Source organism: Prionailurus viverrinus, chromosome D3, assembly GCF_022837055.1.
Source record: "Prionailurus viverrinus isolate Anna chromosome D3, UM_Priviv_1.0, whole genome shotgun sequence".
NCBI classification, from domain to species: domain Eukaryota; kingdom Metazoa; phylum Chordata; class Mammalia; order Carnivora; family Felidae; genus Prionailurus; species Prionailurus viverrinus.
Genome location: NC_062572.1, coordinates 44,428,154 through 44,663,235, shown reverse-complemented (window position 1 = coordinate 44,663,235; position 235,082 = coordinate 44,428,154). Strand labels below are relative to the sequence as shown.

Here is a 235,082-nt window from a genome sequence, read left to right as displayed (position 1 = left end):
GCTGGACTCTAGGTTCTAGGATCCAGCTTCTGGTCTCCAGGTTCCAGGTTGATTTCAGGTCTGGTTTGTGTGTCTCTTATCCCTCTGAGACCAAATGCTACCTAAGGCATGTGGTTGGCTTCACATTTCCCATTCAGGGGCCTTGGCTGAGGGACAGCAGGTACCTGGTTCATGTTTCTCTCATAATAGATCATCAGAGAGCAGGAGGGCAAGTCCACCAGCACAGGTAGACCTCAAGTTACTTCAAATATGGCCAAAGCCAGTCATACTGATGAGCCTATATCTGGTCATTTAGTCAGAGGGTGGCTTGGCCCAGGTACTGGTTGTAAGCTGCATTTGCATCTTCCTGTCTCTCTAGGTATAAAACTCATATCAGATGGCTCTAGTGGCAAGGTAGTTGGATCTATTCTTAGTTTCCATTCATGCAGGAGTTAAAACCAGCCCCTGGTTTCTAGGGCTGAGCCTGGCTCACTTCTTCTATCTTGCCTGAATTCTTTTACCCCACAAGACATAAACTCCACCTCTACCTGCTTCCAGACCTTGAGCCCAGCAGACCACAGCTTCAGTCCTGCTTATCATTTTGTATGTATTTCTCTTCTAAACCTAGTCCAATGTTGTATTTATCTTACTTTTGAGATACCAATGTCTTTTTAAGTTTCACACTGCTCTGTGTTTGAAGTGGGGAAAGGGTGCTTTGAAACATGAACTCACAATGCTATCTTGACTACAATTTTCCTGGACATTTCTACCTACGTGCTCACCAAGCATTTATACCTTTTCCACTCAAAACAGATTCCATTCACCACTTTCCCACAAAACCACTACTTCTGTATTCCCACTTCTGGTTAATGTTACACTATCTCTCCATTTGCTCAAGTCAAAATCCTCATTCATTCTTTTCTTCCCACCTTCTGCATCTGCTTCCAGTCTGACTATCAACTCCTCCCCCATGCCAACCCTCAGTCCCATCTGTGAAGTAAAATGCACACCTTATTCTATTACTCCATAGCCTGAGAGTTCTCAGCTTGAGAATAAAGTCCAGACTCCTTAGTGCAACATAGGCCTGATCCCACAGGTCTGATTCTCTCTGAGCCTCAGTTCCCGCTACTAATGTATCGACAATTCCTTGACTCAGGCACCCTGTTTCTGGCTCCATGTTTCTTTTCATGCCCTTTGCGATAACAGAAATTCCTTTTCCTGAACCACCAGCCCAAGCCCTACATCTACCACTCCTCTTCTCTCCCCTCTCCACAGCTCATCTGGGGAATCCTCAAGACCCAAGAACCTCTTGCTCTGAAAACAACTTCCACAATCCCCTCACCCCCAGAGTTAACTGATCTTTTGCACGTTTGAAGAACCTGATATTACACCTCCATTAGAGAACCTATCACACCAACTAGTGTGTGCTTGCATACACTTGTTTTCCCATCTAGGCTTTAACCTTTGTAAGAGCATTTTCTTTTTCAATACGGAGCATGCACCCAATGAATGCTTGCTGAAGCCTTAGGATTAAACACAGGTGAGCCTTTTTCTCACTAGGTCTTTGGTTTTCTCATTAGTAGGTGAAGAAATAGACTGCATGGCCTCCAAGAGTTCTCCAAGCCTCATCACACTGCCATTGGGGTGCCTCAAATGTACATTTTAAGTATAACTCACATGAAAATTTTTATAGATAGCATCAGTAAATCTTTGATGTTTCAGGCCTCAAAAGATGATGGCAGTGAAATTGATGGTTGTTTTAATAAATGTTTCTAGTTTACCCTCGGTTTTGGGGTGGTTTTTTTGATGTTATTGTTTTAGACTAAAAACGTAAAGGAAGACTGTCAAGTAAAAGGTATTCTACTCCAAGTATATATTGCACACAGTTACATTTGAGTCTTTAATGTAGTATTTATGTTTTTATTTAAAGTACTTGTTTACTGTTTTATTTCAATGGGAATCTCTTATTTGCAGTTGTTTGGATTTTGTGTTCTTGTTTTAAGGATTTAAAAATATATTCAGTGGAGACCTTAGCTAATGTGGTACAACTGAGCCATATTGGAAATCAGAAATTTCATTTCAATTTCTGCCTGGCTTGGCTGCTCAGAACTTTTCAAGTCCTTGTTGAAAATCTCAAGCAACTGAAAGTTTGGTTCAGGTCACACATGACGAAAATTTGCCATTCATTCATTTCATTCATTCAGGAAACATTCATGCAGCGTCTGTTAGGAATTGAGCACTGGGAACACAATAGTGACAAGATAGAGTAGTCTCTATCCTCAAGGATCTTAGCATTTGTTGGGGGAAAGAAGAAATTAAATAAGCAAGAAAAATATGATGTGTAGTGCTGATGAGTTAAACAGCTTTCCAGGGCAAGTAACATAACCCTACTGTAACTGGGTTAACCACAAAGAAAATTTATATATGCCTGTGTCTTCAGAGGTAGGCTGGCTTCAGCAAAGCTTGATCTAGGCAGTTCAAAGCATGTGGCCAGACCTAACACTCCTTTCTCTTTATTTCTCAGCATTGCCTCCATGATATGGGCTCCTTTGTCATCAGAACTCTTATGATTCCAAGATGGCTTCAAGCAACTCCTGAAGCTGGAGGCTACGTATATCATTCACTATGGTGGGGAACAGGGAATCTGTGTCCCAGCATTCTCTGCATTTGAGCAAAAGTCTCAAGATTTCTTCTTATTGGAGCAGCCTAGCATCTGTGTCGGCCCTGAACCAATCACTGTGAGCAACTGGAAGGGATGTGTTGATTGGGTTAGTCTGCATCATGTGGTTCACCCCAGGGACCAGGGATGGAAACTGAAATAGAAATTGTTGGGACGCCTGGGTGGCTCAGTTAAGTGTCTGACTTTGGCTCAGGTCATGATCTCGTGGTCAGCAGATTTGAGCCCCATGTCAGGCTCTGTGCTAACAGCTGAGAGCCTGGAGCCTGCTTCAGATTCTGTGTCTCCCTCTATCGCTGCCTTTCCCCCACCATGCTCACTCTCTCTCTCTCTCTCTCTCTCTCTCTCTCAAAAATAAATAAACACTTAAAAAAAAGAAAGCTGTTGTGAAGGAAAGAGGGGGTGGGTGCTGGGCAAGCAATCTATTAATGTTCACTAGAAGTGCTGTGATAGGAAAAGTACAGAGTGTTTTGGGAGGCAGGATAACACAGTAGTTAGGAACATATGTCCTGCCTTGTTGCTCAGATGTTGAATTTGGAGCACCCTTGGAAATAGAAATCTTCATAGTTGGAGCCACCACATACCAAAGAGACAAAACATGCATCGTATTGTGAAAAGTACCAAATGCAAGACTGGAAATACTGATACTGACTTTTTGGATTTAAGAAATTTCAATACTTGAACTATAATTGGATAAAGGAGAGAGATGATGAGTGATCATGTTTATTAAATATTTGGCTTTGGTTCAACAGGATGAAATCTTGATTATCAGAAAAAAGGTATGTCTAAGCATAACTTCAAATGATGTCATTATTTTATTCATTGGTCTTAGATCAAGCTAGAGATAACATAGTCTGCTAGACAAAATCCATAGTGGAGTAAGTTTCCTCAGATAATAGCCACTCATTGTCAGGAGTTAGTCATTTATTCAACATACTAGCACATTTTTCTTGACTGTCCATCTTGTGACTGACAATGATCTAGATGCTGAGAGTACCTACAAAGCATCTGGGGGATTTGACTGTCAGGTGTGAAGACAGATGGAACAAACAGTCTCAATGTAGTCCATGCTACAGGGAGATTTGTAAGCAATACTGAGGAGTGAAGGAAGGAGGGTGACAGTCTCCCTGGGGAGTTCAGAAGTGTCCCATGAGAATCAGAAACCTATAAAGCAGTCACATTTCCACTAACAATAGCATTAAAAAGAATGTGATTACCAACAATGCAAAGTTTATTACAAAACTAAAATGAACTCCATCCTAAATATTTAAAACTGTTCGGAGCAAATAATGCAGATAAGGAAAACACTGACAAACTGAAGTGACAAACTCTTCACTTCAAATAAACAGCTTTCCTTTCTTCTCCTCTCCTCTCCTCTCCTCTCCTCTCCTCTCCTCCCCTCCCCTCCCCTCCCCTCCCCTCCCTTCCCTTCCCTCCCCTTCCCTTCCCTTTCACCTTTCTCTGCCCCTCCATCTCTCTCTGTCTCTGTCTCTCTCTGTCTCTCTCTCTCTCTCTCCTTTCCTCCCTCCCTCCCCCCCTCTCTTTTTGGTGAATACTTCTTTTTCTTGGTGTAGCTGTTTGATGGTTAAAATGAACCAAATTACAGTTCTGTGTGGTTGATTCTTGAATGGTCAATCCAAAGATAGGAACACGTCACCTATAGGATATATTTTAACATGGCAACTTCCTTTAATCTATACATTTACTAAAACTATGAAACATAATTCATTGAAACTAATTTTTCAAAATATATATTAAAAGAACCATCAATAGGCAGGGTGGGACTCAGTAGTTACCCCCAGTTTTCTGTCTTTCACACTTATCTATCACCCTCTAGCCCTGACCCCTTCCCACCATTTTCTACCCCACTCACTTCCCACAACCTTTAAGTAGCTAACCTCTACTTATTCAGACCTCACCTTCTCCAGAAAAGATATCCTTCAACCCTCCCAGAACAGCCAAGTACCCCTCCTTGGGGGTCCAACTTAGCCCTTTCACTGCCTTATGACTCTTTTATACATTTTTTTTATTTGTTATTTTTAGAGAGAGAGAGAGAGAGAGAGAGAGAGAGAGAGAGAGCATGAGCAGGGGAGAGGGGCAGAGGGAGAGAGAGAGAGAGAGAGAGAGAGAGAGAGCATGAGCAGGGGAGAGGGGCAGAGGGAGAGAGAGAGAGAGAGAGAGAGAGAGAGAGAGAGCATGAGCAGGGGAGAGGGGCAGAGGGAGAGAGAGAGAGAGAGAGAGAGACAGAGAGAGACAGAGAGAGAAAACCCCAAGCAGGCTCCAAGCCCAGTACAGAGCCCAACGCAGGACTTGATCCCATGACCCTGGGACCATGAGCTGAGCCAAAATAAGAGTCCATGCTCAACCAACTGAGCCACCCAGGTGTCCCAATCTGTTTCTATTTTTAAATAAAACACTGCATCATGTGCACTCTTTTATCCTCTGTGCCTCATGAAGAGAAGCTCAAAACACATTTGAGAAATGAATGAAAGAATTTGGTCACCATATAAATCAATAGCTAGAATTATAGTGATAGTGAATGTCTATTAGGCATGTGTAATGTATCAGGCACTGTGCTAAGCATTTTATGTGTATTTCATTCCATCCAATCTTCACAACAGCCATAAGAAGTAGAGACTATGAGTCTCCTCATTGTACAGATGTAGGCACTGAGGCTTGAGGGATTAGGTAACTTGCTCAAAGGTAGAATGAGACAGGGTCAGAACTGACTCCAAGTCTGATCTCACTCCAGAGTTCATGCTCTTAGTCACTCAATTTTTCACTCTTCAACAGATGTCCTTACAGAGGGAAGTTATAACCAGCCCATTCTTAGACGTTCTACTGTCTTGAAACAGGTATCTTTTAGATTATCTCTTTTTTAAAAAAAGAGAGAAAGAAAATGTGTGCAGGGAGGAGGAGGAGGAGGAGGAGGAAGAAGAAGAAGAAGAAGAAGAAGAAGAAGAAGAATCTTTTTAAAAAATTTTTTTAGTGTTTATTTATTTTTGACAGAGAGAGAGACAGAGCATGAGCGGGGGAGGGTCAGAGAGAGAGGGAGACACAGAATCTGAAGCAAGCTCCAGGCTCTGAGCTGTCAGCACAGAGCCTGATGTGGGGCTCGAACTCACAGAGTGCGAGATCATGACCTGAGCTGAAGTCGGACGCTCAACTGACTGAGCCACCCAGGTGCCCTGAGAGAGAGAGAGAATCTTAAGCAGGCTCCATGCTCAGTGCAGAGCCTGATGCATGGCTTGATCCCTCATCCCTGGGATCATGACCTGAGCCAAAATCAAGAGACACTCAACCAACTGAGCCATCCAGGTGCTCCAAGATGATCTCTTTTTGCACTTGGTTCTTCAAACTTCACAATGAAAGTTTATATAGACACCAGTCAAGTTGACTGATGATGTCATTCTATAACACTACCTCTGAAATGGCATATTTCAGGCTCAGAATTCTTTTTAACTCAACAGGCCCTGTGATATGGAAAAGGGAAGAAAAAGAAAGAAAGAAAGAAAGAAAGAAAGAAAGAAAGAGAAAGAAAGAAAGAAAGAAAAAGAATGGCCTGAGTCACAACTCTTGATGACTCCATCTTGAGCAAGCTGAGGGTTTTAGGCAAATCACTCAATCGCTCTGGATCTCTGAATCCTTGCTTGTAAAGTGAGAGTCATCTCTAGCACTCATATTCTGTGATCCTTCCAGGATCTCCAGCTGTCTCCATATTATATCTTGAAACCTTATACAGTGACATGTTTTGTGAATTTAACTTTGGCACTTTCTTTCTCAGAATGTGTGTCTAGAAAGGCAGGATAAAGTAAAGTTACAGACTGCATTAACCTTCCAGAATAATTGCTAATTCTGGCCAAAAAGAATTGCCTTTGCCTGAATGCACAGGTTTGTCTGAACCTCCCTAACCAAACTGCACAGTCTCTGAGGGCCTGCTGTCTTTCTTGGGAGGACCCAGCTAAATGCAATTGGGCTTTTTGTTGTCCAGATACTAATTGTAAACATGACCTTTCTGGCATTCACGAGGAGAATATGCAACTTTTGAAGCTGAATCCCAGAAGACAGAATCTTAATTGGGAACAGAAGAAAGACATCTATTTCAATAGAAAATTATCCATAGTTCAATGTGGATTTGTCTGTAATTATTCCCAAGTGGTTCTTTGTTCATCAGAGCCACTGTATCTAAAATAGATAAAAGTTTTTCTCAGAGAAACAAGTTGAGGAAGCAAAATACCACACCAAAAGCAGATCTGGGGAACACTTGGTTTGGCAAAGGCAACTCTTGGCAGAGCTGCCGGTGGAAGGGGGTAAGTCTGATGGATTCACCCACAGCCAGAGCAGGGCTTGTCAAGGCATCAACATCCGCCCCATAAGTGGGGTTCCTGTTTCCTCTGAACAGGTAATCAGGGGCCTTCAAGTCTGGGTGGTCTGTTTTTCCAATTTGTGACGCTTGGTTGTATTATCTTATCACTTTTCCCCTTTCCAGTTTCCTCTCCTCATCCTCCCAACCCTCCCCTCCTTCTCCTTCACACTCTCCACACCCCTCCCCTACTTACAGACTCTCTCTCACATATAGCCCATAAAGTCATACTCAAGACCCATTCTCTCATTTAAAAATGAGAGTGAAACACAAAGGTTATTTTCTAACATAATAGAATTTGCATGTCGGAAGTACCATTAGCAAGCATGTAGGCAAACTCCGCATTGGACTGCAAGCCTGCAGGCTGGAGCAGTTTATGGGAGTGCCTCCAGTTGCTATATACCTAGAGCAAGGATTAAAATCCAAGTCTCCCAACACCCAGCCGTTTTCAGCATCATCTGATTACAGCCAAACCTTCGACATTTATAAAGTTCTGCACTTTACAAAGCACTTTCCCACATGGGTCTTAGCCTAGGTGTTAGACCAAGAGGCTCTTTATAACCCTCGTTATTATTTACACATAAAACAAGGCTGAAAGAGCAAGTATCCTTTACTGGATCACCTGGCTATTAAATGGCAGGGGCAGGGTTTGAACTCTGGACCCTTAGGCCATGTGCTTGCCATATTGTCTTCATATGCCCTCTCATGCTTGCATTTTAAGGCCAATTTTGTACACGAATTTATAATTGTGTTAACAGAAATGATCTAGTTGCAGTGACAAGCTCTTAAGTATGAGATTAGCACTATAAAATGATTCCAGAAAAGTCTATTTGCTCAGATGGTGCTTTTTGGCTCAACATGTAAACACCATGGCCAATCTGGACACATTTACCCAAAGTCTTCTCTTCAGTATAATGCTCTGGATTTAAGGCCTTATCTACTGTATCATCAATCTTGTTCTGAAATTCAGGATAGAAGGTACATGCTAAAGTAGGAGCAACAACAGTAATTACATGAAAAATACAAGTCAGAACCAGCAGTCCTTGGAATTAGGCCCAGTGGGCCACCTGCAGACCCCTCCCTGGAGATCTACAATTGTGGTGACATCAAGTGACACTAAGGCTATTTGGGGGCCTATGTTTTGGTCTATTTTTTTTTTCAGTTAGTGCTATATCAAAAACGTTTTCCATGCCCACAAATACATTTCTATAACAGGATTTGTGATAGCGACATAGAATTCTGCTTTATATATGCACCATATCTCTTCTAGACAATCCTGGATTGTTGAATTAAGTTTGCCTCTGATTTTTCATGTTACTAACTGAAAACGTTAGTAACATCTAAATCATTTGTTATGACTCCTTTCCTATTTAAAGATAATATGAGGGACACCTGAGTGGCTCAGTTGGTTAAGCATGAGACTTTGGCTCAGGTCATGACCTCACAGTTCATGGGTTCAAGCCCCGCATCAGGCTCTGTGCTGACAGCTCAGAGCCTGAAGCCTGCTTTGGATTCTGTGTCTCCCTGTCTCTCTGGCCCTCCCCCACTTACACTCTGTCCCTCTCTCTCTCTAAAAAATAAATTAAAATATTAAAAAAAATAAAGACAATGTGAAAAACCTAAGACTATAGAAGGTCAGGTTGATGTAGCCTTATTTACAGACCCTACATTTTCTCCCTAAAAGGTATTTGTTCAATGGTTTACTTGGTGCCACCTAAAAGAAGCTGGTATTGGGGCGCCTGGGTGACTCAGTCAGTTAAGTGTCCGACTTTGGCTCAGGTCATGATCTCGCAGTCCGTGAGTTCGAGCCCCACCACGGCTTGGTGCTGACGGCTCAGAGCCTGGAGCCTGTTTCAGATTCTGTGTCTCCCTCTCTCTCTGACCCTCCCCCGTTCATGCTCTGTCTCTCCCTGTCTCAAAAATAAATAAACGTTAAAAGAAGCTGGTATTTATGAGGAAGAGAAAAGTATTAGTAATTATTAATGAGTATTCATTAGTAATACTAATAATAATTAGTAATTATTCATGAGTATTCATTCATTCATTCAGCCAGTCAGTCAGTAATGAAATATTTCCTGTGCTCTTAAATATTCCGGGCACTGTGCTAGACATGTACTAGGTAGAGATGATTTAAGACAGATTCACAACTTGGCCAAAACTCACAGTCTGGAGGCATGGGGGTGTTAGTGTATGTGTCAGTTTTCCCACCTAGAGAATGAGCTCCTTGAAGGCAAGAATGAAACTCATCCTTTCATGCCCACATGGCACCTACCTCAGTGATTTGTGCTGAGAGGTCCATGATCAACATTTACTACGGGAACGAGGACACTTGACATAATGTGAGTGACTGAAACCACTGTACTTTCCAAAAATGAGGAAAGGACCCATGGTTATATGAAAGAAAGGAACTCAATTATTTTCCTGAATTCAAAGAGCCTGAATTTGAGATTCATGGGGAGTTGTATAAGAGCATCTTATCTTTCGTGTTGGCTTCTTTTTATGTTTTTTTGTTTCTTACCTGTTATTATTTGTTTTGGGTCTTGTCCACTCAAGACATTAGTTACTAGTTACCCAGTTTCTTTTTACTGAATATTATTAAAGTTAAACTCAATTAACAAAAACCTTAATAAATACTAAATGACTATTAAAATATTAACCAGATACTGTTAATAATAAAATTGCCTATTTATTCTTATACCCAATAACTTGGGCATATCCAATAGCTTTCTTTCATCCATGAAGTTTGCCCAAATGCTAATTCTTAGAAGAAAATTGTTATCATTGGCCAACTGAAATGTAAAGAGCTACCAGGTTTTTTAATTCATTTTTTATTATAGAGAGAGAGAAAGAGAGAGTGTGTGCAAGTAGGGAGAGGATCAGAGAGAGAGTGTGTGAGAGAGAGAAAATCCTAAGCAGGCTCCATGCTCAGTGCAGAACCCTATGAGGGGCTTAATCCCATGACCCTGGGATCATGACCTGAGCTGAAATCAGGAGTGGGATGCTCAACTGGCTGAGTTACCCAGGTGCCCCTATATATCTTTTACAAAAAGGTTTTAAACAATCTTACATTCTGAAACAACTTTACAAGACATTTTTATTTTCATTTTTAGTGACAGAAATCTGTCTCTCAGCTTTGTGAAAGTAATTTTGAGGAGTTGATATAATTAACCTGGTTACAAAATTAATCAGCATCCAAGCAAGAAGAAAATTAGAATCATAGAAACTTAGATCCAGGAAATGCTTAGAAAGAATATTTAGGGGCACTATATAGATATATGTTTGCAATGAGGTTCTGAGTCCTAATAAAGCTGGGCATTGATAAGGGAGAAAATAATGTTGTGGTCTAATGACAATCAATACATAATTTGGTAGGCATAGATGGGAAACAAGAATGAATAGAACATAGTCCTTTTCATCTAGCTTAGAGAAGGAACTATATATGGAAGTTATGGGGTGAGGGAGGAGCAGTGGCAGGACTATCTACCTGATTTATGGGGCCCAGTGCAAAATGAAATGTGAGACTCATTTAAAAAATTATTAAGAATGCCAAGACAGCAACAGCAGAGCATTAAATCAGGCACAGTCTGCATACTCATGAAGCCAGCCTAGGACAGTGTATTAATCATGGCCTTGCCCCTCCAAATACAGGTGCTGGGACTCTTTCTTCCATACCAACACCACGTCTTTGGATATCAAAAAGCTCACCCTCTGTTTCCCGGTACTTACATATTTCAGGCTTAAAAGACCCATAAAGGACTATGTCCACACTGGGAGGGTGTCAGGACATGGGTGATCCCAAGCAGCATGAGGGCAGCTTTGTATGGCATCCCATGCCATCTTGAAGAGAAGTCTGCCTTTTATATAGTTCCTTTCCCTGAGTGGTTTGCTGTGTTTCTTTGAATAGCAATAGTTTCGAAGGACCTTAAGGCAATGGGAATAAAGAAAAACTCTTTTTTTTTTTTGGTCACATCCCTGCCAGATCCTCCATAGCAAAATGTTTGCATAGCTTAGCAATTCTGGGCCCTGCCTTAGAATCCCCACCCAGCCCACCCACCCTCATAATTTTGCCTCTACAATTCTCTCTTTGATATGTTTAGGCTACAATGTTGTCCCTTAAAACACCCTTGGAAGAGGGATGCCACACACCAATGAACAGCTTTGAAGCCAAGGCTTTGGGAAAATGCCTTGGTTTAGGAGTACTCGCTGCAGAATAAGGAACATACATGCAGCATTTGGGCCATGAAACAAACCACCCAAGACAACTGCACCTGGACCTCCCCTATGGTGTGTGTCACTTGAAAAATGAAAACAGAACATACCCTCTGCTTTGGGAAGACACAATCTGACATCAAATCGACAAGGAGTTGGGATGGGTGTGAATCAGTGGCCAGTGGTACAGGATGGTGAAAACGACATTGACCTAGAACCTAAGGAAGAGTCCTACCCTCTTGATTTGACTCAGCCTCTTTCTAGCTATGTGAGTTTGGGTTAATCACATTATCTCTCCGGTCTCAATGACTTCATCTACTTAAGAACTATCTTAAGTTTTGGGCCTCTTCTTGAAAGAAGAGTTCTATGCACATTTTTTATTTTTTTTTGAAAAGGTGTTGAGGGACGATAGGGCAAAGAAAGAAGAAAGAGTCTGTTTAAGGGACAAAGAGTTTGTTCATTGACATAAACAATGAAATACCCAGGGAGGGTGAATCATGTGCAGGAAACCAGAGAAGACAACAGAAAGGACTAATATTTAGGGATTGAGATAATTAGCTACAGAGCATGTCAGAGTGGTGGGCCAGGGAGTTGAAGTATGTTCAAGGGCAAGTTCTTGGCTTTGTGTAATATAAGAGGCGGGAAAAGGCCTGGATGGGATACAGATTTTAATTTCAAACTTCCAAGAGGTTATTATAAACAACTGCAGAGAAGGTTGTTTTAAATCGTGTTTAATGTGAGTATTCACTTGTTGGCAGTGATCAGCATTTCCTATAAATACCACTTACATCGTATGGAATGAAGCTGTAACATGTAATGTGTAAGGAGAAGAGGTGAAGAAAGAGCAGTGAGGGAAACTTGGAGCCTGAGCACTTGGCATGAAAAATTGGGGAAATTGAACTCTCCTCTTTTTATTCTTTTTGGAACTGATGGTGAACAATTGCCTTTTGAATGGCTGTGTTCTTATTAATATACATTTTTGCTTTGCTTTTGGGCATTTAATGTGCTCTCCAGAGAATTGTTCAAAGCATTTAAAATAGCATTTGCCAATTTCTCCTTCTTCTAATTAATACCAAGTGGTTTCATTCAAACCGAAGTTTCAGGCTGAGTCTACACAAGCAAAACTAAATGTAGAGTCAGAGCCAGCATGACCTAAATTCAGATCCCTGCCCCACCACTTGTTAGTTTTGTGACCTTAGGAAAATGATTTAACCTATCAGAATTTCAAACACATCTTTTTTATAATGAGGATTGTTATGATTATTAAATGTAGTAGACAAGGTATGTGAAACATCTGACATTGTTCTTGACACACGGTAGGAACACAGTAAACATGAACTATTACTCATTCCCCACCTACAACTCTCTCTCCCCAAGAGGAGAAGCATGTGATTTTGGAGATCTGAGTTATTCTTCCAGATGCTTACATTTGTCACATTACCAAGGATGACCACTGACCCTGCTCCACTTCGTGCCTGCGGAGGAAGGCCTAGGTAGGGGTATCTGTTTCTAAAATAATCTTGGCTTCTTACTTGACTGATGTGAGTACCTCATGCCCAGTGCTCATTCTTCCTTCCCACGCAGCCCTGCTTTCTCAGGCTCATCCCAGTAGGTACTCATGCAGAAACCTTCCGTGATCTCTTCAATTTGAGTCCTCTCACAATATAGATGGCCCCTGACTAATGATTCCACTTACAATTTTTTGACTCTGCAATCACGCAAAAGCAATATGCACTCAGTAGAAACAACACTTCAAATTTTGAATTCTGACCTTTTCCTGGGCTAGTGATATGGAATATGATACTCTTTTATAATGCTATACAGTGCCAGCTACAGCTTCCAGTCAGCCATGCGATCACCAGAATAAACAACTGATACACTGGCAACCATTCTGTACCCATATGGTCATTCTGTTTTACACTTGCAATATAGTAGTCAATAAATTACATGAGCTATTCAACACTTTATTATAAAACAGGCTTCGTGTTAGATGATTTTGCCCAACTGTAGGCTAATGTAGCTATTCTGAGCATGCTTATGGCTCTAAGGCACATACCTATTTTAGGTGGGTGGATATTTATTTAGGTATGTATTCATTCATTCATTCATTCATTCTTTATTTTATAGGGGGAGGGGCAGAAGGAGATAGGGAGAAAGAGAGAGAGAGAGAGAGAGAGAGAGAGAGAGAGAATCTTAAGCAGGCTCCACACTGAGGTCCACACTGACACAGGGCTGGATCCCATGACCCTGGAATCATGACCTGAGCCGAAATCAAGAGTCATATGCTCAACCAACTGAGTGGCTGGGTGGATATTTAAATTAACATTGGAATAGTACCAAGAAAAGGGAGAATGGATGTTTACAAGACATCATGATATCCAGCATACCAATGGATAGAGCTAACTGGTGTCAGTGCATGTTCAATTTTGTCTTAAAATGTTGTTGCTTTCATATTTCCCTATTTGATATGGATTATTTAAGTTATTTTAGTTGGATTCTGACCTACTGAAGCTGAAATTGGGGGAAAACATGTATGAACCTAAGTAATGGCGTTGGTCCTGAGATGTTGGAGGCACTTGATTCCAAACTAGATTGGGCAGTGTTCGCATGGTGAAAATGTGAAGCCAAGCACCCCAGGAATTAAACATTACTGAATACTACTTACAAAGATGAGTGTCTCCTCACTGGGGAAAAGATCATGCTGACAGGCTTGCTTCTCTTATCTCTCTTGACAGTGCTCCTGCGACTTTTCATAGTGATGGGCAGATGAACTAAGAACAGATTTTCAAATGTACATTTAGGAAAACATGATGATATTATATATGATGCTCTTTCAAAACGCACTTTACTTACAGTTAAACTTGGAATGTTCCCTTGCCTCTGCCTGACTCCATGAAAGCAATATAAAGTTTCCTGAGGTTCTTTGTGTCAGTCTGGCTTTCCCTCTTCAACCTCCGAGCAGCCATAATACTAGGACCCTCATCCTAGTAGTAGAAATGTGTTTTCACTCCACTACTGAAAAAAACCTACAATGGACCCCCCACAATTCCCTCGCCTCACACTCCAGGGCAGCTGCATTCTGGTTCCAACAGTCCTTATCAGTCCTTATCAGGGTTTTTTATACGCCTAACATTCCCCATGACTTTTTTACATGTCTCACGTTCCCCATGACTGCCCAAACCATTTCTTCAGCATTGAATGCCCTCCTTCCACCATTCTTTCTTTCAAATCCCACTTCATGTATTCTCTCTTCCCCCAAACCATTCCTTCTCCCCCAGCCTGGAATGATCTGTCCTCTAGCTCTTTACTTATACGTATTTTGTGTCCAGTGCTGAATGTATGAGTGGAAGGATGTAGGTCTGTGCTTGTGATATCTTCCTTGCATTGGTAAAGGTTAGTTTTATCAGAAAAAAAAATGGGGAAGTTATCTGTACATAGGTAATAACAGTTTTGAAAATTCTTTCTATTATTAATAAAAGTTCTTTTTTAGAATCTTTTTGTTTTAAAGTTTATCTATTTATTTTGGGGGGTGGGGCAGAGAGAGAGGGAGAGAATCCCAAGCAGGCTCCACATGTCAGTACAGAGCTTGATGTGGGGCTTGATCTCACAAAACATGAGATCATGACCTGAGTTGAAATCAAGAGTCAGATGCTTAATCACCTGAGCCACCCAGATGCCCCAGAAAAGTTCCTGACAAGAAAGATGTTTGTAACTGGTGGTTGCCAGCTGGGAAGGGGGATGGGCAAAATGGGTGAAGGGGAGTGGGAGGTACAGGATTCTAGTTATGGAATGAATAAATCATGGGGACGAATGATACAGCATATGGAATATAGTCAATGGTATTTTGATAGCACTGTATAGTGACAGATGGTAGCTACATTTGTGGTGAGCATAGCACAAGGTATAGAGGGGTCAAACTACTATGCTGTGCACCTGAAACTAATGTAACATTGTGTGTCAACTATACTTCAATAAAAAAATGCAAAACAAAAAAAATATGCTTGTGACTCAGTATAGTATTTAATCCATAAGAACATATTCATAGTAGAGAGCAATGATTAGGCTCTCCATTTATTTTGCACTTTCTTTTACATCAACTTATTTTTCTTTCCTGATATAGAAAGGCTTATGTTGTCAGTTGCAGCCCAAAGTGTCAGTTTGTGAGGCACAGTGCTCTTTAGAGGTAAAAAATGAAGTGCTGATATGTACATCTTGATTAATTAGAAAATAGTTCTCCCCCTCCCCTTTTCATATACCCCCCCCCCTCCTTCTCTCTTCTCTATTTGAATTGGCAGGTAGATATGGTGGTTCTGCCAAATGAGTAAGCTGAAATGAGAAAATTCACTTTTTTAAGCCAGAAGAGTGTCAGCATTGATCTGGGGGGTAAAAGGTGCTGATATGTATCCTGGCAGACCCTATTGCAAGACAAACACCAAGAGTGTTTGAGGAAAATCCAGCATGAAAAAATGGACTGACAGTTTCAATAAGCAGATTTGTACTAAACTATCTAAAAATGGCTGTCTTTTTACATGTCAGGCTAGATGCACGACAATAAAATAATTTCAAGCTTGTTCCAATTCTAAATTCTATTTGAACACATATCCATAGTAATATACACAGTAGTCATCCTTTCGACTGCACTCTTTTCTGCATGGCCTACTTCTAATGAGCTCCATTAAGAAAGTAGTGACAATGGCTTGTAACTCTTCTGTCATATGTACGGACAGCCAAAGTCCTATATGTAGGTCCCAGCAGGAGCTTTTCTACCTGCATCAATTAACCCCAAAATCTTCTAACAATTGTTGAATGTTTATCAACAGTGACCAAAGGTGCCAAACCCAGGGGCTATTTCACTGAGCAATTTCCTACTCTAAGTCCTGACACAGGTACCCCAGAAACTCAGTCTTCTGCTATTTTTGTTTATGAGAAAATTAAGAAAAGGGATGAACTCTTGGCAAGCTGTTTGGGCTGAGGATCTGGGATGCCCAGGGGTTAATGGGACCTTGGTGATTAATGGGAACACGTGGTGATGCCAGCTGGGAGGGCAGTAGCACACACGGAGGAGAGAGGCTTGCGACTGAAACCCTCGTTTTCCACTCCAGTTAGTGACAACTTTCCAAGGTAGAGAAGGCAGGACAGACAAATAAAAAATCATACTCAGAACATCACCCAGATCCCCAACCGCTCCCCCTCCCCCTCCCATCTGGAACTGTGGTCCATTGGTATATGAGAAGAAAAAAATTAAGATTTTGGACTATGTTAAAATTCTGTTTTAAAAATAAGAAAAATTAAGATTTCCTAATATTTAACATATAATATAATTAGAACACATATTCCAACAGTTATTAGATTTACACACACTGTTTACTCAGAATAGTGCCCTCATCTTCATATTCATTTTTGGTATATTTCAAGGTTTTTGAAATATCTTTGTCAGGATGGAGTTTATAAAAGTGAGATTGTAGGGAGATGGAACATGACTAAGAAAATCTCAAAAAATTAAACATAAAGCTACCATTTCATCCAGCAATTCCACTTCTGGGTATATACCCAAAAGAAGTGAAACCATGACCTTGAACAGATATTTGTACCCTCATGTTCACAGCAGCATTATTTATAATAGCCAAACCAGTGGAAACAAGCAAGTGTCCATCAACATTTGAATGGATAAACAAGATGTGATACATACATACAATGGACCAGTATTCAGCCTTAAAAAGGAGGGAAGTTCTGGCACATGGATAAACCTTGAGGACACTATGCTAAGTGAAACAAACCAGTTACAAAAGGAAAAATATTGTATTCTAGAAAGTGGACTCTGGTCAAATGCAGAGAGAAAGAAAGTAGAATGGTAGTTGCCAGGGGCTGGAAGGAAGAGGAGATGGAGTTATTATTTTTGGGGGGGGGGAGTTATTATTTAATGAGTACAGATTTTTAGGTTTACATGATGAAATGTTTTGGAGATAGATGATGGTGATGATTGTACAACAATATATTACCACTGCATGGTACCCTTAAAATGGCTAAAATAATAACTTTTATGTTAAACCACAATAAAATATATATATATATATATATACATATAAATAAATAATTAACACTCTCACTCTGTCATTTCACAATAAAGCTGATATGTTCACAATGAATAAGAAAGTAAACACTGTCTAAATAAAATTTGTGTTATGGAAAAAATATTGAGAAACTGGTGTCTGGAAATGTTTCCATGATTATGGAATTCTGTTGCCCAAAATAGTATGTGTCATCTATAAAAACTCTGATATCTGCACTTTTTAAAAACTTGGAAAGAGAATTTGCAAGTTATGAATCTACTTGTGAACGCACAATACAGAAAAGCAACACTTTTTGGTTTGTATGAACCAACTGATTAACAACAAGGAATATTTAGCCTTAGTAGATGAATTTGAACAAAAAATCTTTTTATAACTGATGGATACAACTAAAAATTAGGTAACATGTTTTAGAAAGTTTAGTCAGTGATGCAATTCTTCTATGTGGGTCTATTTATTTTTGTAAGAAATCTTTTTCCATGCTGTCTCTTAAAAACCAAGTATCAGGTATGTAAATATGAGTTAGTACACACCTGTGTTTGTGTGTATGCCCTAGTTCTGTCTACTGAATTGGCCTATAATTAATGATACACTAACAGTAACGAGCACCCAATGATTTCTAAATAGCATTCTACAATTAAAAAAACAAAAAACAAAACAAACAAACAGGACACCTAGGAGAAATGACTATTTTCAGGGCTGAGGCAGGGAAAATACAGGATGAACCTGGAGCATGAACTGGGACACAAGAGCCAACCTAAAAAAACTCCAATGACCAAAGCTGGAAAAACTTGAGCAACAAAATAGATAACATCGTATTGGATTATAACCCAAACTATAAAATAAATATCCATGAGTCAATGCCAATATAAATGATTGAATGTACAAATAAATGAGAGGAGAAGAGACAAATCTTCACAGAGAGATCGTAAACAGTATATGCAGATACTACCCCTCCAGGATGTACAGCTTACTTCCCAACTCCATTTCTCCCTGCTATGAAATTGGGCTAGACATAGTGACTTGCTTCCAAAGAACAGAGTAGGGACATGACTAAGTAGTATCCCTACAGTGGAGAACCTTGGCAAACACTGCTTTAACCAAGGGAAGGCTAACATCCCCGTGATGTCATATGGCTATCATGTACCCCCAATATGATGCAATGAAAAGGGCACTTTCCCTCTCTAGTATTCATTCCCAAAAACCATTACCCCAACCCAATCATGAGAAAAACATCAGAAACACAGATTGAGAAGCCATTCTACAGGCTAGTTGGTTGATACTTCTAGAGACCACCAAGGTCATAAAAAAAAAAACAAAAACAAAAAAAAAAAACAAAAAAAAAACCACAAAAAAACAAGGAAAGCCTGAGAAGCTGTCACAGGCCAGAGAAGACTAGGAGATATGATTATCATAAGCAAGGTGGGACCCTACATTGGATCCTGGAGCAGAAAGAGGACATGAATGGAAAACCTAGTGAAATCCAAATATGTCTGGAGTTTAGTTAACAAAACTGTATCAATGCCTGTTCCTGAGTCCAATGTACCAAAGTAAGATGTCACAACTTAAGATGTTTATAGTGTGGGAACTGGTGAGGGGTATACACAACTCTGTACTATCTTTTCAACTTTTTGTAAATCTAAAATTATTCCAAAATAAAAAGTGTCAAACATATGAAAAAAATTTTAAGCGTCAAAATATACTGAATTGAGGACCAAAGTTGAAAATCACTATATCACAAAATGTTAAACCAAGGTTGTCATAAATACTGAAGCTTTGACTGTCACATCTCCAGAAAAATTAACATTGTTAATAATTGAGGTCAGAAAAAAGTTTGGTTTTACTTAGTTAATAAACAAAATGAATTATTTTTTAAAACATCATTTTATTTCATTTCTTTATCCTTTCAAAATGTCTCATTTTTTGAACGTTCTATAATGTACTCAACATATTGGCATTGTCACACATTTTATAATATATAGATAAGTAAACATACAAGTATTTTCACAGGTCTATGAGGCTAAAAAAAGTTTGCCTGCCAGCGGTTTCAGGACACAATCAATGTGTCATAACAGAAATCAAAGAGAACATCTGGGTTCAGATGCCAGCTGTGCTGCCCTATCAACTGAGTGACTATGTGCAAGTCACCTCCTCTCCATGAAGTGAGGATAGCGCTACCGCCTACTTTTCATGGTCATTATGTTGGCCAGATAAGAAAATGAATGTACAAGGCTTTACAAACAGTGAAGTTCCCCATAAAGGTGACCTGGAAATCAGACTAAAAGAAGGTGGGGTGTCCGTGGTACTGATGAGAGAGTGTGAGGCAGGCTGAGGGCAAAATACAAGCTAGCACACACCCCCTCCCCCCAAGTGGAATATGTGTCATATTCCTCAGGCACTCCTGGCTGCCCAAGGACACAGGAAATGACCGAAAACAAATGGTTAAACTGATAAGAGTCTCCACCAGTTTACCAGAAACAGGCAATTTCATCAATAGCCTAATCTCTAGTAACCTGTAGACTGTTTCCTGGAGCCCCAACATCACTCTTCCATAGTGATAAAGGAAACAAAAGCAAGAAGGAAATGACAGGTAAAACTAAATTTCCTTATAACCTGCAGCCCATTGACAAATACTTGTGGCAAATACAGAGTGTAACATTTCTCCAGCAACTCCCTACTCTTAAGTTAATGCTTTGCTAGAGGGAAAAACAACCTTAACTTGAGAGTAGCTAGGCCTCCAGTAATCTGTGAGCCTTTAGCATATGAAAGTCTCTTTGGAAACCTCCCTTTTGATTTTACCTCCCCCAAGTCCACAATATACAACCAGTATACTTCACTACTTCAGTGCAGTCTTCCTGCCCACGGGTCCTGTCCCCCTGCTTTACTAAAATCACCTTTTTGCACCAAAGATGTCTTCAAGAATTCTCTCTTGGTCGTCAGCTCTGGACGCCATGAACTCCCCATCACCTCAAAACTTCATCAGTACTAATGCCAAAAGCTGAAATCCAAGGTCAGAAAAGGCACAAAGTGGAGAATTAATTGCTAACTGAAGTAATCTACACAACTTTAAACGTGGCCCGCTAGTTCTTTCCTGGGCACTTGAGGTGGCTGCAGTCATATGAAGTCATGAGGTCACAGAGACCAGGAGGCTGGACTTCAGATTTTATCTTTTGACTCAAAATCTTCCTCTAATCAGTTCATTGAGAGGTATTGGAGCCTGGGGAATGAATGTTCACCCTAACCACAATTGAGAAAATTGATTAATGAACCATTAACACATCTCTCAATTACGATAGCTAAATGTGTTTGCCAGTGGAAAGTGTCATACTTGGCCCACGGGTGGGCCTGACTTTTCTTGTAAGTTTGCTTGGAGAATAGAGAATTATAATGCAAAGAATGAGATCTTCATCTAGCTGGCTGTTCTGCTCTGTCACAGGAACAACCTGCCACACAAATCAGGACTCCTAGGTGTATGGACAGAAGCTTCCTTTTGCCAGGTTCTTTGATGACCATCTCTATGTTGCCATGACAATGCCCTTCTCCATATTATCCAGTTTTCACTATGGGTGACAATCCAGGGACAAAATGTTACAGAGATGTTGCCTGCTCCATCTGATATCTACAGGGGCTTGTGAATCCCTATCAGCTGTGTCTCAAAACACCACAGCAGGGCCCTTTCATTCTGAGAGGCCTTCAGACCATCTGGACCTATCTGGGTGAATTTCAATAGCTTCAATTTTGGAAGCTGTTTCTGTTATAATGGTTGTCATTAAAAAAAAATGCTCAGAGGGTGGTATTTCCCTCACTTGGGTGTCGTCATATCCTCCTCTTGACCTCCTCCTCCAGATGCATCCCGTCTTAAATCTCAGGGCCTTTCTCAAGGCTGTTTGTATTTCCTCCACAATGAGTAAGACATGATGACTCTGTGTGTGTGTGTGTGTGTGTGTGTGTGTGTGTGTGTGAGTGTGCACGCGCACGCATTCAGGCACTTCTGTTTCTCTTCTCACTGATCTTCAGAGATTTCAGCCTGAAACCTACTGCTGAGATTTCCTGCCCAGTGACTTCCTGTGTAAACAAAAACAGCTCTTCAAGATCCATACAAGGAAATAGAAACATCTCCTTATGTAGGGCAGTTATACCATTCATGCCTCTTAGAGGAAGACAGTAAGAAGCTGAGTGCCCCAACCTATGGTTATTAAGATTTTCATTTCTAGACATTTTGAACAAAGTTTGGCCTCATTTAAAAAAAAAAAAAAGTCATGCTGCACAAAACACAACTATCTCTTTCATCTAAGTGTTTTGAGAAGAAAGGCTACAGAAGTCATGGATTCCACTGTCAGAAGGAGACTCCTTTGATAGAGGAATGTTTTTAATTATTTAAATACTTTCACAGCAAGAGCTCACGGTGGGTTGGTTTCCAAAAGTATTACTAGAATCTCACTGCAGGTAACCATGTAACTTTGTCAGAGCATTGATTAAACATCCTGGCATGAGGCAAAGTATCCCTGTGAGAAGGTGCATCCCACATGTAAACATGCAGTGCTGAATATTAGCAGCCATTTATTCACTATGCTTTATTGACTTTTGCTTCTGAGTAACTCCAAGTATTTCTATATCCTATCCTGCCAAGACTTCCAGGGCTGAGATGGGAGGAGCATAATCCAATTACAAACCTCTGCTAGCTTTTTATCTTTCAAAAGACAGTGAAAGAATAACATCAAAGACAAAGGAGTATTTTCCAATCCATAGGCAATTAGGAGTGGCCTTGAGACTATAAAAATAGGATTCACTAGTTCCTCTATTCCCTGGGAAAACATTTTCACTTATAGAGAGGTAGTTGCTATCCTAGGAATCTTTTTTTCAACTGTTCTCTTTAAAAATAAGCACTGAAACAGCTGTAAATAAAAATTGAATTGGTCAAACCTACTACTAAGCACTCCTTTTAACTGAGACATCCAGATAAGAATATACACAATTTTTCTCTTCTCCTTTTCTCCTTTTCTTCCTTCCTGTTTGTGTCTTCCTTTCTTTCTAAAAATATTTAGCACTGGGGTGCCTGGGTGGCTCAGCCAACTGGGCATCTGACTTTGGCTCTGGTCATGACCTCGCGGTTGGTGAGTTTGAGCCCCTCATCAGGCTTGCTGCTCTCAGCGCAGAGCCAACTTTGGATCCTCAGTCTTCCTCTCTCTCTGCCTCTGTCTCTCTCTCTCTCTCTCTCTCTCTCTCAAAAGTAAAATAAAATAAACATTAAAAAAGTAAAAAAATAAAAAATAAAAATATTCAGCACCTACTATATATAAGCATTGTGTTAGATACTTGGGATACAAAGGTAAATAAGAAGTAGTCTGGAGTGCCTGGGTGGCTTAGTCAGTTAAGCGTCTGACTTTTGATTTTGGCTTAGGTCACGATATCATGGTTCCTGAGATGAGCTCTGAGTGTCGGGCTCTGTGCTGACAGGGTGGAGCCTGCTTGGGATGCTCTCTCTCCCTCTCTCTCTGCCCCTCCCCTGCTCATACTCTTTCTCTCTCTCTGAAATAAATAAATCAACTTAAAAAAAAATGTAGCCCTTCCTTTCAGATCACAGTCTATGGAGAAAGCTAATTAGGTCATTTGTTCATTCATTCATCTATGCATTCACCCAGCCACTACCTATTGAGTGCCTACTTTGTGTACCCTGCATTACAATGAAAATCTCAGTTATCCAGGGATGTAACTGAATGCTAAGGGCACCTGGGTCAAAAATATAAAGAGATGGTGGACATTTATGTTCTCAATTTTTCTACCTGCCTGTTTGAAATATATAATAATAACATAAAAATAAGTGTTTTTAAATAACCCACTGTCTAGGTCTTTGACATCAAAAGTTATGAATAAGATAAGATGTAATGAAATACCCATAAAGCAGTAGGGGGCTTCAACTGAAATGAAACTTAGTAAAATGTTTTATGTCAAACATTAAAAAAAAAAGCAAGGGAAAAGATAGTCTCTGCAAAATATGTTTAGAAATCTTTCGATTATTATGTAACTTTCTTGCTGAAAAGATGTTTCACTTCTTAAAACTCTTTTATCTGACTACTTAGACTTGGAAAAAAATTATTTTTTTTAACTCTTCCAAATGAAGAATATCAGTGGTTTTTGAACCATCTGCCAAATATAGGGAAAAGCAACATCCTCAGACAGTGAAGATGGAAATTTCTGAACCAAATACTAAGAAATATCTTGCACAACTGGTGCTGGGAACTATTAAAAAAAAGGATACTATTTTTAAAAAAGGGAAAAAAGATATTTAAAAACAGAAACTATTAAAAAAAGTTCACTAACAATGCACACCTTTCATTTTTGTATTTACTTATTATTATATACTTATTTTGTATTTACTTATTATCTTTTTCAGCTATGATCATAATTAAAGTCAAGTATAGAGATAAACTGATCTTAGAACCAGACTTTCAAGTAGTTGCATCATAAACCATTAAACCAAAATTTTAAAACATGATGAAATGTATTTCATCTCAGTAAAGTCATTGCAAAGACTGCTTAACATTAACAATTTTTAAGAATCTCATGTTAATAATTATTAATAATTATTAAACATTAAGATATTCTAAAGGGATATAGAGAGATTTTTAGCCTTAAATGCTTATAATATTAAAAAATAACAGTTGAAAATTAGTGAGCTAAGCATGCTGCTTAAGGAGCTAAAAAGAGGAGCAGGGGAGGAAAAACAAAAGAAAGTATAGGAAGAAAATAATAACGATAGCAAAGATACACTTGTGCTGAGCATAGCATAACAGAGAGAGGTGTTGAATTACTATGTTGAATGCATGCCTGAAACTCATGTAACATAGTGTCAACTACACTCCAATAAAAATAAATAAAATAAATACATAAATACACAAAACAATGAATTTAGAAAGGTAGATTTTTAAAAAAGATGGCAAAATTAATGGGGGATACAAAACGAAAAACAAAGCCAAAAATTGGTTATTTGAAAAGACTAATAAAATTGCCAAACATCTGGCAAGCCTGGGCAAGAAAAAAAGATTAGGCATTCATAAATAATGTTAGGAACAGAAAAGGAGACATAACTATAGTTGCAGAAGAGATTTAAAATACTATATAATATTACCATGTACAACTTCATGCCACCAAATTTCAGAGTCATAAGTGAAATACACAAATTACTAGAAAAATTTTCAAGATCAAAGTTGACTCAAGAAGAAATAGAAAATCATAATGGTTTTACATACATTAAAGAAATTGAATTCACAAAGGAAGTGAGGGAATTCAAAGTCTTTCCTCAGAGAAAACAGCAGACCCATTATTTTACTGTTGAGTTCTAACATTCAAGGATTAAACAATTATTTTCAGATTATAGAAATATTTTCATATTATAGAAAAAGAGAGACTAATTCCAAATTCATATCACAATGCCAGCTTAATCTTAATGCCCAAACTTGACCAGGACAATAGGAGAAAGGAAGAAAATTGGACACAGATGCAAAAACCCCAAACAAAATATTAGCAAACTTGTAGCCAGTAATGTATGAAAAATATAATATGTTATGACTAAGTTAGATTTATTATAAGAATATAACATTGCCTCAATGTTAAAAAGTCAAGTAATATATGAGAACTTAAAATAGGAAACCATGTTTTCTTAGAATATGCAGAAAAAGAATTCTGTAAAATCCAGTTACCATAGTGTCAAATTATGGAAAGAGCCCAAATGTCCATCTATTGATGAATGGATAAAGAAGATGTGGTTTATACATTCAATGGACTATTACTCAGCCATAAAAAGAATGAAATCTTGCCATTGGCAATGACATGGATGGAGCTAGAGAGTATAATGCTGAGCAACATAAGTTAATCAGAGAAAGACAATACCACATAATCATACCACTCATATGTGGAATTTAAGAAACAAAACAAATGAACAAAGAAAAAAGAGACAGAAAACAAGACTCTTAATTATAGAGAACAAACTAATGGTTACCAGAGGGGAGGTGAACAAGGGGATGGGTTAAATGGGTGATGGGTATTAAGGAGGGCACTCGTTGTGATAAGCACTTGGTGTTGTATATAAGTGATGAATCATTAAATTCTATACCCGAAACTTTAAATAAATAAATAAATATATATATATATATATATATATATATATATATATATAGCTTGTTTAAGGGAGAAAAAAGCCCACTAACACTCAGAATCATAAAACAAACACCTGAACTACTAGCAATAGAAAAGAATATTTTTAATCTGTTTTAAAGTATATATCCATGGATGAACATTAAAAAAAATGTTAAAGTAAAAAAAGTCACAGAACAGTATTTCAGTGATTCTATTTAAATGATTTTTACTTCCATATGATTTTATTTTTATATGACTGTATTTATATGATTCAGTGATTCCATTTCCATGAAAAGTTCACAAATAGGCAAAGCTAAACAATATATTGTTTAGAGGTCCCAACTTACATACAGCGAATTCACACACAGCTACACGTGGGGGAAATGATTAGCTTAAATTTTAGGACACAGGGTAACTGGAGGGAAGAAAATGAGGAAGCAAACAAAGGACTTCAAAAATACTGGAAATGCGCCTCTGTCTCCAGCTCAATCGTTTTTTTTTTTGTTTTTTTTTTTTTTTCAACGCCTTTTTTAAAATTTATTTTTGGGACAGAGAGACACAGAGCATGAACGGGGGAGGGGCAGAGAGAGAGGGAGACACAGAATCGGAAACAGGCTCCAGGCTTCGAGCCATCAGCCCAGAGCCTGACGCGGGGCTCAAACTCACAGACCGCGAGATCGTGACCTGGCTGAAGTCGGACGCTCAACCGACTGCGCCACCCAGGCGCCCCTCTAGCTCAATCATTGTTATACTGGTGTTTGCTCTAATATTATTCTATTATTTTAGTTCTAACATTACACATTCTAGAAACTTTTTGCATATATAATGTATTTTCAAGTGATGAATGGCTTTTCAATAACTGCTAATTGAGAACAAACACCCTGATGACAATGAACAGAAAAATAATACTTTTATATATGGCTAAAGTGGGGAACATCAGATTGGCAAGGGAATCAAATTTTTCTTAGCTCACACTGAACTATTTATAGGTGACCTGTCTGGGAATTGCTTCAAAATAACCTAGGGATAGGGTAATGATGAAAATATTAACCATGAGTTGGTAATCGTTGAAGCTGGGTGATGAGTGCATGAGGGTTCATTTATACTATTCCCCCTCAGTTGTGTGTACATGAAGAGGAGGAGGAGGAAAGGGAGGGAGAAAGAAGTGGAGAAATTTCACAGAAGGGAACTGACACAAGTGAGGATATTTACTGGTTATCTCAATGTTCAACATTCCCTACTATAAAGAATAAAACAGAATAGATTTAAAAGGAAGAGGAACAAAATAAAGGGGGACCTGCCAATTCCTTACACATGAAGAGTCTAGTTGGCTAGAACACATAAAATGTGTAGGCATGAAGGCATAAAAGGTCCACCAGGCTGTCAGGGCAGGTGTGGGCGGAGGTGAGATCCTGAAAGGCAGCCATGGACAATCCGACCCGCTGTGCAAGAGGCCACCCCTTCTCCTGCTGCCGCTGAGGACCTTCATGATCTTACAGCAGACCTGAGTCTTTAAGGGCTGGCCAAAGGAGACATACAACAGATGAAATACTGTGGTCATCCTGATGTGCTATACTGGCCATAGGCCACCCGGCCTGGATGGTCTACAACGATCACATTCCAGGACTCTGACTCCCATTCTCAGGACTTCCATGGCTCATGCCTTTCCCTGCCCATCCCCCCCCCCCCCGCCCCCGCCACTGCCTTCCATGTACAAGTACCCAGTAGACCTCCACAGGGCCTAGGCTGTCCCCAAGTATACCTCCTCCTCACATTCATGCACACACATCCGATACTCAACTGATAGTGAACTGGCTATTCACTTTCTTGCTTCTACTCTTTAGTACTGTAGGTGTTATTCCCTTGACCTAAGAAATCTTCTGCTCTTCTGCCCTCCTGGAGAATTCATAAGCACCCTGCCAGAATGCTGGAGTGGGACCTCCTCTAAGGAGGCTCTCCCTGACCCACAGGGAGGGAGTCCCCCCCAACCTCCTGTCCCCATTTTCAATCCTGCTACGACTATTTGCAACACTTCTGGCTCTTTCCACCTTGTTGAACTGCCCTCTGCTGAATTTTCCACATTTGTGGAAGAACTCTCTTATCCTGTCTCTATGACCATCATTCTACATATGGAAATCATGTCAAAAAAAGCACACGTTTGCTATTTAAAAGATTGTAGAAGGTATCAAAGGAAGGTTATTATGTGCATAGAGGGATGTTGTAGTTTAATCCTAGCTTTGTTCTTGATTTTCTGTAATTATATGTTGCTGTGATTTAGATGGAGTTAGCAGAGAGAAGTTCCTGCTGAAATCAAGGACTGTAGTTGATGCCTTCCTCACCTGAGCATTTGTTCCCACTCCACATTAAATGACTGCTCTTGCCAACACCCAAAGCTGGACCAGCTCCCAAATGAGCCAGCCGTGGGGAGATAGAGACGGCGGAGAAGGTACTGGTTTTTGGAAAGTTACAATACTAATACCCTTCTTACAAGGAAAGACATACCTGGCTCATTAAATATTAAACTACTTTTTAAGAAGGCAACCTAAATTACATCTCAAATCTATGCTAAACCAAAGCAGAATGCTGTTGAACTGAAGTTAGTTTTTCTGCTCTACCTTCAGAGCTCTCACGTTATTAATCCTGGGAAAAGTATGGCGTTAGCTGTAGCCAAACTTGGCAATTTAAACGTCATATCCATGGTATCTGTTTTTATTTAGTAACGTTATATATTTTTATCCAGCACTGTTCTATCTCTCATGTGACATTTTAGTGCATGCACAATATTTTGGACCATATCTAGGTACAGAGGGCAGTTGCTTTAATTTATGGGTGATCCCAATTGTCACTTCCCCCAAACAGCAATGGAATTTTTCAATATCCTCAGAATAAATCCCTCCTCTGGAGCAGTAAACATAATATGACAGTGTGTCAACCACGGATTTGTTTCAAGATTATTTACTTACAATTCAACAACACTGCTGGCCCAGGGAGTGCTTCGTCAGCAAAAGCTGCATTGTTTGAAGTAGCTCAGGGAAACAGCCAGGGTTTCAGAATCCAAAGAATGTAGTTTTCCTAAATACCTCAGGATTACGAGATGCTATAGAACTAATAAATTTGCTCCTTAAAATAGTCCAGAAGGAATCCTTAACTATTCCTACATGTTTGAAAGTTTAGGTTATTGATGGAGAGAGAGAATGTAGTTTTGTCCCGCAGGCTCACATAACAAGTGTCATGGGTCATTTTAACCTCCCTCTTTTCTCCTTGTGATTATTTTTAAAAGGATAAATTCCAAAGGTGGATAATCTTTTGGAAGAGAAGGAAATAATGATGAAATGAGGAGATTATCTGCAAGAGCCCACTTCAGGGCAACGTTTTAAGCAGCAAATGTTTACCCAGTGCTGATCGCTGTTTCCCAGGGTAGTGGGCTGGGTGAGCTCACCCACCTATGGCGTGAACTGGATCACACTCTGTGCAATGCAAACATTACCTGTTTGGTAATGTCGTCACAGAATGAGAGGAGTTATTACTATCACCATTTTACAAATGAAGAAATTTAGGCACAGAAGATTCAAGAAACCTACTTAAGTTCACATAGAAAATGAGTTGAAGAGAGGCACCTGAGTGGCTCAGTTGGTTAAGCATCTGACTCTTGGTTTCGGTTCAGGTCATGATCTCATAGTTCATGAGATTGAGCCCTGCATTGGGATCTGCACTGACAGTGTGGATCTTGCTTGGGACTCTCTCTCTCCCTCTCTCTCTCTCTCTGTCCCTCCCTCACTTGTATTGTCTCTCTCTCAAAATAAATAAATAAACATTTTTTTAAGTGAAAAAAAAATGAGTCAAAGAATGTGGACAACAAAATCTTAGATCTCTTAGTTCGGTGGTCATAACCCCTGGTCTATCCAGGCTGTATTTTTAACCATGCAAAGTCACATTTGTCTCACTGAAAGAAATATGCACACAAATTATGTGCAGACTTCCCCCACAGTAATGGACATTTTAACTGGGATCATGGTGGGGCACCTGGGTGGTTCAGTCGGTTGGGCAGCCGGCTTCAGCTCAGGTTATGATCTTGTGGTTTCTGAGTTCCAGCCCTACGTCAGGCTCTATGCTGACAGCTCAGAGCCTGGAGCCTACTTTGGATCCTGTATCTCCCTTTCTCTCTCTGTGCCCCTCCCCTGCTTGTGCTCTGTCTCTGTCTCTCAAAAATGAATAAACGGGGGCGCCTGGGTGGCTCAGTCGGTTGGGCATCCAACTTCAGCTCAGGTCACGATCTCACTGTCCGTGGGTTCGAGCCCCGCGTCAGGCTCTGTGCTGACTGCTCAGAGCCTGGAGCCTGTTTCAGATTCTGTGTCTCCCTCTCTCTCTGACCCTCCCCCGTTCATGCTCTGTCCCTCTCTGTCTCAAAAATAAATAAATGTTAAAAAAAAAAATTTTTTTTTTAAAATAAAAGCACCATTTTCTTAAAAAAAAATGAATAAACGTTAAAAAAAATTTAACTGGGGGCATGGCAGCCCACAATAAACTCACTTCTTAGTCTCCCTGGCAGCAGCTACATGTGGCCAATGGAGTGTGAGCAGAAGGGATGTAGGCAACTTTTGGTTCATGGAAGTCTTGCAGGCTCCCCTCTCTTGGCCTGGGCTCCCCTGAGAGTAAAACCTGAAGCTAAAGCTTGACTACAGGTTTATTTGGGAAGTGATCCCAGGGAGCAGAAGTGAAGATGACAAGGGAGAGTATGACAATGAAGAAGGGAGAGCCAACGCAAGAATGTGTTACAGAGTTGGTCCTCACTAGCACAGGTGACCAGCACTTGATCCCACAGTACTTTCTGACGGTGAGACACAAGGAGGGAGATATCCACTGATACTTGTCCACCACTGGTCAAGGTGTTAACTCTCCCACACCACTGGGTTGTAGTTGCTGTGATGTCCGAGAAACTCCAGAATAGAAAGTGAGAGGCTCGAGTTGAGGTGAGGCACCACCAGGTTTCAAGTGTGCAAAGTGGCAAAGTCTGTATAGATAGCTATGGGCATCAGAGGAGTAGGTTAGTAGGGTGGAGAGGATTTGTTTCTCAAGAGGAGCCTAACCCAGCTCCCTTCCTGCTGGCTAAGGCGCTGGTGATGGGAAGCCATCTTGGACTGTGTAACAAGGGCAAACTGCCTGGGAGGGCTGGAGCAATAACACTGAAGGGTCTTGGCGCCCTGGAAATATCTGAGTAGCCAGGTGAGCTGGGACCATACAAAAGTCAGAAATAAATCTCTTTGATTTAAGCGACTATTATTTTAGAAACTAGTAAAAGGTAAGTCTGACAATCATAAGTTGTAAACGTGAAACAGGAGAGATTTGTTGAGACAATGAGTAAAACATAGGCGTGCTAGTAAACAGGTGACAGAGCCAGGGGTTACATGACAATCTCACCATGAAAATCTCACGATCATGTGACTGAGTCCACGACACCAAAAAACAGTTCAATATTTTGCTGCTGAATTATTTAACTAACTGGGTGATGTTGCCATCCAAGCTCAGCCCCTCCAAATATTTTATTAAATATACGTATTCTGGCCTTGGCAACACAGATTTTAAGGTGGAGCAATACAAATATGGTGATATTTTTTACAAATATGGTTATTTTACATCATGGTATCATACCAATTCTTAAGGAGAATTGAAATAGCCTATAAAACACCAAATACATCCCCACTAAATAATTAAACTATGTATCTAATTGAATACATTTCATCTAATTGAATAGGATGTTCCTTTAAACTGTGTCTAGTGACAGAAAGAGAAGATTGTGTCGCATCGTGAAGGAGGAGCTAGGTACTGAGAGGTTGGGCAACTTTGTATTCAAACCGTCCTATGTTTGGCTCAAAAGCCCATGCTTTACCCATTCTGCTAAACCTGATTGAATAAAGCTTCAAGCTTTGATATTCTCTTAGATTTAAGAAGATCTAAAATAAGTAGTCTATGGAGCGCTTGGGTGGCTCAGTTTGTTAAACGTCCAACTCTTGATTTCAGCTCAGGTCCTGATCTCAGGGTTGGTGGGATAGAGCCCCTGATCAGGCTCTGTGCTGATAGTGAGGAGCTTGCTTGGGATTCTCTCTCTCTCCCTCTCTCTGCCCCTCCCCCGTGCTCACTTACTCTCTCTCTCAAAATAAATAAACATTAAAAAAAAAATCTTTGGGGCGCCTGGGTGGCGCAGTCGGTTAAGCGTCCGACTTCAGCCAGGTCACGATCTCGCGGTCCGTGAGTTCGAGCCCCGCGTCGGGCTCTGGGCTGATGGCTCGGAGCCTGGAGCCTGTTTCCGATTCTGTGTCTCCCTCTCTCTCTGCCCCTCCCCCATTCATGCTTTGTCTCCTTCTGTCCCAAAAATAAATAAACGTTGAAAAAAAAAAAATTAAAAAAAAAAAAAAATCTTTAAAGGGGTGCCTGGGTGGCTCAGTCAGTTAAGCATCTCCCTCTCTCTTTGCCCCTCCCTCCCTTCTCAAAATAAATAAAAAAATAAACTTTAAAATAAGTAGTCCATCTGTGTTGTGCTTAAAAGGGGGCATTGTAGGGGCTCCTGGGTGGCCCAGTTAGTTAAGCATCCAACTTTGAGTCAGGTCACGAGCTCATGGTTTGTGAGTTCGAGTCCTGCGTTGGGTTCTGCCCTGACAGCTCAGAGCGTGGAGCCTGCTTTGGATTCTGTGTCTCCCTCTCTCTCTGACCTTACCCCCATTCATGCTCTGTCTCTCTCTGTCTCAAAAATAAATAAATATAAAAAAAAATTTTTTTAATAAATAAAAAATAAAAAACTTAAAAGGGGGCATCATAGAGAAGGAGCACTGGAGTTGAGGTGGGGAGGGGGGCTGAGTCATAATGTTGCTGCTTGCTTTGTGAATGCGAAAATGGGGCTGGATTTCAGACATCAGGTTCTTTATTGATAACATGGCAATAATAAAATGTACATTGTAGGCTTTTTGAGATGTTAAATGAGATAGTATGTGTATATAGAAATGCTTTGTAAATCCGAAAGCACTACAATAACTGAGCATTTACCGTGGGCCAGGTACAGTATTAAACACTTCACATGGATTAGCTCGCTTAATCACCACTGCAATCCTATGAGCTAACTGCTTTCCCACCCCATTTTATAGGAGCTTGGAGCTTAGCTTGCCCGGGGTCATGTACCTAGTAGCGGGTGGGGCTGGTATTCAAGGGCAGGCACCCAGGACTCTGAGCCCACCACCTTACTGCCCTGTGCACATCAGCCATGTAGTTACCACCTATGCATTAACATACCACCGACACAATTTAGACAACTAATCTCAGATTACAATGTAGCATATAGATGCAGTGTCTCTGGCGTCCCCTCATTGGGGCTGCCATAGGATCCTGCAGAGGCGAATGACCACAGTCATTAGGAGGAGAGATTTCTCTCTGCTGGTGAGTTACTTTTCACTAAACTAAAAAAATACAATTCCTGAACATTCCATTTATCTAGACATTAATCCTAGCCTTGTAAATTTCTGGAGTTCCCCATGCTAAATTCAAATGTATTTGTTTTTATGTATTCTAAATTAATCCCTATGAACCAGGAATTCTAAGGTGCCCTTTCTTTTGTTTTGAACAATATGTAAGATAAAATGTATAGGTTATGCCTCAGTGTCTAAAAGTTGACTGCTGGGAAATCAGGATGTTCACACTTTCTAAGCAGAAAGAAAGGCTAAATAATTACCACGTCCTTAGGATTCACTAAATACTCACGATTTTGTAAAGTTCACATAGATGGATCTGTGGTAAGATATGTAACCTCCCCAACCTTTTCCAACCCAACTGGTAGATGAGTCTGAAGTGTAAGTTTATATCTGAGAGCTCATGTACTTCCTCTCTCTCCCCTTGAAATTCCCCTGTGTTATCCTTAAGTTATTTTTCAAAGTGCCTGCACGAAACTGTTCTTGGAGGATGCAGGGAGCTTTAAAAGTAACCAACTGTGGGCTCACACCAATGCAATGGGGACTGAAATCACCCTGACAGACAAACACTTTGTATGAGGTGCAACTGAAAACAATACCACAAGTAAATGACCCAGTTTCCATTCTAAGCTTTATCCCATGCACAGCATTCAGAGCAAAAGGAACCCTGGCTAGTGCCGAGGGAAAAAAACAAAAACCAAAAACAAAACAAAAGAACATGGATTTCAGATAAGAATGATCCAGAAACCAGAGGAATTCGGAAAGGACTTTTTAGATGCAAAGTAGCAAATGCAGAACCTGAAGGAAAAAAGAGGAACAGCAATTCCCTCTGAGTTTCAAAAGATGTTTAACCAACATCTCAATGAAAAGCCTATGTGAGGATGGTCAGCTGCCAACTGGAAAGGATGAGGAGACATCCTCTCCTCCCACCCTAATTTGTAGCCCCTTTCCCATTTAGAGGCTTAGTAGGAGGTAGCTGTAATATGACTACTTGTTGATGAAGGGATTTCTAACATGACCTACTGGTTTCCTTTGATGCTTTGTTTGCTGACACACTGCGAAATTTTGAAACGCAGAACTATAATTTAGTTCACAAGCTTATTTTAAAATGTATATTGCAGTCATGGAACTGATTTTTATGATCTACCTCTCAGAATTTTTTGTTAATGCTAGTCCCTTCACAAAAGGCATTAAGTTTCCCCTACCATATACTGTCACTTATAGTTTCCCCAGTTCCCAAGGAGTTGGGGAGCAGCCTTCTGAAAACAGGGCTGTTGTGGCATCTGTGGGAAAGGGTCACAGTCCCAGCTCTTCTGTTCCCTCACTGTGCCTTGCATGGGACCTCAGGGGTGACCTCTAAGAGTATACCTGGATCCGTCTCACTGGCAATCACAGAGGCCTCTAGGTCAAAGGGGTACTGGCGGATAAGGGCACAGGGACATGGCAGGCAGAGCGGGCTCCTTTCTCCTTCTCTCCCAAGCTGATTCAGGGGACAAAATCAAACAGATCAGTGCTGTATCTATAATAGTTCACTTTCCCCTGTAGGGCTGGCTCTTGCATGGTCTGTCCTTCAGGAAAGATCTTTATGCTGCACTTCAGGAACTAGGCATGAATGGGCTTTGAGCTAGAATTCAATTTTCCCTCTGTCTCCATCCTTTTCTCTGAGAAGCATCCTTAGTAGGTAAACACCAGCAGAAGGAGTGACCAATACAAGGACTGGATGAACAACATGCAGCCCATAGGCCAACTTCCGCCTGACCTGTTTTCCACAAGACCTGTTTTCTTGGGCCTGTGCAGTTATTTTGTATGTTTTGTTTTTAAATTTGAATTTCAATGTCTTTTTAAAGGGCACAATCTCTCCAGGTCACCACTAATCCCTAAATACACCCCGAGCAGGCAGCCCCACTTGGCTCATCTGGTGTTACTCACACCCCTGTGGGCTTTTGACCTTTCCATCCCTGGTAAGCAGAAAACTCTCCTCAATTTTCAGCCTCAGAGCCAGTTTAGATGCTGATGTCTCAGGGGCCTTGGAGAATAGAAGAAGGTGGATCAAAGGGTAAATCAATAGCTTAGTCTAGGAGGTATTTTAAAAATCCAAGCAAGCCACTTCCAGACCCCTTGGTTCTGCATTTTTGGTTGCATGCCTGCACTTGTGGGCCCTCTGCAGACGACAGGATAGTACAACTCCTGAATCATAAATCCCGAGAGGTTGTGCTTTGAGTTCATATCAACGCAGATTGTATCTTTTCTGTTTGTTTCCATCAAAGAAGTGCTTAATTTGGACTGATCCGGACTCTGAGAAGACAACGATTCTTTTGTTGGTTGCATTTAATTTCACTCCACCTTGCAAGTTCAAAGTGCTCTGGACATTCATTTATCTTCCTTCCTCTCCTCCTCCCACTTTTCCTTCCTCCTCCTTCTATTTTAACTCCCAAATCCAAATGATGTATAAGTGGAGTGGATCTTGGTTGGGAGGGAAAGGGAAACATTTATTTTTTCCACCTCAAGCTCTACATTAGATCCTACATCTGAGTTTGCTAAAACACATAAGGTTCCCTAGCCCCTGGTCACATCCTTGGGGTGTACTTAAAGTCACAAAATAAGCACAGTACATTTTCTGCAAGGGAATCAAATTTGCTTGATGGTCAATCATTTAAAACTGTAATAGAACTGGCAAATATGCTATGAAGCAGAAAGCAATTTTTTTTTTAAATAAAACACAGGATTATAAAGACATTTCATGCTTGGTGAAGACTTCTTCGGAATGTTTCCCTGGTTCCCAAAGGAGTGCTTTATATCTCCGTTGCTATTAGGAGTATTTGGATGCAAGTTTGATAAGCGGTGTGAGATTCTGGTAAATTCTTTTCTAAAACACAGTCTGATTTTGTATCTGAGAGGAGTATTTCTTTATTTCTGGGGTTCATGAAATGAGAAATTATGTAGCCTTTGGCTGGACACTGAAGTCTATTCCTGGGCTTGCCAAAAACGCTTGGGTTGAGTCACTGGACTGGACTTCATAGTCTCATTCAAAGACCACCGGGATTGTAAAACTCTTACTGCTGAGGCCATTTCTTGTAAATGGCTCCACGCATTCAAGAATAAATAGCGTAGTTCTGTTATTGTTGGTTTGGGAATCACCCATCCACCACGCTGGCACAGTTGTCCTGCTTATGCACAAGTGTCAAACATTTGCATTTTCTCTGTTCTGCATTTGTTGAAAGTAAACAGGCAGCAATAAAGAAACTTTATTATGCATGTTTTCTGCCTTGGGTGGCACCTGGAATTTGCTGAATTTGCTGAGTGCAACTTAAATTTTAAAAGACTCCTGAGCCTCACCTTTTTCATGCCATGCAGGTCAAATGGAAAACCGAATAATTAGAATAAGCAAGCTGCATGGGTCCTTTCTCTTGGTCTTGACTGACTCCAGACCCCGTTGTGGAATTCCAGCACCTCTTTTTTCCCCCTTCCAGCCGTTAAGCTTCCATGACCAAATTTAAACAAGCATCTCCTTTCCCCCTCTCAGAAAATCAACAACTGATTTAGCATATTACCTAGGACATTAGGGCACAAAAGTTTTACGTGCAAAAACAAAACAAAACCACTCATATCCATTGCTTTTCTGGACATCTCATTTACTTTATGTCAGTCTTATTAGAACTTAAAAAAAAAGGGACTTTAAAGCAACGAAGTTGATTTTCATAAGCACTAGATAGAGTCTTGCTAACGTCAACTGAAAGCACTTGGCCCAGACTGCTTCTCACTAACTTGTACCAGGAGCTGAAAACAGGGAATGGAATGAGGCAGAATTGAAGAACAAATGTAAATGCCAAGGATATTGCTCTTTTTCTCACTGGCTTGCCCTAGAAAGGGACCCTGTCTGAGATCCTACAAAATCCTGTTAAATCTTTCTAGGCAAGATGCTTAATTATTGTTACATTTAAGGAAGAAAATCAGAATCATATCTTCCCAGTGAAACTACATCTTGGTAATAATTTCAATCTTTAGAGAAGGCAGATGCTGTGGTGAACAAAGCCTCAGCCTTGGACTCAGACGGGCCAAGGTTTAAATCCCAGAACCACCATTTATTGGCTATGTGCCATCGGATATGTTACCGACCTCTCTTGGGTCTCATTTTTCTTCATCTGCAAAATGGGGAAATGATGGCAAGGATTTAATGAGGCCAAATGCAAGGAGCAAGCCCAATACTAGGCACACAATCCATGTAAGTTTCTCTTCCCTTTTTAAAATCAGATTACAGATTATGAACATAAAGTAACTCCTCACAACAGCTGACTCTGGCTGGGGGCACTGTTTTCGATGAAAGGTGCTCTTGGTGGCCCCGAGTTGTGACTGCTGATTGCATACATCTGGAAACTATGACAACCGTTTTGCTTTGAGCTCAGCTTGGCCCAAATGTAGCTCTATATAAGGCAGCTTCTATCCTTCAGTTTTTCCCAACACATCATAGCCTGGCTTGAATTTGGGCAGAGGAGTGGGTGTCAAAAGAAATGCACAATGTCTAGGAAAATTTCAGATTCAACTAACAATTACCCAGCACTCTTTGGCCTCACTAGGGAACCGTTCCTGGAGTAGCTCACTGAACATGCACAGGAGCCCTATTAGAAAGCTACACTATTATGTCTACTTTGTAGATGTCTCAACTGAGTTTGGGAGGTTAAGTGACTTTCTCAAGTCACAGAAATAATAAGGCACAGGGTTGGGATAAGATCCCAGGCTTTTTGATCTAGTTAAAAAAGCAGGAGGATTTACAGTGTTAGAAGATGGGCAATGGCAGTGTCTACTGGCCAAAGTCTACTTTGGGCTGACACTGTGTCAACTGCTGGGAGGCAATGGGTAGGAGATGTTGCAGGTAAGTTTCCTTGACCTTTAAAAACCCTGTGGTCAGGCCCTCTGTCCATCATGTCATATATCAACTGGCACAGGTAGTACAATTTGGCTAATACACATGTCACGTAAATAACATCTGATCACTAACTTAAAAAAACTGAATTTATAAAACACTCCCAGCATAATCCTTTGGGGAGTTTGTTTGTTTTATTTGGATGATTCAGAAGTATTTTATTTTGTTTTTAATGTTTATTTATTTTTGAAATGGGGTGAGGGGCAGGGAGACAGAGGATCCAAAGCAGGGGCTCGAACTCATGAACTGTGAGACCATGACCCAAGGCCCAAGTCAGACGCTTAATGACCGAGCCTCCCAGGTGCCCTTAGAAGTATTAAAAAAAAATTTTTTTTACGTTTATTTATTTTTGATAGAGAGAGACAGAGCACAAGTGGGGAAGGGGCAGAGAGAGAAGGAGACACAGAATTGAAAGCACGCTCCAGGCTCCAAGCTGTCAGCACAGAGCCCAACACAGGGCTCGAACCCACAAACCGGGAGATCATGACCTGAGCCGAAGTCGGTTGCTTAACCGACTGAGCCACCCAGGCGCCCCGCCCCTAAAAGTATTTTAAAACCAATATGAACTCTCATTCTGTTATTCAACAAATTATTTGTTAATCTACCCACTAGGGTCAAGCATTGTTTTAGATGCTGGGGTTACAAAACCTTCAATGAAAACTTTTGAAAGTTCTCTTTTTGTAACTGATCAAGTAGTAATAAGTTAAGATTCGAGGGGGAAAGAATACTAAAAAAATGTCAGATTAAGAAAACATTTAAAGAAATATACAGCAATTCTAAAGGCAATTCTTTTATGGGCTTACTTGATGACCCTTTTCTTTGTTTTCACTTAAAATGCTCCCATTTTTCTCTTGCCCCTTTGTTCTCAGGAGGCGATTTTTAGTTCCAACGTGTACTGCATTATACACTCCTGTTCTCACTGCCAAAGCAGGAAAGTCAGAGTGGGGGTTTCAGCATCGCTCGGACTAGATGATAAACAGTAAGAGCAAATTTGCTGCTAGAGTTTTTAAAAAATACCAAAAAGTAGTATTTCAAACCCCCTCCAAATGAAAAGTGGAGTGAATGAAATTAAGACTGTTATTCAAGTGCAATTACACAGCACATGTAAAATTGAAATGCTGAAAGTAAATCATACGTTTGGATATTACATTTCATATATCAGTGTATGCTGAATAAGCTAGTGAAGTTTTATTATTGTTGAGTGTAATGTCAGGAGACAAACTTCTACAAATTTTATACATAACTTTTTCCATTTTATCTGTTTTCCATTTATGTCAAGTTGAACACATGGTGTGACTTAATATTCTCTCTCCTTCTTCCCCACATTTAATGCCAAGGAATCAAGCTCTCTCTTGATTATACTAAATTTAGCCTTAGGTAACCTCAGACTGAGGGGGTTTTTGTTTGGGTTTGGCTTTTTAATTCCAAGAAGGCTTTTTTTTTTTTTTGCTTGCTTGCTTGTTTGTTTTATGTTGTATGGAAAAGGAGAGAGGAAGGACTTCCAACCCTATATACCTATATACCTTTATAACCCTATAAACCTGGTCCTCTGGATGCTGACATATGGCCTGGGCAGGAGGGTGTGCATTATGGAAGACAATGTGCCTACAGGCACTTCTTGCCAGCCCCAGACTCAGCTCATTGAAACAAGGTGATAACTGAAGGAGCTGTTTATAAAGTCGGTAAGATTTCACAGACGTGGCAGGCTTAGGCACCCAGGTCTCACTGGGAGAACACAAGGGTAAACTTGGGAAAGAGGTGGGGAGAGGCCCTGCGCCTGCGCTCTGGGTGGAGTCACCCCTGCGCAAGCGCGGTGACTCTGCGGTGGCACCGTTAAAGGTAACAACCGTCGCAGGAGGATGGCTTCCAGCTTTAAGAAGCCAAATGTGGCCTCTACCAGCCAGAAAAGAAAAGTGGGTCCTAAGCCTGAACTCACTGAAGATCAGAAGCAAGAAGTTCGTGAAGCATTTGACCTCTTCGATGCTGACGGAAGTGGGACCATCGATGTGAAGGAGCTGAAGGTGGCCATGAGAGCCCTGGGTTTTGAGCCCAGGAAGGAGGAGATGAAGAAGATGATCTCCGAAGTGGACAAGGAAGGCACAGGGAAAATCAGTTTCAATGACTTTTTGGCCGTGATGACTCAGAAGATGGCCGAGAAAGACACCAAAGAAGAAATCCTGAAGGCTTTCAGGCTCTTTGATGACGATGAAACTGGGAAGATCTCTTTCAAAAACCTAAAGCGCGTGGCCAACGAGTTAGGGGAAAATCTCACCGACGAGGAGCTGCAGGAAATGATAGACGAAGCCGATCGGGATGGAGATGGCGAAGTGAACGAGGAAGAGTTTCTTCGGATCATGAAGAAGACCAACCTATATTAAAGTGGGTTTCTCCCGCAAGCATAGTTAGAGACATTGAGTGGCTCATTGAGTTCCCTGCATCCTTCCATTTTGCGAAACCTTGAGTTAGAGGACAGCGCTATCTTCAACCCCAATTTGTCTATATACTTCTATTTCCAAATCTCTGGCTCAATTATAGAATTTTAAAGATGCTTTTCATGTGAGTTTTAGTTTTTAATTCTCAAAAGCAGACCTGAAGTGCTTTAAAGAGCCCTGATGCTTCAGTCCTCTTGCTCACCTTTTCCCCTGCATTGGTAACAACCATTGAACGGAAGGCAGGCCGGCTGGCTTCTTGGGGATAAACAGCCATGCAATTTGCTTGTCATTTCCTTGATGGTCTTATATTATGTTGCTTCACATATTATTTCTTAAATTCAAGTCATTCTTCTAGCATGATGAGGTAGAGTTGGCCAGTAGGTCCTCCTCCTAGCCATTATTTTTCATTTAACTGAATATTGGTTTAAAGGAAAATAGTGCAGCAACTTAATTGGCCTCAGAAAAGATACTGTTCTAAAGTACAAGCTTGTCTTTGGGTGGTGGTAAATTATGCAATTTTGACTATTCTCCTCACATACAAATGATCCTTCATTTGTATGTAAATCACTGTGGATTATCTAGCACCAGATGTATACCTGGGCTACAGAATAAATTTTAATATTGGCCCAAGCAAAGTATAATTTGTTTAAGAGATTAAGCTAACTAATGATTTTGAGTAAATATTTACAAATGTAAGATCTTAGCTTAGGAAATTTAAAAAAATTATAATACATTTTGAGCTACTTAACTGTCCTTGAAAAGATCAACTAGTATTTTAGTTATACTATAACCTTCATTTTATCACTGCTTTATTACAAGCCAGTGTCTATGTGCTAATTCTTAGAACATCTTAGTTCTTGATACTTGATTTTCCTCCTCCGGTATATAGTTGATGCCAGAGCATTTGACATGTAAGTAGTTCTCTATTTTATAATCCTAAGACAGTATTTCACTGTGGCTTTTGAATGTGTTAATACTACTTGTTCTCTGTTCTAAATTAAGCCTTTCTTGTTTTGAAATAAGCGACCTTTTTGAATATCTATAAATCTGAAACTAGAGAAAATTTAAATAATATAATTGTGGGAAGATAATATAATCTATCTGCTAAGATGGAGGCCTACCCTAATGTTTTGATAGTAGACAACAAAACTATTAAACAGGCAAGATATTTTAGTTATAACTAAACCTAAATTAAATATTCATACAAAGTCCCATTAAGATAAATGCTGAAATTCTGGAAAATTTTTCATTTGCTTTGTCAGAGATTTTACCCTTCAGAGGGTGATGGATCTAATCAGGGAAACTACTACTCTGAGCTTAATTCTCATTAACAGGGTCTAATTTGTCAAAGCAGTAGTACTAGCTGAAGTGATGGGTATGTGGGCATTCACTGTGAGAAAGAATTTTGCTGAGGTGGCTGGCACAGAACAGGGGAACTCACCCAGGCTGCAAATACTAACAGTTCAGGTTCAGGGTCTTAGTGTAGATTCAGATGCAGTGGTGTGGGATACAGGTGCAATTTGAGCCAGGATCAGTCTGAAGGGCCTAATGTGAGGAGGGCAAAGGGAGGAGTGTGGTATTCTGGGAAGCAAGAGTTCCTGGCATCATGTTAAACCAGAATCTTGGCCCAAGGATCTACATGTGGATCAAGGTAGAAATACCAGAAACAAAGAAAGTTGGCAGAAACTAAGAGAAAGGGTCAGAGCTACAGCCAACTGGACTAGGTTCAGTCTTGGCTCCTGTCCCAGCAGAGGATAGAAGTGAAAACCAGGAACCTAGGCTGAAGCCCAGCAGTCAGGCTGCCCAAATGCCATGGGGTCAACTGTGGAGGCTGTGCCCAGTACTTAAAGGGTTGCCCTGAGAGCACAATCCATCCCACAGGAAGGGAGCTCCAGATCTGCAGATAAAGCAGATGACAGGGAATTAAGGTCAGAACTACTTCCACCCTTGGTTTATTGGATCCTTGGGTGCTGCTTAAAAGATACCACACCATATAATGGGTCATTTATTTAGAGCATATGCTGCATCTTGGAAGATGGTACCCCATCCTCACCGGTTATTATGCCCAAGCTGGGCCCTCAAAGGCATCTACAACAGTCTTTTCCATTGTTCCACCAGCATTGAAAGCTTGTAGAAGCTTTCAACCACTAGATTCTATACCACTAGATTCTGTGGCTATATGGCTACTCCGGCACTACTGATCCTCACTGGTCATCACTGTACTTCCTTTCCTGTAGAGTCAGTCCCTTGGTCCAATGTAATATGTGGGATCCCATGTCAGTATTATAAATACCCAGATAAGTGTGAGCTCTACAAGGAGGAAAGGCAAACTCATAACTGAAATATGTGTCAGGTCCAATCAAAATGAGTCACTGATCTTTCCAGAGTAGAAGAGATCCAATTAGACTACTTGACACCAAGAGGCCAATTGATCTTGAAAGACTGTGATATTCTGCATTTATCAGCAGCTATACTACTAGGCTTGTGAGTGGTTTCCATCTCTGCCACAATGACTGCTCCATTCATGTGCCTGTTGCACCAGCACTCAGGCAGGCAATGACAGAGGCAGACTGATGTCAACTGACCAAGTCATCCTGTCTTCTTAGTTGTTTGGTGTCTCTTTTATGATAGGCACTCTCAGGTGAGTGATGTTTATTCCTGATGTTTCCTTTTCCAGGGCACCAAAAATTCAGCCCACTGGTTGGTCACCACTGTTTGAGTCCACATATATTCTAAAAAATTTTTATTTTAATGTTTGTTTATTTTTGAGAGAGAGACAGAGTGTGAGTGGGGGAGGGGCAGAAAGAGACAGAGACACAGAATTGGAAGTGGGCTGTAGGCTCTGAACTGTCAGCACAGAGCCCAATGTGGGTCTTGAACCCCACATGAGACATGAGATCATGAACTGAGCTGAAGTTGGGAGCTTAACTGACTGAGCCACCCGGTGCCCCAGAGTCTAATCCCAGGCCACTTCTCTTTCTGCACAAAGTGGAAGGCCAAGTGCACTACAAGAAATTCTGCCCTTGGGGAGGATTTCCCCTGTCACTGCCGTCTTTCTGATCCACATTTGAGCAGTGTTGTATTGCATCATAGTTCATCATACCAAGCTGACATATCCTTGAACCAAGTTCAGCTTTTTAATTCTTCCAACAGCTGGTCGTAAGGGACCCTGTTTCTTGTGTGCTCATAGGTAGGAGCTGAGGGAGAGGCTGTGGTGCAACTTGGCGGATGACACAGAGGGCTTCCTTCTCAGGCAACTTACTTGGGTCCTTTGGCCCTGCTTGTGTCTGATCCCAGATATACCACTTCTTTTTCTAGTTTCCTAAGGTAACAGGTTATATTATTGATTTTAAATCTTCTTTTCTGGGGCACCTGGGTGGCTCAGTCGGTTAAGCGTCCAACTTCAGTTCAGGTCATGACCTCATGGTTCATGGGTTTGAGCCCTGCATTTGGCTCTGTGCCAATGGCTCAGAGCCTGGAGCCTGCTTGGGATTCTGTGTCCCCCTCTCACTCTGCCCCTCCTCTACTCATGCTCTGTGTGTGTGTCTCTCTCAAAAATAAACATTAAAAAATTTTTAATAAAATAATAAATAAAATAAATCTTCTAATATATGCATTTGATACTATCAGTTGCTGTCTAAGCATTGCTCTGGTCTTATACTCATTTTGATATGTGCATTTGCATTTTATTTTGTTCCAAATATGTTATAATTTTTCTTGAGAATTCTCTGATCCATCTACTATTTGGAAGTATGTTGTTTAATCTCAAATATTTTGTTATTTTCCAGCTATGCTTCTGTTCTCTTTTCTAATTTAATTCCTTGCAGTATGAGAGCATACTTTATATGAGATCTATTATTTTAAATGTGCTAAATTGTGTTTTATGGTCCATAATGTAATCTTGTATGTTCTGTTTGAGTTTGAGAAGAATGTGTAATTTCCTACTGTCAGGTGAATATTCTATAGATGTCAATTACACACAGTAGGTTGATGGTGCTGTTGAGTTCAACTATATCCTTACTGATTTTCTGCCTGCTTGATCTATCCATTTCCAATAGAGGGGTATCAGTCTCCAGCTATAATTGTGGATTCACCTATTTCTCCTTGCAGCTCTATCAGTTTTTGCCTCACATTATTTTGATGCTCTATTTTTAAGCAAATACATATTAAGAATTTTTATGCCTTCTCAGAGAATTGACGTTTTATGATTATGTAATGTCCCTCTTTATCCTCGATAATTTTCCTTGTCTTGTCTGAAATTAATATAGCTACTCCTGCTTTCTTTTGACTAGTGTTAGCATGGTGTATATTTCCACATTCTTTTACTTTTAATCTATCTGTGTATTTTTGAAGTTTTTTTTTATAGACAATATATAGTTGGATATTGTTTTTCTATCCACTCTTGCCATTCTCTTTTAATTGGTTTCTTTAGGCCACTCATTTAAAAAGTGATTGTTAGTATAGTCAGATTAATATCTCCTACGTTTATGGGGTTCCTGGTTGGCTCATTCGGTTGAGCATCTGACTTGCGCTCAGGTCATGAATTCATGGTTGGTGAGTTTGAGCCCCATGTCAGGCTCTGTGCTGACAGCTCAGAGCCTGAAGCCTGCTTCAGATTCTGTGTCTCTCTCTCTCTCTCTGTCCCTCCCTGCTCGCATTCTGTCTCTCTCTCAAAAATAAACATTAAAAAAGTAATCAAAATTTAAAAAAAATCTAACATTCATTACTGTCTTCTGTTCATTGACCTTTTTGCTCATTAATTCTTTATTTTTTCCCTTCTTTTTCTGCCTTCGCTGGTTTTAATTGAGAATTTTATATGATTCCATTTTACCTTCTCTTATTAGTGTATCAATTATACTTATGTTTTTTTCTAAATTTAGTGATTACCCTAGACTTTGCAATATACATTTATGACTGATTCAAGACCATTTTCAGATATCCGCTTCACAGATAGTGTAAATACTTTATTCCCAACTTGTCCTTCTCTTCCCTTACAACATTTCTGTCATCCTTAACATCTCACTTATCTGTATAATACAATCACTGAATACATTGTTGCTATTGTTATTTTAAAGAAGTTATTATCTATTAGATCAATTAAGATAAGAAAAATAAAATATTTTATTTACCTTCATTATTCTTTCTCTGATGCTCTTTTCTTTATGTAGATCTGACTTTCTGACCTAAATCATTTTCCTTCTCTCCTAAAAAACTTCTTTCTTACAAGACAGGTATACTGGTGGCAGGTCTGCTAATTCCCTAAATTTTTGCTTGTCTAAGAAAGTCTTTATTTCTTCTTTACTTTTGAAGGATGGTTTCACTGAATCCAGAAATCTAGGTTAGTGGGTTTTTATTAATAATTAAAACATTTTTATTAATATTTTTTCAAAATATTAAGATTTTTAAAAAATGTTTATTTTTGAGAGAGAGAGAGAGAGAGAGAGAGAGAGCATGCACAAGTGGGGGAGGGGCAAAGAGAGTGGGAGACACAGAATCCAAAGCAGGCTCCAGGCTCTGAGCTGCCAGTCCAGAGCCAGAAGCAGGGCTCAAACCCATGAACCATGGGTTCATGACCTGAGCCAAAGTTGGATGCTTAACTGACTGAGCCACCCAGATGCCCTAGTGGTTTTGTTCTTTCAACACTTTAAATATTTCACTCCACTTTCTTGTTTGCTTGCTATCTGAAGAGAAGTCAGTATAACTCTTATCCTTTTTTTCTCTACATGTAAGGTGTTTTCCACACCACTGGCTCCTTTCGGGAATTTCTCTGTGATTTTTTGCATTTTGAATGTGATAATTACATGTAGATTTTTGATGTTGTCTGAATTTCTTAAATCTGTGGTCTGTGATACATTTTGTTTTTTGTGGAGTTTTTTGGCTTTACATGCAACATGGGGCTTGAGCTCATGACCCTGAGCTCAAGAGTCACATGCTTTACTGCCTGGGCCAGCCAAGCAGTCCCTGAATCTGTGGTTTGTATCTGTCATTAATTTTGGAAAATTCTCACCCATTATTACTTCCAATATTTCTTTTTTTCCTTTCTCTCTTTTTTCTCCTGGTATTCCCCTTATACATGTTATACCTTTTGTAATTGTCCCACAGTTCTTACACATTCTGTTCTATTTTTTCAATATTTTTTTATATTTCAGTTTTGGAAGTTTCTATTGACATATCTTCAAGCTCGCTCACTCTTTCCTTGGCTACCAGTCTATTAATGAGCCCATGAAAGCCAATGAAAGGCATTCTTCACTTCTGCTCCAGTGTTTTTGATTTCTAGTATTTCTTTTCAATTCTTTCCTAGAGTTTCAATTTCTGTCTTTACATACACATCATTCCTTTATATTGTCCACTTTTTCCATTAGCATTCTTAGTAAATCTATTATTTAAATAATGATTAGATCCTGTTGATTGTTGGTGATGATGAGTTTCTCTATAACATTGATGGTTTTCTTTTTAGTTATTCTATCAGTTGTTGAGAGAGGGATGTTGATGTATCCAATTTTTATTGTGTATTTCTCCTTTCAGTTTTATTAGTTTTTGCTTCACATATTTTGCAGCTCTGTTGTTTGGTACACAGACATGTAGGATTGCTATAACTCCTTGGTGGAATGACCCTTTTATTATAATATAATGTTTCTCTCAGTGTCTGGTAATTTTATTTGCTCTGTAGTCTATGTTATCTGATACAAATATAGCACTTCTGCTTCCTTTCATTAATGTTTGCATGATGCATCCTTTTCCATCCATTTTCATTTTAACTTGCCTATATTGTATTTGGATTGGATTGCTTGTGGACAGCATATATTTGGTCATGTTTTTGATCCACTCTGCCAATATCTGTCTTTTAATTGGTATATTCAGGAAATTCATATTTAATATAAATATTGAAATGTGAAGGCTTAATCTACTATTTTATTTTTTGTTTTCTCTTTGTTCTCTCTGTATTTTGTTTCTCTGTTTTCTTTTTCCTGCCGTAATATTGGCTACATAAACATTTTTTATCACTCCCTTTTGATTTATGTATAGTGTTTTAAAGTATATTTCTTTCTGGACTTTTATAGTGGTTGCTATATATATATATATGTATATATATATATATATATATATATATATACATATATATATATATAGGATCACAGTACACTGCTGTCGTCATTTTACTGGCTCGAGCAAAGTATGAAAACCTTTTCTCTCTTTACATCTCTTTACTTTATCCCATGTATAAAATAATTGTCTTAAATATTTTTTCTACATACATTTAGAATCAGATCAGTGTTGTAATTTTTGCTTTAGCCATCAAATAATGTAGAAGACTCAAGAAGAGAAAAAAAAGTTTTTACCATATATGTGCTTACTTATACTCTTCCTTCTTGATGTTTCACGGTTCCTTCTTTGAGAATCTCCCTAGCCATTCTTTTAGTGTACATCTGCTAATGCAAATTCTCTTAGTTTTTTTGCCTCTAAGAATACTTCATTTCTCCCTTCAATCCCAAAGAATATCTTCACTGTATATAGGAATCTGGGTTAACAGTTCTTTACCTTTGGCACTTTAGTAAATGTATAATATGCTGTCAAAATAAGAACTAAATTAAGATAAAAATTAATATACTCCAAGATTGCATTTATAAAAGTGCAATTACTTGTTGGGATTAGCACTGGGTGTTGCATGGAAATCAATTTGCCAATAAATTTTTTTTTTTAAGTGCAGTTCATTAACAAGGACAGAGACCCATTTCTATGACCTAAAGGACTATGCTCACTTCTGGGTGTTACATCTTAAAAGTAATTGGAGAGATCCAGGCCTGTTGAAAACAGATAAATAGGATGAGGGGATACAAAACCATTTCTTAAGATAAATGGTCCAGGGGTGCCTGGGTGGCTCAGTCAGTTAAGTGTCTGACTTTGGCTCAGGTCATGACCTGACGGTTCATGGGTTCAAGCCATACATTGGGCTCTGCTGACAGCTCAGAGCCTGGAGCCAGCTTTGGATTCTGTGTCTCCCTCTCTTTCTGCTTCTCTCCTGCCTATGTTCTGTCTCTCTCTCTCTCTCTCTCTCTCTCTCTCTCTCTGAAAAATAAACATTAAAAAAATTTTTTTAAAAGAACATTTTATTACCACAGTTGATGATGACTACTTATAGAAAACATGTCTGCCTTCTTATTGATCTGCCTAACATGTTGATAATTCAGGGTGGTGCTATAAAGTGATGTGTGTGATTTCAAGATTAGCCAGCACTTAAATAGCACTTACTCCATACCACTATTCTAGGAGCCCCTACATATTCAATTATCACTTTCATTTTACAAAAGAGGAAACTGAGACATGAAGAGATTAAGTAATTTGTGCAAGTTTACATACCTAGTAAGTGGCAAAGAGATGATTTGAACCCAGTCTGTCTAGTTCCAGACAGACTCAAAACTTATATGGAGTCTACCACCTTAAGTCTTTAATCAACTTGTCAAGGCCTTTCCAGTCCAATGCATGGTGTCCCTTTTAAAGGTCATATACCTACCTAACCAATGCTCTGCTGCACTCAAAATAATTTTGGAACCCCTATTTTTGAGACAATCTAAAAATATTCAGCATATTCTTATGAACATTCTCAAGAGGCAAATCTAACTCCATTGAGACTGGGCTTCATTTTTAGAAATAGCTTCAAGTTACTTGTACTTAAATCTGATAACAGAGTGGCTGGAAAGGCTGGATATTATCATTTAAGGATTAAAACAGTAAATACAACTGAAATGATAAGCCTAATTTCTTTGAATGGTGTGTGAACTGGCTTTGAAGGTACTTCCAAAAGAGAAGCATTGGAAAGGTGATGACTGATGAACGCATCATTGGAATAAGTCTCTAATCACCAAGGCAACCCAGTATTTTGAAGGAACAACATTCATTGGGATGTGTACATCTGGTGATACTCTTCCTTCCAGAGTTATACATCACACAAATTCATTCTTTGCTTTGTAAAAGAGCTGTCCTTGAATTTATTAAGAAATAGAGGGAGGGAGAAAGCACCAAATAAAAGATCTCCATGCATTATAGCCTTAAATAACAGAGATCTTCCTTGGATGACTTTCAGGAGAAAAGACAAAGCTATACCACCCCAAGTGGAAATAATAGTCATCGTATCATCTTAGGGCAGCAACAGCTTCCTAGTGAGACAGACCCAGGTTTGAAGCCCACCACATAGCTGTTTCCTAGCTGGTTTCAGGGACAATCACCTCTCTAACCCTTAGTATGTTTATCTATGAAAGGAGGGGAATTATATTACCTTGTCAGGATATTGTCAGAAATAATTTACATAAAGTGCTCTGACACATAGCAGACCAATAAAGGGAAGATATTAAAAATAACAATAGATGGGGGCGCCTGGGTGGCTCAGTCGGTTGAGCGTCCAACTTCAGCTCGGATCACGATCTCGCGGTCTGTGAGTTCGAGCCCCGCGTCGGGCTCTGGGCTGATGGCTTGGAGCCTGGAGCCTGCTTCCGATTCTGTGTCTCCCTCTCTCTCTGCCCCTCCCCCATTCATGCTCTGTCTCTCTCTGTCTCAAAAATAAATAAACATTAAAAAAATTTTTTTAAAATATAACAATAGATGAAGTGTACCAAAAAAGATACAGTAGACAAATAAATGAATCCTTCTCACATACAAAGTGCATTAACCTTAGAAAACTGCCATCTAAAATAACTGTCTCCTGATCCAACGCTCACCATCCAGGACAACTGAGACGGGTTTGGGGGACCCAGTTAGGGGGAAAATATTTTTAAATTTTATGGCCCCTTAGCAAGGGTAGACTTGCAATTTCTGTTGGCTTCCCTGCTCTCTAGCTACCTCTTCCATTATCCAGAGTATGTAAACCTGAGGCCCAGGGGCAGAATCTGGCGTGTACGGACCCACTTGGCGGGTGCATTAGAGCTGCCTGCAGCTGTACAGGGTGCACGTCCATGAAGCTCCCAGCCAGCAGGCAAGTGGAGGCTGAAATCCAGCCAGGACTCACTCATTAAGCCCAGCAGCACAGGGAGCAACCGCTCAGAGGGACCTTTTACTTGGCACCCTGGCACCAACTGTTTTATTTTTCCTGCTTTATCTGCCCAGAGGTGTGTGTGTGTGTGTGTGTGTGTGTGTGTGTGTGTGTGTTTTCTGCTTTGCACAAGACATTGTATACACTACTTTTGGTCCTGCCATTACAATGTTTTTCTGTTTTGTTTTTTGTTTTTTTAGCCAAGTGAGTCTGCCAAGTTTGGAAAGTCAGGAATTTCAGGGAAGAATCTGTATTTCTAGCTTCTTTTGGAAAACTGGATGTTCTTTCTATAGTAGGTCCACATTCCTTCTTGACAACAATTTCACTGGACCCAAAGGACCACTGCTCCTTTCAGATCTGCAGTGCCTGGTTCTCTGAAGACCTGAGAGCCTGTTGGGTTTCCCTGCTCCAGGTGGATTCTGTCTCTGGACTAACAGGTCTGACTTCCCGCTTGTGGCACAGGTGCCTCCAGAGGGCAGCACTTGAGCGCATATGAGTGACAAGTGAGGGATGATACTGTTAGGACAGAGACAGTCCTCTCCTTGCTGCTCCTGCCGCCCACTTCTCTGGAGAACCAGAGAAAGCAAGTCCCTCTCAGGTCAGGCAGTGGATGTCCAGCCTCTCCGCAGGCAGAACAAAACCACTCCCTGTGCTTGCCAAGGAATGAGGAAATGCGGCTGGTACTTCAGAGGCTGCCAGCAAAACTCAGGTGACCTCCTGGGCTATACCAACCCATTTCTTGTCTTGATCAAAACAATCAGGAGATAAATGCAGGGAGACAGCCCATCCCTACAAAACCATGGGGGAAAAAGAAAATAAATCACTGTGACATGGATGCATGTATGAATGCTCGGGCAGTTCATGGAATTGTCCGCGCAGCTTTCAGAATTCAGGATTGGTGGAAGCCATGGTGGAGCCCACTGATTTCAATCCATGCTCCCGATGGGCCCTGGTTACCTGATGTTAAAGAAACCAAGAGCTGTGTACACTATTTACGGCTAGATTAAGCCGATTACTCTAGCTTAGCCTACTTCCAATGTACAGATCTTACCAGTGCTCTGTTACCTGCTTTTCTCTCCCAGGGACTTCTCTTTGGACATTGAAAACAGAGATCCTGATGAGACCATTTTTTACCTGTCTCATTCGAGAACAAGATTTTCAGACTCTCCCATCAACACTGATGAAACCCCTCAGTCCCAGACTGTGACCGGTAGAAGTCTCCAAAAATATGCAGCAGCACAATTACTCAGAGAGATGAGATGCTGTTACCTAATAAAAATGCCATAAATACAGAATGATGAACTACCATGGGAAATGAATCGATAGAGAAGGACACATTGGAATGTGGGATAGTAAAAATCACTTAAACTTTGCATGACCTTGAGGAAAGTCATTGCGGTATGTTTTCCAGGTCCCTCAGATAGCGTTTTGAGATGTGGCTGCTTTCCAAGTCTTACTATCTAGTCAGCTGAACTTAGACCCTTTCTGAGCCTTCTTCCTTGGACAGCCTGGAGTCCCTCTTGAGTCCAAAGGGTTGTCAACTTTCTGTACTCGGTAGCGTTTAGGCTGGATCAGTTAATGAAACAACGAATTCCATGGAAGAATCTTGTTTGTAGCAATGGGGGCAGAGGTGCCTCTCTTTGATAATTTAGAACAGTGGTGAGTGGAGGGTCAGATCACCCTGGGGTGGTGTCACAAGCTGAGAAAGTGGCTGTGGCACTGCGCTCCTCTATGGTTTTCTACAGCTGTTCCAGATTTTCCATGGGCTCACCTTTAAATTAAAAGAATTTCTGCACTTTCAAGAATTTGAAAACAAAGCCATGTGTGAGAATATGAGATCCACTCATATGCCCTTGCAAGAAATAGGTTGCATTCCTTTTTCCGCACTTAAAAAAAAAAAAAAAAAAACTCTTTTTTTTTTCCAGAATGCCATTTATGTAAATGATCCCAAATTAATCTTTAGCATGTGCCCATGTTGTTTTGATTTACTAAACTTTAAAAATATGCCCATTGTTCCCCTTTAACAGCTTTGGCAACTATTTCAGAAATTGAAATATATGAGCAAATTAGCAAAATGAGTAGAATTACCAAGTACCATTCAGTAAGCACTAAAGGTACATAAAAAGCATCATTATAGATCTTATGATGCTATATCAGGTTTCTTGTTTAACTTCACTTTTAATTAACAAAATACAATGAAATTATAGAGAGAAGCAAAATAATATCATTAACAGAGTGGTATTTTTACATGTCTTTAAGTGATTTTCTTTTTGTTTCTAAGGTAATTACGTGATGCAGTAGAAAGAACAAAGAGGATTTTTGTGACATTGGGCAAATCACTTCTGCGATCCTAGTGTTGTTTATAAAATGGGGATGGTAATACTCATATCACAAGGTTGAAAGGATTAAATGAGACTCTATATAAAATGTCTAATGGAGTGCCTGGAACAGTGTACCCAGCCTAGGTAGCTCCTACGTGCTTTCTCAGGTGATGGTGACATACAATGCTTAAGTAAATTTTTTAAAACATTCAAAAAAGTTGACTTTAAAATTATTTAAATTATTTAAATTATTTCTTTTTGGCACCAGAAATGTCAGTGACTGCCATAATAATAAAAATTAATAGTGATTTAAATCCTAAGTATCAATCAAACTATTTCCCTTAATATCACATCACATAGGCAAATCTTAATTTTGGTGACTGTTTCCTATTAGCAAACTGTTGTTTGGCCTATTATCACTTGCATGCTGTTATTATACTCAGCAGTTGGATCTTTATTTTTTTATTTGCTTCGGAAGCATTTGCCTTTCCCACCAAAATTCAAAGCAATCCATTTGCCAATTTTTTCCCCTAAAATCTCTCATAAATTATAAATATTATATATTGGCTAAATATTTCCTGTACTTAAAGGATACATAAATCAGTACCTATATGATGTTTCTCACTAATAAAAGGAGATTATCTGGTTCAAGAACCAACCAGGCAGTTTTATGGCATATCGTGTTTCTATAGTTCAGCCAAAAGTTTGAGCAAGTTAGACTTGCTGCAAAAAGTCTTAAATTATTCTCAACCATTTCCTCACTTAGCATATACAAAGATCAGAGATGGCCATTGGTACAACAGTTATATGTGCCGATTCCTGTAGACAGCTAGAACAAGGGGCTTGCAGTTTATAGAGGGGAAGGCTGGCAAAGTGTTTGGAAGTACACCCAGATACCTGAGGAAACTGGTGGAAAGGCTTGTTATTTCTACAAATATGCTATATATAGTACATGATTTTACACCCAAGGAACCGATTAGATTAAACAGTTTTACAAAGTTTGGGGTTAAGAGAATATTGGCAATGAAGGATTTTTATTAGGACTTCTGGACTGGTTCATCAGGGAAGTTACTACATGCCAGAGAAGGTTCTAAGTTTTACGAAACTCAAGATAACTGTCAAAATGCTATAATAGTTTGAATCACCTTTGAATAACACCTCTTAATGAAGTTCTGTCATGAGAAATCAAAATCTGTATCTTCAATTGACCCTAATTGTAGGGTGACCAACTGTCCTAGTTGATGTGGGACTGAAGGCTTCTCAGGCTGAAAGATTTCAGGGCTAAAACCAGGATAGTCCCAGGCAAACCAGGAAAGTTGGTCACCCTACCTGATGGCCTCGGGTGCATCATCAGAGTATTTGGATTACTCCATGCCTCAAAAAGTCACCTGGCTTGCCTGACTCTAGATGGTGAATAAGATTTTATTCATTGCCTCCTGGTGCCAGGATCCAGAGATGATTCTTGATGGACAAGCATCACTAGCTGAAATATTTTATAATTCTCATGCTTTGTATCTTAGGCTGATAGTCCCACATGGGTACCCTTATTCCAGGTTTATGTTGCTTTTGGGGAAATTAGATTCAACTCAGCAGAGCAGGATGACCAAAATTAATTCTTACAGTAGATTCTGTTCTGGTTGTGCTATTCTTATCTAAGTTAGATATGATATCAAGAAACTTTAAAAAAAAATTGTGTGGAGAGGCACCTGGGTAGCTCAGTCTGTTAAGTGTCTGACTTCAGCTCAGGTCATGATCTCATGGTTCATGGGTTTGAGCCCCACGTCAGGCTCTGTGCTGACAAGCTAGGAGCCTGGAGCCTGCTTCAGATTCTGTGTCTCCCTCTCTCTCTGCCCCTTCCCTGCTCTGTCTCTGTCTCTGTGAAAAATGAATAAACATTAAAAATTTTTTTAAAAATTCTGTGTGGAAATGAATTAAAATGGGTCAAAGATAGAAAGTAAAGAGCTTACCTGCCTTCCTGCTTACCTTCCCCCAAATATTCAGTTATAAATGTAGTATGCACCTTAACATTATAGTTTAGTTCCACGAAGATTTATTACATGATCACTCTGAGCCAACCCCTGTCTAGGTGCTGGGGATATGAGGATGAATGAGAAATGGTCCTACCCTCTCATTCATAGTATGAATGTATTTATTTATTTATTTATTTATTATAGTAGTAGTACCCTCTCTACTCATAGTATGAATGTATTTATTTATTTATTTATTTATTTATTATAGTAGTAGTACCCTCTCTACTCATAGTAGATGCTTAACTACCCTCTGAAATTGCCCATCCATTGGGGTTGGCCTTTGTTTGCCATCCTCTCCCCCAGATCCATTCTCTACGTTTCTCTGCCCTCCTCTGTGCCCCCAGAATTCAATCTCTATGAACTACATCTTTGAGGCACCCTGGAACTTTGTGGATTCTGGCTGAATTCAGCAAATGGGAGGCATTGTTTTGGCCTGTCTACTAGTCCAATTCCTTCCTCCTAGGTCCTAGTACTCACTGAGCTCCCATACCCCATAACAGATTTCCTTTCCTTTGCCTACTTCTGCAAATGGCCTCTTCATAAATTACTTTTACAATTTCATTTGAGTGTACATTCTGTTTCCTGTGCAGACCTTGACTGGTCTTATATGTAAACTCTCGAAATAAAGGAGGGAATGTGCAATAATAGAGGTATATACAAGTAGAATGGTGTGACAAAGCAGGATCAAAAATGTTCTGAGAATGGAAATAAATAAATGCATCTTTATCTGAACATTGAAGGATAAGTAACAAGTGGGAGAAACACCTGGAAGGAGCAATGTGTAGCATGGAGAGAAAATAAACCATGATGTATTCATGCAACTATTACCAGTTTGAGACAGCTGGTCCACTAAGTATAGGGAAGGAAGAAGTTAAAGATAGTCTGAAGAGATAGGCCAGGGTCAGGCCATACAAGTATGCTATGCAGTTCTGTTCACTTTACACACACACACACACACACACACACACACACACACAATGTACCAAACTCTATTCTAGGCACTTGAGATTCATTAGACTATAAAACAAAGGTATCTCAAAAGAATACAAATAAGCAATAAATATAATACACACATAAATTATATAATCTGTTAGAAGGTGCTAAGTGTTACGGCAAAAGAAAAAGAAGAAGGAATAAGGGAGACGAGGAATGAGGTGAAGGGGGTAGGCTGTGATTTTAAAGAGGAGAATAGACCTCACGTCATTGGATAGGCCACCTTGAGAGGGTAATTTGTGCACAGAGTTGAAATAACTGAGGGAGTTATAGAGTGGCTATCTGGAGGAAGAGCATTCTCAGCACAGGGATCAGCTGTGAAAAGGCTCCCTAGTAAGATCATGTTTGGCATACTCCAGGAACATCAATAAGAACAGGGAAGCTAGAGCTGAATTGGAAATGAAGATAGTAATGGGGAATGAGATCAGAGAGTTTCAGAGTGGAGAAGGTCTTGAGGAGGCTTGTAGGCCATTGTAAATCCTTTGGATTTTTGCTCTTAGGAAGATGGGGATTCACTGGAGACTTTTGAGCAAGGAGTTACATGCTCTGATTGAACTTTAGTCTGTGGACAATGAGAAATAACTGAAGGGATTTCAAAATGGGAATGCCATGGGGGAAAAATGTACTTAAGATCCTTGTTTCTCAAAGAGTGGTCCAGGACTAGCAGGCATCACCTGGGAGCTTGTTTAAAATGCAGAATCCCAGGCCCCACCTCGACATAATGAATCAGATTCTGCATTTTAATAAGATCTCATGTGGCTCATTTGCACAGTAGAGTTTAAGAAGCACTGGTTTAAAAGGCTCCTTGACCGTCTACCTAAAGTAGCCCCTCCCCTTCCAAATTACTTATATTACCCCCATTTTATTTCCTTTGTAGCAGCTTTCATTCTCTGATATATTCTTGCTTATGTGATTATTTGTGTATTGTCCTCTTTCTTCCCATTAGAATGCAACATGAGCTCCCAGACCTCAGAGAGCATCTGTTTTCTTCCTGTCTTACCCTCCACATGTGGGACATGATAGGTGCCCAATATATATTTGCTGAATATGCTATTCCAAGGGCTGAGCTCACTGGATCCAAGGGAAGTACTATGCTAGGTGTAATGGAAATTTTAGAATGCATTTGGTATTTATATGCATCCTCATCAATAAATAAATTTATGTGGTGCTTGCCTATACAGATAAATTCCGACTTTATTTTATTTTTTGTTTTTTCAAAATTGAAAAAAGTTTAACTTTATTTTATTGTAGCTTTTAAAAAATTACAAAATAATATTTTTGTGCTACTAAAATCCAGACAATAAAAGATACAGGCTGGGACTGCCTGGGTGGCTCAGTTGGAAAAGCATCCGACTTGATTTCCGCTCAGGTCATGATCTCATGGTTCATGACCTTGAGCTCTGTATTGGGCTCTGCGCTGACTGCGCAGAGCCTGCCTGGGATTCTGTCTCCCTCCCTCTCTGCCTCTCCTCCTTTCTCTCTCCCCCCCCAAACACATTTTCTTTTATTTATTTATTTATTTATTTATTTATTTATTTATTTATTTATTGAGATAAAGCACACACATATGAGCAGGGGAGGGGCAGAGAGAGAGGGAGAGAGAGAATTCCAAGCAGGCTTTGCACTGAGAGTGGGGAGCCTGATGTGGGGCTTAAACTCACGAACTGGTGAGATCATGACCTGAGCCAAGATCAAGAGTCAGATGCTTAACCAACTGAGCCACCCAGGTGCCCTAACACGCATTTTCAATGTATCATTTGGCTTAGTTGATTTTCTTTTTAGCCTCTTGCAAGTTATGCTTTTACAACTTGTGAGGAAGGGTCTTTCTAAGCACAACAGGAAACTAGATACTAAACTGGAAAAGGGTTAACAGATTTTAGCTACTTTAAAAACTAAAAACTGGTTATCTTGATGGCAATGGAAAGCCCTTGAAGGCTTTTTTATTTTAAATACATTTATTTATTTACTATTATTTCTTAACGTTTTATTTTTGAAAGACAGAGTGCAAGCTGGGGAGGGGCAGAGAGAGAGGGAGACACACAATCCGAAGCAGGCTCTGGATAGCTGAGCTGTCAGCACAGAGCCCTACGTGGGGCTCCAACCCACTGACCATGTGCGATCATGACCTGAGCCAAAGTTGGATGCTTAACCGACCGAACCACCCAGGCACTCTTAAATACATTTTTTAAAAGGTTTATTTATTTTGAGGGAGAGAGAGCCAGGGAGGTGCAGAGAGAGAAGAGAGAATCCCAAGCAGGCTCCGCACTACCAGGGCAGAGCCCAATGTGGGGCTTGAGCTCACGAACTAGTGAGATCATGACCTGAAGTGAAACCAAGATTTGGATGCTTAACTGACTGAGCCACCCAGGAGCACCTAGCCCTTGAAAACTTTTTAAACTACGTTTACGTGATCTCAGTTTGTCTTTTCCCTCTGGGATCACCTAGCTCCCAGTTAATTTTTCATATTGGCCACAACTTTTTTTTCTTTTTTTCTTTTTTTTACTATTTGCTCTTCCCTGTGATGTTGGTCTCCTTCCATTGGCTGTCGCCAAGTCTTCTAGTATTTTGGCTGCTGGTGATGCATCTGGAATGGCATGTATGCTGTGTAAGACAGGAGGATGTGGGAAGACAAGTGATGCGACCTCCTAGGTGCCATGCACCAGGAATTTAAAATCTCTTCCACTCCCAATGAGAAAGAATGAAATATGGCCCTTTGTAGCAACGTGGATGGAACTGGAGAGTGTGATGCTAAGTGAAATAAGCCATACAGAGAAAGACAGATACCATATGTTTTCACTCTTATGTGGATCCTGAGAAACTTAACAGAAACCCATGGGGGAGGGGAAGGAAAAAAAAAAAAGAGGTTAGAGTGGAAGAGAGCCAAAGCATAAGAGACTCTTAAAAACTGAGAACAAACTGAGGGTTGATAGGGGGTGGGAGGGAGGGGAGGGTGGGTGATGGGTATTGAGGAGGGCACCTTTTGGGATGAGCACTGGGTGTTGTATGGAAACCAATTTGGCAATAAATTTCATATATTGAAATAAATAAATAAATAAATAGATAGATAGATAGATAGATAGATAAATAAATAAATAAAATCTCTTCCACCCCTGAGAGATGGAGATTTCTCTGGGGAGAAATTGTAATGGAGAGGATCGGAGGTGCCTGTGCCCAAACAGCTAGAATGTATCAGAGCAGGGATGTAAAATTCTGTTTCTCCTCTTTCCTGCTACAGACAGGAAACCTGAAGGTCAGATAAGGGAAGTGACCTGCCAAAAGCCACATAAGCTAGTGGATTTTGGAGTGAGGGCTCAATCCAGGTCTGGCTCTAGTTTTAAATTTCTCACTGGGCCAAGCTGCCTCTTCCTAACAGAGTTTACAATATATAGTTAGAGAAACTAGACCTGCGCCACGCTCAGGGGACATTTAACAAATGAGGTGACCTTTGAGTAGGCCCCGTACTGATTATTACGTGCTGAGCACAACATGTCACCTAAGGACAACGCACCCGCCAAGGGAGGCACTACCGACAACGCCAAGCGCACAGACATGTTAGCTGAGTAGCAGAGGGGACCGGACCCCGGGACCTAATCACCACAGGGCTCTGCCTCCCACTGTCAGGCTCCATCCACCTCGCGCCCCGACCCTTCTCAACCTCGTTTCTGGGTCCTGAAGGCTACGAGGTTCCTAGGGATGGAGGGCCGGCTCTTCTAGGATCTCCGCCGGGCGCGCGGCGGGCCGGGGGCCTAGGGACCGCCCGGGAAAATGTCAAATTCTGACTTTATAATGAGGTTTAGTGGGATATACTTCTTCATGCTGTATTCAAGCTTGATCTTTTTCATGAAAGATTTAGAAGTCTGGATTCAGTGCCTACTTTTGCTCCCTATATTTTATGAGCCTAAAATAATAATTTTAGTTCAGTCTGAATTGTTTTTTAAGAAATTGTTGGTCTACCTTTTAGTTACATGTGCTCTATGGCTCAACACAATATTTTCATTTGTATTAACTAAAGTGACATGTTCAGCAACTCCATAAGAAAGATAAGGTGGCTGTAATGTTTTATTTTACAGATTGATTCAACTCGTTCATTATACTCAAACAATGATGAAGCTTGGCGAGAATAAGAAAATAATAATCACAGAACCTTAGAATTGGGAGGAGTAATAGTTGAGATTATTTCTTCCAATTATTTCTAATTTTTGGTTGAGGACACAGAGGTCTGGATGGTACAGAGTGGCACAGATTTTGATGAAAACTGACCTCTTAAATCAGTGATCTTTATACTATACCACTGGTTCTTTCTATCAGTGAGTTAGCCAACCTTTGCCTACAAAGGGAGCAATTTGTAAAAGAGAATTTCTATTCTATTTCTAAAATTTAGCTTTGTAATATGAATCATGTCCTTTAAATTTGTTAAATAAATAGCTAAATTAATGAAGACAAAGAAAGAAGAAAGAACAGAAACAAGGAACAAAAAAAGAAGGAGGAAGGAAGGAAGGAAGGAAGGGAAGGAAGGAAATAAATCTACTGAAATTAATTACTATTATAATCTACATAAATAATTTGGATTTTAAATTTTTGAACTTTTTCATTTTATTTCTTTTATACAGTCCCTCCTTGGGGTGTGTGTGTGTGTGTGTGTGTGTGTGTGTGTGTGTAGAATGTCCTCTTGTTACTGTGGAGGATTACTTCTACCAGGATAACACTCCTGCCTCTCACCCTTCCAAAGAAGAGTAGGTTGTTTGAATCATGGAGAATCCACTAGCCCATATCTCATCAGTTGTGAGAACGCATTAGAGATTCACTCACTTTCCTTCCCTTTCTGACCTTACTGGTGCAAGTCAGCAACTCCAGCTGTGTACAGAACACATGCAAGGCTCCCAGTTTGCAAAACTGCAGGGGACTGTTGACATTGTATCTTGGAGTTGGGCTGCACGTAGGAAACAGCACAAATGGCACAGGCTTCCTCATCTGCTCTCTGCCAAGTAAGTATCCCAATAGGAAGTGCTGAGGTTGTCTGGCTATGCCAGTGGCAGAATGGGTAAATCTAATCAGGGGTGACTTAGTAACAAGTCCATTATGGTCACATATATAAGACACGCTGTCCAAGCCTGACCTTAGCAACGTAGCCTGACATTTTGAAGTCCTTCTGTCTGACTCCTCAGCCTATTTCTCGGTTGATACTCCACATACCTTCTTTCTGTCTTTCTTACCTAAGATGACCTTGCTTCTAGGTCTCCTTGGTTACCAAATAGCTATTTGGAATATTTTATAATCCACTTAAATCTTAAACATAATGATGTCATAATTATGAAAATAATGGGGTTTGTATGAAATATTGCTTAATCTTAAGAACAAAATGGCAGCTGTAAAAACAGATGAAATAATTAGAGGAAGAAACTTTTTGGAAGCTTCAGGATATTTAAAAGGTAATTAGTACTAGTTAGTAATAAACTTATGTTTTCAGAAATTACACTTAAAGGAGGAACATGGATTACAGAAAAAAATCTGCCGCTACAGGATAAAGCACTGGTATTCCTAAACAACAGGTTCCTTTTTCAAAAAAATTTGGGCTTGTTGAAAGAGTACGGAGATGTCAGCCATGACTTCAAAAGGTCCCTAACTTAGGCAACAGCAAACTAATGAGCAAGAGTTCTCAGGGTTGAAGTAGCACTGGTTAATTTACTATGACTAACTTTTCCAGAACTGTGCTCTTCTCTTCCTAAGAAAAATACCCAAAGCCCTGCTTTTTCCATGGGCCGACTAGTCACCTCTCAGGATAGGACACATCTGTTTTCAGGTGTGGACTATAATTGCTCAACAGTGACATTAAGCTACTTAAAATACTAATAGTTCAAGTTTTGCTTTGAGATGATCTGTTTGCCAATAGAGCTAAGAGGTTTCCAACTAAAACAGATAATTAGTGGGTAATCAAGACAGCTGAAATGGGGTGTGGGCTGGACTTTGAGTGTGTCCTGTAATTGCCCATCCCGGTGCCCAAGTGGAGCACAGATAAAGTCTAAACAGCAGTTTGCTCAAATACGGAGACTAAGGGCCCTCAAAAGGCAGGTGGGCTAGTTCAGAGCAGTCAGTGTGACCCACTTAGAAAGTACTAAGCACATAATAAGTATTGACTGGCTAATTCCTCAAAATTTTAAAGGGGACCATGATGATTCTGAAATGTCAGTAGCCAGAGAGACCCAGGCTACAACAGGCTATGGTGACTAAGGGTTCTCTAAATTGTTTTTAAACAAATCATTAGCTGGATTTTCAGTTCAGCTAATCAATTATTAAATTATAGTGGGCCTGAAATACTCATCTATTGCATTATTTATATGCTGGGTTTTTATAATTTATCTACTTAGAATGTGTTTGCATATATTCAAAAAAATGCCAGCTATATAAATAATCTTCAAAATGTTTTATCTAAGAGCTTATTTACTCTATTTTGTATTGTGGCTTATATTTCCAAAGAAATTTGTTTGGCCTATATAGGAATATATGTATCATAAATTTCAAATTAAAAAAAAATGCTTAAGGTTGTAACGGGTCCTATCAAAACAAGATGGCAGAGCAGGAAGATCCTAAGCTCACTACCTCCCACAGACACACCAAAACTACAACTACATATAGAACAACTCTCTGAAAACAACCTGCAGGCCAGTAGGAAAGGCCCAACAGCCTTTCCACACCTGAAGATATAAACAAAAAGCCACATTGAGACAGGTAGGAAGGACAGAAATGTGGTCTAGTCAGGAACTACAGCCCTGGTACAGTGAAACACACGGGAGAAATGTCATGAATGTGGAGGTCCTTCCTGAAAAGCAAGGAATTCAAGTCTGACATCAGGCACCCCAGCCCTGGGTCCCTCCAAGGGAAGAGGAGCCTCCATAACACCTAGCTTTGAAAATCAACAGGGCTTAACTCCAGGAGAGCTGAGACTCTACTTTCAAAAGGCTCATACACAAATTCACTCACTCTGAGACCCAACACAAAGGCAGGAGTTTGAAAAACTCCCGGGCCATGTATGAAGGAGATTTATTTACTAGTTTTAGGGAATGTGCCAAAGGAGCAGGAAGTTGTAAGAACCTTCTCTAGGGAGAGGACGGCTGACAGGCCCCGTTTTCCTTAATCTCCTTTTAACTAGCATCTACCTTGATGAGTGACATTTCTGATACTTCCCATCTACCTTGCTACCACCATTCACCCTACCCAGGTGGACCTGCCCTGCCCAATCCACCTACTCTGGCAGGCACTCCTCCAAAGTGACTCCCACCCTACCACACACCATGGATAGCTCAGCCAGGACCAGAGTCCCTCTCCAAAGATACTTCCACCCTGCCACACCCAGAGAACATCCTCCCCACCAAAGCAACTCCCACCCCTGGAAGGGGGCAGCCCTGCCTACCAATGCACCTGCAATAGTCAGGGCTGGGCTTTACAACCAACCACATCAAGGACCAGCCCCACCCACCAGTCCCCCCTCAGCATCAATAAATGAAACAGAACAATAAATAATAGAAAATTATAATGAGACTAAAAGTTAGTTCTTTGGAAAGATAAATAAAATTGATAAACCTTTAGCCAGACTCATCAAGAAAAAAAAAAAGAGAGAGAGAGAGGACCCAAATAAATAAAATCAGAAATGAAAGAGAAGAGGTTATAATCAACACCACAGAAATACAAAGGATTATAAGAAACTACTACAGGGGCACTTGGGTGACTCAGCTGGTTAAGCATTGGACTCTTGATTTAGGCTCAGGTCATGATCTCATGGTTCATGAGTTCAAGACCCACATTGGGCTCTGTGCTGACAGTGCAGAGCCTGCTTAGGATTCTCTATTTCTCTCTCTGCCTCTCTCTCAAAAATAAATACATAAAAATAAACACTTAAAAAAACAGGTATTATTCTGCCATAAAAAAGAATTAAATCTTGCCAATTGTGACAACATGAATGAATCTAGAAGGTATTATGCTAAATGAAATAAGTCAGACAGAGAAAGACAAATGCATATAATTTCACTTACATGTGGAATCTGAAAAACAAAACAAATTATCAAACAAAAAATCAGATTCTTTTTTTTTTTTTAACGTTTATTTATTTTTGAGACAGAGAGAGACAGAGCATGAACGGGGGAGGGTCAGAGAGAGGGAGACACAGAATCAGAAACAGGCTCTAGGCTCTGAGCTGTCAGCACAGAGCCCAACGCAGGGCTTGAACTCACGAACTGTGAGATCGTGACCTGAGCCGAAGTCGGATGCTTAACCGACTGAGCCACCCAGGCACCCCAAAAAACCAGATTCTTAAATGCAGAGAACAAACTGGTGGTTGCCAGAGGGGAGGTAGCTGGGGGGATGGGAGGAATAGGTGAATGGGATTAAGAGGTACAAATTTCCAGTTATAAAATAAATAAGTCATGGTGATGAAAAGTACAGCATAGGGAATTATAGTCAATACTATTGTAATAATGTTATATGGGGACAGATGGTGACTACACTGATCGTGAGGAATAGTGAGTAATGTTCAGAACTGTTAAATCACTATGTTGTGCACATGAAACTAATATAGCACTGTATGTCAACTAAACTTCAATCATAAATTAAAAAGAAAAAAAAAACATTAAAAGGATCACATATCACAATCAAGTGGGATTTATTCCAGGCATGCAAGGATGGTTCAATATCTGCAAATTATACCACATTAACAAAATTAAGGATAAAAATCATATAATCATCTTAATATATGCAGGAAAGCACTGGGCAAAATTTAACATCCATTTATGATGAAAACTCTCAACAAAGTGGGTACAGAGGGAACATACCTTAACATAATAAAGGCCATATATGACAAACCCACAGCTAACATCATACTCAATGGTGAAAAGCTGAAAGTTTTTCCTCTAAGATCAGAAAAAGACAAGGATGCCCACTTTTACCACTTTTATTGAACATAACTCTGGAAGTCCTGGCCATAGCAATCAGACAAGAAAAAGAAATAAAAGTCATCCAAATTAGTAAGGAAGAAATAAAACTGTCACTATTTGAAGATAACATATGATACTAGAAAACCCTAAAGACTCCACCAAAAACCACCAGAACTAATAAATGAATTAAGTAAGGTTACAGGATACAAAATCAATATACAACAATCTGTTGCATTTCTATATATTAATACTGAACTAGCAGAAAATGAAACTTAAAAAATCTTATTTACAACTGCATCAAAAAGAACCAAATACAAAGGAATAAATTTAATCAAGGAGATGAAAGACCTATACTCTGAAAATTATAAGACATTGATGAAAGAAATTGAAAATGACACAAATAAATGGAAAGCTATACCGTGCTCATGGGTTGGAAGAATTAACATTGTTAAAATGTCCATACTACTCAAAGCAATCTACAGTTTCAATGCACTTCCTACCAAAATACCAATAGCATCTTTCACAGAACTAGAATAAATAATACCACAAATGATCCTGAATGGAATCACAAAGACCCTAAAGAACCAAAGCAATCTTGAGAAAGAAGAACAAAGCTGGAAGTATCACACTCCTTAATATCAAACTATACTATGAAGCTAAAGTAATAAAAATAGTATGGTACTGGCACAAAAACAGACACATATTTCATGTGAGAAATAAACTCACATGTATATGATCAACTAATTTACAACAAAAAAGGCAAGAATAGGCAATGGAGAAAAAACAGTCTCTTCAACAAATGGTGTTGGAAAAACTAGACAGCTATATGCAAAAGAGTAAAACTGGACCACTTCCTTCCACCATATACAAAATAAACTCAAAATGGACTAAAGACCTAAATCTAAGACCTGAAACCATAAAACTCCTAAAAGAAAATATAGGTAGTAAACTCTTGGACATTGGTCTTAGCAATATTTTTTTGGATCTGTCTCCTCAGGCAAAGTGCAACAAGCAAAAATAAACATGTAGAACTATACCAAACTAAAAAGCTTTTGCACAATGAAGGAAAGTATCAACAAAACTAAAAGGCAACCCACTGAATGGGAGAAGATATTTGTAATGATATATTCAATAAGGAGTTAATATCCAAACTATGCAAAGCACTCCTACAACTCAACACCAAACAAAACAAAACACAAAAACAAAACAAAACCCACAAACAGTCTAATTAAAAAATGGACAGAGAGGGGTGCCTGAGTCAGTTAAGCCTGCCTCAGTCAGTTAAGCATTTGACTCTTGATTTTGACTCAGGTCATGATCTCACGGTTCGTGGGTTTAAGCCCTGTGTCAGGGCTCTGTGCTGACAATGCAGAGCCTCCTTGAGATTCTCTCTCTCCCTCTCTTTTTGCCCCTACCCCACTCATGTGCACTCTCTCTCTCTCTCTCTCGAAAGAAATAAACATTTTTTTAAATGGGCAGAAAGTAAACATTTTTCCAAAGAAGACATGCAGATGGTCAACAGACACATGAAAAGATGTTCAACATCACTAATCATCAGGGAAATGCAAATCAAAACCACAGTGAGGTATCACCTCACACCCATCAGAATGGCTAGTATCTAAAAAACAAGAAATAACAAGTGTTGGTGAGGATGCGGAGAAAAGGGAATCCTCATGCACTATTGGTGGGAATGTAAACTGGTTCAGCCACTGTAGAAAACAATATGAAAGTTCTTCAAAACATTAAAAATAGAACTACCCTATGATCCAGTAATTACACTTCTGGGTATTTATCTGAAGAAAATTAAAACACTAATTCAAAAAGATATATGTACCCCTATGTTTATTGCAGCATTATATACATTTACATTTATTATAGCATAGGTAATATAGTCAATAATATTACAATTACTTTGTATGATGACAGATGGTAACTAGACTTATCATGGTGATATTTCATAATGTATATAAATGTCAAATCACTATGTTATACATCTGAAACTAATAGAATATTGTATGTCAACTATACTTCAATTACAAAATATTTGTGTATAATAACGTTACTCAAGGTCATTGTTCCTGATCATGTGCACAGCCCGCCCTCTAGTGTTTCTTTCTAAAACCTACCAAATTTTAAACCATACTCTTAATCTCAAAATATTAGGCTAATAGGATTAAGAACTGTGTCATCAAATTAAAAGAACCAGGCTAAATCCCTGACAGAGATGAAAATTAAATCAGAGAAAATTGAAGGCCTTTTAAGAAGCCGGTGGTAACCTCACTGGAGAAAAACTGCAAAGTTAGTGGTAAATATATATTAAAAAGTTTCATTTGGTAAAATAAGGTCTTAATAGAAAGAAGAGTTAGTTCAAATGATAGGTGTAGATATGTAAAATGGGATAGTTTTGTAACTACTAGTACCAGTGTTATTTTATTAAAAAGACAATCTAGATGTTGATTAAATAATGAAATTATTTCTTCCCAAAATAACAAATATACATAAAGCAGGTAAATATCTCTTTGGGAAGAGTTAAAATAATCTAACCTATTTGTATCTGGAATTTGTATAACAAAAGTATATCAAATTAAATTTAGAAGAACATTCATTATCTGAAAAGAAAAAAATAATTGTACATTATTCATGTATCTTGATGGGTTTCATAAGACATATAAGAAAAATCTGTGAGGTTATTTTTGCTTTCGTGAAAGAATAAGTCATAAACTACCCACGGTAAAAACTTACTTGAGCATTCAGAATTTTGGAGGAAAAAAATATCCTTCTGACATATTTTAACTAATTCTGTATTTCAGGCTGTTTCTGTTGACAAGAACATACAATGAAGTATGGATTCTATGGGGCTGTGATCCATACTATTCGATGTCTTGAAGTTCAAATACTTCAAATGATGACCTTATTTAACTGTCATAAAGAATGTAAACAAAATAGGGACTTGGGTTGTCTTTTTTTTTTTAAAATTTATATTCCAGGTCTCCTTATGTCTCAGGCATATTAGCATAACTTGTCTAAAATCATAAAGAAAAATTGACAGAAAACTGCTTGAGATCGCCATGTGTTTTCAATTGATGCTGGCAAAAACTAACCTAATGGAAGGCATTTGGTACAGGTTTATTTTTCCTTTGCAGTAACAGCAGGAACATGAAGCCATCACTCTTGGTGTTTATTGTGTATCTGCTATGGTTGGAAGGACGTCACTGCGCACCTACTTGGAAGGACAAAGCCGGTATCCATGGAAACCTGAAGGGTATGTTTGGTTTCTTTATCTGCTCTGTGTCCTGTTTGCATGTTTGCATGTGTTGCTGGCATATACAAGTGATTTACGGTTGAGAGATAACCGTATTCATTACGGCCCTCCAGTTTCACGGTAGGATGTTCTCTCAGCACTTAAACCAAGTAGACATGATGCCAAACATCTGGAATAAAAGTAGAGAATTCCAGCCGAGTATCTGAGAACGTTCACATATCCAGATGTTTGCTATCACACAGATAAAACTTGCCAACTTTCGGGCTGCATTTCTTGGTATCATCCAGATGTTTGGTGTCCTCTCGGCACAGTTTTAACGAACAGTGAAATTCTTTTCTAGCATTTGAAAAATTTAAACAATTAAAGTTATCTGTGCAGTTATTCCTGAAATAGTGAAAGAATGGGTTATAGTGACATTGAATCTGGTTAGTCTATGTTCATGAACTTGTGACCTTTGCTTGACGATATATGCTTTGGGTACTGAATACTTAGAAAAATAAATTAGTTAAAATGCTGCTTTAGGAAGGTCTATGATTAAACTCAGAAACAAAAATAAGTTCCTTTGGAAGCCACACTGACTACTGCAAAGAGAGAATGACAATGAATTTTATACCCACCAAAAGCTTATTAAAGATGTAGAAAAGAGGTGTCTGGGTGGCTCAGTCGATTGAGTGTCAGACTCTTGATTTCATCTCAGGTCATGACACCAGGGTTGCGGGATTGAACCTTGCATCGGGCTCCATGCTGAGTACGGAGCCTGTTTAGAATTCTCTCTCTCTCTCTCTCTCTCTCTCTCTCTCTCTCTCACTCTCTCACTCTCTCACTCTCTCTCTGTCTGTGCCTGGGCACCTGGCTGGTTCAGTCAGTTAAGTGTCTTGATTTTGGCTTAGGTCATGATCTCATGAGTTCGTGAGATTGAGGCCTGCATCGGGCTCTATGCTGACAGCACAGAGCCTGCTTGAGATCCTCTCTCTGCCCTTTCCCTACTTGTGCTCTTTCTCTCTCAAATTAAACAAATAAACTCAAAAAAAAAAAAAAAGGTATTCTGTCTCTCCCTGTCTCCCTCTGCTCCTCTCTCCTGCTTGCATGCTCTCTCTCCCTCTCTCTAAAATAAAAAAGTAAATACAATTTTTAAAAGGGTATGTAAGAGATGTCCAGCAGGTTATTAAAGAATCTTGTATTATATGAGATACTTTCTAGTTTTAATGCCTCCTGGGAAGGCAATTGAAGCTGAAAGAAAGGGCAATTGTTCGCTGTGTTTGAGGTTCCCATTTGGCATTTAATATAAATTGTCTGTGAAGAAAATCTGAATTTTTTTCTAATATAAACACACTTGAGTTTTAAGTGAAAGACAAAAAAAAATGGATAACTGGAAACAGGCCCTGAGTGAAAGGACAAGAATGAGGTTAAATGAACTCTGACTTGTCTAGGAGCTCAGACACGAGGAATAGAAGGTATCATCTACATGGTAGCTGTGTCCGTGGGGCAGCTAACAGCCAATCCATTGTGATCTGCTTCCAGAATTTGATGCTGCAAAAGAACAGCTAAGTCTCTATTTAAGGGACATAATGAAAACTGGTGAACTTATTGTATTCTGATACACTGCAATTTGATCAGCTCTCAAAGGGAAAAAACTGCAATGCTTCTTTTAGGTTTTCCTGAGGCTGGAGACATAGATGGAGATGAAGAAGTGAAGAAGGCTTTGATTGGCATGAAGCAGATGAAAATCATGATGGAAAGAAGAGAGGAGGAACATACCAATCTAATGAAAACCCTGAAGAAATGCAAAGAAGAAAAGCAGGTACAGTAATTGGGAATAACACCTGCTCTTAAATATAGCTAGACCATAAATACTGCATCTGTTAGTGCAGTTGATGACTTACTTATTTTCCCTAACAGTAGATTTTCTGGAGAGCAGCTCTTAGTGGATGAAAACTTCAAAGGCAGAGTGGGCCTGTGCAGGACTCCAAATCCAGGAATTTGAGGGATTCATCTCTGTTGGGGAAGTGCTACTTTCTTAAAAATACTTTATCTTTAGTCCATTCTGACTTCAGATATGGAGTCAAAAGTGTTCATGGAGTTTTTGGCTAGATCTGTGGTCTCCAAAGGTTTTTATCCCTATTACTAATATTATTCTTAGTGTTCACTCCTAAATTTATGCATATTAGTTTATTTGTAAATTAGACACACGAATTGCTACCATTAATATCTCAAGGCACAAAATAGATGTAGGATGAGGTTCATCACTAGCTAGGGTGGATGTTAAATCCATATTTCAAATAATCTGGAAAATATTTTGAAACTTTTTAGCTGATGGCCAGGTCTGATTAGATCATAGTTTTACTTTGTCATGTGACAAACAAAGAGCTTATAATGAAGACGTTTCAGCTCTGCCGCTTGCTTCTTGTCTACCTGAGCTTAAATTATTCATATTTTTTTTTAATTTTTTTTTCAACGTTTATTTAATTTTGGGACAGAGAGAGACAGAGCATGAAAGGGCAAGGGGCAGAGAGAGGGAGACACAGAATCGGAAACAGGCTCCAGGCTCTGAGCCATCAGCCCAGAGCCCGACGCGGGGCTCGAACTCACGGACCGCGAGATCGTGACCTGGCTGAAGTCGGACGCTTAACCGACTGCGCCACCCAGGCGCCCCTATTCATATTTTTTAATCTCATGGGTATTGTTTGGTTTTTATCAAGAATCTTTTGAAGACTCTTGCCCATTTGGTGAGGGCTAGCTTAGTTAAAACTAAATAATAAAACCATCTTTCACTTGAGCCCTCTAAATGGCAATTCATTGCAATCGGCTCCAAGGGAACAAAGAGAGAGGGAACCAGTGTGGATGCTCCTGGAATGTGGAGGACCCACTTCCCCATGGTCCTCTCGAGCAGTTGGTGACACGCAGTGGTCTGACATAAGCACCACAAGAGAGCACCAATGTATATAAAATAGTACATCAGCCTAATAAGTTTCTTTATTCAAATGCCTTTGCTTAATAGTTACAGTTCAAACTATATATCTTACCAATGGGAAATACACATTACAGTTGGCCTTTGAACAATGTGGGAGTAAGGGGTGCTGACCTCCAGTCGAAAATCTGCATGTAACTGTTGACTCCCCCAAAACAATTTCTAATAGCCTACTGTTGACCAGAAGCCTTACCAATTGTATAAACTCGATTAACTCATATTCTGTGTGTCGTATGCATTGTGTACTGTACTCCTACAATAAAGCTAGAGGAAAAAAAATATTAAGAATATCATAAGGAAAAGACAATACATTTATAGTACCGTCCTGTATTTATTGAAAAAAATCCACCTGTAAGTGGACCCATGCAATTCAAACCCATGTTTTTAAAGGTCAACTATATATCCAAATATCCAGAGAAGATGTTAAAAATTGTTCATATGTTACAGAATTAAGCTTAATATGTTTCTAAGTTATGAACATTGCATGGCTCACAGTTTAATAACATTAACAATGAACATAACATTCAAAACAATTCAATTATTTTTTTAAATTATTTTCAACATTACCCTTAAATCAAAGAGGAAATCAAAACTGTAACAAAATAATTTGGAAAGTATTCTAAATTTTAACATTGAGAGTAAATTACTTTAAAATTTTATTTTTAAAAATGTATAAATGTGGTAAAATACACATAACATAAAATTTACCATCTTAATTGTTTTTATGTGTATGGTAAATAGTGCTGAATACCTTCACAATTCTGTGCAATCAAGCTCCAGAATTCTTTCCATCTTGCAAAATTGAAACTTTGTACCCATTAAACAACTCCCTACTTCTCCTACCCCGCCACCTACTTCTCCTTCCCCGCCATAAATTTTTTTAATTATTATTTTTTTAAATGTTTATTTACTATCGATAGAAACAGTGAGAGCTGGGCACAGGGCGGGGAGGTTGCAGAGAGAGAGGGAGACACAAAATCCGAGGCAGGCTCCAGGCTCTGAGCTATCAGCACAGAACCCAACATGGGGCTCAAACCCACAAACCGTGAGATCATGACCTGAGCCAAAGTTGGGCGCTCAACCGACTGAGCCACCCAGGTGCCCCCTTTTTTTAAAATGTTTATGTACTTTTGATAGAGATAGGGGATCAGTTTTTAAATTAAAACTTAAAAATAAAAGTTTTAATATTTCCTCCCTACACCTATACCTATAAACATGTAAAGTTGGAGGCCACCAACTGCAGATAGCTGCTGGAATTCTTTATTTCTGAGTACAGTGGCCTCTGGGTGTCCATTGAGCCACTGGAGCAGGTCTGTGTGACAGGCTGACCCCAAAGTTATCTGTGAACCTGTCACCAGATTGGTTGATGTTACAGCCACACCTATACCCCTTGTGGCACAGGGTCCCTAGCAAGGAAAGGAGATCACTTGACTAGCAGCTGCAAACCCTCCTCCCTTTGGACAGCAAGCAAAAGATTTGAGGAAGTCAAAAATAGCTCCTTATAAGGATAATGTGAAAGCCTCTGGAGCTGGATTCTTCTGTGATGGGCTTGTGAGCTGGCCCCTGGGAATAATGACACTAGATATCATTTGCAGGCCCTTTATAAAACACATTATCATGTGTAGTAATCCTTCCAACATCTGCATAAACCATTACTTTCCCTTTACAGCTAAGGAAACTGAGGCTCATGATGTCCATGAGCGTGTTAACCCAGCGCAGTTATAAATGACCCCAGAGAAAATCAGCTGTCGGCACTGTGCCTCTGGGACCCAGTGACTTTCTGTTTTTGTCCCTTTCTCTGGCCTCCCCACAAGTTAAGGGTGTAATACTAAGAAAAGAATGCTTCAGTTAGGGGTGGGTCAAGTAAACAGATGTCAGTTTCAGTTTGCCCTCAGGAATCCCAAGAACTAGTAGGATTTTTTTCTTAAAAACCTTCTTACTATATAAACATTCATTAAATTATACTCTTAAGGTTTGAAGCCTCAAAAACTTAATTTAAAAAAAGAAAAACCAGTTTAACTCTGAGTCCCCCTCCCTAAAATTACTTTGTTTTTTTTATTTTTAAAGAAAAAAATTTTGTAACGTGTATTCATTTTTGAGAGAGACAGAGTGTGAGTGGGGGAGGGGCAGAGAGAGAGGGAGACACAGAATCCGAAGCAGGATCCAGGCTCTGAGCTGTCAACACAGAGCCTGATGCGGAGCTCAAACTTATGAACCATAGGATCATGACCTGAGCTGAAGTCACACGCCCAACTGACTGAGCCACGCAGGTACGCCCCTAAATTTAAACTGAGGATAAAGGATACTTTAGGCAAATGATGACTTAGCAAATATGGGGTTGGTGCCCCCAGTCTACCCATCCTCAGGTGACCTAGGGTCATCACAAACCCCTTCACAGCCCCTCCTTATTAATATTGAATATTATCATACCAATATAATATATAACATATAACATATAATATATAATATACAATATATAATATATATAATATATATGATATACATAATATATATAATATATATATAATTATATATAATTATATATATTATATAATAATTATATATTATAATATATAATTATATTATTATATAATTATATATAATTATATATTATATAATATAATATTAATTATATTATATATTATATAATTATATATTATATTATATAACATATAATTAATATTATATTAATATATTAATATTCAGAGAGCATCAATATATTATTTAATATAATATTAATATATTAATACAAATATTAATGATTAACAATTAATTATTAATGGTTAATAATTAATATTATATTAATATATTAATTATATATTATATAATTAACATTATAATATAATATTAATATTCATAGAGTATCAATATATTATTTAATATAATATTAATATATTAATACAAATATTAATGATTAACAATTAATTATTAATGGTTAATAATTAATATTATATTAATATATTAATATAATATTAATATTCAGAGAGCATCTGAAATTAACTGAAAGTGAGAAACTCCAGGGTGGCTTAAAGTGATTTGACCCCCACACCAAGTTTATATAGGACTTTGAAAATCTGTAAACTACAGGAATAGTCAGCAGGTAGGACATTTTAGGGGGAAACAGAAGGAATGGGCAGGGCATTTCTCCCCAGAGATCTTCCTCCATGGCAACATTACACTACCAAAACTTGGGACATGTGATTTGGTAACTGGTTTTTGTTGTGCTCTCAGAAGGAAGTGGAAGGAAATTGAGGCACACTATGTGCCTTTCTTGTTTATCTCAATACAAAACCTTAAGAGGTAAATCCTATTGCTATTCTTATTTGCTAAGAAAGATACTAAAGCTCAGAGATGTTAAGCCATTTGCACAAAGGTACACGGTGAGTGTAGTTTGGAATTGGAAATATTGGGATTTCGGTTTATGGTGACAGTGAACAAGACATTTAAAATTGGTACTGACTGGAACGCCTGGGTGGCTCAGTTGGTTGAGTGTCCAACTTCTGTCTAGGTCACGATCTCACGCTGTGAGTTCGAGCCCTGGGTCAGGCTCTGTGCTGACAGCTCTCAGCCTGGAGTCTGCTTTGGATTCTGTGTCTGCCTCTCTCTCTGCTCCTCCCCTGCTCATGCTCTGTCGTGCTCTCTCTCTCTCAAAATAAACATTTAAAAAATAAAAATAAAATAAAATAAAATAAAATAAAAATGGTACTGACTGAGGAAATGTGGGCAGTATTGTTTCCAGCCATGGTGGGGTAACTTTCTTGAGAAGTTGTAGGAACCCAAATTGATCTACAATGCCCAAGGAGACAAGGAAATCCTCAAAAGATTCTCAGTGCCCAACTAGTTCTTTGGGCTTAACATGACAGGGAAAGGTGATTTCTTTTTCTTTTCCATTAGGTAAAAATCAATACTAAATTGGTTTTAATTACAGAAACTTTGCCTCCACTGTGTGGTTTTCACTTAAGGGAGTCACTGTTAGCTCTGAGACTGTTTTATGGAGGAGTCCATTATATCCAGTCACTCCCCTGAACTAGGTCTCAGGCTTGGAGGGAGCTTGTCTTTAGAAGTCCACACTAGCAAGGAGACCAGGGGTCTAGGCAAGGGTGCTGGCCTTGGGGGAGGTCCTGGGGGCAGGGCTGAGATTCTCAGGGACAGGCTCCTTACCACCCGGCGTGGGACCTGACCACATACAGCAAGGCACCACGAGGGGGAGCACTCGGAATATAGACAAGAAGAAAGACAACCTCAAAACACTGGCATGTCTGCAATTAGAGTGTAACTGGCTGGGCAGATCTGATTTGATATACAAGAATTGCCCTTTCTTGCAATGTTTAAGAACATACAAAAATTAAAGGCAACATAAATGATGGAAATAAATTTGTCAGCTTTATAAACCTTAAAGCCCACTTTCCACATCTTCCAAGAACTATATGTGAAGACAGACAAGTAAACAGGTAAATTATAGTCATCCCCCAGAGTAGAGACCACTTCCTAATTCACCCACATCTAGTGTAATGTCTGTCCCATCACAAGTACCCAATAAATAGCTGTTGAAAGAAGGAATAAATGAATGAACAGATGGATAAGACTTTCAGTCTTCAGTAAGGATCAACCAGTGTCTTTTCGTTAAACAAATAGAAAGCATTCAGGTAGACCTGTTAACAGCTAGGGGCACAAAGAAAGAGTAAAGAAGTACATCAGAATACGCATATTTTAAAAATCAGCTAAGGTACACATAGAGTTATGAAATGGAAATAGGACGTTTGTTTCTTTTTTTAATTTTTAATTTAATTTTTTTTTAAATTTACATCCAAATTAGCATATAGTGCAACAATGATTTCAGGAGTAGATTCCTTAGTGCCCCTTACCCATTTAGCCCATCCCCCCTCCCACAACCCCTCCAGCAACCCTCAGTTTGTTCTCCATATTTATGGGTCTCTTCTGTTGTGTCCCCCTCCCTGTTTTTATATTATTTTTGTTTCCCTTCCCTTATGTTCATCTGTTTTGTCTCTTAAAGTCCTCATGTGAGTGAAGTCATATGATATTTGTCTTTCTCTGACTAATTCCACTTAACATAATACCCTCTAGTTCCATCCACGTAGTTGCAAATGGCAATATTTCATTCTTTTTGATTGCCACGTAATACTCCATTGTATATATATATTACATCTTCTTTATCTAGTCATAGGATGTGTGTTTCTACTTTTTAATTAGGAAGCCCTGAAACTCATGAATGAAGTTCAGGAACATCTGGAAGAAGAACAAAGTCTATGCCAGGTGTCTTTGACAGATTCCTGGGACGAATGCAAGTCTTGCCTGGAGAGTAACTGCATGAGATTTTACACAACCTGCCAATCTAGCTGGTCCTCTATGAAAAATACGGTAAGGGAAAAATAGAGCTCAAGGTTTCAGAATACTTAAGGTACATACTCCAGCTTAATTTTAAAAAATTAATTTATTTTACTATTTAGAATAGAAATGCCTGACCTGATATTGGCCTTTTGTGACCTAGAATCTAACATTCATGCTATGTACAAATCACCTGTGTATATTCAAATTACAAGATAAAACAGTCATTCAGTGTTCATCTCTCCCTTTAATGACACGGTGTATATCCCTCTTGGAAATATCCTGAATCTTTCTGTCTTGTATTTGTCCTTTGCGAATATGTTCCCACTAGATTGTAAGCTCTTTGAGGGCAGGGACCACATGTTAGCTGTCTTCATTTAAGCATTAGGTATCTAATAAATGTTTGCTGAATTGCATTCTAAATAATAGTATTATAGTCTCTGATTTCAACCTGCTTTAATTTTTTCCCTGGAGGCCAAACATTTGAAGACATCCTCTGCCTCCTGAATCTCTCCTTCAATAGGCTTGCCCTCTTACAGCAACACACACATATGCACACATTCATGCCCTCTTTAACCATATCTATGCATTCCCTATAGGACTGGCATGTTTGTTTGTTTTGTCCCCTTTGGCTATCTGTCTGGGCAGAGGGAATCACAGAGGGTGGTGACCTGAATAGGATAAGCTCTGCCCCATAAAAGTCTCCTATTCTATTGGCCTGAATTTCTCTTCCCATTTGAGACGTGAGCTGAATATGAAATGCAATGAAATTTCCCTCTCTATATTACAGCATGCACTACTTACAGTAGGCTCCTGGCTTGGCAATGCCATACCCAGTTATAGAGGGAGCAACCCCTAGGACAATTCATTTGCCAAGTTAATTTGCCTCCACTGTTAATTGCATCTGCTCTATTTTCATAGCCATTGTCACTCTCCAATATACCGGAAAACAGTGGAATGAGCACTGGCTGGAAGTCAGAGATTTGGGAACCATTCCTGTCTGTGCCAGTTGTGTGACTTTATGAAAATTTCTTGGGGCTTTGAAGTTTGTTTTTGTGGATGGATTCAGGCAAATACAAGCTGGCAGAGAGAGGGACAGACAATCCACCCAGATTACTTTTTTTTTTCAAGTTTATTCATTTTGAGAGAGAAAGAGAAAGAAAGAGAGAGAGACAGAATCCCAAGGAGGTTCCATGTGGTCAGCATGGAACCTGACACGGGACTTGATCTCACAAGCTATGAGATCATGATCTGAGCCAAAATCAAGAACTGGACACTTTACTGATTGAGCCACCCAGGGGTCCCAACTCCCACCCAGGCCCCCACCCAGATTACTTTTTGAGAAAGGCAAGAATAATATAAGAATTTCTGGGGATTTCTTTGAACAGCATTGGGATGCTACATCTGTGATGTCTGATAGTTGGTATGCTCCATAGCTTTCAACATGGCCACAGTGCTACCATATAAGGACAATTGTGTTCTAGCACAAACCTGGAAGTCATATGGATGTAGGGCATGGTGTGACTGCTGGAAAATATTCTCCCACTGAGTGTAAAATTCTACAATTAGAGATTCATTTCTTTGACGCTAGCCAAAGAGGGCTTTGATCACTACTAATATGTAACCATCCCTAAGTAGCCTATTTAACTCTATCAGGCATCTATAATTCAGTATGAATATGTTTATCTTTTCCTTTCCATGGACTAATTTATGAGACAAGAAAGAGAAGACCATAAAGTCACTAACAACATTATGCTAAAGGAAACAAACAAACAAACAAAAAAACCCAAAAAACGAAAAAAACCCCAAACCAAAAAACCCTAAGACAGAGATGAAAGGCAAGAGCTTTTTTCACAGTTTTGGGGCAACCTACATAGTACCCTTTAAACCTTGACATGCCAGCCTCTGCCGCTACATCAGGCTGTGGCTTGCCAACAATATTAAAAACTTGGCCTTTGGTAGGCAAACATAAACAAGGAAGAATTTCAGATCCTATTTCCACAAACAAAGTCAAAGTTATAAGAGTGTTAATAAATTATCTTAAAAAATGAGTCACCTTTTCCTACCTTGCCCAGAATTATTTTTGATTTGGAATGACCACAGCAAGTTGACTTTAAAATGTACAATAAGAAATGGTCCATGTCAATTGTCCTTCCATTTAAAAAAAATAATAAAGTTGATTTTTAAAAAAGAAACAGTCTAGAAAGAAAATTAATCTCTTATTCCATTTCTATCCTCCACCTCACCCCACAGGTCGAACAGTTTTTCAGGAAGATGTATCAATACTTGTTTCCTTTCCATGAAGATAATCAAAAAGATCTCCCTGTCAGTGAAAAATTCATTGAGGAGGACGCACAAGTGGCCCAAATAGAGAATGTATTCAGCCAGCTGACCGTGGATGTGAGATTTCTCTTTAACAGGAGTCTTAACGTCTTCAAACAGATGCAGCAAGAATTTGACCAGGCTTTTCAATCATATTTCATGTCAGATACAAACTCCACGCAGCCTAGCTTTCTTCCGGTTTTATCCAAAGAACCAGAGAAAAAAATGGATCCTGTGCAAAGTTGGGACATTCCCAGCTTCTTCCAGCTGTTTTGTAATTTCAGCCTCTCTGTTTATCACAGTATCAGCACGGCAGTCACCGAGACGCTGAATGCAATAGCAGATTTACCAAAGCAAGACAAAGGCAAGTATTAAAAGATGATTTTTACTTAGATGTCAATACTAAGGTCAAGCTTTGTTTATCTTTGGAAATGGTAGACATTTCTAAGTCATTGTACAATGTTTCTTAGAGTGACAATTTATGGATAATTGACGTTTCAGAGCCTCTTAGAGAAAGCTTCGAAGTCTGCCAAACACCATCCCTCTTCCGTCATTGTCAATAGCCCCGTGGGGCTGTTCTGTCTTTTTAAAGCAAGTTTTCAAAGCTGATAAGGAAAATGCTAGCAGGGTGAGAAAGTTGAACAAAATGGTTGCCCCCTTTATCAAAACTTGTGTATATATGCTCTGCTCTATTCTGCCTGAACATCACGGGGCTTCTTTAAAATCAGTCTAGACTCCTCAACTCACAGTTTGGGAAGAAGCCTAGTGTCACATATAACCAGTGCCCTCCATAGTGCCCTCCATAGCCTCCTCTGCATCACTGCTGTAATCCTTTAAATCATAACATTTATGCACAAAGCCATAGAAGATGCTTATAGAGAAACCCAAAGCTACATAATCAGAATTTCTGTAAAGGATAAGAATTGCCTTCTACCAATACCAAACATGCCCCAAGATAGACCATGTTGGAAACAAAATGCTGCAGTGTGTCTTCAGACAGAAGGAGGTGCCTTCCTTGGGTTTCTGTGGAGTGGCTGGGACACAGCATCTTAGAAATGAGAGCTGCTGGGTGGGCCAAGGTAGGGTTTACATTCCCTTAGATTTATGTCTTATGGACCACAGAGCCACATGAAAGAATGCACCCCTCTGGCATGAAAAATAAAGCGAGCTCCTTCTAGAGGCTCCTTCTGCCATTTGTGACAACATGGATGAACCTGGAGGACATTACGCTAAGTGAAACAAGCCACACACAGAAGGACAAATAGTACATGATACTGCTTAGATGAGGAATCTAAAACAGTCAAAGTCATGGAAGCAAAGAGTAGAATGATGTTCCTGGGAGCTGAGTGGAGGGGGACATGGGGAGATGTCAGTCAGAGAGCAAAAAACTTCTGTTACATAAGATGAGTGAGTCCTAAACATACAAGTCCAACTGTGCAGAATAGTGCCTATTGTTAAACACACTGCACTGTATACTTGAAAATTGGCTAAGAGGGTAGATCTTATGTTAAGCATCGTTAATAATAATAATGACAATAATAATAAATAAATAAGAGGGCAGGAGGACATTTTTGGAAGTGATGGATAGGTTTATGGCATAGATTGTGGTGCCAGTTTCATGAGTTTATACTTCTCTCCAGACTCTTCAAGTTGTATGTGTTAATCACGCAGAGCTTTTTGTATGTAGAAAGAAATGGGCTCCTTCTAGCTATTTTCCAGTTATATCAGCTGTAGCTGGCAACATCTGAATCAAATTCTCAAAATTGCCATGACATGGCATCACTGGTCTCTATACAGAAGAGTATAGAGCTACCTCACAGTACCAGAAACCAAAGCCAAAAAACAATACATGACATCCTTCCCGTCCCATTGTTCCATGAGTAGAGAACAGCCATCATTACTGGAATCATTGCTGGGTTCTATTTCAGGGTCTGGAGGACTTTTCTTGTAAGTCAGGTGTTTTCTCTGGTATTCTATTCTGAGGTCCCAAATTCACCAATATTCAGGAAAAGCATCAAGGCAGTAGACTAAATATATCAATGCTAGAGTGATATTAAGTAATTTTTGCCTGAACTTTTAAATAGATATCATTGTTTGTGTTCATTAGAACAAAATAGTGCCCCTCCCCCATCTTTCACATTGTGTGCATCCTTATATGTGGATGCACATCCTTATACATGTGCAGAGGAGTATATAGTGATTCATTTGCACTGAAATCTAAATAACTTTCCAATCACTACAACCCCTTCCCACCCCACCAAGTAAGAATATAGGTTTCCACCAGTTCTGCCCCAGCTTCCACTCCATTCACACATACCCTGCTCAGCTGGCCCTCTGCACAACCCCCACCTTGGTGATAACCGGCATATCCAGAGCCTCCTGTAATGCAAACGTAACATAAATGCAAGTATGAAAAACAAAAACAAAAGGGCCTGTGATACACCTTTCAACTCTTCTTTCTCTGCTATCCCTACCCTACCTGACAGCACAGAGCTAGCTCAACAGAAGAGACATTCTCTTCTCGGATAAGCACATGCAGACTATCTATCAAAAATAGTCAGAGAGGGGCCATAGGGTATTTGCAAGTGATTTCCATCACTTTTCTGGACAGGTGGTAGGTGAGGAATAAACCTAATGTGCCTGCACAGTCTGCCTAATGAGAAGACATTTTGAGCTTTGTCCCTGTGTAGACAGAATAATAGCTGCCCAAAGATATCTACACCCTAATCTGCAGGACCTGTGAATATGTTGTGTTATGTGGCAAGGGGAAAGTAAGGTTGTAGATGGAATTGAGGTGCTGGTCAGCTGATCTTAAAACGGGGAGATTATCCTGAATTATCCACGTGGCTACGAGGGTTCTTCAAAGTGGGAAAGAGGGGCACCTGGGTGGCTCAGTCGGCTAAGCGTCTCTTAATTTCAGCTCAGGTCATGAACCCATGGTTCACGAGAGCCAGCCCCACGTCAGGCTCCACGCTGAGCATAGAGCCTGTTTGGGATGGTCTCTCTCCCCCTCTGTCTGCCCCTCCCTGCTCACATGCAAGTTTTTTTTCTCTCTCAAAAAAACTAATAAACATTTTTTAAAAAGGGGAAGAGGGAGGCAGAACAAAACCCATAGAGATGGTACTATGAGAAGGCCCCTACTTTGCTGCCTTTGAAGGTAGAGAAAGAGGGCCATGAAGTAAGGACTATAGTTGGCCTCTAGAAATTGGAAAGGCAAGGAAATAGATTCTCCCCTAGAGCCTCCAGAAAAAAAAAATCCCCTGCCAGCACCTTGATTTTAGGCCAGTGAGACCCATTTCAAACTTCTGACCCACAGAACCAGAACATTTGTACTATTTCAAGCCACTACATTTGTGGTATTCTGTTACAACAGCAACAGGAAATGAATACAAGCCTCTTGTCAATTACCATGGCCAACATTGCCTGAGTGAGCACTGTGTATCTGGCAACCTTCATGGATGGGTTTTATTTGTCATGATTGTCCTAAGTGCTAAAATTAGAAAAGTAGCTAAAATTGAATAATGAACACCATTAAAAGGAAAGAGGCAGCAATAAAAATTCTGAAATATTTTGGTTATTAGTATTTTTTTCTTTGATTGAGTATGATTTCATTTTTGTCTCCATATGAGAGAATTTCTTTCCTACCTCAATCTTTCTAGACCTAAGTTCCTACTGAAAGAGAATAAAATAGCTCTTGCAGTTGTCCTCACTTGCCTCATGAATCCCTGGCAAGGATAGATGGCATTGAATGAAACTGTGTGGTGCAGTAGCCTGATGCAATGCTGGTTGCTGGGAGATATGAGCTCTAATCCCACATTGGAGAGTGTTGCTGCCTTTAATTTTCCCTCTGACTGGGGTGGGGAGACAGGCAAGTGGGGAGAGGAGATGGTTGCTATGAGTGACAGCACTGGAAGTAGCTGCCTAGAAGGGTCTAGAGCTCAGTGATGGGTTACTGTCATGCCATGGCACAGAATGAGGAACTGGTATCACATGGACCTGGAATTTGCCATCCCCAATCTACACACCAGGTGTTCAACTAGATGCTGGGAATAAGACCATGATTATGACACAGCTCCCTGACTCTTAGGAGCTCAGTCCAGAGAAAGGAAAACAGATCAGTGGACAACTACAAGACCATTGTAACTGAAATGACAGAAAAAGGTATGGAAGAATGACATGATTCAAATGATAAGACCAAATCCCTTCCCTCAACGGGCTCAGGGTCTAACAGAGAAGGTAAAAAAGCAAACAGTACATGAAGCAGAGACAAGCTCTACAGTAGAACTCCTCAGTGACTACAGGGGACCGTTCAGGAAGGCAGCTGAGAAGAAATGACTTCCTATTCAACAAAAGGAGATGGTTGCCTTATACACCACATGATGTAACCAATGCCTCAGAGGTTTTTAAGCAACAGATTTCACAATTTATCTTAAAATGAAATGTTTTGTTTTAAAATGTTGATGATTCAATATAGGAGAAAATCATTGGGTTGTAAATTAGTAATAAATGTTTCCTAATGTGAAACATTCAGTTGAGAACTGTCAATTTTCTGTTGGATTTACTTCTTTTTCACGTCATCATTTTCATATGGATTATTAGTTCTTCCAGAAAAAAAAAGGGTTTCTCAAAAGTTGACCTGATTTAGATGTTTTCCTAAATTCTTGATCCATTGTTTATAACATCATATATATGAAATGCAAAAGGAATAGTAATAAAGTAAATGCCTACCACCCAGTATTAGAAATAGATATTCCCAGTGCCTTTGAAACTCCAATGTATTTCCCAATTTTGGCTTTAAAAGATTAAAATAATTATTAGAAAATTTTTAAAAATGTGTAATATTTATTTATTTCTGAGACAGAGAAAGACGTACAGACAGATGGACAGACAGAGTGTGAGTTGGGGAGGGGCAGAGAGCAAGGAGACACAGAATCCGAAGTAGGCTCCAGGCTCTGAGCTGTTGACAGAGTCTGACGCAGGGCTCGAATTCACAAACCGTGAGATCATGACCTGAGTCAAAGTTGGACACTTAACTGACCAAGTCACCTAGGAGCCCCCAGAAAAATTTTTAAATAGAAAGAAATCCAAAGAGAAAAGCAGCTTACAACTCCCTATTTAGTTAATCCATCGACATCAGAAATAAAAATAATAAAAGTAAGACACACTAAATTTAAAATAATTCAAATATAGGGGTGCCTGGGTGGCTCAGTCGGTTAAGTGTCTGACTCTTGATTTTGGCTCAGGTCATGATCTCACAGGTTTGTGAAATGGAGCCCCACATCAGGCTCTGTGCTGACAGCGCAAAGCCTGCTTAGGATTCTGTCTCTCCCTTTCTCTCTCTGCCCTTCCCCCGCTTACACTCTCTCTTTCTCTAAAAAATAAATCAACATTTTTTTAAAAATTAAAAAATAATTCAAATATATAAAAGAACAAAACAAATGAAAGCTGCCCTCTCACATCCCATCAAGTATGTCTTCCCAAAGATTCCTCATAATTCCCTCCAGAAAATAAAACCATATGCATTAACCTTTCTGAAGGAGGAGTGTACAAATAATAATGAATAATAATAATAGTAATGTGATTGTTGGATTAAAGAATATGTGCAATTTTAAATAGATGTCAAATTGTCCTAGCAAATGGTTGCAACAATGGACCTTCCTATGATTGAATATGGAAAGATTTTGAAAGAACTGGTAAGACAAAGAAATGACATCTAGTCCATGCCTTTAAAATGCAGACTCTAATGACATTAATGTGTAAACACTATGTTACCTGCAGACTCTAACCATGGAAGCCTGAGTTCAGAGATGTTGCCTGTGCAGAACAGGGGACCGTGTGCAGAACTTGGCCAGAATTTGTCAGAATGTTTCCAGTTTCATGCAAGATGCCAAAAATGTCAGGATTACCTGTGGGAAGGTAAATAATCATTATTTTCTCAAGGTTTCAATAGTATCCTGGTCAGAGGTCAAAATCACACTTTTGCAAGCATCATGGATTCATTTATTTTCCTTCAAGCACTTTTTATGCATGTTTATTTCCATCTAGGGGTGCTCAGCATAGTTTTATAAGCTTTTATTATTCAAAAGTAGGTCAACTCGCTTTTTTCCTTATTTAAAATTCCCTCCTGTTCCTGTGAAACTTTTTGGGGTTAAAGACAGAGAAACACTAATGTGTGCAAAAGAGAAGTAGGAGCAAATTAAGGCACTCTTTCCTTTTTACCACAAGGAAAAAAAATCCCACCACGGAAGCAATCTTCCCATTGTGTAAGCAAATTGTTAGCCACGTGAGTTTTTGTTTTTACATTTTTTTTCTTAAGTTTATTTATTTATTTATTTAGAGAGAGCTCAAGCAGGGGAGGAGCAGAGAGAGAGAATCCCAGGCATGCTCCATGCTGTCAGCAGGAAGAGCCCCATATGGGTTCCATCTCATGGAGAGAGAGATCATGACCTGAGCTGAGATCAAGGGTCAGGTGCTTAACAGACTGAGCCACCCAGGCGCCCCAACTGAGTTTTATTTTTAAGTGGCATTAACTCTTTCCAGCTGGTGGGTAAATCACTAATTAGAATTTAAATATGTAAAGTGGCTCCTCATACAGTCTTTCCCCTCCCAGACCTAGCAAAGAGTGACCTTCGGTTCCTTCCCCAGGTGAGAAATCCTTCTCTTGCCTGGCAGCCCCCCTTCTCCCACCCTTCCCTTAGCTAAAGTCACTCCTCCCACCTGCTAGGGCCCCAACACATTTTCTTACAAAAGCCACGAGATTTCAATTCCTGTGTTTCTGCATTTCACCTCGCTAAAGGAAGGAAATTCTAAAAAGCAAGGTTGAATAGAAACTGGACCTTTCTGTTATTTCTCCTGAATTGTGAATTGAGTGACTCTGCATCTCTGTTTCATCATTTGGAGAATGGCAATAATATATCTATTTTATACGGGTGTTTTGCAGATTAAATAAAATGGCTGACATACTAATGATTTTCATTATTCAAGTCTTTGCTTTTTAAGTCACAGTTATAAGGTTGCATACAGAAACAGAAGTTTTTTTATAACAGAAAAATTTACACAAATACACTGCCTGCCTACAAAAATAGTCTCACGCAAACATCCCATCTATGTATCATTAACTTCCTTTCAACCAGTTAAGAACTTTTATGAATAATCTCTCTCTATCATAAAATAATACAGAAGATGGGAGGGGGGATTGGAGGAAGGTGGCCAATAGATACAAACTTCCAGTTATGACATAAATAGGTGCTAAGCATGTAACCTTCAACATGATGACTACAGCTAACATTGCTGTGTGATGTATAGGAAAGTTGGTAAGAGAGGAGATCCTAACAGTTCTCATCACAAGGAGAAATTTTGTTTTCTTTTTGTTGTATCTATATGATATGATGGATGTTAACTCAACCTATTACAATAAGTATTTCACAACATATGTAAATCAGACCATCATACTTTACACCTTATACTTCTATCTGTCAGTTACTTCTCAATAAAACTGGAAAAAATACAGAAGAAATCAGATTATATAATACAAATGTCTCAGATATCAATATACATCAGACAATGCATCAGATATGGTACAAATCAGGTAATATAGAATACATGCAATGTGTTTGAAAAAATTTGTTTTTAATTTTAAGTAGACTCCACACCCAGTGTGGAGCTTGAACTCAAGACTCTGAGATTAAGAGTTGTGTGTTCTACCAACTGAGCCAGACAGGTACCCTGAATACATGCCATGTTAATCGACTGCTGCATAGGTAAAACATCAAGGAAAGAATGTTCTAATGTGCTCCCATGTAACTTAAAACTTTTATTATAAAATGCATTCTGTTATAAATGTACAAAGAGTAAAAGAACAAAAACCCAAGTGCCTACATCCTGGATTAAGAAATAAAACATCACCAAAATAGATGAAACTCCCTCTGTGATCTTCCAAATCACATCCTCTTTATCTCCTCAAAAGGAAACTATTTTGAATTTAGTGTTTATTATTTCTTTTCTCTTCTTTATACTCTTATCACATGTATATATATATAATACACACAGCATATTTGGCAATGAGTTACATGTTTTTAACTTATATTGTCAAAGTATCATTTTTAACTTTAAAACTATGACTCGTACAAATATAAAATGAGCACATGTCAAGATTAATTTATCCCATTAATGAGGGAATCAGCAAAGTATTAAAGCTGTTACAAAGGAGTACAGGACAGACTGAAGTATTTACAGTCAAAGATAGAATGTTGAAGTCAGATTGCAAAATTAGATATAATTTTGCCCTAAACTATGCCCTAAAGGGCATAAAACTATGCCCTAAAGGGCAATAAAACTATAAGTTTTGCAGTTATGTTTTCTATCAGACCAAAATAATTTATATCTCTACTGGACAAAAACATTTGCAACTTTCAATCTAGGATGTTCTCTGGCCCTGAGCAACACTAAGTAGTAAATCCAACAAAAGATCATTTCTTTAGAGAATCAAAGAATCTGTAGGTAGGCAGGCCTTTTAGGCAATGTTTTACATGACATTAAAAAGGTATGCAGCCATTTTTTTTTTTTTTCTTTTTAATTTGAGAGAGGACGCAAACATGAGCCGGGGAGAGGGACAGAGGGAGAGAGAGGGAGAGAATATGAGAGAGAGAGAGAGAGAGAGAGAGAGAGAGAATCTTAAGCAGGCTTTATGACCTGAGCTGAAATCAAGAGTCAGATGCTCAACCGACTGAGCCATCCAGGTGCCCCAACATGCAGCCATTCTTCTGCCTTGTTTCCAAATTTTGGATACTTTTTCTTAACAGTGTAAATATATTGCTTATGTATTCTTTTGCAGCTTGGTTATACAGTATAGTTTGGGACAGTTAGCCATATGAATACATGTTCTGATTCATTAATTCACTGATGTGTTGGTCTCTGTAGGCATATCACAATTTACCCATTCTCCTTAAGTGTATTTAAGTTGCTTCCATGTTTTTCTATTACAAACAACCCTTCTACATTTTGTCAAACAATAATTTTGCCTCTTTAATCAATATTTGATTCTTTCCTTGTTCTAAGACTATGTACATAGCTATAATTATAGATATAAGATCTTATAAATCTTATAATAAATAAATCTTATATTTGATAAATATTTTCCAAGAGATCATAAATCTTTTTGTTTTTCCACTATTTACCATACATTTTTGTCCTGATTTTAATTTTTTATTTTTACAATAGATGATCCTTTTTTAATATTTATTTATTTTTGAGAAAGAGAGAGAGCATGAGCGGGTTAGGGGCAGAGAGAGAGGGAGAGAGAGAATCCCAAACGAGTTCCGTGCTATCAGTGCAGAGTCCTACACGGGGCTTGAACTCACAAACCGTGAGATCCTGACCCCAGCCAAAATCAAGAGTTGGCTGCTTAACCAACTGAGCCACCCTGGTGCCCCTGGCCTTGATTGTAAACAGATTTTCTGTAAGTGACTATTTTCCTCTTTTTCCATATCAATTACTGGTACTGTATATAACAATTCAAAATAGTAGTTTCCTTTTGAGAGAACAGAGAGGTTTTAATGTGGAAGGGGCACAATGGGAGTTTCACGTATTTAGGTAATATTTTATTTCTTAATATAGTTGGTAGCCACATGGGAATTATACCAAAGAACTTCTGTGTCCTGCCCACTTTGTTAAATGACCATATAACTATCAATTAAATTAGATCTCCTTTGAATGTGACATAGGCAGTATTAATGATTACTTAAGAACAATAGGCATAAATTGAGACCTCTCCTAGGCAGAAGGGAATGTATGTATCGTAGATTAAAAACAAAAAGGCCACAGCATTTTGTGGTTTCTGCCATCAAGAGATAGTCTGCTTTTCTAGTCCATGAATCTGGGCTTGGCCATGGGTCTGTCCTTAGTGAATGAGACATTGGCAAATGTGACCAAAGTGCAGACTTGAAACATGCTTGTAAATTAAAGCTTGTCCTTCCTCTCTTGCAGTTGGAAACCTATCTACCATATGAACATTTGTGTATCTCCTTTGGAGAAATGCCTATTCAAATCCTTTGCCCATATTTTAATTTTATTATTTTTTTAATGTTTATTTATTTGAGAGAGAAAGAGGAAAAGAGAGGAAGAGAGAGAGAGAGAGAGAGAGAGAGAGAGAGAACATGATTGGGGGAAGGGCAGAGAGAAAGGGAGAGACAGAATCCCAAGCAGGCTCCATGCTGTCAGTGCAGAGCTGGATGCAAACTGTGAGATCATGAGCTGAACCGAAATCAAGAGTTGGCTACTTAACCAACAGAGCCACCCAGTTGCCCCATGTTATTATTTTTTTTTATTGTTGAGTTGTAAGAGTTCTTAATATATTCTAGATACTAAACCCACATCAGATATATTATTCACAAATATTTTCTCCCATGTGCTGCCTTTTTACTTTTGGAATGGTGCCCTTTGAAATATGATAATATTCCATTTTGATAAAGTCTAATTTGTCTATTTCTTTTTTTCTATTTTTGTATTTTGATGCCATATCTAAGAAACCATTGCCTAATCCAAGATCCCATAGATTTATACTTACGTTTCACCTAACAGACTTACATATTTAGTTCATATGTTTAGGTCTCTGATACTTTTTTTTTTTTAACGTTTATTCATTTTTGAGAGTCAGAGAGAGACAGAGCATGAGCAGGGAAGGGGCAGAGAGAGAGGGAGACACAGAATCCGAAGCAGGCTCCAGGCTCTGAGCTGTCAGCACAGAGCCCCATGCGGGACTCAAACTCACAAACTGTGAGATCATGACCTGAGCTGAAGTCGGACGCTTAACCAACTGAGCCACCCAGGCGCCCCCTGATACATTTTGAGTTCGTTTTTGTATATGGTGTGAGGGAGGAGTCTAACTTCTTTCTTTCATAGTTGGATATCCAGTTATCTCAGTTCTACTTCTTGAAAAGACTGTTCTTTTCCCCATAGAATTATCTTGGCATCTTTGTTGAAAATCCATTGACAGCAAATGTAGGGTTTATTTCTGGACTCTCAATTCTATTCCATTGATCCGTATGTCTGTCCGAAGCCAATACCACACTGTTTTGACAGTTGTACTGTGTAAGCCAATACCACACTGTTTTGACAGTTGTACTGTGTAGTTTTGAAATTAGGAAGTGTGATGGTCCAACTTTGTTCTTCGTTTTCAAGATTCTTTTGGTTATCCTGGGCCCTTTGCCTTTCTATATAAATTTTGGGATCAGCTTGCCAATTTCTGCAGAAAGGAAATTTGGCAATCTATAGATCAATTTGTGGAGTATTGCCGTTCTAACAATATTAAGTCTTCCAATCCATCAGCGTGTCTTTCCATTTATTTAAATCTTCTCTAATTTCTTTCAAAGATGTTTTTTAGTTTTCAGTTACAAGTCCTCCACTTAAAATTTTTTTCATGAGCATTCCCTCTCTCTCTGGCCTCCCCCGCTCATCCTCTGTGTGTGTGTCTCTTAAAAAGGGTGGGGGGGGGGGTGCCTGGGTGGCTCAGTGGGTTACGTGTCCGACTTGGGCTCAGGTCATGATCTCACCGTTCATGAGTTTGAGCCCCACATCAGGCTCTGAGCTGCCAGCTCAGCCTGAAGCCTACTTCAGATTCTGTGTCTCCCTTTCTGCCCTCCCCTGCTCATGCTCTGTCTCTCTCTGTCTTTCTCTCTCAAAAATAAACATTAAAAAATTAAAAAAAATTTTTTTTCATAAGCAATTTGTTCTTTTTGATGCTATTGTGAATGCAGTTGTTTTCTTAATTTCAGTTTTGGTTTGTTCATAGTATATAGAATACAACTGATTTTTATATATTGATCTTGTATTCTGCAACCTTGCTGAACTGTTTATTAGTTTTTATAGTTTTCTGTGTGTATGTATTCCTAGGACTTTCTACATACAAGATCATGTCATCTGTGAATATAGTTTTACTTTTTCCTTTCCTGTGTGATTGTATTTTGCATGAAGTTTCACCTTTGTTCCATGAGAATCTTCTTTCCTGGTGATCTCTTAAAGAGGAAATGAGTGTCCCTTTGTAGAATTCTGCTTGCCTAAATCATGAGGAAAATCACCACCTTCTTCCCCCATAATTAAAATCTATATATTTATATTACTATTCTAAAAGTTAACAACTCTGAAGTTGCACATTAAGACATTTTAAAAGAATATCTGAATCTCCTTTGAAATGTATACTATATCTTAACTGTAACTCCCTTTGTTTTCAAAATGTTTTCGTGAATCACTTTTCAAAAGTATGCTGTTAAAAGTTGGTTTCCTTATAAGTACAAGGGTCTCCCCCTCCTAAAGATCTCAAAATGATTTCTGAAAAAGTATGAGATGCCAGGGAATCTCGTGTTATATTTTAAGTATCAAAAAGAAACCTACAAATTGATGTATAAGACCTCAGATGAGGTAATCACCCAGCTCTGGTTGGTGAATTCTCTCCTACCCCTATTTGCCTGAAGGCATGGCTTTTTAGTAAACAGGAAAAGACACAGTGTAGAAAGTCTGTGGTCTTTTTCCATAACAACAACCTCTTACGGTCCCAAATGCCCTAACACAGACTCATCCATAGTCTGCAGATAATCTTTACACAATATCAAACAAGTTGCTCATCAGCACAGCTATGTTAATTCCTATAATCCTGTTTCAGTTCAGATGGGCTGTTGTGCAATATAGCACAGAGCTGCAGAATCTCAGTGGCTTGTAAGCACAAAGGTTTATTTCTCACTCTGTGCTGTGTCAATTACAGTTTGAGTGGAAGGCCTGATACCTCCACTATATGGAAGAGAACTAGTTCTGCCATCAGGGGAAGGGGAACATGATAAATCCTTAACTGTTCTTTAGGCTTCCTCCAGAAGTGAGACACATCACTTTGAAGATGGCCACACTCAACTTCAAGGTGGCAGGGAGGCCCAGTCTCCCATGTGTCCCAATCAGAATATCAGTGAGTCGTCCAAATGACCTTCAGAGACATTACAAAAAAGGAGGAAAAGGAAAAGGAACATTTGCTAAATCACCAATATGTGACTGTCTTGTGATCAAGCACTTTACAGTGTTATTTCATTCAGAACCATTTTACCTAATTGAAAACTCACTCAAGATCAAAAGCCTGGAAATAGAAAGCTTAAGGGCTGGGATTTAAACCCACACCACCCAACTCCAAATTTCATGGGCATTTTCCTTTACCATGTTACATTCTTCTTTGCTAGATTGTCCCGATGTACCTGAACTGCACACAAAAGTAGATGAGGCCCTCAGATTGGTCAACGTGTCCCATGAGCAATATGCCCAGATTCTCCAGATGACCCAGCATCACCTGGAGGACACCACATATCTGATGGAGAAGATGAGAGAGCAATTTGGCTGGGTGACTGAACTGGCAAACCAGACCCCAGGAACTGAGAGCACCTTCAACTCCATAAAGGTAATGGAGAGACCCAAGAACAGATATGGAGATTACATGTGCATACATTGATATTTTTTTCTGTTAATTCACTTATTAAGTACATCTGCATTTGAAAACAAGCTGTAGGAGGATATTCATATTTCCATCATGATTGTATTCAGGCTGACCTGCTACAATGTAGTGCATGGTCCTTAGAAATAAGAAATTCCTTGGGAATGCAAGCTGGTGCAGCCACTCTGGAAAACAGTATGGAGGTTCCTCAAAAAACTAAAAATAGAACTACCCTACGACCCAGCAATTGCACTACTAGGCATTTGTCCACGGGATACAGGTGTGCTGTTTCGAAGGGACACATGCATCCTAATGTTTATAGCAGCACTATCAACGATAGCCAAAGTATGCAAAGAGAATGTCCATCGATGGATGAATGAATAAAGAAGATGTGGTATATGTATACACACACACACACACACACACACACACACACACACACACAGTGGAGTATTACTCAGCAATCAAAAAGAATGAAATCTTGCCATTTGCAACTACGTGGATGGAACTGGAGGGTATTATGCTAAGTGAAATTAGTCAGAGAAAGACAAAAATTATATGACTTCATTCATATGAGGACTTTAAGAGACAAAACAGATTAACATAAGGGAAGGGAAACAAAAATATAAAAACAGGGAGGAGGACAAAACGGAAGAGATTCATAAATACGGAGAACAAACTGAGGGTTACTGGAGGGGTTGTGTGAGGGGGGATGGGCTAAATGGGTAAGAGGCACTAAGGCATCTACTCCTGAAATCATTGTTGCACTATATGCTAACTAATTTGGATGTAAATTTTTAAAAATAAAAAAATAAAACAAGTTAAAAAACAAACAAACAAACAAAAAGAAATAAGAAATTCTATAAAGAAAACCAATTTAAAATGCAAAATATCTTCTAATCCAGACATGGCCAATTCTGCTTAAAGCTATAGGAATATAATTAACTTATGCAAGTAACCTTGAAGAAACCTGATCAGTGCAGTTTTTGAGAGACAAGACTTACAGGTAAAGCAACGAGTTCAAATGCTGACCCTGATACTCAGCAGCTGAGTAAGTTTGGGAAAGTTCCATACCCTTTCTAGGTCTGTTTTTCCACTTGAAAAAATGGAAATAATAACAGCTAACTCAAAACTGATGTTTGTAAAGCAGTTAGTAGAGGTTCCTTACTCAAAGCAAGGGCTTTGTAAATTTAGCTCTCAATAGTTTTTGAAACAAAAAGCTGCTGACTTACCTTGAGAGTTATGTTTACATCAAAACGTAGTGCCATCTGAAGTTGCACTTTATGCCATGTTTCCCACATTCAGTCAATAGCTCCTGTTGCATAACATAAAACAGTGACTGAATTTCTCTTCTGACCAACTCCTCCTACCCTCACTCCCACAACACACACTAGGTTAACAAACAAGGCTAGTGACTCCCGAAGAGGTTAGTATCTGTGGATTCCTAAAAAGACCTGGATACAAAAATCACTGGGCAGAGCAACTGAAGAAGCAATATTTTGTGCAGTGTGTAATGTCAGTGAGTTACTCAGATTGCCACGGATCCTCTTACCAACTTTGGCTGGTGCTGCTGCTAACTGTTCACCCTCTCCCCAACCCTTCTCCAAAGGGTTGCCCTTGGGGCCATTTAAGAGCTCCCTGCTGCATCAGGCTGAGGCTAGAGGTCACCTGAAGCCACATACTAGATTAGCTTCTCCCTCTTGCCTATGTTGCTTGCCTAATCCCCCAAAAAGTTTCACCTGAAGGCACCCTTAATAAATTGCTTTTGTCAGAGTCTCAGGCTCCGTTTCCAGAGAATCTGACATATGTGACATTCTGTGTCCTAATATATCTGTCTCTTTCAAACTGAAAGTTTGAGACATAGGTTTAGAGAGTCACATCCAGTACATTAAACAAACAAAACAAAACAGAATAGGGCAGACTAAGGAGAAAGAGTGCAGTGTACTTAACAAATCATATGCATATATCATGGAACTTTCATTTCCATTACATGTGTGTGTATGTGTGTGTGTAAATATGAGTGTATGCATATATATATACATATATATATACACATATATATACATATATATACATATATACACACACATATATATATATACATATATATATACACATATATATACATGTATATATACACATATATATACATATATATATGTATGTGTGTGTATATATATATATATATATATATATATATAGTGCGTATTTTTGAGTCATGATGTAAAAATGTATTTGTAACTGTTGACCACAGTCAAACAGTTCTGAAAGTCACTCTCCCAACCCGGCTGATTCTCTGACTTATTTCCTTCATCAGCTAGTTTATACTCTACAGGAGTAAAATAATTCAGTATACTTGATCATTCTTATAAACACACACTTTCAGCTAATGAGGAAGAGGTCTTGTCTTGAAGAATAAAATCTGAAGACAATGTTGAGTAGTGCTTTCAGTCTTTAGAAAGTTACAGCCAAGAGTTAATTGCTTTCATATTCGTCAGTATTTTCCATTCTATGCTGCAGTTTGTTTCCATTCTAGTGTCTCTGGGTAGCACTAATAGGTTTACCTAAAATTCTTTATATTGACAACAAAAGCAGTTCTATATAAAAATCTCCATATAAAATAAAATTATGGTTTTCAGTGATAATTCTTCTAATAGTCATGGTCACTAACGAGCACTTACTATGTGTCAGGCAATGTTCTAAGGACTTTTTCCATACACCAGATTGTTTAATACTCTCAGTGATCCTATAAGGTATTGTTTTTCACATTTTTCAGATGAGGTACAGAGAAGTTAAGCAACTTGTCTGAGGTCACACTGCTAGCAAGTGGTAGAACAGGGAGTTAAACCCAAGCAGCATTTCTCCAGAATTTCTGGACTTAACCACTTTGCTGAACTACCCGTAAAAGTTATTTTTATCAAAACAACTCTTATTTCATCATGTAACAGAAAGTGCAAAGCCATAACACAGCAAGTACTGAAGAGGCATATACAAGTATGTAAACTTTCTGGCAAGTAAAAACAGTTATGCCCTTTAGGTTGTAATTACATGGTGTTAGCTTTATAATTATTTATTAAACTAGACAAAAATGCTTTATGCAGTTTTTATGTGGGTTATATTCACCAAAAGGAAAAGAGCTGGGAGAAATCATGTTAGCTATTTTTTTACATACTAGAATTAACAAATTGTCAGTTTTATTTGGCTTCTCAAGATTTTGCTTTAGTTTTTTTTTTTTGATAAGGTTATTTGAAAACGTTTTAAAAATAGTTCTCTTAAGTTTACATCAACTTGCATGTCAGTACAGTTTCATTTAAATTATTAAAATCAAAGTGTGTGCACTTGAGAATTCATTGAGAGTAACCGCCATGACTTTCAGATGACTGGTTCTCACCAAAATCACATAACAACCATAAATTGTAAATTTCCTAGGAAAATACAGTATAAAACTTGGTGCATCACATAAATAGTTGTGACTCTGATGGTAGCGCTCACCAAATATTCTGTCTGCTCACTCATATTTTCTAGCTCCTCCTGCTGTTAAATGGTGCCATGTGGCAAGTCCCGGCCAGTGAAATATGAAGAAAACTGACAAGGGTTATTTCTAGACTGAGATAGTGCAGGGCTTATACACTCTCCATGTCTGCCAGGGGCACAAAGAAAGCCATGCATTCCTCATGCTACAGCCATGAGATGACCTGCCAGTGTCAACCAGGGTCCTGAATGTTGGAGGCTATACAGAGCCCCTGAAATGGACATGTAACATGAGCAAGAAGTAAATGTTTGTTGTATGAAGCCACTGGGATGTTGGGGCTACTCTGTTACCTCAGCATAACCTAGCCTATCCTGACTAATGTGGTATTAAGTTAATCCTGAATGTGCATTGGGGTTTAGTAATCTTTTACTGTATAATCCTTCTTCTTAGGTGGTTCCAGATGTTCATGAAGGGAATTTCCCCAAACAAGATGAAACAATGATAGACTTGAGCATTCTGCCTTCTCCCAATTTCACACTCAAGATCCCTCCTGAAGACAGTGATGACAGTTCTAACTTCATTAGCTACGTGCTGGTGAAAGCTGTGCAGCATTTTAAGAAACACTTTTAAAATTGGTAAGCAGAGTGCCAGGTTAAACATGCCTTGTTGATAGGAATAGATGATTCATAAAAGAGAAAAACAACAAAACTAGTTTTAAAATACTTGGAAAATATGTTCAACCTCATCAGTAATCAAAGACATAAAAATTAAGACACGATAGCATCATATGCCTATCAAACGTGTAAATTTTTAAAAAAATACAAAATCGTGATAGGAGTGTGATGAAATGGGAATTCTTATATGTTATTAGCAGGAACACAAACTGTTGTTGCCTTTTTGAAAATAGCTTTTGGAAAAGCTATTTGAGGGGCACCTGGGTGGCTCAGTTGGTTGAACAGCTGACTCTTGATTTCGGCTCCACCATCTCCTGGTTTTGTGAGTTCAAGCCCGAGTTGGGCTAGCAGCACAGAGACTGCTTGGGATTCTCTCTCTCCCTTTCTCTCTGCCCCTCTCCTGCTTGTTCTCTCTAAATACATACACACATACATACATACATACTTAAAAAAATAGCAATGAAAAGTCCCCTGCCCATCCTCCAAATCTGTATTTGCAAAATTATTTAAAATAGTAAAAATTTTAAAACAATCTTAATGGTTAAAAACAAGAGAATGGTTAGGTAGGTTGTAGCTTAATATCTTCTAAATTAGTGGCACAATTAAAACTGCATGGAACATTCTCTTTGGGTAATATGATCAATCTTAAAGAATAATTAAATTTTAATTCTAAGTTATCATTCATAAGGGACATTGTTGGCAGGTCAGTGTATAATTAAGCTTGATATTACAGGATTTGCTGACTGTCCCTTTAAGTTTTGGAGAACTTTTTTTCAAGTTATAATAGTCAAACAATCAATATCTTTTTAGCATCTACTAAGTGAAGGCACAGACCCAGGTACTGTGGAGGAGAAAATGATGAATTTGACAAGATTCTTTCCCAAATGAGCTCTCTATCCAGCAGGGGATGGAGTGGGAGTTTACAAAACATACATATAACAATGACACAAGGTGGCATGTAGCCAGTCCCAAGATGGGGGCCTTTGGGAACTGAGGAGAGGACACTTTACTTTCCAGAAAAGGAGAAACTTCTTGGCTGGATATATTTCCTTTTTCACCTTCCTTTCCCACTGGCCTTCTATCCCCTTTCCTTTGCTCTTTCCCTCCCCTCATTCCTTCCCACCCTCTCTTCTCTCTTCTTTTCTTTAAAAAAAAAATGGTTTTCCATTATTTTATTACACATTAATTTTTTCAAAAGCCAAGAGCATTTATTGTATTCCACATTCTGAACCTTTATTCCAAGAAAAAAATACACTGTCCAAAATTATTTACTAATATTTTGATTCTTGCTGCTTTTTTTTAAAGGTAAGAAGACCTAACTCATCGTACACCTGGCAAGTAGAATTACCTCTTCAGGTACCTCTGAGACCTGAAAATCCCAAATGTATAAAACAATGTAATAAACGTAATACCAGGAAAACATGTCAGTTTTATATTATGAAGTACTATTAATTTTACATTGAATGACAGATTAATAGCTATTCAAATTGATTTAAAGTAGAATACCTTTTTAAAAAATCACATGTACATATTACTAAATTCTATGGTACATTAGTAGTTCCTTGTATATTAAATAAATATTAAATTGCCAAGATGTCTCTGTTCTATCATTTCTACTACAAATACACCACTTTCTAATTAACGGAGGATACTTCTTTCAATTTGCTCTTGAATTTATAATATAATAATTGGCTTTTTGAAAAAAAATCTATAATTCATTTCTTTGTTTAGTAAAAACCTGTAACTTATGTATAGATATTTTTCTGTTGAATACACTTCTGCATGAATAAATTTATTAACTGCTAATGAAAATTATAACTTTCCTGGGATCTTCTAACAAGACTTTTATCTTAAAATGCTTTGTCTTCAGTGAAGCCACCTTTGGAGTTAGTCATTACTCCCACCATCTCTGTCATCTCAACTCCAGGCTAATATTTCTCTTCTTTTGGTCAAGATCCTGAATTTTTTTTTTTGTTTATGTATTTATTTTGAGAGAGAGAGAGTGTGCGTGTGTCCATTTGCACGTGAGCCAAGGAGGGGCAGAGAGAGGAGAGAGAATCCCAGGCAGGCTCTGTGCTAAATGCACCTTGCAAGCATCATTCTACTTTCTGTGTCTATGAATTTGCCTCCTCTAGGCACCTCACATAAGTGGAATCATACAGCCTTTGTCCTTGCATGACTGGCTTATTTTACTTAGCATGATGTCCTTAAGTTTCATCCATTTTGTAAAGCAGGGCTCGATCCCATGACCATGAGATCATGACCTGAGCCGAAATCAAAAGTCAGACACTCAACCGACTGAGCCACCCAGGTGCCCCCAGACCCTCACATTTTAAAAGGAACTTCCACTTAAGGAAAGGTCATTTTTCCACAGCTCAGTTCTCTGAAAAACTTCCATCTCCCACTGAAGGTCATAGTCCAGGGGTGAAGCAATCACACATTAGAACTTCAGAATTCTGGAAAGTCATTACAAACACTCGCATTGGTCAATCTTATTTATCACAAGCCTGAAAATGCACAGTCCTGGAAAAGGTGGCATCTCTGTGCACACATGTAATTTTTAAAAAGGAGAGGGCAATATGAAAGGGGCTGAGGTTTGATCACCAAAAATCAGCACAATGAAAACAAGGGATAATGAATAATGGGCACTAGAATTCAAAATTAATGTTTTAAAGAGATGGGGTGTCAGTTTTCAATTCCGTTTTGAACATCACATTACTAATGAATTATTTTTAAAAATAAAAAAGGATTGAGGGCAAAGAAAAAAATAAAAAGAATATCTAAATCCTGGAATGACCCCGTTTGTTCCTGATAAACTTCAATCACATTTTCTTCCTCCATCTCCAGTTCTTTCGGAGTGTGATTATCCGCAATTCTCTCACCTTCAAAGAGGAACCTGAGCAAATTCATCGAACCCCCTGTCGTTAACAGTATGATTCTTTGAGTTTCTTGAGATGCATTGTCATTTTCACTTTGAAGTGAATCTCACTGCTATCCTGTCCAATGACTTTGAGTTTAACGTATTCTCCTTCCTTTTTATCCCCCCAAGTCCTTAGTCGAAGGTTTTGCTTCCTGGTCAGACATGGTGGCTATGGCTTCATCCAGGATCTCCACACAACCCTGGCCTTGGTAGACAGAACCATGCTCTGGGGTTTATAGAAATCTAGACTTTTTTTATTGTGAATATATATTATATATGTATATATAAAACAAACTGTATTATTTTAACCATTTTTAAGTGTAAGGTTCAGTAGCATTAAGTAAATGCACATTACTGTGCAGTCATCACCCCCATCCATCACCAGAACTTTTTTCATCTTCCCCAAATTAAACTCTATACCCATTAAACACTAACTCCCCGTTTCTCTCTTCTACCAGTGCCTTGCAAGCACCATTCTACTTTCTGTGTCTATGAATTTGCCTCCTCTAGGCACCTCACATAAGTGGAATCATGCAGTCTTTGTCCGTTTGTGACTGGCTTTTTTTGCTTAGCATGATGTCCTTAAGTTTTATCCATTTTGTAGCGGGTGTCGGAATTTCTTTTTAAGGCTGAAGACTATTCCTTTGTGTGGGTGTCACGTTTTTGTTTATTCACTCATTCATCCATGGACACCTGGGTTGCCTCCACTTTTTGGCCGCTGTGAATAAGGTTGCTATAGGCATGAGTGTACTTCATTGTTTCTTTGTAAAATTACCATAACAGGGTTCTCTTTGAACAAGGCCATACATATTTTATGGAAAATCCAAGATGTCACTTACTTAACCTCATAATTTGAACCTTGGCGCAATATAATAATCAGAGAGTCATTTGCTAGTATATGTCACTAAAGATTACATTGGAAATATATTTGTAGTCAGTCTTTCAAGTTATAAAGAGGAATATAATGAAAGAGAGGACTCAAAACCTTTAAAGCATTTCCCACACAGTCTTGATATTCTACTTGATGGGAACTCTTGTCAGAGAAAGTTAGACGAGTCAGAGGCAGCCAGTTGAAAATAATTCACTCCAGATGACTATAAAGTTTCTCCTATCAAAAGTGAGGGCTATTAAAAAAGATAGGACACTATTGATAGAATCTTGGGTTCCTTAATGTACTGAAGTCTCAAATAAATAGAGCCTTTTCAACCACATATTTGATATATTTGTCAGACAAGGTGCCAAAAATTAAGTTAAAAAGGGAAACTTTCTAAGTGCCTTTCTAAAGGGCCAATGAACTATGGGAAACTTGTAGACTGAGGAGTAGGAAGAGGGGTTGGTAAGTGGAAAGCACAGGTCTCGAAAACCTTCTGTGACAAGGCTGACCCAGATTCCAATCCCCACTGCTGTATTTCCTAGGTGTGTGACTTCAGGCAAGATGCTTAATGTCTCTAAACCTCAGTATCTTTACCTTAAAGTAATAGAAGGAATAGTTCTTGTTTTATAGCATAGTTGTGAGAACTACAGGAATTAATCCATAATGATAAGCATTAATAAATGGTAGCATTGATTATCAAGTAATATTATTATCAAGTGCCTGACTCACAGTTGGCTCTCAAAAATGTTCGTTTCCTGCTTCTTTACCTAATTATACCAACATTTTTGAGTTTGCTGTGTAAAGAAAAGAAGGTTTCTTCAGACCAGTAATATTCAAATGTTTTTGCTCTCAAACTTCCTAAAAGGAACATGAAAAAGTTATACTTGCTCTTGTATGTGATTTTTCAACATAAGTTGAAAGAATAGCAAAATTTTATTTTCCCATGTATTGTAAATATTAGCATTTCAAACATAAAATGGTTTCATCTCTCTTTAAAATATATCCAATGGAATCTAAATATCATGGAAATTTGATACCCAGAATCATCCACTTAAACAAATACACAAACAAGTTATTCTTTAACAATGAGAAATTTTCTTTCCATTTTCTCCTTAAACTCTGCTTTTCATTCTTTTTTCAAAGAATTTTATCCTAATGTAATATATTTTTATGTTTAAGCATCTTTTATTGATCAATAAAATGTAAGCATTTTTAGGTTTTTTTAAGTTTTTTTCTTTCTTTCTTATTTCTTTCTTTCTTTCTTTCTTTCTTTCTTTCTTTCTTTCTTTCTTCCTTTCTTTCTTTCTTCCTTTCTTTCAGAGAGAGACAGAGCACAAGCAGGGGCAGAGCAGAGAGACAGGGAGATGAGGCCTGTGCAGGGCTCGAACACACGAACCATGAGATGAACCATGGTTCATGAACCATGACTTCAGACATGAGCTGAAGTCAGATGCTTAACCCAGGAGCCCCAAATTTATTTATTTATTTTGAGAGAGACAGAGACAGCATGCATGGGGGAGGGAGAGAGAGAGAGCAAGAATCCCAAACAGACTGCACTGTCAGTGCAGAGCTCCATGAGGGGCTCTAACTCACAAAACTGCAAGATCATGACCTGATCCGAAATCAAGAGTCAGTTACTTAACTGACTGAGCCACCCAGGTGCGATTTAGATTTTAAAAATCAAAAATCTGCCCAGAGGAGCACCTGGGCGGCTCACTTGGCTAAGCGTCCAACCCTAGATATCAGCTCAGGTCTTGATCTCAGGGTCGTGAGTTCAGGCCCTGCATTGGGCTCCATGCTGGGCATGGAGTCTACTTAAAAAAAAAAAAAAAAAAAAAAAAAAAATCTGCCCAGGCACAAAAATCTAGGTATCAAATATTTATTCTCAGTTATCATTTGTAATTATTTGTATATATTGATTAAAGTAACAAATATACATATCTATGACCATTAAAATATAAAATAGAGGTACCTAGGTGGCTCAGTCAATTGAATGTCTGACTCTTGATTTTGGCTCAGGTCATGAACCCAGGGTCATGGGATGTGGGGTTGAGTCCTGCATTGGGCTCTGTGCTGACAGTGGAGCCTGCCTGAGATTCTCTTCTCTCTCTCCCTCTACCCTCTATATAATTATATATATTATAAATATTTAACAATATTTAACAGAAATAGATCTCTTAATGAGAAGGAAGAGCTTTCCCCCCAATAAGTTAATGTATCCATTGATACAGTTCTTTCCTAGAGTAAGATAGGATTCAGCACCCATACTACCCCTATTTTTTATTTTTATAGATAAAAGTGCTAGGAAACATACTGGCCTAAATGCAGTGGGGGTTGGAATGTTCCTTCTCTCAAGGAGGTCTTGCCTGGTGGTAGGACCTAAAGTAGTTCCTCTGTACAATTATCATGATGAGTGCTGGAGTAATGAATAGGATTGTTGAATCACTGTATTGTATACCAAAACCTAATATAACATGGTATGTTAACTATACTGGAATTAAAATTAAAACTAAAACTAATTAAATAAAGTAATTTCTCTGTACCTGCAGTAGCCCTTTACTGAGTTATGCCATCATCATATCATGATGATCGTTCATTTATGGAGCAGCCACTGGGAAAGGAACCATTCTCTATTATCATCAAACCAAGATCCTCCAAGTACCACAGTGGAAAAGGAATCTCCACACAGGCAGGGGAGCCTATGCTCTTTACCTTGAGATTCTCTTTGTGGTATAACTGATATTCGGCTAGAATAATAAACTCAGCTCAAACTGACAAAAGGAAACTAAACACAGAGGATAACATACAACTGGAAAATCTAGGCTATTTTCTGCCTGGGATCCGCCCCGCGGTTGGAAATGTGTGGAGACACTTTTCAGTTGGGGTGAAGTTGGAGGAATATGTACGTTTAGTTGGCTTTCCACAGGCATGCTAAAGCCCTGCAGTATGCTGGACGATCCTGCCCAGTGAAGAACTCTGCAGTTCTGGCCCACCCAGAACATGCTTCCACATGGCATCTTAGCTTCTTATACCCAGGACAATGCTCAAGCCGAACAGACAACATGGGTCCCCATTCCTGCCTGAAGTCTGTTTTCTGAGTTAAGGTTTTCTGACCCAGCATGTCTCCTCCCAAATGACCACCAAAAAGAATGCCCACTGCATCTGGTGCTACCCGCCCTGTCCAAATAGTACAACACAATACAGGAGGGCTATCATTCCTAATAGGAGACCGATGACTCTTTAAAACTATTACTATGCTGGGGTTGGGGCACCTGGGTGGCTCAATTGGTTAAGTGTCCTACTCTTGATTTCAGCTCAGGTCATGATCTCAGTTTGAAAGATGGAGCCCTGCATCGGGCTCCATGCTGACAGCTCAGAGCCTGCTTGGGATTCTCTCGCTCTCTGTCTCTCAAAATAAATAAATAAACTTTTTTTTTTTTTTCAAATATCGGTATGGGATGGGGTGGGGAATGTGCTGTAGGAGGGGAAAATGAATCTATGCAGACCTAGGAAAGGCCAGCCTAGTACTGTGATGGATGAAATAGATTTAAAATATCTGCTGTTCTGTAACCCAATGCATTTCTGTTTATTGTGGCCTTTGTGAGCACTCATAAAACCAAACGGCAAGAACAGAGACTTTCCAGCTAGAAGTCTTGTGAAATGTTCCCTGAAGCACTTCTTGTCTGTTCATAGTATTATCCTTCTTCCAATTAACCCAAATGGCCAGGTATTTTTTAAATTGTCTTTGAGATTTGATTTATTCTTTATAGGCTTTGTGCCACATAAAGGGATGCAAGATTGTTTTCACTGAGCGGATTAGGCAGAGCTGCACATGAAAGATATTCACCTCTTGCTAGAACTTGTGTTTCAATTACAAAAATTTTAACCTTGAGTTTGAGAGGCATATGTTAGCAGAAAGATGTGAGAATCTTGCACAGCCAATCCATTTGAGATAACCCGGGGAGAAAAAAAAAGAAAAAAAGTTGACTTTATTGAACGGAAAGAAATAGTGTTTGGTATGTTTCATTCAGTGCCAACATCTTACTCTTCATAACCCCAGACCCAGCAACAAAAAATACATTCAGCATCTACTATGTGCTAAAAAAAACAGTTGTTGATTCAAAAGACTGCTTGTTGAAATTAGTCAGAGAAAGACAAATATCGTATGACTTCACTCATATGAGGACTTTAAGATACAAAACAGATGAACATAAGGGAATGGGAACAAAAATAACATAAAAACAGGGAGGGGGACAAAAATATAAGAGACTTAAATATGGAGAACAAACAGAGTTACTGGAGGGGTTATGGGAGGGGGGATCGGCTAAATGGGTAAGGGGCATTAAGGAATCTACTCCTGAAATCGTTGTTGCACTATATGCTAACTAACCTGGATGTAAATTAAAAAAATAAATAAATTTTTTTAAAGACTGCTTATTGCATGTCCATGTATTAGTACATTTTATTTTTTTTAAAGATTTTCTTTTTAAGTAATTTCCACACCCAACATGGGGCTGTAACCCACAACCCTAAGACCAAGAGTCCCATCCATGGTCTGCTGACTGAGCCAGCCAGGCACCCCTCCTACATTTTACACTAATTATCAAATTGCTCTTACCCAACAGTGTTTACATTAGAAACATTTCACAATAAGTGAAATTTTGCTGTCAAAAACTTGAGAATGGCTGGCTGTCATTAATCAAGTAAAAAAATGGGCCTATTCCACTTCCTCCAGCTACTGGCCTTCGGTGAGGATAGGGAAAAACGGGAAGGCACAGCGCCTGACAGCCTGGTCAAATAACAGGGTTTTGTTTGTTTTTGATTTCATGAATACGTGAGGACTGTTCCAGGCTCCTCTTAGTATTAAATGGTGCGGTGGGGGCTCCTGGGTGGCTCAGTCGGTTGGGCGACTGACTTCACCTGGGTCACGATCTCACGGTTCGTGGGTTCGAGCCCCGCATCCAGCTCTGTGCTGACAGTTCAGAGCCTGGAGCCTGCTTCCGATTCTGTGTCTCCTTCTCTCTGCACCTCCCCTGCTCGTGCTCAGTCTCTCTCTGACTCTCAAAAACTAAATAAATGTTAATTAAAAATTTTTTTTTAATAAAAATAAATGGCGCGGTGAACGCGAAACTTTCTAACCAGAGTGGCCTTTTTCAGCCAATGCACCAAGATACAGGACTTAGGTTGTTAGCATTTAAAGGCGCTAAACACCACAGCTTCAGGTTTCTGGCACGTTTCCCAGAGCGCGCGCTCTGGGCAACTTGTGGCTCGGCGCGCCCTTGGGACGCCGGGAGCCCCAGGGCCTGCCAACGTCACGAGGCAGGAAGGGGCGGAGTCACCGCAGCGGCGGCGGGAAAAAAAGCGCGCAGAACGGTCTGGACCTACTAGCCAGTCGCTCGCTGCTCGCCGCCGTCCGCGTCTTAGACCCCGCAGCCTGCGCCCGCGCCATGCCCGCTCCCGGCTCCGAGCTGCAGCGCCCGCCGGCACAGCCCGCCGAGCAGAAGCGGGGCGCCGAACCGCAGCCGCAGCCGCAGCCGCCACCCCACGGGGAGCTGCAGTACCTGGGGCAGGTGGAGCACATCCTGCGCTGCGGGTTCCAGAAGGATGACCGCACCGGCACCGGCACGTTGTCGGTGTTCGGCATGCAGGCGCGCTACAGCCTGAGAGGTGACCGCTGCGCGCGCCGGGCGAGTGGGCGTGCGCACGGGTGGGCTCCGAGCGGCCTCTGGAGGAGCGCCCGGGAGAGGCTGGGTCCCGCCACCAGCTTTTAGTCCTAACCTCGATCCTGTGAGCTCCTTAACCCCTGTGCTTTGCAGACGCCAAAACTGAGGTTCGGGTTAGAGAAATGATTTGCGTAAAGTCACGCGGACAGGAGTGACAGAATTGGGAGATAAAACCACGTCCTTTGGCGCCAAGGCCTGCGCATCCCGGTCACGCTTTCTGCCCCAGAGCGGACACGGGCTGGTAGTGCTGACCTCATACCAGAAAATGGGAGAGGATTTGCCTGGGCTTGACCACGGACTTGGCTTAGAGGTTGCCCTTTTTGACTCCTCCTTTCTACCCTCCCCGCCCCCACCCCCTGTGTTGGCCCTTTGGTTTTGCAGTTTTAAAAAATTGGAGCGAAGGAATATGGGCGGGTCAAAGGCGGCCGGAGGAGAGAGTGAATACAGAAGCTGGGCGGGAACTTGTGGTTCCTGACCATTTTTCCGGTCTGGTCCTAACGAACCAGCTTTCCTCTTAAACGTTGAAACAGGAAAGCGAAGAGTTCGAGTAGAAGTTCTTATTCCTGTTTTCCTTCAAAACAGGATGGCCCCTGGGGAGTGTCTCTTGGGGGTTGTTAGAGTCAGGCTTTCAGGGGACAAAGGGGTGGGGTGGGGGTGGGCACAAGACAGGTATCCTTGACACGGGTATGGAGATGGTTTTAAGTAGGGAGACCTACTATTAGTGAAGCACTGTGGTGGGCAGGGGAGGACCCACACTTAACCCCACACCCATTTTAGAGACTGGAAAATACCCAGGCTGCAGTGGCAGAGGAATCCACCCTCCTGCCGCTCCGCACAGTGGCCTCCAGTGACCCAAAGACCTAGCTTTTACTCCAGCCCTTCTCCAAGTTCCTTCAGCTTCCTCCTATACTTAAAATGGAGGAAATCGTGCTCAGTAGGCAGTACTGATAAAAGTACTTGAAAAAAAATCTGTGCTTTTTACATGTATAGCAACTATACAATTGATAAGGTGAACTGAATAGGTACCAAATTTAGAGATAAGCTTTTATATTTTGATCTGTTGCTTGATGCAAGCTTGTATATTCCCTCCTGGTGCCTATAAAATGGTGATCTTAAGGATGCTTCAAACAAGGTTTTGTCATGCATATCAAGTGTTTAAACAGTTATTATTTTTGGTACACTTAAATAATAGAGGTTAATTTGCTTTGCAGATAATTAATAACTATTCTTTAGCTTTGGCCAGTGTGATATCTACTGTCTCCTGGACCTGAGTAAGTTTTCCCTGGCAGGATAATCACGGAATAGCCCTGGGAGCCTTCAGCCTTTGTCCTAGGGCACATTTTGTGTGTTGTCTTCACACTTCTCTGAAGGATTCACACTAGCTGGCAAGTGGATGTAGTTCTTTCCCTGTCCACATGGGCATCCTGCCTGGCCAGTGTTCCATCTCAGTGTGGAATTCCTGTGGTGGTCAAAGGATTCAGGAGGGCAGTCTCCTCTGAATTGGGTCACTGACTTCGCTGTATCCTGTGAGCTCCACCCTGGTCTGGGGTACCCACGTGACTAGAGTCAAAGTTTCCTGCTTGCTCCTGTGGTCACTCAAAGGCCTGTGTCCTGGGGCAGTTTTCCTCTACAGAGAAAGTTGGATGGTGTCTTCTTTTTTCCCATCTTGAAATTATCTGGCAAACTGTTTTTCAGATGAATTTCCTCTACTGACAACCAAGCGTGTATTCTGGAAGGGTGTTTTGGAGGAGTTGCTGTGGTTTATCAAGGTAAAGAAGCTGCTGCTATTGGGAATCAACAGTCTGTTCTCAACCCAGCACCAGCGAGATCCTTTAAAAAGTCAAATCATGTCATTCTTCACCTATAGCCCTTAGTGGCTCCCATTTCACACAGTAAGAGCCAGGGGCCCCTGTCCCAGCTCTGGCTTCAGCTGGCTTGCTGCTCACTCTGCTCCACCCACCTGGCCTCTTTACTAAACTTTGAGCACATCAGAACATTGCCACCTAGGGCTCTGGAACTTGCCAGTCCTGTTCCCTGGAGCCTTCCCCTACATGCAGCATGACTCACTCCCTCACCTCCTTCAAGTCTCTGCTCAGTGGGCCTTCCCTAACCTTCCCATCTAAGACTGATTATCCCCCTCTCCCTCCCCAACATACACACACCCTCCTCCTACCCTCCTTTGTTTTTTCTGCAGAGAAACATCATCAGCTGATGTATGAAGTGTGTTCTCCCCTTTCCCCCCTGGAAGGGGGAAAGTAGACAACAAATGAACAAGTAAAATGTATTAGAAGCTCCATGAGGGCAGAGAATTTGTTTTTTCCTGTTCACTTTTTATCCCCTGGGCCTAGAACATAGCCTGCCATATAGTAGATACTCAACATAGATTGATCACTGAATATGGATCCCAACCATGTTCTCATATTTGTATAAGCTAGAATAATCTCTTGAGTAACAAGCTATACCTCTTCTGAAGAGCCAGGTAGGTACCTTGGGTAAGGGCTAAGGTGCTGTGATGATGGACAGCTTCCTCTTGCTCTGTCTCCTGGTCCAGGCTGGTAATATTCTGGCCAGTGCTGGTTAGAGGGTGCCTGAGGAGATGGGCTCAGTTCTGGGCTGTGTAGAAACCGGGATCCCTTCTACAGAGCACTCTGTGTGGCTTGTATGATCTTGGGCCAAACCAAACTGAAGACTTCCTACTGCATTTTAGAAAGGGTTTAGAATTCAATCCAGTCTTCCTTAGTTCCATGTTCTTTTTTTTAATTTTTAAAAATTTTTTTTAACATTTATTTATTTTTGAGAGACAGAGCACAAGCAGGGAAAGGGCAGACACACACACACATACACACAGAATCCAAAGCGGGCTCCAGGCTCTGAGCTGTCAGCACAGAGCCCGATGCGGGGCTCGAACCCACGAATTGTGAGATCATGACCTCTGAGCCGAGGTCAGATGCTTAATCGACTGAGCCACCCAGGGGCCCCTGCTTAGTTCTATATTCTCGAGGCATTTTCTTCCATGTTGTCTTCTCACAGCTGACAGTGAGTGTCTAGTTCCAGGCACGTCATCAGAAATCTCAGAAGATGACATTTATAAACCATCTAGTGCCCAGTCGGAATGGATATAAAAGGGAGACATTTGAAATAATATGGGAAAGATAGAAAAATGACGTCTTGGAGGTGGAAAAAGTATAAACAAAAACAGAAGGGAGGAAACGAGATGCTCAGAAATAAATGCAGTCACTTGTTTTAATTTAGCTTGAATTCAGGATTCTAAGAACCCTTTACCAGGAACGTGTCAGGCTCCCCTCTGATAGAGTTGCTCCCTGAGTGACTGGATGAAACACAGGAGTCAGAATGAACCTGCACTGCTGCTGGCATCCGTGGGCAGGATGGAGAGACGGGGCCTGTGCTGAAGTTAGGATCTGTGGTGCACTGAGCACTTTGTGTCCTCTACCCTCACACTACTGTGTGTGGGGAATACTGAGCTCTTCTGTGGATGGAGATAGCAAGGCCAGGGGGTCAGGGAGCTGTCAGAGAAGGGTCGTGAAGGGCAGGCACAGAGCCCCGGTGTGTGTGTGTGTGGCACCACAGCCTTGTTTGTCCCCATTACAGCATGTCCTACCCAGAGGCCGTTGAGATCTGTCTGTGACCTGGAGGCACAATCAGGACATAGGTTAGGATGATATGGGCCACATCTGATGAGATTAAATATAAGAAATAAACATGGGCTCGTACTTGGGAAAAAACAAAACACCACCTTAACTGCATATATAGGTTGGGGTAAACATAACTCGACAGTGGCACATATAATGTGGATGATAGATTTGCAAGAAAAGCTGATACCGATTACACCAATTAGTGAAATAGCCTATGTACCAACCAGGTCTAAGATACACTGAACAGACTGCAGGTGAGGCATTAAGTGCATTTTGGGGGATTACACTTAGACACACATTTTGTTAAAAAGCACAAGACTGTTAGGCGAGGTGGGAATAATGAAAGGATTTGGAGGTGTTTAATCTAGAACATTTAGTTGAGAAGAATAGGAGAAAAGATTTGAAAGGGTAATAATTCCAAGAATCACCTGTCCTGGAAGTGATACCAGAAAACTGCCCTAGAGGCCCTCAAAAAGTCAGCTGGGACTGGCCTTTAAAGATGGGATGTCCAGCTGTGCAGGACGTGTGAGTGCCTGTCCCTGGTGTGTTAGCACGGGCCAGAGGCCTAATTGGTGGGAAGCTCTTGGGCTATCAACTCCTTATGGCTCAGTTCACTTGGATGCCTTCTCTGTTGTCCTGTCTCTTCCAGGGATCTACAAACGCTAAGGAACTGTCATCCAAGGGAGTGAAAATCTGGGATGCCAATGGGTCCCGAAACTTCTTGGACAGCCTAGGATTCTCCAACAGAGAAGAAGGGGATTTAGGCCCAGTTTATGGCTTTCAGTGGAGGCATTTTGGGGCAGAATACAAAGATAAGGATTCAGGTGAGAAAACAGAGCAAAGCCTTAAGTTCCTGAGCATCTGGTATAGCATGAGTTTGCTCCATTGTTTCTAGTGAAGTTGGGGTTGTAAGAAGCCAGTCTGAGGAGCTGATATATATACAACTTTGACCTTGTGAGAGGCTATTTCAGATTCAGGTAGATCACACTCTTGGTTGTTAGTTTTTATTGGGTGCTTGGTACTTTCTGTAGCTTGTTTCGCTAGCAGATAGTTGGTCTGCTGGTTGGTCAGTTGGTTGCTGTGTTGGGGAATAAGGTAGGAGTTCATCTGGGGGACAAAAAGAACAAGGATCACCTTGTGGTGGCTTGATCTCCCTTTTTTTTTTTTTTTTTAAATTTTTTTTCAACGTTTATTTATTTTTGGGACACAGAGAGACAGAGCATGAACAGGGGAGGGGCAGAGAGAGAGGGAGACACAGAATCGGAAACAGGCTCCAGGCTCTGAGCCATCAGCCCAGAGCCCGACGCGGGGCTCAAACTCACGGACTGTGAGATCATGACCTGGCTGAAGTCGGACGCTTAACCGACTGCGCCACCCAGGCGCCCCTTGATCTCCCTTTTTGATACTGAGCCACCCCGCACCCTTTAGGTGGAGCTTATGTAATAGCAGTTGTTGGGTTACCCTCTTCTCCCTGCCCTCCTGGGGTGGACAAGAAAATGAAACATCTTACTTCTGGATGGTGACCTTCCTCAGTCATTTGGTGGCACCACCTGCCCCAGTCCTTTGACCCTTCCTGTCCTGCTTGTCCATAGGCCAGGCATTGCAAAAGCAAATGCCTACCTCCTCAGGGTGCGTGTGTGTGTGTGTACACATACATAGGAAGTAATAGTTTGCTAGCTGGACAGAAACCACTGACAGCACCTGTAGATTTATGTAAGTACCACAACCAAAATCTAGAACTGTGCCATCATGGTGCATCTTTTTTTTTTTTTTTTTTAATCTTTTATTTATTTTTGAGAGAGAGTATGTGAGCAGGGGAAGGAACAGAGAGAGGGAGACACAGAATCCAAAGCAGGCTCCAGGCTCTGAGCTGTCAGCACAGAGCCCAATGTGGGGCTCGAGCCCACTAACCATGAGATCATAACCTGAGCCAGAGTCAGATGCTCAACCAACGGAGCCACCTAGGCGCCCCTTTTTAATCTTTGTTATTACTTTTTCTGAAGCTGTGATTGTGACAGAACTTTCTTCTCTCCAAAATTAAGAGCTGCTAGACCAGAACCTAGTCTAACACCAATAAGTGGAAGTTTAACCAGAGTGAATATAAAGCTCCACATTCCTCAGACTTCTCAGCTTCCAGTTCCATTTCAGGAAGAAGGCAAGGAATTAAAGTCCAGAGACCAGAAATGGGAGAAAAGTACAAGGTGGTGTAATAGTTAAAGAGGTTTCCTGATGTTTATGGATCAGCAGGGGTTTGGCTGCTAAATTTTAATTTTAGATGTAAATAATGCTAGATCACAGAGGGGAATCCACCCACAGTCTTGTGTTAGTCTGTTCCACAGCAGTAAAGTGTGACAAGAATGGTTGATGGGTATAGAGACAGTCCGTGGGACCACTGGAAGAAACCGATTGCTGGGATTGGAGAAGGTTAGGAAGGGGAGGGGTTGCACCATGACAGACCGAATATTTAAAAAAGACTCATAGAAAAGAAAATAGACTTTGTTATGGCTCCAGAGAATAGACCTAGGAGCCCTGAACTCAACATCACCCCACGAGAGCTGAGCAATTTGTAGAGTGGATTAGATACCTTGTAGTGTGGCCACAGGGGGGCTGTGGTAGGACAGTGGTGGATGGCCTCTAAGGTCATCTCATAAGATCCTGTGATTGATATGTGGACATGTCTTCTCTTTTTTGACGATTCTACAGATTATTCAGGTCAAGGAGTAGATCAACTGCAAAAGGTGATTGACACAATCAAAACCAACCCCAATGACAGAAGAATCATCCTGTGTGGTTGGAATCCAAAAGGTTGGAAGCATCCCAATTATTGTCTTGTGTCCTAACTGTAACATTAGCCCAAAGGGAAGCCATGTAGCTTTGCATGGAGGCTACCGAGAGGAGGCTGGATCCTGGGAACCACCACCCTCAGCTGCATGGCTGATATGACCCTGGGCAGGTCACACTTGGTCCCATTTTCACCTTCAGATGATGGGGTTGGATGCAGATGATTTTAATGTGTGTATTTATACTTATTCTTACTCCAAAGAGGGCTTTAAATTACCTATAAAAATACACCAAGGATTTTAACAGTTTAAATTGGGGCAGATGAAGTTTCATGTCCCTGCCACCTGGCTGTTAACATTTTAACAGTTATATTATAAAATTAAACTGACCAAGATGTAATAAATATTACCCAGAGTCAGATATTTGCTTTTATAGTAGAGACTTTGAATATAGGAGGGTGTGCCTGAGATGCACACCTGTGGTCCTTGTAAATGAATGAATTCCTCCTGTACTTGTAGTTTGGTGCCATGAAGGTAGCACAAGTAATTTCTGCTTGGATCAAAGAGTGTTGCTTCAGTTGTAAATGGACATCTGCAGAAGTCTTCTGTTGATGGATGGGTCACCGTAGGCGTTGTCCCATCCTCAGGATTGGAATGGTCTGCTCTTGACATAGGGGGAGGTGTGGGTCATGGGGGGTGGGGTCACTGGCCCAGTGGCTTTTTCTCATGATCTCCCCCATGTGAGTTGTCTTCTGTTTCTCTCCTGTTTTACTCTGTGTATAGCTGCATTCTTTAAAACCACCAACTCCTCATTTTCCTTTGTGCTGGCTCCTCAGATCTTCCTCTGATGGCCCTGCCTCCGTGCCATGCTCTTTGCCAGTTCTACGTGGTGAATGGTGAACTGTCCTGCCAGCTGTACCAGAGGTCAGGAGACATGGGCCTGGGTGTACCCTTCAACATCGCCAGCTACTCCCTGCTCACCTACATGATCGCACACATCACAGGCCTGAAGGTGAGCTGCTCTCTGGAACGAATGATTGCTATCAGCCTAAAGCACTGAGCTCTTAGATTCTTCAACGTGGAAAAATTAATTGCAGAGTATTCAGTGTCTGATTACTTTTAAAATGTGCTCTAGGTAATTAAGAAATGAACTTGCTCACCTTGCAGCTTCCCATGGAGCTTTTCTGTCTTTGTGGTCTGTATACACAAGCAGGTTTATATAATTTATAATATAAGACAACTCTTATGAATACCACCTTTTCTCAAAAGCTACACTGGTGAAATTCTTTTCTAAAAAGCCTGGGAATGTCTGCATAGTCTACGTAATGTGCTTTCAAATGATGTGTTTTAAAGGAATTGAAACTAAAAACATTTACCATTTTGCTTGCTCCTGTGCGATTTAGCCAGGTGACTTCATACATACTTTGGGAGATGCGCATATTTACCTGAATCACATTGAACCGCTAAAAATGCAGGTAAGAATGATTCCGGTCATGCTTTGGAGTTTGGTAACCTCTCTTGATAAAAGGCTGCCTTCTAGAACATCCCTCATATAACAGCCCTTCTGCTCTGTGCTGTGGCAGATAAGATGGCCTGTTCCAACTACAGGGCTTCAGCTTAAGGATGGTGGTGGGCAGGGACAAGGCGGACACATTTTAGCACCCACAGACACTTAACAGTGCTGGGAGGTACTAGATAGCGGGACCAGAGAGGGAGAGCCCATATTTGGACCAGTGGGTTTGGGACCTTCCCAGAGGTAGCATTTTCAACTCATATTTTTACTTGAAGGAAAATTTAAATGCAGATGTTTTCCCGTCATATGAAATACCATACTTAGGTATTAACTTTCAAAAGTCTGTTCAAATCCTGAGTTATAGCAGCCAACAAATGATTTTAAATGGCAATTAAAAAATGAGTGTCTAGGGGTACCCGGGTGGCTTGGTTGGCTGAGCATCTGACTCTTGATTTCGGCTAACAGGTTGTAATCTCATGGTCATGGGATTGAGCCCTGAGTGGGGCTCTGCGCGGGGCATGGAGCCTGCTAGGGATTCTTCCTCCCTCTCTCTGCCCCTCTCCTGCATCCACACATGCTCTAAGAAAATAAAATTAAATAAGTCTAATGCTTAATGATCCCCAAGAAAAAAATTTTGAACCGAAACCCTTTTAGCCCCTTCCAGGTGAGATCCAGGTTTTGAAAGTTCCTCCTTTGAGGGAGTTTAGCTGCTTTTGTTTAGAGGGTAACTTCAGGGTTTACCCAGTTGCCTCTCTGGCTGTCTGCTCCAGTCTGGACAGAATAACGTGAGGTTGTAACCCGTATGCCTGCCCTCAGTGCCACCATCTGTTCATGCCAGGAACACCAGCTTGCATCCCTTTCTGTTGTCAGATGTCACATCTTACATTGCCCTCACTGCAAAGGACAGTTGGGATAGGGATTTGGGGACTCATACTCCCATACTGAGCACTGTAACTTCTGAGTAGTTACGGATTTGAAAGTAAAAGATTGCATCCTGTCCTTAATAAATTTACCAAGAACAGCCAATTATGAGATGAGCCACAAGGCTCCACCTGATGTGATTCCACATAATATCCTTCAGTCCCCACTTGTGGGAGAGGATCAGTTGTATTCCAGTAGTGTTGCATAAGCAGGGACAGGTGTCCATACTATTACAGTCCTATGAAATATTTTGTTGATAAAATACTGTGTACTTGTCTCAGAATTAAAGCAGCTTGCACCGATAATGGCAAAATAACGATTTCCTATTATTTTTAGCTACAGCGAGAACCAAGGCCTTTCCCAAAGCTCAGAATCCTTCGAAAAGTTGAGACAATTGATGACTTCAAGGCTGAAGACTTTCAGATTGAGGGGTACAATCCTCACCCCACTATTAAAATGGAAATGGCTGTTTAAAATGCTTTTAAGGGAGATACCGGAAAGATACTGATTCTTGAGGGATTAGACTGAATGCCCGGATGAAAGGTGTTTCACCCTAAAGAAAGAACTAGGTCAGAAGTCTATTGGTGACCGGCAGTTACACTTGATTAGCTTTTGAGAATGTTGCCACTGGCCAACAGTTCTCTTACTAACAAATGACCTTGAGTTTGGTTAACTCCCTGGGGATGTGTGAAACTGCCAAGATTAGGGATAAAGTAAGGAGAGTAAAAATTTATATGCTCTTAAAATGTGTACCTGCACTTCAATCCCACATTTTTATGAAGCTCAGTGCATTTCAATTACATGAAAACTATTCCCCCAGATTTCAGCAAGCTGAGTAACACCAGCATGCATGATAATGTACAGTTGTAGTTATGAACATTTAAAGTTACTTGCTTTATATATTGCTATAATAAAGGAGTGTTGTGCATTCATCTGGTGTTTTGTTTTTTAATTTTTTTTATTCTGTATTGCCATTCTGCTCACTGCTTGCCTAAAATAGATTTAACTGAACCCTCCTAAATAAACATATGCTGTATTCTCGTTTGGATCCTGCTTAGAGGGTTAGTATATTTTAGAAATGCTGACTAGACTGTATTTTGCCCTGTTTTTCTGCAGTTCATCTAATTCTGGCTGCATTTTATCATTAGCATTTAATGACCATTTAGGATAAAGGTTTACTTAAGGGTTATGGAAAAATAATACATGAAATGCCATTTTTATGCTCATTACTGCTGCCATAGTTTCAGTATCATGTGAATCCTCTACTGATAGATTTAGACTGAGCAAGAATAGAAATGCTAAACCACTCCGGGGCTTATCTGTGAAATCCTTTTACCTTTGTTACACACCAGTTACCTTTGTGACACACACATGGCACTGCAGGACTATTTTTTTACCCTGCTAATTTCTGACAGATGTTAGCTAGAATAAGGCATTGTTCCAACAATTAAATAACCTGCTTATTCTCAAAGTGCAGTTTAATGTCTAGGTACCAGCACTTGATAGAAATTTTGTAAGAACATCTTTCTGGATTTTGAGTTAAATCTAAATTTAAGGATTAATAAGGAGAATATGTGTTTATTTGCTAAAAGAATCAAGTAATAATGATGACTGAGCTGATTCCTGAGGTTAACAGGACTTTCAGCTGAATTTGTTTTGATTGCTAGGGTGATTTTCCCCCCCTGTTTTTGTAAAACCATACCCAAAAAGTTTTAAGCCTTTTCACTTGAAAAAGGAAAGAGTATTGGGGCTGAACATTTAATTATTTTGAGCAGCAAGAAGTTTCTTCCAGACTTCACCATCTGGATATTGGTGTTTCTTTACAGATTCCTCCTTCATTTCTGTTGAATAACCAGCATCCTATCAAAGACAAAAAATAGAGTAGTGTTAATAACCACCCAGAACAAAACTCACTTATGTATTTCTGCTGCCTGTAGAGATGCTGTTTTCAGATTGTTTGAAATGAGGAACACACTACTGGCTGCTTCTTAGGATTAAACTAACCACACTTCCTTTGACAATTCAATCTCTTGTTGCTGAAAACGAACCCCAATGTCTTGGACATGGTGAAGATTAATGGTCCAGATAACACAACCACAGTCTGAATGTTTCAGTTCACTAACCTCCAGGTGGTGCCATGTTTGTTTTTTGTTCTTTTGGTTGGTTTGTTTTTGCACAAGAAATGCATTTTAAGGTCTCAGCTGGTGTCGGGAAGAAAGGCCTGCATTAGAGAAGCCTTGTCGGAGCAGTTTCACCCTCAACTCCTGACCTTTGGGCCTTGGGAATTTGATATTGCTAACTAAGGAGCCATTTGTAATTTTTAGATACTGAAAATAAACTCTAAGGAGACAGAGCTTTGTGCTCCAGGGTCTAACCCACTAGAACAAGTCTACCAGGGGCTGGCAGTGCTTCCTCAGGGAGGCCTCTCTGGCCGAGCTCACCTTAGGAGGCATGTAGGAAGCCTTCTTGATTGTCACTGGATACCTGAAATGTTCATGCAGGTGGTCGACATATTCGCACATCCTAGGAGGAAGGAATCAGATTGGGGCAATAATGCCTTGCATTAGATCATTTATGTGGTACTAACTGTCCAAGCAAAGGGGTGAGTACCACTAAAGAAAGGGTGGACTTGATCTGGCACAGGTTTCTATGCAAATCTTTCAACCTCTGCCTCAGGTCCTTCCCATCTGCAAAATAAAGTAATATGAGGGCTTGAAGTCTCCTCATGTGGGTACCAAAAGTCTCTTGTAACTACGGATGGTCCCTGACTTAGGATGGTCTGACTTAAGATTTTTTGACTTCACGATGGTGCAAAAACCATACGTGTTCAGGAGAACTGTATTTCAAATTTTGAGTTTGGATCTTTTCCTGCTTTCGTGATGTGTGACACGATCCTCTCTCATGATGCTGGGCTGTGGCACAGCAGACCCCAGTCAGCCACGCCATCATGAGGGTCAACAACCAGTATACTGACAACCGTTTGTGCCCATACAACCTCTCTAACACTTTCAGCACAGTATTCAATAAACTGCATGAGCTATTCAACACTTCATTACAATACAGGATTTGTGTCAGATGATTTTGTCCAACTTTAGGCTGATACAGGTGTTCTGAGCATGTTCAAGGTAAACTAGCCTAATCTATGATGTTCAGTAGGTTAGGTGTATTAAATGCATTTTTAAATGTATTTTTAATGTTAATATTTATCAATAATTGATAACAATCTATTACTATATATTAGTAATCAATATCTTATGCTGGGTTTGTCAGAATGTTAAGCCATCTTCAGCCAAGAAATATCTGTAAAGGTTTTATTACTCCCATCAGTTTAGACTCTATAAGTATCTGGGATTATTTGGGTGCCTTTAGCCAAAAGTTAGATGAATAGACTAAAATCACCAAATGAGATCCCATCCAGCTACACACGATTTAGAAGAAGAGCACAGGTTTTACTACCAGACTGGTCTGTGTTCAGATTTGAGGTCAGCTACCTTCTAGTTTTGTGACTTGGGGCAAGTAACCTAACTCTGCCACCTTGCTTTAGCCACAGGTTAATGAACAGCCATGACAGGCAGCCCGTGTGCCCGGTGCTGGGAATTCACAAAGGACCTGGTGAGACAGGGCCTCATGGTTTCAGTGGACACAGAGACTAAGTTACCGACTAGAATATGCACTATGTGTAATCTACAAAGAACAGGCTACAGATGAAGAACCAGCCCCATGGGAGAGGATGTTCTGGCCTTGAAGGATGAGCAGGGAATGGGTGTTCCACACAGTCGTAAAGCAGGGGTGCTGAGCTGCGCCTGCGCCTTGCGGCTGGCTGCTCTGCATGCACAGCAGCATCCCGGCAGCGAGGTGTGCTTCAGGAGGGTGGCACCAGGCACTTCTGCCCACTCCTGGGTGGTCGCAGTGCACTGTTCTCGGGGCTCGCCCTCCTCCTCTCGGCCCTCCAGATTGGCAGGACCTTTCAAGGTTGACCTCCCCTCGGTCCCACCCTCAGAACAGAAATGAGAGGGGCAAAAGCAGAATAGCCCAGGAATGTTCACTTCTTATCGAACAAAATATTTCAGACATAAAAGGCAGCATCTGTCTACTCACCACCTGACTTGAGACAGGTACTATATCACTGAAGCCCAGTCTAAACCCTCACGGATCCCATTTCTCTCTCATGGTCCTGCATTTGGTGTTTACCATTCCCATGCACGTTTTCTATGCTTCTGCCATATAAAGATCACCTCTAGTGATCTTTCGGCGATTCCACATTTAATTCCAAGAGGAAAGAAATGCATAGTAAAGCCGTATGTGTGCAGATGATCAGAAGACTGTCTTAAAGTTCACCTGGGATGTGTTGAGAAACAAGATGGAACCAGATGCAGCCAGATTACAGAAGACTACAGCGTTGAGACCAGGAGATTGTACAGAAGCAGAGAATACACACACGATGAAAGCAAGGCTTTAAAAAGGAAGGGGTTCTGGTTTCCACCAGGTTGCAACCCCCACCCACCCACCCATCACATACTTAGAAAACAAAGGCAGCTACCAAAACCCCACCCCCATGAAAGAAAAAGAGCTCTGTCCACTGCTGGGGCTCCAGTTTAATGGCTGCATGTGAAGAAGAGGAAGCAAAACCAACTTGGCCTTTGAGTTATAGGATGTGGCAATGGACAGAGTTCTTAGCGCCTCTGGTCGCCAGAGCAGAATTTTAAAAGGTCTGGCCTGGACCGAGGGACACTTCTGAAGCTAACTCCACGTTACTGACCTGTTTTTAAGGCTTGCAGAAACTGATATGAAGTCAAATATAATCAGGTGCTGTACCAATTCACAGAGGCCAACTCCACCAGCATGGGGGCAAACGGGAACTACAATAAAGACAGATTTCTACTTAATGCCAGGTAGGGTGGGGGTGGGGATGAAAGAGAACCTCCAGGTTTTCTCATTGCCCACAGGTGATTATGTCATTCATTAGTATACAGGGATGAAACTCCAGGATAAAAATCGTCAAAGAGCCCTTGATTAAACCGAAAAGAGTCCCTACAGAGGGCCCCACGGGTGTGTGGTGGGCAGGAAATGGAGGTTTGGTGCGCAGCTCCAGGGTGCCCTTACTTTCAAACTTTTTGGCCATCAGCAACACTGAGAGGTTTTCATTGACACTTCCCAGCCTGCAGCTGTCAATCTGGAGAAACTGCAGGGCTTTCGCTTGGAGAAGCTGCTTAAATATGACTCTATTGTGGCACTGGAAATAGAATTAAAATAAAACCAACAGAATGGGGCACCTGGGTGGCTCAGTCGTTGAGCGTCCGACTTCAGCTCAGGTCATGATCTTGCGGTTCGTGAGTTTGAGCCCCACATCAGGCTCACTGTGGTCAGCCTGTCAGCGCACAGCCTGTTTCGGACCCTCTGTCCCCTTTCTCTGCCCCTCCACTGCTTGCACTCCCTCCAAAATAAATAAACATTAAAAAAAAAAACGTTTAAAATAAAACTAATTAGAAGAGTCAGCTTTGGCTATTAGGGTATCTACACCTGGCAACGCGCCAATTCCAAGTCACTCCTCAGCGGCCTCTGGAAGCTTGGACTGTATCTAGTCTTTGTTTTCACCCGCGTGAAGCAAGCCCTGATAATACAAGCCGGGGACCTCGCTGCTCACTGCTATATAAATCCGTTAGTGGAATGGTCACACCACGGTCATGCTAAAGTCACATCAGCTTGACATCTATTAAGGAAATGCTGTCATAGTGACTGGCAAGTGGGAAGTGAAGCAAACATCAGGATGAAATATGGTGATGACGATGAGCAGGTGGTTTGGACGACAAAAAACACAGCTAAACAGCATTGCTCCTTTTGCTGGGAAAACTGAGAATCTGTTCCTTCACACTGCTCTGCTCGTGGGTGGACTGCCGCAGGTTTTGGCAGGCATTTGTGCTTCGTTTTATAAGCACAAAGAGTGAACGCTATAATGTTTACTCCGTTTGGAAGCTGGCTTTCTTAAAACCATACAGTGCATCTTATGCCCTTGCATGAGCAGCTTTAAATTGCTGCCTTGTGAATTTTGATTACTTTGAAGAAGATAAATGGCCTTAGTCATATAAATTGTGGGAAAAGAGACAAACTTTTGACTGTATCTGACTCCAGGTTCTACTGATGTGCTGTAAAATATCCCCATTTCTGAAATTAAAACTCCCCAACTCGGGGGCACCTGGGTGGCTCAGTTGATTTCGGCTCAGGTCATGATCTCATGGTCGTGGGATCCAGCCCCACATCAGGCTCTGTGCTGAGCATGGAGCCTGGTTGGGTTCCTCTCTCTCTCTCTGTCTCTCTCTCTCTGCCCCTCCCCGACTCATGTTCGCTCCAAGTAAACAAGCATTAAAAAAAAAAAAAGAAAAAGAAAGCTTCCAAACTCAAAATAACACAGGTGATGTAACCTAATGTATGCCAGTGTCCTCAGTGGCTGGCCAGTGTGTACTGTCCCCAAGGAGATGTCATTTACCTGCTCTCCTGTGGCGACACCAATTCCTAGTGGGACCAATGCCTGTAAAATATAAGGCAACTTGATGTTATTTTCCCAAACCTTTAAACTGAAACTCCCAATGTTTAAAAATATTTACAGTTGTTTAACTACTTAGAGCTGAAGAAGGAAACGTCCCTGCTGTGGAGCCATGTGAAGTTTAAGGAATGGCAGAAGGTGGTCAAGGGGATGATGTATGCACACAAGAGCGGCTGTGTGTGCCTACAGAGGATACAGTCAGCACTAGTTCATATGCTGCCGTTAGTTCCCTTCCCGGCTACAGTTCTGCAGATTCTCCCAACCCCCCTCTTCTGTAGTTGTTCTAGAGCCCTCTCCCTTCAAGCTCAGCAAGCAGTCTTAGATCCACTTTACAGGTCAGGGTAAGCTCATTCCTAACCTGGTGAAATGCTCACTTGGCAAGTGCTGGAGTCTTCTTAGACTCAGACTGCTCTCTCAGTCCTACTGCCTGAAGCTACCTCACTTCCCTCCACTTGGGCTCCAGGCTGCTCTCCCCTGCCCCCACCGGGATTGCGAGGCCATAGGTACTCTCCTCAGGTATCAGTGGCACCAATAGCTAACATTGAGCTCTTACTAGCGTGGTGTGCTCTCAACTGTGTGGTGCTGCATGAAACCGTGACTGAAATGACTGCTCATCACAGCCCACTGGGACAGGAATCATCATCACCCCCATTTCACAGAGGCAAAACAGGTTCAGGGCTAGCAACTGTTCCCAGATGACAAAGCTAGAAAGGGGTAGAGCCCAGGCTTGAACTCCAGGCCCACTCCAGAGCCAGGGCAGACATCTGAACCACTAGATAGAACCACTCCCCTACAGAAAAGCCCTAGGGGCACCTGGGTAGCTCAATCTGTTGAGTGTCCAACTCTTGGTTTCGGCTCAGGTCATGATCCCAGGGTTGTGGGATTGAACCCCGCATTCGACTCCATGCTGACTATAGGGCCTGCTTGAGATTCTCTCTCCACTGCTTGCATTCTCTCTCTCTCTCTCTCTAATAAATAGATAACGTTTAATTTAGGAGCCAGGTATCGCCAATCCTGCTAGCTGTCCCACCTCTAATGGGATATGTGGACATGGATGATTCATGGAAAACCAGAAGCCTCGGCCTCCTCGTCTCCAGGTCAAAAGTTAGAGTAGATGGTCGCTGAGGCACCTTCTAGCTTCCTTGTTTATGCTTTCAGGAACTTCTAATTTAAATGTTCTCGGTTATCTCAAAACAAAAACAAAAACAAAAAAAAGAGTGGGGAAAAGTAGTAGAGGAGGGGGGAAGTCATTCACTCTACCATTTTAAAGAATATGTTTCTGACACTAAATAGGTACCAATGTTTATTTCTTCCTTTTAATCATTTCCTGAACCTGCTCTATTCTAGCTGCCCTCTCCCTTCACCACCTGGCCTCCTAGGTTACTGGGAAAGCCTCCTAGCTCTACTCTCTGCCTCCATTTTCTTTCTGTCTGTTCCACACCTGCCCTGTACCCTGTGTCTCAATCCATCCTACATGTTTTTTCCCAGTGAAATCTTCTTTAATCCTATTCTCTCCTTCAAGACACTATGGTGGCTCACTGTGTTGGGCCACATCTTCTGCACAGACGGACCTGCTGTCTGGCCCCATGGACCCATCTTCCCCACAGCCCCTGTGCTGGGGATCTCCAGGGCCTGCTGTTTCTGTGGCTTCCCCCGGCCTTGGTCTGTCTGCGCCCACTTCATGGGATGCCTCCTGAGTGGATGGCCTTCCCTATGTAAACAAGACCTCAGATGGCTGAAACCCAGAAGAGCTTCTGAGGAGACCCTCCAGGTGGGCAGCGGTGCAAGTCCCTGTGTAGGCAAGTGGGCAGCACTAGGGCATGGCTACCCCCATAAGAACCCTGAGGCAAACGTCTTGTTTCTTGAACCATGGCCTGTCACTAGATTCTCATTTCAGAACGACTCCTCAGAAGCTTTCAGTTCTGTTTAAATCAACATGGTCACCCCACGACTGCTGCTCACGTCTCCCCCACCTGCAGTACAGCTTTCCTCTTGTCTTACCTCCACAAGGCCACTCCACCATCCCAGCCCACGCCTGTCTCTCCCTTCAGTGACCTTCTTTCTACTGTCCTCAGTGCTCAGGGCCCCACCCAGCATGCCCCCATGTCTTACCCTCTTCTCTCCAGCTAGGCTGTGAAGTGGGGAGAGTGGGAGGGCATCCCTCAAACACAGGCTTCTGTGGAGTGTCCCACATAAGAAGCTCATATGTTCAGAGAAATGGAGCAGAATGGCTCCAGTAGGACCTATGACTTCATGTAGGACACACTGAGGTATCTTTCCCAGAACTTGGAACTGACTGTCCTCACAGTGACAATTTTCAGATTAGGGGAGAGTATAGCAATGCAAAGTCACACCAGGGGAAAAAATCTCCCAGGCAGGCAGGAATGGACTGTAAAGCAAGCGAACCTACGAACCCGATGTTGGGGAGGAAGGGTTATCAGAGGAAAACGTAAAAGGGGAGTAGGGGTGAGTGCTGGCCGGGGCTGGGCAGGCAGGCACTGCCAGGGGAGGGGTGAGGCTTAAGACTCAACATGCCTGGTGCCAGGAGCAGGCACATCCATGCACTGTGGGGAGATGCGCGGGGCCACACTGGACTGACACCGTCTCATATTTAAATCGCACCACCAGTTCCTGTCCTGATTTTTCACTCACTCAACAACCTCTGGTTTAATGTGGCTCCTTGTGGAGCTTGCTCTGGTCAGAGGATACAAAACTCTAGTGCTCCCAGAAGTTGGGAGTTCTCCTTATAAATTAACTACCTGGCATTCTGGCTTTATATATATCCGTGCTGGACACCTGCCTAAAGGGAGACACACCCTGAGAGAAAGGATGTTCTCAGATGCTCTGACATATCAGGGTGTCCCTAAACCCAAGAGGAAGGGAAGCCGGGTGGATCGGTGCAGGAAGTGTGTTGGTGTGAGGGCTCCAGGTAGCCTTCTCCTGGGCAGGCCTGACCTAGGCATTAGCTAAGTAAACCTTGTATTTTGAGTCCACCAGAGGAATCTGCACTTTTGTTTCGTTCTGGGGGAGTAAAATATTTTAGTATCAGTCAGATTTCTATATTTACAAAGTCTGGAGCCGTGCCTATTAACCTTTGGTTTGTTGGCAACCTTTCAACTTTTAGCAATGTACTGTCTCTAAAATATGTAAAAATGTAAAAGGGAAGAAGCAACGGGATTTTGGGATCTGTCAGACCAAACCCACAAACAAAAATACATGGCAGTAGTGACAGAGGCAGGAGCGGCTTTTCTACCTTGGAAATGGTGGCATGTCCCAGAATGTCATCAGGGGAGGTGGGTTCTTCAATCCACAGTGGCTTGAACTCAGCCAGCTTTGACATCCACTCTATTGCCTCAGGTACATCCCAGCGCTGGTTGGCATCCATCATCTGGAGAGAGAGAGAGAGAGAGAGAGATCTTTCACCATGAGGTCTGCCTGGTACTGACTTGTGACAGGACTGCAGCTCTGAGGAAGGAAATGCTGTCACTCAGTGCCACCAACTGCTGAGCAAGACTTCCAGAGGGAGCCTGACATCTCCTCTGTGTAGGATCAGTATGCAGCCGTTACAAAAGGAGCCAAAGAACAGCCACCAAGACAGGCACTGTAGTTCTAGATGCGTCTTCTAGAGGAAATGCAACTCACAGAGCCACTGTGGTGTCTGGAAGTGTCCTGGGCTAGGCTCAGGAGAAGTGCTTGCTGGCCCTGGAGCTCTGGCCCGATCTGCATTTAGGGCTTGGAAGTACACCTGTCTTGCAGTATTCATTGTTCTGGAAACTACTTTATCACATTCTGAGTCATTCATCGTCAATTCTAAATTTGTTCACTAGTCATTTATTGACTATTGCCAACTATAAGTCTGGCAGAATAATAAATAACCCAAACTCTACCATTTATGAAGCACCTACTCAACTGGGTATTTTATGACGCAGTTCATATTAACTCAGTTTACAGAAAAGAAAACTGACATGCAGAGAAGTTAAGGAACTTGCCAAGAACAATTAGCCACGTAAATAGCTAGTTCAGATCCAGGCCTCTTTAACTCCCAGGCCCTGGCTCTCTGCATGTGGAGATCCTGCCTGGAAGTCAGGTGCTGGGTGTGCAGAGACTAAGACAGGGCCTCCCCAACCCTGACATTATCACGCTTTGAGAAGACAGACACGGAGGTGGGTATCTCTAGTAGAAAGTGCTGAGTGGTAAGAGTTTCCACAGGGGGCACTATGAAAACCAGATGACAGGACACCTAGAATCAATTGTACCACAAATTACTTGGAGAAGGATGGCCCCTTAAAAGCAGCATTAACTCATGTATAAATAGTGATACTTCTTATCCTAGGTCAAGGACCCAATTCCTATTTTAGTTAACTTAGGAAACATGCCTCCCAAACTCCACAAAAACATCTTGTGACTTTATAAAAATATTTTACATGTAATAAGAAATCTCTTATAAAAATAGTCAGGAATGACTGATCCTTACATTTATCTCAGCAAAGTCTGGCATCTCTTCAACATTGGCTCCCTGAGACTGGCCGCCTGATGGACCAGGCGGGACGTATTTTTTCAGGGGAGTCAAAGAATGGCCCACTGGGGCTCCAAGGGGAGACCTGCTTGCTCAGGCGCTTCTGTGCCAGCAAGCAGGAATAATCCCTAAGCCTGATCTTACGCAAACAGTTCTGCAGAACAGACGTTTTAAACTATCAGCTCACACAAATCTGTACTTCCTCTCTCACTCAGCTTTAAAATTCCCAGTGTTCTTTGGGGCACCTGGGTGGCTCAGTTGCGTAAGCATCTGACTTTGGGTCAGGTCAGCATCTCATGGTTCAAGTCCCTCCCACATCTGGCTCTGTGCTGATGGTGTGGAGCCTGCTTGGGATTCTCCCTCTCTCCCTCTTTCTCTGCCCCTTCAGCATGCTCTCTCTGTTTCAAAATAAATAAACTCTAAAAAATAAAATAAAATTCCCAACATTCCTTAATCCTTGCTTGAAATGAGTTGCATTTTGGCTCAAGACACAGGCTTCACGCAAGGCTTCTCAATGGTAGGGGAGGACATTTACCAACGTCTTCTCGGGTCCAATCATGTTTCTGATGAGTCGGCACCTACGGATGTCATCCTGCAGATCAGCACCCACTTTTACCTTAAACCTGTAAAATAAATGCGGTTTGGTAGTTTGGACATGTCCTGACGTGACAAAGACACATGGATTTTCTGCAGAAGCAGCCGCCTCTGTCAATAATTCACAGGTCATATCTTCTAGTAACCTTTTGCCCTTTTCTGGGCAGTCCCAGACAAGCCACTTGAAAATAATCTGGCAAATGTATCAGGGCAATAAGGCTAAACCACCCGTTGACCCAAAGTCTAAGAACTAGGAGAGCAGTCAGATATTTAATAACACTGAGTTTTTGCTGTGCCATGACAAGGAATTAAGAACAAAAGCCAGAATTGGAATTAAAGAGAAGTGCCTGTCACATCCTGAACGTAAAGAGTATGATTGATAGGGGTGCCTGGGTGGCTCAGTCGGTTAAGCATCTGGCTTTGGCTTAGGTCATGATCTCAGTTTGCGGGTTCGAGCCCTGCATCCAGCTCTGTGCTGACAGCTCAGAGCCTGGAGCCTGCCTCAGATTCTGTGTTTCCCTCTCTCTCTGCCTCTACCCTGCTTGCACGTGCTCTCTCAAAAATAAACATTAAAAACAATTAAAAAAAAAAAGAGTATGACTGATAAAATACCTCCAGCTGTGCAGAGGTTTATACGAGGGCTTCATCCTGAATCAATGCAGTGAAAGGTCAGCCCTCCCTAGGTATGCAGAAAGAGGGAAGGTGCCGGCACTTCCTGAGCGCCTGCTATGACTCCCATTGTGCTGATCCTTTTCAGATACCGCAACTTTGAGGAGAATCATGAGTTAATATTATTCCCATTTTATAGAGAAAGAAAATAAGGTTCAGACAGTTTGGGCCATTTTCCCATTATCACACAGCAAGTACCTGTAGGGGATGAGGGGAAAAGGCAAGAGGCTGATTCCAAATCCATCATATCCCAAGCCTCTTTCCAATGCTTCATGCTGCCTCGTTCAAATTCTCACTTCCCGACCCTTCATTTAGCTCTGGAGTTTACAAGAATTCAGTGCCTTCCAAACTTTAGCGTGCACACAAGTCACCCTTTGACATGGGATCTTGTTAAAATGCAGATTCCTGAGCAGCCGGTCTGGGAAGAGGCTGGACTGCCATTTCTGACAAGCTCTCAGGAAATGCTGATGCTCCTGCTCCAGACTACACTGGCGGCAGCAGGGGGCCTGTGGCCAGACTGAGAGTCATGCAGGGAGCCCAGGGACCTATTACAGAATGTGCCACTGTGCGCTAAACTGGTAGACTCATGGTGACCACATCACGAGATGATGGTCCCTCTATGTCCTGCATTGTGTTAGGTTTTGGGACCACTGACAGCCACACTGTATCCAGAGGAAAACCCTAGGATGCCCAGGGTTCCATATCTGCTCAGCAGAGACAAGCAGAGAAGTGCCAACAGTTGGTCTGGAGAGAAGCAGCCTGGGAAGGAGAAGGTCCACCACTCCAGGGGAAGAGGAGACGCTTGGAGACTCTGCAGAGAACTGGAACCAGTAGCTGGAAGTTACATGGAAGGGAAGGACTCGATACATTTTGGGACTCTTTCTAACACACGGAGCCCTCAAACAATGCAAAAGCTCCCTCCAAGTTAGGCTCACTGCCTCTGCAGGTTTTCAAGTGGAAGCTGAGTCAATGCTTATTACTGATAGTAAAAGAGTGGACTTCTCGGGCGCCTGGGTGGCTCAGTGGGTTGAGCATCCAGGTCTTGGTTTCAGCCCAGGTCATGGTCTCACATTTCGTGGATTCAAGCTCCATATCAGGCTCTATGTTGATGGTACAGAGTGTGCTTAGGATTCTCTCTCTCCCTCCCCCCTCTCAAAATAAATAAGTAAACTTAAAAAAAATTTTTTTTTCAAGAGTTGATTTCTATTCTGGACTGGTGTTTGAAATTGATGATCTCCAAGGTCTGTTTCTCCAAGGTCTTAGGGTTGTAATTAGGACTCACATCTCATCTTTGGAGAAAGCCTGGTCTACAGTGAGACTTCTCCTACGTATCCTCCATGTGAGACTGCTCCTGGACGAATCCTGGCCGCCCTGGTGCCTTTTGTTCCTGGCCCATCATGCTGCTAACTGGGGCAGTGAAGCTTGTTACCACGCAAACAAGTTACCTGGTCCAGCCGTCCTGCAGGGCCTCGGTGCAGAGCTGCGGGGAGAGGAGCACAGCCAGCATCACACACGGCAGAGCTCCCCTTGGTCTAATGAGGACCCCAGTTGTCCCTGATCTGGTTTCATATGCACTTACGGCAGCAGCGGACACCGGAGGAACAGCTATGTGTTGATGCATTAAGAGCACAGTTTAGCCAACAGACCATAACTCTTTGTACCCATAGGATGACTTTCTTTCCTCATCTCTATGGGAACAATGTCTTTAATTGTTCACACTCCTCAAAGGGCAATGGAGCATTGATATCCCTCTTGTTAAAGCTAGGATATCCTGCAGCATCCAGAGAACTAATGGATGTGAGGGTAACAAACAGAAGCTAGTCTTTCTCTCAGCTGCAGGTACAGTGCAGTGGGATCAACCTCGCACTGACTGCAGCCGAGTACCAGCCACGGGGTCACAAGCGTCACACAACTCACAGCTTTTATCTGGAGCCTCCAAACCACCCACAAGACCCGTATTATTTCCCCATTTCACAGTGAGGAAACTGAGGCTCAGCATGGTTAGGTGTAACACTGCACGACATTACACTGCTGTCTCTGCCTGGGGTCAAATCCCGGACTGTCCCCTTCCAGAACCCATGGTGGGACATATAAGGTCACAAAGTCCCATGCCCACAATATGAGCGGCTTTGCTTTTGCTCCAGTAGAAGTGCTTTCAGAATGAAGCCTTGGATCCACAATGATCTAGAAGAGCTAACATGAAAACTCCAGAAAGCCAGGAATATAAAACCTGTCTACAAAACCAGCTTCGGATGCCCACCTGCTTCAGCGTGTCATCCGAGTACCCCAGCCAGGCGCACGATGTCGTGTAGGCAGGGTAGCCATGCATCAGCATTTGCTTTTCTGTGGAAACACAGAGCTTGTCAACATTTGTGCTTTCCAGGGACCTTCAGGATTAGAATTGCCTGTAGCTAAGCTGCTGCCCCCAGAGAATCCAGCAGTTCTCCTTCTGACCCTGCCTTTCACATGCACCCAGCCCCAAACCCAGCCTTTGGTCACATTCACAATCATGCAAATACCAAGGCTGTCAAACTACCCCAGGTCTTCCTGTCACACCCAGGGCACATCCAGACGCAACCGCCCATCAGAGGGCCTGGCTGCTGGGCACGAGGCATTTGGGAAGACGCTATGAACCCCCAGACGACAGGGACATTCAAAAGGACAGTGACAGCAAAAACAATGAAGGAAATTTCCTCACCACCCACCTCTCTCTTTTTTGCCAATTTGACCTTTCTGCAGTATTCCTGGAAAAAAAAAAAGTATCATCACTTTTTTAGACAACAAAGCATGCATGCTATATGGTAGGTATGGCATGCCACATCAGTGGTACCAGAAAACTTCAGTTCTGTCACTTGAGTATGACTCACCATAGGCCTCCTCCTCAGTCAGGACGTCTGTGATGTACCTGAAATCTATGCAGGATAACAGCATCCTGGGGTCCTGGCAGTGTGACAGGAGAGGGGAAAGGCCCAAATCAATTCACAAATGGCTTATGTTTCTAAGGATGTGCTTACACTGATACGTGGGATTACCCTTTCCAGGGAAGGACCTTTGGGATTTGTGTTAAATTGTTTGAGAGCCCTTCAGAGGGTCAGGGCTGACTCCCAAAGACATCCTCAGGTGCTCCCGCTGCAACCCCCTCCTCACTCCCCATCCCTTCCCTCTCCTGCCACCTAGGCTCCAACCATCCCAACTAACATGGCTTCTGGAAAGAGGATCCAGCATGAGGCAAGCACTCAGCATGAGTAAGTGGATAGATGAGCGCCTGGTGTCTCTCTAGACATCATTGCTCTACACATCAGGGCTGACTGGGATACTGGCGCAGCTCAGCAGGAGAGGAAAGAAGGCTGGTATCAGAGCCAGGCTCCCCGGGTCAACCCTATGCCCACTATTTATTAGCAGCATGACTGTAGTCAATTTTTTCTCTTGTCAAATTGGGTAATTCACTTCACCAACAGGTACAGAATGGATTAAACATGGGAGGCCACCCTGGACCATCACTGGCTGTTCTCTCCCCGCCTCTTCCTGCCCCATGCTCACTACTCTGGCCACACTGGCAAGGCCAACATCTCAGCTGGATCTCTGGTTGAGACCCCTCCCTATCTCAGTCTAACAGTTGGGAAGCAACCAGTAGCTTCACTCCCTCTCAGGTTTTACTCTGACCAACAGTCCTCCACTAGTCTGTCAAAAATTGTAAAAGCTCGGGGCACCTGGGTGGCTCGGTCAGTTAAGTGTCCTACTCTTGATTTCGGCTCAGGACATGATCTCTCAGTTGTGTGATCGAGCCTTGCGATGGGTTCTGCAATGGGTGTGGAGCTTGCCTGGGATTCTCTCACTCTCTCTCTCTCTCTCTCCCCCCCCCCCCCACCCCTCCCTCACTCACCTGCACATGCACTCTCTCTCTCTCAAAATAAACATTTTAAAAAATTGTAAAAAAAACCTCAATGCTGAGATTCTGCCTCTTTGAAGACTATCGGCCACTACTGAAACAGGAAATAGAATCCATAAGAATGAAGTCACACCTCTCTGGTGCCTCTCAACTCATTCGGTTTGGGGAGTCGCCTCCTACACCCCCTGAAAGCCTAACCTTAAGCCTAGAGGGTGGCTCATGTCCTTCCCCTTCAGATGGGGCCCCCAGGCCACCTGCAACCATGTCGATGGTGTGATATCCGCCTGTCTTTACTTTCTCCCAGAGAAGAGACGATGTCTGCTGACCAACAGTCTTCAAAGCCAAGGTGTTCTTTGTTTTTCCCAAATGGTGATGTCAAATAATAACAGGGCCTTCATCTGCTGGCTACCAGGATTTTAGTGACCACATAAGACATCACCCTAAGGCAGCTGATGCTCAAAGAGATTAAGTGACATGCCTCAGGTCAACCTGCCAGAAAGTGGAGGAGCCCACATTCAAAGCCAGGTCTGCCTGGGTCTGAAGGTCACCCCCCCTTAACTTGCCCATTGCCCAGCTTTTTTTCCTCCTCCCCTGGCAGGTGCTCTTCCCTGCCACAAACAGGACAAGGAAGAAGGAAACACCGAGGTACCTATCTTCAGCATTTGGCTCCTTCTCTTCCAGAATCAGATAATGGAGACCACAACACTCTAAATTCAAAGTGACCAGATGACATCTTAATAATAACATCTTGCTCTTCAGAGTTTGTGAAACACTTTTATCATTTGGTCTTTCAACCAATTCTATGAGGTTCTCAGAGAAGTGATGATTATCCCCTTTTCATAATTGGGAAACAGAGGCTCAGAGAATTTGCATTACATGTGAAACCTCCACAGTGGGGGAGGCAGGACCCAAACTCAGTGCTTCCCATGGACCACTGTGTGTGGGCACACCCAGCTGTTACCTCAAATACCAGAAAAGAAATATTAGGGTTTACTGGGGTTTTACTTTACCATCACTATGGCGATCCACAGACAATTCTGAATATATTTGCTGATTTACAAAAGGCAAGTAATCCACGAAATCCATCTCGTTTATACTGCAACACTATTATAATTGTTTAACATTATAATGTTAAAGAATTTACTTACCATGTCAACAAGTAACTTCCACAGAGGCTTGGGGGAAAAAAAAGAATTTTAAATCATGTGTAAAGTGCCCACTTTTTCCCCTGAAAGTAAACTCAAACTCCCACTTTCAAACACCTGCCCACCAGCCCACGGGCACACCCGGATCTCTAATGCTGCCTCCTGACTCCTCACCTCTGCTGCTCTCCCATTTCTTTCTCAGCCCTTTCTAACCTACTCCTATGGTTTCCTAACTACTGCCACGGAGGAAACACATCAAACAAATTTCCACATTGCTTTTGGAGGCCTGCGTCTTTGGTCTTTAGAAGGCTGCTCGTAGAGGAACTATTTAGTCCTCTGCCACGTGTTGGATTATTCCACAGAGCTCCTGCAAGTGCTCCTCCAGTGAGTTACCTTTCCCTCCTGCTTGGCCCACAGGTCCCACACAGCGTTGAGAACAGCCGCGGTCGCCAGATGCACAACACCTTTCTCGGGACCAATCTGGTTAGGAAGCAAAATACACCAGCATATCTTAGACATGAAAGAGATAGTTAGGTCTCCTAGCCAGGGACACATTTCAAGAGTTAAAAGCCATCAATAAAAGCTCACAAAGAGGTTAAGCTTTTTTAATATACTTTAAAAAACTTTTTTTTTTTTTTTTAATTTTAGAGGTTGGGGGCAGGGTGGGGAGAGGAGCAGAGGGATTGAGAGAGAATCCCAAGCAGGCTCCACACTGAGCATGAAGCCCGATCTCACAATCATGAGGTCATGACCAGAGCCAAAATCAAGAGTCAGGTGCCCAACTGACTGAGACACCCAGGTGCCCCATGCTTTTTTTTTTTTTTTTATAGTTTCTAACCTATAGAAAAGTTGCAAGAACAGTACAAAAAACTCCTGTATATTACCCCCAACTCTCTTTCTGTGTATGTATATACAGACAAATATTATATATATATATTGTGTGTGTGTGTGCACACACACATAATATATATACACAAGTGATTTTACTGAACCATTTAAGTTGCAAATATCATGCTCCTGGAACCCTAAATACTTCTGTGTGTAGGTCATAAAAACAAGGACATTTTCTCACATAACCACAGTACAATGATCAGATTCAGGGAATATAACATTGATAAGAATACTATTGCCTAAAACAGTCCATAATCAAATTCTGCCAATTGTCTCAATAATGTACTTTATTTTATTAACATTGCATTTGGTTGTTCTGTCTCTTCAGTCCCCCTTTATCTGGAACAGTTTTTCTTATTTTTTTAAGAATGCTGTTCTTTAAGAATGCTGTCAAGATGCTGTTGACATTTTTAAAGCACTTGGGCTGGTTGACTTGTAACAGTGTTCCTCAGACTGGGATCCAGGTCATACTTTTTTGGCACAAATTCTAAGTAAGCAATAATGTCCTTTTGGTTTTTTATTAGGGCTATTATCTTTTAGCACTTAGGTAAGTCAGTGTCCACTGGGCTCTTACTTAGGGAAAATGGTAACCTCACAGTGTAAGATTACTATTGTCCCCAAATTGGGGCATCCATTGATCATTCTTGCCTCAATGAGTTATGGCTACAATGTTTGCAATACAGTGATTGTCAAACGTTATCATTCCTTTTACGTTTTTCTGTTCTATTATAATGACAAGCTTTCCCTAGCTGCTTGTTTACTACCTGAATGCACTCATGGATTCTTATGTTATTCAATGAGCTATAAGCCATTACTAACAAATTTATTTTGATCCTTGAATTGTCCCAGATTTGGCCAGTGGGGACTTCTTCAAGAGAATGCCTTTAAAAGTAAGTTCAACTTGCTTTGCAGAAAGTTAAAAATGAAATCCAAGGCAACACACAGAATGCCTTCCCTGTGTCTTTCTATGGGCATGGATGAGAAACTGAGCAGAGTTCATAAAAAATAGAGCTGATGTTGGGAGAAAAGGGCAAGGTCCCAGTTATTGGACTGATCTTACTGTGACAGAATCCTTTCTCTAGAGCCTCACTCTTCTCATGCCTTGAACTTAGGGTTCAAAATATAGACCTATACATGTAAAAGTGCTCTGGTCTCCATCTTTTAGCTTTGCTCTTCTCTTATGTTTCTGGCTTTAATAACCTCATCCCCCAACTCTAATGCCACCCACATTACCTCTCATCCAGAAAGGATGCCCATTCAATACTTTATTTTCTAGAGTGTCTAGAACACTTCTTCCATTCAAGGAGTAGAGATGAGGTCCATAGGGCAGAGATAGCTCTCAGGATCCAAATATATCCAGATTCAAGTCTTACAGAAAGGAATATCAATTACCTCAAAACACTGATTGTCTAAATGGTTGAAGCCCTAATTTAATAGTGTTTTACCTTAAAATTGTAAGCCTGTCTCTGTTTTCACATTTGTTGCAATCAAAGCACATCTTAGACCTTAGTAATATTACTTGTAAGAACATTTTATTTTTTTTAATTTTTTTTTTCAATGTTTATTTATTTTTGGGACAGAGAGAGACAGAGCATGAACGGGGGAGGGGCAGAGAGAGAGGGAGACACAGAATCGGAAACAGGCTCCAGGCTCTGAGCCATCAGCCCAGAGCCCGACGCGGGGCTCAAACTCACGGACCGTGAGATCGTGACCTGGCTGAAGATGGATGCTCAACCGACTGTGCCACCCAGGCGCCCCACTTGTAAGAACATTTTAAAAATTAGGTCCCTTACCCATCTGAGCTGCCCATCACTGGTGAGCTGCCTGTAGAAGCCTCTGAAGTCACCAACGATGTCCCCGAGGTCCTTGTTAAGCACATGGTGGGCGAGGGCATTCACAGCACAGGCAACTATTAAATAAGGATTCAGTTCTTGGGTATGTCTTGGTATGATGCCAATAAATTAAGACGTGAAAACACCACAACTACTGTTGGATTTTATGAAAGAAACTTTAAATACAAAAGGTACATGCTTTGTTTTGTTTTTAAAGTTCATTTATTTTGAGAGAGAGACAGAGAGAGAGACAGAGAGAGACAGAGTGAGTGAGAGCAGTGGAGGGGCAGAGAGAGGGAGAGAGAGAGAATCTCAAGCAGGCTCCCCACTGCCAGCACAGAGCTTGATGCTGGGGTCGATCCCACAAACTGTAAGAATAATGACCTGAGCTGACTGAACCACCCAGGTGCCCCTAAAGGTACATGTTTTTAAATACTGCCTCAAAATGTCTTTTGGGTTTGTCATAAATAATACCACATATATAATACAGCTGTTAATCCATACACTGAGCTTAATATCTGAGTAGAGCAAACACATTTTGAATGGTTGCCATTTAAAAAACTGAGCCATAGGTATGAAAGTTTATTTTTTGATACGAAAATTTAAATCCTATTCCCAATATATTTTCTTGTTCACTTTATAAAGTGTCCAGTCATTTTCTTTTTTTTTTTTAATGTTTATTTATTTCTGAGGCAGAGAGAGACAGAGCATGAGTGGGGGAGGGTCAGAGAGAGAGGGAGACACAGAATCCGAAGCAGGCTCCAGGCTCTGAGCTGGCAGCACAGAGCAGGTCGCGGGGCTGGAACCCACAAACTGTGAGATCGTGACATGAGCTGAAGTCGGGGGCTTAACCGACTGATCCACCCAGACACCCCTATCTTTTTTTTTTAATGTTTATTTTTGAGACAGAGAGAGACAGAGCATGAACGGGGGAGGGTCAGAGAGAGAGGGAGACACAGAATCCGAAGCAGGCTCCAGGCTCTGAGCTGGCAGCACAGAGCCCGACGCGGGGCTCGAACTCACGGACCGTGATATCATGACCTGAGCCGAAGTCGGCCGCTTAACCGAATGAGCCACCCAGGCGCCCCAAGTGTCCAGTCATTTTCAAAATCAAACTTCTCTATTTCATTGTTCCTAAGGAATAAAGGACTGATTTATCAAATAAAAAAAAAAAAAAAGCAGTGGGGGGAAGCGCCTGAGTAGCTCAGTTGGTTAAGCATCTAACTCTTGATTTTGGCTCAGGTCATGATCCCAGGGCCCTGGGATTGAGCTCTGGCATCAGGTTCTGTGCTGAGCTTGGGGCCTGCTTGGATGAGAAACTCTCTCTCTCCCTCTGCCCCTCTGGCATGCTCTTTCTCTAAAGTTAAAAAAAATAAAAGTAAAAAAAAAAGAGGTACCTTCCAATTATTGTCAAGCATAGAAAATATCTTGAAGTCACACTATAACACATACTAAAGATGAAACGAATTTGAAATAAATACATGTAAAATGTTAAAGTACATGAAAACACTTTTCTTAAAGATTTAATTTTTTCCTATTGATTTATGATATACTATGCTTTAAGTTTATTTATTTTGAGCAAGAGAGAAAAAAAGTTTATTTATTTTGAGAGTGAGTATGAGCAGGAGAGGGTCAGAGAGAGTGGGAGTGTGAAATCCCAAGCAGGCTCCGTGCTATCAGCTCAGAGCTCAACATGGGGCTAGATCTCATGAACTGTTTGACCATGACCTGAGCTGAATCAAGAGTCGGATGTTTAACCTACTGAGCTACCCAGGCACCCCACTATATGTTTTCTTAAGTAATTTAAAGGTCAAATTTAATTTGGCTCAGAATTACCATCCTTTTTTTTTTTCCCGTATTTTACTTAAAAAGGCTTTATTGTATTATTTCAGATGAAGAGTAAGTAACAGATTGAATTGGAAAGACCCTTCTACCCTTCAGTCATGCTAGAAAACAATTAGTACACATAAATGACCAAAATAATCAAATTAAGTCATCTAGCCCCAAAGCAATTAATTTGTTATAAATTTTTTTTGATAAATTTGTTGTTTGGTGTTGCCATTTCTGTGATTATTACTCAGGTCATTTCATAGGATAGCTGTTCTACTAACTACTGGTGCAGTTTTACTATCCTCCAGATCCTAGGAGAAAGACCTCTGACATATCTGAAACAAGCTGTCAGGATGCACCTGGCTTCTATGTGGAACAGTGTTCATACATGAATGCACACCTGCTCTCAAATGTAGCATTAGGGCTGGAGCAACCATTGCATGTTCTCTAGGGCTTCTGTTAAGGGCTATAGAATCATTCCAGTTCAGATATGCATTCTCTAGAATGTGAGAAGACAGAATCCTTCTCACACCTTGATGGTTGGTGCTCTAGGATTAAAGACATCTGAAGAGCCAGTCAGCAACTCACAAAGAGGTATATACCATCATCTAGTTAAAACCTCCATCTCGTTGATGAGACAGCTGCTAGAAACCACTGATGAAGCATACCTCTGGTTTGCCCCACATGGAAAATGCCCTTAACAAAGTTGAGGATGAGCTCACCTTTCACAGCTCTAAGAGATGCATAAGCAGCACTAATGTATTCATCTATAGCACAGATTTTCCTTGCTCAAAAGGAGGGCACTGCAAGAAGGTAACTAAAATTGGGTGCATTCGACAGAAATCTCGGTAGTGGTGGTCATCCAGCATACAGGACAGTCTGCCTCAGGTTTGCTTTGATGCCATGGGTGGGAAATTCATCTGGAAAAAACTGGTCACTGAAGGCACGTCTTGCTGACTAACTCCCTGCCACCCTCTGGCACAGAAAGGACAAGTCAGTAAGGCCGATGGATGACCATGGGTGTCTGAGCCTGAGGGCTGGTGTGAACCCTTATGGCTCTTTTTTGTCTCTTTAGAAATTCTTCTTTCTTCATCTTTTTTTTCTTCTATTTTTTTAAGAACTATATTGGTGTCTTCTATACATTAAAAAAATAACCATAACCCTCCCTTCCTGTCTCTCTCACACACGCAAACAAGCACTACCTTCACAGTAATGAGGAAAGCACTATTTTTTTCTTTTTCGAATCATAAAAGAATGCACAGGTAAGTAAGCTGGTAAAAGTGCAGGAGAACCGTGATGTGCTAATGGAATGTTTTTTCAACTTGAATGCAAATGCCATGTAACACATTCAGTGAGACTGCGATGAATCACCTGAAATAGGGAGCAAGTTTAAAGCTAAAACGGGAGCACCTGGGTGGCTCAGTTGATCAAGCGTCCGACTCTTGATTTTGGTTCAGGTCATCATCTCGCATGCAGTTCAGGAGCTGGAGCCCTGTGTCGGGGCTCTGCACTGGCAGAAAGCCTTGGAATTCTCTTTCTCTCTTTCTGCCCTTCCCCCTCTCTTGTGAACTCTCCCCTTTCTCCCTCTCTCTAAATAAATAAATAAACTTTAAAAAGCCCATAAAGTTAAAATGGGTTCTGTCATATTGTGGTCTGAAAAAGGCTCCGGAAGCCAACTACATCACCGCAAAAGAAGCATTTATTATAGACATAGAGAGATGGCATCTCCCCTGGCTGAGATGTCCATCAGGACAGCTGGGAAGGGATGGGAATGGAGGAGGCAGAGGTCCATGAAGGCCCAAAGCACAGAGCTCAGCAACCAGAGAGGGGGAGCCTCCTATCTCCTATATCAAGTCCCAGTGAGCACAAAACACGTGCAGGGTCCCCATACTGTGTGCCCCAGTCAGCAAAGTTCAAAGTCTCGCTATTACCAGAGTGGTTCCAATGGTCCATCCCATAACACATTTTGTAAGTTTGCTGAGTTTTACGCAACCTTTGGGGGCCACCCTATATGGTCTGCAATATGGAGAAGGCAGCTTCATAAAGCACTCAACTTACACCAGAGACCATTAAAGTTGCGGGCAAAGCTGACACACAGCTCACAAACCTATCGTGGCCAGCGGTCACTGCCTTTGGAAAAACATTAACAGCAAATGGTTGACTTAATGGGGAGGGGGACAGGAAATCATTGCTGAGTCTCCTGCTACCTGGCAAAGTCCTAGCTACCCTTCAAGACGAATCTCAAAGCCTCACCTCTGTTCTGAAGCTGCCCACAGCCCTCCTGGAAAATGAACTAACCCTCTCTCTGTTTAACTTGTACCAAGTCTTTTATTTTTTTTTAATGTTTACTTCTTTTTGAGAGAGAGAGAGAGAGAGAGAGCGCGAGCCCTCAAGCATGAGTGGGGGAGGGGCAGAGAGAGAGAGGAAGACAAAGAATCCAAAGCAGGCTGCAGGCTCCAGGCTCTGAGCTGTCAAGACAGAGCCCCAGGCAAAAATCTAACTCACAAAATGTGAAATACGAGATCATGACCTGAGATGAACACTTAACTGAGTGAGCCCCTAGGCACCCCTAACTTGCACCAAGTTTTTAAAAAGTGTCCTTCTAGGGGCAGCTGGGTGGTTCAGTCAGTTTAAGTGTCAGACTCTTGATCTCTGCTCAGGTTTTTATCTCAGGGTCAGGAGTCAAGCCTCATGTTGGGCTCCATGCTGGACATGGGGCCTACTTAAAAAATAATAAAAATAAAACAAAATAAAAGTTAAAAACTGTCCTCACACTGCACAATCGTTTCTGTTAAAGTTCAAGAAAGGTTCCCTTGTCCTTCCTACACACACACACACACACACACACACACACACACACACACACTCCTTTCATCTGCTTGACAATATTAGAATCTTTCAGTGGGGCAAGGCTTCCACTTTACACATAGGGAGAGCTGACAGTGCGAGTACCTTTGGAAGAGCTGTCGTATCACCACCAAAGTTAGAGAATCTGTTTCCTTCCTAGATCCTCACTCATCAACTATCATAATTTGGTTTCAGATCCTAATGATCCACGGAAATTGACTGGCAAAGGTCATCTTTTTTTACTTCTTGAATATTGTACCTTGTGCGTGGATTATGTACTTCAAAAAAAAATCAAACAAACAACTTGTATTTAAATGTGGAAAGAAAGCACTTTAGGCAGTCAGGAGTTCTGTGGGGCTAGCTGAGCAGCTGTCTGGGTCTCTGTTTCTGGATTTCTAAAATGTGAGGGGCCTCAAGACCACCACTGAGCTCTCTCCAGTCTGAGAGAATGACTTCACTCGTGGCTCAATGTGCCTCCTGCACAACCAGCTTTCCCCAGATGACAGCTCCGAACCCAGGCAGCCAGAGGCCCTTCTGCCATGAAAAGCAGTGAACTTGAAACCACTTGGTGTGAAGTACTTTGAAGAGCGAGGGGCTCACTGTGCACATCACAATAAGCCTTTCCACATAAATGCCCGTTGGTCCTTCTGGTGTCCCTCAGCCACCATCACCCCCCGCCCCCCGGCCTAGCTCAGACAGAGAAACAGGCTGAGATTCACAGATATTCCCGCAGTCCATCGATGACTGCAAGGAGAAGGGCCAAGTTCTGTCACCTTTTCTCCCAATGAAACAAACTATGAACACTGTTTTTACTCACCTTGAGCAATGTACATACAGAGAAAAGTAAGGTCACCACTGCAATCTAAGTGCAAATTAAGCATTCTGGAAACTTAAGAGAAGGGTCAACTCACCAACTTCCGTGCCTTTTCCCAGAGTGAAGGTAATTCCATACCCTTTGAGCCCGTCTTCCGCATCGGTCTCTAAGACAACATACGCAGCCGAATAATCAGGGTCTGTGTGCTGCAGGAAAAATGCACCCCGTCCCACAAGGCAAATGTGAGGAATCCAAATGTACACCTCAGAACATCACATAAGAATAGAAAATGCAACAGGAGGCGTGCCTGGGCAGCTTAGTCGGTTAAGCATCTGACTTTGGCTCAGGTCACGAATGATCTCAAGGTTTGTGAGTTCAAGCTCCATGTCGGGCTCTGTGCTGACAACTCAGAGCGTGGAGCCTGCTTCAGATTCTGTGTCTCCCTCTCTCTGCCCCTCCCCTGCTCGCTCTATCTCTCTCAAAAATAAACAAAAAACGTTTTAAAAATGCAACAGGGGACATGCAAGACGAGCTCCAATTCGTGCCCCTTGGCGTACCCCATTTTCTGCAGGAGTTCTAAATGGACAAAGGGAAAGTCCTTCTGAAAGATCCATATTATTTTAACAAGGGCAACATGTCCATTTTTAGTGTCAGTTTGCAATTAGACAAATTGCAAACTTGCAATGATCAATTTAGATTTTAATCCGGAGTTTTCTGATGATCAGCTTAGATTTTAATCCGGAGTTTTCACCTAAACTACCTCTCTCAACTGTCTGAGCAGAGCTATATTCACAAGGTTTTTGTTTTGTTTTGTTTTGTTTTGTTTGGGGTTGTTTTTTTACTTTAGTTTTGTTTTTTTTGAGAGAGCATAAGTGGGGGAGAGGGTCAAAGGGGGAGAAAGAGGAAGAGAATCTTGAGCAGCCTCCATACCAATGTGGGGCTCAATCCAACGACCTGGGATCATGACCACAGCTGAAATCAAAAGGCAGACACTCAACTGACTGAGCCCCACAAGTAGCTGCAAATGGAAGCAGCCAAGGTTTCAGAAAGCCTCACAGAAAATTGAGCTTATCTTTGTTGCAATTTGCAGCAGGGCTGAAAAGACAATGGCACAGGTCAAGGAGATCACTGGGGGAAAACAAAGAATAAAACTTCAAAACAAATTAGCCTGTTCTTTGTTTTTTAACTTTCTACTTATCAATGGTATTTTGATAAGTGTTTACTGACAGACTATTATGAAACTCAACACTACTTGTCAATATGGGAGATGCAGAGGTGAAAAAAACCAGTCTGTCTCTTCTAATCTCTCATAGAGTGAGAAGAAGCCAACACACAAGAACCAGGCGAGGGTGGTTCTAGGACAGTACAAGGTCAGGTGCTAATATGTGGTCAGCCAGAAGTACCACAGAAGGGCAAGAGGGAAAGAGGAGGGGAAGCAGGGGATGAAGACAATGGGATGGACAAAGGGACAGATGAAGGCATGTGGGCAAGGGGGAGCAATACGAAACCCCAAAACCTGGGAGACAGAGGAGTACAAGGCCCCTGAGGCACTGGGTGGCAAGTGAATGGAGACAAGCCTGGATAGGGGGTGTGGGGGCAGATAATGGAGACCCCCAAAGCCAGGCAGAAGATCCAAATGCATCAAAAAGGAATGCACGGTGCAACTACTGAAGACTGGACGATGACAATTTATTACTGTTTTTATTATTATTATTATTATTGTTATTATTACAGAACATTTGTTGTTCTGGCACATTGTTTTAAAAGCTACTTAACTTAGGGGCGCCTGGGTGGCACAGTCGGTTAAGCGTCCGACTTCAGCCAGGTCACGATCTCGCAGTCCGGGAGTTCGAGCCCCGCGTCAGGCTCTGGGCTCATGGCTCAGAGCCTGGAGCCTGTTTCCGATTCTGTGTCTCCCTCTCTCTCTGCCCCTCCCCCGTTCATGCTCTGTCTCTCTCTGTCCCAAAAATAAATAAAAACGTTGAAAAAATAAAATAAAAAAAATAAAAGCTACTTAACTTAATCCTCACAACAATACTATAAAGTAGGTGCTATTATCCCTGACAGATGAGGAAACTTGAGTTTAAAGAGGCAGAATTGAAATCCCCATATTCAGGGAAGAGGAGAAGGCACACACGGTGGACAGGAGGTCTTTGTCTGGCATCAAAGCCTAGTGCGGAGGGGGGCACTGGGTGTGAAGGGCTGCTGAGCTGTGTATCAGAGACTGTGCAGAGGGCTGACCTGGCACAGACATGTATGCCCTTAAGAAAGTTGCAGTTTAGAAGCCAGGGTTACAAAAACTCTACTGACATGAGGCAGGACATGGTAAGTCTCTGGGAGAAATGCAGACTAAGGAAGCCAGGCAGAGAGCACCATCAGCTGAATGCACTCAAGGCTGGAGGAGGCTTTATGATGAAAATAGAACCTTGAGTCAGTAGGTTGAGGATGGGGAGCTTTGCAGCAGTGGGGGAGGGCACGAAGGACCTGCAAGTCGGGAGAGAATACTTGCGTGACAGTGGCAGTGAAGAGACAAAAAAGGGAAAGACCGGGGTGCCTGGGTGGCTCAGTTGGGTAAGTGTCCCACTCTTGGTTTCAGCTCAGGTTTGTGATCTCACAGTTCGTGAGTTGAAGCCCTGTACTGGGCTCTGAGCTGATGGTGCAGAGCCTGCTTAGGATTTCTCTCTCTCTCTCTCTCTCTCTCTCTCTCTCTCTCTCTCTCTCTCTCTGCCCCTTTTCCCACTTGCGCTCTCTTCTCTTGCAAATAAAAAATAATTTTTTAAAGAAAAGAAAAGGGAAAGACTGAAGTGTGTTTCAGGATTGGTGACACCCTGGTTTGACCACTGGGTTCTGGAGAGGGGAGATCCAGAAATGAGATCCGGGAATCATTGGCCTACAAGGGGGCACTGAAGCCGTCAACACGGGGGGGGGGGGGGGGGGGGTGTCTTACTGGGAGTGTGCAATGAGACGGGAGTGGAGAGGGAGTGGAGGGAAGGGAGCAGGGAGCAGCCTTGAAGCCTGAGCTTTGCAGAGGGAAGAAGGGGATCAGTACAGGAAGCAGCAGCAGCCAGCCAGGGGGCAGAATGATGGCAGGAAGAGGAGGCTCAGCAGACAACATGACATGCAGACCAGAGGTAAGGACCCTGGAAGCAGAAATAATGTCAATCCCAAGAGAAGGAAGGAGACAGAAGTTGATTACAGATGAAGGAGGAAGTAAATGTAAAGGTCAGAGGCCAACAGGAATGAACCAGTAATTTAGCGTGTAGTGGGAAAGGAGCAGACAAAGAAGGAAGTAGAGGTGTTAGGGTCAAGGAAAGGTGATTCCAAAATGGGAACCCCTGTCTATGTGGGACAGAAAAGGAACCACTGGAAAAAGAGACTAAAGAAGAAAATACTGGATGGAGAGGGAGGGGAGAAGAATGGGGGCCTTGGGAGTCAAAAGGGGTGGGAATGGGGACACAGAATAGATAAGTTTAGGAGGATAGGACTTACAGGATAAAGGGAAAGAAAGACCAGAGGGTTGGTTTGGAGACTAATGGGGGGAGATGGGGTTAAGGGTGCATTTGTTTTCAGTCTTCTGGGTGATGCAGTGGGCAGTCTTCTAACTGCTGGGGGTGCAGGAAAAGGAGCCAGAGCAGGAAAAGAGTGGAGTGGTTTGACACAGGCACTCGAGGGAGCTCAGCAGACAATGGGGAAAGGAGAGGAAAAGATTGCTTAGGAAGTGGTGGGGTCAGCTGGAGCTGGGCTGTGAGCCCATAGCCCCGGGGCTTATGGAAACTTGATGAGTGCCTAGACTAGCAAGCAACTTGTAAGTACCACCCAGCCTTGAGCACTCCACTTTTCCTAAAAGGCCGATTAAAAACAAAAGAAATCACAGAGGAATCCTTTACCTCTAACAGACTTGGGGACTTCATGAATATATCCTACTTCTGATTAGGAAGGCTCACTCTGCTAAGTGCTGAACACAGCTGATTGCTGAGTTCAGCAAGCTGTGAGGGCACGGGAAGCAGTACCACCAAGAAGTGCAAAATAGCACATTCTGTTAAGAAGGCACCTAAGAATCAGCACACAACACACCCCGTATCTCTGGAAGATAAATACTTAAGTATTTATGAGTTTGCAATACAGGTATTAGATAACCTCTCCCGACCCAGAGGACATACACCACTCAGGCCCAGGGACAAATTCCATTTCTTAAATTATTCTACAGTACACCAGGCTACTTTAACACTTCACAAATTCAAAGCAGAGAAAAATCTAGGCCAGAGCCCCTTTCTGCTTTAGTTTCCTCATATGTAAATAGTAATTACAGCCAACACTTTTTGATGGCTTACTCTGGGTCAAGCACTTTACAGGCATCTCATTTAATGCACGAAGTAGATACTATTATACTCACGTATGGAGAAGACAGCCGAGGCTTAGAGAGAATGAGTTGTTTACCCACAGCTGCTACATCTCAGAGAGGTAAAGGTGGTTGCACTAGCTCAGGTGTTTGAATTTTACAAGGCAGGGAAATGTCAAGCATTTGGAGATCCACCAAGGATTGCCAACTGGGTGTTTTTTTAAGTCATTTACCATAATATAAGAACACATAAGGATTTTTAAAAGTGGAAATAACTTAATCTCAGAATAAATGACATTTTTTTTTTAAGTTTATTTATTTTGAGAGAGAGAGAGAAGACAGAGGATCCCAAGCATGCTCCACGCTGTCAGTGCAAAGCCTGATGTGGGGTTAGATCTCACAAACCATGAGATCATGCCCTGAGCCGAAATTAAAAGCCAGATGCTTAACCAACTGAGTCACCCAGGCATCCCTAAAAGATGTTCTTTTAAATGTCAGAACTTTGGCTGGCACTTTTTTTTTTTTTTAATTTTTTTTTTTCAACGTTTATTTATTTTTGCGACAGAGAGAGACAGAGCATGAACCGGGGAGGGGCAGAGAGAGAGGGAGACACAGAATCGGAAAACAGGCTCCAGGCTCTGAGCCAACAGCCCAGAGCCCGACGCGGGGCTCGAACTCGAGGACCGCGAGATCGTGACCTGGCTGAAGTCGGACGCTTAACCGACTGAGCCACCCAGGCGCCCCTGGCTGGCACTTTTTAATGAGAAACTTATTTTTTAAAAATATTTCCAGTACACAAAGAGCATAGGGCATGTACTGATATCAGCCTGCCCTCCACCCACTTAGGAAGCACAACATTATAGGATGAATTAGAGTCCTCTGGTACTCATTCCCCTCCCTCCACATAGGGAGCAAGTAACCATTATCCTAACATGGATGTTTCTCAATTCCCAGCATGTGTTCACACATGAGGATCCTCAGGGAGACCCAGAGGTCTCTGGGCCCCAGAGACAAATTCCATTTCTTAAATTATTCTACAGTAAATGCCTTCCTGTATTTGGAAACCACTGCACTAGACGGTGGTAGGTGGGAGGAGTCCCGCTAAACACTCTCAATAAGCAAAAACGTCCTTCAGTATTTAGGTCAAAGCCTGTGCCTTTACTGTATCTCCAAAGACGGGAATTTGCGTAACTCTCTACAGTGGCAAATCCTTTACAACAATGTTTTGGTAATTTCATAAGAGCCCTCACATGCCCTCACATGACCCAGAGTTACTACCAGCTTGTTTGGTTTCCTAGCCAGTGTGACTCCATTTCACAGATGGGCCCAAGATGCCCAGAGAGGTTAAGCGTCTTTCCCACGTCACACAAGTTGTTGAAGAGGCAGGATCACCACCCAAAACAGCCAGTACCCCACCACGAACTCCCCCTCTCAGTACAGAGAAGCCAGCAATGTGTTCTAGGGTTTCGTTGGTGGGGATTCAACAAAACCACTTTGCTGTCGTTGGCATATTAGGCATTTTACTATTTACAGCAAAATGCAGATCGTAAATGCAAAAACAGGAAATATTAAACGTCAAAAGAAAAAAAATGCGAAAAAAGACAAAGCCCCGGGGGATGGAGAGTTTCTGGTTACTTTTATTCCCCTTCCAGGCCTCCACCTTTGCAAAAGCAACAGTTCCAAAGTGGGGAACTTCCGCGACCCACTGGACTGCCCGCGCCTACTCGGGGCCTGGGGGTCCTCGCGGCGAGAGGGCACCCGCGGTCGCTCAGCGCTTACCATGGCGTCCGAGCCGTGGCCCCCCAGCGACGTGGGGAAGCGCACGTCCCGCACCGAGAGCCTGGAGATCCTGCCACGCACCATTTCACCGCCCAGCACCCGGAGCTGGCCGCGCCGCCGACTCCGCCGCAGACCCCGTGCGCGGAGGGAGGGGCAGAGCCCGGCCCGACGGACGCTGATTGGCCGCACGGCCGCGACCAAGAACTTGGCCGGCCCCGAGTGGCAGGCTGGGTTCCGGGCTCCCCGGGACGCCCGAGCGGTTCCCGCCGCGTCTGCAACCCCGTGCTGCCACGCACGGCGCTGGCGAGGATTCACTCTGGGCCGCGGCGGACCCGAGACTTAGGAGGACGTCCCGCGCCGCGTCGGGAAACTAGCGAAGTGACCTTCTCGGGAGCGGCGCCCAAGACGAAGGAGCAGGGTCTGACCAGAGTGCGATCGCCTAGAAGCACACTGGGGCCACGGGCTCCACGCCTGACCTGAGTCAGAGGGCAGATGCCGGCCAGCCAGGGGAGACGCTAGAAAATCTGATGAGTCTTTAAGTGACCTCAGCCCCCGTTCGCCACCTGAGAAATTAAGAAGCAGATCACCATTTATTACACCCCTTCTGATGCAGAGTGTTTTAAATGCATTACCTCTTATCCCGTCTAGCTCTGTAGGTCATTTTCATTTTATTGGTGAAGAAATGAGATTCAGAAAGATTAAGTGACTTGCTCGAGGCCAACAGCTAGTTAAGTGGCAGAGAGTGTCTTGGCTGCAAACCTGGGTTCTGTTGTCTGGATTGCAGGGACTCTCAAGGGAACATGAAAGCTATGGCTTAGAAAGCACACTGGTCCTTGGCTTTCAAGTACAGCACACCGCCCGTCAGTTCCTACCTTTGGGAAATGCTTTGGAGAATAATTTAAATGTTTGGGAAGCAATGCTGTAGATGTTATTCTATTAATTTGTGTTTCTGTGGGTATGGCAGGGATATTTTCAAGGATGCCCACGTCACCCCTGGATGCATATAACCTTATTGGATAAGAATTCCTTTGGCTTAAGGCTTAGATCAACTCAAATGCCTATGGGCACCAACAGCAAATAGGAGCGAGGCAATAGGCCACTGTGACTGCAGCTAACGACCTTCGCTCTTTTAAAGAAGTAGCCAGTTAGCTCCAGCTTACAGTGGTCCTGTGGGAATTAGAGCTCATTTCCCAAGAGAAGTCTGAAATTCAAATATTAATATGGAACCAGACTTCCTTTTTCCCTGTCCTGCTCTACCCACTTTTTTGGGGGGGTGGGGAGGGGTGGCCAGAATATATGCTCAGTTCACTTTTTCAGAATGGGTCTGTTGGCTTGGTTAATAAATTGAGTACTTTGTATTCTGAAGATATCTTTGTTTTTCTTTCAAATTTGAATGTTGGTTTTATTGCATAAAAGTCTTAGTTCAAATTAATACTTTTTAAAGTAGTGTTAAGTCCCATTCTTTAAAGAATAAGCTGGGGTTTCCCCCCCACCTCTCTGGAAAATATTTGGATTTTTCTCTTTTTATGGCTTTAAAATATGAGGGGTGCCTGGGTGGCTCAGTCGGTTAAGCATCATGATCTCACGGTTCGTGGGTTCAAGCCCTGCATCGGGCTCTGTGCTGACAGCTTGGAGCCTGGAGCCTGCTTCAGATTCTCTCTCTCTCTCTCTCTCTCTCTCTCTCACTCACTGCCCCTCCCCTGCTCACGCTCTCTCTCAAAAATAAGTAAAGAACATTTTTAAAAATTAAAAAAAAATCACTATTTGTGTTTAGGATTAATTTAAAAATTAATTCTGTTCTACAATTGAAGGATCCTTTCAACCAGAAGCAATATATTTCTCTGGAAAATTTTTCTCTATTTCTTTCATTAGTTCTTCTTCATTCTTTCGTTTGCTTCATCTGGAACTTAATTGGAATATTAAACCTCTGAATCTATTATCCATGCTTTTTTAAAAAAAACTTTGACTCTGTTCTTTTGTGAATTCTGGGCATATTCTTTGGCTTAATATTCCAACTCAAATTTGATCTTCAACTGTGTTCCCTTCTTTTTTCACCCTGTTTTTTCCCCTTGGTGTTAGATTTTTTTCTTCAGTTTTAAATTTCAAAAATTTCTTTTCATAGTACAGTTGTCCTCTCTTATCAGCAGGGACACATTCCAAGACCCCAGTGGATGCCTGAAACCACATTTAGTGCTGAACCTTATATATACTATATATTTTTTCTATACATACATACCTATGATAAAGTTTAATTTATAAATTAGGCACAGTAAGAAACTAACAATAGTAATAAAATAGAATTGTATCAATATACTAAAAGTTATGTGAATGTGGTCTCTCAAAAAATCTTTTGGTACTGTGCTCACCCTTGTGATTCTGTGAGATGATAAAATGTCTACATGATGACATGAAGTGAGGTAAATGACTAGGCATTTTCACAGTTTGTTAGGCTATTGATTGTCTGAGGATTCATCAGGAGGATCTGCTTCCGGTCAGCAGGCTAACCATAGGTGACTGAAATCAGGGAAAACAAAACCAGAGATAAGGAGACTAGTGCACCTTCACCCTCTTTGAAAAAATGGAGGCCATATCTTCTCAAAACAAAGTTTTCATTAGTGTCCTCTATTAAGTTTGGTTCCTCAAGTGTTACTTCTTGGTTGTTGTTTCTTTTCCTTTAAGGTGCTGGTTTTCTTCACATAAGTGTTCATGTGTCCTTTTTTTTTTTCATGTCCATTAATAAGTGTTGCTGAGAACCACATTTTGCCTTTCTGTAAAGCTAGTACTTGAAGACCTGTCTCTGGTGGTTGCACAGGAGGGAGACATGTGGCTATACAGATATGTAAATAGCTTTTTTTCTAGGTGAGATGGCTTGCGTCCCTTCTGAGCTTTCAGAGAGTCACATTCAGGGTGGGATGCCAGGGGGAAATAACAGAATAAAATGCTCCATTTTATTTTCCTTGTGGTGATCAGGGTTTACTTTAGGATCTGCTTGCTTTCATCACCAGGCCCTAGATTTCATCTAGGACTCTCCCAGATAAACTGTGAACTTTGTTTGGAAAACTTTTAGTATTGTTATCAGCTTATTATACTAGCCAGGCCTACCCAGCCATTCCAAATGTTGCCCTCTTATTAATGACCCTAAAAAAAATCACTATAATTAATAGCCATGTTACTTCTAGGACAAATAAAGTAACAAGGACAGGATTTATATTATCATCTTATACAGCTAGAAAACCAGTTCGAGTATTTAGAAGAAAGGACTTCAGACATTGGACCAGAGGGAGAACAAGTTGGATATTGGAGAAAAGAGAAATAAAGCACCCTATCATTGTACCAGCTCACTGGTTACAGCACAAAGGGGGGGATCCAAACAGAGCCCTGCAGTGTTACTGAGTTGAGGAGACAAATATTAGTGTTTATTTATGTTAGAGGAGGCCAATGTAGCTATAGTCTCAGAGGCAGAGAACAGAAGGACCCATTCTAATCTTTGGCTGGGTACTGATATGCACATGAATGAGAGAAACTACTCAAATTTGACAAAGAGCTACTAGAAAGAAACAGGCAAGAAAATTATTGGCGGTTGCACAGGGTTGGGAATAGTACTTATTCCTGATAGAAAAGATTCGACAATAATACATGGAGCATTAGGTAAAATCCTCAGAAGGGTAGAGATAAAATCTTTCAAGACTAAAGATTGCTCTGGATCTAACAGAGCTTTAATGTAAACCTTGAAAGGATTCAACTGATTCCAAGTAAAGAATAGACAAAAACAATCCCTAGAGGTTGCACAGGGCTTAGAAGAATTCCTACCCATGACATCAACATTCAACGTTACTGAAAAGAAGATTAAAACAACTCCAGCAACCCCAAACTATACTTTATGGTGTTTACCACCCAACCAAAATTACTGGGCATATATAAAAGTAGGAACATATAGTTCATAAACAGGAGAAAGTTTAATAGAAACAGATCCAATAGTCCTAATATCCAGATAAAAACCCTCAAGATGAAAAATGAAAATGTAAGCATAATGAAGAGGTATGAAAGATATAAAAAAGAAGAGCTAGAATTTCTGAGATGAAAACCATATACTGTGGGATGGAAAGCAGAACAGACCCTGCAAAGAAAAGATTAGTGAAAATGAAGACGAAGCAAAAGAAATGATCAAAAAGCACAAAGATTAAACAGAAAAAAGAACAAAGCATTAGTGACCCGTGAGACAGTATTAAACAGCGCAACATACATGTAGTTGAAGTCCCGGAAGAAATGAGTAAGTTGAAAATAATAGCCCCAAATTTTCCAACTTTGATAAAACTATGAACCCAATGAACTAAGAATCTCAAAGAACCCTAGGTAGAATAACCTTTAAGAAAGTCATGCAAGGGGTGCCTGGGTGGCTCAGCTGGTTAAGCGTCTGACTTGAGGTCAGGTCATGATTTCATTGTTTGTGGGTTCAAGCCCTTCATCGGGCTCTGTGCTGACAGGATGGAGCCTGCTTGGGATTCTTTCTCCCTCTATCTGCCCCTCCCCCACTCAGGCTTACTCTCTCTCAAAATAAATAAACTTAAAAAAAAAGTCATGCAAAGGCACATCATAAATAAATAGCTGAAAACCAAGAATAAATAGATTATATTTTAAAATTCAGAGGGGGGAAAAGGGATCCTTCATATGTAAAAGAGTAAAGTTGAGGAAACAGACTTTTTGTCAGAAAAAAATGCAAGTTAGAAGACAGTGAAGAGACTTGGTAAAGTACTGCAGAAAATGGTCAATTAAGAATTCTTAACTGAGCTAAAACACATTTCAAAAAGGAAGTCAAACAAAAATGTTTAAATGCAACACTATTAGATCTGCGCAAGAAGAAATATTAAAAGCTCTTCAAGGAGAAGGGTGATGATACCAGATGGAAATCTGGCTGTAGCCAAAGGAAGATTACCAGGGATAAATGGAGACACTTAATAATGATAAAGTGGTCAATTTATCACGAAGCACAACAATCCTAAATGTATATGTACCTAATAAGAGCTTCATAATACATAAACAGAGACAGAACTAAAAGGAAAAATAGAAAAGTCTGCAATTATAGTTGAGGATTCCAACATTCCTCTCAGTAATTGATGGAAAAAACGGACAGAAAAGCAACATGAATAAGCTTAAGCAACACTATCAATCAACTTGACTAAATTGACACTTACTGAAAACTCCAGTTAACAAAAGCAAGATGGGTAATATTTTCAAGTAGTCATAGAACATTCGTTAAGGTAGAATATTCTTGGCCACAAAACAGAATTTTAATACAGTTAATACATGTAAGAAGTTTGAAATTATACAAAGTATGTTCTTTGACCAAAACAGAAATAAACTATAATAAAATAAAAATATCTGGAAAATTCCCAAATATATAACAACTAAACAGCACACACATAAATAAACACATGGGACAAAAAAGAAATCAAAGGGAAATTAGAAAAGATTTCGAACTAAATTATGATAAAAACACAACGTATCAAAATATGTGGGATGTAAAGCAGTATTTAAAAGAAAATTTATTGCATTAAATGCTCAGATCAGAAAAGATGAAAAATTGCAAATCAATCTAAGCTTCCATCTAAAACAACAACAATGGGGCGCCTGGGTGGCGCAGTCGGTTAAGCCTCCGACTTCAGCCAGGTCACGATCTCGCGGTCCGTGAGTTCGAGCCCCGCGTCCGGCTCTGGGCTGATGGCTCAGAGCCTGGAGCCTGTTTTCCGATTCTGTGTCTCCCTCTCTCTCTGCCCCTCCCCTGTTCATGCTCTGTCTCTCTCTGTCCCAAAAATAAATAAACATTGAAAAAAAAAATTTTAAAACAACAACAAAAAAACAAACAAAATCCTAGAAAAAGAAGAAGAACTATAACACAAAAATAACAAAGCAAATAAAACCCAGGATGGATTAGTAAGGATCAGAAATCAATGAAACAGAACACACTCATCATGTGTGCTCATGAGTGCATACACACACAAACACATGTAGAGCAAATCAACGAAACAAAATGCTGGTTCTTTGAGAAAAATCACTAAACCTGATAAACCACTAGCTAATGAGAAAAAGGGGGAAGATACAAATTACCAAATCAGGGATATATCCATACAGATCCTACAAACATTAAAATGTTTGTAGCACAAAAACACACCTCAGATCAACAGAACAGAGAACCCAGAAATGGACCCACAAACATATGGCCAAGTAATCTTTGACAAAGCAGGAAACAATAGCCAATGGAATAAAAACAGTCTCTTCAGCAAACGGTGCTGGGAAAACTGGACAGCAACATGCAGAAGAATGAACCTGGCCCACTTTCTTACACCATACATACAAATAAACTCAAAGTGGATGAAAGACATAAACGTAAGATAGGAAGGCATCAAAATCCTTGAGGAGAAAGCAGGCAAAACCTCTTTGGTCTTGGCCACAGCAACTTCTTATTCAACATGTCTCCAGAGGCAAGAGAAACAAAAACAAAAATGAACTATTGGGACCTCATCAAAATAAAAAGCTTCTGCACAGCAAAGGAAACAATCAGCAAAACTAAAAGGCAACCAACGGAATGGGAAAGATATTTGCAAATGACATATCAGATAAAGGGTAGGATGCAAAATCTATAAAGAATTTATCAAACTCAACACCCCAAAAACAAATAATCCAGTGAAGAAATGCGCAAAAGACATGAATAGACACTTCTCCAAAGAAGACATCCAATTGGCCAACCGACACATGAAAAAATGCTCCACATCACTCACCATCAGGGAAATACAAATCAAAACCACAATGAGATACCACCTCACATCTGTCAGAATGGCTAACATTAACAACTCAGGCAACAACAGATGTTGGTGAGGATGTGGAGAAAGAGGATCTCTGTTGCACTGCTGGTGGGAATGCAAACTGGTGCAGCCACTCTGGAAAACAGTATGGAGGTTCCTCAAAAAATTAAAAATAGAACTACCATATGATCCAGCAATTACACATCTGGGTATTTATCTGAAAAAAATGAAAGCATTAACAGAAAAAAAAAAAAAAGTATATGCATCCCCATGTTCATTGCAGCATTAAAAAAATTGGGGGGGGGGGCACCTGGGTGGCTCAGTTAGTTGGGTGTCCGACTTCTGCTCAGGATTCTTCTGCTCCATTCCCGGAGTTTGGGCCCCACGTTGGGCTCTGTGCTGACAGCTCAGAGCCTGGAGCCTGCTTCGGATTCTGTGTCTCCCTCTCTCTCTCCCCACCCCCTCCTTTGCTCATGCTCTTTCTCTGCCTCAAAAATAAATAAACATGAAAAAATTTTCAAATATTTATTCATTTTTGAGAGTGCGTGAGCAGGGGAGGGGCAAAGAGAGGGGGGACAGAAGATCCGAAGCAGCTCTGACCTGAGAGCAATGAGCCCAATGTGATGCTCATGAACTGTAAGATAATGACCTGAGCCAAAGTTGGACACTTAACTGACTGAGCTACCCAGGTGCCCCTCGTTGTAACATTTAGAATACCTAAGACGTGGAAACAACCTAAATGTCTATAGATAGATGAATAAATGTGTATATAGAATGGAATGTTATTGTCATAAAAAGGAATTAAATTTTTCCAGGTAAGTCAGAGAAAGTTAAATACTGTGTGATCTTATTTATATGTGGATATAAAATGAATAAATAAACCAGGCTCACAGATACAGAGAACAAACTGGTAGTTGCCAGAGGTGGGGGTAGAAGCGGGTGAAGGGAGCCTTGGCAACTATAATTAATAATACCATACTGCATATTTGAGAATTGCTAAGAGATCTTCAAAGTTCTCATCAGAAGAAAAAAAAAATTCTGTAACTATGGTGACAGATGTTAATGGTGATCATTTCACAATATATACAAGTACCAAATCATATTGCACAGCTGAAACTAACATAATGTTGTATGCCAATTGTACCTCAACTTTAAAATTTAGTATGTTCTCTCCAGTTAATGTCTTATTGTAATTTTGCATTTAATATTGTATGTCGTTACTGTTACCAAATATGTTACTATTTTGTACAAACTGTTGCTTTAAGGTTGTAATGTAAGTTTCCTATTTTGTACTATACAGTTATTAGTATGAGGAATTATCAGTCAGGGTCTCAACTGGAAACAGCACGCTCAAATTAAGATGAACCAAGGATGTTTACAAAGGGGCAGGCTGAATAGAGAATCACAAGATTAATGCAGTAACCAAAATTAGAAGCACTCTACCCCTAAGACAGAAAAAGACAAGGGATGGGGTTGTCACTCTCTAAAAGGCCATTTGAAAGGAACCTTTGATCATAGGACATAGCCGGCCCAATCTCAGGAGGAGGAAATTGGGAAATAAGTATCTTGAGCTTTTAGGTTTCCTCCCATCTTCTGCTAGAGCTCCTTAAAGGTTTACCCCGACAAGAATCCAGAGTGAGGGGACCCAATGATGAGTACAGGCTGGCCTTCCAGCAGAGTGGATATGGAAGGGCAAACAGATGATGCCAGGCATGTGTTGCTTATTTTAATCAGAAGTATTCCTTTCTGTACTGACAAAATGAACATTAATTAATTGCTGGTGACAGAAACTCAACTTGATGTCATTGAAACAAAAACAAAAACAAAGACAAAAATAGGAAAAAAACTAGGGAAAGGGCTAGAGAAGAGCTGAATTTATGGAAACAAATGCTACTGAGGTATAATCTTCCTCCTCCTTGCATGTTGGTTTCTTTTGTAACAAAGTGGGGACTTGGTCTTCAGCAGCACTGGGGTGGTATCTCTAGAGCAGTATAATGAGACAAAATGAGACTCAGCTTCCAACATCTCAGAGAAAAGTCTTAGAGAAGAACTTTACTAAGAGATATGATGATCTGCATAAATGGGCTAGGAAGACTGATTTGAAAGATGTTAATTCTTACCAAATTATTAGCATAGTGTAATCCTAACCAAAATGTCACTTAAATTTTTGGGGAATATAAAAAATAAAGTCTAAACTTCATCAAGAATTTGCTAGGATACCAAGATTAAAAAAAAAAAAAAAAGGAATAGCAAAGGTAACTTGTTCAATTATTAAATTGTTATCAAATGATTAGAATTAAAGGTGTTATGTTGATAGAAGAATGGCAAGTTAAAGGGCCCCCAGGGTGGCTCAGTCGGTTGAGCATCTGACTTTGACTCAGGTCATGATCCCTCAGTTCATGGGTTCGAGCCCCACGTCAGGCTCTGTGCTGACAGCTCGGAGCCTGGAGCCTGCTTTGGATTCTGTGTCTCCCTCTCTCTCTGCCCCTCCCCCGCTCATGCTCTGTCTCTCAAAACTAAATAAACAACAACAACAACAACAAAATTAAAAAAAGAAAAAAAAGAAGAATGGAAAGTTAACTGAACAAAACAGGTGTGTGTAGGTATGTGCCTAATAAAGGACATAAACTAAAGGGATGGGAATGGATTAACCAATAAATGGTGCTGGGAAAATTTACTACGTAGGACAAAATCATGCCAGATCCTTAAATCACATTTTATGCCCAAATAACTTCCAAATCAATTAAAGAGAAATGTAAAAAAGAAAAGCATAAAATATGATAGATGAGATGAATATTTAATCTTGGGATGCAAAGGACTTTTTAAGCATAATAGAGATTTTACAGCATACATAATGTGTAACTCAAATGTGAAAAAATTACATGCAAAATTAAAGGACAAACGGTAAACTAGAAAAACATTCTTAAAATGAAATATTACTACACTGTATAAAAATATTTAATAAATGTTTATTAAATGATGTGTTTGTTGATTAAATGTTACTGTTCTGAAACCATTAGGGAAAAACAAAGGTAATTATTTTGGATAATAGCAAAAGATAATAATATTACCTTATTGAAAATAAACACTTTAGGTTGGCCATTCATAATTTAGTGTAATTTTATTTTCATTATACCTATAAAGGAAGAGTAAAACACACACAAAAGTAAGACTCACATATTTTTCATTTTTAGAAAATTAAGCCCCTTAGGGTCAAAATCATTTTATTTCCTATCCTTCACACAGGTTCACTGTGAATAGCTTCACTCAGATTACCTAGGTTTTGCTGTATGACTCATTAACTGGTATAATTAAAACAAAACAAAACAACTTGTAAAAATGTCACTCACCTGACATGGAAAATTAAACAGATAGAATGAATTCTAAAATGACCTGAATTTAATGAAGGATAGATCTAACTCTCTAAAGAGTTATAACTGACCGTTTTTCTAACAGGAAGAACAAATTCAGAATATGCTTCAAATACCAATTTAAAAAAGAAACTGAGAAAATATGAATGGTGGCTAAAAAGATAAGTGGGTGCATTCAATGAGAATTTTTATTTCAATTATCCACAAAACGATATTATAATACCTTATAAAAATACTAAGTTTTAGGCTACCATTATGCATTTAAAAAAGTGTGCTAGGAGGTTGTTTTTGCCAACTTCCTTTTCTGGTGAGGGTTAAGTTCCACAATAAGACACTGAAGACGAAAAGCTGCTGGAAAAAAATCTTCAAATGTACAAAGTTGTTTTATTTTTCTTGGCAATTTAAAAATACATAACCATTTAAACTGAATACACATTAAGTTAGTGTTTTATTTCCTTACTATACAGTTGATATCATAAGGAACTGCTCCATTTAGTTAAAACCTAATGAATACCACCAACTTTTCCTGACTTTTCTGAACACAATTAGTACATAAACATAATTTTGTTATCTTTTTTAAAAAGCTTAGAAAAATTATAATATCAAGTTCACATAAAGCCCTTTAAAAATCTGATGTCCCAGGATGTAGATGTTCAGGGTAAATGACAGCAGTCTTCTAGAACACCCTCTTGGAAGAGGGATTCAATACTAAACAGGTTACGTAAACATTAGAAACCTCCACAATTTTTAGTACCAGAACTGTTACCAACTTGCATGAAGCTCATTTGTCACATTTTAAAATGGTCTGAATTTCAACACAGTTATCATGGCACACAATTTTAAACTTAATGATTAAATCAATTAAGTGACTGTAGGTAAAACCAACTAGGGACTGTTAGGTTTTCAGGGTTACCATGGAGCTGGCGGGTAGGAGTTGTGAACAGGGCAAGTAAAACACGACAAAGCTCACTGTTCTTACTAAGATTCAACCATTTTCTTAAATGAATGTTGATCAGCAGAAAAAAAGAATTCTAAAATATGGAAACCCGATACGCTGCATTAGAAGTGTGACTATAAAGGAGAATATTTTAAAACATAAATACCAAAACAAAAACAAAAATACCAGACTTTTGTTCATCAGATTCAGTTCCTTTGCTAGACACTTAAACCAATAATGCTGCTATTCAAATTTATATTTTGGAGTTTCTTTTTGAGTCAATCATAAAACTCTTTGAGTTTTATTTCTACATTTTGGATGGGCAAAAACTGTCCCCCCTTTTCACCACTGTTGTTATTCTCAATAAGTTCTCCTCCCCAAGTCAACTAAATTCTAAAAGGGAAAAAAAGATCACCATTAAGTACATTTAAAAAGTTAGTGCAGATTTAAACACGGATTTGAAAACGAGTTCTAAAAATGTTTCGCATAAAGGAGGTATCATTGGAATTAGTGGGAAGCCTTAAATTAACTATTTGAGGCTGTAACACTCATTTAGTGTTTATGTTAAAAAAAGATTAGTTTTAGTCATACCTTGTAACTCTTAAAATCTCGGAAAACAGAGAAGTGAGGAGCTGTGAGTGCCAGCAAAGCAATTTTGTCACTCCTTAATATTAAGCATAACGTCCCATCTGTAAAATTTTCACATTTTCTTTTCTCATATTTCTTTTAAATATTTTCCTCTCTGTCAATCTATATTCAATAAAAGCAAAAGTGCATTCAAGTCCCTGATCTAGTGATATTTTATATTCGTGGCACCCATCACCATAAGTAATATTAGAAATATCTCACAGTACCAGTCTATTTTTTAAAATGGACTGTTTATATGCCAGGTCTTATTTTTTGATTCTATCTAAAGTTTAAAAGCTTTCCCCTTGGATTGGACAGTACAACTTCAATTATATGTTGCCTTAAAAAAAAAAATCAATGCAACATTGTAAAAGATTAACTCACTTCCTAGTTACCATTATTCTAAACTGAGCTATTCAGAAAATGACTAAAGTAAAAATCTTCTACTTTCCAGTTCCATGAGTATTAACATAGTGCATTACATTTTCAAATGCCACTACTGTGGTCTAACATTTCATCAAGTTTCAGAGGCTGTTTATACTCCTTTTTGCTTCTAAAAACCTGGACCATTTCCATGCAAAAGAAGGCAGGTATTAAGATTGCATATTAACAGTTCAACTTAGAAAAAACTTGTGAGAACAATGAATGCAAGAAATCTTTAAAAACTGGAATGGAATTGTTTGGTCCCATGAAGCTCCTTAACTTTAGATTTTATTATGGTAGAACTCATTTTATCTCCCAAGTTTTGTCTATTACGATATATAATTTTCTCTTAACAATTCTGAGTTTGGGGAATAAAAGAAATGAAGTGGTTTATAAAGAAGTAGCCCTGTTGCTCTTCACTGTTATGCTATCCTCACACTATCATCAATATCACAACTATACTTCTTTGGACCCTGAAATAAGTTGGAAGATGCATCATTGGTACTTTAGAGTTTAACACTTGAGAAAAAAAAAAAAAGTGGTTTGTGCAACCATATCTGGAATTCCAGTTTACCATTAAAAACATGCAGAATGAAGACTTTCTTCTTTTGATTCCTGTAGGTAAAGTAAAGAAGTCTACACAGGTTCTTTACATTTTGGCAGATTTACGCATATAAAAGGCTACGTGGATTATAAATTTTCTCCTGGCTGGTATTGTGGCTCTGTAGCAGTGAAGTAGTCTTCCAAGAAGGACTGAATATATTCAAACGTTGGTCTTTCATCAGGGTCCTTCTTCCAACAAAGATTCATCAATTCATGTAGGGATTCTGGGCAGCCCTGAGGGCAAGGCATCCTGTATCCTCGTTCCACCTGTTCTAGCACTTCACGGTTTACCATACCTAGCACAGAAGATTCAAACATTAAAAAGAGTGATCCCAAACCCCACTAGCAAAACAGAACAAATCCCCTAGCCACTAACTGATCCAAGGTATAGGAAGTTTATTTAGTGAAACGATTCTTTCAACAAAGAAGTAAAGTAAATTTTAAATGTCAAGTATATCAAGAAGAGCTCAGAAAATGCTAACCTGTTCCAACAGGTCTCATTTTTTTCATTCCACCTAAAATCTTACTTTTAACACTAATGCCTTCAAAAGCCAACCCCACTTGATTAATAAGAATTTAGAGTGCTACTTCGAAGTACCAATACTTTCAGATATTAAGAGTCAACAAAGACCAAATTTGGGTTAGTGAGGGTTAGTGGCAAGATAATGTCTAAGAGAACTTCCAAACAGAAATTCAGAAGAAATTCTCAGAACAATTTCAGAAGAACTAATGTTCTAGTGCTGATTCTGCCAAATATATTAACCATGTAACTATATCGATGCACTTCCTTGAAACAGTTTCCTTATCTAGTATCACATGTTTGCCTTTCTTCAAGTTATTATATACAATTCCCTTCTTGTATTCTTTTGGAATCCTGCCCCCATCAGTAGCTCACCTTGTGTTATGATAGGCTAAGTAAGCATACCTTAAATTATTTTTTTATTTTTATTTTTTTGCATACCTTAAATTATTGGAGGTGTGGGAGTAGTGTGAGATGACCCAGGATATTTAAAATATGCTTATTATCTGAGAGAATAGTAGAGACAAAAGGCTCTTTTGGAAAATGTCCTAACAGAGAAAGATGAGGTGAATACAGGACACAACTTGTGCATTTGCCTGATCTCACGCATTGTGATTCACATAGGATGCTGTCCATCCAATGACAAAATAAAGAGGAAGAGAAGAAAGGGAGAAAGAAAAGGAAGGAGGGAAAGTAGAAAAGAAGGAGTGAGGGAGAGAGGGGGTGAGAGAGGAAAGGGAGAAAAGAGAGAAGAAATAAATGCCTTTCTTCCCCTTACAATTTTTTTGCTAATAAACTCCAGTTAAGTATGTTGGCATAACCAAGAGCTAAATGAAATGCCAGCTTACCTGGATATGGCACTCTGCCTTTTGTTACCAGTTCTGTCTGCAGAATTCCAAATGACCATACATCAGACTTTATAGTAAATCGACCATACAGTGCAGCCTCAGGAGCTGTCCATTTGATCGGAAACTTTGCACCTAAAACAACATTAACAATCTCGCTTAAGTAAATTGTTTCTAAAAATCTTCTTGTGTAAATAGAGCATAAGCAGGTTGATGTTTTGTCAATATCTTTATTGTATGTGTCATCAGCATCAAATTCTTCAAAAGTATAAGATATGTGGGAAATATTCTTATAAAATTTATATTAAAATGAATCACATTTCCTCCTGATAAATCAGTAACATAAAAAAGAGAAATGTTGGCAGGGATTGAATGTTCAAGAAAATAGAGGTGGAAACTCTTACAAGCAACTAAAAACATAATTATAGGATCTATAACTTTTTAGCACATCTAGCACCTAGTAGCTATAGCTGACTGTTGATGAAGGCATATTCTGTTGGGTTCTAATTTAAAAACCCTGTATTAATTTATTCATATATTTAGAATATGCTTTTTATGCACAAGACATTTGCTAATCATTATGGGAGACATAAAAACACAGCCTTTGTGAATCTTAGACACTTAGTGTGGAAATAAGATTACAGGTATCTTATATACCTATGTATATATTCAATGTTGTAAAATATAAAATAGTTCTTTAGATATTCAGAAAAACAAGATTTATTTTCACTAGCAGTCACAAAAAGTTTCATTTAAAAAGTAGCAGCTAGGTTAAACTTTAAAGAATGGTTAGAATTTTTATAGGTAAGGATTATAGAAAAATAGGAAGATATTCTAGCTGGAGGGAACTGCACAAAGGCATAGAAGCTTTTTTTCTTTTCCCACACTACTTTCCATATATTCTCTTGACATTAGTTACATAACAATTTGCTTTATAGTTATTTATTTATGTCTACTTAGCCTATTAAAATATGAACTCTCATTTACTGAGCATCTACTATGTTATGTAATGTCAGGCACAATACTTTCTTTCACTGAAGTTTCACAACAATCTTACAGAGCAGGTATTACCGTCTGGTCTTTATATGTAAGGAGACTAAGACATAGTCAAAAAGGTTAGAAACTTGGTTGAAATCTCTGGGTAATGAGACGGAACTGGGATTCAAAAACACACACTCTTTCTATATGCATCTACTGTATGTTCACTAAGTGTTTACTTAGTGGAAGTTTAGAAAGACAGACACAAAACAGAAGAATCAACCTTATATTAATTTCTACAAGTTCTCTTCCCTCTCTGTACAGTGCTAACCTTCCAAACATTTTTATTTATCACATTATATATAATTATTGTAAATTTAGTGTAGAAATGGTTTCCAAGGCCTTTACAAAACTGTATGCCATTTCTCAATTTATTAACTTCAAAAACACCTCTTCTGATCCTTAGTGTAGTAAAATCTGGATGCTTCTGGAAGCTTGTCAAAAAAGGAATTTTAAACTGTTTCTTATTTGTTGACATGACAAAAGTAGTAAAAAAAGGAGTGTACTGCTTGCTATATTTATAATGTAAAGAACACCAAGTCAAGTTCTTTCTTGAGGGAAACAACATCAGAAAGTCATGGCATCATGTATAGAATTTTATGACTAAATCAATGTTTCTTTGACTCTTCTGGGCAGACCTAGAGCTATTCTTATTCTACAAAACCCTGAATATTCCAAAGAATGGTAAGAAAATCCAATGAACATTAGGTTACAAGTGTTTATTAAAAAGTAATTTTAGGGGCGCCTGGGTGGCGCAGTCGGTTAAGCGTCCGACTTCAGCCAGGTCAGGATCTCGCGGTCCGGGAGTTCGAGCCCCGCGTCAGGCTCTGGGCTGATGGCTCGGAGCCTGGAGCCTGTTTCCGATTCTGTGTCTCCCTCTCTCTCTGCCCCTCCCCCGTTCATGCTCTGTCTCTCTCTGTCCCAAAAATAAATAAACGTTGAAAAAAAAAAAAATTTAAAAAAAAAAAAAGTAATTTTACCTTGTCTTGCTGTATATTCATTGTCTTCAATTAACCTTGCTAAACCAAAATCTGCTATTTTGCACACAAGATTTTCTCCCACAAGAATATTAGCAGCCCGAAGATCTCGATGAATATAATTCATTCTTTCAATATATGCCATACCATCAGCAATCTTGAGAAGGAAAAGAAAAAGATATATGATATAAAGGGGACAGAGAGGGGGAGTCAGAAAAGGAAGAGCAGGAGAATAAACTGCAGATGTGTGTGGTCCACAAAACCTAAAACATTCATCTGGCCCTTTACAAAAAGGGTTTGCTGACCCCTACTACCGTATCTAAGAACCTTGAACACAGGACCATGGACTAGACTTAGCATATGCTAACGCCACACACGGACAATTTCTTTGTATAGTTTCTCTAAACTGTCAGATACTGTGGACATCTGGATGCTCACCGAGAAAGGGGTCTTATAACCAACATGTCAACTAGAACACTCACCACATAGCTGAATAGAAACTTTTTTTCCCACCATTTTTTTTTAATGTCTATTCATTTTTGAGAGGGAGAGAGAAAGAGAGCAGGGGAGGGGCGGGGTGGTGAGAGAATACCAAGCAGGCTCTCTGTACTGTCAGTGCAGAGCCCAATGCAGGGCTCGAACTCACGAACCGTGAATCAAGACTCGAGCTGAAATCAAGAGTCACACTTAACTGACTGAGCCACCCAGGAGCCCCTGAATAGAAACTTCTAATAGTTTTCACATATATTTAAAAACAAAGATTCATGGGAATAAAAAGCACAGCATATGGAATATAGTCAATGCTGTTGTAATAGCATCCTAAGGTGACAAATGGTAGCTACCCTTGTGGTGAACACAGTACAAGGTACAGACTTCTATTACTATGCTATATACTTAAAACTAATGTAACATAGGGTTAACTTTAGTTAAATAGAAACAAAACTTTTTAAAATATACATGGTAATAAAATTTAAAAATAAACACAAAAATTCAGAAGAGTAAAACTATCCCATTTTAAAGTATATACTGCCATCTTCATTCTTGTTTTGGATTATATTATTTAAAAAGTTCAGCACATCGTTTAGATTTCCAATATTTTCTTTGGAATAGCAATCACTCATTATCTTAAAATTTATCTGCTAAATACAAATACATCTAGATTTCATATTTGTAAATGCATATGTTTCTGAAAGGCTGTAAGATACAGGACAGCACTATACTGAGAATTACATGCTTATTTCTAATTTAGTAAGTTATATGAATGTTAGATACCACAGGTCTTCAGACACCATCTGTAACATAAATCAGATTGGATTATCCCTAATGTTCCTTTCAACTCTAAAATTCCATGATTTCATTATACAAACAACAGTCTTCTACTAAGATTACATTTTTATGTACACTTTCAATTCAAACTGATACATGTACAGATAAATACCTGAGCAGCCATATCAACCAGTTGTGGGAGTTTCAAATATTTTCCATCTCCTTCCTTCAGGAAATCCAATAAGCTCCCTGTAAGAAACAGAAAAATGTTATGGAAAATAAATTTTAAATTAGGACTGAAACAAACATTCCCCTACCTCCAAATCACCACATCACAATATAAAACTTAAGCTTTTCATTCTTTAATATTTTTTGCAGCTTTGGAATTTCTGAATAATTATCTTAATATTCTAGAAGAGGTCCCTAAACTGAAATTTTAAAAACATCTTGGAAAACATGGAAAATTTAATCATCTCACTAGATTGTAGGCATTCCTTCCTTGTTTTGATCAAGATCAACAAATCCCAATTTTGAGCCAATAAGCAGTATTAGATACCTGTATATTTTTAAGTCAATCTGAATCAAGAACACAGACAACTAGGAATATCCTGGGGTACTTAAAACCAGACCTAGGTGACTGACTCGATATGGAATTGCTTGTCTAATGAACTTCTCTCACTTTTAGCAGAAGATACCACAAAACAGCAAAGTACTATGAATAACAGCCAACAGAAAGGCTACAAAAGTCTGGTTGTTATTCCTGTATTACTGGTTAAAAACCTACCATGTACCTGAATTTAATAAAAACAAAAAAAAAAACCAAAAAAACCAGATGAACCAAAATTAAGGTACATTTTTAAAACAACTACACTGTTCTCTTCAAAAATAATAATGTCATGAAAGACAAGAAAGACTAAGAGAGGGACTGCTCTGGATTAAAGTCCTGAACATACATTCATCTGTCCTGGAGCTAGAGTGTGAAACCTGCTTAAAATTCTCTTTCTCCCTCTGCCCCTCTCTGCTGCTCACACACTCTGGTGCTCTCAACAAACAAAAAACAAACAAACAAAAAAAAGTAAATCACTCCAATTATAATATGAAAAATGAAATTCGGCCAAAACTGCACAAAAAGATTAAGTTTAAAAGTTCCTGTGATAGTCTAGGAAAGCGAGACTATTATGTTAAAATCTAGGAATGACAGTGGGAATACAGAGAAGGGGAAATTTTCCAGAGAGATGTGATTAATGGGATCAATGGCACCGAATGGATTATTATTACACAGGGGGGAGGGAAAGTGAGGTTGTTGGGCCCCATCCCCAGAATGTGCATCTCTGAGTTTCCTGATGCTAATGTTGTTGCCATCCAACACACTACAGATTCTTACATATGGGCAAGAAGAGACAAGGACATTCACTGCAGCGCTGTTTGTCACAGTGACAAACTAGAAGCCAACCTAAATGTTCACTGGGAAAGGAATGAATAAACAAAGGTATACTTGTACAGAATCTCATTCAACAGTTACAAGTATACAAGTTAGATCTTCTCTTATCCATATGAATAAGTAAATCTCAAGAGCATTAACAATGAATGAAAATGAAGCTAGTAATATTTACATAAGTTAAAAACATACAAATGCTAATAGGTAAATATATATCAATGAATATGTATCAATATGAAAGACACAGATGGAAAAGCTAAGCACCAACTTCAAAACTGAGGTTACCTCTGCAAGGGAAACAGGCCCAAAGGAGCCTGGAGGGAGGGCTCAGACATGAACAGGCTCAAGGAGGAGTAAAAACAAAGATGCAATTAGATCTGTAATGTTTTGTTTCCTTAGTAGAAAGATCTGAAGCAAATATGGCAAAGTGTAAACATTAGTTATATTTGGATGGTAGGGACATGGTTGTTATGGTATTCTCTGTATGTCTGAAATATCCACAATTTTTTAAAAGTCTACGAAAAGTGTTGACATTAAATAAACTTAAATAGTTTTTTAAAAGAGTGCATGGCTGGTTACAACGTGAAGACAGAGTATTCTTTTAAAAATCTTGCTGTGAAGGGAAGCAAAAAGTAGACCGGTAGGTAAAAAGCAGATGTTGACACCAAGAGAGGGTTTTCTTTTTAGATGTAAGAAGGATCAAAAACACAGGTAAAGAAATTGTCCTTAAACAGAGGAAGGGACACTTCTTTCCTTAACCTGTAGGATAAACTGACATCAGGGGTGCCTGGGTGGCTAAGTCAGTTAAACATCTGACTTTGGCTCAGGTCATGATCTCACGGTTCGTGAGTTCGAGCCCTGCATTGGGCTCTGTGCTGACAGCTCAGAACCTGGAGCCTGCTTCAGATTCCGTGTCTCCCTCTCTCTCTCTCTCTCTGCCCCTCCCCCACTCGCATTGTCTCTCAAAAATAAACATTAAAATAAAAAGATGAACTGACATCATATAAATACTACACATAACAATGTATACAGAAAGAAACAGAAGACACAGTTGTTTCAGAATAAAGAATCTAAATAAGGTGCCATGATCAATACATTAAGTAGAACATTATTCAGCATAATAATAGATAATTGTTAAAATCATGCAAAAATGCAGTGCATAGAAATGAACTGCAATTGGTATCATTTGGTCAATTCCTTTTCTCTGGCAACACAGAACGTTCTGGGTCTTATCAGTGGTCCTTAACCCTTTATACGTTCATGGGTTGCTTTGAAACTGACAAAAATGATGGACTCTCTTCCTACGAAAACATACATACATATACAAACATAACTTCACATAACTTCAGGGGAAGTTGATGGATCCTTTGAAACTCATTCAAGATTTTAGCAGAGGAGGTACTCACTAAGTAATCGTGAAATCAATTCAAAGGAGTCCTTAAGTTTGTCTCACATACCTCTCCATCCTTATTTCCAACTAGCTGCCTTCTGTACTTTCCACTTCCCGTGGTTTTGTCTCCATTACCTCCTATCCTCTTAGCTCTGCAAAGATACCCATACCTTTCCCTTTACCCATCCACAGCCTTCATAATCTTGAAGGGCAATTTAACACTTGTCTTTTCTACTAATAATTCTCAGTTTATTCCAGTCTATGTGATCTCTTCTTCATTTCTACACTTACTGAATATGTTAAACACGTGGAAATTCATTATGCTTTGGCCTGGAGCTTGTTTGTTTACAGTGAGCTATTATTTACTTTTATACTGAAAATTAACTTTTCAGAAGGTTGGATCTTTGCTCTCTAAATTCAATATAAGTAATTTGGGTGGCTTTATTTCTTTGATACCTTATAATGACTAGCAGAGTGCCCTGCATATTTGAAGTATTCAATACATTTTGGTTGTTAATGTTTATAGAGTAGTCTGATTACAAACATTTCATAGGATATAATGATCATGACACATATGGGTATTAATGGCAGGCTTCTAACACTTGACCTAAGATAATCTGAAGGAAGTATGATTGATGGACTGGTTGAGAGACAAGGAAACCAAATTCCAGATGAAGGAATCTGAACAGAATCAGGAAAACAAAAGCAGTAAGAAGACCTCTCTAGCCAGGAAAGTGGGTTTATGTGGGAGTACACGAGGCAATGAGTTTGAATGGATTAGAGAGGGTCAATTGCTAAGTACCTGAAACAAGATGGGGAATTATAGAGTTTTAAAACCAGAAGGGTCATCTGTGATCTTGCATTCTAAATCTCCCATCTAGAAATAATCCTAACCTAGCAATCTGACAACATAGAAGTCTATCGTGTCCCCCCAGTTAAATAATTTTTTTTTCTTAATTTTCTTTTTTTAATGTTTATTTATTTTTGAGAGACAGAGACAGAGCATGAGTGGGGGAGGAGCAGAGAGAGAGGGAGACACAGAATCCAAAGCAAGATCCAGGCTCTGAGCTGTCAGCAGAGAGCCCAACGCAGGGCACGAACCACAGAGCCGTGAGATCGTGACCTGAGCCAAAGTCAGGCGCTCAACTAACTGAGCCACCCAGGCGCCCCAAATAATTCTTGAAATCAATATGCAAAGCTAAATGGACCATTAGCTTTACCTCCATTACATTCTTATGCTATCAATATCTTGATTTAAACTTCCTCCTTTTCCCTTTTCTCTCTTCCTTATACAATGCATCCAATGCACTCTGAAAGGGGTTATTTGGCAGTTGTTTGCAGTAGAGATTCTTTCCAAAAAGTGCCATGTGCCTTCAGGGTATTAGGTAAGTTTTGGCTATCAATTAGTAGGTTACATCAGTTCTTAATTTTTGGTCTTGCTATTCCTTTGGGAGGTGGGGGGTAGATTTCCTATAGCAAATATGCAGCTTGTAGTTGGCCCTGTCACCACTAGATGGAACTACATTGTTGGCCAAGATGGACTACTGAAGAGAGATGACATAACCAGTAGCTTTAATTATGGATGAGTGACTCATTAAGAGGAAGAAAAAAAAAAAAAAAGATAAAATTCAAGAGGGTAAAAGTGGGACTGGCAACATATTTAGTACTTACTGGTTTCTCTTTTAAAGCATCATCTGTCCCTTCTCTTTATCTTGGCCCCAAACAACCCTGTTACTAAAGATCCCACCTTAGGGTCCAGAGTTTGGGAGAATGGAGAAATGTTAGTGAACAATAGTGGGGAAAAGTTTCTAGGAATCCTGAATATAGAGACTGTGTTTACACTAAAATAAGATAAAATTAATTTCCTTAATTTCACCTGATTTCTTTGCTTTAGGACTAAAGATATAAATATCTAACCGCATTATTTTAATTGATAGAAATATTTTTTTCCCTTTCCTAGCTATTCCATTTCCTTTAGCCAAATGGAATGAAAGACTACTTACTTTCAACATAAATTGGGCTGGCCTGATTTTCCTTTTAAACTTTGTACTCTCCTTTGGAATAACTGGAACTAATCACTACTCCATTAAACAAAATGTTAGATTTTCTCTTTTCAAATGTATACATAAAAATCTTAGAGAACACGACACATTAAAAAAATTTGTATGCATAAAAATAGAAATGAAGACTTGTTTTTTAAAAAAATTATCAACCTGAATACTCTAAAAATAAACTAATATACACATACCTTTTGACATGAATTCAGTGACAATGTAAATGGGCTCTTCAGAAACAACAGCATATAGAGGAACTAGTTTATCATGTCTTAACTTTTTCATTATCTGAGCTTCTTGAAGAAAAGCTTCTGGCATCATTGTACCTGGTTTTAGTGTTTTGATTGCTACTTTTGTGGTTCCATTCCATGTTCCTAGAGAAACAACATATTTTACTATTTTAATCTATTTCTTAAGAGATTTTAAGTCAAACCTCAGTGAGCAGCACTGAGCAGTTACCTTAAATATTTTAGTATATCTTATCATAAGTTGTGGTGCTTTAATCTGCGGCTAAACAAATGACAAAAAAACCAGAAGTTCAGATTTCTTACCCATCCATACTTCACCAAAACATCCTTGTCCTAATTTAACCTCTAGTCGCAAAGATTCTCGAGGGATTTCCCAAGCATCTTTTGCTAGACCTTGAGTCTGGGGTTTCACAGTTGGACACACGGTTGTTAACTTATGGCATAAACCATCAGCATGTTCTAGATAAATGAATAAACTACACTGTAAAATGAATTAATTACAAAAATTAAGGTATATATAGTATATCAATGTTTTTAAAAGTTTAAATTAAAGAAAACAAAAACATAATGTTTTATCAGTTTTATGCTAAAACCACAGACACAAAAAAGGGAGTTGTATGTATATAAGAAACAAAACATACAAAAAGCAAAACATTTTTTGTTAAATACCTTTTTAAGGTTATAATTTATTGAATACTTATTATGTCTCAGCTATTGTACTAATTCAGAACTTTATAAATATCTCATATAAGTAAGTCTTGAAAAGCTTAAGTGACTTTCTTAACGTCACCCAGTTAGTAAGTGATGGAGATGGGATTCAAACCCTAGTTCTGGTTACCTCCAAAGTTATGTTTTTGACCACTGTGCTTTACTTCTTCCTAAAGAGAATGCTACCATTAACTGTTAAACAGGGAATCCCAAATTCACAATGGCTTGACTTGTGAATCTTGCTTATCCAATCTTCTTTGTTGAATATAAGACATGTTGCCTCCCATTTTCAACAAGTAACCACACAAATCCACATTCTAACCAGTGCAATTACAACTGCTCGCTAACATGTTTCTTCAATGTCAAGATTGGTGGTTGACTTGATAGACTGTTTGTAGCTAGCTGTCACTGAAGAAGAGACTGCCATGGGAACTCCCTTACCTCTAGTATTAAGAATTTAAAAACTTTCAGATGCATTCATATATTAAATCAGCAATGCAAAATTTTGAGACAGAAGAATCTGATACCAAATATCTTTCAAAGGTCCTTGAAAAACCAAAAGAATGTCTACAGTTGCTATAGGTTAGTTTTCCAGGAAAAGAAAAATGCATCTGCAGAATTAAATTTCACTGGATTTATATTTTAGGAAGTTTTATGTGGTCCAGCCCATATAGAGGAATGTAACCCGAAAAGACATCTGATATGGCTTTTTAAGTATTTAGTTTTACCTACTTAATAAATGTTCCTTAAAAATTTTTTGCTTTTATGCTTTTTTATTTATTGTCACAACCTATCTTGGTTTTTAGCTGTTATGAAGCGAAACCCCAACGTAAATATTACTCCAGTTAGATACAAGGATTCAAATAATGGTAGTCGAATTTTACCATATCTAAGAACCTAATTCAGGTAATAAGTATTACCTGTTCTTCATTTTAAAACTACAATACAACAACATCTATAGAACATACTCTGTGTGTAAAGTACTGAGCTAAACCTTACAAGAAATGAAAACAGAGATTCTGTCCTCATAAAATACAACATTTAAAAATAGTTTTCACGTGTGAAATCGTCACATACCTGTGTAGTGTTTTACCAACTTCTGCAGAGTATCAAATTGTGCTCTGGTTGTGATATAGTATCCACCGTTGTCAAGTTTCCTAATTTTGTAGTGTTTCACATTGTCACCTCTTACCTCATCCCAATCACGAATAGAGAGAGAATAAGCACCTAAGGGGGGAAACAAATACTTTTTCTATATCTTTCTCAAAATACGGTCCAAGAAAACTTTTATACTTACATTACATTATAATTACCTTTAGTAGTTTCACTCTCTCGTACTAAGAAAATACCTCGTTGATTCCCAGGATTCAGAAGTAATCTTTCAGCATCTTTTCTCCCCATTTTGCCAAAATACCACCTGGGAAAAAAGTGTTTTAAGTTAGAAATGTGTAAGGGTTGGAAAGATTTACATAAGTATCAGTAAGATTCGAGTGGAGGGGAGGGGTGACAACAAAGAGCTTCAGAAGACAGCTTAAAAACACAGCAAACACAATAAAAGATCTTTACTAAATAGAAGTATTACAAATACTACTGTCAGAACATACTGTCCTAGTATTTCCAGGTACTGACTATTCAACCAGTCTCTTAAACTTCACCTGGAAGTCACAGGATCAGAGAAGTAAAGACAATAATGACAGAGAGAACCTCTAGGTCCCTGACAGATGGAAATATGAAGAGTGCTGTAGGAAGAACAGAAGTGGCTCCCTGGTAACAGTGTGATCATCTGTATTCAGTAAAGTGCAAGTAAACTATATCCAAATTACTAGCAACTCTAAATTAGCGTGGGTTTGATTTAATACAGATTTGTGAATAAAAATAAGTCTCTGCTGTGGAGAAGCTCACAGAATAAAACAAGAAGTAACAAGTGTCAAGCAGAACAGAGTTACAGAGACAGATTACATATTGTAAAAGCAATAAAAACAAACACTGAGAGAGCACCTACTCTGTGCAAGGCACTGTGTTAAGTGTTGTGTTATGAAAACAAAGTAGTATTATTATAAATCCCAGACATTCTTGGTTTGATCTAAAAATATTATGTCGGGGCGCCTGGGTGGCGCAGTCGGTTAAGCATCTGACTTCAGCCAGGTCACGGTCTCGCAGTCCGTGAGTTCGAGCCCCGCGTCGGGCTCTGGGCTGATGGCTCAGAGCCTGGAGCCTGTTTCCGATTCTGTGTCTCCCTCTCTCTCTGCCCCTCCCCCGTTCATGCTCTGTCTCTCTCTGTCCCAAAAATAAAAATAAAAAACGTTGAAAAAAAATTAAAAAAAAAATATATTATGTCACTGAAGGTGAATTTTAATTTTTTAAAAGTTGTGAGAAACACATAGAACACTCATATACTCCTTACCCAGATTTCCTAAATGTTAAAATTTTACTTTGTCATATTCTCTTACTCTGTGTACTTTTTCTGAACCAATTGAGAGTAAGCTGCAAACATTCTGAATCATTATCCTAAATACTTCAGTGTGTACTTAAGGATATTCTCCTACATAATCACAGACCAAGCACCTAAGTCAAGAAATTAACACTGATACAACACTATCAACTGAGGGTAAATTTTGAAGTGAGAGAGTTTGCAGAATATAAAAAGAGTTAATATGATGTTTTTAAAGAGAAAATATAAAGGATACAGACTAGGCATAATAGTATGATTAATGCAGATTATTTATGATCCTACTGTAAGCAAATACTATGGCATTAATTATTAATTTTCAAGTAACATCTCCTATTAATATGATGTATTAGCTGTATTAAGGCTGGTATGTAATTGTATGTGTGTAAAATTGTGGCTAAGTAGAATGTGCACTAAAACATTTTCTAAAATCAAAGTAATTAATAAAATATGAAGTAGGGCCATACTCTTCTGCCTGAATGGAATCTGCAGGGGCTACATAATTGCTAGGGATATAGCCGTTCTTTCCTGTAGCAATTGATCGTGCTTCCCACCAGTCTCCTTCCCTGTAATATATAAAACAACAATTACCCAAGGTAGACAACTGCTCAGGACACAATTTATTACAGTGTTGCCTTGTATATATGTAGAAAAGAGGTATTACTTCCATTTTTTAATGCATTCATTTGATCAAGAATTAAACTCAAAAGAAGAATAATCAAAAATAGGTTACATGAATTAAACGAATAAGGCTAAAAGCAAAAGCACAACTGCGTCTTTCTCCTCCAAAAGTTACAGTTTAATTTTAGTTATAAGATCCCTTTTTTACACAATTCTTACAACCTAAAACAATAAACTATACTAACTAAAACAATTTGGGAGGTAAATCTTTCAAATTACTCAGTTTCAACTCAATGTTTTCTTTTTTAAAAGCTTTATTGACATATAATTTACACACCAAAAATTCCCCCTTTAAGATGTCATGGGTTTTAATATATTCAGAGTTGTGCAACCATTACCACAATCAATTTTAGAACATTTCGTCACCCCCCACCCCTCCAACAAAGAAACTCTGTACCCATTAACAGTCATTCCCTACTCCTCCCCAAGCCTCCCCCCACACTGCCAAACACTAAATCCACTTTCTGTTCCTATGGACATGCGTTTATGGGCATTTCATATAAATGGAATTATACAATATGTGGCGTGGTCTTTTGGACTGGCTTTTTTCACTTAGCATAATTTTTTTCAAGGTTCATCTATGTTATAGCATGTTATCAGTAGTTCGTTCTTTTTTACTGTCAAATGCTTTCAACAGTACATAAAATCAGAATGTTCCTTTTTAGTCATTGTAGGGGGAAAAAAATCAGGATGCCTTAGAACTCCTGTAGGCAACAGGCAAGAACAATAAAAAATTTAACTCTGAGAATAAAGTATATTTACAAAAATGTTAGCCATAAATATCTAAGTAAGACTAAAATCAATTCAGAACATGAGATTATGTTTAGCTTGCAATACATAAGACTTGACTTTTCCAAAATTAACATAAAAGCAAATATTATCAGTCTCTAATGAGGAAGATATAAGTGGGTTCTGCCACTAAAAATTAAATGCAGGTTTTGCTTTGCCAGAGAGAAGTAATGAAAATATTTTATCTAAATTGAAATTTTATAAATGACTGAGGAGAATTTGTTCTGTAAAAAATGAGATGAAAAATCCTTTGGCGTTTCAAGTACTGACAAACTCATAAGCTTAGTTTGTAGTTTCCTTGTATGTATTAGGCACTTTCAGATACACAAACTGCAAAGTTTGCATTTGTACTAACCACTCATGATTCATGCAAACATTTACTGAATACCCTTTAAGTGACAGACTTTATGAGAAGGTATGCTGGAAACAGAAGTAAAAAGACAGTCTATACCCTCCAGAAACTCAGCCTGAGAAGAATTTCTCAACCTTGGCACTACTGACTCTTTGTGCTGGATAATTCTTTGTTGTTGGGGCTGTTCTGTGCATTGTAGGATGTTCAGCAATACCCCTGGCCTCTACCCACTAGAAGATAGTAGAGGGACCCTGACTATAACAACTAAAAATGTCTCCATATATTGCCAAATGTCCCTGGACAATTTTTCCCCAAGGTGAGAACCACTGGTCTAGAAGAATGAAAAGCACACGATACATTATAATCCAAAGTAGTGATGGCAGCTATGATTGAGGTTTGTAGATGGTGCCACCTCAACCAGTAAGGCAGAAACTGAATCCAGCAGGAGATGGGGTGTGGGCCAATAGCAGAGGAAGAATGTGAAGAAAGGCCTCCTTGAGAAATGATACAGGAATATATGTTTTGAAGGATGAGCAGGGTTGGCCAGACAAAAGAAAAAAAAAAATTGGAGAGCCAGAAAGACCCATTCCAGAAAAAAGAAACTACGTGTGAAGGCAAGGAAAGGTGAGGGGGCACCTGGGTGGCTCAGTTGGTTAAGCATCTGACTCTTGATTCCCACTCAGGTCATGATCTCACGGTTCATGAGACTGAACCCCATATGGGCTCTGTGCTGACAATACGGTGCCTGCATGGGATTCACTCTCTCCCTCCCTCTCTCTCTACCTCTCTCCTGCCTCCCTCAAAATAAATAAACTTAAAAAAAAGAAAAAGAAAAAGAAAGGTGAGAAACCCCAGTGTATTCATACAATTATAAGCAATTTACTATGGCTGGGCAGTTAAGTGAGGAAGGGGAAGCAGCTCCATGACTGACGTCTACCATTGTTACTCCTTTTATCTTGACAGCAACTGGGAGCTACTGTAGGATTTTAAAGCAGAGAGACATGATCATATTTTATATTCTGGAACAATAATAGATAACAAATGGGAACAAGAAAGTTTGGAAATATGACTGGAAGAGACCAGAATATATATTTTGATAAGTTATGAGCTGGTTGCTATGCCTGCTAATGAAATTATGGGATTTATTTTCCATAACAAGCACTGAATTTTCTTTTTTTAAATTTTATTTTCTTTTTATTTGAGAGAGAGAGAGTGTATGCAAGTCGGGGAGGGTGGGGGGAGACGAACTGAGTAACCCAGGCACCCCCAAAGAATTGAATTTTCAATTCAAGCATTGAATTCTTAATGGGACACTGAATGTCTAAGAATCACCTAAGAACAAAGCAACTTAATGTGATCAGTTCGGGATGCTGGGGTTCCCTCCCTGGACTTTTTCCTTTGTCTTTTTAAGAGAAAGAAATAAGATCCTTAAATCATCTTATACTTAAACAGGAACATAGAATTCTACAGACTTCTTTTTTTTTAAGTAATGTACTTACTTGCATCTACTCCCTTATTCTTCACTCTTTAATCTCTACTGTTCATGGCAAAACACACATTGCAGCACAATTTGTAGAAGTAATAACTTCTGGCTACAGCAGTAGTTATTATGCCATGTGTCTCAAGAAACTAAATGCATCATCCAACCCAGTGGGCAGAGACCCATGCCTCACCACTCTCATGATTCAGAAATCAACCAGTTAAGTGGTTTCGGCATGAAGACTAGGTTTCTGTCAGTACTTCTCCCTCACAAAACATTCCCAACACTTACGTGTTGTTAATTATTTGAAACCGTTCACCCTTCTTGAATGAAAGGTCTTCTGTAGTTCTAGCTTCATAATCATATAAGGCCACAAATATAGTAACACCACCTATCGGAGCCAAAAACAAAGACAAAAACAAAAAAACAACCAAGGTAATTATATGGATAAAGTAAAATAGAGAAAAAAAATTGTCAGCAAAAAAGCTAAGCATAATTTTCTTCCTAGTCTCCAGAATCTATTTTTAAATGGAGACTTGGGCAGCTAGAGCTTAGTTAGAAAGATGCTCTCTTAAGACTTCCCATGAAACTACTGTAAGCTACAAATTCTAAAATTCTATACACCTACAGAAACAAATTTAACTCTGGTTCATAGTAGCAAGGTCTCTGACTTGGAAAGACAGTCAAAGTTCAAATTAATTCTTTGGCAGAAAAAGCATTAACAAGTACTGCAAATTACTGGCACTGATCATCTCAATTTCTGATAAACAATGGGTGAACATTTCCATCTGTAAGACTGATCCTTCCTAGTAACAGCTAGGGATTTAGTAAGATTAGTTAGTATACTGAACACTTAAAAGTTAAAAATGGCTTGTTTTTCTTAGAAATTAAGTGATATGACTGATATGAATTATAAATTCCAAAAATAACTGTCATACAGAGCACTGTACACAAATGCTTAACAGATCAGGACACTACACAACTAAACCATTACCTGCAAACAGAAGAATAGAATGGATTGATTTACTCTTCTCCCCTGAGCTCCAGTCATGTATTAACTGCCTATCTGACATGTCTACTTGAATGCCTAAGCAAATGGCACTATCTGATCAGGTACTCAACCAAGTCCCTATACTAGCACTGTTAGCTCTACCTCTAAAATACCTCTTATCTACTTTCTTTTCCATTTCCACTGCTGCCACCTTCATCCAAACCCTTGTTATCTCTGAGTGCTAGGACTCTTGAGAGAAGTAGCCTCCTAACCCACTTCTGTACCTGCTTCCTTATATATATTCTCCACACAGTTAGTTGCCACAGTGGTTTTTAAAAAAAGGAAATTCAATTATGCAAATCCTCTATTTAAATTTCTTCACCTGCTTTTTCTTGGCTTTTGAATAAAATCCAAACTTCTTACCAGAGTCTTTGAGGTCCTGAGTAATCCTAACTCTTCAATCTTATAGTAATCAATTCTACCCTCTGTTGTCCTCATTGGTCCTCAAAACTGCCAGGTTCATCTGTACCTCCTAAACTCTGCTGTTGTTCTCTCTTCCCCAGAAAGTTCTTTTTCCAGCTCTGCACATATTTAGGTCATTCTCATCAATCAAAACTCAGATCAAATGATATCTCAAGACTGCTTTCCTTGATCAGCTAAAGGGCTTTCACCTTTATTAAATGGACATAAGTAAAGTGCTTAGGTAACTGAACTATGGTCCTTAAGGATCAACATTTACTTGAACCATTCTGGACTACTGTCTTTCCCAAACATATAATTCTGAAAATAACTTAAACTTTTGATGATAACTGAGAACACCATCATGGCGATCCGTTACTGAGGTATTTAGAGTTAGGGAGTTGGGAATTAAACTATAATTGACCCTTTGATGTCCACAACTCCTCAAAACGAACAGTCTCATAGAATTCACTTATGGCATTCCTCTAGCACTATTATTGGTTTAGAGGTAAGCACACTGAAGGGACAAATTTATAGTCCAAGCTTATAGAACAGATTCCACTTTTGCCCCCTCTGATTGTTAAGGAAGGACACATGTTGTTGCTCAATTTGATGCTGGCAGCTGTTTTGCCAAGCCTAAGGTTAAAGCAGAAACTCTAAGGGCTACTGGAAAGAGATCAAGGACTCAAGTCCTTGATGACATTAAAAAACTACTGTTATATCAAGGAATCCTAGAGCTCTCTCTACCTTTTTAAAACCAGTTATGTTTTGTTACTCAAGGGAAAAAGTATCCTGATGTGGAAACCTTCCACAAAAGAAATCTTTTTAAAGTTTCTAACTAATTTTTTAGAGCATTTCTGGGCTCCATGAAAGGTTGTCAGCTGTCACTTCTTCCTGTTCTCTGAAAGTATATCATAAAGTAATAAATGGAGTTCTGGAACAGAACATTAAACCTTGTCTCTCTTGCTTATCTCTGGCTCTGAAAAAAAAAATCATTTAACTCTGAGCCTTAGGACTTTTCTTTTTAAAATCAATCAGTATCTGATAAAAAAAAATACCATCATCACTACATTACCATTTAATATTAAGTAACTACTATAATATTTTAATACTGGATAGTACATTATAAACCTGAAAACTTATAACATTCTTGAGGGAGGGGTACATGTTTTTAATTTTTATAACCCCAGTACCTGCCACATAGCAGGCACTTCATAATTACTTGAAAAATGAAAAATGAAATAATGGTATAACCAGTCGATAATCACCAAATTTTCCAGAACAATATCTATGTATACAATAACACTTTAATTTTTACGTTAGAAGTTTAATTTTCACATAAACTTATTAAGTCCCCCAGGAACTTATCTTTCTTACAAGCAGTTATCTTTCTTTGAATGTACTGCCTAAGGTCACATTCCCAAACAGACAACAGAACTGTCCATTTAAATCTCACCTGTTAAACCAGCAGGATATGAACTTGGCACTACTGCGAATGAAGAAGATGCTCCTCCAAAAGGTGTCACCCCTGAGGATCCTCCAAATGGTGTCATGGAAAGACTGTTAAAATTAACAGATGCTCCCTTTGTTGAAGACGATGGGGCCACTGCCGTGTGTTCTGCTCCATAATGGCTGACACTTGCACTGACAGGCTCTGGAGTGCTTTCAGTTCTATATTTAATGGTTGGACTTTTGTTCTCTTTACTTTTAATGCAGCCCATTATCAAATCTACAAAGGTGGTAAGGCAAATATTTTGAGAAGTGGTTAATATAAAGGATACTTCAAAAAAAAACTCAATTTAAAATTTCACTTTAAACAAGGAATTGTTCTTCCACAAAAAAGTAACATTAACAAAATAAAAAACTAGACAACTAAAAATGGAATTTCTTCTCCTTACTTATCTTTATTACAAGTCTGCTGAGGCATCATTCCAATCATATCATTCTCCAGCTCAACCACCTTTAATGGTCCAATGACAACATGCCATAGTGTGCTGGGAAAGCCACTGGCTCTGAAGCCAGAGGCGCCTACATTTGAATCCTGGCTTTCTACATACTAGCGGAGTATGCTGCCCAACCTCTCTGCACCTTACCTTTACATGAAAAAGAGGGATAATAATAACATCACTTCATAAAGTTTTCTATGACGATTAACTTAAGTTTATTACAGGTTCCAGACAATATGTGGCACGTAGTAAATACTAGCAAATACCAGCTGTATTCCTTCTATCTATAAAAGCCCTTTGTAATAGAAATATAATCTGAGCCACATACATAATTTTCAATCTTCTAGCAGCCAAGTTAAAAAATATAAAAAGAAGGGGCGCCTGTGTGGTTCAGTCGGTTAAGCGGTGGACTCTCTTTCGACTCAGATCATGATCTCACGGTTACTGCCTGGGATTCTCTCTCTCCCTCTCTTTCAGCCCCTTCCCGCTCATGCGTGAGCACGTGTGCATACTTTCTCTCCCAAAATAAATAAACAATAAACAAATTTTTTAATAAAAAAATAAAATTTATTTAAATGATAGATTTTATTTAATCTACTGCATATAAAATACAATTATTTCAACATATCAATAAAAAAATTTTTAATGACAGAGTTTACATTCTTTTTTTGTACTAAGTCTCAGAAGTCTGTTATGTATTTTAAACTTATAGTACATTTCTATTTGGACCAGGTACATTTCAAGTGCTCAGTGTCTATATGTGGCTAGTAGCTACCATGTATAGAACAGGGTAGTTCTGTAACTTTTTTCTTCCTTATCTACAGTCACACTCCCAATGCTTACCAAATCCAATCCCACTCTATCTTTCCAACTTTATCTCCTATTATTTCCTTATGCTTATCTACACACACACACTTTCCTGTTTCCCCAATACATATGCCCTGTGCTTTCCCAATTTTGTGGGGATTTTTACATCTAAAACTTCTCTACCTGCTATAGTTCTATCCATTCACTGAATGTCACCAATGCTACTTTTCCATTCAGGCTTTTCCCCATAAATGGCAAAATATTGTCTTCCTTAAAACGTCCAGTGTACTTTTGGGGAGATTTTTATATGGAATGCTTACCTTACCATTTTGTATCTTGTTTTTTGCTTACTGGTGTAATTCCCACCCTACCCCCAAATTACTGGCAATACATTTCTTAAAATCAAGAGTTACTCATCTCTTTGTGCATCTTACAAACATGACTCATATAATAGGTTACTAATATTACAAATCTGCATTATTTTATTCACTTCTTATGGGAGCACTAATGGGGATTTCATTAATTCACTTCCTTTTAAGGGTCATTCTAATTTTACAGTTTTTCCTTTCTTACATGGCATTCAAAAGGAAGTAGGTGAGTGATTAAGATGATTGCCTCATGAATTCACAAAGACTGAATATTTATGACCTTAGCTATATAACATCTAAAATGTAGCTATATTGCAGTAATCAGACAAGAAATAAAGGGCAACCAAATTGGTAAGGAAGAAGTAAAATTGCCACTATTTGCAGAGACATAATACAATATACAGAGAACCCTAAAGACTCCACCAAAAACTATTAGAACTGATGAATGAATTCACTAAAGTTAGAAGCTACAAAATTAATATACAGAAATTTGTTGTAGTTCTACCCACTAATAATAAAGTAGAAGAGAAATTAAGAAAACAATCCCATTTATAATTACACTAAAAAAAAAAAAAAAAAGGCTAGGAATGGATTTAACTAAAGAGGTTAAAGACCTGTACACTGAAAACTTAAAACACTGATGAAAGAAGTTGAAGACAAAACAAATGGAAAGGTATACCATGCTCATAGACTGGAAGAATTAATATCATTAAAATGTTTATAACACCAAAACAGTCTACAGATTCAATGTAATCCCTATCAAAATACCAATAGTATTTTCTACAAAAGTAGAACAAATAATCCTAATAATTGTATAGAACCACACAGGACATGAATAAGATAGGCAGACTTGAGAAAGAACAAAACTGAAGTATCATAATCATACATTTCAAGATATACTACAGTTATAGTAATCAATCAAAACAGTATGGTACTGGCATAAAAACAGACCCAAAGGTCAGTGAAACAGCATAGAGAGCCCAGAAATAAACCCATGCTTATATGGTCAATTAATCTACGACAAAGGAAAGAATATACAATGGGGAAAAAGTCTTTTCAATAAATGGTGTTGGGGAAACTGGATGACTACATGCAAAAGAATGAAACTGGACCACTTTCCTATACTACACACAAAAATACACTCAAAATGAAAAGAAAAAAAAACTCAAAATGGATTAAAACACAAATGTGAGACCTGAAACCATAAAACTCCTAGAAGAAAAACAAAATGTTAAGTAGTAATCTTTCTGACATCAGCCTTAGAAACATTTTTTGATCTTGTCAGGCAAGGGAAACAAAAGCAAAAATAAACAATTGTGACTACACCAAAATAAAAAGGTTTTGCATAGCAAAGGACACCATCAACAAAACAAAAAAGCAACTCAGTAAATGGAAGAAGATATTTGCGACTGATATGTCCAATAAGAGGTTAGTATCCAAAATATATAAAGAATTTATACAATTAGGGGCGCCTGGGTGGCTCAGTCGGTTGAGCGTCCGACTTCAGCCCAGGTCATGATCTCGCAGTTCATGAGTTCGAGCCCCGCATCAGGCTCTGTGCTGACAGCTTGGAGCCTGGAGCCTGCTTCGGATTCTGTGTCTCCCTCTCTCTCTCTGCCCCTCCCCAGCTCATGCTTGCACTCTGAATCTGTCAAAAATAAATAAACTTTAAAAAAATTAAAAAAAATAATTTATACAATTAAACACCAAAAAAACATATAATCTGATTGACAAATGGGCAGAAGAACTGAACATTTTTCCAAAGAAGATATACACATAAAAGGACAAAAGACACATGAAAAGATGCTCAACATCATTAGTCACCAGAGAAATGCAAATCAAATCCACAATGAGATATTACCTCCTATCAGAATGGTTAATACCAAAAAGAAATAACAAGTACTGGCAAGAATGTGGATAAAGGGAAACTTCATGCACTGTTGGCGGTAATGAACAGTATTGAGGTTCTTAAAAAAAATCAAAAATAGAAATATATGATCCAGCAATTTCACTATGCACCCCTATGTTAACTGCAAGATTATTTACAATAGCCAACATATGGAAGCAATCCAAGTGTCTATACATAGATGAATGGATAAATATGTGTGGGATGTGTGTAAATAATGGGAATATTACTCAGCTATAAAAAAAAATGAGATCTTGCCATAGGTGACAATATGGATGGACCTAGAGGATATTATGCTAAGTAAAATAAGTCAGGGAAAGACAAGTACCATATGATTTCACTTATATGTGGAATCTAAAAAACAGCAAACAAACAAAAAACCAGACTCTTAAAAACAGAACTGGTAGTTGTCAGAGTGGAGGGATGGGGTAAGTAAAGAAGATTAAGAGATACAATAAGTCACAGAGATGAAAAGTACAGCATAAGGAATACAGTCAATAATATTGTAATAACATTGTATGATGACAGATAGCAACTACACTTATCATGGTAAACACTGAGTATTGTTATGAAATTGTCAAGTCACTGTGTTGTATACCTGAAACCTAACACTGTATATTAATTATACTTCAATTAAAAACATTCTAGGGGCACCTGGCTAGCTCAGTTGGTAGAGCATGCAACTTTGGATCTTGGACCCACCACATTGGGTGTAAATTACTTAAAACAATAAAAATGCAAAAAAAAAAATTAAGCACTATAAAATAAATGTAGCTATAAATATGAAAACAGAAACTCTCAGAACCTCAAAGCTGGAAGATTTTCAGATCATTATCTTTTTTTTAAATTTTTTTTTTCAACGTTTATTTATTTTTGGGACAGAGAGAGACAGAGCATGAACGGGGGAGGGGCAGAGAGAGAGGGAGACACAGAATCGGAAACAGGCTCCAGCCTCTGAGCCATCAGCCCAGAGCCCGACGCGGGGCTCGAACTCACGGACCGCGAGATCGTGACCTGGCTGAAGTCGGACGCTTAACCGACTGCGCCACGCAGGCGCCCCATCAGATCATTATCTTAAATGAGTATATTCTTAAGATGTGACAGTTAAGTATAAGCATCAAAACATAACTGGGAGTGGAAATTTAAATTTCTAATGAACACACTTTGAGGGAACTATAAGCTAATTACATAAAAGGTATCTGCTTCTAAAAGTATTAGAAGAAACTCACCATGTTTCATAATCTAGTTGGAAAAGTGTTTTAAAGCATAATGTAAAAGTAGAAACCTTAAAAGAAAAGCCTAGACGCGTGATTATCTAACTTCTGTGTGGGGAACAGGAGTAGGGACAAAAAAGTCTTAAGCAAAGTTAAAGATATGAGAAAAGGGAAAGTACTTTGTACTTGCTCATGTTCTTACTCAGTCTAACACAGAAATGTACACATATGAAAACTGGTTGACATTTTACATGTTAAAAAAAAAAAAGACAGCCCCTCAAAAAAACAGGGAAGCCTATCAAGAGATAATTTACAAATGAAATATGAAAGGCCAATAAGCAGTATAAGGAGATGTCCGACCTTTCCAGTCCTCTAATAAATGCAAATTTTAAAAGGTACCTTTCTTGCTTATCAGATTGGCAAATTTTGACTCAATACTCAAAGATGAAGGGAGGATTTTAACCAACAATCAATATATATTCACAAAACAGGCCAACTGAAATATATCGATTCATAACTGCAATTACCATAATTATTCACCCACCTCCTTTTCTATTCCCAGCTCCCTTAATTCCTCATTTTCATCTTTTTCTTTATCTGCAATTGTTGCTTAGGTCTTTTCTCTCTGGAAAACATCACTGACTTAACCCTTCTTCCTTCCAGAGTCAGACCTACCCCCCCCCCCCCACCCCGTTTCCAGTCTTCCATTACTACTCTTAACTGTCCTCCGGCCTTTTTTCTTAATCCAGAGTCTTTGGTCCAACTTCTCACTTCTACCAATTTGCCCTTTCCAATAGATGCCTGGATAGACTCATTTTTGGTCCAGCACCCCAGTATGAACACAAAGGAGTTATTACTGCTTCCCATCTCCTTTAGAAACAGGATTATAAAAGTGTAGGATATGATTTACATTTTTAAACTTCAGGTGCAACATGAGTTAAACAGATTTTTATGGGGTGTCCTAGAATCATAGCATCATTTAGAACAGTTATATGGGAAAGCCTCTTCAAGTTCCACACTGCTAACATACACATACATATTTATTAACATATTTATTAAACACTATAAAGAGCTGGAAATGTCAAGAAATGGTCCCTTTAAAAAAAAAAGGTAACAAATAAGTATAGGAAACAAGTACAGTATTGTAAAATGTGAAAAATGGTGGAGGCGAAGTATGTATAAAACACCACGAGACTAAAAAGTAAGTTATAAGCTCTGTCCAGAGTGCTTGGGAAAGAAAATTTTGAAAAAGGGGAATGTGACCTGGGTCTTGAAGAGCTGGAGATTTGGGGAAGAGGAAATAGGTTATTCCAGGAATAATGAAAAGTGCAGAATGGTTCAGACGTTTGAAAAGCATGGTGTTTAGGGAAGAAAACATCTCTGTGACAGGAGTATATGGGGGTGTCTATGAGATGGTGGGACAGAGGCTAAAGGTAGAGGACAATTTACACATGAAGGGAATTATTTCAGACTTTATCCAGGGAGCACTGGGAAGTTATTCAAGACTTTTAAAAAGGTGAACAGCAGGCGACAATATGTGTTTAAATATAACTATGGTAGAAGTATGAATTAAAGAGCGCAAAGAAAGAAATGATGACAGCCAAGCTATAAACCTACTGCAATGCCCCATGTGATAAGGGACAGAAGCAGAAACACTATGGGGCCAGAGATGAGAGGAAAACACTAACGAAGTGAATATTAAGTAGAATATGAAGTGTAGATGATCAGTTGGATATAGGTAGAGGAGATATGAAGGAAAAGGAGTTATTTATTCACTTGCCAGTATTTACCAAACACTAAAATAGTTAATGATATGTGTGTTATGGAATAGATGACTCCAAGATTTCTAGTTTGAACTGGGTGCAGAGTAATACCATAACTGAATTAGAAGAGAAACAGGTTTTTCTGGACACAGTTCATTCATTCAGATGTTAGTTTTAGGTGCCTTTGGGGCATCATATTGAAAACATCTAGTAGAGGATTGATAATATGTCTAAAACTTAGGGAAAAAGGCAGAAACCAGAGAAAGAGTAAACAAAAATATTTTCACAAGGAAAGATTTGCAGGGGTTTGAAGAATTCATGTAACGGTACAGGATACCTACATATAGGGAATAAATAGGCAAAGAAATTAGGAAGCAACAATTAGAGCTGGGAGTACTTCCATAAATATAAAAACATGGTTGGAAAAGAACATCGAGAGAGTGGAATGGATTGGGAGGTTTCAATTGTACCTGTTGCAATTTTTTCTTTCTTAAAAGAAACGTAAAGCAAATAGAGAAATGTTAATATATTAAATGTGGGTAACAAAGAATTTTTTGTTACTTACAATATTTTACAATACATTTATAATAATGTAATACATTTTTAATAAGATGGGGCACGTGTGTGACTCAGTTGGTGAAGTGTCCGACTTTGGCTCAGGTCATGATCTCACGGTTTGTGAGTTCGAGCCCCGCATCGGGCTCTGTGCTGACAACTCAGAGCCTGGAGCCTACTTCAGATTCTGTGTCTCCCTCTGTCTCTCTCTCTCTCTCTCTCTCTCTCTCTCTCTCTGGCCCTCCCCCTTCCCTGTTCATGCTCCGTCTCTGTCTCTCAAAAATAAACAAACATTGAAAAAAAATAAGAAACAGAATAGTACAGTAAGAATAAAAAGACTTTAAGGAAGAAAATGTCTAATAATGCTACAGACCAAAATGAAGTCAAGTAGTATTTCAACTGATTTTAATAGGCCCGCTGACTGGTAATTAGGAGCTCATTGGTGACTGCAGCAAGAGCATTTCTGCTGTAGCATCATGAAGATAAAAGCTAGACTGCAGTAAGCTAGTACTTAGTAGGCCATGAAAATATGGAGAATTTTTGGAACGCAGCATCTTCATAAGTTGGGAACACACACTTTTATCAAGACATTTTCTATTTCTTTGTCTAGTTCACTGTCCCTGTCCTTCAGAGCCTTAGCACAATCTAATACAGCATATACTTGGGTTACTCAGTCATTCTTCTCCCTACTTTAATAAAAAGTAATTATCTGATTTTGTTAACCTTCCATTTGTCAATTTCATTGTAAATAATGTTTCATTCAAGCCACTCATGTAGTCTTATCCCTTTCCGCAATTAAATGTGTTAAGCCATGAGCATGGGCTTCTCGGATGTTTCCCTCACTTGTAAAAAGGAATACAAAATGGGAATATTCCATTTTCCTTCCCTAGGTGTTATTATCTGTGATGCCTAAATCTGAGACAACCATCCAGGGATGGCAAAGCACTCCTCTGACAGGAGTACACTAACATAGTAAGAATAGTAAGGCAGAAAGATGAAAGGAACTTGGGTCCTTCATGATACTGCTCAGGTATTGAACTGTAAACCCTACTATAATCCTAGAACACCCTTTAGTTCCAGAAATCTTATTATGTGAAATAATATCTACTGTATAAGCCAGTTTTCATTTTGTTCTCTGTTAACTTGAAGGTGGAATAATAACTACTCAATAATAAACTACTCAAGTCACCTGACAATAGTTAGTATATTAATGCCTTTCAATCTGTCAGGATTCAATAGCTTACCAAAAAGAGATCCTAAACTCCCTTTAAAGTGTTTGCAGAAATCTGAGATATTGTAAAACTCACAGCCTATAAAGGTAAAATTAAAATTCCTAGCAAGCTATTTCACATCGATATTTGATAGAGCATAATGTGTGTGAATATTTGCTCAAACACAAGACCAGTTCTTACTTTGAATATTACTACTACTTTAAGACTTTTTGAGAAATATGTACTTAAAATTATGGAAATTTCTTCTCTTAGGTATTATTACAAATTTTTTCCTAAACTATTTTTAAAATCAACTTTGAAGTGTAATTTACATACAATAAAATGCACCCACTTAAAGTGTACAGTTCAATGAGTTATGGCAAATATCTACAACTGTGCAACCAATACTACACTCACAATATACAACATTTCAATCACCTCCAGAAGGTTCTGTCCTTCGCTTTTCCTATCAGTTCCAATCCTAGCCCTAAGCAACCACTGATCTGTTTTGTCTAACTCAAGATTTATCCTTTTTAGAGTTTCATATATATATAGACTCATACCATGTGTAGTCTCTTGTATCTGGCTCCCTCCCCCGCCCCCCCCCTCCACAAGCATTGTCTATCTCAGATACTTCCGTGATGCTACATATATAGGTAGTTCAATAATTTTTACCACTAAATAGAATTCCACTTTAGGAATATACCATTATTTATCCATTCACTTGTTAATGGCTATTTGGTCTGTTCCAGTTTGGGGCTATTAGTAACTATGAACATTCTTGTACAAGTCTTTGTGTGGGCACATATGTTGTACCCCACCACCATAAATACCTAGAAATGAAACTGCTTGCGCATATAAAGTTAAGCATACCCTTTATCATAAGAAGCTGAACTGTCTTCCATAGTAGCTGTACCATTTGGTATCCCTACCAGCAACGAATATGAATTTCAGTTGCTCTACATTGTCAACAATCCTAAGTCTTTCTTTTCCCTCTCAAAACCCACATATGTATGAAATTCATGGTAACCAAAAACCTTTAATAGGTAAACAAAAAATAAAGAGAAAGCCAAGCCAAGCATAACACACTAAAGAAAATCATCAATTGCAAGGAAAGAGAGCAAGAAAGTTATTTTGAAATAACAATTATTTAGAAAAAATAATTCAAAACAATTAACAAAATGGCAATATGTATACACCTATCAGTAATTACTTTACATGTAAATGGTTTAAATGTTTCAATCAAAAGACATAAGGTGGGGCACCTGGGTGGCTCAGTCAGTTAAGCTTGACTCTGGATTTTGGTTCAGGTCATCGTCTCACCGTTTGTGAGGTCTGTGACCCATTTATGAGTGCAAGCCCTCTGGGGATTCTCCCTTTCTCTCTGCCCCTCCTCCACTTGCTATCTCTCTCTCAAAATAAATAAAAATAAACTTTAAAAAACAAACAAACAAGACATAAGGTGACAGAATAGATTAAAAAAACCAGACCCATCTACATGCTGCCTACAAGAGACATACTTCAAACCTAAAGACACACATACAGACTAAAAGTAAAAAGGAATGGAAAAATATACTCCAGGCAAAATAGAACAAAAAAAGAAGGCCAGGGTAGCAATACTTGTATCAGACAAAACAGACATACATACGTACATACATACATACATACATTTATTTATTTATTTATTTATTTATTTATTTAATGTTTTATTTTAGGGAGAGAAAGAGCGCACGTGCACAAGTGGGGGAGGGGCAGAGAGCGAGGGAGACAGAATCTGAAGCAGCCTCCAGGCTCTGAGCCCTCAGCACAGAGCCTGACATGGGGCACGAACCGTGAGATCATGACCCAAGCCAATATCGGACACAACCAACTCAGCCACCCAGGCGCCCCTACACAAAAATAAACTTTAAAAAAAAAGGCTATAACAAGCAACAAAGGAGCATTACTTAATGCTAAAGGTATCAATCCAACAAGTGCTTACAGCAATTGTAAATATCTACGAACTTGACATTGAAGCACCTAAATCCATAAAGCAAATTTTAACAGACATAAAGGGAGACTAACATTAATACAATATTATCAGGGAATTTTAACAATCACGTACATCAATGGATAGATCATCCAGTCAAAAAAATCAATGAGGAAACAGTGTCTTTGAGTGACACATTAGACAGATATGTACAGAACATTCCAACCCAAAACAACAGAATATACATTATTTTCAAGTGCACATGGAACATTCTCCAAGATCAATCATGTAGCCACAGAATAAGTTTCCATAAATTTAAGAAAAGTGAAATCCTATCAGGCATCTTTTCTGATTACAATGGTATGAAATAAAAAATCAATTACAAGAAAACAGCAGGAAAAAAACCAAACATGTGGAGGCTAAACAACACACTACTAAATAATGAATGGATCAGTGAAGAAGAGAGGAAATAAAAATATACACAGAGACAAATGAAATTAAAAACAAACCAGCGTAGGGTGCCTGGGTAGCTAGTCAGTTAATCGTCTGACTCTTGGTTTCAGCTCGCCACTGTGCAGTGCCTGCTTGGGATTCTCTGCCTCCCCCTTTCTGCCCATCCCCCACTCCTGCATGCAGGCTCTAAAATCTTTGGGACCCAGCAAAAACAGTTTTAAGAGGGAAATTTACAACAATCCTGGTCTACCTCAAGAAACAAGAAAAATCTTAAAACAACAACCTAACCTAATACCTAAAGAAACTGTAAAAAGAACAAAGCCCAAAGTTAGTCAAAGAAAATCATAAAGATCAGAGAAGTGAAACAGAGACTAACAAAACAAGAGAAATGATGAATGAAGCCAAGAGTTGGTTCCTTGAAAAGATCAAATTGGTAATTTAGTTAGACTTATCTTTAAAAAAAGAAAAACAGAACAACAACAACAACAACAACAAACAGAGACAGAAAGACAGAGACACAAAGAGAGAAAAATAGAGACAGAGGGGGCCCAAATGAATAAAATCAAATGAAGGAGAAGTAACAACCGACACCAAAGATGTACAAAGGATTATAAGACACTACTATGAAAAATTATATGCCAATAAATTGAACAACCAAGAAGAAATGGATACATTCCTAGAAACATTCAATCTTCCAAAACTGAATCAGGAATTAATAAAAAATATGAACAGAATGATGACGAGCAACAAAATTTAAGTGGTAATCAAAAAACTCTCAACAAACAAAAGTTCAGGACCAGATGGATTTACAGGTGAATTCTACCAAACATTTAAAGAAGAGTTAATCTTCTTTTTTTTATATATATATGAAATTTATTGTCAAATTGGTTTCCATACAACACCCAGTGCTCATCCCAAAAGGTGCCCTCCTCAATACCCATCACCCACCCTCTCCTCCCTCCCACCCCCCATCAACCCTCAGTTTGTTCTCAGTTTTTAACAGTCTCTTATGCTTTGGCTCTCTCCCACTCTAACCTCTTTTTTTTTTTTTTCCTTCCCCTCCCCCATGGGTTCCTGTTAAGTTTCTCAGGATCCACATAAGAGTGAAACCATATGGTATCTGTCTTTCTCTGTATGGCTTATTTCACTTAGCATCACACTCTCCAGTTCCATCCACGTTGCTACAGAAGGCCATATTTCCTTTTTTCTCATTGCCACGTAGTACTCCATTGTGTATATAAACCACAATTTCTTTATCCATTCATCAGTTGATGGACATTTAGGCTCTTTCCATAATTTGGCTATTGTTGAGAGTGCTGCTATGAACATCAGGGTACAAGTGGCCCTATGCATCAGTACTCCTGTATCCCTTGGATAGATTCCTAGCAGTGCTATTGCTGGGTCATAGGGTAGGTCTATTTTTAATTTTCTGAGGAACCTCCACACTGCTTTCCAGAGCGGCTGCACCAGTTTGCATTCCCACCAACAGTGCAAGAGGGTTCCCGTTTCTCCACATCCTCTCCAGCATCTATAGTCTCCTGATTTGTTCATTTTGGCCACTCTGACTGGCGTGAGGTGATATCTGAGTGTGGTTTTGATTTGTATTTCCCTGATATGGAGCGACGTTGAACATCTTTTCATGTGCCTGTTGGCCATCTGGATGTCTTCTTTAGAGAAGTGTCTATTCATGTTTTCTGCCCATTTCTTCACTGGGTTATTTGTTTTTCGGGTGTGGCGTTTGGTGAGCTCTTTATAGATTTTGGATACTAGCCCTTTGTCCGATATGTCATTTGCAAATATCTTTTCCCATTCCGTTGGTTGCCTTTTAGTTTTGTTGGTTGTTTCCTTTGCTGTGCAGAAGCTTTTTATCTTCATAAGGTCCCAGTAATTCACTTTTGCTTTTAATTCCCTTGCCTTTGGGGATGTGTCGAGTAAGAGACTGCTACGGCTGAGGTCAGAGAGGTCTTTTCCTGCTTTCTCCTCTAAGGTTTTGATGGTTTCCTGTCTCACATTCAGGTCCTTTATCCATTTTGAGTTTATTTTTGTGAATGGTGTGAGAAAGTGGTCTAGTTTCACCCTTCTGCATGTTGCTGTCCAGTTCTCCCAGCACCATTTGTTAAAGAGGCTGTCTTTTTTCCATTGGATGTTCTTTCCTGCTTTGTCAAAGATGAGTTGGCCATACGTTTGTGGGTCTAGTTCTGGGGTTTCTATTCTATTCCATTGGTCTATGTGTCTGTTTTGGTGCCAATACCATGCTGTCTTGATGATGACAGCTTTGTAGTAGAGGCTAAAGTCTGGGATTGTGATGCCTCCTGCTTTGGTCTTCTTCTTCAAAATTACTTTGGCTATTCGGGGCCTTTTGTGGTTCCATATGAATTTTAGGATTGCTTGTTCTAGTTTCGAGAAGAATGCTGGTGCAATTTTGATTGGGATTGCATTGAATGTGTAGATAGCTTCGGGTAGTATTGACATTTTGACAATATTTATTCTTCCAATCCATGAGCAGGGAATGTCTTTCCATTTCTTTAAATCTTCTTCAATTACCTTCATAAGCTTTCTATAGTTTTCAGCATACAGATCCTTTACATCTTTGGTTAGATTTATCCCTAAGTATTTTATGCTTCTTGGTGCAATTGTGAATGGGATCAGTTTCTTTATTTGTCTTTCTGTTGCTTCATTGTTAGTGTATAAGAATGCAACTGATTTCTGTACATTGATTTTGTATCCTGCAACTTTGCTGAATTCATGTATCAGTTCTAGCAGACTTTTGGTGGAGTCTATCGGATTTTCCATGTATAATATCATGTCATCTGCAAAAAGCGAAAGCTTGACTTCATCTTTGCCAATTTTGATGCCTGTGATTTCCTTTTGTTGTCTGATTGCTGATGCTAGAACTTCCAGCACTATGTTAAACAACAGCAGTGAGAGTGGGCATCCCTGTCGTGTTCCTGATCTCAGGGAAAAAGCTCTCAGTTTTTCCCCGTTGAGGATGATGTTAGCTGTGGGCTTTTCATAAATGGCTTTTATGATCTTTAAGTATGTTCCTTCTATCCCGACTTTCTCAAGGGTTTTTATTAAGAAAGGGTGCTGGATTTTGTCAAAGGCCTTTTCTGCATCGATTGACAGGATCATATGGTTCTTCTCTCTTTTTTTGTTAATGTGATGTATCACATTGATTGATTTGCGAATGTTGAACCAGCCCTGCATCCCAGGAATGAATCCCACTTGATCATGGTGAATCATTCTTTTTATATGCCGTTGAATTCGATTTGCTAGTATCTTATTGAGAATTTTTGCATCCATATTCATCAGGGATATTGGCCTGTAGTTCTCTTTTTTTACTGGGTCTCTGTCTGGTTTAGGAACCAAAGTAATACTGGCTTCATAGAATGAGTCTGGAAGTTTTCCTTCCCTTTCTATTTCTTGGAATAGCTTGAGAAGGATAGGTATTATCTCTGCTTTAAACGTCTGGTAGAACTCCCCTGGGAAGCCATCTGGTCCTGGACTCTTATTTGTTGGGAGATTTTTGATAACCGATTCAATTTCTTCGCTGGTTATGGGTCTGTTCAAGCTTTCTATTTCCTCCTGATTGAGTTTTGGAAGAGTGTGGGTGTTCAGGAATTTGTCCATTTCTTCCAGGTTTTCCAGTTTGTTGGCATATAATTTTTCATAGTATTCCCTGATAATTATTTGTATCTCTGAGGGATTGGTTGTCATAATTCCATTTTCATTCATGATTTTATCTATTTGGGTCATCTCCCTTTTCTTTTTGAGAAGCCTGGCTAGAGGTTTGTCAATTTTGTTTATTTTTTCAAAAAACCAACTCTTGGTTTCGTTGATCTGCTCTACAGTTTTTTTAGATTCTATATTGTTTATTTCTGCTCTGATCTTTATTATTTCTCTTCTTCTGCTGGGTTTAGGCTGCCTTTGCTGTTCTGCTTCTATTTCCTTTAGGTGTGCTGTTAGAGTTTGTATTTGGGATTTTTCTTGTTTCTTGAGATAGGCCTGGATTGAAGAGTTAATCTTCTAAATGGATTAAAAACCTAAATGTTAGACCCAAAACCATAAAACTCCTAGAAGAAAAACACAGGCAGTAATCTCTTTGACATCAGCCTTAGCAAATATTTTTGGATATATCTCTTCAGGCAAGGGAAACAAAAGCAGAAATAAACTATTGGGACTACACCAAAATAAAAAGCTTCTGCACAGCAAAGGAAACCATCAACAAAACAAAAAAGCAAGTCAGTAAATGGGAGAAGATATCTGCAAGTGATATATTTGATAAGGGGTCAGCATCCAAAATATATAAAGAACTTATACAACTCAACACCAAAATAACAAATAATCTGATTGACAAATGGGCAGAAAAACTTAACAGACATTTTTCCAAAGAAGATACACGCATGAAAAGACCAACACATAAAAAGATGCTCAACATCATTAGTCATCGGGGAAATGCAAATCAAAACCACAATGAGACGCCACTTCCTTTCAGTCAGAATGGTTAATATCAAAAAGAAATAACAAGTGTTGGTGAAGATGTAAAGAAAAGGAACCCTTATGCACTGTTGGTGGTAATGTAAATTGGTTCATCCACTGTGGAAAACAGTATGGAGGTTCTTCAAGAAATTAAAAATAGAACTACTATACGATCCAGTAATTCCACTATTGGGTATTTACCCAAAGAAAACAAAAACACTAATTCAAAACTATTTTACTGAAGCATTATTTACAATAGCCACGATATGGAAGCAAACTAAGTGTCCATTAATAGATAAATGGATAAAGATGTGACACACACACACACACACACACACACACACACACACACACAATGGAATATTACTCAGCCACAAAAAAGAATGAGATTTTAACATATGCAACAACATGGATGGACCTAGAAGAAGAGAGAAAGGTATTATGCTAATCAAGTATTACGTGATCAAGTGATTAGAAGGTATTATGCTAATCATGTGATTAAATTACCAATTCAATATCTTTAGCATACTCACATTCTCAATTTTTCTTGTTACATTTTGGTAACTTATAAGTTTCAAGATCTAATTATCCAACCTGTTAAATTTATATTTGCATAAAGTTGTTCATAATGTTCTTTACCAATGTACTTTAGTACCACAGCCCTTAGGGGTTTCTATTGAAAGTGCTGAATGATCAACAAGGCCTTTTTTCCTTTAGCTAGTAAAAACTCAAATACCTCCCAGCCCTCTATAACCTCAAAGGGCCATTAGCTCACATCAACCTGGTCACTCTTTGCCTGGCTTTATATAGTTTCACTCTACACACATACATTCCTAAATTCAGAGAAAAATAAAGTCAGAGAGACTTCTAGAGAAGCTTTCAGAATTACTGTTCTACAAAGCGTCCTTCTGCTAGAATTTTGCCCTCCAACTTTCAGCTGCCTCAGCCTCCATGAATTCTGATCTCTGTCTCCTCAACTTGTTGAGACCACTGTCCCTTTACCCAAGATCCCTCTCCTTGCTCTGTAATTCAGACTGTGCCTCTAGGCAGAAAGTTGGCATGATTAGATGACCATACAGCTCACTTTGTTTCTCATATTTCAGGGGACACATATTTCCACTGCTGTTGTCTAACATCTGAAAACACATCTTCAGTTTTTAGGGGTTTTATTTTTTGTTTTTTTAATGTTTATTATTTATTTTTGAGAGAGACAGAGTGTGAGTGGGGGAGGAGCAGAGAGAGACAGAGACACAGAATCTGAAGCAGGTTCCAGGCTCTGAGTTGTCAGCACAGAGCCCCACGTGGGGCTCAAACCCACGAACCATGAGATCATGACCTGAGTCGAAGTTGGATGCTTAACCGGCTGAGCCACCCAGGTGCCCAGTTTTGTTTTTCGTTTTTTTTAAGGGGCAGGGGGATTGTAAATCCATTATGGCCACTTAAAACGTTCTTAAAAATTAATACCCAGAAAAAACATTTCATTCCCTGGTTTTAATGTTATTAAAGTGCAAGGAGTATGAATTCTCCCGCCCCAAAATTGTACTTCAGCTTATATAAGACAAAAGATTTATTCTTTAATAATGACCACTTTCAAACAAATGGACATTTTAAGTGTTTTACTATCATCAGTTAAAGTACTCTGTGGCATTTTCCTTCTAATTTCAAGAAGGAAAAATAATTTTTAAATTTTTTATTTTTATTATTTCCTTATGTGCCTGCATGGTAAGTCTAAAATTTATACTCAGCTTAATGCTCGGCAGGTTGTTTTGGACTCAAGAAGGGGTTTTATTCTAAAGATAAAAATGCTAATGGGGAGGAGGTACAAATCTCATAAAAGTCAGAAACTAAAAAACAATCTGATCATACACATTAATTTCAAAAGGCTGGTGTTTGAGTTTTAATGCATGTCTTGACAGTAAGTAATCACTACTTTATTGGTAGGAGCTTATTGCTTCCTTACCATATGTGGATTCAGCATCTCTATTTCTGTATTCCTGATGCTTTAACCAACTACTTCACTCTACTAAGATAGCTGTTCCCTATCTCATAACTTCTTCTTACTTGTAATTTTGATTCATTTGTGATCTACTCCAGATTCCCACAATTTCTTTCAGCCACTGTTTGATTTGCCTGTTTCTGAGTTTGCATTGATATGAAGGCGGGCGGGAGGGGGTGCAAGCAAAAGCCCTAACCTGCTGACCAGTTATAGTTTGGCCATCAGGTGCTCACTCCATGGTTCTTCTTAAGTCCAGTAGGTATCATGATGACTGCTCTGTTTAGCATAAGTTCTTGCTTTATTAGCTAGTATAAATACACATTTTAGCAAAATGTACTTAAAGTGAAAACCTTTCAAATTGAAGTAAGTTTGTGTTAGAATCAGGTAAATACAGTTGACTCTTCAACAACACAGGTTTGACTGTGTAGGTCTACTTATACACAGATTTTTTACAGGACTATAAACATATTTTACGATTTTAACATTTTCTTTTCTCTTCATTGTAAGAATATAGTGTTTAATACATAAAACATACAAAATACGTGTTGACTGTTTATGTTATTATTAAGACTGTCAGCCACACTGGACACAGGGATCACTCCCTTTTCCTTTAAAATGCTTTTTCCACCTGGATTCTAGGACACGCACTCCTAGTCCTTCGACCTACCATGCAGCCTCAACTACTTCTTTAACCTCATCTCCTACTACTGTGCTCTTACTTGCCCCAGTTCTGCCACACAGCCTTCTTCCTGTCGTTTAGATGGGCCAAGCATACTTGCATCTCAGGCCACTACACTTCCTTCTGTCTGCCTGGAAAGCTCTTCTACCAAATACCTGCACACATCATCCCTCAGCTTCTATGAGTCTTTGTGCTACTGTCACCTTCTCAATGAGACCATCTCTGACCAACCTATATAAAGCAGCAATATAACACTTCCTAGAGCACTGCCTATTCATTCTCCTTTAATCTGCTTTATTTCTCGATACCAACTATTACTGTATAAAGCATAAGGGTTGAGTGCACAGAGTCTCTTGTTTATTGGATACACAGCATAGTGGTTAAGAGAACAGACTTCAGAGACACAACACCTGGGTTCAAAGTCTGAGTCCACCACTTAGCTGTGTGAGCTTTGGCAAGTTACTCAACCTTTCTGTGCCTCAGTTTCCTCAACCATAAAATGGGGATAATAATAGTAAGCTTCATAGAGTTGTTGAGGGCTAAAAGAGTTATTTGTAATGCACCTACAACAGCACCTGGCATATATTATTCATTAAGTTTGCTATTGTGGTGATGATTTTGATGATAATGATGGCTCCCCCCTCCAGAATATAAGAATGGGAAAATGGGGGGGGGGGGGAATTCCTAGAGTATATAACACATGTGCAGAAAAATACACATAACAAATGTACACCTCAATGAATTAGCACAAACCAAATACCCATGTAATTCATCATCCAGATCAAGAAACACACTGCCAACAACCATTCTATTGGAAATATACATTGCAGTAGATAGTTAGGTCACAGAGCATATACTGCTGAACAGTTTTCTAGGGTGGCTGTACCAGTTTATACTCCCCCATCAATAGAGTGTGAGAGTTACCACTGCTTCACATCTTCACTACTACTTGGAATTTTCAATCTGTCCAGTGGATTTGTAGTGGTCTCTCATTGGGATTTTAATTCAACATTCACAATGACTACTAAAGTGAATACCTTTACATGTTTATTGGCCATTCTCCTTTGTGAAATGTCTGTTTGTTCAAGACACTTGTATACTTTTTTTTTTAACGTTTATTTTTTTTGAGACAGAGAGAGACAGAGCATGAACAGGGGAGGGTCAGAGAGAGGGAGACACAGAATCTGAAACAGGCTCCAGGCTCTGAGCTGTCAGCACAGAGCCCGACGCAGGGCTCAAACTCATGGACCGCGAGATCATGACCTGAGCCGAAGTCGGCTGCTTAACCGACTGAGCCACCCAGGTGCCCCACTTATATAATTTTTTTTTAGCATTGTTTTTTTCGTATCGATCTAAGGCATTCACTATATTTTCTGAATATCAGAGGAGTGGAATTTTTATCCCCATTCACTCCTGTATCCTCCCAGAACAAAGCTAGGAACATAATATGCATCAATAAATATTTCTTCAGTGAATAAATGCTTGCATTGTCTGTCTTCAGATCACCTCCATTTCTACAACTCTGCTTCATAATCTGGCAATTTATGGTGATTCTCAATCTCTAATTCAACCAAAAGTGGTTCTAACATGTTGGCTACCTAATAATCTTCATAAAGTAGAATTCTTTAAGATAAATCTGTCAATGGCTTCCTACTACATACAGGATAAAATCTCAACTCCTTAATTTGGTATTCCAAGTTACTTTCCTAACCTGCTTTCACATCACTATTAAACTTCTAAAACACAGACTTAGGGGTGGGAAAGACAAAAAAAAAGCCATTTAGAAGTTAACTACACAAATCAGAGATTGTGTTTTAGGCAGAGACAGTATGATGTTCAAAAGCCCACAGACAAGAGAGAACAAAGTGGATTATTGAAACCATAAGTAGTTCAGTGCTAAAGTACACATAAAAGAGTTAAGAAGAGGAAAGAGGAGGCCAAGAATACATAGCAACAGGGACCAGAGCCTATATCACAAGGATCCTGTATTTCCTTCTAATTAACACAATTCACTTTAGATATATGGACATTCATTTTTGTTGAAAAAATAATTTACTGAATTGTAACTTGATTCTGAATAATTCTATCCAATAACCCAGCAGATTGTTTCCCCCAAAAGGGCCAAGCATAACAAGTATTCTAGAAATACTTGCAGGGTTTCCAACCATTTCCTAATTTACCAATCCCATAAGTCAGATAAAAATGTTTCTCAACTTTGTATATATGTAGGTGGTCACATATCAGAATTACCTATATTGAACCTGCTTTGTAACAGTATGACTAGTGGAGCTGGGACAAATTTGATACATTTTTAATGCATCTGGCTCAATCATTAGCAGGTAACACTTTACACTGTACACTGTATTAAGGTATTTTAACAGTACTTTATACACAATCCTTTGTTTTCATAGTACTTTATTACTTAATTTGATCCCGTAATAATTCTAACAGTTACCAGCCAAAGAGTAAGGATAATCGCTACATCATATAAAGAACCTGAAGCCTAGGGAGGTTGACCTGCTCAAGGAGAAGAGGTTGAGTCTTCAGAGTTCTATGCTACTTTTTTCCACTATCTATATAGAACCTTTTTTTTTTTTATTTTTTTTTTTTAACATTTATTTATTTTTGAGACAGAGAGAGACAGAGCATGAATGGGGGGAGGGCCAGAGAGAGAGGGAGACACAGAATCTGAAGCAAACTCCAGGCTCTGAGCTGTCGGCACAGAGCCTGATGCGGGGCTCGAACTCACGGACCATGAGATCGTGACCTGAGCGAAGTCGGACGCTTAACCGACTGAGCCACCCAGGCGCCCCCATACAGAACCTTTAAGGAAGCCCTGTGCATACCATTTTCTGTTCGTTGATAAGTTATTAAATATTAGCCCTTTAGAAAATGTTACAAACGTGATAACACTATTGGCAGTCAGCTTCACTGCCCCACCTATAAATCTAACTGAAAACAGTACCCCACCCCTCTGTACCATGACCATGTTGCCTTATTATTAGTAACAGAATTAATATTTCTCAGATAACTTAACATACTTTTGAACTCTAAAAAAAAAAACCCACTTGAATGTACATTATATCTGTAAACTAATTCTAGCAAACTAAGCAATTATTACATTATATGCTGTATCCAGTTGGGGGGGCAGGGGGAAGCCCTAGTTTGACATTTTGCCCAAATGGCTCCAGTTTACAACTAAGTTTTAAATCTGAAAGAAATCCCAAAGAAATATTTTATAGAATTTCGTAAGATATAAAATGATCAGTTTTCCACAGGTAACAGTGGTCTATAAGCCACAAACATAAGGGATGATTTTCCTTTAACTTTCATTTTCAAATCTCTTCCCTTCAGCATAAATCAGGCAGGACTCGGAAAGAACAGAAAACATAGATGGGAAGGAGGAAACAGCAGACTACCAAAGGGCGTGCACTTTGTCTTGTAAAAGCAAACAAAGAACTTAATTTTCCAAGAGTCAAAGGAGAACAGAAAATATGAGCAACGGAAAACTGAGCTTGCAGTGCTCACGGACAGCAATTTTCTACCTTTTTTTTTTTTTTAAATTTTTAGATATACAAGCAATTGACCTGAAAGAAAGAGTAAGCCTACTCATTCTAAATTCCTGGTGATTCCTTGTTGTTTTTTGTTTTTTACTTTATTTTTATTTATTTTGAGAGAGAGATAGACAGCAAGCAGGAGGGGTGGAGAGAGAGGAAGAGAGGGGAATCCCAAGCAGGCTCCACTTTGTTAGCACTGAGCCAGACACAGGGCTCAAACCCACAAACCAAGAGATCGTGACCTGAGCCAAAATCAAGACTCAGACACTTAACCGAATGAGCCACTCAGGCACGCCCCCGCCCTTGTGGTTTCTTTAATGAAATCTGGCATAGAATCAGCCATAAAAAGGGCCTAATATAAAAAATTTGTAAAGAATTGTAAAGAATACTTAAAATGTACTGCATTAGGAAATTAGTAGTAATAAAAATCACTTACAAATTAACGTAAAGCCCCAAGATTTTCAAAAAAGTATTCAATTCAACATGGAATTATCTCTGGCCACTTTAGGCAATTATTAAAACCAGTTTGTTGCTGGGGCGCCTGGGTCGGTTAAGCGTCTGACTTCAGCTCAGGTCATGATCTCGCAGTCTGTGGGTTTGAGCCCCATGTCAGGCTGTGGTGACAGCTCAGAGCCTGGAGCCTGCGTCAGATTCTGTGTCTCCCTCTTCTCTCTGCCCCTCCCCTGCTCATGCTCTGTCTCTCTCTAAAATAAACGTTAAAAATTTTTTTCTTTAATAAAAAAAAGTTTGTTGGTAGAAAGGCACTGATAAATATTTATCAGGCATCATTCCCTTTATAAATTCAGTCAACTCTTGAAAAAAGAAAAGCTGATTTTATGCCTATCTTAAGAATTTTTATCCTCTCAGATTTTTACATCTTACTAGTGTCCTTTATCGAGATTTTATACTTGCAAATTATAGTAAATAATTAGATATTACTTTCAAGTCCTTAAATCAATTAAATGCTCCTTAGGCACTGTTTGGATTCTTCTTTAGAGTTTTAAAACTTAAAAGCATACAAAGCAATTATTTCTAGAATAATGTATATATCCCTTCTGGTTTTTATCTAAGACTAAAAAGAAGGAGAAATTAAATACACACACATTTTTAGAAAATTTATAAAACTGACCTGAAAGTCTTTAATTTTGCCCAAATTCCCATGATGTTTAATTTATTCCCACCATGCTTTTGCTGTGACAACACCTTGAGTTTCAATGTATGTTTTAGCCACAGATCTAAAACTTGTAAGTTTAATTGGTATATAAATTGAATACATAACTGTAAACATGAAATTAATACAGAAGATTGGGAAGAGGAAGCTTTCAGCAACATAAGTAACCAACAAGGAACAGTCAGGTGTGCTTCAAAAACCAAAATAAGTCACATGAGGGCGAGCTTGGCTGGAGATGAGTTTACCGAAGCAAGGCAAGCAGGAATCAGTTTAACCTGTTACAAATCTCAAAAACTAGAAACCTTTCTGATCTTTGATACCTTTTGGTGCAGGTCTTGTATTCTATTCAACCACTAGCTTTTTCTCAGGAATTAGCAGAAGTTGTATATCTGCCTCTCATACTCAAGGTAATATTTCTTTTTTTTTTTTTTAATTAAAAAAAAACTTTATTTATTTTTGAGAGAGAGACAGTGTGTGAGCAGGGGAGGAGCAGAGAGAGAGGGAGACACAGAATCTGAAGCAGGCTCCAGGCTCCGAGCTGTCAGCACAGAGCCCGATGAGGGGCTTGAACTCATGAACAGCAAGATCATGACCTGAGCTGAAGTCGGATGCTCAACCAACCCAGGCCACCCAAGCTAATATTTCTAAGTAATAGGAGTAAGAAAGTTTTTTTAAAATAAGTTTTCATTGCTATCCAAGAATTTAATTGTAATTTGTGCATATTACGTATGTTTAAAACCACTTTTTCCAGTTATAAAGAACTGTTTTCAAATTTTAGATGTACGTAAGTTATAAATACATTTTTTTATTATATGTGCTGCCCAAGCTAGCACAATAAACACATTCTTTTAAAATACTGTCCTCCTTTTTAGCTTATTCTCCTACCTAATATCCTTTCTCAAGCAAGATGATGTGTTACTACATGTAGTTTATTTAAATATTTTTAAATGTTTATTTTTGAGAGAGAGAGAGAGAGAGAGTGTGTGAGTGTCTGTCAGTGGAGGAGGGCAGAAAGAGAGACGGAGACACAGAATCTGAAGCAGGTTCCAGGCTCTGAGCTGTCAGCACAGAGCCCCATGTGGGGCTCGAACCTGTGAACCACGAGATGGTGACCTGAGCCGAAGTCAGACACTTAAACAACTGAGCCATCCAGGTGTCCCAACAGGTAGTTTAATTGTTAGAGCCTGATACAAATTAAATGTCTGCTTCAAAATTTTAATTGCCAAATGTTAAAAGATTTTTTATTTTAATTTTTAACTTTCATTAAGCAAATTCTATCCTGTCATCAATAAATAAAAAAAGCATAATTTAGATATACACTAGGTACTTAAATGCTTATTGCTCCATTTTTTTAGCTTGTTTCATTCAAAAATTAATGCCAATATAGTTCTCTGGATATTTACTTGGTAAACAGGTGTTAAATACCAATTTTGCCTTTAAATAGGCCATTTTTTACTTCTAAAGTCCACAGAATAATGGTAATTTTACAGTAGAATGTCAAAGACAAGCAATGACTTTCTAGCAATTTGCTGGAAGAGATTTGCTAGACCATGATTTTACTTTTTAAATTAGTAGAAAAAGTCTCTCAGATCTAAAATATCAAAACTTATTACATGCATACCTGTAGGCACTCTCTTCCAGAAACATAAAGGGTAAAGATGAAAGATTAAATCTAGTTTTGTCAAAATATTCACTATAGGAGGCTCCTTTAACTGGGCAGCCACTGGAACACCTTCCAGAAATCTCAAATTTACCATCTTCAAAATGGGACCTGGCATCCTTCCCATCAAAATCTACTCTTCCTTCTCTGTCACCCATGTTTCAACGAATGTAAGTGTACACTGCCTTAGACACCTGACAGTCATTCTTAACTCATACTCCATATATCCAATCAGTCACCAGGAGCTGCTCATACTACACTGAAATCTCCAAAATTCTTCTACTTCTCCTTCAACTAGTTACTACTTCCCTTGGGTACTAATCACTGTCTGTATTATTGCAAAAGCTTCCTTTACTATCTCTGTACCTCTAGTGTCACTATTTCTCCAGTCTTTTCTGGCTATAGTGTGAAGATGTGTTTTCTACAAAGAAAATCTGATTAAGAGTGTGAAACTAAATAAAGGAAACCTCATTTAAAATGGAGTCAGGAGGCCAGAAGAGGAGCCTTCCAGCCCCACCACTTGTCCTCAACCACAGGCCCCAACAGGAAGAAACATACATTGCATTCCCAACAAGAAGAAGCCCACTTTACTTCTCCGAGAGGAGAGAATTTCTCCTTGACCAGTAACAAGCTCAACCAACAGAAAAATACCACAACTCAGTCAATGAGAAACCATCACCATATCTGAACTCTCACTTCCTCCAAAGGACTTTTGTTCAACTTCCAACTTCCTCCTTTTCTCTAGAAAGTAAAGTTCTTCTTTGATCTCAACTTGCCCCAAATTGCAATGCTATGCTATTCCCAGATAAACCCATTTTCCTGGACAAAATAACTGACAGTTTTAAAGGTTAACAGGAGCCTTCAATGACCCCAACCCCCTCCTGCTCCCAAAAATAAAGTCCAAACCCCTTAATATGAACCAGAAGGCCCCGCAGGGTTTGTTTTATTTACCTCTCCTGGCTCATCTCTTTACATTAATCCCCTACATTTTATGCTCCCTACATACTCAATTTCTTTTAGATCTTCAAATGCACTATGTTCTCTTCATAAATGCTAGGCACAATCCACCTTTCCTTATGCTTGATTTATAACTACCCAACCTTCAGGCTTTAACTTAAACATTCGAGGAATCTTCTCTGACCTCTCAAGTGGTCTTACATCACATTTTATTCCCTCCCACCACCATTTACTATGCTGAACTGTCACTGCCTATTTGTCTCTATCCTCCTCTGACCTGTAAATTCTGGGACAGCAATTTTTTTGTCTCTATTGTAGCTTGGCCTACCATCTACCCCACAGCTGATACCCAGTATTTTTAGAGTGAATGAGTAAGCACTAACTTTGGAGTTAGACCTACATTTCAATCCTGCTTCTGTCACTTATTAGCTACTGTGATCCTTTATCAAATTACTTAAATTGCTCCTAAACCCAAGTTTCCTCTTTTTGCGAGGATTAATAATACCTATCTTGCAAGGTTGTGACAAGTAACTGACATTATATAGAGAGCAGCTAACATATACCTGAACAAAAGGCAAGTGTTTGCTTTGGTTAAGACTCTTCCGGCTATAAGGACAGGATCTGACTAGAGGTAGCTTAAACAAAACAGAGTATTTTTATAAAGCCTACAGGAGTTTCACATGCAATTCAAAGTCATAAAGAAAAACTAGAACCAGGAACTTAAGTAATAAAATGTAAATTTATTTGCTTTCCTTTTCCTGGTCCTTCTGTCTGCCCCATTTCCAACCCTTTCCTCCCCATCTTCTCCTCCCCTCCCTATTTATGCATCTCTTTCCTCCTTCCCCCTTGTGTGTTTGTCTCAGTCTCTGCCCATCCTTCACCTCTGCTACCCTGTTCATCTACTTCATTCTTGTCTCCTGTGGCAGAATGACTTTTTTGATTCTTTACAGGGTAGAAGATGGCTGCCAATAGTTCCAGAGTTATGGATCTTCATTTTAGACCTACACAGAGGCATTTTAAGTATCAACTTCAAATTCCTAAAGAACTCTAGCCCACACTGGGTCAGCTGTCTGCATGTGGCTCAATCCCTTCCAGCCTAGGAGGTAGGATCACCACTGAAACATGACAGATGGGGAAGGTCTCAGAAAATGAGGGAGTTAAAGCAATTAAAACACTAGGGGCTTATTACTCCATCAAGTAAACACTATTAATGCTTCACAAGAATTATTTAAGTGAATTAGCTCCAATAAGAATATATTAGTAATTAGTCAAGTTTTAAGTGACACTTAAAGAAGTGTCATTAAAGATTTTAATGAATGGAAAATGTGGTATCAACATGAAACATGTAAAAAGGATTATCCTCTTTATTTTTAACTTTCTGAACTTCTGATCTGAACAGTTAATGGTGCAAAACAGACTACAAATATACTTATTTTTTAATATAAAAGAAAAAGATTTAAAGATATTCTAAGAAAGTTTCAAATTGTACAGCACACTTTTAGCTAGAGACCCAAACAGAGCTGGGAAAAGATCTCAAAAACACTTTTTAAATTCTGAATTAGCACGTATCTTGTTCCAAACTGAACAGAAAAGAAAACCTTATATAAAGTGGGATAAACGTTTGGGAAAAATCATCACATAACCTTTTATATCTCCCTAGCAGTAAGTATAGATCCAATGTTATAACGAAACTAAATCTAAGAGCTCAACTTAGTTGAATTGGAAAAATCAGCATAAAACATTAAGGAGGAAGTTAATATATCTACTTCCCTACCTGTACATAGATTTTTCTAACCTTCTATACATAACATTTACTGGTTAATTTTTTACCTGATACTAATATTTGTAATATACAACTAATGAAGTTTTTTTAGCTGTTTAATAATAAACAAAATACAGATGCTATTTAAAGGAAACAAGAATGGTAAAATTACTGAGTCTTCCCAAATTTCTTATTGGCAAAAAATGCCCATTTTGAGATATACATATTTTGTCACGTATGTGCCCAAAACTTTTCTTGTTAATAATGGCTCGTATCTTCAATGGTTACTGTCTGGACTAAATAAGTTAGTGCATCCATCACCTTTTTACTTTATATACATCTGCTATTTAAATTTTAATATGTGAACATGGAGGAAATTTGCAGTTACAAAGAAAAGAAAAATTCCCCTTAGCTATGTAACCTAACACATTTTCAGGTCCTAGGAATTAGGATGTGGATTTTTAGGGGAAGCCATAATTCTGCTTGCCACAGTGCCTATATCTGTAATCAATACGTTGCCAAAATTATATTGACCTATTACGGTTTAGATGGTGAACATGTTTTGGCTCGAGATGTATCATGTGTTAGTTAACTATGTACTAAGGAACATAACTTTTCTAAATTAGGAGACCGGTTTAATTTACTTAGCACTTCAAAGCAAAACAAAGTGGTTGAGTCCATCTAGTTAACTCCCTCATACAAGTGGGTCTTAGAAGGAAATAAGCCAAGAGATACTATCTTCCTCTTCCCTTATCAAACCTCTGAAGTACTAGCCCTGGTGGGGGAGAAAAAGGAACAAGTAAAACTGGCCTTGTTCTAAGTGCCTGGAAGGAGACAGAAGTATTGTAAAAGGCCTGAATCCTGGTAACAGGGCTGTGACTGGCATTACCATAAGCCTGTTCAGATGACATTGAATCCAACTGTTCTTCAAGGCCCCCTAATGAGAATTCGACAGGAAGCTGGTCTCAGCAGAGCAATTACCAAGATTATCAGGAATTTAAAGATGGGTGACTTCCTTTGTTACAACACCAAAACAGGGAGGCATTTTCCTCCCCCCCCCCCCCACCCAGAAGAGAGAAGGGTACTTGATACAAGTACTTAATTTGGGTGAATTATTTGTGAATTAGCTTACTCTAATAGGATTTATCTGTAAACCCCCAAATCAATGCTCATGGCACTTTTGTGGTTATTTGCAGACATGTGCAGGGCTGTGAAAAATTTAAGTTGCCAGATCCACATGTCCCAAGCTCAGGTCAAACAAGGCTCTTATACTGTAAATGACTGTCCTTTCTGCAGTCTATCTAGTGTCACTTTTTGTATGTGTGTTTTGTTGGTGATGTCACAGTTTCAATTGGCCTGCAGGTGTTAGTGCTAAAGTGCCATCTAGGGTTCCTAAACCAAGAAGGCTGTGGTGTGCCTATTCGGGCATCAGTTACAGTGCTATTTGTGAATTCAATGTTAATGAGTCAACAGAATACATTAAAGATGTCACACATGGAACAGAAGTACACATGAAACAAGATTATGAATTGATCGGTTGACAAAAATGTTGTAACCAGAGGCCCACAGGAACCTAACCTTGTATTTCCTCTAGGAACAATGATCAGTACTCACTAATCCAGTATTCAAGTGACTTCTAAACATAACTACTGCAAATGACAACTGACTATATATGAATACTTCAACAGAAAAGATTTCTAGGAGCCAAAAATTATACTTTTTCAAAGTTGTAATACATACTGTCAAATTTCCCTCTAATAATAAATTTTTAAAAGAAAAATCTAAAATGCTACTTTTAAAAGTATAGTTTGTTTGTTCTATTTTTAAATTATGTCTTTAAATGAATTTAAGCTCCCAAGAATACCCAAACCACTTTTGCATTTTTAAGTGAATTAAAATTCTTCAATTGTTACATTTTGTTTTGCCCCAACAGTTAAAGTATTGAATTTACTAACCATGTATCTAGTTATTAATTATAAAACAAAAACCAATGTGAGCAAATTGAGAACAAGTGGTTATGACATTCATGTTATATGAACATATGAATATATTAAATACATATTTAATAATGTGCACATTCATTATATTTCAAAAGGTTTTGATAAATAAGTGAATAAAGGAAAAACTAAACACAACACACCAAGAAGTAGTCTGATTAAGCATGTACAGTAATAAAACAACTTATGAACTGAATTACAATCTAGTAAAAAATAATGCATTTCTCTTAATTAGATGATAATGACAGCCACAAAAACAACAGATGACACTTATTGAACAGTTACTACATTATAGCCACTGTGCTTAATATTTAAAATGGCTTATCTCATTTAAGTCTCAAAATACCCTGAAAAACAACTGCAGTTATTTTCCTTACTGATAGATGTAGAACCCAACCAAGGTCATACAGCAAGTGAGGGAGTAAAATTCCAGAGCTCCAGTGGATTACCAGTGTCAAACTGAACATATTTAAAGCCTCAAGCTGTACAAACATGTCTCTATAGTAGCCTCAGGTATTTATTAAAAATGGAAGATTCATGATCTCAGTCCAGGTTTAGTGAATTAGAATTTCTAGAGGTAGAATTTAGGAGTCTACATTTCAACAAGACATCCCAGGTGATGAGCAGCAACGGTGACATTTGAGAGCCACCACTTTTAAATATACTACTGACCCCTTATTCCTATGCTAGAAGCACACTATAACCAGGAAATATTGTGCCTTCTCCATCTCCTCTGTGTCTCTGTTCATATTATCAGCTCCCTCTGGAATGTCTGTTTTATTTATTCTTCAAAACATACTTAAATCCCACCTCCACCAAGCCTTCACTGAATGAGTGTTTCTCTTCTCTTGATCTGCCATTGAACTTTAAACCTCCAATACAAAATTTCTCTCAGGTCTATAGTAGTAGCACATTTAATTGATAAACAGGAGAGAGCAGTTTCCTTTTTATCCCCTAAAAAGCTTAATTAATTAACATGGTGCCTTGCTTGGAGTAGACATAATTTTTTCTTTTAAAGTTTGTTGAACTGAATTATAGATCCTTTCCCAATCAAAGCTTGGGACTTGACCCAAAAGATAAATACTAGTCAACAAAGTAATGTTTAAATCTGACTTCTTAAACGGAAGGGAGTGTAGATAAAAAGACTGTATATAAAATAAATAAATATAAATCTAACGCAAAGTAACTTAACATGTATCAGGCTAATTTACTAGTTACCTACATCTCCTTTAAGCTCTAAAGAGTTGATAATGCTTATGACTTCAAAAACTGCTCTAGCCTCACAATGTCAGTATAAAGTGGGTGACAAGAAAATAGCAGCTATATGAGAAAGGCAAAATGCATGGTGACCATTTCCAGACACTTCTGACATCATCATATCAGTTCAGGGTGGCAACAGCAATTGACAATATTAGTTTTCTGCATCACTTAACATTTAGCAATAGCCATTACTTCCATGAAGAAATACTACAGATATTTGAATACGTTAAATTTAAAGGAAGAAAGTATTTGATACATACCAAGTTTTTATATAGTTGAGCTCCATGGACCATATCTATATCATAAAATCATATGTATCTGCATGACATGTGTTCTGAAAAACTTCATTCCATCTACAACTTAATCTCCAAAAAATATGAATTTGCCTGCTTTTACTTTTTTAAGTAAAAAAATTAATGTGCAAACACTGTGAATCTGATGAAGCTGTTGCATTAAAAGGAGACAAAGATCAGGGTGCTTCGCTAACAACTCAGAGCCTGGAGCCTGCTTCAGATTCTGTGTCCTTTCCCACTCATGCTCTGTCTCTCTCTCTCTTTCGAAAATAAATAAAAACATCAAAAAAAAGAGACAAAGTTTTTAATCGAAGAAATTGGATGTTTTTGTTCTTTCTACCTTCATAGTGTATAATATAAGCCTTTTACCCTGCGAATGATCACTTATTCTTAGTCTTGAGTTCCTTACTATGACTTAAGGATTAGAGCCAAAACCTTGGTACAGTATTCCTGCACCATTCCCTACTTCTGTGCTCTAATAATTCAATCCTGATATCACTTTTTAAAAAACATGTATATGATAATTATGTGTATATATAAACATTTTTTTAAAAGTCTTATTAAAAAAACCACAGGAACACATTTGATGCTTAAGGTTTATTACATAGAGGAGTGGAAGTTTCCAACTAGAGCAACAAATATTCTATGGAAAATTGTATTCGAATTCAACAAGAATTCTACTTACTCCTGATACTATTTTGTGCTCTTATCAGAATCTTAACAGCAGTATTAGCAGCATTTCTTTGCTCAGAGCAAGTATGTACAAAAGTTTGCTGAACTGAATTGAATTACATCAACATTTGTCATATTATTTAGCCCAAATTTTATAATATTTCTAGTTTGGGGAATAGATATTTAAAATTCCATACACATGAATACATTAGTTCTGACTGGAAACAATTTTCTGATGTTTTTATCATTTTATTGAGTATTGACAACAGAATATATGCTATAAAACCTGAAGAAATGGTAACACAAGAATGTTTTGTTTGGGGCACCTGGCTGGTTCAGTCAGTAGAGCATGTGACTCTTGTTCCCAGGATCCTGAGTTCCAGCCCCATGTTGAGTGTAGTTGACTTAAATAGAAAGAAGGGCGCCTCGGTGGCTCAGTTGGTTAAGCATCCAACTCCTGATTTCAGCTCAGGTCATGATCTCACAGTCATAGGATCTAGCCCCTCATCAAGCTCTGAGGTCAGGCTCTCTCCACTGGGCATGCAGCCTGCTTAAGATTCTCTCTCCCTCTGCCCCTACCCTGGTCATAGATTCCCTCTCAAGTTTTCCTAAATAAGATAAATACATAAAGTTTTTCATGATCCAATACTCTTGTGTCAAAGAGTAAATTAAGTTATAAAATAAAAAGAATAACAGCTTTCTACCACATCAGTGAGCTGCAGCAAAGGCTGTATTCAGAGCAAAATTCATAGATTGACACACCTATTACAGAACAGGAAATAAAAAAGGAAAAAACAAAAACCAAAAATACCCAAAAGAGGATTTTTATTTGTAAATCATACGATCATATATGGAAATCTTTTTTTCTTGCTGTTTCTAATTCATTACCTTTTCTTTTGATTTTCTATTATTTCACTATAATAAAAAAATTCCAATATCGTTTACAAGTAAAAATCAGCAAAATAAATCACTAGATTTTTTAAAGTTTTATTTACTTACTTTTGAAAGAGAGAGAGCATGTACACAAGTGGAGGCGGGGGGGGGGGGCAGAGAGAGATAGAGAGACAGACAATCTCAAGCAGGGTCCACACTGTCAGTGCAGAGCCCAATACAGGGCTCAAACCCACAAACCGTGAGATCTTGACCTGAGCCAAGTTGAACGCTTAAACCAACTGAGCCACTCAGGAGCCCCATAAATCATCAGCTTCAATCAAGCAAAAACATAGCATTAGGTTCAAGGAGAGTGCTAGAGCCATCAAGGATCTGAAAAGACTAAAGGGTACTTTGTATAATTCCCACCTAATAAAGTTTTAACTGATGAAAACGATGACTATCTAGGCAAATAGAAATTGATAAAATTAGCTCAGTTAAAACATGAGACCTAGGGGCACTTGGATGGCTTAGTCGGTCAGGCGTCAGACTTCGGCTCAGGTCATAATCTCACAGTTTGAGGGTTTGAGCCCCACATCGGCCTCTGTGCTGACAGCTCAGAGCCTGGAGCCTGCTTCTGATTCTGTGTTTCCCTCTCTCTCTGCCCCTTCCCTGCTCAGTCTCTGTCTGTCTCCATCTCTCTCTCGAAAAATAAACATTAATTTTTTTTTAAATTTAAAAAGATAGGAGACCTAAACAAATCAATAAGCATGAAAATACTTAAAACCTTTTCCAAAAATCAATTACAAAAGCATGTATTTAAATTTTCTGACCCTTACATGAATAAATTAGTCCTATGCTCTTTAATCTCTTCAAAAGCATTCAGGAAAAAGCTTCCTGCTTATTTTTTGCTGATAGCCCAAAGCTGACAGAGTTGATCCGGTGTCTCTACGGAGCCAAAAAGTTGGGGGAACAAGGACAAGATCTAGTGAAGAGGTTCTGAGTCAGGTAAATCTCTCCCCCCCCCCCAAGAATCCTCTTTTGAACTGCTAGCAAATACTGGCATTACTTAGTCACCAGCTAATTAGTTTTCCTGGGGAAGTAACTGCACCAAAAATCCCTAATATTCTATAACCACCAAGGACCAGCAGCAGTGTCCTCTCCTCTCCCACTATATTTGATCACCAAGTATAGTTTTGTTCTTGTTTTTCAAATTTAGAGTGTAGGACAACTCCAAAAATGCAGTGCAAATAACAATGTATATTTTTCTACTTTCTAATCTTAAAATATACCTAATTTGTCTTTCAGTTTTTCTAACTTTTGATATAAAGATTCATCAAAGAGAGAAGTTCTGGCCATTTGTCTTTTAGACATTTCAATTTTCTTGGTTTTAGTATTGTTTCAACAGACATTCTGAGTTATCAAAACACCTCCTTCCCAACCACTCCTAACAGAGTAATAGGTGCCAGAAGAATGCTAGGGCCAAGGAGCTCTAGCACAGAACTCCTGAAGACCCTCAGAATTTCCTAACTGGTAAGAGGAATAAAGGAGAGAGGAACACCTTTTGTTATTCATTAGAGGCCCCTTTCAACCACACCTGAGTTTACAGTAATGTAGTGATTTTTGGAAAGCCCCTGAGGGTAGAGGGGCCAACCATGAGTGGACTTTCAAGCCCACCACACACTCCCACCTAAGGGAAGGGAAAAGAAGCTGGACGTTGAGCTAATAACCAAAGGTCAGTGATTTAACCATTTATGCCTATGCAAAGAAGGCTCCATAAAAATCCTAACTGAAAGGGTTTAGGGGCGCCTGGGTGGCTCAGTTGGTTAAGTCTGACTTCAGCTCAGGTCATGAACTTGTGGTTCATGAGTTCAAGCCCTGTGTCAGATCCTGTGCTGACAACTCAGAGCCTGGAGCCTGCTTTAGATTCTGTGTCTCCCTCTCTCTCTCTGCCCCTCCCCCGCTCGCACTTTGTCTGTCTCTCAAAAAATAAACAGTTAAAAAAAAAAAAAAGAAAGAAAGCTTCAGAGACCTTCCAGGTTGGTGAACATGGGTAGAGGTGCCAGGAGGGTGGCTTACCTGGAAGTCCATGCCCTTTTCCACATACTTTGCCTTATGTACCTCTTCCACCTGGCGGATCCCTGAGTTGTACTCTTTTATAATAAACCATTAATCTAGCAAGTGAACTATTTTCCTAAATTTTATTAGCCATTCTAGCAAATTATCAAACTGAGGGGGAAGTTACCAGAACTTCCAAAACTGTCCCAGTTGGACAGAAACTGTGGGTAACGTGAGGGTCCACTATTTGCAACTGGCACCTGAGGTTAAGACTGGGAGAACAGTCTTAAAAAACTTAGCCCTTAATCTTTAGGACCTAAAGCTAACTCCAGGTAAACAGTGTGAGAATTGAACTGAAGAACGCCCAGCTGGTGTTGAAAACTTAACTAGTGTGGGAAAATCCCCACACATCTGTTGACCAGAGTATTCTCACGGTACTGTACAGAGGAAACAGAGTTTTCCTTTAGTGCTTTTTTTTTTTCTTTTTCTTTTCATTACTATACTGGATAGTACTCATAACCACTGTGTATGCTTCTCTACTAAAAAAAAAAGATGCAGTTTATTCTCAGAATGTAAGAATAGTTTTTTACTAGCATGTCTATTCATACTATTAATTAATTGTATTAAAAAATGTGTGGGGCGCCTGGGTGGCTCAGTTGGTTAAGCGTCCGACTTCGGCTCAGGTCATGATCTCGCGGCCTGTGGGTTCGAGCCCGCGTCGGGCTCTGTGCTGACAGCTCAGAGCCTGGAGCCTATTTCAGATTCTGTGTCTCCCTCTTTCTCTGACCCTCCCCTGTTCATGCTCTCTCTCTCTCTCTCTCTCTCTCTCTCTGTCTCAAAAATAAATAAAACGTTAAAAAAAATTATTAAAAAAAAAAAATGTGAAGAGGCGCGCCTGGGTGGCTCAGTCGGTTAAGTGTCCGACTTCAGCTCAGGTCATGATCTCACAGTCTGTGAGTTCGAGCCCCACGTCAGGCTCTGTGCTGACAGCTCAGAGCCTGGAGCCTGCTTCAGATTCTGTCTCCATCTCTTTCTGACCCTCCCCTGCTCGTGCTCTGTCTCTCTCTCTCTCTCTCAAATATAAAAAATAAAACATTTAAAAAATTAAAAAAAAAAAAAAGGAGTCGATGCTCCTTGGATAACTGGCTACAGTAAGGTAAGTACAAGATGAACCTAGGACATCTCACACTAAAAAAATAAAGTAGTACTCAAAAAATCATGGGAATATATAAAAAGTACATAGGAGCCATCTTGAAGATCTTGCTGGCCAAAAATAGAATAAATTTGAACAAAATAAATAAGGATACTAATAACCTTTTGACTAAAAAAATATATAAATCATTCTAATAATAAACAAATGAGGAAGGAAAGGTTTTCTCTTTCAGAATCTCAACTAACACATGTAGAAGGAATTATAGAATTAGGAAAGTTATTTTGCAACCAACGCTGCAGTAATCAATTCAGGCAAAACTCACTGATGATTGAGCTAAAACTATTTCCCCACATATTATTTATTAATTTTTTAAACATTTTTTTAATGTTTACAGTACTGTTGTACTTTATTTGAGCTTGGGAATTCTTTTTTTTATTTTTTATTTTTTTAATGTTTATTCATTTTTGAGAGACAGAGACAGCATGAGCAGGGAAGAGGCAGAGAGAGGGAGACACAGAATCTGAAGCAGGCTCCAGGCTCTGAGCTGTCAGCATAGAGCCCGACACAGGGCTTGAACTCACAATCTGTGAGATCATGACCTGAGCCGAAGTCGGATGCTCAACTGACTGAGCCACCCAGGCGCCCCCATTACTTATTAATTTAAAAGAGAAAAATGCTAACTTCATGGTGAAGAAGCCTGACAGATATCACCTACCTAAGTGGTTAATATTGCCAATACTGGGGCAGACTAACATAGAGTGCTTCTTGATGGGCTATACTAGGAAGGCCACAATCCCTTTTATATAGCATTCCTGCCCTAAATTCATAATCTGAATCTAATCATGAGAAACATCTGACAAATCCTAAGGTACACTGTACAAAACATGTAGCCTGACTTTTCAAAAATACAAACATCTGAAAGACAAGGCTGAAGAACCATGCAAATCAAAGAAGACTAAAAGATAGGACAACTAAATGCTGGGGATTAGATTCTGGATTTTTGTTATAAGGAAATTACGAGGACAACTAGGAAACTATCCATTATGGACTACTGTGTTTAGTTTCTTAGGGCTGCTGTAAAAAAATATCTATGTCTATATCTATATCTATATCTATATCTATATCTATATCTATGTCTATGTCTATATCTATACATCAAGGGACTAGCAGGGCCATGTTCCCTTTGAAACTCTGGACAGAATCTTTTCTTGCCTCCTCCTAGCTTCTGATTATTGCTGGCAATTCTTGAGGTTCCTTGACTTGTGGCTGGACCATTCCAACCTCTGCTTCTGTTGTCACATAGCATTTTCCTCTTCTTATAAGGACACTGGTCATATTGGATTAGGGCCCATCCTAATTTGATATGAATTCATTTTAACTTGATTATATCTACAACTACCCTATTTCCAAATAAGGTCACATTCACAGGTACTGGGGATTAGGACTTAAAACTGTCTTTTGGGAGAACACAACTCAACCTACAACTGTGTGTTAGGTAACTGTTTAATAGTGATGTTAAAGTTTCTGAATTTAATAATTGTACTGTGGTTATATAAGAAAATGTCCCTGTTTTTAGAAAATACACACTGAAGTACTTAAGGGTAAATAAGACATGATCTTTCCAACTAACTTTCAAATAGGGGAGTAGGGAGAGTGGGAATACCCACAGGCATATACACAGAATGGGAATAATAAAATCAAACATAACAAAAGGTTAACAATTGGTAAATCTGGGTGAGGGAGACCTAGATGTTCTTTGTACTGTTCTAGCAACTCTTCTGTAACTTTGAAATTATTTCCCAATAACAAGGTGTTTTGGGTTTTTTAATGTTTATTTATTTTTGAGAGAGAGACAGAGCATGAGCAGGGGAGGGGCTGAGAGAGAGGGAAACAATCTGAAGCAGGCTCCAGGCTCTGAGCTGTCAGCACAGAGGCTGATGCAGGGCTCGAACTCATGGACTGGGAGATCATGACCTGAGACGAAGTCAGATGCTGAACCAACTGAGCCACCCAGATGCCCCAACAAGGTTTTTTTTCAAACCACACACAAAATAACATCTACAAGTAAGTTTATCGAAAAGCATTTTGAGTCTATGTTACAAAAATAAAACTCCTGGACTATAAAGAACCTCATTAAGTGGAAACCTAACTTTTTTTTTTTTTTTTTTTAAGTAGGCTCCATGCCCAGCATGGAGCCCAATATGGAGCTCAATACAGGGCTTGAATCCACCACCCTGAGATTAAGACCTAAGATGAAATCAAGAGTGAGACACTTAAGCCACCCAGACACCCCAGAATCATATAACTTTTTAGATGGGTAAGAGTCATTATTAAAAGATGTCCATTCTTCCTAAATAAACCTAAATCATTAATATTATCTAAATCAAAATCACAGTGAAGCTCATAAGGACAAGTATATGCATAAAACTAGCTGAGAAACTTTTGGAATTACTAGTAAATTCCAACCTCATGGTTAACAGCACAGGCTATGGAGTTAGAGAGCTGATTACAGTCCTAGCTTGTATGTGAATAAATGTAATTTCTCACAGCCTACATCTTCATCAGTAAAAATACAGATATTAAGAATACTAACTCAGTGTTCACTTTGGCAGCACATACACTAAAATTGGAAAGATACAAAGATTAGCAAAGCCTCCAGATAAGGATGAAATACAAATTTGTGAAGTATTCCATATTTAACAAAAAGAAAGAAAATTATTTCATTAAATAAAATGGCTACATGTCAGAATATTTAAGCCAGATTTTCAAAAGAAAAATAGAGTTTTGTGAGAAATGAATTAGTTAAAATATGATAAAATATTTATCATTTTGACTGGAACACAGGCAATACTCAACTGAACGAATACTGAACTAGCTGCTGTTCTTGCTGTTGTTATCATGGTCCTCATCATCAAGCTATGTGGTACTAGCATAGGAATAAACAAGCAAATATCTGGAAAAGAAGGAAAGCTCAGAAACAGGCCTTTGAATAAATGAATTTGTGAATGCTCTAAAGGTAGCATTCTGAATCCATGGCAAAAGGATAGATTTAATAAAAAGCACTGGTGAGCTACATCCTGAGGGAAAAAAAAAAAAAAAGAGGGAGAGAATTGGATTCTTATCTCACAACATATATAAATTGCAGAGTTCCAGAGTAAAGAGTTAAAATACTTGCAATCTTGGACAAGACAAAAACCTACAGACAGAAATTTTTTAAATGATCATCAGCTGTGGAAAGCATCCTTAAAACACAAAATCCAGAAGTTATAAAAAGGAAGTTATTTTTAATACTTTTTTAAAGATAAAATGAAAAAATATTAGATGAAAAGACAAGCAAAGATATGGAGAAAGTGTTTGCAACATAGATACAAAGAATATCCATACAATATAAAAATACCTAAAAATCTATAAGAAAAAGACAACCCAATAGCAAAATTGTCAAAGGTTATAAACAAGCAGTTTACCACATGGAAAAATGCACAGTCACTTTCAATTGAAAAAGCAAATTACAATAATTTTAAGGTATCTTCATTCACACACATAACTAACAAAAATAAAACAAGGTTTGCAGAGTCTGTGAGATAAACAAACATACTTATATATTCCAGTTCAATCTACCTTAACAACAGCAACAACAAATCTGGAAATACATAACAGGAGCTTTGAACCCGTTACTATCCCTGGCTCTGAATATCATCAAAAAGATAAACAGCAATGCCAATTATGCCATTAGAAGACTTAATTACCAAAAAAAAAAAAAAAAAAAGAAAAGAAAAGAAAGAAAGAAAGAAAGAAAGGGAGAGAGAGAGAGAGAAAAGAAAAAGAGACTTAATTACAGAAAAGGGAACATAAAACAGACCCAAAAAAAGGCAGTAGAAAAGGAATCACTGACCTTTACTGCTAGAAAGTAAGCTTATCAGGTCCACCCACTCACCCACAGTAAAGTACCACTAACAGATGACCTAGATACATTTATTTACCCAAACTCAAAGATGGTTCAATAATTCAATAAAGCACTTCTTCTTTATAAGCTTACAATTACTTATAAATGGTAACGTTAATAAACTGTTACAGAATTTTAAACAGGCATCAAAAGCAACTTTCAGTGTCTGCATTTATGAAAATTCACCTTATTTAAGGCATCATTTAGTCAATTTTCTTTTTTTTCTTTTTCAAGATGTCTCCCTGTCTCTGTGATTTCTCTATTAACTGTGGCCCCGATAATATCAGAAGTGTCTTTCAGAACCTTCAGACAGAATTCTCCTGGACCTAGAAACTTGAAATCAACTGAAGCTAGATACCCTCTTACCATCTATTATCTACTTACTTTCTTACTCTCTTTTCTAGCTTTGCTAACTTAAGGACATCTTCTTGTTACAGAAGTCAGGAGATAAAAAGAAGACATGCTAGATGTTTCCTGTTACCTATTATTTCAACTTTCCTGGATCTGTGGCTTCCCTTTTAACTTCCAGCTTTGAATTTATTTCTAAGAATCATCTATGTTGTCATTAGTTTTCTTTCCACTAGGAATCAATCATTCTAAAAATCCTATTCATCCTCTAACAATATCCTAAGAGGTTCTTGACCCCCTCTTCTACTTGAGTTCTATTATGAGTTCCTCCTTCTGATCTGAGGGGGAGGGGCACGGAGAGGGGGAGAAAGAGTCTCAAGAAAGCTCCGCAAGGTAGCTCCAGTGAGGAGCCTGATGCAGGGCTCAAACTCAGTTCATGACCAGAGCCAAAGTAGGATAGTTAACTGACTGAGCCACCCAGGTGCTCAAGTTCTAGTCATTAAAAACAAACAAACAGGGGCACCTGGGTGGCGCAGTTGGTTAAGCGTCCGACTTCAGCCAGGTCACGATCTAGCGGTCCGTGAGTTCGAGCCCTGCGTCAGGCTCTGGGCTGATGGCTCAGAGCCTGGAGCCTGTTTCCGATTCTGTGTCTCCCTCTCTCTCTGCCCCTCCCCCGTTCATGCTCTGTCTCTCTCTGTCCCAAAAATAAATAAACGTTGGAAAAACAAACAAACAAACAAACAATTAAGACCCAGTAGAGAGTAGCTCTGGGGATGGGGAGTAACAAGGTGAGATGGGGGGGGGGGGGAGGGCTTTAGCTCCATCATCATTCCCACCTGCCACTATCCCCACCAAATTCTCTGATATGGCTAATTACTATCTTTTCTCAATCACTGAAAGGACTCCATAAATGCAGACACAATCCACAATTCTCCTGTGACCCCCACCCGCACCCCAAATCAGAGTGCTTCCCAAGCTTTTCATATAAAAAGTTTAGGGCATTTTTAGACTTTTCATTCCTTTAGGTGGTATACTGTCCATCAGAATCTGAAATCATAGACTCTTACTGGTTGTCAAATATGTTTCCTAAAGTCTAGGGCATACATCTTAAAGTCCAGAATTACTTTCCCTGTTACTTTTTTTTTTTACTTTTTTTTTTAACGTTTATTTATTTTTGAGACAGAGAGAGACAGAGCATGAATGGGGGAGGGCCAGAGAGAGAGGGAGACACAGAATCCGAAGCAGGCTCCAGGCTCCGAGCCATCAGCCCAGAGCCCGACGCGGGGCTCGAACTCACGGACCGCGAGATCGTGACCTGAGCCGAAGTCAGACGCTCAACCGACTGAGCCACCCAGGCGCCCCTCCCTGTTACTTTTAATATAAACCCAAGACAACATGGTCCCTATACCTCTAAAAATGTTTTCTGTAATTTGCCTATCACTTTTTTCTATTGGTCCTAATTAAGTTCGAATATCTTTATATCTTCCTTTACCACCTAAAACATGAAATTACATTTTTCCAGATGCTCTGCTTATAAAAAACAAGCTTCCAGAGGTGCTGGGATATTTGACTTTTTCCATCATAACCAGTTTGTATCTGTACTAATATTGTTGCCTTAAATTAAGAAGATACCATCTTGGGGCACCTAGCTGGCTGGCTCAGCCAGTAGACATGCAACTCTTGATCTTGGGGTCATGAGGGTGCTAGGCATAGAGCTAACTTAAAAACAAACAAAAAAAAAAGATCATCTTTGTCCACACCTTTCAAATATTCTAACCATGTTTCTATAACCAAATAGTGTATTTCCATACAGATATGTAATCTTTTTAACTAATAGGTTACTTTCTCTCCCCTGCTGTGGCAGAGACAACTACCTTCCACCAAAAATTCCTTTTCCCCTTCTAAGGTTGTCAATAGAAGGTAGCCCTGCCAAGGACTATTTTTCTTAGCTCTACTTACAACCAGATACATGCATATGACTCACTTACATCAACATAATGTAGGAGGAACTGATGTGTGGCAGAGTTTTTAAGAAGAATGGTTGTTAGAGATTTAAGATATTTAAAAAAGGAATCCCTTTATTGTATGTATTTTTCTTACTGGTCTTTAACATTTACCACTCACTGCCAAATCATACTTGCTTCTCCATCGGACTCCAGTACAATGTTTATCTGAATTCATCCAGAGCACTGATGCCACTAGTCTAGCTTTAGGCCTGCCACTCCAAGGAGTCTGGAGTAAGAAGCATCTGCGGTTACTGTATGAGTTTCCAGTGAGAAGCTATTTGTTGACATTTCTTTTTCCCATGCCCATGGTAAACAAACATTGTTGGCAGACTGTTACACTGTCATACATTTTTAAATATTTAATAAGTGCTTACTAAGGTTCCAGATGCTTGGGATAACCTCTGTACCAAAACAAAGATTCCTCCCTACCTCCATGGAGCTTATATTCTAGTGGCAGCCACTCACTCCCATCACTTAGTCTTGGCACTATAGTTTAAAACCTATCTGCCAACACACTTATGTAGACTTAATAAACACGGCAATGATAGAACTGTTGAAGTGATGTGTGAAGGAGTTGTACTGTAGATATTCTATGTGGGATAATAATGCTACAAAATCAAGCCAGCATTCCTATTAGAAAACAATGCTCCAGCTTATTAAAGAGGACAAAGGGTACATTCTTACATACAACTGAAGAAATAAAAGGAAGCCAAAGAAAAAAGGCTTCTAAGGTGGTTAAGGAAATCTGTCAATAGAATCTGACACTGTGGTAAATGAGTAGCAAACAGAATTTCCATTTGGAGTGTTAGATGAGACTTTTGATCCAGAGGTAAAGAATTCATATAACAATAACATTTCTAGGAACAAGCCAGCATGGAAGAATCCCACTGTTTCCTTCAGAAGGAAGTGAAGCTTTGAATGGTTGTTGAGTCTGTACCAAGGTGTAGAAAACTGCCATCTTATTGACAGGGAAAATTAGAAAGTGTACTCTCTTTCTGCAGAATATCTGAAATGTGATGGAGAACCATTCAGACAATGCAGACCTTCCATCTATTTCTACCAACTCATCTAAGAATAAATGATTTAATTAGTAGAAATAAAAGCAATGTCACACAATAGAAGTTTGAGCCAGTTTTGAGTCAGAACTCATATTTGAGCATAAACTTAGGGGAGGAGGAGAGACAAGGAAAGAGAAACTGACTATATACACATATACTCCATATACCCCTTATAAACCCAAACTTACAAAAGGAAAGCGTTTGCTACACTTTAGTGTAATACCCATCTTTTGCTGGCTTTGTTCTCTTGATGAATTAAATTTAGATTTAAAAAAAAAAAAAAAGAAGCTTCACTGGAAAAACATCCAAACACTGTCTATTTGTTAATCTGGGTTGAACATCTTGTTATAAAAAGATAAAGAATGCTTTGGGATTAGTGTATCAGTTTTCCATTACAAAGCCAAACCTACAAAAGGAAAGCACTTGCTATAGTTTAGTGTATTAGCCCTTTTTTTCCAGCTCATATAATATCTGACCTTGATTCCTATTATGAAATATGTACCACAAAGCTACTTCAATTGAAAAGTATACATGATTGAAAATTCTCAGCCCCAATACAAATGTACAGTTTAAGGGAGAAGGAAAAAGATAAATTCCCCTTTCTTCCATAATTGCTCTTTATACCTAAGGAAGCTGTCTTATAGGAAACAGGCTTATAGTCAGATAAATTCAGTTCTAGTCACTAGTCCTGTGACCTCAGCCAATCACATATAGTTTCTGATCCTCAGTTTCTTCACATGTAATAAATACCCATCTAATTCACAATGTTTGTGTATTTTGAAAAGGAATTTCAAATATTTAACTGTGACAATGCATATGAACTACATATGTAGAATAGCATCTGCCATAATACCGGCTTTCTTCCTTCCTTACACATTGCCTATGAGGAGTAAATGGGCGGGAAACAGAAAAAAGGGCAAAAAAGAGGAAATTATAAACTTCCACATTACATCCACTCCTCGTTTTCCCAAGCCCTTTTCTAGTTTCCACATTTTTGTTTCTCATTTCCAATCTTTTGAAACCTTCCCATTCTTCACACTGTCCTATAGGGATACACTAGGCAGGCTTAGAGTGCCTAGAGCAAGCAGGTGGGAGAAAGTACGGACATTCCTGTACTCAAATTCAGCTTAAGAGCAAGGCTTCACTGGAAGGGTCTTGGCATCCCAATTCAAAACTCGTAACAGTGATTTTTAAATGGTGAAGGGCTGGGAAGGTGTGGAGGGCGGGTAACTCACAAGACAATGAGTTCATTCCCTGTATAATCAGAACATTCAGTAAGCCAAGTATTTCATATGTTCAAAGAGCTCAGATTTAAGAAAACAAACAAAACCTGAAAATCAATCAGAATACATTTACCAATGAAACACTATTATATCTGTTAAATGTTTATACACTCTTAATGGTCTGCCTAGAAATCTAACCAAAAAGGCTAACCTTCCAAGAAAGAATGTTTCCTGAGAAAAGATTTTGATTTTCAAAGACCTAACTGACAAACTTTGGGAACAATCTACTTATAATTTTGGTGGCTTCCCTTCCCCTTTTTATAAGATCTTTGTTGCAAACCTTAAAAAGCTAACCATTTCCTAACACCCATGCTTATTTTATTCTAACTAGTAACTAAACGTGTTAAAGGAAAACATCCAGAACAATGACTCTATGTTTTTGTCAATTAAAAAAAAATAAATGTTTTAATGTTAGTGGTCATGATCATAGTGATCATAGTCATGATTATCTGTTAACTGACATCACATCTATGTGCTTCAATGAATAAAAGTTCTTACCTTTCTAATTTTACTGCAAAATAAGTCGGAAGTGTTGCTTAAAGGACTTATTTTCAAACCTGACTTCTTACAGTAAAACTTCTATATAAATGTTGTGGAACCTGCATCTGTCACACATATCTGTAATAAACTGTCTACAAAATCAAATCAAGTCTTCTGGCCTAGAGAATTAAATCAGTTTACTTGAAGCTAAAAGTATCCATTGCATATGGATCCATTAAAGTTTCAGATGTATCACACACTAATATTATCAAAAACCAGAGAAGTGTTAAACTGGATTATCACATTAAAAAGAACTACCAATCTACAAAATTTACAGGAGTCTCATAATCATAACCAGTCCCATCCAACTGTGAATTCCTAAAAGGCAGTAGTCACACTGCAATCATTTCTATACCACCAAAACCAGCACAGTATTTGTTATACCACAGGTTTAATAAATGGCCACTTGATGAGACAATACTACATTTCCTAGAGAAAAGTCCAGTGCCAAGTCTATGGGTCAGTTTTTTACTATAACCTTTATTTACCTGCTATCTAATTTTATTTCAAATTCTAGATTCTGAAACATTTCCTTAAAATGTTATCAATAGGAAAACTTCAACTGTAACAGAGCCACACATTTATATAAGGCTGAAAGAATATTAGAAACCATCTGGCCACTGTCTCTTATTTCAGATGGTGAAACTGAGGTGCAAGGAATTTACTGAACTGACCAAGGTCAAATAGCTCTTTATTATCAAAAGTGGCATTAAAATCCAAATGGCCTTCTACCTTTTAGTCCTTTCCTTACTACACCATGTTGCCTTCTTTGCTCCTTTTCATATACCTGACAGTTATTATTTATTTTCATGTTTATTTATTTATTTATTGAGAGAAACAGAGAACATGCATGCGCAAGAAGGGGAGAAGCAGAGAAGGAGAGAGAATCTCAAGCAGGCTATACATGGTCAGCACAGGGCCCGATGTGGGGCTCAAGCTCACGAACTGTGAGATCATGGCCTGAGCCGAAATCAAGAGTTGGACACTTATCCAACTGAACCACACAGGAGCCCCGTGACAGTTTTTATTTTTAAAATGCCCTTATCTGTAAAATACTAATTGCCTGAGAACAAATGTAAGAAATAAATAAACTTGGCACAGGACAACTGTAAGTATTAAATTATGTAGCAAAAGACACCAACTTTCTCCACTCCCATTTCTACTTAATGCTAAGAAACTGTAAACTATATTAAAAAATCAGAGAAGTGACTAGCCTCTATAATTAAAGATAATCTAGAGTTTAATACTGGTAGGAACATAGACTGAAACCACAACAATCTTTAAGTGTTAGTGGTCAGTCCTTTCCTCTCAGTACTTCCTGTCTTCACCCACACCCCCCATAGCAGCAGACAAATCCTATAAACTGCATTCTTTCACATGCATTACATCAAGAAAATCAGGAGATTTTTTCTTTTTGTCCTTGGAAGATATGTACGTAAATGATTATAATATTGTCTCTAGTAACATGATACGATGTCAAATGCATTTTAGAAAAATCCAGGTTTTTCTTTTCTTTTTGGTGGATAGCTTGGGCTTTCTATACTCATTAATACAGTAAAAAACATTTCTTTAAAATAAACCATATTAAAGACTCACTTAACTTCAACTACAGAGAGTCTCCAGTTTATCAGAAATATCAAATTGACCTTTAAATTCACCTTTCAAAGTATTTATAAACTGTGTTATAAAATCATTTTCTAAAACAAAACTTTGAGTGAAAAAATGTAAAGCATTTGTTTTAATATTAGCATATGAAAAAACACTAAGTTTTATAAAATTTTAGTAGAGGTAGATCTTAAAAATGTGTGTAAAGTCATAAATATACACAGAACCACATTTCTGCATACAATTCAAAATTTATTAAGCATTTATCCTACTAGAAACTGTTCTCAAAGATTCATATAAACCAGTTGCTTGCCATTGTGAGCATGAGGTCAAATATATCATAGTCATGGAAAGAAGTAATTATAATGTAAGGAGAATGTGCTTTCATATTGGAGTTTTGTGGGAGCACAAAGACAGGAGCCAATACACTAGTGTTTTGCTAAGTACATGCCACAACGACAATGTGTACTTGTTCACTTTCAAGAGTACAGTCTTCGGTTAACTCTTCCTTCCTTCTGGTGATACAATTTTGAGTGCTGATTCTCCCAATGCTCCCTATTACCCATCCCAAATTAGCTAACCCCCAACCACCAAGTTCCAAAGCCAGAATTAGAATTAGCAAAAGAAATTGTCTCTGTAATTTTTCTGACAGTCATGGTAAAAGAGAGGACAAGATGCTGCTGCTCTGCTTAGCATGTTTATAAAATGAGCAACATTTCAGAAGCAGCAAAATTTGCCTATAGCATCTTCCAGTCTGGGGCTTGCCATATATAGCTGATAACATATCTGCGTTTGTTGATGTCCATCTTTTTATACCCCAGGAATAAGGAAAGAACAACAGAATAAAGAAGCTAGGGCCTTGCAAAATTCAGCCGGACACAGGGGATATACCATGTGCAACTAGTTGTAGAAATAATCCTTCTTGAAGGTCTTCCACTTCCTGGGAGAAAGCAGGATGTCCAAAGAACGTGCACAGAAACTCTCCTGCCAACACCCAAACAGTAATAGCAGCAGCACTTCTAACTGACACGGTTTAAAGTAGCATGGAGTATATGTTACAAACTCCAGGGAACCTGCAGTCACATATATACACTCAAACAAGGGGAACTGAGGAGCACTGCTATCCTGGGCACTAAGGCTTGTAATTCAGTCCATCAGTATTATCCTGTACTTTGAAATTACAGGATTCTCTCTTTCCTGGAGCAAGCTTCAAGATTTTAAAGAGTAACATCAGGTGAACTCAATCCAGACCAGGATATGTTGCCATCAAGTCTGCTAGTTCCAAGACAACAGTAGTGCTGCCGCAGCCAACGATTCCTTGGCAAAGAGACATGTTAAAATGATACTGGCAGCAGCACCGGCTCTTCTTTTTCACCCTCTGCTGTTACTATAGCTCCTTTTGCTAAATCTGCCTCTGAGTTTAGACAGGAGCTGGATGGTTCATAATCACCCAGCAGCTGCAGCTGAGCAATACTCAGCCTAATTGTGGCGCTGGAGCAGCTGAGAGGAAGAAAAGCGGTAATACATACCCTACCATAGCCACACACAAACTGCTGTACACACAACCAATAAGCTACCAAGATACTTTAATAGGAGCAGGTTATTTCCTTTAAAGAAAAGCTGTTGTACTTCCCTGAAGAACTCTGGATTTGTATTAGAGATCTGTTTAAATGTGTGTGAACTGAAGGTGACCTAAGCCATGTAGAGCTCTGAACAATGGAAGATCTTAACTAAAACTTCCTGTAAATATTCATAAAACAAAGCCAGTGCCACAAACATCACCTTTACAGCATGACTGAAAGTTCCTGTGATATATGAAACTGATGCAGATGCGATATCTTCTTTAATTCTACATTATAACAATGCAAACCACAAAGCAACAAAATCAACAACTAAAACAGCAAGCCATTACATAAAGCAAGTAGCATAATATAATCATTCTGAGCATTTCTGAAACTCCAACACCATACTGTCACTTGCTTTCTTGCAAAACATACTCTTCTGAAAAAAAAAAGGGAAAAAACCATACTCTTCTGTTAGGTGCCATATGGCACATCTTCATAAAGCTTAAGTAAACGAAAACTTAGTTTATGCTGAGAATTTCATGACATACTTAAGAATATCAAAACTAAGGGATAAATTGCTGATCTAAGGAATTACTATTACAGAAAACAGAAAACGATTAAAAGTCAAGACATTACTTTGATGTGACAGTTTTGTCATTTACAAAACTTTACGACAAATAAGTTACATTATGTATTTGATAACAATAGTATCCATTAGTTTAATAAACATTTGAGTACCTACTGTTTACCACGTATATAAGCTAAAGAGGATTTAAAATCAGTAAAATCTGGTTTCTTCCCTCAAAATATTAACATAATTGTTATTTATGTCAAGTAGTTACATACACTAGGTGGAATATGACAATTATGATTTAATAAGCTAATCTTGTTTGCAAAGGGCAGCCCAGGAGATTTCTAAAGTCAGCCACTAAATGTTAAGTTCTTTACCCAAGCACCTTGTATAGTACATAACACACAGGCTTCTTAAAAAAAAAAAAAAAAAAAAAAAAATTATGTAAACTAAAACAGATACAGAAAAGCACAGAAGAAATGTATGGCTTAGTAAATAACTAAGTGAATGACTAAGGCCAACACCCTTGCAACCACCACAAGGTTAAAACTTTGTCACCACTTCAGAAGCTGGGTCCCAATCACAACATTCTCCCTCCTCTCTTCACGTTTATAGAAATCATTTCCTTGCAGGGTTTTGTGTTTTTTTTAAATATAGTTTTATTTCCCAAGTTTGCATTCCCAGACAGCAAAGCTTAGTATAACTGCTTTCAAATTTTTTGGTAGTAGGCTTTTTTTAAATTGAAGTATAACTGATATATAGTATCCTTACTAGTTTCAATTGTACATAATAGTGATTTGATATTTTTATACATTATGAAACAATCCCCCCTCCATAAGTTGTTACCATTTGTCATCACACAAAATTATTACAATATTACTGACGATATTCTCTATGTTGCTCCTTACATTCCCATGACTTATTTTGTAACTGGAAGTTTGTATCTCTTTTTAATATAATGCTAATAGGAACTAATAAATGATGCCTACAGTGAACATTAAATTGAGAGTTAAATATGTTTATAAAGTAAAATTACTCACATTAACAAATTATTTACTGCCTAAAAGGATGCAAATGTGGACTTTGTATAAACAAATCGTACACCATGGGTCGGTAATATTTCAGTTATACTGGACCACTACTATCCTTTTAGAATATTTGTTCTTTTAGCATTACATATCATGAAGGAGATTTATTTGCGTGGATGTTGATTTTCAGCTTGAGAATTTCCTGAATTAAAAAAAAAAAAAAAAACAACCTGAAGCCATGTATTAATATTATACTTCAGCCGTAAGACAAATTCCACCTATCCCAGGAAGACAGGTCAAAGCCGTAATTTCACTTTCGGTTGAATAGAAAGGAGTCAGTTTTGTGGTTTATGAAGTCAGCAAAAACATACTGCAAAATTAAAGCTATTATAGTAGCTTAACATGATGGTAGTTACAGCAGAGTACACATTTTAAGAGTCCTTTTATCTTTTATTCTGAAAACATGGATCTGAACTGTCTTATATTCAGATCCAGATCAAAGGTAATTGTTTTGTTTTTCAAATTCAGGACCCTATGAATTATCAACCAGCATTCACAATCTCCACAGAGGTTTAGGTAATGTCCAAAATTTAAAATAACTAAACTTCCTTAAGTCAACTACCACAGGGGTCTCACATATTAGTAAGACAAAACATATGTATGGCTTAGTGAAATACGACTTTCTTACAGAATATATGAAAATCCTATATGGATACACAAAAGGTCCTCATTCTATTACAAGATGCTCCTTCATTAACTGCCCATTCAAAATGTTTTTTGTCCACTGTGTGCCACTGCCCTAGTTAAGATAGATTTACCAGGTGCTATGCCAGTAAGTGCCTACAGTCACATGTACACATTTAGTAATATTTTCCTTACGTGTAATTTAACTTTAGAATTTTTACAGGATGGTTTAGATATATACAGAATTATCGAGATATTTTTAGCACTGTAATCCTACAGTTACAAGGACACACATATACTACAATCATAGGCATGTACGTGTGAAGCCATGTACGTGAAAGCACACCATGAAACACACCAATGCATGAACATAAAGTTGTGATTGCATTAGACTTCTCACCTTTATTTTAATAATTTACAAATTGTTAGACCGTATGTTATGCCATGCCTATTAATTACGCAGAAAATAAATGAACCAAATCGGAACTACGTTGTGTCCCACTCACTACGACACAAAAATCAAAGCAGTCCCTCCACAGGACTCGATTCTCTACTCCCCACAAAACACAAATTAAAGCAAACCCTACATCGGACTTGATTTTCCACTCACTGCAAAACAAAAATTAAAGAAGTCCCTACATCGGAGTTGGTTTTCGAAGAGCTTCTTAAAACAACGCTGCCCCATGCCCAATGAAGCAAAAGCTGGAAGCAATTACCAAGAAAAACACACTTTAAAACAAAATTTTCTGTAGCATGTGGACAGAGAACCGAACCAAACGGGAGACGGAGGGCCACAATACTGTAAAAGTGGATGCTGAATGGCATACTTCCCAACCCCCAGCCCAAAACAAAGGAAAACTTTAACATGTTGCGGTTTTCAATCAAACCAAGTAAAGCGAGAGGCTCACCCACTCGCCCCCCACCCCCACCCCCCACGTCCGCTCTCCCGGCACAGTTGCCACCCGGCGTCAGCCACATGCAGACCCTCAAGCTCTGGGACCGAAAGGGGCCGCTGCCCTCCTCTTCCCTCACTCAGGCAGGGAGAGCCAAAATTAACCTAGCCCCCAGGCAGGAGTGGGAGGTTCCCTACTGCCCCAAGGACCTTAAGTCGGACTTGGGCGGGACCGGGAAGGACTGGACGGGGCGGAGACCGAGTCAGGGGGCAGGCAGGTAGCGCCGGGAAGGAGACACGCCCGCCGGGTGAGCCGGGGGAGGGGAGAAGTTTCTCCTCAACTTCCCAACTCGGAGCCTGCGGGGGCGGGGAGCGCGGGCGCCTTCGGGCGCTGGCGGGCGCCGGGGCCTAGCGCTGCCCGGGCCGGGGTCGGCCGCCTCCGCCCGCGGGGCCCCGCCGGGTCCTTACCTGCCGTCCAGCCGCGCTCGCATTAGTCGCTGCTGCCGCAGCTCGGGGTGGCGGGGAGGGGGCGGCGGGCGGAGGCGAGGCCCGCGGGGCCCTCTCCCTCCTCCACCTCCGCGTCCCGGGAGCCCCGCTGCAGCGACGACGGCACAGCCGCCCCGCACTCGTTACTTCAGGAGGAGGGAATTCCCGGGCTCCCCCACCCCTCGGCCTCACTCTCCACCTCCACTCAGCTCGGCGCCCGCCCTCGCTCCCGGCTCCGCCCCTCCTCGGCGGGGGCGGAGCCGGGGGCGAGGGCGGGGGGGCTGCGGCTACCTGCGCGCGCGGCCGTCCTGCTCACCGGATCTCGCGCCGCGCCCGCCCGAGTTGGAGCGCCCCCCCGCCTTCCGGCGCCGCGGCGCGCTCCGCGGGATGCGGGGCCGTCCCTCCGCAGTCCCCGTCGGCTGCTAGTCCAAGTCACTCCTCCGGACCCAACATGGCGGCGGGGTCCGGGGCGGATTCCCGAGGAGGCACAGGCTGAGGGGGCGTGAGGAGGAGGCGCTTCTTGCACGCGAAGAGCGGACCCACAGCGCCCCCTCCCCTTCCGCGGACCCTTCGGCCGCGCACTCCCCTGCCCCGGGAGCTGGAGTGAGGGGCACAGCTTCCGCCTCCTCAGCCCTTCTCGGTTCCCTTCGCCCGGTTCTAGTCCTGCCGAGGGCTTTGGGGCTTTGTTTGTTTTTGTGGGGAGGGCAGGGTTGAGTTATTGTGGTTGACTGTTTGCTTTTTAGTACTGTGCTTCCGCACTCTTTTGTCGCTGATAGTAAAATCTCAGCCCATCCGCGTGAGCCGGCGGTGGGGGGTGGGGGGCGTTTCTAACGCTCTCATCACCCTCCTCTTGATCGCCGTCCAAAAACGCTCGCGTCTGGCCTCCTTCCTAGCCAGGGATCCTGTCCCAACCCCTGGAGCTTCCTGTTGACTGTTGGTCGAACCAGCCTTGCCGGGAGGGGGAACCGAAGCCGAGTTCTTTTGGCGATTCTCCCAGGAATGGTGACCTTGGCTTATCTAGGGACAACTTATTTTTATATGATCCCGGCAACTTCCCAGTGAGGTATAGATATTAGTATCCTGTTTGACAACTGTGGAAACTGAGGCTGCGACCCCGAAAGTGGAGCATAGTGGAACTAGAATTCTTCAAATACAAGCACCTTTCTTGTATGCCTTGTAGCCAGTCGCTGAAGAAGGGAAAGGATCCAGAAGGAGTTGGGAATAAAGATAAGAGTTAGTCAGTGTTGGAATAGGCTGAATCTTGAGGCTCTTCTGCTAAAATCACATATGCCCTATCAGACTTGTAGATTAACTTCCTCTCTGTGTTTCCTCTTTGGTGGGGATATCAGAACAGTAATGTGGGTCTGTTGGTTTCCTTTGTGGTTTTCAGCAAAATTCAGAATCATCTTTGACAAATGCGAAATGGTACAATCATATGTGTCAGTATTCTGGTATTCTTAGTAACTTAGGAAATGCATATAAAGGTTTGAAAATCTTTTTTCTTCAGCTTACTAAGTGAGCCAAAGGTAGGGATAGGCATTCACATTAACAAAAAGGTATACATAATATAGGATGGTACTTTATTTGATTTAGCTACTAACACTTAATTTGTTCTTCACTGTATTTGAGGCTAAACGTTTTCATGTAGATTTATATTCAGCTTTTTTTTTAACTAGAAAATAAATTTTTGAGCTGTTACTTTTCTAAACTTCTAGATTAAATACAGATAATATTTTTGTTGTCCTAAACGTTCAGCCTCAAAAACTGAACTCTGAAATCCTAGTTTTCCCCAGTATAAGGGATGAGGTGGCTTTGAAGATGCTCTGTAAGGAGTTTTAAAGGTGGGAAAGGATGTCAAAATCCCCTAGGTGTTATATTAACTTATCAATGAGTCTCCTTCTATTCACCCTCATTTTGATTCTTTTTGTTACCTCATTCCCTCTTTTCTCTTTTGGAATGTTAATCTACATTATCAAGTTTTAGTCTGTAAATAACCTGGAGACTTCAATCTTACTTAGACTCAATGACTCACTTATTTCCAAGAATATTTAAAAAAACAACAAACCAAAACCAACAACAAAATACCAAACAAAAACCACCACAACTACCACCAACAGAAGTAAGAAAGAGAATCTCTAAAGTCTTGATGAGTTTGGTACAATAGAAATTGCTTTTAAGTGCAAATCTGTTCATTCAAGATACACACAAATGACATGCACCCTTTGTCGCTCCCACACAGCACAGAGGTCTGGTATGTATGTGTTAAGGAGTGATAAGGGTCTTGGAATCCCTGGGAGAGTCTGCTGGTTGAGGAGGTTAGGGGAATGCTTGAAACAAAAGAAATGACATATGTTGAGTCCCTACAGAAGTGGAATGTATCATTTATTCAAGTTAATAAATGCTTACTGAATGTCCTGACTGAAAGTTTAAAAGATTCAAGGTTTAGCTGGGGCACATTCGATCTCACCCTGGGACATGTGATTTTGCCAGAAAATGTTTGTGTTTAGGATAAATCTACCTGCTGCTGCTTCCATCACAGGCTGTGACGATTTTCTTTTCCTGATAACTAGAAAGCCTGCAGTCCTACACAGGGTGCATGCACTCCTCTGTGTTCTCTAACGGTCCCACTACAACGCCCCCTCAAAATGCCTTCTACTAGACTTGTGCTAACCACTCAAGCCTGGATCTCCTCATGTCCACTCAATGTCTGAAGTTATCTACACCAGTTTAGCCTGGCAAAAACTGGTGCTAAGCCCAATAAGGAAGAATATGAGGATCCCTCTAAACAAAGATCTGGAAAATCAGGCAGATGGAAAGTATTCATCATTGAATGCTGGGCTCATTGTGCCAAGCTTAGGGAGAAGTGCAGTAACCCATCAATTTCTCCTGATGCCTTCATTGCGTCAAGGACTGGTGCTTGTGTATTATACTTTTTACTTCCCCTTAATTGGGCAAGGTCTAAGAGAACTAATTCATTGGATGTGTACAGATACATCCTACAATGAATAGATGTAACAAATGCCAATCTTCTATAAGCTTCAGCAAATCTAGCTCATCTTGTTGCTCTGTTTTGTTCTTTCCAGCTTCTAAACTTCTTGGCTACCTGGTCTAAAATATTAGAATTACACCCTGTGCCTGGTGTGCCTCCCCAGCTCCAGGACTATTTTTTGGAAGTTTAGTCTTTGGGTTGGAATCTACTTTGGGGTTTGTTTCTCAAATTTACATTCTTTCTAGTGCTCCTGCAGGTTGGTCCCAGGCCTGTTGCATCTAGCAAAAAAAACCCCTAATTTCTGCTCTAGCTCCTCCTGGTACCCACTCTACCTACTCCTGGGTACCTTTACCTATACTTTAAACTTTCACACTCTCAACTTGGTTCTGTGACAACACTTTCTAAATTGGATGGTGCATGACATCTTCTCACATGCCCTCTGCCTAGCAGAATGTAGCATGAAGTGGAAACCTTTTAAGGGTATTTTGTTTTTTTAAGTCTACTTATTTTGAAGAGCAGAGAGAGAGGGAGTGAGAGAATCCCAAGCAGGCTCTGCACTGTCAGCATAGAGCCCTAAATGGGACTCAAACCCAGGAACCATGAGATCTTGACCTGAGCTGAAATCAAGAGTAGGATGCTTAGGGGCGTTTGGGTGGCTCCGTCAGTTGTGTCCAACTTTGGCTCAGGTCATGATCTCTCGGTTTGTGGGTTAGAGCTCTGCGTTGGACTCTGTGCTGACGGCTCAGAGCCTGGAGCCGGTTTGGATTCTGTATGTCTCTCTCTCTCTGCCCCTCCCCCACTCACACTGTGTCTCTTTCTGTCTCTCAAAAATGAATAAACATTAAAAAAAAACAAGGAGGATGCTTAACTGACTGAGCCATCCAGGCGCCTCTTGATGTTATTGTTTAACTCAAGTTCTTTTTCTCTGAGAACCAATCCTCTACCAATAGCTGGAGTGTAGCCCTGTGATCCAAGTACTACTATTCACAGGCTTCAGCTTCTAATTTGAAATTTTGAGTGACACAAAGGTGACTCAGCAATTATTCATGGTGGCTGTGGTGCTGAGACTCCAGTGGCAGAGGATAGATGTCTAGGGGAAGGAGAGTCCAGTAGCAGTAGGCAAGAGTCTAATGCTGATGGTGCCTGCTTCCTAAGCAGACCATCCCTAAGTCAGGACCTGGACTCCCCCACCTTCTTTAGCTCCTGCCTGAGTGTGCTCCACCAGTCTTCCTGTCCCTTCTCTGAACTTCCAAAATTAAAATCTCTTTCTGCTTAAATTAAGTACAGACTTCTGTTCTTTGCAAATGAAAACCACTACTTAGTTCCTGCTACTTCTTTGTGCTACTGGCAGGAAACTCAAGCACTATAAGGGAAACATCTCCTGTCTCATGCACATAATGGGGGTGGGCAAGGGATGTGGGTACTGTTTTCAGAGAGAGAATGAAGTAGATAGATGCATGGTGAAAAGCAGGCAAAAGATATTAGAGGACCCCAATGCTGACTCGAGTTGCCTTAAGCCACATGTAAGACCCCAAACCTAGAATAGACCTGGCAAATGAGTCTCTCTCCTGCAGGCCCAGGACAGTCATTGTTCTCAGATCACAGCACAGTAGACTCTTCTTCCCAGAGCCCTAACTCCCATCCTCTAAATCCTCGACACAACAATGCAGGCAGCAAACACCTGATATTGGTGTCAGATGCTGAAACTCATTTGATATCTCTGTCCTACAGGCTTGTAATTTCCTCCCAAGATCTATATTTGCAATTCCTAGCCATTACCAAGTGTTTGGCCTTTACTTTTCTGATACATTAAGCTGGCATGTGGTCATAATATGTCAGTGTCTCTGACATTGAGTTTAAGCACTACTAAAATTGCTACCAGATTGCTACATCCTGGAAATCTTTACAAATGGGTTATGAAAAGTAGAACATAACTTTGCTTGAAGGCAAGAAGTTAAAGTTAGAATGTTTACCTACATCAAAGGTTTGGAAAAGAAACTATAAATCAGGCATGCTCTTATCTTGTAAGTTAACTGACATCAGATTATAAAACATAAAGGGCTGGTTATTTGGGGACTTGTTATTGTTCAATATTTTACCAGCTAACATTGTGGTTGGCATTTTTTTAAAAATATGTTGAGAATAAATCTATGCTTTTAAAAACCTTTAATATCCTTTTTAAAACAAAATCTTTTTATATTTTCAGTGCTATAGATAATTATTTTTCACATTTGTGAAAAGTAAATTAAATCTGAGCAAATTAAAATCTGACCAGGGTGCTTGTGTGGCTCAGTCTGTTAAGTGTCCAACTTTGGCTCAGGTCATGATCTCGCAGTTTGTGAGTTCCAGCCTGGCATCAGGCTCTGTGCTGACAGCTCAGAGGCTGGAGCCTGTTTCTTTTTTTTTTTTTAATTTGTGTTTTTTTTTTACATTTGTTTATTTTTGATAGAGACAGAGCACAAGTGGGGGAGGGGCAAAGAGGGAGACACAGAATCCAAAGCAGGCTTCACCTGCTCACATTCTGTCTCTGTCTCTCTCAAAAATAAATAAAAATTTAAAAAAATTAAAAATAACATCTGACCAGATTTTATTATGTGATGTAAACCGTGATGCATTTAATCCTTTAGTAAAGTGTATTGACACCTCTTTTGATTTGTATATAAATAGGGCTTTTGAGTACTTAAAATAGCTACTTAATTTATCTTCTTTCTAAGGGAATAATATAGGCAACAAGATCTATGTTTTGGTGAAATGTGAATGAGACGATGACATTGG

At 39.6% G+C, this 235,082-nt stretch overlaps 5 protein-coding genes and 1 non-coding gene across 8 annotated transcripts; 4 read left to right on the top strand and 2 right to left on the bottom strand.

The window, feature by feature from the left end:
* Positions 1-39,615: 39,615 nt before the first annotated feature.
* Positions 39,616-40,360, top strand: CETN1 (centrin 1). The gene has a single exon (XM_047828327.1). It carries the CDS (start codon positions 39,667-39,669, stop codon positions 40,183-40,185), a length of 519 nt encoding a protein of 172 aa, XP_047684283.1. The 5' UTR covers positions 39,616-39,666; the 3' UTR covers positions 40,186-40,360.
* A 27,327-nt stretch (positions 40,361-67,687) lies between these two features.
* Positions 67,688-97,458, top strand: CLUL1 (clusterin like 1). The gene is made up of 8 exons (XM_047828384.1): positions 67,688-67,793; positions 69,446-69,594; positions 75,973-76,140; positions 78,361-78,793; positions 84,208-84,345; positions 91,644-91,858; positions 95,814-95,998; positions 97,343-97,458. Exons 1-7 carry the CDS (start codon positions 67,688-67,690, stop codon positions 95,991-95,993), a joined length of 1,389 nt encoding a protein of 462 aa, XP_047684340.1. The 3' UTR covers positions 95,994-95,998; positions 97,343-97,458.
* Positions 97,459-105,166: 7,708 nt separating this feature from the next.
* TYMS (thymidylate synthetase) lies at positions 105,167-115,353 on the top strand. Of its 2 annotated transcripts, XM_047827413.1 has the most exons (7): positions 105,167-105,498; positions 107,250-107,323; positions 109,857-110,031; positions 111,911-112,012; positions 112,824-112,999; positions 113,391-113,462; positions 114,758-115,353. In XM_047827413.1, exons 1-7 carry the CDS (start codon positions 105,279-105,281, stop codon positions 114,893-114,895), a joined length of 957 nt encoding a protein of 318 aa, XP_047683369.1. In that variant the 5' UTR covers positions 105,167-105,278; the 3' UTR covers positions 114,896-115,353. The 2 variants fall into 2 exon arrangements, with proteins under 2 accessions (XP_047683369.1, XP_047683370.1); XM_047827414.1 differs by lacking the exon at positions 113,391-113,462.
* Positions 115,354-115,881: 528 nt separating this feature from the next.
* On the bottom strand, positions 115,882-146,265 carry ENOSF1 (enolase superfamily member 1). 2 transcript variants are annotated; one of them, XM_047827411.1, is made up of 16 exons: positions 146,108-146,265; positions 140,087-140,195; positions 134,460-134,575; positions 132,169-132,255; positions 131,779-131,805; positions 129,609-129,681; positions 129,447-129,485; positions 129,002-129,084; positions 128,187-128,221; positions 126,014-126,101; positions 124,216-124,350; positions 120,906-120,947; positions 119,525-119,654; positions 119,181-119,280; positions 116,863-116,944; positions 115,882-116,281 (listed from the first exon to the last, which is right to left on the bottom strand). In XM_047827411.1, exons 1-16 carry the CDS (start codon positions 146,189-146,191, stop codon positions 116,180-116,182), a joined length of 1,332 nt encoding a protein of 443 aa, XP_047683367.1. In that variant the 5' UTR covers positions 146,192-146,265; the 3' UTR covers positions 115,882-116,179. The 2 variants fall into 2 exon arrangements, with proteins under 2 accessions (XP_047683367.1, XP_047683368.1); XM_047827412.1 differs by lacking the exons at positions 134,460-134,575; positions 146,108-146,265 and having other exon boundaries at positions 140,087-140,149.
* A 10,362-nt stretch (positions 146,266-156,627) lies between these two features.
* Positions 156,628-229,534, bottom strand: YES1 (YES proto-oncogene 1, Src family tyrosine kinase). Its single transcript, XM_047828330.1, has 12 exons — positions 229,301-229,534; positions 178,010-178,282; positions 175,395-175,494; positions 172,269-172,367; positions 170,666-170,769; positions 170,430-170,579; positions 168,948-169,103; positions 168,591-168,770; positions 163,687-163,763; positions 162,252-162,405; positions 160,237-160,368; positions 156,628-159,164 (listed from the first exon to the last, which is right to left on the bottom strand). The coding sequence occupies exons 2-12, from the start codon at positions 178,272-178,274 to the stop codon at positions 158,956-158,958; spliced, it is 1,626 nt and encodes a 541-aa protein (XP_047684286.1). The 5' UTR covers positions 178,275-178,282; positions 229,301-229,534; the 3' UTR covers positions 156,628-158,955.
* LOC125149793 (U6 spliceosomal RNA) lies at positions 215,906-216,009 on the top strand. Its single transcript, XR_007146075.1, has one exon. It is a non-coding gene; the product is annotated as a U6 spliceosomal RNA (small nuclear RNA).
* Positions 229,535-235,082: the final 5,548 nt, after the last annotated feature.

Excerpts from the sequence above, each read along its gene's own strand:
- CETN1 (XM_047828327.1), top strand. The coding sequence starts at position 39,667 with ATGGCTTCCAGCTTTAAGAAGCCAAATGTGGCCTCTACCAGCCAGAAA.
- CLUL1 (XM_047828384.1), top strand. The coding sequence starts at position 67,688 with ATGAAGCCATCACTCTTGGTGTTTATTGTGTATCTGCTATGGTTGGAA. Across the intron at positions 67,794-69,445 it reads TATCCATGGAAACCTGAAGG|GTTTTCCTGAGGCTGGAGAC; the intron begins GTATGTTTGGTT and ends TGCTTCTTTTAG. Across the intron at positions 76,141-78,360 it reads GGTCCTCTATGAAAAATACG|GTCGAACAGTTTTTCAGGAA; the intron begins GTAAGGGAAAAA and ends CTCACCCCACAG.
- TYMS (XM_047827413.1), top strand. The coding sequence starts at position 105,279 with ATGCCCGCTCCCGGCTCCGAGCTGCAGCGCCCGCCGGCACAGCCCGCC. Across the intron at positions 105,499-107,249 it reads GGCGCGCTACAGCCTGAGAG|ATGAATTTCCTCTACTGACA; the intron begins GTGACCGCTGCG and ends ACTGTTTTTCAG. Across the intron at positions 113,463-114,757 it reads TTGAACCGCTAAAAATGCAG|CTACAGCGAGAACCAAGGCC; the intron begins GTAAGAATGATT and ends TATTATTTTTAG.
- ENOSF1 (XM_047827411.1), bottom strand. The coding sequence starts at position 146,191 with ATGGTGCGTGGCAGGATCTCCAGGCTCTCGGTGCGGGACGTGCGCTTC. Across the intron at positions 129,682-131,778 it reads GGAAGTTACTTGTTGACATG|GACCCCAGGATGCTGTTATC; the intron begins GTAAGTAAATTC and ends TCACACTGCCAG. Across the intron at positions 119,655-120,905 it reads GTGTCGCCACAGGAGAGCAG|TGCCACAATAGAGTCATATT; the intron begins GTAAATGACATC and ends TTCTATTTCCAG.
- YES1 (XM_047828330.1), bottom strand. The coding sequence starts at position 178,274 with ATGGGCTGCATTAAAAGTAAAGAGAACAAAAGTCCAACCATTAAATAT. Across the intron at positions 175,495-178,009 it reads ATATCCTGCTGGTTTAACAG|GTGGTGTTACTATATTTGTG; the intron begins GTGAGATTTAAA and ends TGGCTCCGATAG. Across the intron at positions 172,368-175,394 it reads TTTCAAATAATTAACAACAC|GGAAGGAGACTGGTGGGAAG; the intron begins GTAAGTGTTGGG and ends TATATATTACAG.